At 42.7% G+C, this 261,389-nt stretch overlaps 4 protein-coding genes across 8 annotated transcripts; 3 read left to right on the top strand and 1 right to left on the bottom strand.

The window, feature by feature from the left end:
* The first annotated feature begins 106,500 nt into the window (after window positions 1-106,500).
* EFEMP1 (EGF containing fibulin extracellular matrix protein 1) lies at window positions 106,501-156,980 on the top strand. The gene is made up of 11 exons (XM_005144009.3): window positions 106,501-106,637; window positions 106,893-106,981; window positions 109,808-109,856; window positions 110,035-110,295; window positions 143,346-143,468; window positions 147,350-147,469; window positions 149,798-149,917; window positions 151,326-151,445; window positions 152,785-152,908; window positions 153,026-153,221; window positions 155,750-156,980. Exons 2-11 carry the CDS (start codon window positions 106,901-106,903, stop codon window positions 155,906-155,908), a joined length of 1,353 nt encoding a protein of 450 aa, XP_005144066.1. The 5' UTR covers window positions 106,501-106,637; window positions 106,893-106,900; the 3' UTR covers window positions 155,909-156,980.
* A 22,048-nt stretch (window positions 156,981-179,028) lies between these two features.
* Window positions 179,029-198,529, top strand: PNPT1 (polyribonucleotide nucleotidyltransferase 1). Its single transcript, XM_034061178.1, has 29 exons — window positions 179,029-179,135; window positions 180,076-180,136; window positions 180,422-180,496; window positions 181,233-181,338; window positions 182,263-182,312; window positions 182,799-182,862; window positions 182,950-182,997; window positions 183,700-183,813; window positions 184,069-184,255; window positions 184,752-184,803; window positions 185,376-185,433; window positions 185,580-185,676; window positions 185,773-185,875; window positions 186,702-186,772; window positions 188,175-188,211; window positions 188,969-189,035; window positions 189,130-189,219; window positions 190,059-190,112; window positions 190,778-190,884; window positions 191,526-191,597; window positions 191,692-191,755; window positions 193,170-193,253; window positions 193,711-193,794; window positions 194,618-194,724; window positions 194,807-194,862; window positions 195,392-195,470; window positions 195,892-195,939; window positions 196,294-196,452; window positions 197,511-198,529. The coding sequence occupies exons 2-28, from the start codon at window positions 180,080-180,082 to the stop codon at window positions 196,447-196,449; spliced, it is 2,187 nt and encodes a 728-aa protein (XP_033917069.1). The 5' UTR covers window positions 179,029-179,135; window positions 180,076-180,079; the 3' UTR covers window positions 196,450-196,452; window positions 197,511-198,529.
* Window positions 198,530-202,077: 3,548 nt separating this feature from the next.
* Window positions 202,078-227,157, top strand: PPP4R3B (protein phosphatase 4 regulatory subunit 3B). 5 transcript variants are annotated; one of them, XM_034060276.1, is made up of 16 exons: window positions 202,078-202,438; window positions 203,467-203,522; window positions 209,941-210,039; window positions 211,389-212,009; window positions 215,163-215,240; window positions 216,019-216,135; window positions 217,109-217,225; window positions 217,543-217,674; window positions 218,701-218,803; window positions 219,812-219,853; window positions 220,512-220,670; window positions 221,338-221,507; window positions 222,828-222,967; window positions 223,417-223,580; window positions 224,034-224,236; window positions 225,452-227,157. In XM_034060276.1, exons 1-16 carry the CDS (start codon window positions 202,297-202,299, stop codon window positions 225,548-225,550), a joined length of 2,442 nt encoding a protein of 813 aa, XP_033916167.1. In that variant the 5' UTR covers window positions 202,078-202,296; the 3' UTR covers window positions 225,551-227,157. The 5 variants fall into 5 exon arrangements, with proteins under 5 accessions (XP_033916167.1, XP_033916169.1, XP_033916168.1 ...); XM_034060278.1 differs by having other exon boundaries at window positions 223,396-223,580; window positions 224,112-224,236; window positions 225,455-227,157; XM_034060277.1 differs by having other exon boundaries at window positions 223,396-223,580; window positions 224,112-224,236.
* Window positions 227,158-228,077: 920 nt separating this feature from the next.
* On the bottom strand, window positions 228,078-241,865 carry CFAP36 (cilia and flagella associated protein 36). Its single transcript, XM_034060279.1, has 10 exons — window positions 241,676-241,865; window positions 237,337-237,401; window positions 236,812-236,913; window positions 235,842-235,956; window positions 234,806-234,893; window positions 233,885-233,936; window positions 231,681-231,807; window positions 230,670-230,839; window positions 230,101-230,256; window positions 228,078-229,159 (listed from the first exon to the last, which is right to left on the bottom strand). Exons 1-10 carry the CDS (start codon window positions 241,791-241,793, stop codon window positions 229,073-229,075), a joined length of 1,080 nt encoding a protein of 359 aa, XP_033916170.1. The 5' UTR covers window positions 241,794-241,865; the 3' UTR covers window positions 228,078-229,072.
* Between the last annotated feature and the right edge of the window lie 19,524 nt (window positions 241,866-261,389).

The raw sequence follows: 261,389 nt of genomic DNA, 5'->3' as shown, positions 1-261,389 counted from the left end.
GGAGCTGTCATCTTTCATGCCCAAATATATTCCATTTTAATGCAACTCAAAAAGAACAGCTTGGGGGAAAGGCAGCAATAATTCTTACTCTTCTAATTCAGCAGTATATCAGTTGAAAGGTCAGATGATGTTGGAATTTTAAAAGTTAAAATGTACTTCTTTTCATGGAATCAGCTGTTGACCGAAAAATGCCTGATAATTTTTAATCCAAAAGCTTTAGGAAAGAATGTCCCCTTGCTTCAACTCAGTGTTAATGGTGTTTCTCAGGAGTAGCACTCCATGGTTTCTGATCATGGGGTGCCATGGAAAACATGGATTCAAGAAACACAGTTTCAGAAAATACCACGTTCTCCAAAAGTCTGCAATTCCTCCACATTTGTGTCTTCAGGGGCATGGGTTCATTGTATAGACATGAACTTCCAGGACCTAAAGGGGCAACAAGAAACCTGGAGACAAGGGCCTGTAGGGACAGGACAAGGGGAATGGCTTGAACTGCCAGAACAGGGGAGATTGAGCTGAGCTCTGAGGCAGAAGCTGTTCCCTGGGAGGGTGCTGAGGCGCTGGCACAGGGTGCCCAGAGAAGCTGTGGCTGCCCCATCCCTGGCAGTGCTCAAGGCCAGGTTGGACACAGGGGCTTGGAGCAGCTGCTGCAGTGGAAGGGGTCCCTGCCCAAGGCAGGGGTTGGAACTGGATGAGCTTTAAGGTCCCTTGCAACACATACGAGGCTGGGATTCTATGAAACACAAAAGGAGAATTCATAAAGTGTGACCATTAGAAACAGTTAAATAAAGTCAAACTTCCAAAGTTTGGGAGAAATGTAGCTCTAATAATGGAACCAAAACCATAGCAAGCGGAACTAATCTGTAATGCTTCTATAAGGAGAGCATCTAATTTCACACTCACTCACGCTTGTGTAACAAGATCAAACAGAGAGTGGGAAGTGTGATATAATTATTCCATCTTCTGGCAATTTTAAAACTTTACTTTCAGATAGTCCATCTTCTGCTCAATCACTGAGCACTTCAGAGAATCACAGAATCAACCAGGTTGGAAAAGACCTGCAAGATCATCAAGTCCAACCTTTGTCCCAGCACTGCTGAGGCCACCACTAACCCATGGCACTGAGGGCCTCATCCACACCATGCGTGAACACTTGCAGGGATGTGGACTCCAGCACTGCCCTGGGCAGCCTGTTCCAATGCCTGAGCACCCTTTGGGGAAGGAATTGTTCCTCAGCTCCATCTAAACCTGCCCTGGTGAAGTTTGAGGCCATTTGCCAAATGCCAGCAGCAATGTGGGCCCACATCCAGTTAGCTCTCCATCGCTGACCATGGTTTGCCAGCTCCGTAACATGTTCCCTGCAGTGTCCTGCTCACCTCTGGACATGCGGACGGGTGCTAGCAAATTCTTTTGTTCTTCATTGTCCCTTGCACACTGTCTAATGCTTAAAGTCTCTGATCCCTGGGAGAAGTCTCTAATCATTATTATAGCCAGTCATAATTACACAGTGATTTTGAAAACACTTTTGGACATTTCAATGAGGTCCTAAAGCTGCTCAAGAGCTCTCTGCCAAAAATGTGTCATAGCAAATGAATGCCTTCATAGCAGTCATGTTACAAAGATGGCTAAACTGTTTTTGTTCAGACTTTCTAAAAATACTTGTGAGAAGAGTTTAGACTTCAAAAATGTCATTCCCAAATTGGAAGGAAGTGGAAAGAGCTTTACAAATGAAAAGTTCAAGTAATTTTAGTTACTGTTGCTTCTAGATTTCTACCCATCATTCATGTGTCTGTGGCTGACACCCAACACAGCATCACCCACCCTGGCTGGTCTCTCATCCTAGCCCACAAATTCTCCAGTGGCTCATCACCCATCCCTAGGCAGAGCTCCACACCTTCCCACTGGATGACTTCTCTCCTTTCCATCCTGTCCTTCTTAGAGATCATCTATCCATTCGTGTCAGCATCCAGTCACACAAGCTATCTCACCATGCCTCCATGATCCCAATGAGATCATAGCCCTGCAGCTGCACACAGATCTAATTCCTCCTGTCTGTTCCCCATGCCATCTGCATTAGCATACAGGCATTCCAAAGAGGTACCCAGTTGTTCTGATTTCCCAGGAAAGGCAGTAGAGCTTCCCCTGCAGTGCTGTCCTCTCAGCACCTCCTAAGTGCACATGCTTTACGTGGACACCCTTCAGTCCTGTATGTAATTCCTGATATCTCTTCTGTCCACATAACTCTGCATCCCCTGCTTAGCATCCTGGTCTACCATTTACACACTTGTCTGTCACCAGCTTTCTCTTGTCCATCACATCAACAGATATGCCAGAATGTTGGGAAAAATGCTTTTGCCTAATTTGGTCAGGTGGATCCCATCTCTTTCTACTGGTCCTTAACACTAACAGAGGATCCAATGGACATAAAAGCTAAATCCCTGCTTTCACACCACCTGTGCAAGTACTTGTTGACCACAGGATCCATCCACTCCTTCTTCAGCTCTGTCACCACAGGAGTCTTCATTTTCCAACTTGATAAGCTCAGACCCTCATTTATTCAGTACACCAGTATTAATGCATTCACATAAAAACATTTTACAATAGAATATAGAACAACTTTCCCTAATGGAGTCTTCTGCTTATACATATAAAAGTTAATAAACTGACACCAGGCAGTCCCTATAATATTTTCTACTTCATTGCACACCCACTGCCATCACACAGGGGACTATATTATGGATAATGCCATTGAGCTAAAGCTAGCCAGAAACAAAATCCTTCCTTACAGACACCTTCATATCCAAAACATTTACAGATGGAAGCCTTGTCTTTTGCTCCTGACTTCATGATAGGCACAAGTGAACAGCCAGCATCCAGCAAACCCACACTTTCTTATGTCTGCAACCCAACATGAACTATACTCACACCTCTGGCTTAAACCCATTGCTAAGGAAGGGCTTATTTATACTGTTTCCCTTAACATATTTGCAACAGGTAGAGATACACAAACACAGTTCCAGCTTTAAGTGAGATTAAAGACAGTGTGTTATATGAAAGGGTTGGTTTTCCAAAGCTCTTGTACCCACACACCCTGGGCATTTCAGAATGCCTCTCTATGCCATTCTCTACTATAAGAGAGTTTCATTTGTGACCTCTCTCCTAAACAACACTGCAGACAAACACCCAGCACAGCACCACAGCAAAGCTGCTGCACCACTAAGAGCTGCAGGAAGTGAAAAAGGGGAGGAACCAGCAGAAACTACAGACCCCTGGGACAAGGCTAGTGACGTGAGGGCAAACCATGCAATACTTCAACACTCTTCATAAAGTACAGAATAGTCTGTGTCAGAAGGGACCTTAAAGCTCATCCTGTCCCAACCCCCTGCCATGGGCAGGACACCTTCCACTACAGCAGGTTGCTGCAAGCCCCTTCCAACCTTGCCTTGAACACTTCTCTTGCTGTTTCAGCTTTATTGCAACCTAGATGACAAGCAATTCCACAAATATGGATTTCCAGTGCAACTACCAGCATTCTTTCAAATTAGGCAACATGCAGTTTTCTCATCTTAGAAATAATCAAAAGCTCGGCTTGAGTTCACCACTGGGCTTTTTAAAACCTCAGAAACATTAAACTTTAAACCCTTTAATTAATTACCTAAGGTAGTTTCTATCTATTCTGTCAGAAAAATGAAATAAAAGCTTTTTTCCTCTTTAAATTGTTGAAAAGTTTATTTCCTTCTTTCAAAATTAAGAATATCTCACAAAACAAGTTTGCTCTGAACTCTCTCCTACAGCCACCTACATGATCTGGCTACATGCAACCCTGTGGTGAGCTGGATCAGCTTCAGGATTCAATAAAGTCAATCATAACCCACTTAAAATAATGACTGCTTCTGCAGTGGATGATTGTGCTGATCTAGCTCACAGGACCTGTATTAGCTGCAAGGGAGGGAATCCAGGACCCCAGGGATAGAGGTGGAGCAATAGCATCCCTGTTGATGGTACCCTGCATTCAAAACAGATTAAACATGGGGTGACAGTGAGCCTTCACGATGGCCACTGAAGACACCCTAGATGAGAGGAGCAGAGAACAATCAGCACTTCCTGCTGGGGTTCTTGTGGCTCAGCCAGGCTTGCAGATTTGACTTGCAATCTACAACAGAATGAAAAGTCCTGGGAGTTCTTATATGGGCATTATAGGAATTCTGCTCTTTCAGTTGGAAAACTGACTGGAGGCTTTTGGAGCTCTCCTCCAGGACAATCCTGTGGTCCTCGTTACTCCCAGGAGGTGCCAGGAAAAGATACTGCCACTCAAACTGACTTAGAAATTGCCTTTGCAGGCCTGGGCCAATACCCTAAACCTGTGTGGTACTTTCAGTGAGGTACATGGAAATGAATGTTTTACAACTGCTCAAGGTTAAACCCGTGGTTGCTTGACTGATCCTTAGAGACAAAATTAAACACAGAAACAGGCGCCTTTCCAACTCAGCAGAAATCATACCTGAAACAGTAACTTCAAGTCATCCAATGATGTTAGAATGAAATCATTAATTACAACATTTTTATGGGGCTGATTTTATCGAGGAGCTTGGCAACTTGTCTACAGCTAACAGTTTGCTCTGGATGGGATCCAACACAGAGGCATAACCAGAGCATCTGTGGGCTTGTTTTAATTGTACTCCTGTTCATCGTTTCTGTAACACCGGACTTTAGTTTGTGTTCATATTGGATTAGGGAGTTAATGAGAGGCCAGATGCTTCTTTCCACTCTTGCTGATGGAAGCAGATGACTATTTATCTTCTCTATGTGCATGTCCTACAGCGTAATCCTTTGCTTTCCCTGACCCCACAAAAGTGGCATATACTGGTACAGTATCTACAGGGATGAAGATGGAGATTTTTGTCCTCCTTCAAGACACCAGTATTACTGTAGGAAAGTGCACTTTTAAGCATTTACAACATACTTAGTAACCACAAGCTCTGGAATGAGATTAAGGTATGGTAAATCCTTGTTAAAAAATGAGATGTTTTGGAAATTAAGCAATACCATGCAGGAAGAAAGGCACCACTGTCTGGAAGGAGCAACATGGAAAAATGCCCTGTTGGACACCAAATACCTTACAGGAGCTTTTCTTCTCTTTCCCCTCTTCCTTCCTATGTCCTTTTTTCAAGTTTAAGCTCTGGTATCATGAGTGAAAATTGACACAAATTGACTGGAGTAGTGGATTCCTTGACAACTGCACAAAAACAAGTACTCACAGACTCCATGTCCATTCACATAAGCCATCAAATCAAATAAACCCCACTTCCCAACTCCTAAGAAACATGGCATCAAACAGCTACCTAATGAAAAGGAAAGCCTCCAGACTCCATCATCATCTCCCTGAACCTATGAGACAAATGATTGTATTTTTAAGCTAAAAGCTTCTTTTTAATCTGCCTCTTTAGTGGCATTATTGTTATAACTTGTTAATAAACCTTTTTTTATGAAAAAGGGATTATTCATTGCATTTTTATAAAGCTATGTGTGCTTAAATAAAACTAATCAGCAACAAGAGTATATGGGACAGATCTCACTGTAACACTCTATAACAGTGGTCTGTAACACAGTGCTTTTCCTTTAGAACCATCTCCATTTATCCCAAAACATCTAAATCAGTCACCCACCCACCCATTCTGGCTGCCACATGGCCACATGATGGCCTCATACCCACCTCCTCCCTTGGGACAGGGGTAGTTTGTAAATAGACTCTGCGGTTTCCACAAACCTCCCCAAAACTCAGTTGTTGTCTGCAGTAATGTGGGTTTTGGGAAATCACTGGTTATTTGTCCATCACTTACCCCTTTGCCAGAGAGACATCCAGCAGGATTACACCAAAGACAATTTCTCTCCATCTCTTGCTGCTTCACAGTGACAGCTTCCAGAATGGAGCTTGGTAGGAAACAATTCCAGGGTATTCCAGCTTATCTTTCCTTCCCATTCTGAGGTGTCCACGTCTTTACTAGGATGGTCTAGTCACAGAGAAGCAAAACAAGAGTATTTTGAAGATTTCCCTAGATTCACTCTAAATACTAGACTAGCTTAAAACCATTCTCCCTAGCCATGCACTGATTCTTGAGCACAGAACTGGAAACTAAGAAATGAAAGCAAAGCACAAAACCAAGAAATACACACTGAAGACATTTGCACATTGGTCCACATCAGCCTCACATCCTCATTGTAACTCTGAGTTCACCTACAGCACTTCTCAAAGACAGTGACCAGGCCACAGCATCCAGAGTGCCATCCATGCAATAATGCTTTGGAATTCTTTACTGGTTTGGGGCCACTGAAATATGTGTATACATATTAATGTGCAATACCACACTTGGAAGAAAGGGGTACAGTAATGGGAAAGACAGCTCAGGAGGCTATTGAATGAACAGTGATTCCCACAGATCACCTTCCTCTGCAACTTTCATCTCCAGAAGCAGAGTCTTTAGTTATTCTGCTGATTCCTCTCAGCAGGAAGAATCCATTAAATATTTAATTAAGCTGTGTTCAATATATTAGGTAATTGTACTATTCTAGTGCTGGCTTAACATTACATTCTGTATCATAACATTCTGTACAACACACCAATGCTATGATATGTGCTTTACTGGCATTTTTGTTCTATGTGCTTATGAACAGTAAAAGCAAAAAGAAAATGAACAACTAAACCAGGACTTCTAAGTGTACTGCTTTTAGCTATTATTATCAGTGCAAGAAGAGGAGCCCAAACACTGGAAACTGCTGGTGCACTAATAGGTGGGCATTGAAGTGAGGGGTTTCTTTGCCTGGCTGGGTTTTTAAGTGGAGCAGGAATGCACTGGTAGAGAAAATCCCACTGCATGGCATAGCCACAGGCCTGACAGGCCACAGTGGAAGTTTTAAACTGAGTGAAACAGAGAGAGGACAACTTGGTGATTCCAAGAAAGGCCATTTAACCGAAGTACAGCACAAACCATTGCTTCAGAACTCCAGCAAACTTTGCAGACCCCAGCTAATCCCCAGCGATTAGGGATAACACACACTGTAATGTTTGGAATATTCAGGGGGAAGAAAGGAAAGAGCATCAAATTGCTGTGGTTTGCCACAGCTGAGGGATGACAATTGCCAAGGGCAAGTGTTTCTGAAGATAAACTGATAGGCTGCAGTTGAAACAATTGCTTCTGACAAGGAAATATTAAAGACAAACCCCAATCCCAGTCTTCAGGGGATGAGTATTTTCTCTGTAACATTAGACAAACAATGAGCACAAAGCAGGATCACTGCATGGGAAATTCTTGCAACTGCAGCACCACATGAAATGAAAGAGGATCTAATCCAGAAACTTGATTTCTTGGGCTGACACAGTAAACATTCAGCAAAGGTTAAATCAAAGATTTTAACTTCCTAATATCTAAAGAGAGTGGCAATCAGATTCAGTCTCATATGTGAAGATATGCAGATTACGCAGAAGACAGAGCCTTGTAGCAAGCAGCATGGGGAGATTTGCCAGCTGCCCAACTACTGGACTGGAAACAAAGCGGGTTCTGGAACTAGAGCATCTACAACTTTACACAAAGCCACAAAGTCCCTGATCTTGCAGGGGGATGGGAAGAAGCAGTTTGGACCAAATTGAAAGGAAAACTTCCAAAAGGTTTTCTTCCAAGAGGATCAGATTGGATGCTTCCCTCAAAGCAGTTACTTATAAATAAATAAATGAGGCTTAATTGAAACAGTTATTTTCCATACATCCTTCTGAACAACAGACAAGAAAGAAGGACAAGGTCAGCAGGTTTAGTCACTATTACAGAAACAGAACGAAAAACCCTACAACCAGATACTGTTAATGATACTGTTGGTTTAAAGCCAGCTCCTCTTCTTCAAAGGGTGACAGAAACATGCTGGCCCCACAGGGAAACTGAGAATCTTCTCATTGTTGTGCTATAATCCTCTTGTTTCTGGTCTTCCAGGGGCATAAATCATTGCTTAGCACTATGCCACATCCTTCTGTAGAAATACCAGACTGGATGTGGCCTAGCCTAGTCTTAGACAAGGATAATTTTAGGGGAGAGGGAAGCCAGAGGCACGTGTTCATGTAGCACAAACATATTTATGTCTCCATCCACAGAAACAAGGTCTGATTTGTATATGTTGGCACTGCAGCTGCTCACTTCCCCCGCATTCTGAGGATAACGTGTGGTCTGAAATCATACTCTTTAAGTTTACATCTCAATAATCCAATTAAAACGTACAAGAACTAATTAAACCTAATGGATAACGATAGTAACAATAGTACGTAGTAATTTATAGCATTTTCTGTCTTCAATGCACTTTACTAAGGCATTAACTAATTAATGGATAACATGAATTTAAAAATCAATGCCTGAGCAGAGCACATGATTAGAATTAACATCTCAATTACTCTCCTTCTCTGACCACTACGTTTACAAAAGGCTTCTTATTTCTCTACATGTATTTATCATAATTAAAAAGGATTCTCTACAACTTATTAGAAAGTAATTACTGCGTTTCTGAACCATCCTATGCTCTCAATGAGGAATCACATGGAAGTCTTCCGCAAGGAGAAACTGAGGCTTTCAGAAACACAAACCAAAGACCCATTTTGGCAACTCATCTTCCTCTGTTGCCAATTTAAAACTCACAGTTCAAAATTACTTCCTTTCAGCATCTCTTGGGTTTGTGGCTCATGGATTGACCTTTTGGAGAAAGGAAAAAGTTCCTTCTGGGTTTTTTTTGCAGGCCACTGGTCCACAGGGATGTCAGTGCCTGGATAACTCCCAGTTATTAAATATTTGCAATAGCTTTCAAGGGTTTTCACTACTAAAACCAAACCAAAACTCCCCAAAGCCATAAGCACCCACATACACTAGCTGTCAAACACAGCCTATGATGAAAAGGCACCTGCCTCAGCTGCTGGGGTAAATGCATTTGCCTTTTCTCCACAACAACAATTTGCAGCCCGGGGTCTCTGTGCTGATTCCTTCCTACCACTGCCCTCTCCATCTACAGAGTGTTTCACTTCGTCCTCCTGCTGCTGCACATACCTTTTTAATGAAAATTAATTCATAGTGTAGCATTTTCCCTGCTAGATGTGTAGGCTGAGACTCTCTTTGCTCCGCTGTTCTCTCGCTTTCTTTATGGACCAATGCAAATTGCCCAGCTTGAGTTTTCTGTAAGAATCCCTTTTTTCCACACATCCCTGCATAATTGTCAAGCATTAAGTTTGAACTTGTAAGTGTAGAGGGACAAAAGCATTTATCCATCCTGCTACCTCTTTTAAATGGCTTTTCCGCTCCTGTCTTAACTGTTTAGCCAGCTGTAGAAGCCTCTGAGTAGCTGGTACCATTCAAATGTGTCTTCTTTGGTGCTAGTTACATGTTTGTAATCAATAAAATCAATAGCACACTTCTCATGATTTCCCTATTACATCAGTATTGATCTAATGCTTCCAGTGAACAGGCTGAGGTGACAGAGAAAGGGGAGCACAACAGTGAAAGCCAAACAGGAATCACTCAAACCCTGCTGAATACAGTTCCTACTAAAAATTCAATTATCAGGTTCCTTTTTGCACTGAAATTAATAAAATACCCATAAATGTCTAAGAGGAAAGGCCAGCAATGACTCTAATCTTGCTCTTTACATCTTTTGCTTCTGACTAATAGGGCTGCAAATATCCATTCTTGTGTTAATTATTTTTTATAATTATGATTCCTTAAAATGGAATAATTCTTTCATTTAGAGAGAAGCTACCTGCCGAGATCTACCTCCTGATAACTCAAGCTCATTGCATTTACTTTCAGCCATGGAAAAAAATCTGTATGACCATGAAGACAAGGTTTAATCAAAACGCAACTGGCCACTGCAGAAAAGCATCTCTGTACATACTGCACAAGAAAGAACTGTGTTAATGAAGCTTTCTGGAGCCTGGATGGAAATTCTCATTGGTAATTCTCAGTAGAAGGATGGTCCTAAAGCCTTACTAGTATCCCTGAGGAAGGTTTTACAATAGCAATAAGGAAGCATGTGGGTTGATACAGGGAAAAAAAGTCCATGGCCATTACTGCCACACTGAGACATATCTCTGAAGCTGAAACATTTGGTTGCTATAATGCAGGAATTGGACTTAATAACAAGATTTTGTAGGCAAGCAAAAGATGGAATGATTCCTGGTGCTCAGAGATGAAGCCTTGGGTGATATGGTTTAGTGTGAGGTGTCCCTGCCCATGGCAGGGGGGTTAGAACTAGATGATCTTGAGGTCCTTTCCAATCCTAACTATTCTGTGATTCTATGAATCCACCTGAATCCATCCATGTATGCAGCACCCACTGCTCCTACTACAGCTCTCTGACCTATGAAGAAGATAGTGAGGGAAAACCACCCAGAAAACGTTTTTAGAAGAGCAAGAGGGTTTGTTTCACCTCGCTAGGCTTGGGAGAGCTGCTGGAGAATGAATGAGAACTGGAGAGGAGCAATGCTCTGAGCCTAAGAGGTGATTTTTAGACGAGATTCAGGCACTGTCCCAGAGCAAGAGGAAATTTCCATTGCTGTTAGTACTGGATGTCATCAGGATAACAGCTTTCCTCAGCTACCTCCTTCCCACTGCCTTTCACAAGTTCTACACTTACAAAAAGCAGCATAAACCTGAAGGCTGCAGGAAATGCAAAGTACTTTTATAAGAATGTTCTAAGGGAAAGAGGGATCACACAGAGAAATATTGAATCAGAAATACAGCCTCATAACTATCCCATTTTACTTTTCCATTTACCATTTCTACCCACCCGCTCTCCCACCCACACATCCCCCAGCACTATTAATGCTTATGAAAGAGCATCAAGTTTCATAATAAAAAATGGGTTTTGTCCATTATCTAGAGAATAATATACTTCATTCAATATGTTCCCTTCAAGAAAAAGGCATTTGGTCTACTGTAACTCGATGCTCCTGCTCAGGACAATACATTGCACTGAACTACCTGGTTTCCTTTGCGATTTATAAGGGTACAGAACAGCTCTTCCTGGAGACAGTGACTTCCTTGTGGTGATGCTCACCCACAGACAGCTGACGTGCTTTCATTACATATCATCATCCTATACCATGTGTTAGGTGTAGAACAAGGAGATGTATTTTTGATCCTCAAAGCTGATTCTGTTCTTTTTTATCTCATTACTGAAAAGACAGATGTGCTAAAGCTCAGGTTTTTGTCCTCAAAACTTACTTCACAGATATGCTCTGCTGACATTTATTGCATGCTTCTGGAAAGTTCTTTATTAGCCAAAAGTTTGGTCACTAAATCACACGCCTCCAAAACAACCCAAATAACCATTTGCTTATGCTAAGGTCAAAGCCAGACTACAAATTTAGGATTCAGTTGTGGAGCCAGGGATTTCAGATGACAGTGCTTTACCCATAGTGCCTCCAGTGCTTTCCATTCCTATATGCCTAATGTCCAAACTGAATTTATATAATCATAAGGAAATTTATATCTATTTTAAGGAAATAACTAAGGAAATGCAGCTTGAATGTCACAAGGCTGAAAGTGGGTGCCTGATGGATAGGATATGGCACTGTGGCTCCCCAAACCCTGACACCCACTGAGCCAGGAAGACTGCCTAAGGATTTAATGGGAGGCAACAGAGATGTTACTTGTGAGAAGCCTCAGAGAATATCCAGCAAGAAGGGGACAGTCCCTAAATAGCAGCCTCTCAATCGAAATAAACAACTGTATAGCAGCCTCATCCGTCCATGAGAAGTACTGCACGAGAAGCACGGAACTCACCAGTGACTTCAGTCAGCTTAGGGAACGTTGTGGATTTGTTATTTAGTGAACATTTATTAGAAACAAACCAAAAACCCCAAACCCACAGAACCGAGCTACTCATTGACACTTCCAGAAACAACTCCAGTGTGTTAGCACTTGTCTAAACAGTGTGTGAACCCTTGCAGGGCCGGTGCCTGCAGCCCTGCCCTGGGCAGCCTGTTCCAATGCCTGAGCACCCTGTGGGGCAGGAATTGTTCCTCAGCTCCATCTAAACCTGCCCTGGTGCAGCTTGAGGCCGGTTCCTCTTGTCCCATCCCTTGTTCCTTGGGAGCAGAGCCCAGCCCCTCCTGGCTCCATCCTCCTGCAGGCACTTGGAGGGAGCCATCAGGTCCCCCCTGAGCCTTCTCTTCTCCATCTGAACCCCCCAGCTCCCTCAGCCCTTCCCCATCTCTTGTGCTCCAGGCCCTGCTCCAGCTCCATTGCCCTTCTCTGGCCCCACTCCAGCCCCTCAAGGTCTCTCTTGTAGTGAGAGGCCCAGAGCTGAGCACAGGATTCGATGTGAATCATATCACTACGGGCCTCATTTACACCATTTTTGACCACTTGCAGGGACTTTAATAACCCGCAGTTCAAAATACCTTCCTCCTGTGCCAGACAGCGCCCAGGGCTGAGCCCCATTCACGCTTGCTCCTCTCTCAACCCCATCACCTCACGACTCACACCAGTGGATGATGGAGGCCGCCGTTGCCCCGAGCCCCATGAGGGAGCCAAGGGCTGCGCCGCCTGCCCTCGCCATCAAAGGGCCCGGGGCTGGGGAAGCCGGGCACTGCCTCTCGCCTCACCCCGAACCGGAGCCGGGGCCGGACACCGAACACCGGGAGCCTAAAACCGGTGGGGAAGAGGCGGCGGCGGTGGCTCCGGCCCGCGGGAGCGCGGCCGGCAGATGGCGCCCGCACACAGCCGGTACACCACCGCCCAACGGCCGCTCCGCCAGCCTATGGGGCGTGTATACACGTATATATACACGCCTATATACACATATACACACATATATACACCTATACACACTTATATATACCTATATACACACATATACACTTATACACACATATATACACCTGTATACACATATATACCCGTATACACATATATACACCTATATACACATATATACACCTATACACACATATATATACACCTATACACACATATATACACCTATATACACATATCTACACCTATACACACATATATCTACACCTATACACACATATATCTACACCTATACACACATATATACACCTATACACACATATATACACCTATATACATATATATACACCTATATACACACATATACACCTATACACACATATATACACCTATACACACATATCAGGAGCCTCCCCAGCCGCCTGACTCCTTCCTCCTCCTCAGTCTCCACAACACAAAGGGGCTTTACCTCAGACCCGGCTTCTGGGGACCTTGCGGAGGGCACATGGCGGGCGCCATGAGGTGGCGGTGTGCAGTGCGGCAGCAGTGGCACTGCTCCATGGGGAGTCAGCCCTACCAGTGCCCATGGCCACGGGCACCTTGTACCCTGAAGCTCCGGAGAGCGGCCTGTGCCTCAGGTGAATGCGGTGGCATGGCTGACATGGCACTTTGTTGTTGATAGACACTTCCATCAGTAGTGGGCAGGCTCGCCAAGAATATGCTGTCATTTTACAGCAGGGTCTGCTTCACTCTGGATGCAGGTATTGATAACAGTGTTCTATACATCTGACAAGTGTAAGGATCTCTTAATGTACAAATCACAGCTTCCAAAGTCCTTTGATGGAAGAAGGAACCTCAGGCATCACTTAGAGAGCTGAGGCACGTGTGAATGCGGACAGAGCAGGCCCCTGCTCTGACACAGCCCCTCACACCTCAGTGTTACCAGACACAAACCCCTGTGAACTCGGCCTTGGGAGAGATGAGTCAACTGCCCCATGGCGGAGGCAGGGGGAAGACAGAGCACCCAACACCTGACTGCTGCTCTAGCTGCCAGAGCCATGGCTGCAAACCCTCCCACCAGCCTTCCTCTCTGGCACACCGCTCGGCAAAGCCGGTTCAAATACAGTCACACTGGAATGAAACACACAATAAACCTGTGCAGTTTGCTTTTACTGCCCAGTGAAGTGCCCTGTGAACGTTACAGGGCAGTAACTCGTGCTTACTGCTCTCAATCCGTGCCGCAGTAAAACCCACGGTGTGCTGCGGCCATCTCAGCCTCTCCAGAAGCATCTGTGCCTAGAATGCATTTGGGAAACAACCTTCTCCCCCCATGCATTGCCTTCCTTACAGGAAGAAAATACACCCCTGAAGTACTGAGTTTTATCGAGTACAGGAGCTGTTTCCTGCAGAATTGGACAATTCCCTCCATTGAATGATGCTGCTTCGTGCTCTCCACACAGGGAGCTCTGCCAACGACCGCTGGCAAAGGTACCTGACAGGCTTGTTCCTGCTTGTGGGGCTGAATAAGTTCATTAGGCTTACAAGGAAGAACAAGCTCCAATAAAGCTGCACACATCAATGTGCCCTGCCTTAATTAAAACGTACGATCACCAAACAGCTGACACCCAAAGCACGCCCGACACAAAGGAAGCACACATGGCCCTCAGCTAACACTGCTTTATCTCTGCCAACACTATTCAGGCAGGGGTTTTGGGGGGGTTTCTTTTGGGGGGGGCAGTCTCTATTAATCGGGCATAAGAAGTTGCACCATGTGGAACCAGGACTCATAGTCGAGGTTGTCGAGGTAAGAACTGGGAAATAGCACATGTATCTTTTAGTGATTTGGTGGTATTTTTGTGATGGAGATTTTGTGAAATACTGGACAAGTATTGACCATCTTTTCCTCTCTTTCCCATTTGTGTAGCCGATTGCTACACACATACAAAAGTAAAAGATCTTCTGGAGTTTGAGGAAGAATAGAACATGCCAGATGGTGCCACCAGAGTTTTCCACTTGGATTTTCCCTCGCCTATAGAATCTCTCCATCTTCTTCAGGATACAAAAGGGACAACCATTCCCATCGTAGAGAACCCAGCAGGTTAAGATTTTCCTCGGCATCACAGGTACCAGCAGTTGTATCACCAACATTGACAGTCATCTCCCCTTAACCTCCTCCTCCAGCCTACCTGGAGACACAGGGGACTTCGAATGGTGATCATGAAGCCAAGGGGGTGTTGGTATATGGTTGAGAGAGGATATATGTATTACACGTATATATCTGAAGGTGATCAACATAGAAGAGCAAAGGCAGAACATATGAGAACCACCCAGCAAGAGCTCAGCCACCAGCTCTTCTGTCCTCCATGTGTGCTCTGAGAGGTGTCTGCTCCCCACACTCAGTTCAGGATGGATCCTGTGGAGTGGCCTCCAAGGGAGGAAGCATGGAAATACAGAGCATGGAAATACAGAGCATGGACGGCTGCAAGATGAGCCCTGTGGGCCAAGCATTCTGTGTTTGGGGTCAGACACACCTGAGGCACTGAGAACACTTGAGGGAATAGAAACTGCACAACCAGCCCAATGTTTGCTGTGCTGAGAATTACAGGACCCAGTTGAAACAGAAATGCTACATTTACACTTCAGAATAAAATAATTATATAGGTTTCACACCAAAAAAAGGGGAGAAAAAGTCAGTCTTGAGCTGCACCTTTAATATTGCCAGACCTCAAGTAATGAGTGCTTGTTTCAACACTGCTCTGTCCACTAAGTGTTGTGAACATACGACGTGCACATTTTTCTGACAGCTAACTAATGGATTCTCAGAGAGAATCAGCTTTCCAAAGGTGACCAAAAGTGATTTATTTATGCAAAGCAGCATTTTTATCACAGCAAGGACAGCTTTCAAGGAAATAAACATTTTACTTGGAATATGACAGAGAAAGCATTTCCACAAGTGGAATCGTGTTGGCTCGTGCTGCTTCTGAGAACAGAAATAGATCTGTGCTTTTTGCCTTTGTTCTATTACTTCTGAGATAAGAGTGTTTAGATTGAAGGTTCTTTTTTCTATGCCCATTTTGATCAACATGATACCTTTCCAATGATACATAACGTTAGGCCATTTGCAACCCATTACAGCATGTTGTTCCAGTGATTTGCAATAGAGTGCAATATAAAGCTGTTTATAAGGCAGTTACTTGTGTGTATAGTTCAGCCTAAGTCAAAGATATTGAAAAGAAAGGCTCCCAGAGCCATCATTTTTTATTTGCTCGTAAAACTATTTTGGAACTTCAAGATTCAAGTGTAAATTTAAGCCAAATTAAAGTGCTGAAATGTTTACTGAGAGTCATATTTTAGGAACAAGTAACTTCAAAAGTATTAAGAAAACAAAAAATAGGATCTGAAGGCATTCCTCTGCACAGAACAGCAAAATTCAAACAGTATGGTTTAGCTAGAAAACACTGCGTCCAGTGAAAACCAGAAGGCAATGAATAACCCTCTTATAAAGGTGCTTCTTATTGACAAATCCCACCAAACACAAGAGGCCGAGAGACATGTTCAAGTCCCTTTGAACATCAGGTGACAAATCTAAATCCAATGTACATAGACCCTTCCTTAACAGAGGCAGGTCTCTGGTAGGTAAAAATAGTTGAACTCTGCTAATTCGGGGCCTTGAAAGAGTTTTGCAGACCATCTGGACTCAGCAATGCTCCTGGGAAACAAGGGTGTTATTGTGCCCAGTTTATAGAGAACGTGCATTAAGCAGATTTTTGCTATCATATTTTAAACCATCAGCCATGAGGTAGAAACAAGTTTGAAGCACAGCTGTCCTTAATGGGCTTCCAGGTCGGCTCCGCTGACCGCTGCTGCTGGAATGCTGAACTCTTAGTGCCATTCAGTACAATAACTTCTGTGTTCCCAAAACTGAGGCGAGAGAGGCTACAGGCCATCACGAAGAGTATAAAGGCTGTATATACAATTCTATATTACACTGTGGGTAAACCCTGCCTGCTTACTAATAACCCTGATCCAAAGGGAAGATCATCTTGCTATGGACACATGTATGAGCAAACCAGGAGCAGACATGGAGTACAGAGCACAGAGTGGCAGCACATGGTCCTAAAGCTATCCCAGGCAGTGTCAGAAGGACATGCACCATTGCCAGCGCAGCCCTTTGTGGCACTGTCAGAGAATGAATGTCCTGGGAAGGGACAGTGATTCCCTTCAAGGTGCTCTGTGGTGTTTGTTGCTTTCCACATCTATTGCATCACTGAATAAAGGCAGCATAAAGTGGAAAACTCTCATGTCTTGAGAGCAGTGAGGCCGTTTCTGACAGTTCATAGTGTGCCATGCAAGATGGCCCAACTGAGTTTCTTTCCCAAAGTAAAAAGGTTCCCTTGAGCAAGCCTGAATTCACAGTTCCAAACCGATTGGCAACCAGGAGTAGATGAGCGCTCCAGATCACGCTCCATCACAATACAGTTACAACTACTTAAAATCCAATTAATTCTCTTTCTAACTTTCCCATCAAGCTGTAAAGTTCCAGTTGGCAAAGCTTTTCCCTTTGATTTTGAATTCCTGCTTGGAAGATTAACTGAAAATGGCTTTGGCTTGAACAGCTGCACCGAACAGATTTTGTTCTATTTTGTTGCCATCTCAAATAACAATACTTAGCACTCCTCATCTTCAAAGCATTACACAAACACTGAGTCACATCCCCTCACAACAATCTCGTGACATCACCTCCTGTGAATAAACTCATTCTCATCGCAAAGAGGTGGAGAATGAGCAACAGTGCCACAATTTGTGCAGGGTCACAGGAAGAGCCCTTGGCAGAGGCGATGGAGAAGCCATGGGCTCCTGGGCCCCTTCTGGTCCTCACTTCTGCAGACACATGGGGGTTGATTTGGGGTGGAGTTTGCTTCCCTTTAATTTTGTCTCTGTTAATGCTAAGGTAACATCTATGGTAGGTAGAACACGCAGGTATTAGCTTGCAGGCTTGTTATGTGCCCTGCCACCTCCAGTCAGGCATGCACAGCTGGTCCATGGCAGGAAGTTCCCTTTTCCCTCAGTGACTACAAGGTATTTCGGGCATTGATGTGTGCAAATGTATTTGGCTTCAATCAGCCAGGGAACATCCCAGAATCATGGAATCAATGAGGTTGGAAAAGCCCCTTAAGCTCACCCAGTCCAACCATTCCCAGCCCTGCCAAGGCCACCCCTAACCCATGGCACTGAGGCCTCGTCTCCACGGGCTGTGAACCCTTGCAGGGCCGGTGCCTGCAGCCCTGCCCTGGGCAGCCTGTTCCAATGCCTGAGCACCCTGTGGGGCAGGAATTGTTCCTCAGCTCCATCTAAACCTGCCCTGGTGCAGCTTGAGGCCGGTTCCTCTTGTCCCATCCCTTGTTCCTTGGGAGCAGAGCCCGGCCCCTCCTGGCTCTATCCTCCTGTCAGGCACTTGTAGAGAGAAAAGCAGTAGAATTCCTTGTCTCCACACACACTCAATGCTGACAAAGCAGAGATCTCCTGAGGAGTTCACTGCCTGTGCGGAGAACACAGAGCCAAGGCCAACATCCAAGTATTGCTTACACAGGGTGTTAATACACTGGGCAAATGACTTGTGCCTAAATTAGGAGCCTCAGGTCACTGTGAACTTGGTGGAGAAAGCAGCCTCCTTTCAGGGGTAATTCAGACTTTAATTTAGGCTCCACTGACTACAGAGAGTGCCTGTGCTCCCAAATTAGACGCCTAAATCAGTAGCCTGTGTGAGGCAGAAGTTGTGTGAATGCATCCTATAAATATATACTCTCTGCAGCCCTAATTCCCATAAAATGAACTAACGTCAAACGTGTAGAGCACACAGTTGTCAGGGCTTCTTTCCCTGCAGTAAACTGACAATGAAAATATGATCTGTGTTCCTTTGCACATCTTGTTTTGTTCCCCTCCTTATCTGGCTTCTTCCTCACCATCTTAAGAGACTAAAGGAAGTGGATTATTCTTTATAAAACTATAACATCACCTAGAGAGCCCCTTCCCGAGGCATTCTGAGGCACAAGTGAGGGGACTGCTTCTCCTAAGGCCTAACAGTATAAGGCAACAAATACAGAGGGTTATGCTGAATCTATGCCTCTTTATGCAGTCTAGTACCCTCGTTTCTAGAGTGGAAGGCACTGGGAAGAAATGGCATCACCATGAGGCTGAATCATTCAGCACTTAAGACACTGTCCTAAGGTGATTCCCAGGCCCATTACTCTGTGGCACAGCTTTAGACTCATTTCACCTCTATTACCACTATGAGGTAGCCTTGATCTCAGGAGGTATCATCAGCTGCTTCCTATATTAGGTCCTAGTGCCAGTTTTTGAGTTCAGGTGGGAATTGTCCACAGAATTCCCAACAGCAGTTCCCACATGGTGAAGAGGAGGTGTGCCAGTGAGGCAGTGTGAGTGGGCTTCTTCTGTAAGAGAATCATAGAGTCCCAGCCTGGTTTGGGACCTTAAAGCTCCTCCAGCTCCAACCCCTGCCATGGGCAGGGACCCCTTCCACTGGAGCAGCTGCTCCAAGCCCCTGTGTCCAACCTGGCCTTGAGCACTGCCAGGGATGGGGCAGCCACAGCTTCTCTGGGCACCCTGTGCCAGCGCCTCAGCACCCTCCCAGGGAACAGCTTCTGCCTAAGAGCTCAGCTCAGTCTCCCCTCTTTCAGTTCAAAACCTCTTTCAGTTCAAAACCTCTTTCAGTCCAAGTCTTACACAAGTTTCTGGCCCAGTTCAAAGCTCTGCAACAGTTGTAAAAACTCTAGATGATATAAAAGGGTTGGGGGGCATTAAATGAAAGAAAACCCAATAAACACAAACCAATATGGCCACTTCTGTTCTGGTTCTGCAACCAACAACGCAGCTTTTAAAGTAGCAAGTCCAGCTCCCAAAGGCTATCCCTGCCTGCAACACAGACCCGGCCCATGCCTGCAGCAGCACCTCCTGGCACTTTAAGTCTCCCACAAAGAGCCATTTATGGCCTTTCTATCACTGGGGGAGAGTAGGAACACACAAAGACACCAAGAGCATATAAACCCCCATAAGAATAGGAAGAGGATGTAGCTGAAAGAATTTTAGAGAACCACTTTCAGGATCAACTCCCATTTTGCATTTGCTTTGTTCTGGATCACCTTCATTCCTTCTGAGACTCTGCTATCAAGTTCATACTTTAGGACTGAAATGAACCCTAGTGTGTAAAATAATTCATATTTCCACATTTATCACCCATCTCCACACATCCTAGTTGCAGAATGGTAAAATACTGCATGATAATGGGTGTGATGGAAGAAGCAGGAACAAAATCTACCATTCCTTTTGACCACACTTCCATGCAGTGAGTTAAGAGGTGCAGGAAGATGAGTTTGAAACTGATATATCTCATTGTGCAATAATGCTACTAAAGCTAACTGACCCTGAAAGCTGATTCAGATTCCCCCTGACATTCCATTGTACATCGTTTTAGATCTTCCATTAACCACTACTGAAGTTTCATCAGGTACTATTTCATACCAGAGCAGTGTTTTATAACCTTCACTTCACAGAAGCATCACTGGTTCTCAGGTATAATGAAGTGATGAGCTCTGGAATAAAAGGAAGAAAATGGTCCAGGTAATTAGATACCAAAAGACTCTATGTATTTATTGCTTCAAAGTGAAAATCCAGTGCAGACTTTAAAGGGAAAAGGTTCAGTAAAAGCAGTTTCAGCAGAGGAATCTCAAATTATTCACATATTCCTTGGAAAGGATCCACAGCACTTTCATCTGGTAAGAGTAGTACTGGGGTAGGAAACAGCACTTAGACATTCTGGATTAAACAGCTATCTTGTAAAAGTCAGGTGGAGGCTGTTAGTCCTACTCATCTGGAATTAGACCTAAGCCCCTGCAGTGATGTGCAGCAAAGGGCACATGTTAGAGGAGTAAAAGGTATTACTGCTGCAAAGCAGAAATGTGGCTGGAATCATTTGTCTTCTGTAAGGGTGAGCTTGAACTGGGTGATGGCAACACTTGGAGTCACACGAAACAGCTTCATCCCACCAACTGCTTCGTACACAGCGTGGGTTTACAGACAACACCTGGTACTGCTGAATGTCAGAAGTGGAAGGGTCATTTCTTAGATCCGCTTAACAGTCTCCCTGTTCTCCTTCCCACATCTACAGAATCTCCCCAAGCTGTGTTGGGCTAATCATGAATTTGCACATGGAGATGCTGTCGAAGAGCAACCAGAGCAGAGCAAACACACCCCAACCAGGCCAGATTGAGATGAGGTTTGTAACAGCACAGATCCCCCCTCAGTAACAGCTGTGCCCCTGAAAAGCACTTGCCTGAAAATTCCATTGCTAAAAAAATAAACAAGCAAGTAAAATATTCCCCAGAAACATACAAATAAAGAGTAAAAATACCCCCGTGCAGCTAACAGAGATCTAAATATAGAGGCAGAGATTGAAAAGCTCTCAGTTCAATCTGGGAGCCACACAACGAATATCTGGTGTTGTTGCCAATGCTGGAGCCAGAAAAAGCCCAGTGGTTGTGGCCATCTCGGGTTTACAGGAGGTCTCTGTAAACAGCAAGAGGCAAACCCTCAGAAGTCACTAAAGCACATTTAATTAGACAGGCATCTTAATTAATTTGTTCAAATTGCTTCCCCCTATGCATGGGTGTAAATGCAGGTTGGAAGGCAGGCAGCTGGGGGAGATGGGAATGAAGCTCATTAGGAAGCAATACAGAGGGAAGAGATGCTGGAAAATGAATGCTGGCTCATTGGGAGAATTTTAAACCCCACCATTTATCTTCATGACACAGAGGGAGATGAGCCCAGGAGCCCATGCATATGGTTAGTTTGTGGGGACCTTTGACTGCAGCTGGCCTCTGACCTCAGTGCTTCAATCAAGCCATGCACAGTGCCACCTTCCAGTATCTAGCAATTGTAGTTCTTCCAGAGTACAAACCAAACCCAGAGTAAAACCACACACCTAATACAGGATTTGTGGATCAGCAATCTGAGCATCCGAGATGCTGAGAACCCCAGGCTCCTACACATCACTTGGTACCATCTGGTCCCCTGTGATCCAGGAGCACAGTGTGTCTCTGCTCACTACACATTTCCATTCTAAGAGGTGCAAACTGACTCATGCTGGTGGTAGTCCCTTTTCTGTAGACCATGGCTGAAGGTGACACTACTGTACAGCCAGCCTGGTGGTTGGTAAGGATTTGCCTAGCACATTAAAGAAAGTCCTCAATCACTGCTCCTTTTGCCATCTTTCAAATCAGTACTGGCCAGAAATGGGTGCTATGCCCTTGGGTAAGGAAAAGAACTCAAATGCAGGAGCAAAACCCTAATACCAGGCAGCTTCAGCACTCCCACAGTGACCAGAAGGTTTGGTCCTTCCTTCTCAGCATCATTTAAGCACTTACAAACAGTGAGAACCTCACCCACCCAACAGCAAAGCTCTGCTCTCTTTCCAGCCCAACAGCAGCTGAATCCCCTGGAGCAAGGGAATACTGTGGCTGCTGAATGAAGCTGACTGTGCACACAGATCCTGGACTGGCTGACAGGGGAGCACAGTACATCAGACCTCTTTCACACCCAGCCTCTGCAGGCAAAGCCTAGTTCAGGACACCCAGGAGCCATGCTGGCTGCTGACATCCTCTTCTACAACCCCTACACTTAAACATAACTGCACATACCAAATGATGCAAACATTCACTGCTTTCCTACATGGATTCTCACTGTTCCTCCTTGACTGCTCACACTTCCTGGTGGTGGTTACTCTTTCAGGCTCTTTGAGAAGAGCACCTATGGTCAGTTCTTAGCAGGAGCAGACAGTTGTGCACTTAACCTGGGCAGGGACTGCTGACAGCCGTCAGTCACCTCTTCTTCCTCACCCTGGGCATGGAGCCAGCACTCTCCTCCAGGAATCTCTATGAGCCGAGACAGCCGCATCCCGTAAATAAGTCAGGCTCAATTATTTTATATCAAAACAATATCTTAGCTTTTAATGAGTGCAACTGCCAATACAGAGAGCCCTGCATTATGAATCACTGTTTTCTCCTTCCTAGCACTTTCTAATTTCCTGCTAAGGAGTCAAACTGAATGGGGTCATTAATCTGAATTAGAAATCCCATGACCTGCTCTGCACTTTATCTGCTAACATCTTCTGGTGCAGCGACCGAGGATGGGATTTTGTATTTCAGACATCAGTAGGATGTGGGAAATGTAGCTCCTTGTTTTAAATAAGCTCATGAGGAAGTGGATTTTTACCAGCAAACTCTTAAGTTTAACAGCAGCATTTAAATCCCTCAAAGCATCTCAGAAAATACGTTGACCAGAGAGTAGATACCATGCTCTTAAACCCATTAGCTTGGAGAATGCTCTCCTTTAATTTCCAATTAAATACAGGAATTACTTGGAAAATACACAGCTGAATGAGATCACAAACCAGCTATAAATAGAACTATAAAGTATTAAAATCTAAAGAGTATAAATAACAGCAATGCTCAGAAAATGAATGAAAACCACTGTACCTAATTGTATTTTCCATTTACGAAGCAACTTTCCTCACGTGGGAGTCCAAAGGCCCTGACAGAAGCTGCTTGTGCTGGGTCTATGCTATTCCAGCAGCACTGCACTCTGATCTCTGCAGAGAGCTGTTCAAAGACACAAACATGATATAGCCCAGGGGGTGCAATATCTGAGCACAGTTCTGCACTCGAGCATCGCTTTCCTTTTGGATTATTACTTTTTATTAGACTAAAATGGGAAGTGCAAGCTCAAGTCGGGAGCACATTCCCATTGTACGAGCACAGGGCAAACTCAGACCAACAGAAATACAGAGCTGAGACCTCAGTGGTGCCCAGATCTGTCGCCAGGCATTTGACAAAGGAATGTACCTCCCTCAAAATGACTTTCCACAAATGGATAATCCCTGCAAAATCAGTGGGAGTTTTCCACAGGATTTAAGCTGTTCATGGATTTTCCAGCATCCAGCCCAAGGCCCCAGCAGATCATAGGTGAGGTTGTCTGAGTTTCTCTTATAGAATCATAGAATAGTTAGGGTTGGAGAGGACCTTAAGATCATCCAGTTTCAAACCCTCCTCTAGCAGGACTGGGCCTATCCTGGGGAAGAGCACTTACAAACAGCAGTGCCTGGAAGGCTGAAGAGCAGCCACGTGGGACCCAGCATCCTGAGCAGCAGCAGCACACGGGAAGGCTTGGCTGAAGATAGGGAAGTAAATGCTGCACATAGATCTAACATGACAGCATGCAGCCAATTCCCACTGCAATTTATTCAGTAATTATTCTCTATTCCCTACATATATCTGAGAAGCCAAGAAGATTAAAAGCCAGTAGGAAAACTTTTTCCACCCTTATTTCTTTGGTAAAATCCTAATTTTCTCCTGTTTATGGCAGCTTTACTAAGCTAAAACCCCTTCAGAGTTTAGTTCTCCTTAGAAGTAAGTAATCTTCCCTCTGATCCAGATCTCCTCCTCCCAGGCTGTTGAGTTTATTATCAGGTTTTGATATCTTGGGAGTTATGTTTCATAGCACAAACGGTTTTCAGCTCTGAAAAGCTTGTTGCTAAACATGCATTAAGGCAGACTACAAATTAGAATCATAGAATCCCAGTCTGGTTTGGGTTGGAAAGGACCACAAAATCATTCAGTTCCAAGTCGGAACAAGCAGGGACCCCTTCCACTGGAGCAGCTGCTCCAAGCCCCTGTGTCCAACCTGGCCTTCAGCACTGCCAGGGATGGGGCAGCCACAGCTTCTCTGGGCACCCTGTGCCAGTGCCTCAGCACCCTCACAGGGAACAGCTTCTTCCTTATACCTAACCTGATCTTCCCCCATTTCAGTTAGAGCCAAGTAAATTAATAAGGGAAAAAGACAGAGTTTTTCAGGGATTCAGATTTGTGTTTAGTACAGGTTGGCTGTGCCTCTGTTCTTATCAAGAAGGTGACAGCTCACATTTCAGCACCTCAGTCTGCTGACATGACAGAGGAGAGGGAGAAGCACTGATGCTGTGATCCTGATGGTTATAGATGTCAAGAAATTGATGTTAAATTTCAGGCTAAGATCCCTCCAACTTGTGTGCAACATTCTCCAACAAAGGAGCAAGTGCTGTGGTGTCCTCCCCCCTCATCCTTGCATACCACATGGGAAGAGAACATGAAATGAGATGTTGGCTCTTGAAACCAGATGAGCTTTGACAGGTGAGTGGGTTTTTCTCTTATTTGACATTAAAAAGTTCTACATGAAGAATGGAGTTTTCTCTTCAATGCAGACAGACTATAAATAATGCAATGACCAGGCTACAGAGCCAGTGGGTTTGCCCTACCTCTATTAACGTGTGACACTCACAACAGGCAGGATGGAGCTGAAGGAAAAATCCCTATGCAGCTTGCCACCATTCACTTTCTTCCTAAGTCTGGATGCCAGAGAGGGCCTCTTCATCAGGGACTGTAGGGACAGGACAAGGGGTGATGGGTTCAAACTGAAACAGGGGAAGGTCAGGTTAGATATAAGGGAAAAGTTCTTCCCTGTGAGGGTGCTGAGGCGCTGGCACAGGGTGCCCAGAGAAGCTGTGGCTGCCCCATCCCTGGCAGTGCTCAAGGCCAGGTTGGACACAGGGGCTTGGAGCAGCTGCTCCAGTGGAAGGGGTCCCTGCCCGTGGCAGGGGCTGGAGCTGGAGGAGCTTTAAGGTTCTTTCCAACACAAATCATCCTATGACTCTAAGTTTGCCCTCCCCACATCTCCCTGTCTTGTTACCAGGACATAGAAATTCCCATCTGTGACATAACTGCTTCCTCTGACTCAAAAAGACATTTTTGTGCTGAAAAAAGACTGAAGAGGGTAAAGGAATGGAAGCTGCTGTCTTGATGGGAGGGAACTGTTGGTCTGGGGTTTTAATATACATATACACAAAGCTAAAAGAGCAAGGTAGGCTTTAAGAGCCTGCATGTACTGAGAAGTCACCTTCTGTTGGTCAATCAGTCCTGACTTCCTTTTGTTCAGGAGCAAGAACTGCAAACTGCAGTGCTGGGGACCTGTGGCTGCCAGCTGGTTCAGGATCAGGAAATGAGCTGCTCCACACTGGCCAGCACTGTTTTGTTTTATTTCTTCCTATTTTCAGCCTTTGACTGTAAAAAAAAGTGACATTTTGGCAAGCATGAAGAGCACAGGAATTGCTGGTCAGCAGTCTCCCTATTCCAGCATCCTGGCTCTGCCAGCAGCTCTCAGGAAAGCCATCCTTCCTTTGGTCAAGCTTTACAGGTTCCTGTTGTCACCAGGGCCCATACAAACATTCCCTCATGGCTATGCCCCTTGGCTAAGCACATCAAATAGCCTTTCCTCAGCTTTGAAGGTGATCCAAACAGTCATCTCATCAGCCTTCTTCCCTGCACACTCCTAACCTTTGAGGAATGTCACTGTTCCTCAAGGAAAACCTCACGATTTTCCACGGACACGTTTCCACCTCTGAGCAGTACTTCTGTCCTCACGCTGGGTCACAACACATGAAGAATAATAAGGTCTATCCCCAAACGAATTCCTCACCCAGTTTGAGCTGTGACACCTATAGGCACATCCTAAACTCTGTTTCCAAATCCCAGTCAAGCTGTAACACATTCTAACACTTCTTTTTTCCTTCCCTCTCCTTACGCTGCCATCCAGCCTTTCCAAAGGAAACACAGCAGTTCTTTTCATGAGCTTTTGAGGATTTCAGAGGCTGACACTCAGCCATGCAGTAATTCCTAGAAAAAGGAAAGCAGAACAACTGAACATTTGAACTCCCACAAATAACCTCCACAATGATTTTCCACATGACCCAGAAGAAGTATTTTTAGACCCAGCAAAGTAGCTTGATTCTCCATTTCCCCTCAGTGCTGGTGATGTTGGAAAGGACATGCAGTAAGGATGAGTATTATTCTTTCTCTGTGATGTGTATTCGCTTGGAAAAAGCTCTAATTCCTAGAAGTACCAGCCATGAGGAATACATGCTGTTCTAAGCACTGTGTAACTTATGGTAAGAGACAGCTCCTGCCTCCTGAGAGTTTACAATCAAAACAGATGGAAAGGAGAAAACAAGAGGATAAGGAGTGTGGTCTTCAGGCAGGGGATCTTCCCCAGTTTCCAGTTTAGCCACTAAACTGGTGTGTCCTACCCTTGTGTGAGACAGGACAAGTCATTGGTCCTCCTAGACTGAACCTTTACTGCCTACTCAACCACAGGTATCTTCTGCCTTGACTATTTCCCTATGAACAGAGAGGTTTTGACAGGAGCACTCAACTGCAGCCCTTCTGTGGGGCACCCAAGATCCAACAGGGAACTCCCCTCCACCCCTGATTCTTGTTTCCAGCCTCTGGCAGAGTGTGAGGTGCCACTGGGTACTCACAGAAGAGGCTCAGTGGTGCCCATCAGCCCATTGCATTTCCAGCTTTGACTCCAGAGCTCACCAAAGTTCATGCTATTTCCATCACATCCCTGTTCTATCCACTTCTCAGCCAATAGATGCTGCTCAAAACCTCGGCAAACAAAGAACACTTCTAACCAGCTCACAGGACCCACCAGTTCCTGAATCCTATCAAACCTTCAGTGCAAGGGGAGATACCCAGTGTGCTATCTTGCACCATAGAGCAATGCTTCCTACACAGATTTAGTTATTTGCTAAGCTCTTACTTCATTTCTACAGCCTGAGGCCAATGAAAGTTCAGTGCCAAATGCTGTGCAAGCAGCTTTCTCAGCATGAAACTGCACACCAGTTTCATTTGCATGCTGCAGTAAATGAAGCCACACATTCTATTTACTCATTATATTACAGACCAGCACAAGCTCTGGTGCATGGAAGTGAAATGTGCTGCAGCAAACGGCTGTGGAGGAGCTATGGAAGTGTGTGATACATGAAGTCCTAAGAAAATGCTGCTGCTGTCCACAGAGGGGTGATTTTCTTACCCATTATATTCTTCCAGTGAGACAGAACAGGATCTGTGCATTGACAACTTCTGAGATCAAACAGGAAAATAGAAGTGCAATTCTGAGATCAAATATAAAAGCTCCTGCAACTACTTCAGCAACTGTTTGAATCCCTATTTAGCAGCTAATAGCAAATGTAATCCAAACTTGGTTTTAAACCACCCATTTATTTCTCAAAAACCTTCTAGAATTGGTACAAGAACACTCATTTACCCCCATTGAACCAATTTCTGCTTTTAAACAGATCCCATTTTTACTGCTTTTTCCTGAAGGCTTTGCTTTTCCACATGACACTCCCATGGGATCTATGAGCTCCATTTCAAGGCCCTGAAAATCAAGGGGATGCACCAAAGTGGTTAAAACAGGTTTGGGATTTGTGTCTAGGATCCCAGTACAGGTGAACCAGGACCTGGTTCATCTCTGGGCTCTTCCTTAATAGTAAAAGCCCATCAAAACCTCCCATAGCACTTAAATTCCTATTTCTTAGAATAAACTCCTCCACACAGACCTTTTGGTGCTGTGACACAGCTGCAGATGTTCTTGGCTCAGCAAAGGGCTCTCTTCAAAGCCTTCACTTCTGCCGTTCCTCCCCTGTGATACCCAGCAGACCCATCAATAGCAAAGCTGATACAGGTTCAATATCTATATTTAATACACATTTGTTTCATCTTAGATTTATTGCAGATCTGTAGAAGCCAAGAACAAAAGAGTTTACAGTGGATCAGAAGGAAAAATTCCAACTACGGAATTTTTAACTTGGGAATTTTGTACAGTGGATTTTGAGGTCTCATCCAAGTTAGCACAGAAACACTTCAGAAACTCATGAAATTCCAGAAGTCATCTGTCTGTTCCATGTAGATACATCACACACCATGATACTTGTTTTAAGCAGTTTGCCAGGCTGAGAGAGCTGGGCTGGGTCAGTCTGCAGAAGGCTCCTGAAGGGGAGAGCTGAGAGCAGCTCCAGTGCCTAAAGGGGCTGCAGGAAAGCTGGAGAGGGGCTTGGGACAAGGGATGTAGGGACAGGCCAAGGGGAATGGCTTGAACCTGCCAGAACAGGGGAGACTGAGCTGAGCTCTGAGGCAGAAGCTGTTCCCTGGGAGGGTGCTGAGGCGCTGGCACAGGGTGCCCAGAGAAGCTGTGGCTGCCCCATCCCTGGCAGTGCTCAAGGCCAGGTTGGACACAGGGGCTTGGAGCAGCTGCTCCAGTGGAAGGGGTCCCTGCCTGTGGCAGGGGTTGGAGCTGGAGGAGCTTTAAGGTCCCTTCCAACCCAAACCATTCCACGATCCTATAATTCTATGTACTAATTTGAACTTTATAAAAGGTTATCTTGTTTTTATCTTCATTTTATGGGTAGAAACAGTCACTGACAGACTGTAGACATGTCACAGGAGCGATCTGTGCCTCCCTCCCCAGTGTGCAGGGCACAGCTCAAGGTTTGGACCTACACAGAAATCCACTTATTGTGAAAACGCACACAGGAATATTCCCAGGAAGCCTGTGACAGACGAGATCAAACCACCTCATCGGCCCTTCCTCATTTACCCCCATCCACGAGCCCTTCTCTGCCCTGTTCTGGAGAAAATGAGATTAATTTTAATACAATGTGCTGTGACATTACTGTTGTGTTATCCCAGCAGGGAGCAGGCTGCTGGGAGAGCCGCTCTCTGCAGGGACCGAGGGCATGATCCCACCAGGTGCTGCACTGCTCTCAGAGGGAAAACTCACTGCTCGCGGTTAGAAAGACCTTGGAGAGAAGTTAAAGAGTCCAAGAGGAGTGGGGAGGTGAAATACATTCTGTGGCTGGGCTCCAGCACCTGGTATGTATGCTGGGGAGGGACTATTCATTAGGGACTGTAGTGACAGGACGAGGGGTAACGGGTTGAAACTTAAACAGCAGAGGTTTAGACTGGATACAAGGAAGAAATTCTTTACTGTTAGGGTGGTGAGGCACTGGAATGGGTTGCCCAGGGAGGTTGTGAATGCTCCATCCCCGGCAGTGTTCAAGGCCAGGTTGGATGAAGCCTTGGGTGACATGGTTTAGTGTGAGGTGTCCGTGCCCATGGCAGGGGGTTGGAACTGGATGATCTTGGTCCTTTCCAATCCTAACTATTCTATGATTCTATGTAGCACATCAAAGAGGCTGAGGGTGTTTCTCCATGGCAGGAGCATGATGCACCCACAGCACAGGGCTCATGGTACCCTGGGAGAGCAGCAGCAAAGAGCCAGATGTCAGTGCCGGTACCTCCTACTGCAGTGCTCACAAGGTCTGTCCCGATTGAATCCACAATGATTAGAGCCCTGCACAGGGAGAACCTGGCACTAGGCAGAACATCTTTATTCTCTTTGGGAGCAGTCTATGAACCAGTGAGAACCCACAATGGGATGAATTTGCATGTAGCTGCTCTTTCAGCTTGTGAATCAAACACAGCAGTTCAACCTGCAAAAATCAGCAGCAGCAGGACAGAATTTAGGGAGGCTCTGGGGATTTTTTAGAAGGTTTTTTAGTTGGTTTTCCTTTTAATACCTCAGTGAACAAAAACTCTTGATTCTGGAGAGCCCAAGAGAAAGAATTCAAGCAATCATATCCACATCTCCGTGAGTGTGCAGGGTGAACACGCCAGATTCTGTTTGCTTAGGTGGCTCTCATCATTATCTGATTCCTCTCTCTCCCCCCATGGTTAATGGCTGTACCAAGCAGCATGTTCCATTTATACAAATAGCATTTATTTCTTTAATTAAATCACAGCATCATCAGAAACAATTGAAGAGGCATCACCGAGCCACAAGACAGAACAGCTTGTAACACACAAGCCATGGTATTAAGGCTGTAGATGATTTTCATTTGTTTCCTTATTAAGGACCATAAATGAAGCCTTATATTATTTGAAGATGCTTAGAGAACATAGGTATGAGCACTTGGTGGTTAATCACTTCCAGACAGGAGACTAGTGGTAATTTCTTTAATTACAGTACAACTAATCAAACACAGAGAACTCCAAGGAATCGGCCGGTTCCTATGGATTAGACTGCAGGGGTCCCATCTAATTTCAGCGACTTAACCTATGATTTCAACTCGTGTAGTTCAAGTCTCTCTCCAGAACAAAACCCGAAGCTGTACAGCAGATGGTGAGGTTACCAGACCATTTTCAGGGGGTTTATTTAGTACAGCTACAGATGAGCTTTGGTGGGAAATGGCTGTTAACAACAAAGTGAAGTTATCGAATGAAGCCTCTTTCCATGGAGTTCCTATAATCGCTTTGAACCTGCTGCAAAACCAGCAGCTCCCAAAGTCTTAAAAGTCACCTTGTTTCAGCCTTTGTTCAAAGAGCAAATATGATCATCCAAGCAAATGCAATTGTGCAAACTGCTGCTTTTGTCTGTTTTGAGGTACCAGTGTTTAAGACTGGAATTTCTTTTCTTTATATCACTATTTAATTACATCTATTTAGGTTTTTTAATGTATAAACTAAATATTCAGCTGTCATTAGCTCAATGTTTTCCTGCATTTTAACCTAGTTAATTTTCTAATGATTTTTAACATGTATTTTCATAGCTTTAAAGGTCTGTTCTAAAGTTAAGATGTTGATAGTTGGCTAATGCTGACATAAAAAGAAACCAGTGAATCAGGAATCAGAGAAGACCCAAAGAATCTTAAATGTACTCACAGTGACACATGGAATAATAATTACTTCTACATGGTGCTATAACAGAGGATATTACAGTGCATGAAAATAATACCCTGCCTTTAATCCAACATATGGTTTTCATGAAAGATGAACTGAAATTACAGAGCAACCAGGGGAAAAAAGAAAGGGAAGGCAAGCGAGTGAACACAGGGACAGAGAATTTACTACCTTAATATTAATGCAGAAGGAAAAATACCTTTCTGGCAAAGCCTATTCATACAAAGATGAAAAGTTAAGTTTCAGGGAAATTCCCTTCATCAAATACAGGAGTTGGAAAGAATGTAAGCAGGATCCTTTGCTCCCCCATCCTAAAGCAGAAAGGAATTGCCCAAAGGCTTTCAGATACCTCTAGAGTTTCCCAGTGAGTTTGTAGCATGTATTTCTGCATCTTGATCCTCCAGAGAACTTGATACCTTCCTGCTAAATCTCATTTATAGTCCAGCCCATTCTCACCTTGAATTTTCTAGGAGGCTTCTGACCTCAGGTGCACACAGTTCATTCTTCATAGTCATTTATCTTCTCCCTCTTTCCAGCTAATTCAATTACTTCTTAATTAATGACACAAGACAAAGAAGAAAACAAACCTAGTGTATCATTAATGGGCAGAGTCAGGAAATTCACCTGAGAGGGCTCTCCAGTGGACCCCAGTGACATGAGGGATGAATGGGGCATCTCAGTGCCATCCTCCACAGTGGCCCTGATGCAGTAGGACTGGTTATATGCCACCAATGTTTACTTGAGCTGCTCTTATTAAGCTTATAGGCAGTGGGATGGGATTCACTCATCCTCCAACACCTCTGCAGTAGGACACCCTGCACAGACAAGTGTACATCTGCTGCCTCTGCTGCTGGGGGCAGCCCCTGGAGTATGACTCCCATCAGTGCCTCACCTCAGCACGCTCACTGCCATGTAATACAAGGGGTTTACCTCTCCAGCCATCAGTTCTCTGCCCTTTTTCTGGTCTCTGGTGCCACCACAGAGCTTCCTCTGCTACAGGTTTTGCTATGGGGTAATGCCAACACCCTGATACCCACCAAATCAAGCTTGCCTACAGACAACACTGCCTTGCGAGTCTGCTGATAACCTTTCACCACTCCATATCCATTAAATATGGATTAGAGAAGCAGTCAGAGCATTGAAGAAGTAATTACTGTGTACTGGTTTCTGCAAAGGCAGGAGACAAATTAGTTATGAGGTAATTATGGGGAGAGATCTTTTCAGGACTTCTGTAGAAGGAACAGCAACAACTGTAAGGATTGATTTTAAACACGAGTTTCCAGCCCACCCTTTTACTTTATCTGATTCTCAGGCTAAAATGCTCAAATACCAAGTTAGAATAACATAGCTCAGCCTCCTGTAAGCACAAGAAAGTCTGTTTCATAGAATCATAGAATCAAGCAAGTTGGAAAAGGCCTTTAAGATCATCAAGTCCAACCATTCTATTTCCTCTTATAGAAAGAGTTTTATAGACTCCAAACAGTTTGGGTTAGAAGGGACCTTTACAGGCCATTTAGTCCAATCCCCCTGCAATAAGCAGGGCCATCTTCAACTACATCAGGTTGCCCAGCCCCACATCCAGCTTTATTCTTTTACATATTTAGTTATTAGCAGAGAACAGAAATAGAATCATAGAACCACACAATGGTTTGGGTTGGAAAGGACCTTAAGACCATCCAGTTCCAACCCCCCTGCCATGGGCAGGGACACCTCACACTAAACCATATCACCCAAGGCTTCATCCAACCTGGCCTTGAACACTGCCAGGGATGGAGCATTCACAACCTCCCTGGACAACCCATTCCAGTGCCTCAGCACCCTCACAGTAAAGAATTTCTTCCTTATATCCAGTCTAAACCTCCCCTGTTTAAGTTTGAACCCATTACCCCTTGTCCTGTCACTGCAGTCCCTAATGAAGAGTCCCTCCCCAGCATCCCTATAGCCCTATAGCATGCTTCTGTACTGAAGAAGTTTCATTTCCACATCCCTTCTACATCCCTCATCCCTTCCTGAGGAAAGCCAACAAAAGCACTTGTTTTGCAAGGACACTGAGCACATGTGAGAGCAATGGGCTATCAAACTGAAGACAAACGTGTTATAATACCAATGGTGATGTGCATACGCAGCAGAGCTACAGAACTGAATCCACTGCTACAAAACATCAGACAGGAGGATCTGAACAGTGTAAGCAAAGAGAATCACTACAGAAACTACAACTGATCAGGAAAAGTTCCATTCCCAGGTTATCACCAGCAACTGGGGCTTCAAAAGGCTACCAGAAAGCTGTGACAGGCTCTTTAAGATATGAAAGGACATCTCCTCCTCAGCCTCTTGGGGACAGCAATACAACCCAAAGCATACAAAGGATTCAATACCTGGCCTGTCAGAACCCTGCTTTTCTGGGTTACTCAGAACTGCAGCACAGTGGCAATGTTCAGGGTCAACTAGACTTAAATGTCCTTGGAGCAAATGAAATGAGGAAGACAACTGATGTGTGACTGAAGAGATGGACTAGGAACCAACCACCTCTTCCTCCTGGGACAGCTGGGCAATTTCCCCGCATCCCAATTCCCCAGTTAAATATAGAAGAATGACACTTTGTTATCTCATACAGATGGTATAAAAACACAGACAGCAGCAGCTCAGCATAGGCTGGGAACTGATCACTGAAGACAGAACTGAGAATTAACTCCAAATCTGCTTATTCCAGAAACGTGGATGTCAGTTGTCCAAGGGAAGATGCAGCACTGCACAGGAGTGCAGTGAATCACACTGTTGTCCAAGGCTGTGCAGCCCAGAAGTAAGGAATGATTTGCTGCACATTCACTCATGAGGAGCTTTGCTGACTCCTGAAAGGTTTCATCAAATATGTGGAGGGTTCCCAAAATGCTTAAGCAGATATAGGACAGAACATTCCTTCCACTATCTGCACACTTCACAGCTTATGCTCCCTGTACTCTTCAAACAGCCCACTCTGCTTTAGCTCCAGCCAAAGAGGATATGAGAGGGAAGGGGAAGGCAAATTCCACTGGTCCCAGAGCTCCAGGGAGTCCTCCTGCTTGGTTTGATTGCTCCAGTAATAGACCTGCTCTCCTGCAACTTCAGAGCTGCTCAGCAACTATGCACTACATGAAAATAGGCTTTTCCTAGATTATATTTCCTGTAATAAAACATATGTGATCATAAATAGAATATTATTATCTCCAGTGCAACTGAATGATGGTAGAAAAGGTGATTTCAGATAAAAGGTAGTAGAGAAAGTGCATGAGCCCTACAGAAACGAACCTTCTGTAAGGAGGAAGATGTTGCTGCTATCACAGATTGATTTCAGTGAAAACCACTCTCAGCCAGAGCACTGCATAATCCAAGTGATTTTACAGAGGTTGCCATAAAGTGCCACTGCTGTCAATACACCAGCAATCACCTGGTGTCATGCACAGACTCATGGAAGAACCCTTGTGGTTGTTAGCTCATGAACCAAGTCAGTGTCAGACTGGGAAGAGCTGAGCTCCACAGCAAGTTTCAAATGGAGCAGTTTACACCCTGCCTCAAGACCCCGTATATTTCCCAAGCAACAATTCAAGATACCCCAAGTTCTGCAGTACCATCATAGCTCCACTCTCTTTATATTCTCTGGTGCTACCATATGCTTGGCTTAAAAACAGGGACAACTTCAATCAAAGCTTATTTGGCCACTGTACTATTGGAATAAGGAGATAACCAAAGGACCCAGTTTAGCATAACGACAGTGAATAGGAACCATTTTGGCATAACAGGGAAACATCAATTCTGACTAATGAGGATACATCCACCCTTTGCCAGCTGGTTAAGTGGTGCTTGCCCAGATGTTTAATACATGCAAACTACTCAAATCCCATCTTTTAATTAAAAAACAACATAAAAATGGGGGTGCTCAGCTAAAGATATCTGCTTCATCTGCTTGTTCAGCCTGCAGAAGAGGAAGCTCAGGGGAGAACTTAAAAACAGTCTTCCAGTGCCTAAAGGGACTGCAGGAAACCTGGAGAGGGGCTTGGGACAAGGGATGTAGGGACAGGCCAAGGGGAATGGCTTGAACCTGCCAGAACAGGGGAGACTGAGCTGAGCTCTGAGGCAGAAGCTGTTCCCTGGGAGGGTGCTGAGGCGCTGGCACAGGGTGCCCAGAGAAGCTGTGGCTGCCCCATCCCTGGCAGTGCTCAAGGCCAGGTTGGACACAGGGGCTTGGAGCAGCTGCTCCAGTGGAAGGGGTCCCTGCCTGTGGCAGGGGTTGGAGCTGGAGGAGCTTTAAGGTCCCTTCCAACCCAAACAACTCTGGGATTCTGATTCACCCAGTGTCACAGACATTTTATTATTTCATGTATGTCTTTGAAGCATCATTTTGAGCAGTGCCTTCTCTGGCCACTGCATTAAAGGGGATCTCATTGTATTCATACAGTGTCACATACTGGGTATCGGATGAAGCACACCAGCCTGGTCAGTGTTGAGCTGTCATTGCCACGTCTTGGTTATGTGCAGCAGTAGAGTACTTCCTGCTGCTAGAGGCGAAACCACAACCAAAGGAACTGCTCCATGGAAAGCAAGGAAAAATGATTTGTTTTCCCTTCATCCACAAGAACAGGAAACCTTTCCAGGAAGGAATAAGCCCACAACCAGCAACAGACTATTCCCTCCCTGTACCTGCTCACTGCTGGCCAGTGCTGTGGGTCAGAAAGGAAACGGAGCACGGGCCTTCTGGCAATGAGATGGATTTGAGACAGCTCTGATGTCCATGCCTCCTCCCGCACTGTACCTGCTGGGCAAGTGTCTCTCACCAAAGATAAGCCATGTCCTGTTCATGCAGCTATTTTGGATGCTCTGCACTCATTCTGTATGTGGATGTGTATATCCTGTAGGAATCAGCTCAGTGACCACTGTCAGGAAATTTGTTGAAGGAGCAGCATTTCCTAGCAAACTCACATTCATAACTCTCCCCCGAAACAAGGCTTCCAGTATAACTGTGGTCAGAATCTGGTCCAAAGGAAGCTATGCTTATTTATATTCTGGAGACAGATTTGAGCCCTTAGTATCTTGTTTTCCATATTAACTCGAACAAAGCACGCCTTTTCCAAGGCTTGCTAATGAGCCTAGCATACTTAGGGAAAAAATGTAAAATATACAAACAAACTCACTGTCAGATGGGTTTTTCCAAGGCCTGGCCTGAAACACAGAGAAATAAGAAATAAATGTTGTGTCCCTCCAAATATCTTACAAACTCTGACGAAGAAAAAACCCCAACCTTGATTTCCTGGCCAAATCTCCCAGCTGCTTTTGCAATTCATAATGGGCCTGGCTGAGAAGCTGCTTCATTTTTATAAACCCAGTTCCTTTTCACAGGAATGTTACTTTAATAACATCCAAATCCTGATTAGGTTGTGCTTAAAAAGCAAGCGCTGTGAAGACGGTGCCTTTTCCTGCAACCCACTTTGAGCCAGCATCCATGAAAACACCTGTGGGGTTCTTATGGACATAGTGTGTCCCTTCCAGCACCAACTGTGTTACTCAGAGACTGGGGTGAGTGCATTTGAGAAGATAAATAACAGATCAAGATGGAAAGCATCTAAAATGTTGGTGATCAGTAAAGCTGTCAGAACATGCAGGGCACTAAACCTTCACAAACCACATAGGTTCAGAATTCGATATACTGATGAAAAATCGATACCAGTTCCAAACTGACAATATCACTCCAAAAGCCAGGATACACAAATGTCAGGTTTCGATGGGGAGATTTCATTGTATCTCCCATATTTCATCAGTGATGCTCAGTGTTGCATCCTCAATATTCTCCTACCTTCTTGCAGGTGTAGCATTTCCAAAGATCCACTTGCTAATGGACATAAACTCATCAGTAGCAGGTATTTTGTACCCAAAGTATTGTAAGCAGAAATCAGACAACATTTTTACTATACATGCACAGTTATTCAAGCTTCTGTGTGCAAATGCACACGTTGCAAATACACGTGCATGTTGTAATCCCACTCACCTGAGCACATTCTCCTCAACATTAGGTTCTTCCTGTCAAACTACACAAGAATAACCATATAGGGACCAAATGTGTTTCTCAGAAATGCATCTCCTAGCCTTGCCACACAGCCTTTTTCCACTTCCAAGCTCCATTCCTCAAAACAGCTCTGAAGTGGTTCCAAAAGGCTGGCAGGACACAAAGCAGCTTTCACATGCAACTTGCAGCCACTTGGTTCTCACCTACCAAGTGATAGTGAAGGCGTATGGAGAAGTCTTGACCACATTAAACCTTTCCTCCACCATATGCACCACAAGTCTGTGTGTAGCTACTTCTCATCATGTGCTTTTCTTCAGCACAGACACCACACTCAGTGAATACTGTAAATTCTGATGTCTTACAAACATTTTCTGAAGGACAACACAACAGATCTCAGCCAGAGTACCTCCAATGTCTTTGCATACATGAAACAGCCACCTTCAGCCCTCAAACATACAATCCACAGAAGTTTGCTTGATGAAAATTTAGGAAACAAGTTAAAATACATCACATTCAATCACACCTGCATTTGCAGATTGTCCTTCAAAGAAGCTGCCTACCAAGGTCAAAACCAGTCACCTAAAATGGGATTTAGGTGGAGATTTAGCTTCCCTGGATTAAGTTCTCCAGTCATTCTTTGCTGGGAGGAGCACTTCTTGCCACACTTGTGAGCACATCCTTACTCTCTGCTGTAGAGCACAAGCCACAACCACCTTCCTGTTCACTCATCATTGGACAAGAGGCCAGCTCAGTAAACCAGCTCCTCACAAACTAAAGGGAGAACAAAGGCAGGGCAGACTCTGGCATATAGCAAACCTCTTCAAGTCTCCCATGGTATGATTTGAACTGAGTGCCATCAAGCCCTCAAAGGCACCCATCACCAAAACACTGAGACAGCAGCAGCCTGGAGCTCAGAAGCTCCTATCTCCTCCCAAGTGAGCCCTGTGGTACTTCAGGGAGCACCAGCAGATCTATGGGATGAGGAGCACTTTGAGGATTCCAGCATTTGCTGCTGCAAAAATACCCTGTTTGACCAAGCTGCTGTCAGAGCCCATTCCTACTAAAACAAACATTTAACATGTGCAAATACTAAAAGATGAATTTCCTGTTTGAACAGTCAGCACAACAGAATAGTGCCAAAAGAATCATTGCAACATCTGTCAACGTAACCAACCAGCTACCAGCCAGAGCACAGGACAACCGTGATCTGCCATCAAGAGACAGACAGAATGTCCCAGCAAAGCCTTCCTATAGCAAATTCCACCTTGGAGATGAATGACTAGCAGGAAAAGGGGCAAGCAGGACAGTTGCTGTGATCTCCTACCCTTCCCTTCAGTTTAGGAGTGAAAGCACCTTTGGTACTTGGCTCTACAAATACATAAGAGCAGGAAAGGAACCACCCTCTGGGCAGTGACAAGTTTGGGACTTGTCACTGGGTTGCTTGTGACCACGATGCCACTTTCCTCAGACATCACAGAATGGATTGGGTTGGAAAGGACCTTAAGATCATCCAGTTCCAACCCCTGCCATGGTAACATCACGGTAACATCGGTTACCAGAGCTTACAAGCCTGGCCAAATGCCCACAGCAGATATGTGCAGACGTTGCCATGATGGCAATAACAAGTCATTAACACAAGACTGTGCTTCGATTTTTGTTATTTAAATAAATATTTTCAAGGTCTTTGCTCAGATTCTAAGCATTCACACATTTACCATCACTCTCTTTGAACCAAGTGATAATAAAAGGGTTTAAGTTCGGAGGGAAAAGGTGTTAACTGTTGACAGCTCATTGCATGCTTCTGCTCAATAGAAGTACTGTGTGCTGGTACCTGCAGCCGGGTCAGCGTCCTCACCATTGCCTTCCTGCAGGACAGCATGGGCTCACTCCCAAAAACAGTCTGTACGTGCAGTGGGATACATTTACGCCAGGAGAGATGTCACTTCATCAGTAGAAATGATGCTGATGAAGCTGTGGGGGTTTTTAACCTATTTCAGGAACCAAAAATCCCTCTACATCCCATGTGCCTGAGTAGTTAGTACAGTCAAGTACAGTGAAAGGGTAAATGTTATCAATCTGGCTTTACAAATGATGTAAAAACCCAGAGGAAGCCAAATAAAAGCTTCTCTAATTTAATAGTTAAGGAATCCTCCAGTGCCAAGGAGGAGGATTCTAGCCACATAAGGCCAGGGGAATATTTCCTTTGTGAACTTGCTGCCAGTGGAAAGCTGGTGAAGGATTTTCTGAGCCAGTTCTTACTATTGTAGCGTGTGGAACATGCTGGGGGGGTTGGAAAGAAAGAAGAAAGAAGGAAAAGAAAGGGAAAAAGAAGTGTGGCAGAGCAGTTTGTAATACCTCAACTAGGATACGCTGTAAGTAATATGTATGCTCACAGTAGTAAGACACAGCTGATTCCCAAACACTCTCCCTTTGGATACCTGCAGAGAGAACCCAAGCTCACTGCCATTCCAGCCCCAGCTTGCATACTTGGGATTTGTAAATACAAACGGAGCCCTTAACTTCCCAAAAGCTTTTTCCTGTTTCTATTTTAAACTAAAAGGAGCCACTCAGAACTCACCATCAATCTCTGCAGGCTCAGGGCACCTGAAGCACCAGCATAAAATGTTGTGTTTGTGATTTGCTGCAAGTTTGCTGCCTGCATCTGTAATGTGAGAAAACCATAGGAAGTAAAAAGAAGCAATTGCCATTGCTCAGGACTGACCCTGCATTAGTATAGGTGACATTTCCAATGCTTTACGCTGTTCCCAGCTTGCTTCCACACACTGCCAGTGGGAATATCCCTTGCTTCCTTTGAGAAACCACCCCCAGCCATAATCCACCTGATTATAAAGAAGCTCCTCTCAGTATCCAAGCTCAGTTGTATTTTTTTCCTTGATTTTACCTTACCAGCCTTCATTATGCTGCTTTCCTGATTCTAAATTACTCCTTTATTAGTTTGATACTTAATGCTCTCCCTCTCACTGATCACAGAATCCCAGCCTGGTTTGGGCTGGAAGGGACCTTAAAGCTCATGCAGCTCCAACCCCTGCCACGGGCAGGGACACCTTCCATTAGAGCAGCTTGCTGAAACCAAAAGAAAATGCAAGAGGCCCTGATCCTCAATGAAGTTACATTCAGAAAACCCCAAAATGAACAAAATCGATGAATGAGGAAATTCTGTACATCACCAGCTGGATAAAGAACCTCCCTGCTTGATAATTACCCCCTTACCCTTCCTGCCCAGCAGCAAAACCTATCTTGACTCTATGATCTTGATAGTTTGGATGCAGTGATTTGACAAGAAGTTTGGAGGCTGGAGACCCAAATGCATCTTTAAAGCCAGAGCGGCTGCAGAGCGGGTTCTCGAAGGCAGGCCACGCAGTGTGAAGCAGCTCAATCCAGCTGGCTGAGTGATCCATACAGCTGTGGCTTCCCTCAGCTCTTCAATAAAATATTAGGGTGTGTTTCCATTGTTTGCTGGCTGTCATCAGCCCATCCTTCAGCTGACGGAGGTTAAAGGCTATGGAGATTCCTGGGACAGCTGTTTGGTAATTGTCACAGCCAGTTCCTTGGTAACCCACAATCTCAGGAGGTAGATTCTTGGTTGCTAAGCGATAAATTCAGGTAAAAGAACCTTTTCCTGGGTTATATTACAACAACAGGCTCCAAATGTAGAGTCTGGAGCTGTTTCCTTTTCTTTTCCCTTCTAATTCCCAGGGATGGGATTTAAAATTATTGAATAACTTCCCTGGGCTCTGAGGCAGCGTTCAGCATGGATTAAATGAAGTGGCACTATATTCTGCTCCTATTTAACTGGATAAACCCACAACAGACATCCTGCAGTGTGTTGCAGCACGTGTAGTTAATTTGCTGGGTGTAAGAGAGTCATTCCCACAAGAACAGGCTGAGTTAAACAGGCCCTCCTGCAGAAAGGACTCTGTGTTCCTCTTTCCTTCCCTTTTCCAGTTTGGGATCTCATTCCCAGTTTTAGGAGAGTGCAGCATACAGGTTTGAGCTGAGCCAGATGCTCTTGTGACTAACACTTGCTAAGCAAAGCAAAGACCTCGCTGCCCTTGGCAGCATTAGAGGGGTCAAACCTCCACATGTTCCTTAGCAATTTTTCCCACGTGTGTCACAAGCAGGAGCTCTCAAACCTCCTCCCAGCTTCAGTGCCAGCTCTCGGTGTTCCTTAATGTCCCCACCTATGAAACAGAGCTACTGGCAAGTCCTTTTAACATCACAACCTTATTTATGATGGCTTTTGAGGATGAAAACCTGCTCTTACCCAATTTGCTGATGTTTCATTAGCAGAGCTACAGTTGTGCTCAGTGGGGATGGCAAGTGGTGGGTGAGAGTGAGATGGGGTTAACTTGTCCCTGCTGTCAGCAGCTCATTCTCATGGTCCATGTGTGACCCCAGCATGGGCTGGCTCCCAGGGCAGGCTGAGGGCTCTCTGTCATGGGGAAAAGGGCAGCTGCTCTGCCCTCGCTGCTCAGGGGATGGTTAATGTCCCTGCCTGCCTCAGCTCTATCTTACACAAACAGGCTTTGCTGCTCTGTCTGTTCTTCTAATGTGTGTTTGCCACAAGGATATTATTATTGGTTGCTACAGGAAAAAGCCCTTCTACCTCTTGTCTTTGATATTTATTAATTCCCATGTCCATCTTCAAGGGAATTAATAAAGCAACACTTGCCTTCCTCCAAAAGAGATATGCAGACAGAAGTTCACTGTATCAACTACACTAACCTCACCTTGCTAATACAAAGCAGGTCAGAAAAGGGTTGTGATTAGGGTTTGGCTGCTGGGTGCACAACAATGGTGCAGCACGGGCTTTAGGAGCATGGTGCAGACATGTACAAGATTTGTGCAGTCACTTACATGTGTCTATCAGCAAGCAGCAGCTTCCACCAAAGGCAGCAGTGACAGCCCAGGGAGCAGCTGACTTCCCTTTCTGGGGCTGTACAACCAGTGGGAAGAAACATAGAACCACAGAATGGTTGAGGTTGGAAGGGACCTTAAAGCTCATCCAGCTCCAACCCCTGCCACAGGCAGGGACCCCTTCCACTGGAGCAGCAGCTCCAAGCCCCCGTGTCCAACCTGGCCTTGAGCACTGCCAGGGATGGGGCAGCCACAGCTTCTCTGGGCACCCTGTGCCAGCGCCTCAGCACCCTCCCAGGGAACAGCTTCTGCCTCAGAGCTCAGCTCAGTCTCCCCTGTTCTGGCAGGTTCAAGCCATTCCCCTTGGCCTGTCCCTACACCCCTTGTCCCAAGCCCCTCTCCAGCTTTCCTGCAGCCCCTTTAGGCACTGGAGCTGCTCTAAGGTCTCCCCTTCAGGAGCCTTCTCTTCTGCAGGCTGAACCAGCCCAGCTTTCTCAGCCTGGCTCCGTAAAATCCAATCACACTTTTTGTAACTGCCCATCTCCCTGCAGAGCAGTGGGAATGGCCTCTGTTCTAGTGTCTGAAGGAGGATGATGTGTTGGTCCATGCTGTTGATATTCCACTTCCTTTCTGGAAAACCTTGGCAACACTGAGATGGTTTCCCAGACACCAGAAGGACCACTGTGGGACTCTCGAGTGACTCATGCTCCTTTCTACAGCTAAGGTGTTCCCTTGTTCTGACCCTCACACAATAACCTCTGATATGGGAACAATTAAGCTTTCAAGAGTTAGCACTCTGACATCAGGGACTTTCAGGCAGGATTTCTGCAGCCAGTTGTGCTATAAATCCCCAGTGAATGAGACCAACTCTTGCCTTGCTGTCAGACTGGCCTATTCCCTTGACAAGTGAACTCCTCAAGCCATACTAAAAAGCTACTTCAGCCAGTACCTGAGTCAGTACCGTGGGGACTGGTGAGTGTGATGCACGTGTGCTGGCTACACTGAGCGCAGCATCCATCCTTGCACACAAAAGACTGACAGCAAACACAATGCAGCACCTCAAAGGAAAGGAAAACCACATAGTGGTGATGGTGAGGAGCAGATAACGTGTTTCTGTGTTGTATGTGTGCAGTGTCTGCCAGGCTTCCAACCAAAACACCCCAAGCTGTGATGCAAATACACCTTGCTTCAGGAGGAGCACAGACTACAGCAGAACTGCTTTAACCTAGGTAGGCCAACTGCCTTGTGAAAGCCCAGACCTCAGCCTGGGTGGCTGCAGTAGAACATGTACAAGGAACCATGCCTCTATAGAAGATGAGTCCTAAAAACTTGGGAAAAGCATGGGACAAATTCTGAAAGCATTTTGTGTCCTGACACTCTGTAAGAAACCAATGAAAGACACTTGGTAATATTAAAATTTAGACTAGCATTTCTTTAGTATTTCTTCTTTGTGTTATAACCACTGAACTGCTGGTGCTCGGCTGATAAAGGATACCTCACTTAGCCAAATAACCCTCCCTTTTTACTACTAGAGGGTAAAGGAGTGAACTTAGATCAGAACATTGGTTTGAATGAGTAATACAGAGACATGTAATAAACCCTTCTATACACAGTCACTATCACACAGATTACAGAAGAAGAGTTCTCATTCCAATCACTACCAAAATTACCATCAAATAGAATGAAGATCTGGCCTGTGTGTATACAAAACCAGTAGGAAAGTTATGCTTTACAGTGAGACAAAAGGCCCAGTTTTCAGTGATACATTTCTGGGGAAGCCAGAAGCTCATTTGCTGATGGCATAACAAAAAGGATATAAATGATTTTGAATCCAAAATTCATGTTTCCACTGCTCTTGATTTCTTTATTTTTCAGTTACATATTCCAATCAGTTTATTGCTGTACTGTTAATGAATATCATTTGGAGGAAGAAAGCGCCTTACAAATTATCCTTACTGATAATTTTAGCTTTGTGCTCAATTTGTACAGCCCCAGGAACATGACAGCTCTAAAGCTGTATTTCTCATTAAGGTATTTGATTTGCATGCACACAGCAGATAGAAAATGTCACCTGCTTTGGATGTGCAATTGGCAGAAGTCAGGCACAATGACTTCAATGGAGTGCCCACAGCACCTGATGGCAGACTGGAGCCTAAAGATAGTGGAGGTAAAAAGAAGAGTGGGCAGTGGCTTTCAAATGCAGTAAACCAGCACAGAAGCAAAACACAGTGATTAGGAATGGCACAGGGTGGGCATGGATCACATTTTGCATTACAGGCATTAATGAAAATACACACACATCTCAATACATCTCATTTAACAGTGTTAACAGATCTGATTATAGTCATATTCTACAGCTACCTATAAACCACCATCCTGAGCCATTCCACCTCCTCTGCGAAATGGGGGAAAGTAACAGTATTGACACATTGACATATTGATTCCATGATCCAAAAAAAAAGGGAATTACTGGCTTCTGTGTAACCTGAAGCTGATCCAGCACCTACAGAGTCAATGAAAACATTCCTGTTGACTCCAGTGTGGTTTGGATCAGGCTTTTAGTAAGAGAGAGTCTTATACCAGGGAATTCTCTATTACTGAAGGGGAACAGCTCAAACCCTGCCTCACAACCTCATCTTCCTATTCCTTAGAAACACTTTTTTGGAGAAACAAGGTGCCATCTTTTGTGAGACATTCCCAGGCAGCTTTGAATGCCGAGGAAAATCACCTGGATGCAGCAATCACACTGCTGAAGGGATAGTAAACATGTCTCACAATGCCACGAAGACCTATCTCAAGAATCAAGCATGATATTCCAGCTCTGTGTTATGCAGGAGGGAAACAAATGTCCATTTTTCCTCAGCATATCACCCTCCTGTGCTTCGGATTCATTCCTTCCCTTGAAATGACATTATTTTCACATCTTTCTTTGGCTTTTTGTTCCGGTTTCAAACACAATTAAACTTTGAATAATTAAGCAATGTCTCCCTCTGAACAGCCAGGCCCTGCTTCTGTTTGCTTATTCTCCTGCTGCTTAGCCCATAAGCCTACCTAAAGCAGTAGTGATTTAAGAAGCCCCGACTTTTGGGGACACAGTAGAGTGGAACAGAGAAGGGGAAGATTTTTCAGGCTCACAACAGCAGCACCCTCCTTCCTTGTCATTTCTGTGCCTTGACAAGATCTCCAGCAAGAAAAATTTTGCATTTTCAGTCTCACAAAAACCATGGGTTCTCCAGCAATGAGGCAACGGAAAAAATCAATACTTGCCATGTACCATGTAACCAATAGAATAAGGGCAATGATTTATGTATGGATGGATGCAGACTGAATCAGCTGGGGCCTCAAACAGAGGGAGAGAGAGAGAAGGAGAGAGAAAGAGGTGTGGGGGTGAGCTGGACTGCAGTGATTATTCCTACACTATGGTCAGATATTCTTTTTCTTCTGCAGCAATAATCCCCTTCTCTAGCACTGCAGGACATAGAGGAAGGACTTGCAATGTGTGGAATTATCTGATGGACCAGCTTTTCTCTTTTTGCCTCAGAATAATGATGCTATGTTGAATAGTAAGGTACAGTAAAAATAAAGAAGAATGTGGTCTGCAGTCCTTCAGGCTTCCAGCTACCTCCACCCTAATAAAGACCAAGCCAGTGGGTCAACAAGAACTAGTTTAAAGAGAGTCAAATTATCAACAGGATAAAATTGTACCATCACTGCCTCCTGACAAGAAAAAGCAGGAAGGGCTTACTGAAGAGAACTACTGTGTACCCCAGGAGTTTCTGCTGAGGATATAGTTGTGTAAATTGGATTACCAGGGATACAGCACTATAAGGTATTTAATGACTGTGGTAACTTTTAGGATATCTAATGCTGCTGTTGATTTAAAATCAAAACCTTCAAGCTAAAAGATTTACTTATGTGTCTGTGTGATGTAGCTACCAATAAACACTTATCCAAACTATTTTCGATGCTTTATTGCTGTACTGTTAATGAATATCTAGTAAGATGACTTTGAAGTGACAGTAATGTGCTACAGGAATGGCAGATGATTGTATTAAAAACACCTCCTGTGTAGTTTGTGCACATTGCTAAAATAACCCGTACACATTTTGCGAGGCTTTGGCTGTTCTGACTGTATTTACATTTGTGAGAATCAGACGTTCATTCAGTACTTTCGATATTGTACTTTGCTGAAGTAATCTTGTTATAATTAATATTTCTGCTGCAATTACCACCGATGACCGAATCGATTCTCTTTTCTTTCTATAACATTTAGACAACATTTAACCCGTGGGATTGTCAGTTTTCCTCTTGGAAGGCACAATATTTTTAGATAATGCTATAGAACAATAGGAGGCCACTAGTTAAATACATTAGTTATGCAACGTGAGATCAATTAAAGCTTTAAGACTGTGCTATGTTTAAAAGCTCCGTGGTTTATAGATGTCTGTGAATGTATGAAGTCAGAATAACACAGAAATCATTCCATGTCTGACTTCCCCCAGTGTATGTCTGATAATGTGCTGGCGAGATTAATCAGCAGCTACCAAATTGCATGTGGATGCTTTATGGTGAAAATAACAACAAACATACAAAACCAATATTTAACTGGAGTATATATAAATAGGGGTTTGCTTTCTAAAGAATGTGACTGTATGTCACCAGACTTTGCACCTGAATTTACATTTCTGACTATTCTGCTTTGATATTCCCTCCCTAGTTCTTTGACATAAGTTATACTGTGCTTAGCAGAACATACACTTGTATGGACATATCAAAATAACAGTAATGCAGTAAAATAATACACTAGAAATAGAGTTTTTATTTCATTTCCCATTCACTTGGCAATGGCAGACAATGTATTTCAGAGAATGAAAGTGTGGAACCCGTTATAAAGCAGAATAAGTACATACAGCTCGCTCCGAATTCAGTCAGAAAATTCTTCTTGTGGCAAACCTGAACAACAGGAACAACCAAAGGGTCCTACACCCCTCAGTCCTTTATCTTTATTAATCCCACAAATGAAAATCTCAATAAATTAAAATACTTAAGGCCTTAGAATTATGTTAAGCTAAAAGGGAAAGAGTTGCAGCCCATGTACCAACTAAAGCACGACAGAACACAATCCACAAGTGAAGATGCCTTAACAACTTCTAATGTAGAAATAATATGATGTGCATAATTTAAGGGGGCTTCTCAAACTCCTCCAAGCACTGAGGACAGAGCAGGTTATCAATAGGCTTACCTCTGAGCAACAATTGTAATTCTTCTCCTCCTGCTTTCTCTCTCTATTCATTCAACAGAGCAACAGAAACTCCATGGATGATGATGACTTTCTTGACTTTTGTTGTGAGTTTCTGCCAGAATCCATGGACCTACAGCATTTGGAAATGGAGAGGGAATACCATGAAAACCTTGGCAACAGCAGAAGGGAAAAAGTGGGAAGATCAACAGCACAGGTAACAGCTCTCCATAGCACCACGACCAGGTGAGTTACACCAGCAAACAATGCTTCAGAGACGGGGACATATAAATCATTGCTGAAAATGAATGAAAGCACATTGCTTTCATGCTGGACCTATACTGTTTTGGTAACTTGACATACAAGCTCATGTAGCTAAAGAAATCTGCCCAAGGCTTTGATCAGTTACAATTCACAGTTTGAAATGTGTATAGAGCAGACAGTTCATTTTAAAGCGACAGACAAGTTTCTGGTTTATAAACCAAGGGCAGGGTGCACTGTCACTAGTGTAATTCTGCGCCCAGACACAGTGCACTCTGTGCTCAAAATGTCAAGTGGCAAAGGAATTTTAAAACTGGAATAATGTTGTTACAATTAGGAAATATTAAGAAAATGACCATGTTTGCAATACAGAAAATGATTTAATGTCCAGGTCCTTCTGATGTACAAATCAGTGTTTGTTTCTACCACCTTACTATGCTCTCTTCTCAAATTACCATTTGAAACTGAAGTTGATGAGTCCTCTCAGGGTGAAAATCCAGAGCTGCATTAATAAAAGCTGACAATAAAAATATTGGAGAGGAAAAAAAATCTCATTTATCATTGTAAAAGAAGGAGATTTTAATACCATGTTTACTGCAACTCATTTCCTTCGCACTCTTTCAGCTTTGATTAGAAGAAACGCACAGTCAGGGCACAGGCTTGCTCCCATTTACACCAACAGTGAGATTAGCAGTAACATTAATCAAAGGATATCAGTTGATACCTTCTTAGTATTTTGAGTACCTGTGCTTTGGGAGCAAGACCAGAAAAAGGAGGCTGGTGTTGTAGCAAACATGTTATTTTGAATTCATTTTCAATGCCAGAATATAGGTGCATACGACTGTCTATTAGCATAGAACCATAGAATGATCTCTTAAAACGAACGTGTTAAAATTGCTCCTTTCTCTTAAAATCAATGTGATGATTTAAAATTGTTTAGAAGCCCACATTTAAAACTTCTTCCTGCATCAGTGACACCACTGTAATTTGTCACATGAATGAGGAAATGTCACAGAGTTTACCCGACTGAAATGCTTTGTCGTGCCTTAGAAACTGCGATACTGTCCATCAGCAACACGCATGGGTTTGATGTCTTCCCAGTTTTTGGCTTTGTGTGGTCAAAGAACCAGGTATATTTGTTAGGATCTGCTAAACTGCTTGTGAAAATGTACAGCACTGTCAGCCCCAGCTGAAACTGCCACTGACTGGGGTAATGAACAGCACTAGCCCCAGCCTAACGCAGAGCAAGGAGAGCAGTGGATTTAACAGAATGCGGTGTGTATTGCGAGGTGTCAGATGTAATAAACAGCAAAAGAGGGGGAAAAATCAAACCAAAAGCACGGTAGAACCTGATGTGCAAAATGCCAGCTACACAAAAGCCGCCCACACTCTGCAGATAACCTGGTGATCTCCAGGCAAGGCCTTAGTGCTGTGAAAAGAAATGTGACAAGAAAAATGAGCCTTGTTATTTGCTACAGAACGAACCCAAAGTGTTTGTGATCAACACACTTGCTGACCAGTTGGAGAGCTGGTGGTTATCATCTGCAATTACTGGCATTGCATTTCTTCCTTGCTCTCATTTCCCATACTTACAGTGTGCAATGTCTAACTGCTTCTTTTATCTCATGGAAACCATCCCAGCTCTGTCAACAGCTCTTGAATTTTTAACGCCGGACCCTCTCCCTCCCTCGCGCTTTTATTCCTCCTGAAATTTCCTGACCCCAGATCTTAAGATAGAGCAACTTCCATGGATTAAACAGTTCTATAGGAGTCACCTAATAAAATGCTATTAATTGTAATAGATTTTTGTTTCTTCTTCCAATGATATTTCCATGGCAACATTTTCCCGTTCTATTGTGGAGGGTGTTCTTCATTCCCAGAGCAGGTTAACCACAGGGCAGGAAGGGCAGGCTCTTGGTCAGCCTTTATTTTCTCTGGTCCTTCAACAAAGGTTAGTTGAGGTCATCAGAAGCCAAAGGGTAATTACTTTTCCTCAACAGGGTTAAAGTCACACAGATTGCTATTGAGACAACTGTATGGACGACCTTCAGGTTTTTATGTTCAATCTGCTTTGCTTTTAGCACAGCGAATGTTCGTAAGGATAGCAGAGAGGGGGAAAGCCCAAAGAGCTCCACACTGTGTGCATCTCCCCACTTTTCAGCTGTGCTGCTGAATATTAGTGCAATTTTGAATGAGAATGCAATTAGGTGAGCCCAAACCACAAAAGGGCGAATAGTGACTAAACATGAAAGCTATCAATTGCCAGAAAGGACCTGTTCTGTGATTTCTCTATTCAAGGAATTATAATAATATTCCAACTCAAATTTTTAGGAGAGCAAACACCCTCATATTCTGTGTTTCACTATCTTCAAATTCATCACTCATGTCACCTGCTGCACTCAAGAGAATGAATTGGGATTGCAGGATTTAACTGGGGAAGACTTTAGTGCTCAGGGCACATGGCCTGTCTCCTTCTTTAAGCTTCCTATGTAACAGTGTCAGCTTAGGAGTGTGGTGGAGATGGGGGGAGAAAGCCAGACCTGAACTGCAAAGAAAGCCAGGGAGATGATTCAGGTAAATAAGGATTTTACATGATTTAAAGGAATAAAGCAGGCTGGTAGCATACCACTGTCTCCAGCACAATGTGCTTAGCTCTCACCCTACATAAAGAGTGGAAATGCACTCAAATTGTAAACCAGCTTACAACAGATAAAATATCCCAATGTCCAAGAGCAAGAACAACCTCAGCCAGTGGATCTGCACCACTGGTTTGAATCACCAGACATCAGGCTGGGTCCTGGGGTGTTTGCTTGGTCTCTGGGTACATGGGCCACCCAGACCACTGGAAGCTGGTGTGCCCTGGTCCACAGCCCCTGCACCAGCACTGATGGCCAGGCAGAGCTCTCTGCTCCTTCCACTGTAACCTGGACATCCCCTGTGGCTCCCTGGGCACCACTGATCTCATTACTAAAATTAACAGCATTGGGTTTACTTTTTGTGGTGCACTTTTAAGTAAATATTACAATAATAAAAGTCAATGCAAAGCAAGGGGGATGAAATGTGGGGGGGGTGAGGGGTGTCATCTTTCTCAGCCTTAGCTTTAGCCTCCTGTGTTCTGGCTGCTCTTCCCAAGCTCAATATTGACCAAAATAAATAAATAAATACTAAAAGGATCAGGTACTGATCATTAAGATGTCCATTATAAATCAGGGAAGTGCAACTCAGCTGCTTGATTGATGGGTTACTTTGTAAACTCAGCAAAAGGTATAAATAATCGCAATGCTGATAAATGACAAAGGGAAGATTTGGTAATCAATCAATTCAGATGGGGCTAAATGGAAGAATAATGCATCATTTATATTTGGCCATATTCTACAGTATGTAAATTATTGAATACTTGCTATACCACTACCACATCAAAGAGGTGGTAGACAAATAGATGATCATAAAACACAGCTCTCAGACTCTACACTGTTTAACCATCTGCACTACAGTGTGCTGGGGCAAGCCAAAGGACCTCAGAAACTTTCTTCTCTCCAGTTCTCCACAAGGGCAGATCATTCTTTGTTCAGAAGCTAGACTTTGCCAGATACAGCTACTGCTGTAATACCCATGTAGAAATCACATTAAAGAGCATTACAAATAATATCATTAAATTAAGGATAAATGTGTCCATAAGGACTGTCCACCAAGAAAGAGCTTAAAATACAGGAATCTCAGAGCTAGAGGCCAATATAGGTATAACATGTATGTATAAGAGAACCAAACATATTATGTTATGAAAAGCTGTTTTTAAAAGGCACTATTGATATTCATTCCACTATGAAATGACTCTATGTGGCAACCAGATAGTTACAATGTGTTCTTAGCTCTGTAATCTTGCACTTCATTAAATGAATTAAGAAGCTGAATTAGTTGGAAAGGGAATTTCCATTTGCCCTTTTCTGATTGTGACACTGGGAATAGTGTCACTCCAGACAGAAAAAGGCACAGGTTTCACTAGCATCAGATTTCTAACATGGAAATGCTTCCCCTTTCTATGTCACTCCTATTCCCATCAGTTACCAGCCTCCCTGCAGCCTGGGAAGCAGCAGTGGGTGTTTTTCCTGTGAGGAAATGAGGGATTTTCAACTATTTATGATCCACACATTCTGAATTGCTCAGATTCTCACTCTCACTCCAGTTATAAGTGTTCAGGACGCCTTTCCCTTCAAGCCAGTTTATAGGAGCTGATACAGAGCAGGACAGGCATAGAAGTCGTAAGCATCCTTCTGTCTTTCTGTCCCATCCATTTGAAGAATGTGGGCTTTTAGGATAACATGTAACCATCCAGGGACGGACAGAAAAATCCAGGGAAGTCCTGGATCCCACTGCCCTGGATTAATCTGCTTCCTCATGACTCCTAAGCAATGACAAGGACCACAAAGTGCTGACAAGGGCAGGCCAGAGAGCCAGGGAACATCTATTCACTTTTTCATCATTAATTTAGAATATATCCTATCCAATATCATTCAGATAGCATCCTTATAGCCAAATACAGGCTTTCTGAGTTGGTACTGAGTCACTAAAACCCACAGTGATGCAATGTACCTACAAGCACGTTTATAGATTTAAAAGAAATGGTAAAAAACACTACAAAAATAGGAATTTCAGCTGTTTTTTCCATGAGTAGATAGTAGGGAACCACAGTCACTAGTGATTTGTGAGTGGATACACTTTGCATCTACAATGACTGAAAATGGCACAGCCTTGGAGAAGACAGACTGCACAGGCATTTGTTTGCTTTGAAATCATCCCCTTGGGTTTCTGTTGTTGTTTTATAATGAGCAGAGACTGCAAAACAGCATCTCTGAAAACCATCTGCTCTTCAGAAATGTGGACTCCTCTCCAAAGAACAGCCTGTATTTGTCGCTCTGTATCTGTGCCCATGTAGCTCTAAAATCATACAGTGTTTAGGTGAAAAGAACAATTGGAAACCCCCAAATATTGAAGCTGTTTCCTGATGCATTCTCCATTTCCCCTGCTTCTCCTATCACACCTGCTCATAACCCCAGGGTGCAAGTATTTCCCAGGTGGGACACCTGAAGTGTAAAGCTCTTCATGTCTTGAGGCAGCAGAGACCTCGATGCTCAGAAGGCTTTGCACAGGTGTGAAAGCATTATCCACAACACTGATGCAAAGGAAATTATTCTTTCTATAACACAAAAGGAAAGAAGAAATCCTGCTGGGACAGTGTGTGTGTGTCACGTGCTTTCCTGGTCTCTGCCTTATTCATGGATACTGGAGAGGGACTCTCCATCAGGGATTATAGCGATAGGACAAGGGGTGATGGGTTCAAACTGAAACAGGGGAAGTTCAGGTTAGATCTGAGGCAGAAGCTGTTCCCTGTGAGGGTGCTGAGGTGCTGGCACAGGGTGCCCAGATAAGCTGTGGCTGCCCCATCCCTGGCAGTGCTCAAGGCCAGGTTGGACACAGGGGCTTGGAGCAGCTGCTCCAGTGGAAGGGGTCCCTGCCTGTGGCAGGGGGGTGAAACTGGGTGATCTTAAGGTCCTTTCCAACCCAAACCATTCTATGGTTATATGACAACTCTTAAACTCTCTCTTTTCCATTAGTTATCTTGGGTGTGTTGACTTCCTTGTCACTAATTCTATAACCAACTGATGTTATTAGGAATGATGCCCTATTTTGAATAGAATAGCATAGAACAGGCCTTTCAAAAACTAAAAAGCAAAGCTTTAAACTGCTTCTCCAAACTTGGGCTCCAAATGGCAGCTGGCCATGTAGAGGTAGAAGCCTGAAGTGAACCACTATACTCAGAATCAGAGGATCACCTTCCATACCATGCACCCAACAGCAATACACTTCTCTAAAGAGTATGAATATATTTTAGATAAAAACTACTATTGTATGAGTCATACAAAGAGAAGTAGATTCCAACTGAAGTGCTGCTGCTTTTAACCTGGGCTTTCAAAAACCACATTTATGGTGCTCTCAAAGCAAAAGACATGTTTTGTATCTCGCAGCTCTTAATCAGCAATGCACGGCTCCATCTGCATACACCAGTGCAGGTGATTGCTGCTAGCACAGTGGAAAAAACCAGCTAGGAAACCTGGCTTGGAGCTGATGGAGAACCTGTGGCACCCAAAGTATCATAAAGGAAAGGTAAATAGGTTTTCCAGATGGTAAGAGTGGAAAACGTGCAAATAAAACAAGCTGACAAATTCACACTATCTCAGAAATAACCAACCTTCCCATTTAATAGTAAGACTTGTAAATATCCATAACCTGCCTTGGGATTGACTACTGCAGTCTCTGTCTGTCACAGGCTTGTGCCTAATGGAAAGGATGCTTGCTCCTGAACTTTCTCAGGGCTGCTTTTCCCTTTTCCTGGCCTTTATCCAAGCAGTATAGATCAGAGAGGCCCAGGATTCCCACATGACACACAGGGAGCCACAGGATATACTGCTCCTCCTTCATTCCCACTTCATCCCTTCAAGGTCTATCCTATAACCAACAGAGCTGTAGTGTCAGAGGCTGGATAACTCCCTCTCACAACAGGTAAAGAAAAGATCACTCTTAGCCTCATAAGCTATCTTCTTATCTTGAAACCTCGTGCCACAAAGGCAAGTAGACAGGGAGCGGACTGTGGGATCTGTGACCATCACCTGAAAAACCACATGCAGGAAAGCCCCATACCCTAGAACAGCAGTTATCTGTTCACCCATGACAGATACCTTCTTTCAGCTGTGACCCTCAGCATCTTGATTTTCTGTCAGCTTTAAATCCCAGCTCATTAGAAGAGCCACTACTCCTTGGGATTCTTGACTTTCACAGTGTCTAATTAGCCTTCATAGCTGTCTATTACCCAAATGAATTGTGATATTTCACTTGGTATGTTACATGAAAACAACCAATATTCCCATTTCTCCTTAGCATCATTTACCTCACAGTAATGTTGTCCTGAGGGTAGCACATTTAAACTGCGCAGTTTACTCATTCAAATGAAGAAGGTGAAAGGAAACAAAGCCAGGTTGAATATTAACTCCAACTTTCCAAAGTTATTCCTCCGATTAGGAGTCTTAATTGGGAAGATCTGTTCCCAAAGTTGTACTTCCTGAAGGTCTGTACATGAGATAGGCCCATGGGAACTGCCTGCAGGGCTTGGCACAGCCCTCACTCACGTAGCAGTGGTGACAAGAACAGTTCTCCAGTCCACACTGCACATCTCTGTTCTCTATTCTGACTGCAGCAGCTGTGGAGTCCTTCAAGCAGAACACACCAAGAGGTAAGAGATGCACGAAGATGATCCCTAAGTTTAGGAGAAGTTACTTCCAGAGGGAAACTAAACTATGAAGTGTAGGATGATGAGGGTTGGCTTTCATTGCAGGAGATGAGTGAATGGGTTATTTCTTCCAACTAATGTAGGTTTCTGAATGTCAGGGACCCCCCAGGTCCACATCTGTTCAGTAGCACAGTAGTTCACTAAAAACTCCAATATCTAACAGGTCATCTGGGGAACTGCTCCGTTATCAATGCTGGAAAACTGAGAGCAGCCTTGGGTGTTACCTGGTTTGGAACAAAAGTCACTTTTGTCTCTTTTTGTGAGCTCAGCTTGAAGACACAAGATCAGCACACCACTGATCTTCCTGGAAAGAGAGCACCAACAGCTTGTAGAGGGTGGTTACCTTTAGCAACCATAATCTGAGCAACAAATCATAACTATTGTTTCATCCACCTTCATCCAGTGCAGCAGAAACAGTGTTCTTAATTTTAGATTCACAATTTTAAGATCAACAAGCAAAATTTTAATCTCTTTGTTCATTTTACTGCATTATAACAACTCATTCAAGTTGCACCACTGATGCAACCAAGGTACATTACAATTACTATCAGTAGTAGTTACTAGACTGTGCAGTCTTATAGCCCCTGCACCTAATTTCAACATCAGGAAGCCATTACTGGCCACTACCTGTAGCCTCTCCTAGGGACTGCAGCAGATGCCAGTGGGAAAGGATAATGATCATAGAATCATGGAATGGTTTGTGTTGGAAGGGACCTTAAAGCTCCTCCAGCTCCACCCCCTGCCACGGGCAGGGACCCCTTCCACTGGAGCAGCTGCTCCAAGCCCCTGTGTCCAACCTGGCCTTGAACACTGCCAGGGATGGGGCAGCCACAGCTTCTCTGGGCACCCTGTGCCAGTGTCTCATGATGTGGCAAAGACATTGTGCAGCCTCCCGCAGTCTGTGGTTCTGGCAGTGTTCTGTTCAGTCACTACTGTATCCACCAACTCCCTCTTTCCCCAGGTCTTTGTCTCTGTGCTCACTATGCCTTGCAGTGCTTTTTAAAGGTTTATTTTTCTTGTCTTCTTACTCTAATCACCTTTCATGAAGTGCCCTCTCTGTCTCCCCTTCTACAACCAGCTCATTACTACTTCCTGCCCATCTCTTGTCTGCCACACCTCTCATTACCACACTGAGCCAGGTCAATAACACATCTGCTCTAATAACACATCTGAGTGGAAAATATGTCTTTGAAATATAAAATCCTCTGTACAACCAGAGTCACTGGTCCATACTGATGGTCCAAAAGGCACTAAAATACATACTGTATTAGATTTTCTTCTTGCTGCTTTTATCATTAGAATATTCACTATACTAAGATTCACAGGACTAAATCAATCTCATCCCTCTGTGCAGTGTTTCATGCATGTATTTCTGCATACAAGAGGCATTTCTGCCTGCAAAACAAGGTTATCTGAACAGTTCAGCATCATGTGCCCATCCAAAATGTCCTTTCAGGTGCAATAAAACACTCAAAAGCTTGCTTAAACAGCACCAAATGTTAACAGTCTTTTGTGAAATTCTATGGTAATGTATATTTCCAATGGGGCAGGTTTCTTCTCATACCCACCACCAATCATCTGTCAAATAACTGTTTTAGGAAAGCAAACTAGCAGGATGTAAACGCATTACTGTTTAACAATCTGAATTAATTTCAGATAGGGATAAAAAGACTTCAAACTGTGACTTTTATACATTATTAACTGTGCATGACTTTCCTATGGCTGCTGTCCTTGCCTGCAGAAATAGAGGATTCAGAAAATCAGTTATGTCTTCATCCTGTAGATCCCAGAGAGTTCTTATATAGTTCTTACAGATCCCAAAGAGTTCTTCTATAGTTCTGAAATCAAACTCACCCATTTTAGTGCCCACCAGGCTTCTATCAGCACCCAGCATTGTACAGGAAAGATTCTCAAAGCAATATTTCTCTAATTTCAGGACTAAAATATCTAGATTTAGATTAGATTCTGTGGCACGGTTAATAACTGCCTTAACAAAAGCTTCCCCTGGTCCATTAGGCTTGTTGTCAGCTACTCCTCCGGCAGCAGACAAAGAGTTAATGTCAAAATGCATCTCCTGATACCCCGATTGCCTTTCCTCATCCATTGTTTCCAAACTTCTTTTGAATGGCCAGAGATTTTCTGCCTGAATAAACTCCCAACAGAAAACTGGAGCAAACAGAAGAACGAGGCACAGAAAAACTGTGTTGGCAGCATAGAAAGGAGACCTGGTTCTAAAATCACAGAGTTCCAGCGCAGCATTTATTGTGCAAGTAATGTCATTACAAAAGGCAAATTTCACCCTCTTGAAGCAACATTAGTTAAAGATAGCAACATTCTGTGCAATAACCTGAATCTGGCAAGTTCAGGGTATTTGGATGCCTTAATACTCAGAACGGAAAAGAAATGAGCCCAACTCTTTGGAAAGCTGTTACAAAAAGGCTTTTAAAAACAACAAACCCCTCTTTTCATAGCACTTCATGTCTCAGCTTTCCCTTACACTGAAATCTGATGCTGGAAGTAGTATTTGTCACTAATACATAAGAGCTTCTCATTTCAACCTTCCCTTTTGATGACTGGTAGCATCCTCATATTACTATTGGTAGTAAAAATATATTCTTATACAAACCAAGAGCAGTGCATTTCAGTTATGCTTATCTATCGATTCAGTTACACTTGAATTGATCTCAAATTGTTTCAAGCAACTGTTCTGCACCCAAAACACCACATGAACCACAGAAACCAGATCAATAGATTTCAAGTGAAATAATTGTTTTCCTTTGTAAGACCCCATTACTTCTTGAATGCAGAAGTGTTTGATTGACCTCCAGGAAAGCAGCAGATGTGAATAAGCCAAGCACCTCAGGCCTTATCATTTAAAGTCAGGCCTTGAAAATTACAGGGAAGTACACTGAACGTGCTTGGGTTGCTGTGGGAAAAGCACAGCTGGAGAAGCTGCAAACCTGCATTTTGCTCTGATAACATGAGAATATATACATGGTAAACCCAGACTTTTAGAGTTAGTCACTCCTGAACACACATAAAGATATTTTATTAGCTAAGAAATGAATTCAAGGATTCGTGACTGACTGGTTTTATTTTCCCAGCATTAGTGTTAGTGAGCTGTTTGTCTTGTTCTGTGAGATTTCACACAGCTGTGCCACTCAACTCCCTTTTCACAGTGTCTTACTACATAATGTTGAGGCTTTGTGAGTGCAGTCACTTCCAGATTGCCATATTCAGACCCACAAGGAAAGAGGCATAAACTAGCAGAGCAGCTGAGGAAATTAGGGTGACCCCATTAATTTTACTGTGCAGATTTATTCCAGATAAGCAATTTACTGGGGTGCCAAAAGTGAGATCTTAAGTGGTGCTGCTAAACAGAGGGAGATGGGCTCTTCTAGGGTCTCAGGATAGGTTTAGACAGGGTGCTTACCTCTGTGCAATACAGGCAGGCCTAGGAGATGAAATGATAATGGTATCCCCAGGCTGCCAAATCTGTGTGGTCAGTGCTGCTCCCTTTACCTTCCTTTCCTACCCTTCTCTGCCCTTCCTACCTGGAGCACGCCCTTTTGCACAAAGAAAGTGTCCAGGGACCATCATCTTTGTCTGCAGCCATGGGCAGGAACGAAGTGCCTGCAGAAAACTGAGGGAGAGTGTGACTGGAATGTGTTGGAGTGAGTGTAACTGTGGATGTGGGTTGCTGGTACAGGACTGAGCAGCTGGACAGAGGGTTAGGACATCCTGTGATGGTGATTACGGGAAGGCCTTGCTAGAAGTCATAAACTTGATGGGCTTCACCTGTCAATCTCAGCCCAATATATGCACACTCCATTAGATAGACCTAAACAGCACACAGCAAGAGCAAAGTTACTGCTTAGGTAATGCAAACATGGGTGTTCCCCCAGTAGGCATCAACAGCAAACAACAAAAACCATATATGAGCCTACTTACTAATTGTAGTTTTAATACCCAGTTCTATTTGTAGGTAATTTCTACCCTCAGCTGATGTTTCCCCCCACAGAAGAAGTAGGAACTGGGAGTACAGTGGTGTGGTTGTGGTCTTGGGACGAGCTGCTGTCCCTAGCACCAGTCCTGCTGGAATGGGAAATTGTTATTGCTTTTTATTCTACTGTAAATAAACTAAATAGATTCTAGCTTAGGATATTTTTGTAAGGGAGCCTTGGTTAGCTCCTTGCACATATTAGACCTGATCTGAGCTTTACTCTTTTATGAGCGCCATAAACTGCAAACACCTTGTCATAAACATTTGCAAAGGTCAAAGCAATCGCAACAATTTTGCTAAAGAGATAAATGGTCAAATAAAACATTGAATTGTTAATTCCCAGGTGACAAAAAGCTGCAGGAGTCAGATCAATAAGAAGACACACAGAGCGGATTCTGGGATAAAGGGCGGGTCAACCTTGAAGTGTTAATAACTTGCTCCTATTATTTTGCTCTGGCACATCATGTGTTCTAGCAGGTAACATTGCTGTTAATAGCAAATTAATGTCCACAGATACACAGAAGTAAAAATGGGAGTCGGAGACTGCTGAGACAAAAAGTTTGGAAAGGATTTAGTTCTATTAACACAAGGAAAACCAGTGACAGGAGATAAAAAAGGGGAAAGTGCAGTTTTACTGTTATTTCTAATCTAATGTGTTAGTCAATTCTCTTTCTCTCTGCAAATATTCTCTTTCTAGCCTTGTTCTTAATGCCTGGGCTTTATTAAACAGTCACTGTCAAAACCATGTAGCCTTATGTGAGTTAAGAGAATTGTAAGTATATTAGATGACAGCTGAGCATGTTGAAGCAGATGCTCAGCTGGTTTGTACTGCCAGAGCTGTTGGTATGGAACTGGGATGATTTGTATTGGCCTAAAGTCTGCCCCCCGGAATACATTAGTGTTTGTGGAAGGACAGTATGGAAATTAGCATCCTTGGCAGATATGTTTGTCTAAGAGAAGAGAAAACCTTTCTTAAGTACATAAAAGGGTGACCATAACGTTCAGCATTTCTCTCTGCTGAAAACACAGCTACTTCAGCAATAACTCCTCCTTTTATTGAGGAATTCATGCCTTTCTGACCATACTGACCATTCAACTCAATAAAACGCAGGTTTGGAATTGAAAACACAGAATTGATGCTCAAGATTGACTACATTTGCATAAAAGGTCTCTCAGGTCAAAACAGGGGATATGGAAAAGGGACTTAGAGAATCATTACAAGGCGCTGTCTATTCTCTCTAGTCCACCCCATTCAATATGGTTTTATCGAATACCTTATCTTTTATTGTAGCCCAACTATCGAGTTAGTTGGGCTACAATAAAAGTCAGATAAAACACACTTTGTTATGAAAACTACACTCACCCAACTTCATGACTATCTTTAGATGAGATGACTAATAGTTCTCTCAAATTGTTAACATTTCCTTTCCAGCTTATTCACAGAATTCCAACAGGGAGCATGGAAGCATCAAGTATGTTGCTTGAAACTGTGCACTGAGTGACTGCCATCTAGAAACTGGCTCTTAGTTACCAGTGCAGTGTCCCTGCTTTAGTGTGAGGTGTCCCTGCCCATGGCGGGGGGGTTGGAACTGGATGAGCTTAAGGTCCTTTCCAACTTGAACTATTCTATGATTCTATAATGGGCTCCTATTTTAAGTTTATTTTGAGAAAAATACGAAGGGGAATTTCAGGCTGTTGAAAGGAAACCAGCTGAAGAAGCCACTTCTCAAAACTATTGCATGTTTAGACCCTTCCAGAGAAGATGACAGGTTTAAAAGTTATATACAAAGGAAAATACCTCACTGTTATTTAATTAAAGATGGTTTTGAGTAAAAGAGACTTTTCTAAAGAGGACTGTAGTGATGGGGCAAAGGGAAAATGGTTTAAAATGAAACAGGGGAAGTTCAGGTTGGAGATAAGGCAGAAGCTGTTCCCTGTGAGGGTGCTGAGGCGCTGGCACAGGGTGCCCAGAGAAGCTGTGGCTGCCCCATCCCTGGCAGTGCTCAAGGCCAGGTTGGACACAGGGGCTTGGAGCAGCTGCTCCAGTGGAAGGGGTCCCTGCCTGTGGCAGGGGGTTGAAACTAGATAAGCTTTAAGGTCCCTTCCAACACAAACCAATCTGGGATCCTATGATTCTATGAGTAAGCAATTCATGGAAGACAAAGCAGGAAAAAAGTCAAAATCTATCAGAAGTCAGTAACCACTGATATGCAGTGAAAAATATCTACCAGTATCCATGGGAAGGAACTGAGATACTCCAACTACCCCAAAGCATTTTGCAGTGGTATAAAATACAGACAGCAATGGCTGCATCGATCCCACTGGACACATGAAGGCAAATGAACATTTGAAAGGTCAGTAATTTTACTTCTGCCAAATTGGATGCCAGTAATTTGCATAAGTCTGAAAGCCAAATATCAGGGTAAATTCCCACAGTCATATGTAAATGTAATCACCTCTAACAGCAATCTCAGGGCATCTGGCATGAGAAATGCAGAGTGCCTAATCCCCTAAAGCACAACAGACTAAGGGATACACAGAAGATGCTACACAACAAACACCTATTTAATGTGCTATAAATGCCATGAAAATACACTTTGAGAGGAGATTTTAAGGTTCTGTTAACTAGTAATGAAATTAAGATAAAACTCTCCTTTTCTAGTGCACTTCAGAAATACCTGTTAGATTGCATAAATCCCATTTTAATGGTTAAACAAAAATTGACTCAGTTTCCAAGTCAACTTTAAGGTGTGATTTTTAGCCTTAAAACCAGAAAGATGCATTAGAGAAGATATTTTCACTCTCTGCCTTCTAAAACCATCACTTGATATATATACAGCACGAGGCCTCCTGGCTCACTCTATTAATGGCAGTTATGCCACTAAAATTAATGGCTAAAGGATCAGGACATGGTTAGGTTTTCCTAGAGTATTTAAAATTTAAAGAGACTTCCACAATTCTAATCTAATAGTAATAAATAATAACCACTAAGTGGGTCTGTCCAATATGGGAAAGGAGATCTGGCAACAGGAATGTAATTGAAGCTAATGCTAACAGTATTTCTTGTGTAATCAACTGACATCTTCTGAAGACACATGAAGAGCACAAAGGGACATGAAGTGACATCCTGCCCTGCAGCAGCTCCTCAGGGGTTATAAGCATTTCAGCAGAAATCCCACTGCTTTCCAGCCCTATTCTTCTGCAACTCAGGCACCAAGAAGCTGCCCTGATCCATAATTTTTCCAATGCCATCATTTCTTTCATCATCCTTTCTTATGAAGGTGGGAAAAAAGACTGAAGGGAAATGATACACTAGAGTCTGTGGTACAAAGCCCACTGTCCTCCAAGGAAACACCACACATGCAGTGACTACTGTGAGGACCTTCCTCTGTCCACAACCATTAGGAAATGAGAAGACTCAACACTGACAGGCTCAGGGGTAGCAGGATGTGAGACCTGCCCAGTAGCACTCCCGTCCACTGCAGTATCACAGACACAGAGGAGAGAATGTAAAGTTCAAAACTACCTTTGCTTTTGTGTTGTTGTTACTGTAAAGACACCCATGTCATGGTCCTGGATTTCAGGCTGATGCGAAGATCATGTGCTGTCAGGCCTACAAAGAGAGAAAGAAGGGTTTCTTTAGGTTGCTTTAACTGAAAAGGTGATTTAAGAACAGTCCACTGTTGAAAGAATCTATTAGGGTGAGAGTCTGTAGGTTTCACTATAGTTTCACCCCCCTAGTTACAAGACAGATCTCTATAGCTGTTATTAAAGGGTTCTGTTTCATGTCTCCCTTCTAATTTTGATTATTTGATTACATTTTATGACACTGAAAACACACAAATAGGGTGCTCCTACCCCACATCCACCCTAGCATCTCTACACAGTACTACCATTTTGATGCAGTTTGCTTTGTTTTCCTTTGAATTTCAAGGTTCTGGACTTTCATTAGAAATTATGTGCTTTAAGGTTGTATTTGTAGGCTGACTCAGCCTCTACCAAACCAAACCTGACTGTGTCAAACCAGTCATTGAGCCACTAAGTTTGTAAGATGTTATGGAGCCATGGCAGTATAGAAAGTTTTCTCTAGTAACAGGAGAGAATAAGCTGGTTTTCCACTCACATCTATTTACTAACTTCAAGTTAGTTCAGATATAACACTAGTAGCAGCAGTATTTGTATCACCTGTGATACACATGGAATACAGATGTTCAGTGTTTTGCCTGTCACCCTTTTCACCCACACAAGCCACCAGTTTAAATACCTATTTTCAATCAAAGTCTCTTTGCCCTGCCAAGAGAGGCACATGAAGAGCACTTCACACACATCATCTAGTAATCCTGATGGAATACAAATGTTAGCTTATTAAAGTAAATGCCACTTCCTAAATAACCACTAAATACAACATACCCCTGGGTGATTGCTGCACTAGTTTAAATGCTCCAAAATGCTAATACCAGTTTTTAGGAATGGAATAATATGCTCACAGAGTGTAGTAGCTTACCCAGAAGAGCTCCCCTCTCTCACAATGGAGCCTGGCATGCTGAAGTGTAACTAATTCTCATCCAGTTCTATTAATTACATCAAAAGAACGTGATTTAACCTCATAACTGTGGCCTTTTGAAGAAGAGAGAGGCAACTGCTGTGAAAGTGCACATCTTGTGCTCTCCCAGCTTTTCCTGTGCCATTAAAAAGCCCCTGGATCTCCCCTGAGACACAGCACAAAACAGCAGGAGTAGGCAAAGACCAGGTGCTGCAGCTTATTGCAGCTGCAGTGCATGTGGAGGGGGGAAAGCTATTGCTGGTGCTCACCATCCCTGAAAGAGCCACTACCTGGAGATGTTCCATTTCCCCCCTCCATTCCATTTCACCCCTCCAAAGCAGAGCTGGTCAGATCTTACTAGTAAGGCTCTTTCTGGAGAGATGTGGCCTGAAGCCCATTTGTGCTTAGACAGAATCCAGCCCATAGTAACACAGCAACAGTGTTCAGGGCAAAAACAAATACATGAATGTAAATGTTGCTCAGCCACTGACTGCAGAGAGCAAGAAGCCAGAGCATCACACTCAGTGATAGTACCTCAGCTACAACACGATGGAAAAACACACACTTCATGCTGCACCACTTGTGAACAGTACAGGTGAATGGAGAGATAACAACCACAAGTATAATTAAACCCACCAGCTTTGACTGGACAATGTTGGGAACATATTGTTCACTGCCCGTATCATGTTCTCTCTTCCTCTCACTTTCCTTTTCCTTTCTTTTGCCCTTTCTCCTTTCCTTTCTTTTGTGTCCTTCCTGCTTATGCTGAAGCCCCTCAGGAAAGGGGGTTTCTCAGTACCAGGGATAAAGGGATTCAGCTCTGGTTTGTCCTTGTGCAATACCACAGCAAACATATGCAAGGTGGATGACAATAGTTGCTGTAAGGAATCTGTAAAAATATGTACTTAACATACAACCATAACAGCTCCCTGATGTTAGACAAGTCATGAGATCAGCACATGCTTTTGTTCAAATCGTATGCAACAGATGCATAGAATCCCAGCCTGGTTTGGGTTGGAAGGGACCTTAAAGCTTCTCCAGCTCCAACCCCTGCCACGGGCAGGGACAACTTCCACTGGAGCAGCTGCTCCAAGCCCCTGTGTCCAACCTGGCCTTGAGCACTGCCAGGGATGGAGCAGCCACAGCTTCTCTGGGCACCCTGTGCCAGCGCCTCAGCACCCTCCCAGGGAACAGCTTCTGCCTCAGAGCTCAGCTCAGTCTCCCCTCTTCTGGCAGGTTCAAGCCATTCCCCTTGGCCTGTCCCTACATCCCTTGTCCCAAGCCCCTCTCCAGCTTTCCTGCAACCCCTTTAGGCACTGGAGCTGCTCTCAGCTCTCCCCTTCAGGAGCCTTCTCTTGTCCAGGCTGCCCCAGCCCAGCTCTCTCAGCCTGGCTCCAGAGCAGAGCTGCTCCAGCCCTCGCAGCAGCTCCATGGCCTCCTCTGGCCTCACTCCAACAGCTTCATGTCCCTCTTGTGCTGCTGTCCCAGAGCTGGACCAGGACTGCAGGGGAGGTTTCACCAGAGCACAGTAGAGGGGGAGAATCTGCTGACCATGCTATATAACAGTTGGCATCCAAAGACAACCGTACCTACAGGTACAACTACCCACATCAGCCATTAGAGTCACTACTTGATCTGCCACAACAGTCCTTTGTAGACCACCTGCTTGTGCTAAAAGGTACCTTTTAATAACCCTTATCAGAAAAAAAAGACAAAGTGAACATCCGAGTTCTGAATCACCTCCCTGCCTGTGCCACCAGCCCAAGAGCTTCCTGGTGTATTAAGCAAATTGCATGAGTATAAAAGTGCAATGAGACCAGAATTAAGAGCTCATTAAAACTGAACTGCTGACCTTTTAAAATGGCAATATAGAATTGCTGCGCCTACAGAAAATGTAAGGGGGCAATAAAATTGCATTAGAACATTTTCAATCTATGCTCACAGTTAACCACGGATGTCTTCTGCTAAATAAAAGCAAATTGAAATAATGGGATGCCAGTCAATAGAGGCAGAAAAACGTAATATAGTTAAAGGAGACTTAGGCACATTAAGATATGTAAGGGTTTCTGCTTTCAGACACTGAACAAAACTTCATGCACAATTATACAGCCTCTTTCTATGTTTGGCTACAATCGTGTGATGTGAAAACCAAGCACTCCTGACACAAATGTCCAGCTGGAGTCACAAAGACAGCTTCTTGGAGGCAAAACACCTCCAAGAGTTTATAAAGTAGTGGGAGAAAAGACAAGAAGGCCACTAAACATCCTCATTAGGAACTCTGTGACATGCTGGGCTGTTATTGGTATGGAGCTAATAGAGCTGACACTGCAGTGTCTAGAACAAGGTGATCTAGGGGAGATTAAGATGAGCTCTGAGGCAGAAGCTGTTCCCTGTGAGGGTGCTGAGGCGCTGGCACAGGGTGCCCAGAGAAGCTGTGGCTGCCCCATCCCTGGCAGTGCTCAAGGCCAGGTTGGACACAGGGGCTTGGAGCAGCTGCTCCAGTGGAAGGGGTCCCTGCCCATGGCAGGGGTTGGAGCTGGAGGAGCTTGAAGGTCCCTTCCAACCCAAACCATTCCATGATTCTGATATATCAGTTCCATGGTTACCCTAAAAGGCACAGATTGGTGGACAACCAGCTCAAAAATCAACAACATGAACCTGTTTTCCACTCCTTTCTCCTAAGTAGTAGCAACCTCAGTGGTTCTTAAGAGTCTGACTGTAAAGCAGCAGTTTGGGCAGGCAGGAGGTGTGGGTACCTGTGGGTACCTGGCTGCATCAGACATGCCAGCCACACTTGCAGAGCCACACAGGTAACTGCAGATGCATCTCATACGGCCCTCTGCACTGGAAGTCCAGGACAGGAGTGTTATATTCTTATTTCCATGTGTGCCCATATGTCTGCAATAACCACTCTGCTTTGATGAATTATCAGTAACACTTTAAAGAGAAACACTCACTCGTGTCTTATGTTCCAGCAAACTTCGCCCAGGTGCCAGTTTAGGGTTGAATATAAACTAATGAGACATAAAAATGCCCCCTTGGCAATTCTTTTATACTGCAGCAGGGGGGGCATTTCTTCTCTGCCAGCTCCTCTTATTAAATGTCCATCAATGGGAAATCTGGAATATCCTTTAAGTGTGTTTCTTTGGGGAAGCAGCTGAAACCTCTGAACCGTGCCTCACATCGACCCCCTTTGCTAATACCACTGTTCATGTAACTTAGTTTCTCCAATTCATCTTTTCAGTTTGGGGTGTCAGCTGTTTTCCCCTACTTCCTGAGGCAAGTTATATACTTGCTGTTAAAATCTTTAGGAACACAGAATAATTTGCTCTCTGCCCAGTGCCCACCGAGTTTTTTGCAAACAGCAGGATTTCTTTAATGCTTCTTATTGAATTTCCCTACTTTCTCATTTAAGTGTAGAAAAACAACTCCTATTCCGCACCCCTCTTAGCAGATTGTAGTAAAAGAGGAGAGAGGGGAAGAAAAAAAACCCCTCACTAAAGCTCTGACAGATGGTACCCAGCGTTTGACTCATGCTGGGCTCAGCAGGACCTATAGTTTAGAAGGTTAGAACTGTCAAAAAGACTCTGCTTATCAAGTGAATAACAAAGTGGGGACTGCCAGGCTGTTTCCTATAGAAAACTTGTGTTTTCCTTGTAATTCCCAGCTATCTTCCTGGTGCTTCCGAAACTTCTGAGGAGCAGATGCATGCTTTTCTATTTAAGAAACAACTTGGAAGCTGACATCCCGGGAGCAGCCGGCGGCACAGTAGGCCTGACTTTAAGAAGTTGTGCCCCCGTGCTAAGTGTCAGCGCTGCCGTTTGGGGACCTCAGAGGGGATTTGAGAGCAAGGAGAGAACTCTTCCTTTCCATTCACCTTCTTTTGCAGGCAGGGAACAATTACTCTTTAATTCTTCTCTTAGATTACTGCCCCAGCCTGAGGCTGGCTTTAGCCAAGTGTAAACTGTGAGCAAAGGCAGAAAGGTCTGAGCTTCAAGCAGGCTTTCCTTTTGAAGTCGTTTCCATCAGTCAGCGTCTATCCCAGTACAGAAGTACCTAAAGTGACCGCAGATGTTAGCGAGCAGACTGAAAGCACTGCTGAAGTCTGGAGCAATGCAAATAAACAGTTAACAGCTTGTGCCCATGGTATCTGGTAAGTATGGACTTCTCAATTCGGGGGTGGGGGGAGCTTGCTGGTAGCTGTAGTGTTGCTGCGGATATGTGACAGGCACTGTTATGAATCACTGCTCTAGCACTGTAAATATGCTTACTGCTTTCCGAAAGTAACATCAATTCAGTTGCTAAACAAGGACATTGTGTTAATCATCAACTGGTACCAAGTTAGCAGCTGCTCTTCAACAGTTAGAATTAATGAGATAGTAATTATACAGCAAAACGCAACCAGCACTCAAGGCTCTGTCATTGCCTTGTTTGCTTTTTATTCTCAGCTATGAAAAATGAAGCAACTGAGCTGAGATTTGAACTTTACAGAACATAATTAATTCAATGTGGATTCACTGCTGGGCCTGGAATCAAAGCTGGTTTAGAAAAGGCTTGAAACTAGTTTGGGACTGAACAGGGAAGGGGTTGAAATCAGTCCTGGGTTACAGTGAAATGGAGTCACAGGCATGCAGAATGGTGTAGGCTACACACAGGGTATTGGCTTAGGTTACTCTGCTGCCAAATAACCTGCAGCAGAACAAATGCATGGTCAAAGATTCTCTCATATTTACTTATTAACTGCTATCACATTGAACTTAAGGTAAAGCCATAACCAATGTGATGCTCAGAGCCTTTTGTATGTGGCAGTCTGTGTTTCAGAATGTTTCTGCCTAGTTTGTGTATTAAAAACTTGCTTTGAGTAAGGGAACGAACAATCAGGTTAATTCTTTCAATCATCACTGTAAAGAAAAACTTCTGGCCTGAAATGTGTCTAATTTATTTAAGTGCTTATTTATTTAAGGCTCCCCCCCCAAAAAAAAGAGGGAGGGGGGAACAGAGTGAGCCTTTCTCTTTTCTTTCTTTTTCTGTTGCTTTTCTCCCTACCTTACCTTGCCTCAGATCAGTCCCCATTCCCCAATTCAAATGTCTGCTAATGTATCGTGCAGAGATCATGACAGGAAACATACCTGTCCAAAAATGCTTCATTAAGATTTTATGCAGGTCAGTCACAAGCTCAAGTGAAGGAATATTAAGCAATTTATTTGTGAAACATATGTAAAAAATGAGCAAAGTGCTCATCCATCACTCCAGGGCATATATGATGTTCCCTTGCAGAAGCTGCAATTCCCATCCCCTTATTCAGCACAAACCCAATGACCTACACAGACATCTCAGGGAACAAGGAATTGTCCTTCTGTCTCCCAGGCTCCATGCAGCCAGGTAGTGAGATTCCCACAGCTCCCTACAATGTCTCCTCCAGGAGCTGACTGAAAAGCCCCTGGGCTGCATCAAACTGCTTTGTGCTCTGCACAAGGAGGCCCAGTGCAGGAGCTGCTTTTCTGCCCTTTCCCCTCCCTAAGGCAGGTGCCAGAAAGGGACATTGCCAGTGAGTTAGCACTTACAGAAGGGACACTTTGTCCACATCTGTGGTTAATTCCTGGACTGACCTTTGAAGCAGCCCTGCTTTGGAGCCAGCCTGAGAGAGCTGGGCTGGGGCAGCCTGGACAAGAGAAGGCTCCTGAAGGGGAGACCTGAGAGCAGCTCCAGTGCCTAAAGGGGCTGCAGGAAAGCTGGAGAGGGGCTTGGGACAAGGGATGTAGGGACAGGCCAAGGGGAATGGCTTGAACCTGCCAGAACAGGGGAGACTGAGCTGAGCTCTTAGGCAGAAGCTGTTCCCTGGGAGGGTGCTGAGGCGCTGGCACAGGGTGCCCAGAGAAGCTGTGGCTGCCCCATCCCTGGCAGTGCTCAAGGCCAGGTTGGACACAGGGGCTTGGAGCAGCTGCTCCAGTGGAAGGGGTCCCTGCCCGTGGCAGGGGTTGGAGCTGAATGATCTTAAGATCCTTTCCAACCCAAACCAGGCTGGGGTTCTGTGACATTTCCTGCATTGGTGATGAGTGATTGCTGCTGTCATGAGATGTCCATCACAAAGACTGAGCAAGCTATATAAAGACTAGTACCTGTAGCAAAAATGTGATGTGCAACAGAGAGAAGACAAGCAAAAACACTTTCATGGACAGATACAGGAGTGAAACCCTGTTAAGTCTACAAATAAAACAACAGCTAGTAACCAAGTCACACTGGCTACTTTACACAGGAATGCCCAAATTCCTCTGGAAAATAGCCATTCCAAACTGAAAAATCAGTGTTTTAATAAAGAGCCACAAACACCATAAGCCTTAGAAAATACATAGTCTTACTCACACTTGTATTTCAGTAAATGATGTCCTGGTTTCAGCTAAATTACTTATTTGCTTTCTCCTGATGAAATGATTCAGACACCAGCAGCCTCACTGCTCCATATCTGTTGTAAATCTTTGGGCACAGCTCAGCTGTGAGCAGCAGGAACTTTATCCTCACTCTCTCCACATCTGCCTGGGACACAGCTAAAGCCCAGGGGTATCCAAGCTGCAAGTGAGGTATGTGCTTTGGAACAAAGGGAACAGATGGGCTGGCCTAGGAACACCTACCACTGCTGCACCTTTGAGGAAACTGTATCTGTGAAATGGGACATTAAATACATTCCATGAAGGCCCTCAATTCTTTCATTGTTCTCCAGATCCCCAAAAGTAAACCCCAGAGTTAATCATTAACCACAATCCTGAGGGCTTGAACCTGCCCAAGGCTTGAGAGTTAATGTCATTTGAATCAGGATAGTTCCTTGTACAAGCTTGGGATGCTTTGTTTTGTGCCTAGTTTTGATCATACTGCTCAAAACAGCAGCACCTTTGTTATAGCAATTTCCCATTGGCAATGCAACAAAAGTGTTTCAGAATGTCTCAAAAAGAGGATAGAGGCATATTTAACACTCCTTCCAAGAGAGGAATATGAGCCTCTTATTACAAGCTTCCCAGCAAGTCATTTAAACATTATTTACATATATCCCTTACCCCCAGTAAACATGTAAATAGCTCCTATAAATGTTATCAAGCAGACAGGAGAGGGAGCTCTCTCTTCATCCCACCAGAGCACGAATGGATTTTGCTGAAGTGATTAAAATCCATCCACATTTTTATCCTATGTCACATGTTACTTGTCACTCCTGTCCTGGAACTTTCTCCTCTTAACAAACAACTCTGTAACACAAAACATTCCTGTGTCCCACAGGCCAGGGCTTGGGATGGATGCAGGAAGTACATTTTTAAGGCACTTTTAATTTTGGTATAGGAAAGAATGAGGATGTAATTGTTATTTACAACATTCTGCTTCCCTACATATGGATACAAACGCATACTCTGCATGTATGTGTGCGTTGTAAGTATACTACTTATATATGCTTATACTAGAAGTATACTACTACACTTTCCAACTTAAAATACTAAGTTATTTTTCCTTATCACCATCCTTTACATGTTCACAGCTAATTTTGTATTTATCCTGAAAGCCATCAGACCAACATAAGAAATCTGATGGATCCAAGTGTATTTTTAAGATAAATCAATCTTAATCAGTCTGAATCAATCTGAAATATCAAACTCAAAAGAAATAGATAGAGAGAAACAAACCCCAGCTAAAACAAAGACAAAAGAAAGTCACAGTAACCTTAATATCTGCCTATTCTCATTGTGCTTATTGGAAATCTTTTTACATGGTCTTAATTCACACCCTGGCAACAAAACTTTGTCAGCAGAAATGCTTGTATCAGCATCTGGATATAATGCTAAAAATCAAACCGTGGGTTACATCTGCCTCGCAAAGGCTTCCTAATGAGATTTACTTAATCCATTTGAAAGAAAAAAACCCTGGTTTTGTCCCCCAATTTGTTGCAACATCTGAAAGTTCACGAGGTTACGACCCCTCTTTAAGACAGCATCTTCCACCACCTGCAAAGAGCCCAGGAAAGCAGTCTGAAACAATAAAACACGTGCTAGTTAAGCGTTGCCAGGGAAACAGTTCTGCTTCAGCACGGGGAGGGGTCAGCCCCACGGTGGCTTTGTCTACAGAAGACATGGCCCAGCTGTTACTAAAGGACCATTGTTGTAGATCATCGGGAAATAACAGTCCAGGCACCAGCTCTGCCCTATGGAAGCTTCTGTTTTCCTCACTGCCAGAGGTACAGCTCCGTAAAAGGACGGAGGAAGAGGCATTTAACAACCTAAACTGAAATGTAGTAATAGTAAAGATACTACAAACAACCCATCAATGCATACAAATCCATTCTTTCCCACTTTCAAGGTGATGATTTTACTAATGCATCACTCTCAAGTCACTAGATGGCAAACACTAACTATCCCATCAGAAAGCTTCAGAGCCTGAAGATTAAGTTATTCTTTGTGCTTACAAATGAATTAGCCTACAAAGCCAGTTCTGGCTTCCTTATATCAAAGGGTAGGAAGGGATGCAGCATCAGATTGGTCTCCCAGTTCATTCTGGTTTCTTTCAGGGATGAACAATACTTGATTTCATTGTCTCAAAACACAGCATCACCATCTTCAGTCCAAAGTCTCATCTCCCTTTAAAGTGGAATTTGGCTGACTATACTTATTAGTTTTTAGAATAGACTCAATACAGGGGTGTTTGCAGGTTCTGTCAGTTGGGTTTTATATTCCATAACCTCAATTTCTTTCTACACAAGCTCATTTCTCTGATACTGAAGAGGTGGTGAGGGGGAAATGTGTCTCTCTGTGTTCACTTGCACTTCCCCAGTGCTTCACTGGCATCATCAAAAATGACAAGAATTACTTGTTCTCTAGAAAGAACCTTTTCAACCTCTCCTGATAATCTGCTTAGCAAGGCCACAAGCTGGTTTGCCTTTGTACTGTAAAAGCAGTCGCTGTGAGTCACCTCTTACAGAGGCTTTTTTTGCATGGATTTTTCAAGGATAGGGTACAAAACAGCCTTTCACTTCCAAAACACAAAGGAGAAATAAATAGTGCTCTTTAGGCTCCTCCTAAAGCACACTGAAGATTTGCCATAGCAAAGATCTGTTCCTCGTCCTTTAAATTCTTTGGATCGCTTCGCATTGGCAAAACCACATCTCTTAAAATGAAAGCTCCACAGCAGAACTAAGTAAATTCATCTGAGGTTTTTACAGCTGCTCACAAAAGGAGTATTAAAGTAGGTTAAAGAAGGGCTTTGTGTCTTCTTTATTCCTTGTACTTACTGTCTGGAATTAGCATAAGTGTTAGTGTACAGTATAGGATTAATCTCCTCTCATTTGTTTGTGTTCTTTTCATTTTCTTAACCACCCGCTCAGTACAAGTCTATTCATAATCTGTGCCTCAAAGAATGCCCGATTTACATGGAAAAATGCACAACAAGACATAACAAGTGAGAGAGTCAGAAATGAGGCGAGAATTACATCGGCTGAAGGGGAGAGGTTTGCACCAAAGAACCTGCACAGGGCTGCAGCAATCAAAGGGGTGGTGGTGACTGGAGGAGACTAAAACTCGTCTCTTTCTTGCCCAACACCAACGACTACACAAAAGAAGGACAGAGAGAAGTGTTCACAGAAGAGAAATTGCTGCCATTTGATCACCAACAGATTGAATGTTGAGAAGGAAAGGGGGAAATTACAGTTGCTGTAATAGAAACCAAGAAGTCATAGAGGCAGAGGCAAGAAGTTCACAGAAAGTTAAAGGAAAGGTGGTGTTCTCTGGTTCAGCCAGAGCAAGACCCAGGTGATTGTGAGGCATCCAAAAACAAACCTTTGGAAGACAGGGATCCACACAGACTGGGAATGTAGTGTCAGGACCAAACCATGTTTCAACTAGTATTAATAGAGTCATCTAGTCTTGAAAACTAAGGAGTTCCATATGGTCTTTGCACAACAGAACCTCCTTCAACACCTTACTGGAAATCCAGTGTAAAACATTCCATGGACTAGTAGAAAGACAAGATTTCTCTCTCTTCTTCAACCTGGATAAAAGTCACAGACTGGGAAATCTCTGCAGGCAAATGTGATGTCTTTATAGCAATCTCACAATTACCTGTAGAGATTCTACAATCTGGCATCTTCGTGCACAGTAATTATAAAGTTTGCACTTTATGTTCTGCACCTCTGCTGAGTTGAGCTGATTTCAGTCCAAATTGCCTGAATGGCATAGAGCTGACTGCATGCTATTTTCTTAATACTATTAAGCTATTTTCTTAATACTTTTCATGAGCCAAAAGTTGAAACCAAAATCATAAAAGACACTGGACTCTGGAAAACTACTGCTAACATCTGTCTACTAAAGGACAAAGTTGTTATAGATTCTATTTCAACTATATGGGGTTAATATTCCAGTAGTAGGCTACACCTACTGTTAACTGAACCTGAATCACAACTGGGTTTTCCTGGATTAGCTTATGCACTGCTGGATGGGTTCAGCTTCTTAAAAATGATGATGCTTTGAAGAGCTGTTGGGTTAATGAATGTTCTGAAATCCAGCTTTGGACATAGCAACAGCAAGGAGAAGTCACCTTGAAAGAAACAGCTCTGTTTCAGATAAGGGAATACCAGTGCAGGCCTTCATGAATGGAAAAAGGTTTTTTTCCTCATTTAAAATGTTCCTAGAACTATCTCATATTTGGGCAGTTTTAGCTCATCTTACTTGAATGACATTCAACAGATTCATAGTTGGACAAGTATTTATGATGGCTCAGGAAAGCAACAACTCTTGAATGTTCTTGAATCATCCTGCTCAGAAATGCATTCCTAAAAGCTTATGTGTACACAGAAATATTCCTATGCCATACATACACATGGCTTTACTGTCATCACTGCTCTCAGAAAGGCGATGACACCATGAGCTACACAGTGGAGCTGCAGGAAGGTTGTGCCGTTTTAGGAGGACAATACAGATGATGCAAATAAAGCTCACAGAAAGCTGACTGCACACACATGTCCTGTTGGTGCTCCAGAGTTAATATAACACTGAACTCAATGGGCTCAGCTCACCTCCCAGTGACTGTACCAGCATTTGTGTCAACTTACTCTAGAAGACAGACCTCTGGAAAGTTCACTCCACCTAAACAAAGCATATAAAAGCTGGACAGGAGGACAACTTGGCCTGAAAGGACATCAGTGGTGATGCTGAGCTGTTCATGCAAGAAGAAAAGAGGATTGCAGCCTTTATCTGGGTTGCAAGTTAAATGAAGACTTTGACCTTCTTGGTTGCTGCTATGCTAGAGGACTTCTAGACAAGGCTTATGACTTTGAAGACCCATCATATCCACTTACAATCCTGCTGAGAAGTCAAATGCCTACCTGGGGTATAGGGATGTCACTTAGGTTTAAGTTCAGCTACTATAGACTTAGGGAAAGCCAAAGTGCCTCTTCCTCTGATCTTGCTGCTTTGCTACTACTATCTCCAGTGGAAAGGAGAAGCAGAGAGGATGCTGGTGTTCAGTGCAGGGCACTATTCCAGCAGGAGGGCACATAAAGCAAATACTACTTAGGTAGAAGAACAGTCAAGAACAAGACATGGAGGCAGGGAAAGGTTGGAGCTCTCATTGGAAATGTGTGATTCTCACACATTTTATTACTTCCCCGTTGTACATCTCCTCTGTTCTCCCTATTTACAAGAGCTACATACATAGTCTGCACAACAGCCTGGCTATGTGACTCTCCAGTTCTCAGCACTTCCCAACAAACCACTATTCTTCCAGGAGAGTCACCACCTTTAGTCCAGATTGGAATGTACATAAAGACTGAAATCAAGGTATGAGTCTAATCTATTCTTCTCAAGCAAGTGTTAACTGACAAATGATGAGGGCAAGCATGTGCAGCTACCATGATTACAGCTGATAACTGTGCGTGCAGCTACAATTGGCATGTCAGCATCTGCAAATTAAACCTGTGCTGTTATCCCAGAACAACTCCAAACAATGGCAAAGCCCTATTCCTTTCAATATCATGATTGTTTCAACACAAGCCTTAAATGTCAGTTCTGGGACTGGAGGCAGAATTGCAATTGGAACTGACGCATTTTCCCCACTCAGACCCTTATAAATTACCCTTACTTTTATTATGTTGTCTGCTGTGTCTTCACAGACTCTTTTAATAAGCCATAAAATGTGTTGGGCAATAAAAACATCAGTTACCTTGTATGATTCTTTAAAAAATTATCTGACTATCCCACACTAGCATTTTAAATCCATCTTCAATTATTCAGTCAGCCCAAGCCCTGCAGAGATATCAATACAGTGCAATGTATATCCAAAAATGCTGTTGATGAATAACATGCAGCCTCCCCATCCATTCAGATTCAGAAAGAAATGCATCAAAGAGGAGCTACACTGACAAATCCAGCCCTGAGAAAGAAATCAAAGCTTGATTCCAAGAACTGACTCAAATGGATGCTACCATCACTTTGGGCTAGTCTAAAGTTTTAATCCCTTGATTTTCCCCATACCGTTTGTTTTGTTACTGTTCTGATTAAGAGGCTTTTGGGGTTCATCTGGTATTTTTAAGTTGCTGACATCATCCTAAATACTTCTCATCTTGCTGTGCTGCCAGCAGTACCTATGCTTTCACACCTCTAGCCTCAGAACACTGCCATTGTAGCAACTGAAATATGACATGAGAAAGAGAAAAGCGAGTTTTTCTGCAGGTTTTCAGATCTTATCATAAAACTGGAGTAATAATGCCAATAATGTACATTTATTGTTTTCTGGATAAAATCTGGGTGAAACCAAACCAGGCTTTCACACTAGATTCTTTTGCTCTGGATTCCTCCCAAGCCTTTCACTCTCACTCGAATGACCTCTTTCCATCTACCTGTTTATTAGCTAATATTTTTAAGCAAGATCTAAAGATTTGTCAGCCAGTCCTACAGCTATGGAGCTGTTTTGAGCCCATCATGATGAAAGAGTGGGAAATGAAATGGGACATATTAAAAATTCCCTTTTCACAAAAAAAAGGAAAGAAAATTCTGAAAGACTTGCCACCAGTAAGGGTAATGGATGAACTGGTAACACAGCTCTTCTGAAGCTGCACCCAGTCAACATCGTGATGACCACCACCAAGTACCAGGGATCTCTTTTCCTGTAGAGTGCCCACATTTCAATACTGACTATCTATTATTTATTGTTTTACTATTAGCACCACACAGAACTGGATCTCCACTTCCTACTTATCAAACTCCAAATGTAAGCAAAACCTTCCTTGTATCTGGACTTCTCATTAGACATTTATCACTGCAAGCCGCAACACAAAAAATATTGAAGCCTGGTCATTCAATCCTTGAGTTGCAAGTTCTAAACTCTTTTAGACACTCTTACACTCATTTCACAACCTTTTTACATCCACGTATAAAGAGAAGAAAAAGCTATGTCAAAAGATCATCAAGGTTGAAGAATCAGGCAGTTAAAGATTAGGAAGTGCCAGAGTAAAGGTTGCGTGTGTGAGATAACTCTGTCCCCCCTGTGCCTTTGCAGTGTGATATAGATTTTAAATGACAGGATTACATGTGTTAGAGCAAGATAAATGTTATTCGACCATAAGGTTTTCGTGCACCATAGAAAAGTGAGAGGATTCCAGTCTTTCAGGAACTTGGAAGACTTTCTCCCTCATAGAGAAGCTAGGAGGCAGAAAATGGATGTTTAACCTTGGAAAGACATCTAACCTCTGCAGGTACCTTCTGTATGTAACATTAATCTATATTTACACCATGTTGTAGTAACGCTTGCCTAAATTCCTACCTAGAAGTGGTCTCCTCCTGTTCCTTTGGAGCTTTTCCTTACATGAAAGTTCTACAAATGTACATGTGAAAGCCTAAATGGTTCACACTGAATCATGATCTAACAGCCACCCTCCATCCACTGTTACTTGACCATGATTTCAGTGCCATGTCAAAATTGTCTCTGCATGATAGTGAGCACTGCACACAGGGATGCAAGAAGAGGAGCTACAAGAATTTACCCACATGGTGTTAACTCTTTTGTCATCAATGGAAAACAGTTTAACTACTACAGGAGAAACATAAAGAAATCAGAATTCTCAGTAGCATTGCATTTAGTCACCTGCTATACAAGAAACAACAGCCGAGATATGCCTTCTGGCTCTTGTGCTTCTCCTTTAGCCACAAGTTTTCCTCCACTTCCACAACTCTACCACGGATGAGGAAGTTTGCTCAGGCCTGTATTCTTCTGGAACTTTGGGACTTTCTGTATCACCTGATGCCTTCTTTTGTCCAGCAAATACTGCTGAACTGGCTAGGCAAACATAATCATACCTCCTGCTAAGCCTGCCCCGGGTTTGTTCCAGTGAAGCTGCTTTCTCTGAGGATTTCTGCATTGCTCCCCTGCCAGCATGCTCTGAGCCTGCACAATGCACAGAGAAAAGGCAAGACAGCTTTACCCCACTGATGGTACAGGCCGTATGCTGTGGGCCTCAAGGTAAGGAAAGCAGCTCAAGCTTGCAAAAGCATCTGATCCAATTACATACCCTGTTGCTTGCCAGAGGGCTTGTGCAGGGGAAAGATGCCTTCAGGGCTTGCTTGTGGCTACGGAGTCTGCCCTCCATCAGCCAGAGGATGCTATCACCACAGAGGAGCAACCCCATGGAGCAGATGTGGTGTGGACATGGTGTCTGCACAGCTGCTTCACCTGCTCTGAAGCCCTCCTCGGTGTACTGCAGCCCCAGGGATGGGTTGGGGTAGGGTGATCCTCACTGTCTTTATGATACCATGAGCAGAATATTGCCCATGGAGCCTGCAGGGAGAAAAGCAGTTCATTCTCCTTGTTATCATGTTCTGCTGGTGAAAGCAAACCATGATGAACTATGAAGTGAATGATCTTGTTTATCATGTTCTGCAGGTAATCAGTTCTAGGAGACAAGCTTATATGTGACTTCATCCTTCAGAAAACTTTCTTACAGCTATTTGCTGAACACTCTCTCAATATCTACTTCTAATTTCATCAAATGTCTCCAGTACATCTAACGTCTTTGACTCTTGCCTGTTCTCCTGCACAGTTCTGGCATTTTATTCCTAAACATAGGAGATTTACTGACAGAGCTCCGTAAGGAACAAACACACGACCAGGGTTTGGTCATAGTTCTCTGCTCAAATGGGCTCCCCTGGTTTGAAGGCACTGATGAGCAGAGTTACAGGAGCATGGAATGAGGTAAGTGCAAGGAGCTGAAGAAACATGCTCAGCATTTTTCCGTGCTTTACATAAATGCTTTTTGCTCACAAGTTAGAATTCCCTTGAATTTCTATTTTATTATATACCCCATTATATACAAGAGAAACCAAATAAGCAGAGGCTGAACCAGAAGGAACAAGCCTGCTTTATCAGTTTACATGCAGATTGGGGCATGCCAAAGATCACCAAATAAACTGGTTCTCAGTTCAACAAATGGAGTTGCTTAATAATACTTCTTTCAGAGAAGACACACGGAGACCCTAAATGTTTTAATGACAGATCTTCACAGTTCCAGGCGTTGTCTGTGGAATTATGCCATTTTTTCCTGTGTAGGACATTCAGGGAAGCAGCTTAGCTGACATGAATCCACTTGCAGGCCTAACTTGGATGGCTGTGAATTGGCTTAATCTCAGCTGGCAACTGTGAGCAGTTCGTAACTCTCTCACAGTTGTACCTGGGATTATGCTAAACACAGCAATTTCTTTGCTCTAATGGATTAGCAGACTTGTGTGGCACCTAAATCACACAACCAAGAGATACTGTTGCAGTACACAAAATCCAAACACACCATGCACACAAGATGAACCTCATGGTTTATTCAAACCATGAAGTACACTGAGATCCAGACCTTGCTTGGGTAACTCCTACTCTCCCCACGTCACCACTGCCACACAGTATCTGGGTTAGCTGGGTTAACAAATTTTGCTGGCATCACATCTCATTTCAACCCCAGTGAACATGTTACTGGTAAAAATACCTTCTGAAAACACTGCTCTAGCACCAACCTGTGGGGCAGGCGATGGCTCCTCAGTGTTTAAACCTTCACATCTTTTTCAGATGAAGTTCTGTGCCCAGACTTTGCACCTCATCCCTGTCTTGTCACAGGTTCAAAGACCCATGTCCTACCATAACCATCATCTACGCTGAATGTTCCATTACCCAAAACAACTGCAATCAGCTTTTCCCACATTTAGGATCTGGGTAATGTCCCAGCTCAAATCAGTTAGGATCCTTGTGACCTTTTAAAGCTGAAGTTCACATGCTGGAGAGGAACAGATGATTACCTCTCATCTCAAGAAACACTGCTATCATATCTATGTCTGTATTTATGGTACCAAGCATTAGCATGACGTGTGGACACTGAGATGTACAACTTCCTTTATGTAGTTCTCATTTCATTCTTGCTTGCCTTTAAAATGTAATTAGAGATGCCATTATAAATAAGGAATTAAAGAAGTATCTTGTGTCTCTAAATCCACCCCATGAATATAAGAAATCATCACAGTTAAACTATAAAGTCACCATTGACTCTGGCTGGGTATCAAAGATGATTTAAGTTTGCAAGCTACCGAGTAATCAAACACAAATCCTGTTATGCTGAACCTCAGATTCAGTATTGTGTTAAGCAGAGACACTCCAAATGCCATTCGCGTATTTTCCTATGTTGTTAAGCTCCTTAGCCACAATATTATCATTCATATTTACAGTGCTTGCAACTTAAAGCCCAGCCTAAAGATACAAAAATCAGTGCAAGGTTCCCATTAACATTAGATGCCTTTAGTCAGCCTATGGATACCCAGCAGAAAGGAGTATTATATACATGCACATGATCATATTCATTTCAGCACAGTTTTATGGCTGAAAGCTCCAGATGGCCAATCCTTAGGGACGTCTCCCTCAGTTCTATTTCTGTGTGAGGTTTCAGAAAGGATTTATGTCCCGCTAAGGATGAAAGGCACCTGACAAAAGATGGCTCACTGATGTGCAGAAGTTGGTGCTCAGGAAAACATGGGTATGACACAAGTTCCTTTTAGTCCTCAAAAATTAAAGAATACAATCATTCTGAGATGAAAGTGCCCTATCTGGAAGAGCCCTGGTGGAGTGATGCTATTTTACCTCATAACTGCTAACAGAAGTACCTCTGATGTAAAAGTGTTCCTGATGTTCCTGATGGACTCAGTTATCACTCTTATTAGTCACCAGATGTCACCAGATATAGTTTGTTTTCCCCTACAAAACGTTCTTTACATTCCACCATTCACTGTAAGCATCTTCCTTCCACACCCGAAGGTCAAGTTAATGGAAGTACCTAGATCACTGTGGGACACAGAGGGCAGCATATTTTAAGATAGACTTAGCAGACTGCATGGCATTTGTGCCATGGAAGCAGGAACAAAATGAGTTACAAGGTTTTATATATATGCTCCTGGATCTATGGGCAGACACTCTTAACAGCTGACAAGAACAGACCACAACCTGAAGATGCATTTCAGGTTCATTTTGCTGATTCTTACAAATAGATTTGGAGGTATTAGAGAAAAAATAACAAAGCATTTGGTGGCTAAACATGGCTTTTGGTCAAATGTTTGAGTACTGTTCAATCAGGCCTCATTTTTAGCCTTGAAACTCAGGAGACACTGAGTTTTAACTAAAAAAGGATTAACTACATCTTAGAACTGATCTATGGTGTGACAAAGCACAAAACCCACTCTGAAGGGGGCAGAGTGGGAAGAGTTGGCAGATTAGAGGCACAGGGACAATGCTGATGTGTCAGCCTCTGTTGTGGCATATTACAAGGAGCTCTAACCTGACTGATCCTCCCTATCAATGCAACAGAAATACAAACCCAACTATCTCCAAAATCACTGACTTCATTCTTACCAACAGAAGTGGGTGAAAGCAGAAATCTTGGTGCCTGAGAGCTGTAATGACCTCCTAAAACACTCCTTATATTGTGTGTGTTTCTCAGTACAGTAACATCTACAACAAACGGGCAGACATACATGGCACACACTCGTCCAGAGGAAATATTCCTTATCAAGACTCAGGTCTGAAACATGATTATCCCTTTCAAATGTAGTGTTTTTTCTAGATCCAGAAAATGGGTGAAAAGTAGGACAGTAACATTATGTCTGTAGTTACCAGTGCCAAAATGCTGCACACAAAAAGCCCATACACTCTGGCATAAGGTTATAGTCTCTCATGAATTTCACAACTCAAACACTTGGGGAATGTGCAGGCTCACCCTGCTGCAAGCCCACATCCTTTCCTGCAGTTTGAGAAGCAGAACACACTTGCTGACTAACTTGTATTAAATTATTCAACCAACCAACCACAGTTTTTAATGAAGTAAAACTTGTGTAGGATGCACAATGCTCTCGAGAGTGCTACATGATTCTTGGTAATACTTTATTCTTGGATGAGAGACATAAGTTACCTACAATCCTGAGTGATGCAACTGAGCGGTTTTCTTCCTCATACACTTGTAAAGCTTCAGCATCTGAAGTTTAAGATTTAAAGAAAAGACATTAAATGGGAACATCGCAAGGCTAAATATTAGGATGCAACTAAAACCACTGCAGAGTTTTTGATGTCGCAGATACTGCATCAGGAACTGATTGGATAATAATCAGTCACCATCAGTTCCTAATGCATTGCCTTCAGCATCTAAACAAGCATCTTGGAGGTTCCAACATGAATAGCTGCAATATTGCAATGAGATATGTACTGAATGTCCACCTACCAACAACTTGGCAGCTCTCTCACAACCAGTATTAACTTCAGAGGGAAATCTAAAGGTACTAGTGCTGTTCAGTGAGACACCTCACTCCCTCCCACATAAGGGTGGTGCAATTAGAATCAGGTTGGAAGCATAAGGAAGAGACTGTTCTTGCTTGAGGTGGCTACCTCAACAGTGTATTTCTCTTCATATTTATAAGCCATACCCAAAATATAAAGTTAGGGACAACGATAGTCACTTATAATATACCTTATTTAAAAGTGCTGTGAAATTATTGACAACCTGTTTTGAATTATTATTATATCTGCACAAAATATGCATACTGATGTATGAGACCAAATGAAAAAGTAGAGAGAGGAATCTTTTCTTCACTGATGAAACAAAAGCCGTGCTGAACTGGAACACAGCAAACACAATTCCCTCAGGAACTGAATGAACTATATCCAATCTTAATAGCATGTGACATCTGGGTAAGTAATAGGCCACTTATTAAATATTGAGTTGTCAGATCTTAGCAGCTCTGTGGGTTCTTGCATCCTCAAAAGTAATGTGAGCCTTGACTTGGACCTCACCTGAAGAACACAGCCCTCACAACACAATTTCTGTTAACACCATAACTTGTCAGCTGAGCATTGGCTCAGAGCAAAGTATCCAGACCCTCCAGTATATCCATGGATATGTTGGAGATCTCGTATCTCTATTTTGAGTGTATCTCATCCCACATGAAATTGTGATCACCAACCTACAGCAGGAATGTGGATAAAGTGAAGCAGGAAGATGTACAGCAGGATATCAAAACTGTCAGTGAACTTACATGTATTAACTGCTCACAGAGGTCATCTGGCAAACCTCACCTGCACTCTGACAGGAAGAACTTCACCTCCACAGTTCTCTGCAGCGAAAGTGGATGCCTAAGAACTTAATTATGATACAACAGTCAACTGACATTGCTTATTCATTATTCTTATTCAGACCTGAAGCTCAAAGACTTCAAATACAACTTCCTGGCTCTCTCCTCATGAGTTTTATCCATTTTTTCTACAAGAGATTAGCTTGGCCACAAACTTTGAATAAGAACAGGATCTGGAGCTCAGCTCAGTCCCTACAAATGGTAGGTGTTTTATCACCTGAAGGTGTGTTTCATTATGTTACATTGGTGGGAAGCAAAATCTATATTCAAATCCTCAATAAAGAATCCATGTATTCAGAGATGAGACGTGCTGGCACAGGTCCACAAGTTAAATCCTCAGAGTGAACCATTCCACAGAGAGAGAAATTTGCATAGCACAGCAGCAGTCTAAGGGCATCATTGTGCATGCAGAGACACGGAGCACCTTCGGAAAGGCAGGAAACATGGCTTGTGGCAAGAGTAATTTTAGGAGTAAGACAAGAAGCCTGAGTAAGCAGATGTTGTCTGCAAGGTCAGAAAGGTAAGTGCCAGTTTCGCAACGCTGCAGTTTATGCAGTGACACAGAACTTATTCCAGCCCCTAAGGGGAACCAACACCACCTGTGTTGGTTTGTAGCTGGGATCAGATTCAACTGTGGCCTACAGTCTCCTCCCTTCATGCAGATCCCAGGTTCCTGCACATGGCACTCAGGTTCTGGGGGAACAGGATGAAAGAAGCCAAAGTAGTTCCTTAGCCTGTTTTTTAACCCCCTTCTTGGGGAAATATTTAAAGTCCACCAAGACTTAAACCCACTGTCCGTTCATGTATATTCTCCCTATTGGCTATCTTTGTTTTAAAACACTTGTGTTCAAGGGCAAATAAACCAAACATTTTCATTTGTTACTTTATTTTGACCTTTTCTAGCATCAAAAATGTGTACAAGCACATCATGTGTGAGTGAGTGGCATAGTTCCACAGGCCAAGCATACACAAAATGTGAGGAATAAATGCTGCAGAAAAGAGCTAGCAATTAAAGGATGAAATAATTAATAGTCATAATTAACAGTTATATATGCATTAAGTATTCTATCTGGAAAGGGGAGAAATGGGTCCCTTTTATTATGCTTATTGATTCACAAGCTATTTCTGCAGGAGATCACTAACCTGGGCAGCTGGCAATGGGCAGACACGGGAGCAGAAGTGATCCATCACCACACACACGTGCAGAATTACATGACAGACACTGGAGTAGGTGTTGTGGCCATTTCAGCAGCTTCCCCCATGACCATATATCAAAGAGCACAGGTATATTTGAGACATTAGAAAGAACTGAGCTGTCTGTAATCAGCAATGTCTGGTGCCACTCACGCTCAAGCTCATGGCACACAGTTACAGACCTCTCTTGTCAAAAACTGTCATTTAGACAGAGGCTGTGCCAACCCTAACCAGTAAAGAGTCCATCCTGCTCAGAAATGTTACAGCCACAAAGCACACAGCTGGTTTTCCTACTTCTATAAAGCCACTTTTCCTTTTCTTTGGTCAGTCTTTAACAAAACTTGTATTTTAAACAAGCCATAAACTTCAGTTTTGCCAAATATGAATGCACTCTGTGAACTTTGTGGCCATATTGCCACAAAGAAGGGAAAAGCAGGGGAAAGAGAGAAAGGGAGAGCTCTTACAACAAAGCTGAAAAAGCTATTAGTCCTTTTAGGTTTTATCTTCATTTACTAGACTTCAAGGTGACTGTATCCCTTGACAGCAGATCTGAAGTGCTCTGAAACCTAGTGATATGGGGCTGTTGTCATCAAGTGATCTGTGCGGCACAATGTGCAGTTCCTATACTCTAGACTTCCCAGTATTGGGGAGCAGGACTGGCAGATCCTTTCCTTTGGTCCCAAATATCCACCAAGGAATCAGCCTGGTATTATAGGTACCTTCAGATCCTGGTCAGCCTAAAGAGAAATTCCGTGAGAGAGCAAATGGGTGGGAAGACTGAAGGGAGCTGATGTCATTGAGCTCATACTGTAATCTAATTCTAGATTGTTTAGGCCTCCCATCTCTCATCCTCTTCTTCTCTTCCTGTTTCTAGGAAAGAAAATAGCCTCCACCCTGCTAATGATCCCTCAGGGGAGGCAGCATCAAGAGGCAACACTTGCTGCAGCAGAGAAAAGCCACGGCTGCTGCTGTACACAGCATCAGGCTGAGAGCATCCACAGCCTGCAGAGAGCAACTGATCTAAGTGGGTGAGGAAGGAAGCCTCCCCCCATGGGAACTCAGCTGATTCAGGGAGGGAGGGGAACAGCCTTACAGTGAAAACAAACCACAGAGCTTCTCAGAACCCCAATAATATCTATGCATCCCCTAGAGAGGATTTGCAGAAAGACAGAACAAACATACTTAACAGAAAGATGCATGGTTGGAAACATCATTTAAGCATGACGTTTCACAGTGTAAACACAGGGCAGAGGGCTTGAGAAGGTCTCACTCTGCATCCTCACCAGCAGCCAGCGATGGACTCCTCTCACTTTGCCTTTTCAGCACTTCTTTTCCTCCCTCCTCCCTGCTGAATGCTTAGGGCCAGCTCCTGAGCTCCCTCACTGAAGCTCCTGGAAACATAGGGCAGCAAAAAGGGACCATCTTCTTCCATTACTCCTTTTCCTCCCCTTTCTCACTTCAATCCCAGTTCAGCTACCGTCCCATCAGTCTGCAGTGATAGCCACCAAAAAAAGGCATTAACTGTATTTCTCCTTGCTTATATTTAATCTCACTGCCAAGAGAGTATCCAGTACTTCTTGCCCTAGGAACCCTTCTTCTCAGAGGGAAAGAGAGCCTTTCCATTACTTGCTCCCACTCCCTGGGTCAGCCTTTGCCAGAGGGCAGCAAGCAAATGTGATGCTCCACCAGGTTTGTTAATCACAGGGCACCGCATTCATTTGTGACAGGTATGACCTGGGAGCAAAATGAAAAGGGAAGGAGGAGGAAGTATTTGATAAGTCAGTAATTACATACTAACGTGTTGAATCTCCCACTCTGTTCCCACTGGTTTTGGAGGCAATAAAATCCAGGCTGGAATTTCCTAGGAATCTATACAAACATAAAATGAGGCACTTATTGTAGGCATGTGTTCCCGACAATAAAAATTACAGGAATGGTGTCAGAGCAAAGATCCAGCTAATTCACCTGCCACTAACTAAAACAAGGTGCAGGAACAAGATAAATACAGTGGTACTTTCCCAGTGTTCTTCCAGGCTCCAAGAATTTGTGTCTGGTGAACTCCTCAAGACATACATTCCCATTCAGCATCCCTAACAAGCCTGTTTTTCATGAACTATCTTGTATGTTTTTTAAACCCATGTAAGCTGCAGCATTCACAACATCAAGTCAAGGAATTTCACAATTTAACTAGACATAGTAATGAAGAATCACTTCATTTTGTACCTCTGGTCGGTAGTTTCTGTCAAGCATATATATCAAAACCAGTGCTTGTTCCTAAAAATCTGTGCAGATTTTACCACACTATTCCACAATTCCCACTGGAAACAGGAGAGAGAACAAAGAAACAAAAAAGCATAGGGATGAGAAGAAGCCCAGGCAATGAGCAAAGAAAAGGTGACTGCTGAAACAGGTCACTGCATCACAAAAGAGAATCTGTAATTCCTACTTTAGGGACACAGAGAAGCCTTCCAGAGAAGTTTACACATCTCTTGAATTTCTGCCCAAGTATCTCAGCAAGTAGAAAGATGTTTTAAATGACAGGCCCCTCTCTCTCCTGACCATATACTTGGAGATGTTTAGATGCCATATTTATTCCATCAGGCTCATGACATAAGTTACACCCAAGAATTGTGCCCATTTCACAGCAGGGTATGAGTAACTAGCATGGAGGTCCTCAGCCTCCCTAGGTTTGATCAATCCACCTCCCACTTGGACCATTCCTCAGCAGAGGCAGGGAAGGAGCACAAAGCTGTCCACCCTTTTGGATGACTCTTCAGTCCTGATGGAGCAACAGCTTGGGGCACAGGCTGCTGCAAGCCACCCACACACATAGGTTAATGCACTTTTTGATGATTCATAAACCCAAATCTAACAGCAGAATCAGGCCTTTTGCTCATTATCCTGGAATGAAACATCAGCTCACATTTTTTACAGATGACTGTCAAGGCAAAACCCTGGACTGAAAAGTCCTGCTTATCTAAAATGATTTTCAGCTACACCCTTCAAGGCAAAGCCATGGCTATTAAAAGAAAGAGAGAAAATCCCAGAATCATAATCCTGGAACATTCAGCTGTGCACTGTCCTCTGTGCAGTCCATTATGTCTAGATTTTGCAGGGATCCTCTGTACAGCAAATGCTATCACTGTGCTACATAATCCCTGCTCACTGTGGACTAGTTAAGGATGGATTTGTATAGTCTTTACTGCAAATTCTTCTGCTTTTGGGTGTTCTTGCTGAGTGTGTACTAACATAGCTTTGAAGTTTAATTACTCCCAACAGTTGCAATCATTATAGTTGAGATATATATATACTTGTATATATACAATAAGCTTGTAAAGTTGGACTTAACTTCAATCACAAAGGGAAAACATGAGACAAGTTTTATTCATTGAAAGCTTTGACTAAATCAACTTTAGTGACATGCACATCAAGTCCAATGCTCAAATCACTGGAGAGCTGCCTTCCTGCTCCTGAAAGGAGCAAATTCTATTCACTCACTAACTATGAAGGAGAGGAAGAGTTGCCAGTCAAGAGAGGGGGATGCTGAAGATTCACAGCTGCTGGTTCATTTACTACTAATATAATGGGAAAAAGATGTGCAGAGCAGCCACCCAGGAGATGAGGTGACTGCACACAATGTTTGGAAGAAGGAGTTACATCAGAAGACAGCCACAGAAGGTTACAGTGGCACACAGCTCAATTAATCCAATGCACAGAGCCACAAGGAGGGAGCCTGTGGACACAGAAAAACTGCTCTGCCATAAAGATATATTGCCACATTCCCTGTTTAAGAGGAAGGGGAGAGATTAACAACCTGTGTGTCAGCTAACAGAGGACAGCTCTTTATGAGGGAAGCATTTCCTGGAGATTTTATATGATCAATCATTTTCTTTACTCTCCCTACAATCCTGTGATACCCTTGGAGCTGCACTGCTCTTACCAGCAAGAGCACAAAGGCAGACCCTGGAAATGCAGATCCAACCAGCAGTCTCCTTTCTGATCTTTACTGTTGTTTGCCTGATGACATAAGCACAGTTTTAGGTAATGATGTACATAGAAAAATGTGTGTATGTGGCAGTGTGTAACTCCAACAGTCTCTTTGGCCATGTGCAGTGTAACCACATCGTGGCACACACACACTTCATGGAGCCAACAGCAAACACAAAACTAGACACTTCCCAGTTCTGCAACTGTGTTTGCTCAGGCACCCACCTGTACTCTGAAAGCATCATTTGCTCAGTGAGCACACACCAGCAAACAGGACCACAGGATTTATTTTAGCTGTAATATTTAGTAAGATAAAGGAAATCATTTTTTATAACACAGGACACAAATCTTTCTCAGGCACTGCAGGTGCTGACAGATGCAGAGACACATCCCAGCACTTCTTTAAGTACTGGGCTCAGGAATGCTATTCCATGTCACAGAAGGCTCTAAATCCTTAGTCTGCAGGAATAGTTTTCCAGATATAAATAGCATCCTGTTTTGATCATTTTTTCTTACTCTGTCTATAAGTTTCTTATTTTCTCCTATCATTTTCCAATCTATCCTGGCAGCCATATTATTTCTATATATGTAACAAGCTCTACTGTTTCACATCAATTTATACTGTATATGAACACTTACATACATAACCACACACACAAAAAATGGTGTTAAATGTTAAAGTTCCAAGTACAGGCTCTAAATTTCATGAAAGAACAAGATGCAACTTACAGTTTTACACACTTAAATAAACAGTTGTTTCTACCTCCTGATGGTGTCTACAGAATAGGAAGGGAAAAGGCATCATTATGTAGGATCCTTAGATCCAAGCTGTTGCTGCAATACAGTGCATGATGTCCATAAGAAAAGTTCAGCATCTTTCTATTTCTTTTGCTAGAGATTCTTCAAATGTCAGCTCTAATGAGGAAACTGGAGTGTTACTTCTTCCTAAAAGCAGTACTACAGTTAATAAGTAACTTCTGAATTCTGTGAGACAAAACATCAGGGTAGCACATGTTTTGACCCAATATACCCTAACCTTATAAAGCTGAAAATCCCCCGCCTCTTTGCCATCTAAATACAGCACATCTGGTCTCACCAGAGGAAAACCTTCTGACAAAAGCTACAAACTTCTGTCATCTACACCCTTCTGTAGAAATCTCACAGAATTTATATCCTCATTCACAGAAAACGACTTTTATATTTCCATTCTGCCACTTCAAGACATCACTGAGAGGTTTCAAAACTTGCCAGTTGAGAGGCAGAATTTATTGTCTCCATGAATCACAGTTTCAGGCTCCAATAAAAGCAAAGGTCATTTAATGATGTGATAGATTATACCCCATCCCCGAAGCCCGAGGATCACAAGAGCAGCATCTCCTCTGCTAAATCAACAGGAGGGGCAGTTTCAAAACTGTTCTGTCCAGAGACCACCAGGTTTACAAGCTCTGCTGAGAAACCGTCAGCACTGCAAATTCCCCAAGTGCTGCTTATTGCACTGTGCTGGCTGAGCCTGTAACCACCAACAACTCCAGCTGTTTGTGCCAAAGTCCTTTACGCAGATGCACAATTGGAACTTGTAAATTACATGGAGAAACAGCTAAAGCTTAGGAAACTCCAAAACATTTCTCGTTTGACCAGTGTGGCCAGCAGGGTTGTAATTTCTGTGAATCCAGTATGTGGGGTTCTTGGAACTTACCAGCTCTGCTGGCAAAGCAGTCACAGCTTGTAACATCCATGGGGGCAGGAATGAGGTTCAAGGAACTTACAAGCTCCCCAGGGCAGCTGGAGGAACTTGCAAATTCAGTTAGACAGATACCTGGTGTTTGTGGAGACCTGCCAAGCCTATGCAGAAAACAAATCACAGCCCATGACGCTGACAGTTCTTTCCCTGCTGGAACCCACAGCAAGGTCCACTGCAGAGGTGATACCCCCCACTGAATGCCTGAATGAGACTGTGCCTTCCCTTGGAATCTAAGTAATATTCTTGGCTGTGTATCTACAGGGGAATATGAGCTTCCCTGGAGATCCTGCATCTTCTACCATATGCCTGAAGGATACCTCTAAGTGTTGTTCTCATGCAAATGAACCTCCACAGGTAGTCTGGTGAAGATACAATCTGCATCAAGTATCTCACACAAAGCAAAACAGGCATCAGAGGAGCCAGCAATTGCTTCATGTTCCAGCCTCAGAGCAGTTCTGGAAGGCTTGATGAAAGGTGAAGATGTTCCTAGCACAAAACAGTTGTTTGCTCCTCTATTGACTGTTTTCTTTTGTTTCAGATAGCTAAACTACTTTCTTAACTCTCATCAATGAGAAGCACAGTAACAGAGGGGCAACACTGAACACCAGGGTGGCAAGTAGCTATGCATGGGTCATGGCCACAGATGTGAAAAGCAAGGAAAGCAACACCTGCTCCTGGATATGTTACATTGTGAGATGGGAAACAAAATATCCCATGTGAAGGGACAGAGGTAATACAATATTATCGAACTACTATTTCATTATTGCCCTAAAGCATGTGCACCAGCTTCAACTGCCATGTGCTTGAGCCTAACCTAAGCACAGAGACTGGTAAGTTTTAAAGACTCAGGCTGTTAATAGAAGAAAATGACATGTGCATCACTATAGTGCACATGAATTAACAGATACTCTACTCTCTGATCATTACCACAGAGTCTAACTGAACTTAGTTATCCCTGGAAGTGTCCACCCCATGTCTGCCTCTAAGTGTCTGGGAAATCACTAAGTAGCTTCTGTGTAGCATCTGCATCTCCCCGCATCAAAAATCAGTGTTAGATACTACTATTATCCTCTTCAGTCACATTCAGGACAGGCCAAAGAACATTCTGACCAACAGGACTGAGCCAAAATGTCCCTTCTTACCCTAAAAGCAAGAGAGTTGCACTTGGAGGGGACAGCCACAGACATTAGTCAACATCAGCCCACTGAAGAAGAGATTTTGCCTCATTTGCAGTGATTTAGAGGTCAGGACTTTCCAGAGGGTTCTTTGGCTGTGGCCTCCAGCACCACACTGACTTCCAGTTACACAGCTCAATTAGATGCACATTACAAGGGATCCTTTTAGCTCCTAATCCCAGAGATAACCTGGAGCAACACCATCCTTAGTAATTATGGTTCACAACATGGGGGAAGGAGTAGCCCCATTGAGCTACCTAATCCTTCAGCTTTCTCCAAATCTGCTTTGTGTAGGTTAGCACAGAGAAGCCTCTACAGAACCCATGGAGGCAAAGAGAGCAGAAGCCCTTACACAGCTGCATGTATTCTTTCTGTGTGTAGGCATGTATGCATGTGTTTTTCACAATGTGTACATGTATGTTCACAGGTCTGTCCATATCTTCAGGACTTCTGAACCCAGAAAACTGATTTTTGCCTTCTAAGCATTGCATTCATTAAGAGGAAAACAAAAGAGGCTGTAGGAAACATGAATAAGAGGGAGATGTACCCAATAAGTGTGGATAAAGGAAAACCTGATTTATCAACGCTCCTTAGACTCTGCTTATCACACTGACTTGCCTTCCCTCTCATTTTGATCTTTTAAAGGCTCTGCACAGAGAGTAACCATTGGCTAAAACAGTTTGTAATCAATATTATCTTTACTTCTACTTTTACACACACCGATATTAATACACACAAAGAAACTTCCCAACAAGAGCTTTCCATACCCTTCTCTGTGTCTCACTCTTCTCTTGCACATATATCCATTGTCATCTCAAAAAACACACTGGACTAACGCACCTACTCCCAAATCCCCTTGTGGCATGCTCTTTGTGAGTTTGAAACACTGTTATTCCCAGAATCTGAACCTTAAGACAAAGCATTGCATTTAGAACTCCTGATCTGGACAGGTTGCCCAATTGAAAAATAACCCATTTTGCACAGAAATGAAGATACAACAGCAGCTTCAGAAAATACTGTACCAGGACAGAAAGGTTTAACCCCCACTAATCAGTCAGATGGAAAGACACCCCTGAAACCACTACAGAAACTCACAGGCTTTTCCAAGTAACTGTATCATAGAGGGTTAGTTAATTGCTCTGACAAGGCAACAAATGAAGCTTCCCAAAGGACACAATGTTTGTATGTAAGAGCTTGCTACATCACTTATGTAACCTTGATTCTTTTTCATGCAATTTTAAAGAAGTAATTGACCTAAGGGGGTGGAGTAGTTATAACCACAGTTTAAACAAGAGGAAAATTAGTTTAATTGCATATACTAGGTTAGAATATGCTGGCACTCTCCATAAAGACATTATCTGCCTTTTTAAGGTGAGTCTGTTCAGAGGCTCATTTCATGCATGAAGGTTCCTTTCTTCATGAACCAGAGCAGAAGGCTATGCAAACTAGAAGTGAAGGAGATTAATGTAGCATGCAGGGAAGAGCTGTTTCATCTAGAAAAGAATAACCTTGGACAAAGCCATTGATTCCAACAGTCCCAGATTAGGGCAAGTTCAGCTGTGAAGCTCCATCCTAGTTCCACAGGTGATCTCTCTGCCCAAAAAGAGCTGAAGCAAATGTCTAAATTCAAACTTCTTTAATACATGGAGGATTTTTGGAACAGGCCCTGGATATAAAGCTTATGGAACTCTTCTGTACCTCATATAGTATGAGACTTGTGAAAGACCTCCCCAGAAGGCACCATGCCTGTGCTCTATGTCTAATATTGCACCTTTTCCACTGCTGGTCTGACATTTGAACTGCAGCTATAGAATCCCTCCGAAGATATTTGCACGTTTTCCTTTGCCTTCCAGTACACATTCTGCTTCCCGACCAGTTGAGCACACCTTATACCGCCATGGTGACACTAGAGGGCAGCTCTACATTTCCAGATCTTCATTATCTCAACGAGGAATTAATTGCGTTGCATTCCTACATTAGGGATCCACAATCTATAACTTCGGCTCAAGAATCTTATCAAAGCCGCCTTTGTTTTAAAGCAAAGCACAATGGTTACCATCTAATTCACCAGTTTATCATGCATTTCACTTTGAGAGGCATGTGGATTTCAGAAGGAACTATGCCGCGTTGACTTTTTAATGGAGAGCACCATGGAGGAAACAGCTCTTTATTTTGCCAGGGTGCTGTTTGTTTCCATGGTGCATTCCCAATCCCATAGGCTTACGGTATTTCTGCTGCTTATAAGTCCATATGCGTTGAACAGCAACAATAGCAATTTATAGGAAACCATGGTTTTAAAGGTCAGCATTCTTTTAATGTGCACATATACTTAAAACCACAAATCTATGTTAAGCAATTTGCATCAGAACAGAACTGCCTGGTTCAAATTTCCTCTGGCTTTTTCGTCTTATTTTTTTCCCTGCTATCAACTGGATAAAGCTCCACCAGTGTCAGAGCATGCCCTCAAATCAACATCTGCATTTAGATTTGCTTGCTTGTATGTTCTCCCCTTTAAGGCTCAGCCATCAGCCAACAAATGATTGCTGTCAATCAGCTCACAGGAGCTCTGCCACATGGGGAGAGAGCAGTCCCACTTACCTCATACTCAGCTGCATTCCTTCTATGAGCTTTGGGAAAGGGCTGGCTCTGCAGGAACTTCACATATAGCTTGAAACAAAGTCTGATTTCCACAGGGCTCTACCCACAGATCTGCAAGGACATAAACCAAAAGCATCCTTCAAATAAGCCCCACAGATGTTTTGCCATCCCACCCTTTTCTTTTTAAATGATTGAAATGCATCTTTCTTTCCCTTTAACTGAGAAGTTCATCTCATTTTGGTCCCTTTCTTCTCAGAAAAACCAGTCAGGAGCTGCAAGGATTACTGGCAGGATAATGCCACCACAATCATGGGAAGCATGAATTGAATTTCCAGCCTCATCCAGGGACCTAGTCCCTCTCCTAACCCCATTGACAACTCACCTCAACCACACCACACTTAGTGCAATGGAAAAGGGAATGTTTTCTGGGACTACCATATGAAATGACTATGAGAACACCCCACTAATAACAATAATATGTTGTACAAGTTCCTTTTCCTAATAGAAGGCCTAACAGTCAAGCCCCACAACTGAATCCTTGTACTGGCTATCTTCCAACTATGAATGGAAAAACACACTGACACAAAAGTTGAGTTAAAAGACACCAGAGGGGTCACTTCCACATTAGGCCAGATTGAATTTTCCTCAGATTTTGTGGAACTCTTCAGGAGATTTGTTATGGCATTCCATAGGCAAAAAAGCAGCAAAACATACTGTATAGAGCCTGCAGATGCAAGAGCTGAACACATCTTTTCACAACAGACCAACCTACAATAACAAATCCTTTTGCTATTCACAAGAGAATCATTGAGTATTGCAAAACTTGATCATTACTGATTCATGACAGCTTGAGGAAAAACATCAGCTTAAGTAATCAGGTCAGGGCACTGCTGGTGACCACAGTGTTGGCAAAAGAAACCATTTCTGTCTTCCTATCTTTCATCAAACATTTTACAGTATTTAGCTTTTAGCACTTCATTGCTGCAGATCAGTAAACAACTAATAGCTTGAGAATGAGATGTTAAATTGTGAGCAAACATCTCTATTATCTCCTAATTCACTTACACTGTTCACATGCTTTACATTCAAATTAGTAAAATTACTGTTAGGATCCCTAACAGCTGTAAAATCATCTACTACTGCTGTTAAGAGCTTCACAAGGTGATTAATGCCTTACACAGCCTGACAATCAAGGGATGCTGTGTCACATATTGCAAACTGGGAGTAAAGATCTTGTTCAGATCTTAAGGTGGACAAAACCCCTACATTTTTTGAGTAGGAAATCGATGTGATCCCAGAAAATGAAGGAGGAAGTCAAAGCTTTTCTCTACCAAAGCTGACTGCAAACAAATCCATTCCACTTTCTCCCATGCCTTCATGATATTCTTTCTCTAATCATTCTGAATAGGTAGTAGTGTGGTGAAAGACCTTCTGACTCCAAATGAAGTATTGCAATAGCTCGTATTCACCTTCCCAAGGTGCACACTTAAAATAACCTAAAACCTAAAGCTGACAAACTGTTAATCCACCCCAAGTAAAGATCTATTCTGCTGCAGAGAAGATGCTCTCCTTACCCTGCACCTACCTATGCTAAATGGGACTCACACAACAGACTGTGTTCTGGCAATTCAAACCCAGCCCATAGGGGCCAAATTTCAGTCATCACAACTTGGTATACCTCAGGCCTACATCACAGATACACTTCCTGCATCACAGGAGGCTTTCACTAAATAACAACAGCCATGTTGGAGATGGAAACAGAAGTTAACTGGACAAAGTGTGTCAAGAACTCATTCCATCCAAATTAATGCCCTGTGTAAAGGCATTAGCTGTGAGTTTCTACACAGAATTGTTATGCAGGTTTGTTCTAAAATAAATGTTATGTGACTGTTAGCTTTGAACCATTATTAGCTCTAAAGGCACGCTGTAAAACCACACAACTCCACCTTCAGAGAGCAAAATTACACATCTCTTACAGTTGTCTGCTAACTGTGGAAGGAAGACCTTTGATGGAAGGCAGGAAGCTGGGGGAAGAAGAGCTGGTAAGACTGGTTTACACTCTTCTTACAGCTGTCACTAGAAAGTTTTCACCCATTCACAGGATTATTTCATAGTTTCAAGAAAACTCATTTTCCTCTAGTGCTACTTTTAAGACTTAGCTGCTGCCCTCACAAAAACAACATTAAACAAGACAGAATTAAATGTTATATTTGCAGACTTTCTAAGTGACCTCATAGCAGCTTTCCAGTATCTGAAGGGGGCCTACAGGGATGCTGGTGAGGAACTATTCATTAGGGACTGTAGTGATAGGACAAGGGGTAACAGGTTCAAACTTAAACAGCAGAGGTTTAGATTGGATATAAGGAAGAAATTCTTTACTGTGAGGGTGCTGAGGCACTGGAATGGGTTGCCCAGGGAGGTTGTGAATGCTCCATCCCTGGCAGTGTTCAAGACCAGGTTGGATGAAGCCTTGGGTGCCATGGTTTAGTGTGAGGTGTCCCTGACCATGGCAGGGGGTTGGAACTGGATGATCTCAAGGTCCTTTCCAACCCTAACTATTCTATGATTCTATGAATAGACTGTATTAAACACAAGGAACTCCCTTCTAAGACATGTCCCTGTAGATGAGGTAAGGACTTAGTGGCAGAGCATTCTCAAGTGCTTGGACAGTGACTGTCAGAGTTCAGAGAACATTGCCTGTACCTTGAAGCCCCCCTGCCCTGAGTTTTCACTGACCTTGTGATATACATGCAGGATAATCCACACACACTCACAGACACACCAGTTACATTCTACTTCTGCACAGGGTGAGTGCCAATTCTGAACAGATGCTTCTTTTTAATCAGCATAACAAAGGGGACTGAATAAAAGCATGGAGAAAATAAGGAAAGGTCCTTTTTAATGGTTGAAGTGCCACTGTCTTAAAGCTAATGTCACCTCCATTGGTTTTGCACTCTCCCCTTTAAGGCAGCAAGGTATTTACCAGCTAACAGCAACTACAAATGTCTCCAAAAGCTATTTTGCACAGTTACAAAAATAGAACAGGCTCTTAACCCACCGCAATCAGACCACACAAGGTTCAACACATCTCCAGTGCAAGGCAGAGACAGGATCTGACCCCTGTCCTAAAGTAGTAAGTGCCAAAAAAACAGTTTTACAGCAATCAATCAGACAATCTACATCAACAGGCTTAATTCATACATAGAATCACAGAATGGTTTGGGTTGGAAAGGACCTTAAGCTCCTCCAGCTCCAACCCCTGCCACGGGCAGGGACAACTTCCACTGGAGCAGCTGCTCCAAGCCCCTGTGTCCAACCTGGCCTTGAGCACTGCCAGGGATGGGGCAGCCACAGCTTCTCTGGGCACCCTGTGCCACCGCCTCAGCACCCTCACAGGGAAGAACTTCTTCCTTACACCTAACCTAAACTTCCCCTGTTTAAATTTGAACCCATCACCCCTTGTCCTATTACTACATCTCCAAGATGATACAATCCTTAGTGTCCACAGCTTGCTGAGAGATAGCAGTCAGGAGCTCCACTAACATCCAGAGACTTGTATATTAAATGCCTCCCTGAAAGACTTATAAATTCCAGGTACTTAATAACTGAAAAGCATTATTAATAACTCAGCCACAATACACTGACAAGATGCTGAACTAAGAGTTCTCCTTTGATTTGAGGAAAGCACAGGCAAGCTCAATCAATTTTGCTTTTCCTGCTCAAGTGGTTTCTTGCAGAAGCTGAATTTATATGGAAAAAGTCTGTTCCCTCTTAGAGATACACATTTGAGAAATGAATGATGAATATGAGCATAAATAACCAAGGCCTAAAATTCTGACAGACTCTAATTGTTGCTTCTAGAAGTGAACATTTCTGCAGGCATAATTCACTGTTTAAAGTGCTGTCAAACATTGCATTTTTCAAGAGTAAGGGAGCTGGAAAGCAAAAACCTTTTGACATAAAATGGGATAAAAGAATCTGGAAGTAAGTATGAGTAAGACAGTGAGTAGGATCCAGGTAAACACATTCTCCTCTTTTGCACTGGTGCAAGTGATTTTTTCCACCTGCCCCCTTCTCTTTTTGTTACTGTTTTATGAATGTGTGGAAAGACACAAGGACAGGCTGGTGCTCCAGCTGTGACTTGGTCTGCACACAGTCCTTTTCTTGAAGCATGTACCCATCCTTTACCTTCTGTACACTGAATCCATGTTCAGCAAACCACTTCAACCAAAGTCCAAGAGCCTTCTGCAGGCAATCATAGAATTATAGAATGGTTTGGGTTGGAAAGGACCTTAAGATCATCCAGTTCCAACCTCCTGCCATGGGCAGGGACACCTCACGCTAGACCATGTTGCCCAAACCTCTGTCCAAACTGGCCTTGAATACTGCTAGGGATGGAGGATTTACCACTTCTTTGAGCAACCTGTTCCAGCACCTCACCACCCTCACAGTAAAGAAATTCTTCTTTGTACCTAACCTGAACTTCCCTGAACTTTCAGGACTACAGTCCCTGATGAAGAGTCCCTCTCCAGCATCCTTATAGGCCCCCTTCAGATACTGGAAGGCTGTTACACTCCCTGGCTAACACAGGAAAGGGCAGAAATATCATGTTTGTGAAGAAGTAATCCCCATGTGGAACCTCTCTAAGTGTGCTCCATACTGTCACCTGACAGCCCTGGGAGCAACCAGGCTCCTTGGAGGCAGGAGGCAATACCTCAGGCATTGCTCTGCAGCCTCCAAAAGGGACACTTTAATATCATAATCTCCAGAACTGTATTTACGACCTGCAGCTGTGGTGCCAAAGAGGCCCCCGGCCCCTTACACACTGAGACTATTGTTGGCAAAACAGAGCTCTGAGGTTTCTCGAGTGACATAAGCAAGTTAACTGAACTACACTGGGCTGCTCTGGATGGGGGTGGAGAGGGGTATTTGGTCTTCTTTGTGTAGATCAGATTATTTGGGGCTTTTATCACTTGTGGTGTTAGCAGTCCTCTAACTTTTAATAGCCCTTAAAGCACAGTAAGGTGTGAATGAGCAGGAATACATTTGTCAGGGCTTTGGGCTTCCACGGAATGAGAACTTGAACTGATTAATAAAAAAAGAATCCCCATGTTGCACATAACGTAAAATAAGTATATATTGTAAGTTATGTGTGAGCTTATTACGCAGATGAAATGTTTGGCATTGCTCTGCAGCCACTTAAAAGGGATACCTCAATGACTTAGAGCAGTGGTGTTCCCTCTGTCTCACTCCCAGAACAAAGCTTTTCCCTGATGTGGTTAAACTCCTACAGAGCACATTTTGGGAGCATACAGGGATATGGACTTCTCATTGCCAGCTTTCAGCTGTATCATCTTCCAGTCTTTTTGCTTTTTCCAGAATTCTGATGCCTTTCTACAGCATGTATCTGCAAAGAGGGGTGAGAAGATATTGCCTCTAATCTCATCTAATGGAACAACCCCACTATTATTTTTCTTCTGTTTTCTGTATGGCAGCATGCAGACCAGCACTCAGTTTAATATTCTAGGGAATTAAAGTGCTCTGACATATATATCCTTTGGTATTAACATGCAGATATTCATCAGAAGCGTTGTGTCTCTGGACAGTAATGAACAGGTTAACTGAGCAGGTTGTTTGCCAAGTTCACCCCCACACAACATGAATAAGAAATGTTGCTGCTTTTCTGGTATTAATAACTTCTTCTCAAAGGGAAAGAAAAGCAAATGCAGGGAGTTCAGAAGATGCTTATGAGACCAAAATACAGTTTAACCTATGTACTCATCCTGATGTAGCAACTCTGCCCTACAAATCTGTTCTTCTAAGGTCTTCTTCCACAGCAGCCTTTCTGAGATGGCTCATTTTCGTTGTGCTGAAAGATCACCACACTTCCACACTCCATTCTAGGTCCCCAAGGGTCTGCAGAAAGCATTAGGTTCAGTTTTTGAAATACAGATGTCTGCTTTGAAGGTGTTCAGCACTTTCTGAAACTCAGGAGTGTTCTATGGCCTATTCCAATCAGCTCATGTTTACCTTTCTCAGAAACAAAAAGATGATAGGACATGTAGAGGAAAGACTACATGACAAGAAGAGACACTTCCTACTCAGAGGAAGGGGAAACATATTTCCTGTGTGGAGGGAAGATAAAGACACAGTTTTTGCTTATCCACACTCATTTTCCTCTCTGAAACATGAATGCTGCAGTAGATGAAGTTCTGCCTGATTCTACTTTCAGCTGAGTCAATGACAAGGTCCCTAAGACAGGCCCCATCACTGTGGCCTGAAGTCAACCTCACAGAGAAGCATCCAAATGGCACTGACTTTGAAAGGGATCTGGGTATCTAAGACAATGAACAGCCTGGAAATCCTGGATATGTAAAGTAAATGCATTCACCTCACTTCCCTGTGAGATTTTCTTCATTTCACAGAGAGTGTACCAAGAAATAGAATCATAGAATCACTGAGGTTGGACAAGACCTTTAAGATCATCAAGTCCAACCACTACCCCAAGATTGCCAAGACCATCACTAAAGCACATCACTGAGGGCCTCGCCTACACGGTGTGAACACTTAAATAGATTAAATAGTTTGCACAAAGCTTGACGACAAGCCAAAATGAGATGAAGATGGTCTCTAGCATATTCTGGGTAACACTGGATCTGAATTCTGGCGTTCCTATTTTGCGTCTTAGCCAGAGCAAGGAACTGCACTGACACAGCTGAACCAGAAGAAAGCTCTATGTTCCAGGTACTGTTTTGAATATCAGGACGATTTTCTGTTCCTTGGATGGGTTGTAGTCCTGTGAATAGGTTCTAGACAATTCTCATTTTAACCAAATGTGTTGAATCCCAGTTAGAGCAACAGAATTAAACCCCTATATGCAGCAATGCTGGTCTTCCAGAAGAAAAGGAAAGAAGGAACAATGACTCTGGTGTTATAAAAGCCACATATCTCTAATGATGCACATTTCCAGTCTGCTGTTTCTCTTTTCTGACATGAGAAAAAGGAAAATCACTGGTAGAGAGGGCAATGGAATAGAGCTGCTACACAGAGTAAAACAACTGAACGAGTTAGTAACACCCATACAAGCAAGAGATCATAGAATCACAGAATCCCAGCCTGATTTGGGTTGGAAGGGACCTTAAAGCTCCTCCAGCTCCAACCCCTGCCACGGGCAGGGACCCCTTCCACTGGAGCAGCTGCTCCAAGCCCCTGTGTCCAACCTGGCCTTGAGCACTGCCAGGGATGGGGCAGCCACAGCTTCTCTGGGCACCCTGTGCCAGCGCCTCAGCACCCTCCCAGGGAACAGCTTCTGCCTAAGAGCTCAGCTCAGTCTCCCCTGTTCTGGCAGGTTCAAGCCATCCCCCTTGGCCTGTCCCTACAGGCCCTTGTCCAAAGCCCCTCTCCAGGCTTTTTGTAGATAGGAAGACTGCTAAAATTCCAAGTACAATTGCTTTACAAAGTAAAACCTTCACAGCAATAGTGCTGCAATTTAAGTTAAGGCCCAAATTTGTCATACCTGAAACTCTTACCACATTTAAACATCTTGACCTGTATGGTTAATCCATGAAAAGAGACATTCTGAGTTTGTGAGCAAACTTTTGTTAAGTTGGACGTCAAAGTTTTGCCCTTGCAAACACTGAGAAAACCCCTGTAAAACACGTTCTTTCATTTTTCAATGGGAAGCCTGAAGTGAACACCACACAAGTACAAACAGGAGTGGTTTACAGTCAGGAAAAAGAAGAACTACCTAAGACACAAGAGGTCATGAGCCACACATCCAAAGTAAAATGGACCCATACTTCCCCATACTATTACATCCTCCCTTCTTGGGTTGTTTTCTGATAAAACTCACACTTCTGAAGCCCTCTGATTTACTGATTTATTATAGCTGCACAACAGAGGAAGATGGACAGACTCTGGGGAGATGCCTTCCTCATTCACTCGCTCTCACTTGCATTTGTTTCCACTGTCGAAGGACTCTGGTACAAACACAATCACCCCATTCTCTGGGCATTCCAATATCTGCTGGAGTTTACAGACGTATACAGAATGTAAGATCACATCCCTATAAATTGCAGCAGCAAAGCAAACTGCATGCTTGAGAAATTGCACACAAACCACATGCTGCTTCTTTAGGAAAAGTTCAAATTAAAAATGGCAGCAACATTGGACTTGAATATCCTCAGAGCATTGTTCAGCACTTGGAAATGAAATCACAGGTTAGCCTAAGTTAGCCAAAGGCCTCAGCACAAGAGAACTCATGCAAGAGCTTGTGTACAGGAGATAACCTGAGTGAAATAAAGGTGGAAATTTCAGACTACTAAATTTCCTAATCCAACCTTTGTGTATTTTTTCCTTACCAAACTGCAAGAATTATGGGGCAGGAGTTTTCTTTGATGATGTGTTTGTATCACCCATGTATCACACTACGGTAATACAAGGCAGCAAACAAATAATAACAACAAACATATATTTCATTTTAATGAGAGGCTTAAGAAGGAGGGATTATGTTCTATCTCCTTTGCTTCTGACATTTTGGTCCTTTTTAACTTCTTGTCATTTCAATGTCTATGATCAGAAACTGATTTGACACATTTTTACCTCTCACTGTTAGCTTTCTGTGAAAGGTGAGAGGAATCTGCTGAACACAGTTCTTTCAAACGAAGTCTGCAGTATAGTAACACCTCACACCACATGCAATACGCTGGAAGTACCTCCCTTGAAGGTAAATAAACTCGCAAAATCTTAACCTCAAATAAAAGTTCCAACATTTGTCATATTTAATCAGCAATAAAGTCAGGTACATAATCTTCACAATTTATCCTTCACCAACACTATGTCATTTCCAAGTTGAAATGTGGAAAACATTTTGACATTTGCAGGCAGTGTGGCAGAGAGGCAGCCTGTCATGTTATCAAAATAATTTATGTTCGAGAATTCCTGTGAGTCCAACAGGAAAATAACATCTCCACCATTCCAGCTCTTAGTTTAGACAACTCCAGCGTTACTCGATATGACATGCTCGGGAAAAGAAATCATTTTAAATTGACAATGATAGTCCCCTGAGCTGACAAATACAAGTTGCTTAAATTCTCTGTGTGCTTCATTTTGTGTTCTTGCAAGCTCTGTTTGAAACAGGAAAAGGGGGTCAGATCTGGGAGTAGAAGAGATTAAACTGCAATTTTGTTTTCCTCATTTTCGGGCTTGCCTCTAGTATCAATCTCAGCCTGCTCTAAATTATGTCCAGCTGTCTATGGGCCCCAGGGACAATTCTAGCAGCCAGAATTAGTTGGAGTGCAGTGACATTTTAACCACACACAGTCTTCCTCCAGCCTACCTATCCTTGGGTTTTTGAGGACAATGGGGGGTGGCAACAAGCCCTGCCAGGAAGAAAAAATGTGAACATTTAAGTCATAAACACATTGGAGTTAAAGAATGTATGAAAACTGTGGGGTTTAAGGAAAGCAAAAACTGAGATGTGACAGAGAGTTCACTAAAGCAGCAGGGAATAGAGTGCACCATTTGCGGAAGGAGCCAAAAGCAAGTAATCAGGGGCCAGCCTTGAAGGACTGCCTCAACAGACAGCACTGTCAGTGACTGCTGCAAAGGGTTGGCCTCAGCAACACCATGTTGTATGTTCAGCAAGAAAGGATGGATGGTTTGACTGCTTCTTACATGACATCTTCAGACATCTCAGGTATGTAAATAAGTTGTTCTGCTGCTGAGCAGCTCATTCACATACCTCACACCCTTCTCAGTGTTTCCAAGGGTCTAAATCCTGCTATCTTACATCAGTAAAATTTCCAGTGGCCTCAGTAGGAAATATCTGAGCTACAACATCATGAACTGAGTCCACTACCTCCATTTAAAGGATTGAGAACTATCCCTGGCAGAATATGGTACTTCAGCAAATGTACAAATGTCTGAAGCCAAGTACAGGATCCATGCTCACTGGCTTTCATACACCCTCCAAAATGATGTTTCTGCTCTTCTCTGCTTTTCCTTTTCTAGAGTGAGACCAACCCACTGCAGTTGTGTGGCACAGACAGTGTTTCCCTAGGTGGTAAATTAAGACAAATTTTGATTTAATCCATGATCCAACAAGTTAAATTCAGTCCTCTTTGCATGGCAGATATGGCAATGCATTCAACACTCACCGAGTGCTGTTGTCAGTAGATGTAAGTAATGGATGTTACTATTTGAATTAGATTATTAGAAATGTCTGTGCTGCTTCCTGTAAGCATCAAACAGTCAAATTTCAAAATACATTAGGGGGCACAAATGAAGATTTACACTAATAGAAGTCAATAACTTAGAGACAATCTAACTCTTCAAAGTTGTATCTGAAAAAAATGACATACAGGCTTTAAAGGAACCTCTTTTGGAGCAGAAGAGTAGGTATCAAAAGGTAACTTGTTACATAGGCCAGCATGAAAAATGTCCTAAAAACTTAGCCAACCTAAATTTTCTCTATCATACCATCTTGTTGCTTCTGTACTTCATAGAATCACAGAATGGTTTGGGTTGGAAAGGACCTTAAGATCATCCAGTTCCAACCCCCCTGCCATGGGCAGGGACACCTCAAACTAAACCATGGCACCCAAGGCTCCGTACAACCTGGCCTTGAACACTGCCAGGGATGGAGCATTCACAACCTCCCTGGGCAACCCATTCCAGTGCCTCAGCACCCTCACAGGAAAGAATTTCTTCCTTAAATCCAATCTAAACTTCCTCTGTTTAAGTTTGAACCCATCACCCCTTGTCCTATCATTACAAACCCTAATGAATTGTCCCTCCCCAGCATCCCTGTAGCCCCCTTCAGACACTGGAAGCTGCTCTGAGGTCTCCATGCAGCTTCTCTTCTCCAGGCTGAACAGCCCCAACTTTCTCAGCCTGGCTCCATACAGGAGGTGCTCCAGCCCCTGAGCATCCTCGTGGCCTCCTCTGGACTTGTTCCAACAGTTCAGTCACCAGTGAGGTGTGTGGACTGTAAGTCCTACATTTTAGAGTCCCACTTACCTGTATGCACAGAAACTGCAGTGGGAGAGGAAAAACGCCATCTTCTCTCGTAACTACCTAAGAAAAAAGACAGGCAGCATACTGTTCAATGTATTCTGAACCTACCAACGTGGCTGTTTCTAAAACAGGTAAGAAAAGAAGCAGTTTGGTTCAGAGACAAAATTAATGTGACCTTCCAAAACAGAACTAATGCTTTACTGATGCAAGATCAAACACAATTTGGTGTTGAGAGTTTCAGGGGTGATACAGGAAAGCCACCCTCTAAGCCAGCAATGCCAGAGGTCTGCAACCTAATATGGCATTTTCTTAGGAGATCTCAGCTTCTCCAGGCTCTTCATGGCCAACATTAGGGCAGTAAAAGGGTTCTTTAAGTAAAGAACTCGTGTTCAGCCATAGGAAGAGAGCTGCACTGCCAGCACAGTGCCCCTAGAAGCAAAACTGAGGTCCTGAATAAAGATCCTGCTTATCCCTCTGTAGAAAGAGCTCCCTGGCACCATGCTGCCTATGAGTGCTTCTACATCTCTGTCATGCCTCTTCATCCTCACTTTCTCACTGGGTAGGGAAATAACAGTGTATTTCACATGCCAAAGTAGCCTTTAAAAGTAATGGCTGCTGAAGCTACATGGTGTCTAACAAAAAAGGCATTCCTGTGAAGGGCTCTGGGGTTTTATTTACCAGATCCAGAATGGGCAGGAAAACACACCAATCCTGCTATTTAATTTCCAATACCTTGCCTAGCTGGATGGACACTCCATACTATTGCTTGCAACGCCACAATTCAGCCTCAATTTAGAAGTATATGTTTATTACACAGGCTTTCAAAACCATGCTCCAAGGAGCAAGCCCAGCTCCCAGCATGAGCCAGTTCAAGAGCTCAGGTAAGGAGATGGTGAAGCTCATTTACACAGACCAAGATGTCCCCTCACCTCAGTGTTCCAGGTATCACAGCCCTGCTTCGGGGCAACCATACCACAAACAGTCAGGTTACCACCGACCTACTGCAATCCATAGCAGGTAAACCACCATCGCCTCACCACTTCCCTCCTTCCCACCTCCGCCTCATGGCTCTCCTCCACAGCCGCCAGCCCTCGACGCCCCACAGCACCCAGAGCGATGGCCGCGCTCCCCTCACGTCCTGCCCGCACCGCGGCTCCGGTGTCCCGGTAACGGCTCCCCTCAGGCCGCCGCCTCACGCACCCAACATGGCGGCGTGCCCCGCACCTGCCCCGCCTCAGGGCTCCCCTACGGGCAGCAGGGCAGGGCCGTGCCGAGCCCGCTCCGCCCCGGCGGAGCGCTGGGGCCGCCGTGGGGCCGGTAGGGGGCGAGCGGAGGCTCCGGTAGCAGCCGGGGCCGGTTCTATTTAGCTGAAGGCCGGGGAGGGGGGGAGAAGAGACGAGACCGAGCGGGCGGGCGGCACCGCAGCGGAGCCAGCGGACGGACGGTACCGCACCGCACCGCCGGGAGCAGCCACCGCCGCCGTCCGCACCGGCCCCGCCGCAGGTAGCACGGGGTGCTCCGGTTCCTGGGGTGGGTTTGTGGGGCAGCGCAGGTGCTCGATGGGGTTCTCGCTCTGTGGGGTTCCCCTCGTCCCCCCTTCGTTGCATGTACACCAGAATGGCTTCGGCACCCGGCACCGCTAAAGCAGCGGAGCGGAGCTGAGCTGAGCCTCACTCAGGTAGGGACCGGGCAGGACCCGGTCCCGTCGGTGGGACCGGTACAGACTCCCCCCGTTCACTCGTCTGCCTTTCTCTGCAGGGTTCACGATGTTGACAGCTATGTTCTTGGCTGCTCTCATTCTTATCACAGTGCATTCGCAGGAGACGGAGGAAACCATAACGTACACGGTAAGGTTGAAGAGAGCTCGAGGTAATCGCTGCTTTGCAGGGATTCTTTGCTAAATGACCCTTAAGCAAAACCAAATTCCTTGCCAATGTATAGCATGCAATATAAAGTTCTTCGGGCTCGGATGTTAACCATAAAATAAGCTGTTCCTGCACCGAAACAGTGTTAAAGCTGAAGTTGACAAGATAGAGCAGAAGTGGCTACAACTGCCTGCTCTGAAAGCCTATCTGTGCACCGAGCCTGATGAACTGAACGTTCTGAGGCTTTAATATTTGTTTAATCCACTTTCCTCAAGACAAGGTCCCTATGGAGCTGAATCTGAAATGGATGGAATTTGACAGATAATCAGGTCAAACATTCTTTGCTGTTTTCTTTCGGGTATTTAAAGCTGCTTTTAACAAAACGCAAGTGCTTCAGAACTCGGTGCTCTCAATGGAGCATCCGAGCCCTGCAGTGACCACGGGACTTCGTTTCTGAGCTGGTTTTGAGCACTGCTTTTGCATGGCTTGATAGATTTGCACCGGGACACTGGAAATAGGTTTTTCTTGCAACCAAGTGATAGAGTAAGAGGTTTAAAGCACTTCTTGTAAAGCTTCTTTTGAACTAATTTGCCTGTGTTCTGCCTTTGGCTTGCATAATGCATGTCGTAGAAGGAGTGGCAATTACATCGGCTTGGGCTGGGGAAAAACCCACACTTTCACATCTGATTTACAGCCGTAATCCCTGCAACTTGCTTCATATGGGTGGACCTCTGAATATGTGTACAGGCATTAGTGCAATGCCACACAAGCAGAAAGTTAGGGAACTGCAGCCAAAGGCTGAGATTGTGTTTTATACAAGTAATCCCACTGAAGTCAGTGGGATGGCTCAAGCAAGTCAATATTGCAGAGTTGGAACTTAGTGTAGAAGATGGGGCTTAAAGAAGCCTCAAGTGAGCATCCAGAAGCCAGTCATAAAACACTTTAACACTGGGCTTTAGAAGCAATAGAGATTTGGGAGTACTTTTATTTAGAAGCTTCTGTGATTATTTTGTAAGTCCATATGTATAAGTGGAAACTGCAGATTTAATTACCTTTTGCAAACCAGCCTAACACAGGGATCCCATCCCCCTGCTTTGGCTCATTTATTACATGGTCTTTTCACAAAACTAAGTAGCATTTTCTGTTAATACCAATGGGAAACATCTGATATGGGTTCCTCTACTCCATTTTCAAAGAGGTCTTAGCATTTAGGTGCTTCAATGATCATCAGACTCCAACTATATAATACTACTTAAAAAAACCTTAGCCTTTGGGCATTTTACTCTTAGGATGCTACTGTTTCTCACATGTGCATTGTATTCATTTAGAGCCAAATCCTTTTTTATCCCTTTCTATCCCTTCAGCTGCAATAATAGATGGATTTGGCTCCTTGCAGTTAAATAGACAGTACTTCTGTTGTGCATTAGCAGGAATTGGGCAATTCAGTAAGTGCATGAATTAGCTGTTTTCCTTTGGGCTTCCATTCTCATAGCTACAGTAACTTTAGTGTTGTCAACTCGGCATGCAGTCAGCCCATCAGAGATGGACAACTGTGATATAATTTGCTGTGCACTTACCCCTTTGGAAGTAAAAGCCTCCAAAGCTGCAGATCACTGGTGTCACCTGCAAAAGAAGAACATATTTTCAACCCTATTGCTGAGTCAGTAACAAGTTCCTCAAAATAACTTGAGGATAGTGCATGGAACAAGTGGATCTTGGCATTGGAAGAGCAAATTTGTCCCTTGTATAGTTCCTCTGCACCAAGATTTAGCTCACTTGACTGTGACTAATTACATTAGCTGACCACATTCTTTTTTCTATAGGACCATTAAAGCAATATCCTGAGCAGCACAAGATGAGTATGAACCCACATAGTTGATTCATTGATACTTCAAATGTGTCTGCTGTAGTTGGGATCATTTTGATACTTAGCTAATCAGTTTCTAAATGTCACTTGTGATTAAAATTAGCTAGAAAAGGTAATGGTTTGGGGCAGAGGGATAATGAAGATGCCCACCCAACTGCAGGGCAGAATAGTTAAGATTCTTCCTCAGTGTACTAGTCTGCATTCATATGAACAGTTACTGAGTATAGTCTTGTTTGAATTTTGCAAAGTCTTATTTATACAAGTAGTCCTGTTATAAACTAACCGTTTATTGTATGTCTCCCAATATAAATTGTTCTTCCTCGACTGCAGCTCCCGGAGTCATGTGATTGCAAAGCATGTGAATGAATTTCCAGCTGCCATGGGATCTTTTCCCATTGCTGGAGTGCTAATGGGAGAGGATGGAGCACAGGGGTCTGGTAGTCCCTCTGGTGAACTGGGAATTAAAGCTGTTCACCCATTGGAAGGCAGGGAGGGTTGGAAGTAGATGATCTTAAGGTCTTTCCCAACCCTATTCTAAGACTCAAATTCAGACAAACTTGCTTTTTTTGGATAAGGTTTCCATACTGGTCAGCTGGATCCAAAGGTTCATCTATTCCAGGATTCAGCCAACTATGCTTTAAAGCAGTGTATAGAAACTAGGCAAGGGGGCAGTGATGCTTTCCCACTTTGTTCCCAGCCCCAATAAAACCTACCTACTCACCACAAATGATATCTCAGGAACTTCCCAGAATAGAAGCTCTCTCTGTATATATTTGTTGTTCCTGCCCAGCAGTGCTGTACCAATAGCTGTTTTTCTAGCTTACCAAGGTATGCAAACACTGCATTTCCCTTATGGTCCAACTTGGAGTTTATTGAAGCTTGATTATTTTTCCAAAATAAGGAATCCCAAGTAGCCTAATATTTATTTTTTCTCTCTCTAGCAATGCACAGATGGCTATGAATGGGATCCTGTTAGGCAACGGTGCAAAGGTACAGTAAATGATACTTAAAGAATACCAATGGCAAGTCTGTCTTTGCAAATTATCATTGCACCCCCCTATTTCAGACAAGGAGGTGTGCTTGCATGTCTCATTGTGTTCTTTGTGTTAATGGCTCTTGCAGAAGGTTCGCCTGTTAAAAGCATGACTTGTGTTGTTGCTAACCACAGATATTGATGAATGTGAAATAGTCCCAGATGCATGTAAAGGTGGGATGAAATGTGTTAACCACTATGGAGGATACCTCTGTCTACCCAGAACAGCGCAAATTATTGTAAATGAGAGAGAAGAAGCAGCAGCAGAATCCACTAGTGGTCGAAACAACGTCATTCGACGGACCCCAGCCGACCCTCATCGTGCCCCTCCAAACCCAACTCATCAAATCCAGTGTGCAGCTGGGTATGAGCAAAGTGATCACAACGTGTGCCAAGGTAAGCAAGCTGCCCCGTGTTTTCCTTTCAGGATGACCAAAGTGTATGTAACAGCAAATGGAATACCTGGAAAGTGATAGCCTAGAACTCTTGTATTTACTAGAATGTATTGTGGCACCATCAAACTGGATGTGTAGATGTTTAAGATGCATAAATAAAATACATGCATGTTGTTATATTTCAAGGTACTAGAACTTGCAGTTTATCTATTTCATGGTATTGAGTAGAATTAGTTCTGTTCTCTGTAGAGCCTCAAAAGAAAAACCCCTTAATGCAAGTAAGCAACTGCAGTCAAACACTTTGGGTTGAATTAAGTATGTCCAGGAGAGGCAGTGTGTTTGGCTAAAGTAGGCAGCACAGCAAGTCATGTTCTAGACAATTTGTAAGGACTTGCCAAACTATGTATTTTCAGTAAATGAATGCTGAATGGAACAAAAAATGACCACTATGTGAGCATTTGCATAGAGCAGACTGTAATGCAGAAGAACAGAGTGTTTTTACTATGTATGAGGAATATTGCTCAAGTAGTAGGAACCACACATCTGAACAGCTTGTGCTCTTCTGATCTCTATAGAAGTAGCTCTGTGCAGACCCTGCCAGCTTCCTTCCAGTCATAATCGAGCCAGCCTTTGAAACTATGGCAATGAAGAGCTTTCATCTGCGTGTACATACACCACACACGGTGCCAAAATGCTCAGGGTATTAGCAATGTTAATTGTATGCATTCAGGATCCAGCCTCACAAGCACTACTGTAAACTAAGACTGTTTCATTTATTATTTTATATAAATAGTTTACTCTTCTACTTGCTGAAGTAACAAATGCTTCGTCCGCTGTTTTGTTTCCTTTCACAAAAGATAGATTCTACCCCTTGCTCACAAGCTGGGGTTTCAAGCACGTTAGTGGGATACCCGTGCAAACAGAGGGCAAAACGTGACCCCATGGTTCATCTTTTCCACTTTGTGGCCTGTAGCAGTATAATCATATAAAATAGTACTTGAGTGACTATAATCAGGGTAAGCTATAATATACAGTGGTAGCTCCTTTCTCCCTGGTATCCGTGTATACAGAACGTTATTTATCACTAGTAAGTAAATTCCCTGTCATTCTGAAGCACAGTAATCATCATGGAGGCTGGCTAAGTTATTTTTGTAGGCAAAGCCTCAGAGTTGCATTTCTGGCTTATCTGCTAATGTTCAACATTTCCGTCACTCCAATTCAAGAATGTCAAGCCAAGAACCTACCACAGGAGGTCAATGCCATGATCCCCTTAACCCTGAGCATTCACTTTGGGTTATCAAGGGAAAAATCAATGCCAAGGATGGCAAATAGGTTTTATTTCCTTACTTTAACATAGTGAAGTAGCAGCAGAACCAGGAAGCTGTGTTTAACCTGAAACCTGGGTTTGATCTGGCAATCCCTCCTTCAGGTGATGCTGTGTTATGGTGGCTGGCACTCATCTTCACTGGTGAATGATTCAACTTTAGCATGTAACAACAGCTTTGACTAAAAAATGCCAGTAATGCTAGCAAACATGAACATCACTTTTGCTTCAGTGGCTTTAGGTATATAAATTGGGGATAGCATAAGAAAGGTTAACAACATGTAGTACCAATACCTTACATTCCAAATAAAGGTTAAGAGTTAGGGTTAACTTGGATACCAACTGGTTGAGGTTTCTGTTTTGTTGGGAAGATTGGTGGTGATACATTACTATTCCTCTACTCTATGCTCTGGCTTCCTGAACTTGCAGCTAAATATTTATATCGAATTCACAAATCTTTGGTTAATTCATAACAACAACTCACTGTTGTTATAGTACCAGAACTTTTAAACCCTCAGACACACAAACTATGGTGAAATCTTGGGCTTGACTGAATCAGAGTTTTGCTACTAATTTCCTCATGCCAAAATTTCAATCTAAATGCAGAAAGCCTGGGAATATTAGTGTTTAAAAGCTGAAATGCATTGTACTGAATGAATTCCAGCTGGAAAAAGGGTAGTGGACAGTGTGCTTGAAAGGAAGGATAAAAGACTTTTGGAGCACTTAAAGCATGCGTTCAATTTCATGATCTTCATGCTTTGCACTGCTGAAAATATCTTATAAAAGATAATCTTGATCAGCAATGGTCCCACTGTGGATTTATTTAATTATGGTTAAAAGACTGCGCTATGATAACTGCTTGAGGCTCCTAGGGAGTGTAACTTACACATATAGTCACACTTAAGCTTGTTTTATTGTTTAGTAAATCAAATATGAAGTCCAGCTCCTTCTAATTGTTTGCAGATGTATGACATTTTCCTTCCAGTCCAGCAGCACTAAGTATTTTATAACCAATGTGAAAGTGTGGAGACCTCTGGTTAAAACAATAACATGCTCTGAGGAGCTGTATTACTGACATCATAGGAGAGCATGAGGGGCCTTCTGTTTAATACAGATGTCCACTCCCTTTTTAAGCATTGGATAGGGAGGGTATGGTAGGCCAAACACATACATGTTGGTTTGGAATAAACATGCTTAAATGACACTACTCCTGTTGGGCTTTAGGAGGGTTCAGTGATGCGCTGAGCTCCACTGTTGGAAAAGCATGGTGCAGTGTGGCCGGATCCTATTTCTATTGACAGGAATGAGAAACATTCAGCGAGGCACATGATTCTCTGCACTTCTTAATCTACCAAAACATGGCCATATGCCGGAGTTACAAAAGATACTTAATACCTTCTTAACTTCTGACCTGAAGAAAACAAGTGACAACTCTGATACTTATCACTGTTGAGAGCTTTCTGTCTGCAGTACATGCTGTTATTTATTGGAGACCACACAGCACGTGAAAGCCCCATTCAGGTTGGATAGGGCTTGGCACAAGCTGCTCTAGTGGAAGGTGTCCCTGCCCCTGGCAAGGGGTTGGAACTGGATGAGCTTTAAGGTCCCTTCCAACCTAAACCATTCTGTGACTCTATGAATAGCACAGATGCAGACTGATCACAAAGCACAGTGCCTTGCATAAGACAATTGCACAGAAATTACTTCAGCTTCCTACGATATAAATCAGTTTTACAACTACCAGTGATCAGAAACACATTCTTGTGTAACTGTGTTGATGTCAGAAGTGTGGGTAGCCAAAATTTCCTGGGAAATTCTTAGGAATATTGTATGTGAGCAGTAAATGCCAGGAAACCCCCAGGCTGATGAAAAGATGAGAGGTGATTCTGGAGTAAGATCTCTTATATAGAAAATGTACAGAGCCCTGAGTTTGAAAACACAGCATCAAGTTAAAACACTTTAACTGTATCTTAAAGTCCAAGTTTATGACTTTAACTAATCCTCTCTCTCCCCATGGTCAGTTCCCACTTCACTGTTACTTCTCAATTTGCCTTTACCTCTAAAGGGCTGCTAAATTGGGCCCTAAGTTAGACTCCCAAGTATGGCAACTGCCACCACTCTAGGAAAGCAACTTAAATGGTCTGACCTGTCATTGTGGGAGCAACATTCCCACTGGGAAGAGCAAAAAAACAGACTAAGAAGTGGTTTTAAGCAAATTACTGAGTTAGCTAATATTTGCAGCCACTTTTTGCCTAATAAAGACCCCAATAGCTGCACTTTGTTGGCTGCATACAAGGTTGAACTGGAGTTCTAGTGTGTTGTTAGGCTCTCTCTGATTGGAGTCTGCTCCTATTGAAGTTAAATGAAAATCACCCAATTAATTCAATTTTGTCAAATCCAGTCTGCAGGAAACCATTCCTAGAATGTTAATGACACTTGAATGAAAACAAGACCAAGCCAAGGTACCAAATAACCTGTAAACTTGAGGAAGGAAAAGAACTTTCTTTTCTTGCCTTCCTATCACATTGGCAATACAAGCAAAGCAGCAAGCAAACATCCTTGCTCCTCAGCTGGATCAGCTACCTGCATTTCTCTGGTCTCTTTATAACCCCTTTGTGCTACTGTGACTGTAAAATACAGGGGGGAGACAGCTTATCTCTTCTTAGAGACATGCTTTTCTCCTGATAGTTCTGCCTAGACTTGGTGGATGTTGGCTGCTTTTTTCCTTCTCTGTTGGGAGAGGAAAGGAATTAACTTGGTTTCTATGCTATGGTTATTTGTCCCCTCAAAATCATTTTAGGGGTCTCTTCATTGATATGGTCTTTTTTTAGCTTTCCAGTGCTTTCCAAGCAACTTATCTAGCTTTTACCTTAAGAAGTTAACTTACTTACACTAAGTTGACTTATTTACAGTAAGTCAACACAGTTAGTGATATAAGTTGAATAAGCCTAAAATCTGCATCTCTAGATTCCTCCTTTTTTAAGGAGGGAGGGGCAAAGGTGAGCAATACATGTTTTGCTTTCCATACAGAAAACCCTTTCTATTATATATATGTATATATGTTAGGGATGTGCAGCTAGCACATAAAGGACATGAAAGCTGAGTAAGTGCAGGTGCATTCAGTCTGGCCCTCTGCAGAACTGCCTCAGGTTCAGGTTGGAGAACCCGGTATGCCTGAAGCAGGGTGCTCACCACTGATGTCTTGGCTGGGTGCAGACTGCTTCTGAAGTGCATGGTGTAAAGAGCTCCACTCGATGTGCTTTGATGTGCCTCACTGAGAGGTCTTGGCACATGCAAACCAGATCCCCTCCAGAGGAAACTAAACCTGAACTGCACTGCAGGAGGGATGCTAATACACACAAGCACTAACAAGCCTTCAGGCTCCGGGACCAGACTAGAGAGACTCTCAGAAATGTAGGTGCTGGGACAGTGGAGCCTCTGCACCAGCTTCTGTTGTACTCTTATAAACCCACACTGTTTGCTAATGTAGAGAGAACCTAAAATCATGGAATGGTTAGCACTGGAAATGGTTAACATTGGAAAACATGGAATGGTTAACATTGGAAAGGACCCTAAGGTCATCCAACTCCAATTGCCTTCCCATGGGCATCTCCCACTAAACCATGTCACACGAGGCTCTGTCCAACTTGGCCTTGAACACTGCCAGGGATGGAGCATTTACCACTTCTTTGGGCAACCCATTCCAGTGCCTCACCATCCTTACAGTAAAGAACTACTTTATATCTAACCTGAACTTCCCCTGTTTCAGTTTGAACCCATCATCCCTTGTCCTATCACTATGGTCCCTGATGAAGAGTCCCTTTCCGGTATCCAACATACACCTATTTCTTAGGCTGGCCCCAGAAACATTTTGGAGAGTCTTTCATGAAATATTGCACCAAGTTTTCCCCCTTCTTGTATTTAAGGAGTACTTTTAGAAGAGCCTGAGTTGTGACAAGTTTAGTTCCAGAGGTGTTACTCTCAACAACACGAGACCTGCTGAGTTTGAGGATAGGGTGGGGAGAGAGGCTTTGGTAGGAAAAATAAGCTCTAGTTATCTGTTTTAGGATTCCGTTAATTCAGCAAAGTGCTTACTTGGGCACAGTTATGTATGTTTGCTGCAGTACTTCAAGTGAAGAATACTTGTGGCCAGCAGTAGCCACCTTCAGAGACTGACCATGCCCTTTGAATAGTAATTACTGGGAAAAGCCATAGGAATTTTGCAGGTCTAAGAGAATCCACCACAAACCAACAATTCACAGCTCTTGGTACTGAGTGTTCATAGATGCCAATTAATTCCTCATACATTTGGGTGCATCCTGCAGAGATCATCATTCATCAGCCCATCCTGAACCAATTGTTCAAGCTGTTAATGTGTGAAACTGCTGCCTTTTGCTGCAAAGAGCCCTTTCTGGAGCATCTCTTTAATAGTCTTGAGGGACCTGAAGGGAGGTCACAAAACCTCATCTTGTTTTGAGGGCCTTAGGGCCTGTTTTGGGGCATTTTAAAAACTTTGGCCACTCTGAATCATCTCCCCATCTGTGCTATTTGCACAGCTGTGAGTGTCATGTCAAGACCTTGGATAGATCTTCTCTGTTCTGTCTGACCATTTTACGGTGAACATCCATCACAAGCATAAATACTAGCAGCTGCTTTACTTCCCTGAGTTCCTTACTGCTTTTCCATTCTCCTGACCCCTGCAGGAATATGCTCAGGACGTTGCAGCTCAAGATTCATACCATATGCTAACCACACTGAGATCGAGGCAAGCTTCTGAAAGTTGTATTTACCTCAGCTTCCTGAACTGTGATTATCCAGGCAAGCCTAATCTAGACTTGAAGTTTAAGTAAACTCATTAGCAGTTCTCATGGCTTCTTCCTCAAGACAAATGGGATTGTGCAGTAGTCCCATTGACTGTCACGCTTTGGGGGTTGATTTGTTGATTGTGGAAAGCCTGTTTGCTTAGTAGCTCTAATGAGGCTAATGTTTTGACAGGCTGAACATAGTAAATGCATTCAGTAGGCCTGAAGAAAGTCCAAACCTTCAGCCATCTGTCCTCCTTCAGAATCTCACTCCCTAAGCTGGAGGTCTTTTTCATGATGTAGTCAGGAATAACACCAGATAGCAAAGGAGAAGAATGTGCTTATGTCTTGATCCTGACTGGGCATCCCAGTATACTTGGCACCTCATTAAAAGGCACAGAGTATTTATATCTCTCTTCATGGAATTCCCTGTCTCTGTTGCAAACACTGACACAAGCATCCTAGAAGTCAGCAAACCCTACAAGGAGCTATAGCTGTCATCTGTTGCATTCGATATCATCAAAGAGCTTAAAACTTGACTTGTGGGAGCACGAGCTGGCTTCAGTTCCCTGTTTCAATACCTGCTGTCAATGAATTGTGGTTAACAGCATTGCACTGATACCAAGCTTTCCCTAGCAATAACAGCAGAGTGAGAGCACCCTGGCAGTCTCTTTTACCACCTTCCTTGGATAATTTTATAGTGATACAATTGCCATTTTGTGGATAGACTCCTTCTCCTACACTTCCATGAAAGAATTACAGCAATGTTCTCAATGTGTTTGTTGTGAGCTGGTCTGCAGTTAGTTCATCATGGGCTACTACTGCATTACAGCTCTTGAGCCTGCTGAGGAAGGTTGGGTGTTCCTCTTTTCTCCTATTGTTTGCTCAAGGTAATTTCCTCTCATCCAACACTTCTTGCTCTGTTTTCAAACCTGATTCAGATTATTTAATACAAAACGAACAAGCTCTTAACTGTGTTTTACTTTCATTTTTGAAGTTTGTGTTACCAAGGCATCTTTTCTAATCCTAGAACGTTTCTGAAGGATCTCAGCATTACAGACATACAGTTCCTAAATATCCAAGACATTTCTTAAGCATCTCCACTGGTCATGCACTAATTTAGCAAACTAGAAAACTAGTTCAAGAGCTGAAGTTCAAAACTGTTATTTTCCTCATTTTATTCTCTTTCCAAGTGATTTGCTTCATTTCTTTCTCATGCTAGCAAAGGAAGATGATAGCTACTGTTTCTTTTTGCCTTTCTGTCTGTGCCAAATAGTCCTACAGGCAGAACAAAGCTTCCCACAAATACAGAAGTGGTCTGTTTGATTCTGCACTGTAGCACACAGTACTTAGTGATGTTTATGTTCTTTTGCATATCTTTAAGGAAGAGTATCTCCTGCACTATAGCCAAGTGAACCAGTGTCCACCATTACCTGTGTTTAAGCTTGGTTTCATACAAGTTGATCTTGGCTGTCTCCTTTCATTATACTTACAGAAAACTTAACTCTCATCTTCCTTCTGTGGTTCTTTTTAAGCTATTTCTTTTCTGGACTATCACCATTTATGCATGTTTTGTAATAATTCAGACAAGATTTAAGCATCCTTTCAGCTGAAGGGTTCTTATCAAAGAGAAGTTCACCACATACCTGCCAAAATTGCTTCTGTCCACCTGCTTGAAGGATCTGAACTTGGCTGTTAAGACCTCTTCTCTCTGCATGTGACAAGAATATATTGAAAGGTAATCAGCCATATATAGGTCATGGATAAAAACCATGAAATTCCACAGAGATTCTATCTGGTTTCATCTTTAAAGTGTTACATTTGGGGTTTTGTAGCAACCAGGTAGCATTAGTTTTGGAGAGAAAGCTCTCTGCCATAATTCAATATACAGCAAAACTTAACTTGAAAGAACATATTAAATGCAGAAGAATCCTGCTTGTACCTTCTTTCATTGACATTTTAACTTTACTAAGAATGCAAGAGAGTTTGGCAATTACATGTAGCTCAGCATACATGTAGTTACTATAAATACCTTCTATGCTCATTCACACTTGTGTTTTATTTGTTGACCTGAAATCATGTTAAAAGTTGGTTCTGTTGTAAGTATAGAGAAATCTCATCTTTGTTATGTGTAATTATATGGTAAAGCCTGTTGCTTTGAAGCTGAAAAAGTTACTAAGCAAACAACATGTGTGACACGCACCTTTAGAAGCTACAGTGCTAAGAAAAGGTTTTTCACACCCACAAAGGAATTAGACATTTTCTGGCATAATGTGTCCCAATAGTATAATCCAACATTTTTAGAACTAGAGATGCACTAGGCACTTATCTGATGCTGTTATCAAATACCTTAAATAAGTAACTTCTGCCTGAAAAATGCCCCAGAACTATGCTGCAGTTAGGTGGTGGGGTTTTGTTTCTTTGGGCTTGGGGGAGGAGTTGGTTGGGATTTTGGGATCTTTGGGGTTCTTATTACTCAGCTTTCTTGTTTTCGTTTCTTAATGTCAGAACACAAGTTTTCAGAGAGTGGGCAAAATAGTACTTGCTTGGTCAAGGATAATGGTGATGACTGAATGTCTAGCCACAAGTAAAATACAGAAATGGGATGATAAAGGATTCAGTGTATGAAGGTGTATCTATCTCCTAGGTAGAGACATTTCTTTGGGAAGCTTTGAATCTGTCTTTACTAACTCCAGATTAAAGAATCACACCTCTGAGTAGCCATATCTCAGTATCTTTTAAGCCTGTTTAAATCCGTTCTGAAAGGGAAAAGACACAGCTGAGCTTTCCTTTACAAGCTGAATTTAATCTGAAGGAAACTTTAGTCTAGTCATGACCCAGGATGACATGATGAAGCAAATCTGATGTTGCACTTGAGCGTGTTTGGTCCACGCCTGAGTGGATGTTCTGTGTGGTTTCCTGAGTACAAACAGAACTTGTTCAAGGATATATATACCCATATGCCTGCATGGGTGGGATTTCTGTTAACAGGTAACTGGTCATAATGTGTGCAGTCAGCCCTCAATGGGTAGTGAAAACAACATCCAGTACAGTGATTTGAAAGGTTCCAGCCTGAATGGCTTCGGGAATGGGTTTTGTCCATCAACACCAGGAAAATCTTCAGCCTGAGTTTTCAAAGTAATCTATCACTGTCTACCCATGAATTTTTACTGCCAAAAAGATGGTGTTTATAAAGGAGAACTGGCCTTCTGCTGGCCTCTGAGTAAATAACCTCATCTACTTAGAGACTACTGACACCTAAATTCCACTCTCAGCTGTAACTTGCACCAAAAGAACTTCGAGTCAGATTGCTGTGTAAAAGTGGCATTTGTACAAAGACTGAAGGTTGGGTTTCAATACTTAAAATTCACCAGAGTTAAAGAAATCCAGTGTGGGGGAAATAAGACAAATTATGACATGAAAATATACCATAATGCCAGAGAAACAGTAATATCAATTATGGCATATCTCTTAGCATCATCATCACTACTGTAACAGCTGCCTGTTCTAGCAGAAGTAGTTAGGATTGGAAAATGCAAGGATTTTTGAGGTGTAACAGTTTTCTGTATGGTTTAAAAGAGGTGCAAATAAGCGAACATTTAATAAGGGACTGGCACAGAGGAAAGGAAGAAAACATGGCAAAGTGAGCAGAGATTTAGCTGTGATTTTAGCTGCCTTTTGACCTATCTTGATCAGAAAGATGGAAAAAGCAATCTCTTTCTTGTCCTGACTTACTCCATGGAGATTTTGGGGTACCTGGGCTGCACTAGAAAAGAGATGGAATCAAATACACATTTAGAAGCAGCAAATACAGTTCAGGATTGGGAGCAGGTTCACCTAAGTTGATAAAGACAGCATCATTTCAAGAAATAGATATTATGGAGTGTCTTAAAAATACTGAATTCTACATCAAATTTGAAACAGTTTTGCTCTGCACCTGCATCAAAACATCTTACTTGTACTTTTATATCTTGTATTTAAAGCACTTTGTCAGTGGATTACTTTGTTCTCAAGAGACTTTCTTATCAGGAACAAGTTCTCTACATAACTTTTAGATGATAAAGGTGAACCAGAAACACAATGTACTGCCTGTCATGCTTAGGGCTAGTTAAAAGCAGCAATATTTCAATGGGCAGTGTTGCGGTTAGTGCACGGTCACATCAGAAAGAAGCAATGTTGTGGAACCCCCACATATCTGCCCTTGTAGGCTGTGAAGATACCTTCCTTACTTCATATCTCCCAAAAGTTGTTGGAGATGGATCAGAAAAGAGTGCAGAATCCAAATGTCATTTCCAGGGGTAATATAAAAGCTCATTCTTATCTGAAGTCATCCTGCTTGTATTTACTCTGCCATCTAGATCTTCTTCAATCTTATCTGGCTTAACATAAAGGATCAAGACAGATCCTTCTTCCAGCTGGGTCCATTTTCCAGCTTGCTCCTTGAGTAGAAAAGAAGTTCAAAGTGGTTCCAAAGACCCTGAGATATTGCCAGTGTTTTAGGCTCAGTACTTTTTACCTAGTGCAGAAGGTACTATATAGGCAGATAAAAATCATAGAATCATAGAATGGTTTGGGTTGGAAGGGACCTCCAAACCTCATCTAGTCCAACCTCCCTGCAATAAGCAGGGACATCTTCAACTAGATCAGATTGCCCAGAACCACATCCAGCCTTGAATGTCTCCTGCGGAAGTCAAGTCAACACCATTGCACTGGTTGAGCACCTCTTGGGCTGCTGGTGTTAGATGTGTGCATTACTCAAATGAGCCTGATCTTGGGAGAATTATAACCATCCTTATGTGGTTTGTGCACTTCAGAAAGTGGGTGCAGGAGAAAACCACCCATTTTCCCCATCAAAAACACTGTTTGACCATTATTTAAACAAATTTAAACAATCCAGAAAATATATTCATGAGTTTCAATCTCTTATTAGGCATGTGGAAAATGATGGTTTTGAGGATGGAGCTGCTTTTGCTATTGTGTGTGTTCCAAGTATTCCTCTACTAGAAACTGTGGTTCTGTGTGCCTAAAAAAGGGACAAATCCCCATTTCTACAAGATATTTTTATGCAAAGGCTGCCTCATTATGTATTTAAATCAAAACCTTCTCTCCATCATGATTACACTCAGATTTCAGTATTCACCACGAAGAGAATCTCTGCCTTACTATGTATGCAGATTTATAAGGCTCCAGGCACCTTTGAAATAAATTGAAAGCACAGCCATGTAATAAAGCCAAACCCAGCCACGAGCCAAGGAGATCCACCCAGCAACACCCTCGAACACCCTCAGCCTCTTCCCCTAAGCACAGCTTCAGAGCTCCAGTCTTGATCTTGTCTCCGCTTTCTCCACCCTCCACAAGCTTCCTGGGGGATTCCCCAGCAAGCGGAGCAGCCGGAGCTCTTCCTCATGCACAAACACTTCACTTGCTGGGCTTTCTTACCTATGAAACAGCTCAGAGTGGGGCTGTTTGTGTCTCCTCAGCCTGGTTCAAGGGGGATATTGTAAAAGAGGAGCAGCTCACAGCAGGAGGAAGCAGCAGTTGGGGGGTGAGGAGAGATTTAACAACTGAGGGGAAAGATGTGTGGCAAAACCACACTGACATAATGGAAGGGTTGGAGAAAGCAGGTTTGCAGCTGCTGTTTCCCACTTTGAAACACAATTCAAAGCTTCATTTATGATGCTGAAAGGTGCAGAGAACCCCAGGAAAGGGAGTGCTTCCTGAACTCACTGCTAGATGGTATCAGCAAAGCCAACAAGTGAAGAACCTTGTTAAACAGAAGTCTAGACATTCTATACAGTGAGACCAGAAGTTAAAGAGTAGCAAACCTGATTGATATGTTTAGGGCAGTCTGTAATTATTAATGAATGTCAGGATGTTGGAGAGCGGCCCTTCATCAGGGACTGTAGTGATAGGACAAGGGGTGATGGGTTCAAACTGAAACAGAGGAAGTTCAGGTTAGATATAAGGAAGAAGTTCTTTACTGTGAGGGTGCTGAGTCGCTGGCACAGGGTGCCCATAGAAGCATTGAATGCGCCATCCCTGGCAGTGTTTAAAGCCAAGCTGGACAGAGCCTTGGGTGACACAGTCTAGTGGAAGATGTCCTTGCCCATTGCAAGGAGTTGGAACTGGATGATCTTAAGGTCCTTTCCAACCCAAACCATTCTATGATTCCATGATGAGGGTAATTGTAAGAAAGTGGACTGGCAATATCTGTCCCCTTCTGAGGTATCACATACTGCCTGATTTGACAAAGCATACTGAGTTCAATTTTCCATCTTTCTGCACTTGTTGACTGCTACAACCTGTGATTGAGCATGAATTCCCCAAAGCTTTCATTAATCCATCTGGTGGACATCAGATGTTCAGTGCTGCAGTGGAACCATTCCCCACTCTGCATGCTACAGAAGGTTGATGCTGGTTTTAGAGAGCACAAACCAGTAAAGTTTCATTGAAAGTTTAAACCATTGGGAAATTTCAGGCAGAAGTTTCAGTAACTCTGGCAAAGTGATGTACGAACAATCTGATCTGATTGTCAGCTCTCAACTGCCTTTAAAACACTGCTATGTGGAAAAGAAACCAGGACTTAATGTCAGAACATTTTCATCATGGGAATCACAGTTTGTTATTGTAGGTGTTCAAGGCCAGGTTGGACAGAGCCTTGGGTGCCCTGGTTTAGTGTGAGGTGTCCCTGCCCATGGTGGGGGTGCTGGAACTGGATGATCTTAAGGTCCTTTCCAACCCAAACCATTCTATGATAGTATGAAGAGCATGCAATACCGCAATTCACTGCCATCCTTTTGTGCTACCACAGCTTTCAGGGTCCTGACTTAGGCTCCATCCTGGAAAACATGTGCCTGGAGAAGGAAATCTGGGTTTCCATACTTTAACAAGTACACGCTTTCCACAACACTATTGCTGTGTTTTGTGCTGTATTTGGGACTAAAGCAGCAGCAGCAGCAGCTTATAGCATTCTTTGCATTTGATTCTTTGTTTTAGTATCTGTCATGTCCAAGCTCGCCAAAAACTGGCCTCAGCAAATTCTGGCTCGTGGATGCTGTGGGAGCCCCGGGGGCTCCATACACATGCCTCATCTGTGACCAAACAGGGGCTAAGGAGCCATTTCACAGCGCCTTGTCCTCAGGGTGGAGTCACACTCCTCCAACAGCTATGATCAGTAGGCTGAAAGCAAAGTATTAAAGAGACCAAAGGGACCAATTGGGATTTGCACTGACTGAATGGCCGTTTGGGGGGTTCAGCCAGAAAGAATGATTCTGAGTGTCTAAAAATATGAAACCCAGCAAAAAAGGCGACACAAAAACATTGTTTTAATTTGGCTGTAACATTCCAAGCGGGACAGCCGTGGGATCTGCCTGGATCAACTGGAGGCCATCACTGCAGAACACCGCAGAAGCTCACGCAATGCCCCAGCTCTCACGCACTCCAGCTTTATGGCATGAAGTTCCAGCACTGTCTCTGTCACACAAGTTCAGATTCAAGACAGCATTACTGTTCCGCTGGGAAGTGATTGGGATGGGCTGGGTAGACAACAGCCCTTAAAAACTGGGATGATAATACGCAGGTTTTTCCATTCCTATCATTTGTCCTTAATTTGAGAAATTAAATGCTTATGTGCCATTGTTAACTATTCTTAGCACTAATTTCACAACTTAGCCCAGGGATGACCAAATGGCTTCTTTACAGGGTTTTTTTTTCCCCTCTCAGTTCACATCTGTCCTGCATTTATTTACTTTGGTGCTTAGGTTGCATAAAAATAAGTGTTGTGACTCAGCCTCCATAAATGTTCCAATCAGAAACCTCACTTGACTCAACTACTGCCTGAAGAACACTATCTAAAAAGCCAGAGGGTAGAAAGGTAGTTCCCCTCCTGGTTAATAGCTTAGAGTGTATTTACAACATCATAGAACGATGCAGGTGAGAAGGCAGCTCAGGAGGTCTCTAGTCCAATGCTCTGCTCAAAGCAGGGTCAGCTCTGAGATTAGAGGTCATCAGACCTTTGGACCAGGAGGTTTATGAAGTCAGGGCTTGAAAACCACTGTGGATGGAGAGGGCACAACCTTTCTGGGCAGCCTGTTCCACTTCTTGGCTGCATTAATGGTGAAAGAGGTTTTTCCATGTATCCAGTCAGAATATTTCCTCTCAGTTCACCCTGGATTGATAAAGTCAAACAAGAGAGATGTGTTAAAGATACAGATTGTTTTTCCCCCTTTGTTTTTCATTATACTTGTAGCTGGTTTGCATCAATCCCTCAATTCTACCTGTCAAACTATTTAGACTTACTTATTCTTTCGTTTGGCTGCAGCACAGAGAGGCTGTCAGTCACTGGGGAAAGCTTCCTTCTGCAAGGCTCTGTATGCACAGATGCAGTGAAAAAGCTCACCTGAGAAAACCTCCCAGGCTTGTACTTCCAAATATTTGGCTTGCACTCCTTGATTTTCTTCAACAAGATTATATTGATATTATATTAAATTTATATTAATATTATAAATACCCATTTGGGGTTTTTACCTCCTGCCAAGACTATTTCTTACTGTACTTTTCAGAACAGAAAATTGTACAAAACTACTGCATTTGTGGGAAAAATGGGTATGTTTTCTTACTAAAGATGAAGGTGAGGAAGTGCTTTCCATAAGTGAAAGGAACACAATCCTGGGGCAGCTCTAGTTTTGAATGCAAACACGTTCAGGGTGTGCAAACTAGGGAGAAGCTGATTGTCATTCCCAGCTTCCCATGATCCAACTCTTGCTACAAGAGAATCTCAGTTTCAGTTTGGAAAAAACAAACAGGAATATCAATGTGTATCCACAAGCTAGGAAAAAAACAGGAGAACATAAAGTTTCACTGGCTGGTGTCTTTGCTATGTAACATACAAAGCTCTGAATAAATGCAAGGATTTATTCATACCTAATGCCCACCAAACTTCTTAAAGTACTGAAAGTATATCAAGACTGATTTTAATAAGCAAACCCACTGTTTATACTTTGAGGTATCATATTAAGACACAGTTGTGTTCCAGCATTTAGAGCACATTTGGGTCCCAGCAATTCCACTGACACCTTTGCATGCACCTAAATTTACACAATTCCCAAATGCTATCCTGAATAGGAATGAATTAATCCTTCACCTTGTTGCTAGGAATTTTAAAGAGCCTCACTAAAATACTTGCCAGAGCAAGCCTGTAATACCAAGCACAGACTAATCCTACTCACGGGTGGGTAGGAAATGCTTGGAAGGATAGGAGGGAGTAGCCTTGATCTGAAGGAATGGTGCTGTTTACTCAGCTTGCAGTTGCATTGCTGGGAGAGTTTGCAGCTGATTGTGCTGAGTATCCATCTGGTCCCACATCTAATAGCACTGTCCCTTTTAGATACTCTTCACGTCATTTCTGTATCTGCTTCATTCTTTATTCTCTCCTCCTCTTTACTTCAACTGGCAGCAAGTGCCAAAAAGTGACTGAAGACAGCAATTCACACTGTGCTCCTGGAGAAATTACTATACAATTAGCAGCATTGCAACGTGAGTTTCAAAATGTTAATGAAATAAAGCTGCTCCTTTAGGAAATGAGATACTTTCTGATTTATGGTGACTCTGAAGCAGGATTGTGAGCAGTGCACAGTGCCAGATGGAAAAATACTGTTGTTTTTATGAACCAGATACCTCATGCCACTTCTGTGGGAAGTGATGCCTGGCTTGACTGAAATAATCATCTCCTCTGCATCCCCTCTGTAAAAGCTTATCCCTCCTAGAAAGTGAATTGTTACCATCTGCAAATCAGGTATATTGTCTCCATCCTGAGGAGCAGAACGATGGAGTGGACATGAGTGCTTTGGGACAGCAGGACACGTAGCTGTGTGTTCACACAGTTCTTTCCATGAACTTCTCAGACTCATTTTCTGGCTCGAGAGGCTTTGCTCTCTACTACTGGACATTTGGGCGAGCACATGTACATGTAATGAGTATGAAGCCTTGTGGGACAAATAAAAATTACTGCACAAATAAGAGTCCTAATAAATCAAGCCCAAGAGTTTGAGGTCAATATGCAGAATTAACCCATTTACTGAACGTTCTGGAGATAAGAGATCATTGTTCTTTGCTTTGAAAAGATTTCTGGGTTTAATATGTACTCAGCCCTTACTTATCTGTTATGCTTTGCTTCCTTTTTATTTTCCTTTCATTGAAAATGAGACCTAACTCCTTAAAAATCATTTGGACTTGATCCTAAAACACATTGAACACTTCCCAGTCCTTTGGAAAATAACAGAATACAAGAACTTTCATGACTTAGTTTTAATTTCTTGAAACCTTTCTTTGAAACCTTGAAATCAGTTCAGAAGATCCTATCTTGCTATTCCTTTCCTTCCATAGTGATCTTTTTGCCAGTCCATGAACTCTCCAAAGCATACTTAGAGTCTCTTAGATCCTAAATAAGTTTAGATGCAGATCCAGCTACAGAGGATGTTCAGCTAACTGCTGGAAACCAATCTTGTCACTGGTCTTCCACCAGTTTTTTGCATATCAATTGGTAGCATCTGATGAATTAAAACCAGCCTCTATGTCGATGGAGTTGGTTAGGTGCTATATATGAAAGTTTTCAAGCTACTAAATCCTTCACATTTAGAGTCTGTTAAAAACCTTGCCCTCCTCTTCAGTAGTCCCTGTGTGGAAATCTTCTATTTTGCTTATAAAGATCTTTACAGGCCACAAACATCATCACCTGCCAGACTGGTTCTTGCTCTCCTTTGAAATCCTCTGTTCTGACACTGTGGTTGCTTGCAAGTGGCCTGTATTTGAGTTCAGAGTTTGCCTATCAGCAGAACAGTGGAGTCCTTATCCATGACCTTCTGTAAACCAATGGCACAGAGGAATACAATTACTATGTTAGATGTCTGAAGCTTACACAATAAATGTGAAGTTGATTAGCCTGGGAGAAGTTTTAATGTTGCAATAGTTTGGGTTATTCGAGGTAAGACAAACTATAGTAGCATAAATAATAACAGGAGTGGTAAAATTACCAAAACACCTTACTTTAAAACACTTTAGCCTCAGAGTTTTGAGCAATTCTTCCCCTAATCCTATTGGTAACATGCTTGTAGATGTTTACTTTTCCTCCACTATAAATAGAGCATCTTCTTAATACTTGGGTACTTATCTCCTTGCTTTTCCTTTTAATTCTACTCTTTGCTCTTGGCATTAATTACTTTCAGACAATTAGTCTCCCCTGGAGTCATCCTCTGTCAGTTCATCTCTTGCCTCAGCAGTTATTAGAAGATAGCACTTCCACAAGGAAAATTCATGTATTTTGCCACCCAGCAGATGCATGGGCATGGCATGGACTTTTCCCTTGTACTGCACAGCTGCAAAGCCAAGTGGACGATCAGACATACTGGAATTAAACCCATCTGGAAGGCATTTGAGGCTACAAGACATCTATGAAAACCTTGAGTGTGATTGACAGCATTTTCCAATAGCTTTGATGGAAGTTCTAAATTGAGAAATCTCTTCTCCCATCCTGCAAGAATTTATGAGCAAACTTTATTCTGACCAACCAATATTGGCTTGTATTCAGCAGCACATGAGGCCCTCGTGTTCCCCTGTGGCTCGTGCTCATCAGTTAACCTCTGCAGTGGTCATGGAAAGGCTAAAGTAGATTTTAATCACACATTTACGACTGTCTACTTAGAGCTAGAGAGTTGTGCTGAGCAATGTGCTGATAATGTTCTGGGCATCCCTCAGGAATGCCAGGATCACACAGGCTACAAATCCTTGGCAATTAGCTCATACACTCCATTTGCAAGAAGATCAAAATCTGGGACCTTGGGCCTTTTAAAGAGGGAATGGAACAGACTGAAAACCAAGCAAAACACCTTGTGAAGAAAAGATGAAGAGAAGGAAGTGCCTCAGTGCTGCCTTTCCAGGAAGGATGGCTAACACTTCCCACTTTTCTTTCTTCCTGGATCCAGGAGTAAGAGAAACATCTCAAACTAGTGTTAAACAACTTGTCCAGTGAATCCATTAGGGACTGTTCCTTTCCTTCCCCATATTAGCTACAAAGCTAATTCCTATTTATTCCTGTAGATCTCTGGAGGCACGAAGCCTGGTTTGTATGGGCATCTGTACCAACAGCTGTCCTGCGGCAGATCTCCTACCTGCACAATAGGCTCCATGCTGCTGGTGCTTTTCAGTGCCTGCCAGTGACCTAGAGCCAAAAGACTCAGAATCATAGAATAGTTTGGGTTGGAAGGGACCTTCAAAGCTCATGTGCTCCAACCCCCCTGCAATGAGCAGGAACACCTTCAACTAGATCAGGTTGCCCAGAACCACATCCAGCCTAACCTGGGACCTCCACCACCTCTCTGGGCAACCTGTGCCAGCGTTTCACCACCCTCATTGTACCAAGTTTCTTCCTCACATCCAGCCTGCCAGACATCAAGCAATGGCTAATAGCAGTGCACCCCTCTGAGGGCTGAAATGGTTAATGCCTTCCATGTCCTTGGCTCCGCTGCCTACGTACCATCCTCGTGCTCTGCAGAGCGCCCACACTTTGTCACAACCACAAACAGTTTCAAAAACAACAATTTTCTTTACTTAGGTTGTAAAGTGCTCTTTCAGGCATTTCAGGAGTAGAAGGCATTGCCAGAGGAGCCTCTTCTCCTTCCATGATCACCTTGCAGAGCTGATTTTCTCACCAGAGTGTTTTGCCAAAGTATGTTTCTCTCCCAGCACTCCCTTACCTGTGTTCTGTACATTTGAAGATCGTCTCGAGACTTGCACAGGGCTGTATCTATTTTAGCTATGTTTTTATTGGCAGCTCATGTATACTACCATGCACCCACGTGAACGAAATTACAGAGCCCGGACAACTTTTGTACAGAGTTCCTCTGGCCACAGCTTCTCTGTGGGTTTCGTTTGGCAGAAGTGATATCAAGCAGAAGTCTTTTCCCTCAGCTCCTGATGTAAACTAAAATACACCTTATAAATAGAAAATACAGGCACTGAGAGCATTGCCTTTGGGCAAACAGCCACCTTTGGGCTATGGGAAAAATCCAGTTAGATATGATTCATAAATATAATGAATAGGGTGCCATAAACTCGCTTTGCTCTTCACAAACAAAGGCACATTCTCCACCTTGAAAACTTAGAAGGGCAGAATGCAGAGGAATAGGGAAAGAAAAACAGGAGGAAAGTCAAAGTTGGGGATTTAAGGGAAGAAAGAAAAATGGGGGCTTGAATCAGAGTGAAAGTGTAACTCTGAAGAGCATCAGACAATGTGTGGAGTAAACCAAGGGGCTCTGTTGGGCCCGGGATCCCTCTGTGCCTCACTTGTGATGAGCTCCAGCTTTCATTTAGCAAAATGCAAAGTGTAATACATTTCAAGAAGTTAGTTTGCTCTTTTAAGCTCCAGTTGACTTGAAGGCTCCTATTGATTACAGCTGGAGCTGGATCAAGCCTGAGCTGACTGTGTTCTCCTGGCAGACTCTCACTTGTAAATACCTTTCATCTCATCCAGCAGTGATAATGATGTGCTTAGATGATGTGGCAGCAATTATTTATCTGCTATGTTAGGTTTTCTCCTTGATGCTGGCCAAGTACCCTAAAGTCAGACCATAGAAAGGGATGCTTCCATTTTCATCAAATCTCATGATTTCTTCTGAAGAAATGCTAACAGCTCTGGTGTAGTTTAAGTAGTCATTTGTTTCCTCGCTCTCACTAATAAATTTAGGAGCAAAGAGCCCTATTCCACTATATTTAACAAGTTGAAACACGTTACAAGTAACCTTGTTATCTGATAGCACACCCCAAAGGAAAACCCCTCAAACCTTCTGCTTTCCCAGGTTTCTGAGCATCCTCCCTCCTAACCAAAGAGGAAGCCGAAAACAGGGAGCGGTGTCGACCTTGGTTGCTCTCTGACTGGATTTACACACTTGCTTAATACTGTGTAAATACTGGAAAATAAAGCATGGATCTTGTCAAACTTAAGAACTTTGCAAATAAGGAGCATTAGAAACAGCACTAACAGCAAATAGAGCTGAAGTATCTACTGCCAAGTCAGTGAGAGATCCCACGTCCTGCCTGGCAATCAGTCTAAATACATCCTTTCTCCCACTTCAAGTGACCTTTTCAGGTCAGCAATGTTGTGTGTTAGCTGAATATCTTAAAACTGGAACTTTACTGGTATTTGGCCTACTTTTTCCTATTTATTTTCTAAACAAATGCTGGCCACTCCCTGCTCTCGGTAACCTTTTAAGCTTCGCCAGAAGTCTGTGAAGATCACAAGGTAGAAAAGGAAAGCAGAGGAATAAAATCACATGCTCAGGCAAACAAAAGCAGGTTGCTGCATTCCACCATCCCCACAGCCCTGCGAGCAGGCTTCAGGAGGACTCGCCTTCCTCTAGGAAACACTGCTGAAACCTCAGTTTCAGTGAAAAGTGCCAGGATTATGGTAGCACAGCATCTATTCTGAGGCAAACCCATGCAACTTCCCAGCCAAAAGGAAAGAAGAGAAGAGCTGTCCCAGTTGCTACTTCTACTTGATTGCTTAAGGGCAGCTGGGAAGTGAGATCCCAAGCCTGAGAGCAGAGCCCATCACGGTTTTAAGGCAGAGTAATTTTGGATGAAGAAATAGCTCTCTCTTCCCAAGGAAACTTCTGGGTTTAAAATGTTCAGTTTTATTTATTACAGGCGCATTGAAAGAACAAAGTCATTTTTTGGTGTCTTTTTTGTTCCTGAACACAGAAAAAAAGTGGCAAAACCCCAGAAAAATCTTAGTTTGGGGCCAGAAAAAATAACAATTTTCAGTTTTAAGTTTGTTTTTTTTTTGTCAGGTTTTTGAAGGAACAACTGTTTCCCAAGCACCAACTTACAATCTTCAACAGACTGTACACCCTCAACTTACTTCAGTTACCCTCCTTGGCCACCCCACATTGCCACAGCCCATCATAACATCCCTTGGGCTCCTGTGTTGCTATTGTTATGTCCCATATAGCTGCAACCACAACAGGACATGTTCTCCAGTGCTACTCAGGGTGCACGGTACCACCTCAGCACTTGCTCTTTAAGCCTTCTTCTAACAGCAATGATTTTTGGACAGAGCCATGGGTGACATGGTCCAGTTTGAGGTGCACCTGCCCATGGTAGGGTGTTGGAACTGGATGTTCTTAAGGTCCTTTCCAACCCAAACCATTCTATGATTCTATGATTATACTTTGAATCAGAAACAACAGCAGCAAGAGGCAGAGGTTGGCAGGTACATAGGAGCTCTGTGGTCAAGAAGTGAGCATCAGATCCACCATGGTGATTTAACCAGATCACACTACTCATCTGTGGATAACAAACCCTATCTCTGCAAGTGAAAAGCAGCTATGTTTGTAGGGCTCTTATGTATGTGCCTTGCTTTTCCCTTTCAAACAAAGAATGTATTAAAACTTCATTTTAAGCCCTCTTCATGTTAAGAATTACATGGAAAATTGGATTTTCCACTTCTATTCAAATGGAGAGCTATCTAATGGGACTTGTTAAGGCCAGGCAGAACTTTACAAGACACTGTTCCTGATGGTTTTGTTAGGTCAGGACCGTACAGCACAGCTTGTTTGTGGCATACTCCAACTGATATTGCCACAGAGATCTTAACGTTTGCACATCCACTTCACTTCACTTGAACAACCTGAACATTGTGTTTTTCTATCCTGGCTCTTCCAATCCCCTCCCATCCCTAGAGTCTATTTTGGACCAAACCAACTGATGTGTCCTTTTTTAAGTACTATTTCCATGCTTTGCTTCTTTTGTTCTCTCATTCAAAAGCTGTAGAAAGCATGAACATGAATTTCTCTAAACCATTTAACTTCATATTTCACAAGATGATAAGAGACCAGTGGTGCCAACTGTACTTTGAAAGTAAATAGGTTTTGAACACACTTCTTCAGAACAAGGCATCTGTGGGTACATAGAGCAACATGCTAAAAGGATCACATAACCATGCAGGAAAAATTCATAACTAAATAATGCCTTCAAAGGCATTTCTGGAGTTGGAACAGCCTCAGGAATCTGCTTATTTACGTAGGGAACTGTGGAGATTGCAGCATGTTGGTACTGCCAACAGATAGGATGATTAGTGCTAAAAACAATATCATCATTTAGATAAGCCTTCTCCTTCTGATAGTTGCTATTGAACTCAACTTGAACTTAAATGTCCTCAGCTTGGGAACTACAGTTATAATTCCTAAACCAGCTCATTCAGCCTGCAAAAGCTGAAGGAGATTTTATTGATAAAATTGGTCCCTTATATTAAGCATTTTAACCCTCTTGTCTTGTATCTTAGGTCCCTTATACCTTAAAGTCCCCTGTTTAAGTTAGCACTGTATGCAGAAATTCAGTACCCAAAACCATCAAGCTATTGTACTTCAGGCACGGGTTGGATATCACCCAGTGCATTGGTTTGCTTGCTGTGTTAGTTAGGTTTTGTTCAGTTGATAACTAGCTGCCCTTACTGTCAGCAGAACATGCAGACTACAGCAGTGCCAGACAGACCAACCAGGTTTTCACCTGCCTACATCCCCCATTGCAGGACCTTTGCCAGCAGCTCCCACACGGAGATACCTCCCTCACCATCAGGAGACTAGTGCTTCCTCACAAGAGGAATGCTCTGATTAGGACTAAACCACTTGAAGCCATGCCAATGTACCAGAAAAGCAAGGTTTTCTGCAGGATCAAAGTTGGGTTTAAAGCAAACTCTGCAGCACACAGTTTGGGTCGAAGTTGGTGTTTTCCTTTGCAGGGACCCAGCAGCTGCCAGTGCAAGTGCTGGGAAAAGGCTTGCAAAGATTTAATGAGCGATTCTTCAACTTCCTAATTAAATAACCACAAGGAGCTTTCAGGCCTTTATTTCCCTAATATTACAGGTTGTAGCAGTAATATTTTGTTCAGTCAAGCCTAGCGAAAGGAAAATGCTTATGAGGGTTTCCAAGGAGAGAAATAAACAGAATGGGAATGAATAGAGAACTTTGAACTTTTAAGTGTATGTAATTAAGAAGGAAAAAAAAAAGACATCCTTCAGATAATTCTGGAAACTATTAGGAGATATTCATAATTCATAACCAGTTGTTTGGTTTGCTTTCAAGCAAGGGGGCAGCTTTACATCAAACACTGACTAGCTTTTCCATTAACTTAAATAAACAAACCAGTATGCTTCAAGTTAAGTGAACATCTTTCTCTCTTCTTCCTCCCCCCCTTCTTTCTTTTTAATAACTGGGTGAATTAGAAATAAGAACAAGACATTTACTTTCAAATAGGAAATTAGTTTGCATGCTATTTCTTCATGTTAAAAATACTTTGGAACACTCACAAAAACAATGTTAAGCTGAATTTATGGAAGTGTTCCATATCAGTTTTGAAGATGCTATGCCAGATGTCGGGGCGAACTCTTTCATCTGCAATAATGGAATAGTTTAATCCACCCTTGTTGTTTTTGAGTATAGTCCAAGTGTATTGGTCATCATGGGTGGGTGATCCTCACTTAGGCAGGCATGAACCAAAAAGCACAAGTTGTTAGACCTCTAGCATCAAGCCTCAAGAAAGCAACAGCAGGAAATACTCTACTGAAAGTAAAAATAAGCCATTGCAATGTAAATCAAAAAGCTGACCATTGTGACAACTCGCATTCTGAAGCACTCTGAGACTTGAATACATTGCACTGAATTATCTGGTTGTAACTCAAAAGCAAGTATGGCTCCATTTATGGTCTCAGCACAAATAAAGCAAAAAATACATATTTTAAATTAATATAGATCAAACCCATGGAATATTTTTCTTTTTGATGAACAGGAAGACCTATAGTTAACATTGTGGTCTTCCATTGGGAGAAAAGTATCCTTCCCTTTGAGCAACTCTAAACACAGACATATACATTAATGTCTGTTCTTGTTTTAAGCATACATGTTGAAGTAACATTGGATAGAAAATGCTATTGCTAAATGTCTTTGAGGAATAATGTTCATGGCCTTGTATCCTACTAACACTGTTGTTATAGGAACCATACAACTTCCATTTGGAATAATCACTTTAATTACTGTATTGCTTGAATGGTGTTTTATGTGTCACATTCATTTGAGCTGCTATGGTTGTGATTCTATAATGAAGAATATCTTTCTATCAGACACATTCCTACAAGCTGTGTTTAACCATGGCTGTACTGGTGGGGCCTGGAAAAGAGCACAGCATGAAGTTGGAATACAGCATTAGTCTTTCTCAATTGCCATACACACCATTTCCAGCATGGACAGCTACTGTGCATGAAGCAGGGAAGCAGTATATGTGTCAGATACTGATTCAGGTTAAGCACCTCAACTGGTCACCACTGAAATACTACGCTGAATGTAATGGTTCTAAATACAGTTTTGTGTTAAGATACAGGACAGAAAAAGCATCTTATGCCATTTCTGCCTTCAAAGTCAAAACTCCCTCATAATTAAAAGCCATTTTCCTTTTGCAGTGTGATTTACAGCTTGTGGGGCATGCACTAGAGAAGGCAGGTAGCATCACAGACGGAGAGGAAAGGAAGTCATGCATCAGTTCAAACCTTCATTCATTTTCGCCCCCCTTTTCAGCTGCCTGACACTCCCAAACATGTGGGAGATGTTCTAGTGCTGAAAGCTATGGCTCACTCCTCCATTTAGCTATTTTCTATGCGATAAGTCAATTCAGTTTGGACATACCAAAGACAATACATAATGGTGACAAAAGTACTGCAGTCCAGACTTGACTATTACAGCTTCATCCCTTGTTAACTCTGTTGAGTGACTAGAAGGATGCTTTTCTTGTACTTCCATATTCATGAAGTCACTGTGGTTGGGTAACTTGCCTCATGGCAGTTGCTAACACATCTCCAAATGCAGAAATCATGCATCAAGGAACTCTAGAGTTGCACTTCATTTGATCTTCTTTGTACATTTTCTACATTAATGCTTTGCATGACTTCTATTTTGTTGTGCCATGATATCCAGGAATACTAAAAGACAAATCCACAAGGAGCTTGCTTTGCTGTACTCTCACACTGCAGAGGGGAAGTGTTCCAGCACGCCAAAAGCAGTCGTGCTGTTCTTCATGAAAATCTCATTCATTTCAACCTTCTACCTCACATATTTGCTTAAAATGTAGGTCTTGGCTCTCCCCATCTATTTTTCCTGTGCAAACAAGTATTTGTGCAGGTTACCTTCGCTCAACTGTGACAACTTGTTACCAGGGCAATCGGTCCAATAGACTTCACATCAAAGAGCCAAAGGAAAATTCAAAGGGGAAAGAGAAACAGAGGTAATAAAGAGGGAGCTTATGGGCTGCCACGGAGTTATATAGGACTAGAGACACTACCTCATGACACTACAGGGCAGTGACTCCATTTAGAGCTCAGGTCTTGCTGTTAGGAGGTTTTGCCACTCCAGAAGGGAGAGATTTCCCTAAATACTGAGTCTTTTGGTACCTGCTGACCTGGAGCTCTGTAACAGATTCTGTGCTGGTATTTCCCACCCCAAAGCGCAGCCTCCCAACACCAATGAGTTAAAAGTTGTCTGGGCATCCAGCCCAGATGAATAACATCCCAAATGTTGAAGGAAGTAGCAAGGGAAATAGAAAAGCCTTTGACAGAAATTGTTGATAGCTTGCTAAGGCTGGGGAGGGAACCAGGGAATTTGGAGGTTGCTAATGTTGTTCCTATGTGTAAGAAAGGATCAGGGAGGATCCAGGAAACGACATAGCAGTGAGTTTGGCTTCAGTTGCAAGAACAATGTAAGAAACATGAATAAGGGACAGAATACTTGATTTGGTAAAATAAAGTGAGCCCATACTCATAGAAGAACCAGAAGGGTCTGATTTCTTCAAGTAATTTACCTTCAGCAGGTTAGTTCTGAAAAACACTGATACAAAATGCCTTACAGACAGAGGGGAAGCTACTGAGGTGGGAAAAGTGGAAGGTTGTGTAGAATCCTGAGGTGAATTGCACAGGGTACCTGCAGTCCTGTGCAGATCACTGTATGTCTGGTATCAGACTTGCTGGTGCCATCTCTTATGTGGGAAGTGGTGTTTTGAGGTCAGATGAATCTAGTAGAAAAATAGACCAAGTCATTTTCTGGTCTCTCTCACACTGAGAACTCAAAAAATTTAAACTGATTAACTAAAATATTTATTGTTTCCATTCAAAACAAATGGAGAACAGCTTGGCTGGAGCCAGGGACAAGTGCAAGACGGGCATTGGTGGGCTCATTCTGGGAATAGACTTGCATAAAGCATTCAGAAGCTGGTCCATCAGTGCTGCAGTAGGGGCAGAAACAAGAACTCGAATACCATAAGTTTATTTTAAGAGTTCTCTTTTTGATCTGGTGGAATATTCTGCTTACAAGATTGCTACAGACCAGAGTAAAGCAACCTACAAACTGTGACTTGTTTGAACAGATAAAAATCTATACAGACAGGGAGAGCATAAAGATGCTATAGGAAACTACTGTATGTTGAGAGCAGTGAGCAGCAAGAAGCTGAGCACACTTCACACACAGGAGTGAGATAAACAAGGTGTTAACCTACTTAGCTAACAAGTTGCTAACCAACAGCAGTAAGATGAAGATACTGTTATCCTTAACTAACAAGTTGTTAACTAACAGGAGTAAGATAAAGATACATTTATCCTTAACTAACCAGTTGTTAACCAACAGGAGTAAGATAAAGATACACTTATCCTTAACTAACTCCTGTGAGTTAAAGGATACAGTTCTCCAGCTCCAAGCAGGACATACAGGTATGCACTAGAGGAGAAAAGCCCTAAGTGGCTAAAATAAGATGAAGGATAGATGGGGATTGCATTTTCTTTCCCCTACAAAAGCTTGCAGCAGTGGGGAAATGCATCTCCTGAATTTATGTCCTTCTCATAATGATACGAAGCAAATTACAGAGATTAAACTGTTGCATAAGTGAGCAAGCAGCATGAGTCAGGGGGTTTGGGAAAAATGAGTCACAGCGGGAAGGGAACGGAGCCAGGTTTGGAGCTCCAAGAGAGAGACTGGGAAAGAATTTTATGGATGTAGATAAGAGCCTGACAGAATGGATTGCAGTGGAGAAGGACAAAAACTAACTAGGTCTAAGCAGGGAACCATACACTAGATGTAGAGAAAGCTATAGCTAAAAAGCAGGTCAGGAGAAACGTCTGTACACGAGTGGTGGTTGGAGTGGAGAGGAGGCTGCCAAAGTCAGCAGTGGAAGGACATAATTGTGTAAATCACTTCAAGAGGGAGCGCGGGTACATTTTTGGAAAATGAGGGAATCTCTGGGTATAGCTATTAGTGAGGCTTGTGGAATTAAAACTATGAAATGCAAGTTGATTTATATTGTGAAGGAATACAGGAGCAAGCTCTGCTGCCCTTCAGGGTGCTCACATTATTGCTGTAGCACCCTGTAAACTTCAAACAGTGAGTGATGCACATCAGAGCATTACCTTCACCTGCAAACAGTTGCCAGCATCACTGAATCCCAGCCTGGTTTGGGTTGGAAAGCTCCTCCAGCTCCAACCCCTGCCACAGGCAGGGACCCCTTCCACTGGAGCAGCTGCTCCAAGCCCCTGTGTCCAACCTGGCCTTGAGCACTGCCAGGGATGGGGCAGACACAGCTTCTCTGGGCACCCTGTGCCAGCGCCTCAGCACCCTCCCAGGGAACAGCTTCTGCCTCAGAGCTCAGCTCAGTCTCCCCTGTTCTGGCAGGTTCAAGCCATTCCCCTTGGCCTGTCCCTACATCCCTTGTCCCAAGCCCCTCTCCAGGTTCCTGCAGCCCCTTTAGGCACTGGAGCTAAAGGTCTTCCCTTTAGGAGCCTTCTCTAGACTGAACAAGCCCAGCTGTCTTCCAAAATGAACTTCTAGAATAACCCTGCAGAGTGCTGGTTATTTACAGTGGTATTTATGTTAGGATGAGTCACTGGGGTCTGATGGCCATATGTACCATGGTACAGTTGAGGACTTCCATAAACAGTTCTGAAAAAGAAGCGTGGCTTCCATGTAATTCCATTGAGAAACCAATGTCCTCAATTGCAATGTTCCTCCCCCCACTGCTCTATTGCCTCTGACTTTACATCAATTTAAGGGTTTTAGATAGCAGTAATCATTACAACTTGATAGAGGCCCACACCACCTCATCCATTTGGGGAATGGTTATGGTTTGACCAAGCACAAGCCTGAGGGAGAAGCAGAGTATGAGATCCATATAATTAAAGACTGTGTCATGATGCTTCATGGATCTGAATGCAAACTGGTCAGAGAACCTGAATGCTGTGGTTTGCAGTCCCCAGAGTACTTGACTTTGAAAGTGTCATGTTCTTACAGTGTAGTATTCTGGATGTAACACCTATAAACAACATATGGGGATTAAAGTATTCAATCCAAACTCATTTTGCAAATTCTGTTAATATTTCATAACTAAAGTACAAATAAATCCCATAAGAAGCTTTTTTAAGTGGCCTGTTGAAAGGCTGAATCATTATTGGAGTTCAATTATTACAATGATCAAAACACAGAAGGTAGCCCAGCTCCATTTCCAAGTCAAATGAATCTGCAGCAGGACTGTTAGAGATGCTCAGGCTATTTCAAAGGAAATTTTCCAATTACACAGGTTATAACTGTCCAGATAATAACTGGGAATAAAAATCTCAGCAACTTCTTAGATCAGACCCAGAGCTACAGTGAATGTAAGGATTGATCTGTATTTCACAGGTTGCAGGAATCAATAACCAAATACCATTCAGGTTGTTTAACGATGTAATACAAACTTACAGCTCTTGTTGTGCTGCTCCCTACAGATAAACCTTTTAAATATTAGCTGAGATTCAAAAACAGAAAGGAAAAAGGGTAAGGCTAAAAGAGAAGTTCACTTGCATCATTGGTTACCAGGGTGATTTTACCTGGGTGAATATAGGCATGTGTAACATCTACAAGTGAAATTTAAGGCATGAGAAAGGATGAGGAATGAGTTGAGGATGTTTTCAGGCATCACTTACAAACTACTTGCTTAAGGTAGAAGCCTCAGCTATGGCATCAGCTGCTGAAACACTCATGGGAACAAACTTTATCATGATGACACTAAATCTGGATAAGAGGATGCAGAGGAAAGATGCTCAAGAATGAGCTTGTAAAAGCCCATTATTTTCTTTCTAGATCTGTTTCTTATACTGCACTCATCACTGTGGTATCTTGAGTGCTTTCCAGTAGTGCATTAAGCAACATGACAAACATCTGTCACATGTTTGTTCTCTCACCCTCTCCCCAGAGACACAAGTGTGTGCAGTGCAGGGTCTTGTTTTAATTTTTTTAATTATTATAAATACACATGCACGTAACACACATGATTAAATGTTCATGCTGGGGAGGAAAGGGCAGACAAATTTATCTTGCTCTTAGGATTAAAGCTGGTGACCTCTGTGATCTTCCTGTGGGAGTTTCTATCACACCCAGATCCTTCTGTCTTCAGAGATACCAAATCAGGCTGCCCATGGGTGTCTGCAGCAGGCAGAAAACAAATATATGGATTCTCAATACCCTCATTTACTGTTCACGCTGAAGTGCAGGGATTTTGTCAAGAAAGATCAAATGGAATGAGATGGTAGAATTTAAGGGAAAACATGTTCTTTGTATATCCATCATTTCATCCCTGCATTTGATGCAGGCTAAAAGCAAGAATTGATGCAGCTTCCAAACCACTGTCACAGAATCAGAGGGCACACTGACGGATTGGAAAAGTCTAATTTAAACTGGGAAAATAATCCTTAGAGTAACAGAATGAAGACATGGGAGTCATGGATTTCCACACAGAGGGGTCATAACTGGGAAAACAATCTGAAAGCTTGATACCAGAGTGCAGTGAGACCTTGACAGATAGACAGCCTACCCATTCAAGAGCCATAGACATGTAAGTGAGAATCCCAGATCAATACTGGCACCACCAGTGTAAGGTTATGCTATTTCATATGGGTAGAGAAGTGTGTGTGTGTGTGTGTATTGGTAGATAACTCTGCCTTGGCCACCTCAGAGAAAACTGGAGCTGATCTGCTTCATCCCAAGACCTCCAACATCGAAGCTGCTTCCTTCCTATGACTTCCACTCCTCTATTGCTCCAGTAACTCTCAGGACAGTTAGAAAAAAGACTGTTTCTCTAATGGAGGATGATTCAGGTCACATCGAGTGCCAAGAAGCTGAAGACTTCTCTCTGGGCCTCACTCAAAGGCATAGATGCAGAGATCTGTGCAGCAACATCACATTGCAAAATCCACCAGTGCTGCTTGCCATACTCCACAAGGGCTGGGCTGCTTCTGGTATCCCACCAATACAATTCACATTTGGCACTGTTTTCAGTGCTGAAAACTTCCACTTGCTTCCTCACCCTTGTATCACTCACAACAGTAGACATATCTGTAATTATTGCAATACTGGCGATGTCAGAACTCAATGTTCCAGCACTGAAACCTTTCTCGCTGCCTGTAGTTCTCCTCCCACTATATTTTACTTGAAGCACTTTAAGAGGATCTTTAGGCCATCAGGTTTCCTCTAACATCATTGTTTTCCTTGCACAGATGTGAGCAGAACTCCTCCGAGTGTGGCAACCTACTGCCCTTCCCCATGCAGGCTAGAGGCTGCTCTCCTGTCCACCTTTACTTCCCACCTTGAGTAAAGTCCACAAACAAACCAGTTTGGAGTTTTCAAAGAACTCCCATCAATTCCATGTATCCATTTCCCCATCCTGCCTAGGGATTTGTGTCTCAATAAATGCCACCCAAAGACAGAGCAGCAAAAAGCACCAGGACTGTGCAGAGTGACACCACTGACAAAGCTCTTCTGAAGCCCACCAAGAACACACCACATACTACTCTGCTTTTCTGTAACAGACAGGACAAGCACAGCTAATACACAACCCAGCTCAGGATCCTGTCTTGAGTAATAAGATTAGGAGAGCTCTAAAGGATTCCTTGAAGTCAGTCTCAAAAGGTTGCTCTAAACAGAGGTCTCTGGGGCCATAGCATCAAATTCTGCAAGAGTTCCCAGATCAGGACACAGCCAGCAGCCAAATCTGCTTTTGAATAATGGGTTTTCTTTCAAACTGAACTTACCATTGGGACAAATCAAAGCCCCTCAGTGCATAAGTCAATCTAGTTTGCTTTCTTTTAGCTGGAGTAGCTTATTACTCCATAGAAGTTAAATTAAATGGAAATCATGCCATGGATACAAATGGCAACATAAGGACTTAGTGCATTTTAACTGATCCATCTTAAAAGACAACTCATGTTAAGTTTACTCATATATGAAGTTCTTAAGGATCAAATAAACTGTCTTTGTTCCAGCACACTCTGCACAAGAAGGATTTGAACTCTATGACTATCATAGCCATCTTTCAGCTTTTGTAGAAACCAGGAGTATATGCAAAGCCCAGTGAAGTCATTGCAAAGACTTGCATGGAACGCCACCGTGCTTTGGCTTGAGTGTTTAATGATGTGCCAGGTTGGTATGAGGCAGCAGCTCTAGTCCCTGAAAGCTGTTACACCTGAGAATATGCGTTTCAGCTGTCAGGACAAAAAACCACAGTCCTGCATCAACACAGCAGGTTCAGGTATTATGCAGAAACGCAAAGAGGGGGCTAACAGAAAAGGGCTTTATTTTCCCTGTCAGATAAAGAGAAGATAGCTGTAAAATATTTGGACATTTGGGGAAAGGGCAAACATTGAGAATTAATTCAAACTGTTGATGGTTTATTTTTTATTGAATCTTGTGGTCAAAACTGTTTTCCTTTGCTATGAGAAAGAATCCATCATTTTTTCCAAAGCACCACCCAGAATCTGCCACTGGTGATGTTCTAACATCCCCAGTGCCTATACAAATAGAGAGGTCAGCTGAGATTTGTAAACTGGAGATCATAAGTTTGAAGGAATTTGTTTATTCAGCCTAGAGTCTCCAAATTGTGTCCAATGCCAAAACTAAAAAGTCCTCTCACTGTACTGTGTCAGGTTACACTAAAAAGCTCTCCAACATTTGGGATGTTCAGATGAGAAAGCAAATTGCAATGCCATTTTCAGCAACCTATTTGTCAGCACATGCAGTTTAATTCTAATTAAGTACCTCCAGCAGTTGTAATGAATAGGCAAAATCAGAATGGTGGGGTTCTACTTGTAGAAACCTGCATTTAGTGTGAATTACCCTGAAAAGTATCAGTCTAGTATTTGTATTTTTAGCTGTGCTGTTCAAATGCAAACATACCTGAACTCTTTCCAAAGGCTTTAGCAGATTGAATTAGGGGAGTTTTCATGGGAATGACAAGAGGCAGATCTCTTCCTGAGGAGAAGGCCACCACATACCAAGTTCCAAGTCCCTGTCCAAAGTATGGAGCATGGGAGCCATGCAGAAGAGATCACCAGAGTCTCTTTAGTATCAGCAAAACAACATTTCTAACTCATCTCATCCTTGAGAAAGAGCTGAACTATGTTTGCTGAAGTTTTCTGCAGTGATTCAGCATTCAACAACCAACCAGCATGGGAAACAAAACACAAGGCAAAAAAGTCAAATGATTAAATTATGATAAAGTTGCAAGAAATTTACAGAATGTTTTATAGTGCTAAGTACAAAATATTAATGGTATTTGACAAATAAAAGTATCTAAATGTTTAAAATAACCATAGCTGAAAATAGTTACAAATGCAGTATATCAGAATTAAGAGTTATTAGAAATCTGATAAGATTTTACATCCTGCAAGTGGAATAAGCCCTGAAATTAGATCTTTGGATATATTTGAGCTTTGCTGCCTTCACTTAGAGGAAACTAGAAGATACACAAAACATTTCAATAGGTTAAAATCTGTTTTAAGTAAACTTTATGACTAATATTGCATTTGTTTTTCCTATAAAGATATAGATGAATGTGCAACTGGAACCCACAATTGTAGAGCTGACCAAGTATGTGTCAATTTAAGAGGCTCCTTCAGCTGCCAGTGTCCTCCAGGCTATCAGAAACGAGGGGACCAGTGTGTTGGTAAGTATTGCTCTGGACTAAATGGTTTTCTGTCATTATCTACAGTTGCAAACTTTATATTGATTATAAAGTATATGGGTAAAATAGCTATGTAACTGTGAAATGCAATGGAATAGTCACTTTATCACAAGGATTAATCACTAAACCATGAAACTAGAAACTATTTTAAGTACAATCAACACTTGGAGTTGATATTCACAAGATTAATTTTGCTAACAGTTACCATTGTGTTTATTGTTTGTATTGGGGTATTGCCTAATGGCCCGGATACAGTCATAAGTCTACTGTAGCAGCAAAGCAGAGCATGTCTTTCCACTGACCTCAGGGAGACTTGAGTCCAGGTCTGCAGAATAAAGCTCTACCTTCGCACAGCCCTAATCCCAGCTCTGCAAAGCCCCTTTACACAGTATGGTTCAGTGCTCAGCTTTATGAGTATACATGAAAGAGATGGAAACTCTGAATGCAGGTATATGATATTTGCAACTTATAAACTGCTGCACTTTATTCTTTGTGCCAAAATAAACTATTAGCACCCTTGGGAGCTATACAAGTATAGCATGAAATTAAATCCAAGTGCAGTACAAACACTGCATCTTTCCTATTCCATCCTCATTTGAGGACATTATGCAAAAGTGCCATTACCCTGTTCCTGCAGTCCTCCTTCAGCCTTTATTTAACACCTCCTTCATCATGATTTTGATGGATGAATTGCTTTTATAGGCACTGCAGCCTTAACGCTTAGGTTTGTCAGAGATAATAAAAACACCTATGAAATAAGAGAAGCAAATACATACATCATGAGGTGATAGTCAAGACTGCCTCTTAGAAGACACAAGGCTGCTTTTATGCAGCCTAGGAGAAAAGCATTTGGGTTTCTTTGTCTTGAGCAGAACAGGAACAACAGAACTTCAGGTTTTCCTCTTTGTGTTCAGGATCTTGCACTTGAAAGTGTTGAAGAATTCTTTGATTTTTATTTATATTCCCTTCCAAAAAGCCTTGCTAAGGCTGTAGGTAGTCACTGCAGGAAGGAAGCAGGGGAAGCTTCAGTCCACACCTAGACTAACTTCAGTTTCTGGGCATGGCTCTTTCTGCAGGGTTCTGAGCCAAGGGCTGTCAAAATCAACCCAAAACTTCTTATCTCTTTCCCAAGAGACATGGATCAGGCCCTGAACTGTCAAACTGCTGTAAACACAGATGTGTCTAAGTTCTCTGTGCAGGAGTCAGATGGGCAGCTTGAAATCTAGGTAGAGTTTTGATAGGGATTTTTAATATCTGGGGTTTATCTCATTATGTTTAGAGCAGGTAAAGCATATCACTGCTGTGTAACAGCACTTCGAGTGGCAAGACCCATGGTACTAACTGAAAGTCTCACAGGACATGTTATAGCAGATGTTACAGATGAGATGCAGCACAACAGCACACCCAACATCTCCATGTGAATACATTTATGCCCCAAAATCTATATATGAAGATGTCTGGAAAGTGAAAATTCCCTTCTCCTATTTAGGTCAAAACCAAGAGCAACACCTGTGTTACATATTACACACTGACCTAAATTCTAAGTCCATCCATACTCTTTGGGCTGTCAGTGTTTCAGGATAAAGCCTGTCTTTGGGGATTTTATAACCACTTTGCCAGAAGATGTTCTTGGGGCCAGATCTTGATAGAGGTTCTCCATATGGGAGGAAATGTTCCTTAAATTTGAAAGAAATTTTTCCAGACTATTTTGGCTTCAAGGTAGAAGGGGGAAAAAAAAGTTTATTTCTTGACAATTGATTGATTTTAGTCTAAATTCACTATTTTTTATTCTTTTTTTTGCTTGTTCACATGTTGCAAAATTAGTCCTTTCTAAAACACAAGGCTGCAGATAGAAGGAACTTTTCCAACATTACTTCAAAGTGAAGATTTGGCTGAATTGATTTGATAATGCTTAGTATGGATGTGCCTAATCCCGCCAGGAAAACTCCCACTGAGTTACTGTCAGATCCTGGAAGCATTTCTGTGCAGAAGAGCAGTGCCTGAGCAGCAAAGTATTGCTCATGTCTGTGCTGTATAATCAGGTCTTTAAACAGCACTTTGTAGAGCTTAGTCCTGTAAAAGTCAAGGATGGATGAGACCCACTGAGCCTCCTGATTTATTCCTTTTCTACTTCCAAATATCTCTCTGCAATAAGAGTTACAGAGACAGTCGCTACTGTACGGAGAGGCAAGCATTTTCCAGCATGAGCCTTTTCATTCAGCACCATCCAAAAGCCTCCTGTGCTAAGTTCAGCCCTGAAGAGTGACTTGAGATCTGACACAGAAAGGGTTAACTTCTAAAGATTATTTTTTCACTTGATATTAAAACAAACACTTTCCTCATTATATAAAAAAAAGCCTTGGCCTCTTTTTAAACACATCTATGGTGGAAACAGCTGGAGGTAGGAAACTCAAGATCTGGCATGGATATGGGAAGTGCCTGCCTTTGTTCCAGTGCAAACTGGTCTTATTTGTCTGAGGGTTGAGCCTTTGAAATCTCCCATTGTGTACATGTACAGAACACTGCCTGGATTTCTTCACCAAGCTCAAGCAGGCCACAACTAAAGAAGGCTGCTGCACATACATGAACCATCAGTGCCCTAAGAAATAAGATGCTTTCCAGGCAAAACCAAAGGCAGCAGCTCCTCCAGAGCACAAGGAAACCTTGTAGAATGGAGAGAGGTAAAAGAATGGGCTGCTGCACATTTTGTATGGTTCACAGGTGAAAACCCTGCTCCAGTGCACATTAGGAATGCGGACACTTGGAAAGGCAGCATGCTCCACCTCAACTCCAGGCTAAGCTGCAAGGAGAGGCTGGGAAAGTTCATACAGCCTCAGATAGCACCAACTTTAACCTGACCACCTTCCCCTGCACCAGGGAGCACAGGCAGGAGGTGTGGCTGCTGCACGGAAGGTGGGCAGGAAAGGCAGGGAGGGGAATGGGAGCAGAGGCAGCCTCTTGGGGAGCAAACCGGTTTCTGTGGAAGCACAAAACCCTGTTTCCTTTTCAGGCCCATTAATCTTCTGTCCTCACCATTCCCCTGTTCTTGTACAGAAAACTTGGATTCTTCTTAATGGAGCTGAAAAGATTTAGTACATGTTAAGAATACTGTAGGGGAATTCTTAGGAAAAACAAGAGCTGCAAGCCACACTCACTGTGTTGGTTGGTATTATATCGGATCAGGAAAAATCCTGCGTGAAAAGCAGAACATTGTGGGTTTACCTATGCAAAATAAACCAGACTAAGCAGTACTGTGGAACTGAATAGAAAATGAAGTTGGAATGTGGATTGATCTCAGTGGAAGACAATCTTCATAACACAGGTTTTATAAAAGAGAAATTAAAGTTATCATAGACTGGTTTGGGCTGGAAAGGACCTTAGGATCATCCAGTTCCAACCCCCTGCCATGGGCAAGAACATCTCACACTAGACCATGTTGCCCAAGGCTCTGTCCAGCCTGGCCTTGAACACTGCCAGGGATGGAGCATTTACCACTCCTTTGGGCACCCTGTGCCAGTGCCTCAGCACCCTCACAGTAAAGAACTTCTTCCTTATATCTAACCTGAACTTCCCCTGTTTCAGTTTGAACTCATCACCCCTTGTCCTACCACTACAATCCCTGATGAAGAGTCCCTCCCCAGCATCCTTAACCCCCCCTTCAGATATTGGAAGGCTGCTCTGAGGTCTCCACACAGCCTTATATTCCTGTTAATACCCATAGCAGCAGTACCTCACTCACATAAGCTCCCCCTGCCCCACTTTTAATCAAGTACCATTAACTTTCCAGTTTCTTTGGACACCAGACAGCAGCAGTGAACTGCCATGATTCCATCTGAACTAATGTCTCTCCTTTGGTAACTCAGACATTGACGAGTGCACCCTTCCTCCGTACTGCCATCATCGATGTGTGAACACCCCGGGTTCCTATTATTGTCAGTGCAATGCTGGGTTCCAGTTAGCATCCAACAACCACACCTGTGTAGGTAAGAACTCCTCTGTGTATACTTACAGTCAGTGTAGAGACAAATACTGACACATGCCTTGCCACAGTTGAAATTTGAGTATCTTCATCCCAACTTAAAGGAAATACCTATCAACAGTAAGACTTACCAGTTGCTGTATTGAGAGGTGATCCAAGAAGTACAGGAGGGTTAGAGAGTAAACTGGAACCTTATTGAAAAGCTGTTATTTTGTTGGTGTAACAGTTTTCCAAAGAGCATGTAGTTTGGCAACCAGAACCCTAGAGGTTTATATTCATTATCTAATCTTAGATTTATTCATTCTTTCAGTTATGGTGGATTGCTTTGCATTGTCATTGGCTTTCATGATATTATTCCCAGTTCATGCAACAAAGGCTGGAAATGGAAACGAGGGGAAGCAGTGCTATACCTCTGCATTAGTGTAATTATCCTCAGCACATGATAAGCATTAGTGATGAAAGAAAACATCTGAGTCACTTTAGAATATCTATAAAGTAATATTAAAAATGAAAACCAGGGTCACTTTTAGTGACCCTTTAAAAGTGATCCTCCCTTTAGTAGTAAAACACTAAGGGAAACCTTGCAGTAAAACTTTAAGACTGCTGTTAAGTTTTAAATCGTAAGTTTTGTTCTAGAAGAATTAGAGTAATAATAAAAAGGTAACTACTAAAGTGCAGAGAGAATGGCCATAAAACACAAAGAGATTGGTGATGGAGATAGTTCTGTATGGCTATATCTAAAAAAAACCCCTATATTATATATGTATTTTTATATAGATAGAAAAATTGATCTGGGTTTTCCAGCTTCTACCATTACTTCCAAGTGTTGCCACATCTTATCAAGATCCTTGGCACACAGGATGGGACTAAGAGAGGAATTACTGGTTTTCAGCAAATGATAGGATACAAAATTGACCATGGACACTACATAGCCATGTGGCCTGTTGTTACTTATCCGACCCTTTCCATAGCTCAAATGCAAGGTGTATTATTGCAGCTACACTCACAAATCCATGACAGCTCCAAGTTCACCAAATGCCTCACCAAAACACCTCTTCTGTGATTTGCCGGCCTCACAGCCTGATGAGGCATACTCCTAGTAGGAAAGGTGAAGTAGATCTTAAGAAGAAAATTTGTAAATGAATGGCTATTACATCAGGACAGACTGACATCTCAACAGTCACCTGGCAGAAGTGGTACTTGATACTGTACCAATTGCACTGGTGTTAAAACCTTAGCATACATTGAAAGCAGGTCTATATTTCATGGATGGAAAACAGAGCTGTGGCTTTGGCTAGCTTATTTAATTCTTGGCCAGCTTCTTTATACCTTCTGGTAGCATTACCATGATGAATATTCTTTGCACTGTTGCCAGAAATTAACTAAAAAGAGGAAGAAAAAAACCCTTTGTAATCAGTTTTGCCCTACTGCCATTCATTTTCAAGACTAGGAGGTTCATCATATAGAAAATTAACAAACTCCTTATTGTTTTAGTGCCTGATCTCAGTCATCTTTGTCAGTCTTTAGCTGTATCTGTAAATGACTGAGGGATGCTGACATCAGTAAGCATTCACGAAACCCATGAGCTCAAGATCTTTTCAAATGCATCTCTCCTCCACTGGTTATATCTGATAAACACAAATATGAATGGAAAATGGGAGGAATACAAAGGAAAACACAGAATAAATAACAGAGGAGCAGCAGTTAGTCAACAGCCTATGAAAACAAGTGTTATAGATTCCAGAGCTGATTTCAGTTATATAAACTTCCCAATAAAAATTGCTTCTCATACCAGTGTTCTCACATATGTTCATAGGATGGGCACATCATGGAAAAAACCCAGCACAAAAACATACCTTCCCCCAATATGGTCTAGGTCTTTGAGCATTGCAAAACTCCACTGGCCTCAAAGGCTCATGTTATAATTGTAATGGAATTTAAAAGAACAAATTTTAAGAGTAATAAATAGCTCCAATAAATCTTAACCACTGCATGCTGAGAGCTCTTATCAGTATGTGTTCCTTATATCAATTATTTATAGAGACTTGGCATTTCATACCTGAAAAAAAGAGCCTGGAATGTGGAGTTTAATAACCACACTGAACATTTTTGGAAGAATCCATCACACATTAGAATAACTCTCATTCCTGGAAAAACACACTTTTTGTTACACAGAATGTAAAGCATAGATCTGACATTCCAGTGATGCAGAATCTATAGCGATACAGTCAACTGAGCTCCTGCTAAGCACTAGACCCAGACTAAGGACTAACCCATTTAATCAGCCTTATACCAGCTACACAGGATCAAGATCTGTAACTTCTCCTTTCAGACATCAACGAATGTGATGCCAATAACCCATGTGCACAACAGTGTTACAATATACTGGGTTCTTTCATCTGTCAGTGTAATCCAGGGTTTGAGTTGAGCAGTGACAGAATCAACTGTGAAGGTAAGCGATTTGTGTATCTTGGAAGAGGGATTTCTTGGTTTAAGTCATTTTCCCAAAAGCCTTTTTGTGAACTAAGGGATAATTCAAGTGGAGCCACCCTGTGGGTGCAGTTTACAGCCGAAACCCTTAAGACATTTAGCTTTTCTGTTGTAAATGTGGTTGTTAATGCACATCTTAGTAGCTGCACTCAGGTATACATAGGTCCAGGTATCTCTCTTTAATAGTAAGTGCAAAGCAGGACAGACATTACTACGTTTCAGACCACAGCTGGGAAGAATAAGGCTTCTGAATGCTTATTTCACAAACTCATTGGACTTGTGTGTGGTCTAATGCTGATGACCATGAAATGAATCGGAAAGGAATGCAAACCAAAAACAAGTGCAAGTTTGTGTGTTGTTGAGCTCCTCTGAAAATAAAACCTCCCATTTCTGATTTTAAGGAAGCGACAATTGTGCTTTTGAGGGGCTTTCAAGCCTGTGTATCCAAACAGCACGTCTCATGATTATACAATCAACACTTTATTTCCTCTGCCAGAGTCTCTGCAGGGGTTCTCTAATCTCCTTTTGGACACATGATGATCTCACCCGTAAAGCCAATATCCTTTCTACCAGTCTTTGAGCCAAAGAGGGCTTTTTGGTTTACCACTGCCCTGCTAAACAAGCTAGCAGAGCTATTACAGATGCTCCCACTCCAAGCTTCTTAAGCTAATCCTATTTGCAAGTGAACAGAACAGGGAGCAGCAAGTATGCAGCCTCCAAGGACAGCCTTGACATGGAATCAAGAACTGGGCTCAAACCTCAGAGGCAGTAGGAGGGAGTTGGGTTGTTTTCCAAGCCATTCCCTAGTTTTGATAGGTTTAATTTCATTTCCAGTTAATGGCATATACTGTTCAATTCTGTTTCACATTACACTTTCTAGCAAGGGACTGATGGTTACACAAGGATTTAAAAAAGCAAAAGAGAATGGTACGCACTGATTGTAATTTGAAGACAAAAAGAGGCCTTCCCCTCTTCCCCAAAGAGCTACTCCATTAGTGTAGGGCACGAGTACAAAGGCAATATTTTTGCCTTACTAACTAATCTCCCATCTGTGGGGGTTTGTGAAAGTAACCACATTTTGGAATACTAAAAGAATAAATTCTTTCAAGAGTTATTTTCCCAAATCTGTTCTGAAGTCTAAACTTAGCATCTGCCTCCTCAAATCCAGAGTTCTCAATGTTGTTGATAAAACACCAGCAGAACTTGCCCTGCTTCAAGGTGTTAAGCAGTACATTTCAGCACTTTGCTAACTTCTTTTTAGACAGAACTCTTTTCTTTCCCTGTTAGAACCAGAATTTGGCCATTATATTTAGTTCTGTAACAAGATAAGAGTTAGACAACGATAACTTTAAGCTCTTCTGTCTCTGCAGACACTGATGAATGTAGAACTTCAAGCTATATATGTCAGTACCAGTGTGTCAATGAACCAGGAAAATTCTCCTGTGTCTGCCCTGAAGGATACCAGGTAGTAGGAAGCAGAACCTGTCAAGGTGAGTGCCCTCAGCTTAGCAGCCTCAATACTGCATTAGTGACACCACCATTTCAGGCAAGGCTAAGAATGCTTGCTATCTAAATATTTATATCCCAAGACATTATGTTAGCAAAAGATATGTTGATAAAGCATCTGATGATTAATTGCATCTCTTGTATTAATTCCTACTTGAATCCTGCAGCTCAAACTCTAAAGTCCTTCAGATTCCTAGGACAAAGTGTCAGGTTTTGCAACCCTTGGGTAAAACTGGCCTTGGATGTCCAGGTAGGAGTCTAAGTTTCAGAGATAGAGATAAATGTCTCTGGAAAAGGAAATTAGAACATTTTTTACAGACATTAAACCTGCCTTTATATCATGTTTCATTTTATAGAGATTCCTAACTCCAGCCACAGCAGAAATGAAAGATGTTTCTTCTGATAACAGGAGGGAAAATAATAGGCAAGACTTGAGCAGCTTTGATAATCTGTGCTTAGAAAATGAATGTTCTGGTGCCACCAAATGCCAGAATTTTGAAGTCTGGGTTTCCTTCACTGGTGCTAAATGTCTCTGTATCCTATTAGAGAATATTGCAGAACAGCATACTAAGTGCAAGAGCTTCTGTCATCCAGAAGCCAATTTAATAGTCATTATCTATAGAAAGAAATAGGTGCTAATTATTGGCAGAAGGGATGAGAAAATAAATCAGGGTTTATTCATATTTGTTATAAAATCCAGATTAAATTGCTGATACTGATTGTCATGGGGTAGTTTGACCATGTAAATCTGTTTGTGCCTTCCATAACTAAACCCTTTCTGTGACTGTTCGTTTCAGGACACCATGCAGGTAGACACTAGTGGGGTTCTGGCACTGGCTGGATAATAGAGCATTAATACAGTGTGAGTCTGACAGTCCCGACCTCCATTCAGGGTTATTTTCCCAGGCACAAAGGAAGCTCTGCTTGGCACAATAGACAAGTTCTCCTTATTCCTTTCAAAGCTATTTTAGTTGAACTGTAGCCATTAACTAAGCATTTATTCCATCAAACTCAGGCAATTAAAAATGAGAAAAAGTAGAAAATCACAATTTTTCCCCAAAACTTTTTCCTCTGTCTTCAAGGTATCTTCTGCTATAAAATCATACTTTGCTACTTAAAAGCTTGACAGTATTCCCACAGTTGTATTATGACTAAGGCATAGGGAAAGCCTTTCAAGCCAGGCCTCAGAAGAGCAGGTAAAGAACACAGGAACCTGTTGGGTTTCAACAGACAAGCAGGTGGTTGTTGTGAAGACATTGTGTTTGGTTTTGCAGCACACTCATTTCCATCTGCTTTGATATGGTCCCTTTTCCTTCCTCCTAGATATAAATGAGTGTGAGACCACTAATGAATGCAGAGAGGATGAGATTTGCTGGAATTACCATGGAGGATTTCGTTGCTACCCAAGAAATCCTTGTCAAGAGCCCTATGTCCTCACATCTGAGAAGTAAGAGGAAACATTAGTGTTTGTAGAATGATCCTCATCAGGCAACATGAGGAGACACATTAGAAAGCAAATACCAAATGTTTGCAGCTATCAGTTTCATCCTTTTCTGTCTTGCAGCCGCTGTGTCTGCCCTGTATCAAACACCATTTGCCGGGAGCTGCCCTACTCTGTGGTGTACAAATACATGAGCATCCGCTCCGACCGAACAGTGCCTTCCGACATCTTTCAGATCCAGGCAACCACCATCTACCCTAATACCATTAACACATTCCGGATCAAGTCTGGGAATGAAAATGGAGAGTTCTACCTGAGAGTGAGTATTGGTGGGAGGGGATAAAAACCACTGTGTTATAACACCAAAAGTTGTGGCAAAGCCATCAAACAGCCCTAAAAGACTATCATTGCATCCCAAAGTTGATCAGATTTTGGGTCTTCCTTTTCAAATCTGCTTGGTTTCCAAATTTTAAAAAGCCTTTTACCTTTCTACTTAAAACCTCTAAATTGAGAATCAGTCTGCTTCTTTCAAATGAACACAACACTAGTAATGATCACGAATATTTACCAATTGTGAGACACCCATGTCAAATTCAAATGAGGTACCTCCATGCTTTTCACTCTGAATCAACAGCCACGTGTATGTATTTAACATAGGATTATAGAAATATCCTGTGCACAATAATCATAGAACCCCAAACTGGTTTGTGTTGGAAGGGACTTTAAAGCTCCTCCAGCTCCAACCCCTGCCACGGGCAGGGACCCCTTCCACTGGAGCAGCTGCTCCAAGCCCCTGTGTCCAACCTGGCCTTGAGCACTGCCAGGGATGGGGCAGCCACAGCTTCTCTGGGCACCCTGTGCCAGTGCCTCAGCACCCTCCCAGGGAACAGCTTCTGCCTCAGAGCTCAGCTCAGTCTCCCCTGTTCTGGCAGGTTCAAGCCATTCCCCTTGGCCTGTCCCTACATCCCTTGTCCCAAGCCCCTCTCCAGCTTTCCTGCAGCCCCTTTAGGCACTGGAGCTGCTCTCAGCTCTCCCCTTCAGGAGCCTTCTCTTGTCCAGGCTGCCCCAGCCCAGCTCTCTCAGCTTGGCTCCAACCCTCAAGGCATCTCCATGGCCTCCTCTGGCCTCACTCTAACAGCTCCATGTTCCTCTTGTGTTGCACCAGATCTGGACCAGAACTGCAGAGGAGCCCTCCCCAGAGAGGAGAATCCCTTCCCTTGACCTGCTGCTCATGCTCTGGGGGTGCAGCTCAGCACATGGGGGTGGTTCTGGGCTGCAAGAGTATTAACAATATAAAACATGCAATTGAAATTTCTCATTCCTCAAAAAAAAAGGAAGGAAATCAACAGCAGCTTGGGATGAGCACTGATTTGTGGAGTGCTATGTTCAGAGTAGCTTACACAGGGTTTGTGTCCTGGTTTACCCCAACCTTCATTTTCCCATAATGCTGCAACTATTTCAGAAAACCACAAAAGTCCAAGTGACTGACGACAGCAGCATTTCCTGTTGGTGTCATGCACTCAAGCAGATCCACATGAATGAAAGTGTCCCTAACATCTGCTCTTTAAGCTTTCTGGGGGGAAGAAATCTGATTTTCTTGAACACTTGTAATATTTGCAAATCCCTGGGAAATCCTTTTTGCTTCATATATGGGCTTTACACACAGTAGAAGAGAAGCAGCATGAAAAGTTTCAACCAGAAATACATCATTGGAAGGTTTTCCTATTTTTCCTCAGATCTGAAGATGAGGGGTGATAGTATATCCCAAAAGTATACCAAGAGATGGCGTTGCCTATTTATACCATGTTTCCCCAAGATAAGGTACAGAATTACCCACTGGTATCTCACTTGTGGTATAACCTATAACCCAGTGCTTTTCCATGGATTTACTACACATCAAGCCCACATACCCACCCCCTTCCCCCCTAAAAAAAGAACAAGGTAACTCCAGCTCTAGTTTTGGGTTAGATCTCAATGGAGCCTTTAAGCTGACTTTCAGACTAACAATTCCAATCTTCTGTTGCCACCCAACAAGAAGTCACAGGCCTTAAATAAGGAAGCGTGTGTTTATTCCTGGCAAGGGACTGTGGTAAACAAAGGCTTACTTGGAAGTTATTCCTATTGTTGTACTAAAACTTGGAGCTGGGTCTGGGATACAGCAGATGGACTGGATTCAGTTTGAGATGTAGTAAGTGAAGGGAGAGATGGAGTTTACCCTTTTACTATCACCTGTAAATGATGAAGCTGTTTAACAGACAGGCAGCATGCCACAGACAAGGCCTGTCAGTGTTCCCCTGCAGCACCATCCCAGGCTGGGAAAAGAGCTTTGGAGCAGTACAAGATGGGGATGGCAACAGGCACACTGGTTGCAAGAATTCCCAGTGTTTACAAGAGGAGCATGACTTCTGCAGCATGAGCATTGAGACAGACTTAGTTTCTCTCCACTGAACAAGCTACATCCCTGTTAAAGACATTAGGTCTCTCTTGTTTTACTTATTCTCTCTCTGTTTTAAAAGCTGATAGATGGGGCTAAGAAATAAAGACCATCCTGGGATAGATTACCAATTCCCATGTCCTTGAGGAGAGTCAGCATAACCAGGAACAGATTTTGCAGTGCAGTTTATTCCTCTGAGCCCTGGTCAGGTAAAGCTTTCCCTGCAGCAAAGCCAGGTGTGAGATTAGTCATGGCCATTTCAAAACGTTAAAAGAATACTTGCATTGTGTATCTCTGTGCTGAGACAGAGCGTTTTTACAGTGTAGTAACACCCCAGCCCTCTCCTGATGCAACTGGGGACTCGTTTTAGGTTGGACTGAATTAAACTGAGTGGTTTTTTGTTGTTCTTTCAGCAAACAAGCGCTGTGAGTGCAATGCTTGTACTGGTGAAATCACTCTCAGGACCAAGAGAACACATTGTGGACCTGGAGATGTTAACAGTCAACAGCTTGAATTATCGTACCAGCTCGGTGTTAAGATTAACAATAATAGTGGGACCTTATGCATTTTAGTGGTTTTCAATAACCCTTCACTGGCACTTAAAGCAGCCAAAGAATATTCTCTTAAAGAAAGCACTTACTATTTTATTTATAGAGTTTGCTCTCTTGGTTGTATTTTCAAGATTTGTTTAGTAAGTTGATACCTGTAATCCACACATTACACCTGTAATTCAAAATTAGTAGATGTGTTCCATAGTATAACATGGGCATTGTCACTTTCTGTATAAAGATTTAAACCTTTTTTATTACCTTTCTTGGACTAGATACATACTCTGCTTTTGTATGAGACCTGTATGTTCATACTCTCCTGTAAAGCTTCACACCCCCTCCCTAGCCAAATAGGTCATGCAGTTAAAAGGTGATCTTCTGTGTTGTTCTGATTTTAAATCCTAATGCAGCTACACTGACAATCTCAACAAGAATAAATGATATAGTATGAATGATACACAAAGAATGGTTATCTGATAAGCTAAAATGTATTTCTTCTTTTTAACTACTTTGTAACAAAAGCTAACAGTCAATAAAAACCTCTTTCTGTAGACATTTATGTGCTATCACAGTTGGTTTTTCTAATCTGGTTTGGAGGTGACATGGTGAGAAATGTTTGGCCTTGGGTTTTTCTATGCAGATCGTGCTAACCATACCATGGAATAACATTCTGCTCCCTCCAAGATAAATAGACCACAGGAAGAAAACTCCAACAAGGAAAGAAACTCCAAATGGAAAAATCACCGCACAAGGCACGTGTGTCTGTACTTTCTCCTGAGAACACTGTTGGTAGTTACTGGTTAGAGGGACGCAGCATTTGCAGACAGGAGTTAACATGCTACTTTCTCCAGAAATACTATGTTTTATACTAAGAATTGAGTGCATTTGCTTAGTAAGTTATATCACTGTCAGGCACTCGGTCCAATCCTGCTCTTACAACTCAGATGTATCATGTACAGTGTTCATAAAGTTTATGTCTCATTCAAGAACTAATAACACCTTTTGTAATATGTCAAATCTTACTTCTTGTTTAAAAATGTACTAGTTATTCCTTTGATGTACAAAATTTTTAATAAAGATCTCTTACCATATTGAATTCAGTCTTTTTTCATGGTCGTTTATAAGTACATTAGAGGGGTGAATTGGCAGCTACTGGGGAAGTCAGCAAAGACGCACTGAGTTCTGCAGAGTCAGCAGGACTCAGATGTTGGTCCACACAGTGTTAGTTCATGGGAGACTAAGAACACAATTCTGTTGTAGAAGGACAAAGGCATTTCCTACTGAGTTTTAGTTTTACTGACATTAAAAGAGGATAAACACACAACATTCACACATTGCTACTCAGATGCTGATTTACAGGAAGAAGCCTCTTTTCTATTTAAAATTCATTTTCTATAAAATCTATTTGTGAATAGCATATGCATTAACACAAAAACATGCATTATACACAAAACATCTGTGGGTGCAGACCCACAGATTCATACTGAGTATGTCAAACACCCTCCGTGATTGCTTTCAAGGGATGTGCCCAAAGCAAAAAGCTTGGCTGGAGGACTTGGCACCCAGAGGTCCTACAAGACAGCCAAGATTTGCTCCAGTGTATAACTTAGAACAGGCCACAAAGGCTCTGGTTTAGGGTGACACATCCCCCATGCTCAGACAAATTGCAGAGCAGGACCCCATTATCCAATGATCATTCCTTCAGGCACTCATTTGTGGCTTTAAACAAATACTTCTTCTGCCAGAAAGGACAGAGCACATGGTTGTAACATAGGCCAAAAAACAGTGCTGGCTCTGGGTCACATTTGCTTTGCCTGGGGCCCCGGAGCTGTGGGGTGAGACCCCAGGTAGACTTCACCCCCTTGGCAGAGAGGAGCTCAGCAATGCAAACCCAGTTGCTTTGTAGAGGGATTTAACTGGTGTTTTCCATGGTGAAAATTCTGTGATACAGAGAATTTGGCTTGTAGGAAGCTCCTTCCTCTCCCCAGAGGGATTCCTCCCCATTTATCATCATTACAAATCTGCTCAGTTTGAAAGGCAACTCCTCACCCCGCACATGTACTAAGCAAAATCCCTTCAACCTCCTCCTCCCTGCCGCTCTTGTGGCAAGCAGGGAGGCTGTCAACTAACATTTTCTCCCCATGTAATCTGTCCTCACAGAGGAGCAGTGCCTCAAGCATCCCCTTCGCTCCCCAGCATCAGCGCTCTTCTTTTACGCCGACTTTCAATTCCCCAAACTGTGTCATTCAGCTTTTCCCATTCCAAGAAACCATCAATTTTGTTGCTTTGAGGTTTAAAATGGGCAATTTTCTCTTGATAGGCACCTGGTGGCTTTGCCTCCTTCAGTCCTGGGACCTGCAGAGCATCAGGCTTGTCCCTGTAGTGCACTAAGCAGCCACAAATCATCCCCACGCTGCCAGACTCTGCCTTAAGGAGTTACTCTACATTCATGCTTTGCCAGTATTTATACCAGTTACATCACCAGCACTTCTAAATCTATGCTTAAGTGACAATCACCCAAAATTGATCATTCTATACATATAAAAATAACATTTATATACTTATCAAACAGCATGAACAGCAGAAGTATTGTAGCTTGTACATGTCCCCAAGCCATATTCCACTCACTCATTCCTCTACATCTCATCATGCTCATAGACTTGGCTTAACTCATTCTGCTTTCACACACTGTCCTGTCAATCACCCTTCTCACTATCTGTTTGCAATATTCATGTCTATATAAGACCACTTACAGCCCAAACCAGCCAAATCAAAGCTTATCACACAGCTCAGAAGCACAGATCCAGCCACTTGCCACTATGGCGCAAGGGGTTAGTAGAGACCTCAAGGCAGTTGCTGGGTGTGGGCACCACTCTCTGCAAATACCTTTAAATCATGGTGCTTTTATGGAAGCGGGGAGCTGAAATAACAGCAGCCCCTCCAAAGCAAAACACAAGCAGGCAAGCAGAGCAAGCCAGGCACTGCAGCACAAGTTGGAAGGGGGTGGCTGGTATTGTTTTGGATAGGGGTGCGGTACGTGATCCAGTAAGAGTGTCCAAGAGAATCCCATCATCACAATGGGAAGATGGTTCAGAGCCTGAACAAGGAGCCTTTGTACATCACACCATGCCAGAAAACCTGCACGCTGTTAAAAGGAAACCCCACAGGTTCATCCCATTCTCCAGGAAAGCAGGACTTGGTGTTCCTTGAAAAGGATATGGAGCTGCAGCAAACATGCAACAAGAGTTTGAATAGCTCCTTGGGTTAAAAGGGACACTGAAACCCCAAGAAACCATATGAGAGCAAAGTGTTTCACTGTATCCTACTGGCATGCCCATCATTGATAACACGCTCCAGGAAAGATTCCCATATAAATCTCTGTCCTGTTGGAGCAGAATCTAAACTAGGCTCCCATGCAAAGTTTAGTATCTTCTGAGAAATAAAAAACGGGGAGAGAAAAAATAAAACAACAAAAAAAAAGAAGTGAAAATAAAAATAGGACTTTGAGTAAACAGAACTTAAGGAAATAGAAATGCACTTCCCCGAGACCACCTGAACAGAGAGCAGTGGGATTATTTTGTTTGGAAGGCTCACAAATGCAAGTTTATTGTTGAATCCCGTTTCCATGGCTGCAAAGAGTTGCTTGTGTTTTGAATGATCACCCGTGTTTCTAACTTTATAACTCTCCTATTAAAATATAGAACAGCTGCTGCCCCACTCAGCTGTTCGGCACATGGAGCCCACCAGGGACAAAGCCCACTGTTAACAGGGAGAATGATTCTTAACGCCCTCACATTTCTAAACCTCACCATCATCCCAGAGAAATGGCACATTTCCACACTTCCCAGCTGGGGGAACACCTGCATAATGCACAACTGAGCTGTGCTGCATCTGGTACCAAACCCAGTTTGATTTCATCTGGCCAGCAGAAAAAGTTATCAGCCCCAGCAAGCAGAAACAGGGCAGAGGGAGCTGTGTTTCATATCTGGGGAAAAGCAGATGTGTAGTTAAGATGTTTATACTGCAAACATTTCTGTATATATTAGGAGGAAAGAGAGCTGTTTAATAAAACAGAGTTGGTTTACAGTTGCCAAAGCAAATTTGAATGACAGTACAACAGCTTTTGTCATTTCTGCATGGGAAAAAATACAGCCTGACTTTACACTGACATAGAGCATGTACATTGGACAAGTAATTCTATTTTTTCTTCAGTGAAAGGGTTTTTTTTAACTCTTTTTAAAACCTCCAATTTACTGTGTGTACTTGCTCAGCAGAATATGCTGCAAACATTGTGTCACAACAACATGACAAAGTATTATTAAAGGCTTCCCCCCATTTATTGTCTGGTATCTCAGCAAACACCTTGCTACTGAATGAAGGGCTGTGTGGCCAAGGCACAGCAACACTTCCTGGAGATCAAAATACTGGACTTAGGTGAGCTCCAGGTTTCTAAGAATCATGGAATGGTTTAGATTGGAAGGGACCTTAAAGCTCCTCCAGCTCCAACCCCTGCCACGGGCAGGGACCCCTTCCACTGGAGCAGCTGCTCCAAGCCCCTGTGTCCAACCTGGCCTTGAGCACTGCCAGGGATGGGGCAGCCACAGCTTCTCTGGGCACCCTGTGCCAGCGCCTCAGCACCCTCCCAGGGAACAGCTTCTGCCTCAGAGCTCAGCTCAGGCTCCCCTCTTCTGGCAGGTTCAAGCCATTCCCCTTGGCCTGTCCCTACAGGCCCTTGTCCCAAGCCCCTCTCCAGCTTCCCTGCAGCCCCTTTAGGCACTGGAGCTGCTCTCAGCTCTCCCCTTCAGGAGCCTTCTCTTGTCCAGGCTGCCCCAGCCCAGCTCTCTCAGCCTGGCTCCAGAGCAGAGCTGCTCCAGCCCTCGCAGCAGCTCCATGGCCTCCTCTACACTCACTCAAGCAGGTCCAGGTTTGGTTTGTAACCAGTCACACAGTCCCAGTGTGTGCTGTTTCAGGATTCTGGGATTCTGTGATTCTGCTCTTGCTTGAGAGAGACTATTTCACTTCTGGCCCAGAATTCCAGCATCCCCAGAAGCCACCTCTGTGCTCTGCATCTCTGCTTCCTCCTAGAAATACATCTGGATAATTAATATTTTTAATTTCCATATTTCTGACATTTCTATGTAACCTTATGTATATATCCAAACAGGGGAAACATTCCTCCTAACACGCTTCAGATCAGATCTTTGACAGTGAAAGGTGCAGCTCTCAAAGACTTCAGCAGCTCCTGCCCTGCAAACACACACTCGGGCACACTCATTGCACAGCTTTAATGAATCCCTATTTGTTTTCTCCCATCTCACCCCAAAAGATACCCCCTAAAGCCTCTGCAGTTCTGGTCTATAAGCTCACTATGCAAAGGCATGTTCCATTCCCATACACTCACACAAGCATACAGAGAGGCTCTCACATTAAGCAGCCTGCCAGCTGGGGTGACAAAAGTAACATATTTATACAGTTCAACTCTGAAAGCACAACTATGAACAGCCAAAGAGGCACCTCAAGGTCTAAACCCTGCCGATGCCACCGCAGAGACATCTGAACCTGCGACTGCCTCCTCTTGAGGGTCACATTTTCTTCTTGCACTTGGAATGTTTCTGGAGTATCTATGTGCAATATATAGGAATGTTTCCTATACAGAATATATACAACAAACACCCAAGTGGGAAGTCAAAAGAGTGGAATTCTTTCAGGCGGCATGGAAACTAGGAAAACAAACAGATTTTGGAAGCTTGGAGTACGGGCTGCAGAGGGGGAAGCCAACATACCAAAACAGCAGGGTAAAAGGCATTATTAAAATCAATAAGTCATCCTCGGAGAAGCTGAGGTTGTATATGAACGAGGAAAATAGAAATGTTCCTGGGATCTGGAAGGTCACACGTAAAAGCAAACAAGGGAGGCCAAAGGAGAGACTTGCAAATGCCTGGACCAGCAAATCGAACCTCCTCCAATCACAGCAGAAGCAACCTCCAAGGAGGTTGGTGAGGCCAAGGAGTGACCCACACATCAGGGGAACAGGCAAAAAGGTTAATGCCAAGGCAGGGAAATGAAATGAAGCTTTCTATCATGTTCCTGCAGGAGGAATTTGGCAGTACCACTGTGCCAGAGCTGTTCTTACAGGCAACGTATCAAAGGACCTGCCTCCAAGTGAATAGAAGAGGGGGAGCAGCAGATTTGCTAATGATATCCAGTTGTTCAGGTAAAGATGAGCATCCTCTGCCTTTATATACTCTGAATATTGAGCAAAAAGTGCCAAATAAAACCAGAGTGGATAAATGCAAAGTAATGAACATAGTGGGGGGAGTTACCCCAGCTTTATTTGAACAGCAAAAGCCTCTGGATTGACTACCACCTCTCAGAATAGTATCAAAGTCATGACAGACCATCCAAAGGAAACCACAGCTCCAGAAAGCTGCTCCAGCATCAGGAATAACTGGGATGTAACAGGGAATGAAGCTGAACATTTACACAGTCATACAAATCCACTACATCTTAAGCACAGCATGCCATTTGGGTCCCATTTCCTCAACCCCTTCTTAGGGCAGGATGTTGGGGATGACAAAGCTCAGATCAGCCTGAAAAAGAACTGCATGAATTCAGATCCATTAAATGTGTGGCTGTCCTGAGCAGCAGCTCTTCCTCTGACACCTGCAGGCACAGGGGAAGCATTTTGATGCTACATCCATCATTTGCATTAGTAATGTTCTTTTGTGGGTGGTGTATTCAGCCCATGGTGACCAACAATCACACCTAGCTCAGAGGTGGCCATAAAGCCATTAAAGCAAACTGAGCAGCAAATGCTCACAACAGAAACCAACTTCAAGGGAAGAAAACTTAATTTCTGCCCAGTTTAATGGCACTGCCTGGGGGAAGGAACCAGATCATTGCTAATAGTGGTGCTTCTAGGAAAGCTATTTCTGGACACACCTATTTGACATCAATTGACCCTTGAAGTGATTTGAAGTCTGAGGCTGAAGTTGGTGTTTGCTGCTTTCTCTTCCCCAGTGAACCAGGTTCCAGTCAATTCTGCAGTGCAGGGACAGCCTAAAGACTACCCCCATACTGAGGAGAGCTGTTTTGCTTCACAAGAGCTTTGAACACAGGCAGAGGTGGGAAGGCAGTGGAAAACATGAAGCAACATGCTGCAAGACCAGTGATTTTGTACTAAAAAACAAATCACAAGGATCAAAACAGTAACATGAAACTTCAACGGGGTCAGAAGATTTCTGCCTTTGCTGAAGAGGGAAGACACAAATTATACAGTGAATATCTCCAATGAAGTGCTAAAATTTCATGGACAATCAAGCAGTAATTTCTTCTAATGTATCACAAAAGGCCACAAATTCTTCTGTTCTCTGCAAACACAGAGCAGATCAAGCTGACATGCTCATGTCCTACTGTAAGCCAGGCCTGTGCATCTCTATCCTCACTAGTGCTGGGAAACAGACTGAAAGCACAGTGAAACCCTTGCAAAAGCATCCCATTTTGTGAACCCGCTCTGTCTCTAGGCAAACTGGCTCTGGTTCAGCTTCTCACTTCCATCTGGAAGCTCCCCCCTCTCCAACAACCCTTTTTTTCCCTTTGATATACATCAGAGGCATCACTGGTGTTAAAATTCCCACCATACAGGTAGAAAGCTGCTCAGTTCCATCACAAGCAGATGTTTTGCAGGAATACATGTCCTTGCTCAGTTTAAGAATCTCTTTCCCTCCCCCCCATTTGTGGAATGGGCAGAAATTGAGAGACCACAGTGACACTTGTGAAGCTTTGATACATGCTTTGCATAAAGGTTGCTTGCATACAAGTGTAAAGAAAAGCTTCATTCACATCATGGCCATTAAGGTTGAAATTAAAGCTCACCTAAAAGATCACACACACATACACATTACAGATGTGAGATATATACACGCAGTGCTGATGTGTAAAGAAACAAGGATCCAGCCAGTACCAACATCCTGCTTAAATCCACCTGCCTGCGAGGTACCAACACAACCACAACATGTCTCTAAGCTGCAGCTTGTTGGCACAACCTTCTCCTATCCAATTCAGCAGCTAAGTCGCTATTCACCTTGACACCATTCGATGCTTGTACCTAGGCCAAAATCCCTAAACCAGGTTATAGTCAATGTTAAGTCCAGTAGCTTGGTGTGTCTCTCTCTTCCCCTGCTGTGGGAGATGGCATCAGCATTAATCAGCTTAAGGAAAATACACCATATACATGTATCATTTCTAGATTCTGGTTTTAAGCTCTATTTAACTCTATTATTGAGTTCCCAAGATATTCAGTCTGAGCACTGAGTGCTTGAGGCACATTTTGGAGGGGGCTGGAACACCCTGGGCCCACTCTTACCCATCTTTAATTTGCCTCTTCAATTGGCTTTGAGCAGCATCCCAACACATTTGCCTGTAGCCTTTTCTATCTGAATCCAACCCTTTTGCTGCTGTGACAGTGCTGCAGGGATAGTTTCCTTCTCTGGATGGTCACATATTTCTCCACCTTTGGGCCTACCCAAATTTGCACACACTCAGGTACTTGGGGTTTTTGCTCGGACTGCTCTTGACCACCATCACCCAAGCTGGGTGGAAATACTATCTAGATGTTTAGAAGGATCAGCCTGACTCTGAAAATGAGACGGCGCTTTCAAGCAGTGTAGGATATGTGGTGACGGGGGGTGCTTTCTCACACCACAGGCCCCCAGATCCCCTTGCTCAGCTATGCAACCTGGGCTATTTCAACAGCTGTCCTCAGCAGATGCTTCCTGAGGTTGCCTGGAGTCTCAAAAAGGATGTAAAATATTTGTAGTAATTCCCTGAACAAACCCAAGAGGCTTCCTCGAAGCAGAGTCCTCAGCTCTGTTGACTTGTGTTTTTAAAAGGTAATATAAATTCCACTTACGCTGGTTTGTTTTGATGTTGAAAATTGGTCTCCATAGACATGGTTGAAATCATGCCCTGAAGCGCTGAGGCTGGAGCCAACAACCACACAGCCCTTCGCCAGGACAGAGCTGAGGAGGTTTTAAAGGTGTAAATGCCATCCTTGCCTGTCACAGTGGGACTGGGAGGGTGCAAGGGAGACCAGGCAGGGACAGAGTGCCCCACCATAGGGGGAAAAGCTACAGCGGTGGCCACCCAAACACTGGGAGAAGCTTACAGAGATCCCCTCTATGTTATACCCCAACCCAAAGCCTCATCTCATTGCTCACATATTTCCTTCACAAGGGGGCAAAAAGCCCTAGAGAGCCCATAGGAAGCCTAAAAACTATATTTGCATATATGTCACAAATACATGTATATATGTGCCATATCCCTGCAGAAGCTCCCTCTTCTAGGGACCATGATGGTGTTTGCCAAGCAGGAACAGCAATAAAAATAAATAAGGGTGAGACAAGCAGGGGGAATATATGGAGAAAGGACAAGTCAAGGGTTTTATATGGAAATTTATATCGAGGGTAACATTCCTGTCTAACACAAGCATTTTAATACTTCCGGATGCAAGCCTCAAGCCAAAATCCAGTGAGGTCTGATGTTACGATAGCGTTTAAGTTCAGGGATGCTGAACGTTTTGCAAGAGCTACAGGTTTTCTCAGTGCCAAAACCCATCCAGAAGAACAACAAAAAAGCTTTTAATTCTGCCCCAAATAACCCCACTGCAACATCCCAGCATGAAGCAATCACAAAGCAGAAATGAGTCCTGAGGCACCGAACCGCCCAAGTTGATGTGAATATTGGGATGCGCAGACCACTGTGAAACCTGCCTGCCCCATTCTGATCCCAGGGGAGTGAAAATAGAGACAAAAAGCAAGAATAACCTGTATTTAAGAAAAACTATTACTTTCATTATACTCTTTTCTTCCCTCTTCCAGCTCTAAGGCTGCTGCTGCCTGCTTCCACCACCCCAGGGGCACTGCTACAGCCTCCCTGGCACCCCAAAGACCAGGCAGGAAGCAGCTATCGAGGATTTTCCCTGAAAGCCCAGTTCAGTGTTTAACAAAGCTCAGGATTACCCTGCTGAGGGTAGTATCAGGCTGAGCTCAAACCAGGAGCCACATTCCCCAGGTCAGCAACGCAGGGAGCGTGAGCTCACATGAGCGATAAACTGTTGGGAACAGCTTGTCCCGGAGACGCTGCTGCTCCTCACTGCTGCCAAGGCCCATTTCTGCTTGGTTTATGTACCATGCCAATTCCTCCCAAATAAGATTAAGCTGCCTTGAGGCAATTTCAACTTACACAGCTGATATTTGGAGCATTTTCTCTGCTCTGCAGCTTTGCCGGCACAGTCCGTGCGCTGCCACTTCCCCTCTTCACCTCGTGTCACCCTTGCAAAGGTATTAGGTCCCATTTAAGCACTCACACACCTTTTGATTAGTCCCTTTTGGGATCTTGAAACATCAAAAGGAATTCAAGGGATTCAAGAAAATAATATTTCACTGAAGAGCAGAACTGAGCCATCAGTACCACACAACTTGACTGTGCAGGGTCGTCAATGGGATAGCAAAGTAGAGGTCCTGTTTGCTTAGATATGGCCAAACTAACGAACAGTTCCCCTTTCTGAGACTGTTCTGGGTTCATTAAATCCCGTTAGGTTATTACAAGATTATAATATATCTTAGAAACAAATAAATGAGATTTTAAGCCTAAAAAGCTTCATTTCAAGACCATCCTGGGCGGCTTCAAGTTAAAAAGGCAGATACCAAATGAAAAGAAAAACTCAATAATCCATAAAGTCTCCAGATTCCTTATTTGTTTACTTATGTGACTGCACATGAATAATTCCAGTCTAGCACAGGCCTGTTTGGGTGCCAGATCTTGTTTGTAAGTCTGTTCAGTGAAAGGCAAAAGTACAGTTGAACTTGGACTCTATGCAAGTACCATCCAGCCATTCGCTTCCACTGCTAACCAATTCTTCTGAAATTGGATTAGATGTAAAGCTTGATTGGTGCAGTTGTTGCTGGTTACTGCTGTGAGGAAGAGAGTTAATAATACACAACTGCTTGGGCTCAAATCAGAAATACAACTGCATTTTCTGGCCAGAATAGTAACTCTATTTGATGGATGTGTTTTTCTGCATTAAATCCAAGTTCTGCACTCACCAAAAAGATGGAAGATATAAAGGGACATTTGTCTGAACAGTGACCACGAGCATCATGATTCAACTCAACAAAACACCAAGGAACTGGGCAGGTGCATCTCCAAAGCCAATGGTTAAACCATTCAGATGAAGCATAGCTGTGTAACAAAGTAAGTTATAAACAAGACTATGGAAAAAACTGAGGAAAGAAACTTCCAAAGGATTTGGCATCATTATTCTTAATATTCTTAGCTGAATGCATTTTGCTTCAGTTCCAGTGTAGTCAGATATTCAAATACAACTTGAACACCATCTGTTTGCCATGATCCAGAGACAACAAAGATTGGAGAGTACAAATCATGAAGATGGCAACAGCTACACACAGTTTTTGGCTATACAATCAGGTTGTACCAGAGCAGGTCTGTGATCCACAAGAAAGGCTGTTGTCTACCTGTAACACTGAAAAGGTTTTCTCTAAAAGCAAACACATTTATAACAGAATCAGCACTAGATTGGTGCAAAGAATAGATTCACAGAGAAAAACATTTACAAGAAAATCAATGTAATCAATTCCTCCATGTGAAGAGCCCATGCTCAGGTCTCTGGATCAGCACAGCAGAAAGCACTGGATTTACAGCAACTGGTGAGAAATAGCTTGCAAGACATCTGCATGTGAACCTGTGCTATAGAGATCATTAGTTTACTCAGTAACATCTCCAGTGTCTTCACCACGAAATAATGTTTCCTGCATTTGTGAAGCTCTCAGGCATCAAGATACCCGCTGAAGTATTTTTGCAAGGTTGGCAAATCAGGAACATTAAAACTCTATATTCAGGAGCTCCATTTCAGTAAATCAAGTGAACACAACAGCCAATAAAAGCAAGAAAATCTAAAGCAAAGTCAATTGCAATAACCAATTTTGATGTTGTTAATATGGCAAAGCTCATCACAACAAATCACAACTGAAACTTTCCTCCACAGTATTATTTAGGGCAGGTTTCACTCCACCTACCTCAGACAATAGGAACAAGGTGCATGTTTTCATGGAGTATAGGAAAATCTGCAAGGAACAGGAGGCTGAGGCAGTGTATCCATAAATCAGCTCAACCTGGAGGCACAGTTGTGGTGCAACGGTGTGCACTAACACTTCATTTTCCCTCTCACAAGCATTTGTGCTCCTAATTTTGTAGCCAAGACTTGCACATTTCCCTGAAGGAGAATAATTCTACACAAGGCTTTGCCCAGCATTGAGACCAAAGCCTACCCAAGCCCAAACCAGCACAACCAGGCACATAGAGTGCCCCATTCCATCCTTCTGCCATCAGCAACGTAGTCAGGGGACACAGAGATGGACACCCAACAGCCCCCTCAGGCATTTTGGGATTGAAGTATGTGTCTGCTGACCTACAAGGGTCAGGCTAGGAGGTGCTATCACCAGCTGCCTGGTCACAGAAGATAAATCCTCTCCAGGAAGCATTAACTAACACCCAAGAAGAAGCAGGTAAAGAACAGAGACCCTAAGTTATCACAAATATACCTTTAGCAGTATTATACTGCAGTCCTCAAAAGCATATGCATGCAAGCAAGGCACAGGAGCCACTGGTGATCAGGGCCAGCCCTGGCCAGGGATCCCATCGCAGAGGCCAACAATCCCCAAACCTTGCAGACTCAGCCAAGAAATTCAGTTTTGTTCCAGCTCAGCCACTTAGGGCGAGATGCTCACAGCCTCATGGAGGCTTTAAACCCTTCCCCAGGGGCAAAAACTCAGCCCTAGCCTCAAAACTGTGTGGATTGGCAAGTCAAACTCCTTCTCAGAGCACAAAGCAAGAGAGGATTCTTTTCACCCTCAGGGGCTGCAAGTTCACTGGTGCCCATCAGCATCTTACACTGTTACATGTAGAAACTGCTGTGCAAGTACAACTGGCCACATGCTACTGCCAGGCAGGCATCAGCCTCAGTGTGGTATGCAGAAAGTGAAATAGCTCCAAAGAAAGGATTAAACTCAAGAAACTAAAATGCCGATTCTAGTGCATTTGAGAAACATTTTGCAGCCGTGCAATTAAAGCCTCTAACACAGCACACACCCACAAAGGCAACATCAGAGGTATCCTGGTGGGGTTTTTAACATCTCCTTTTGCACACTTGGCCACAAAACCCAAAGCTTCAGTGTCACTGCCACAGGGAAGCTAATGTGCATGAGTGATGGGAGTGGGTTACAGCAACAGCCAGGAGACAGGCCTACATGGCATGAGCTTTTGATATAGCAGAATAAAGGTTTTGTCAACAGACTTTTAGAGATACTCCTCTAAAAAACACAAGTATCAGCCCAAAGCAGGTTCAGGAAGAAAATACAAGAGATTTCCAGATGACAGCTTGTTTGTCGATCATGGCAGGGGCAGAATTACATCTCTGTGAGGATTTGGCAAGTAGAAACTACCCAACAACTGCTTGGAATTGGAAAAAATATGTATCATTGAGAAGATTAAGTAAACAAGAGTACATAGCTAACATGATACACCAGGCATTGCTGCCCTGAGCTTGTGTGTTTATACTTGCCTGGACGCCCACAATCACTTTAGTATCTTGAAAACAGCAGTAACAATTAAAAAGCATTTAATAATAGGTGTGGTTTTCAGGAGTGGGGTGTAATCTCTCAGGCCAAAGACAGAGTGATATAGGACACCTGCCTTGGGAATAATATGTTGTTAATAAAGATCAGTCCAGTGACACAGAGTTAAAAAGCAGAGCATAGCACTGAGAAGCTCCTGGCTTTCCTTTACATGCTCTTTACACTCACTACACAAAGACTTACAAACAACCTACAAAGGTTAAATTGGGTGTTTAGGATGCTTTTAGGACAAGGCAACACCCGAAATAAAGCTCACAGACAAACACACAATATGAAGTTAAAGGAGATAACACTTCAATGATTCCATTTCAGCCTTTGGTTTATCAGCTGTGGAGCAGAAGCCACCACAAGCTGAAGTATTCCCTCTGCCTCTACTGCTTTGACTTCTACAGCTGCTGCTACCCTATCAAAATGTTATATGTTGCTCTACACATTTCAGGACCCAACTTAACTATACTTAGTTTTAAATGGCAGATATCCTTATAACTATTAACATCATCACTATTCTTTTACTACTTCTACTAACAACACTGGTATTTTTCAAGCTAGTTGCAACTTGTGTAAGCAACCATATTAATTCCTTTACCAACCTTGCTTTCAACAGCACAGCAATGTGCAAGTATAACTACAGTAAGTGTTGATGGGATTTATAACTAGGTCCAGACTATAAATCATATTTTTATCAGCTTTAGAAACTTTTCCTTACTTTTTTCATCCTTCATTTTAAAGCAGGACCTATACCAAGGTGTAGCTCTTACTATATGCCCCAAACAAGAAAAGATGTTATGTCTCCTAAGCAAAAGTAAAAATGAAAGTAAACATTTAGGGATTCCAAGGAGTCATTTCAAAAAAACAAGTGTATTTTGAGGCTATATTTGTGTTCATGGTAGAATTTGAAAGCTCAGTACAAAAGGCTTGACCAGCCCCACTGAAGTCAATGACATTTGTCAAAGCAGAGGATGGAGCCAATGCACTGGAAACAGATCAAGGGCATGGCACAGGCTGACAAAGTGCTCCATCATTAGCTCTTAATTTAAGCTTAGACCTCCTTTATAAGGCGAGTGGGTGAGAACAGCAAACAAACCCCATATCAATCACTACATCCCCACAGTTCTCAACTCCTATTTATAGCTTGACTTTGAAATTATAGGGGAAAAATGCAAACCAGCATGCCAACAGGGAGCAAGAGGGAACAGATACAGCACATAGGACTCCAAGCTGTAAGGCTGCTGCTTTATCTCAAGTGTGCTGTCCACCACACGCAGCACTGCTGCAAGTTGAGACTCTATCAATGTCCAGCTCTTGAAGAAGCTGCAAAGACTCTTTCCTTGAGTTCCACAGAAAGCAAAAATAAAAAGGATTCAAAGGATTTCATGTCTATTTTAATCATTGACAAGCTGTAGGCAAGCCATCATTTCCTGCCTTCTTTCTGATTTTCACATTACAACCTCCTTCTCTGACACTACCAAGGCCTTTCTGCATGGCACCACCAGCACCATTGAGACTCCCAGAGCTTTGCTGTTAGAGATGCCCTATTAATCACTGTCTTTTTTTATTCTCTTATTTGAAACTGCTTTTTAAAGTTAAATCACTAAGCTAAAAGAAAGCATGTCTAACAGGAAAGTCTAAACAATCATTAAATAGCTAATTCATATGTCACATCCACAGCTAAATCATCACAACCAGCTTTTCAACAAAGGATTCTAAGAGTTCCAAATGTACCTTTTTGATTGGCTTTGTGCCATCACCTGATACAACACACATCAATCACTTTGCCTTTCAATCACTCAGCTTCACTCCATGCTCCGTTGCCAACTTGAGCCATGTCATCAATCCTCATTGATGCCTTCCTCCATCCCATCATCTTCCTTACCTTTTACTCATCCATTTGGTTCACTAACCCTCAGCCTTTCCACATTGTCTTGCCCCAGAACAGGCAACATCCCTACAAGGTGCTGCAGGACAGGGGCAGACACCAAATTCACACCCACACTCCCAAGTGAGCATTGTCCATAGGGATTTCAATCAGGCAAACACCTCCTCACATGACAGCAAGAGACAGCTCATGTTTCTCCCTAACAGAAAGAGTAAGCAGTAAGGGAAAGACATCAGGCCTTAAAATTGTAATTCTTTTAAATTTTGTGAAGGATTTAAGGCAATAGTGAGTGCAGCCCCACTGGTTTGTGGGTTACCACCCAGGAAAATCCCAGCCTATATCAGGTTTTCAATATTTAAATGCATAAAATACATATATATCTTATTTTTCATGCATTTTCTTTGCACTGCATGCCAGACCAGACAGCTACTTGCCCATCAAACAAAGACCTCTGCTTCAGAAAACACCTTCCCCAAAGGATGCCTACCCTCAGTCTGTCACTGCCATTTGCTCAGTTTTCAGCCCTAAGCAAATAATTCAGGGCCTCAGGTTGTTTCAGAGCTATTTGTATCCTTGATATTTATCATCATTCCTATCATAATCAGTTAAAATTAGACCTTTGGCTCTTCACAGCCAACAAAGGTCTGCATGGCTTCATAGGTTTGTAGACAGAGGAGCCCTGAGCCACGCTCAGCCCTCGGATGGAACTTTGGGGGAGAAGTTGCCAGAGTTCAAATCACTTTAGCTTGGGCACACAGGACCTGATCAACAGCAAACCAGCACACACATCTGGAAGCTCTGTGCATTGCACATGCCATTCACTTGCATTTCTTTCTAAATCAACTGAAGATACAGCTCACAAAAGTCATTTGTCATGTTAGAAGTGGTGTTAATTCAGTTTTGAGAACAGGTATCTAAAAATCATCGCTATCAGGCAAATTGCTTTTGCATTTATGTTAAACTCGGGCTGTTTTGTTAAGAATACAGCACTGAATGCTCAGAAGTCATGTAAATGCTTGAAAAAAGCTTAAAATCACACCTCTAGGTCCTCCTTTTTAAACCAGTGGTTCTTCATCCACTCTTTGCTCTGACTGCCCAAAGGAGACAGCACTGTCCCTTGTAAACGTTGTCGAATTCACCATTTGTGCAGATTTTCCCCTTCATTTCAAATAAAATAATTGGGTTTTGTGCCACTCATTCATCCCTGCAAGTGAAAAATTACCCGTGTTTCATTTGATTTCACTGAAGAGCCAAACTGGGTGCTTGTGTGAAGGATTAGAGAGCTGTGTGATAATATGTAATGAAAAAAACAAACTTATTTTCTATGGTTCCACAAATATTCAGTCTATTTTCTGATGTTTCCAAGCAAGCTGTGGAGGGGTTGTATGGGCAGAAGCTGCACTCTGCAGGCATCACCACAAAACAGCCCTAGCACCGCTTGGACTGCACCAGGGGAAGCGAATCCCTTGGTCAGCTCACCAGTGCCACCCTATGGCAAGAGATTAACTAGAGAAAGATGCACGAAATAACTCATTTCAGGGTCTTGCTCTGTGCAGGGAGCTCGCTGCAGATGTGGGCAGGGTTATCTCAATTTCTTCACTATGGGAAGGATGCCATGAGACCCCTTCCAAGGGTCTGCCAAACAGACTCCAGCAGAAACACGTAGCACAAGGGACAATCTCTGGGGTGAAAATGGGATGTTTCACAGGCTCTGGAAGAAACATATTGTAACCCATAGAACTGTTTAAAAATAGTAACTCCCACTGGAGATGCTCATCCCTCTGATTTTCTCTCAAAGCCAAAGACCAGCAAGTCACACATCTAAAGATAAGAGAAACTTTGTTGTCAGATGAGGTAACTTCTAAAGCCTTTTACTGAGCTCTGCAGGGCATTTTCTCAGCCAGGAGTTGGGAAAACAAGAGAAAGGGACTTCTAAACGGGAACAATAGCACTGCCTGAGACCTCCAGAGCCATCACTGCACTGCTCTGGGAGATGCTCTTCCTGCTTGTAGGCTTCTCTTTATTAAAAGACTCCTTCTCTCTATATTGTTTCTCCCACCTCAGCAGCTGCTGCATCAGCTAAAGGAAACCACTCTCCCACACTCATTTACACCTGGTAGTATTCACACAGCTTTCAAAAGTTACTCCAGTTACAAATCTTCCCCCACTTTATGACATTCCTCCTATTTCCAACACAAATGCCCTCATTTATGACAACACATCAAACAAAAAGTGTTTCAGGTCCCTCTGCTCATGCCTTTCCTCTGTCCATGAGCATCTCTCAGCACAAGCCTTAGCCCCAGCTCAATACCTACCACCAAGGCATATTTACCACTTGAAAAGAGGTATTTACTTCAAAGATACTATACAAATACTTAAAAGAAATATTAGCAGATTATCAAACACTACACTGAACAGGCCTACCCATTTAGTAAGTGAACACACATGTATACAAATACACAAGCAGTAAGTAAATACACACATACTTACAAACAGGACACCCATATGGTACCACTGCCTGTCCCAAACACTGACCTCAAATATTCCTCTTCCCAGGGAGGTGGGCAAAGAGAAAGCAGTTCAATAAAAAGTAGCATGAAATACGAAGGTAACTCCTTGGAGAGACTTTGTTACAGAGAACAGTTTTTCTTTAAGCAGGGGATAGAAATACTCATTAATACAACCTCACAGCATGTGTGTATAATGATTTCAGAGGAACATGGACTTAAGGCATCAGATTAATAAACTGGGGTTTACCAAACCAAACCAAAAAAAGACCCAAATCCACTGCTTCCAGAAGCTGCTACAGCTCTAACTTCAATACCTGGCCAAGGACATTAAAGTTCCTGGAAAGAACTACAAACCACATCTTTGCTTTCAAGTACTATAGAGAGGCTTCTATTAAGCATGTATAACAACTGCTATTAGCAACAAACAGGTGCCCCCCATTATCCCACAGAACTGCTCCTGGCAGCTCACATTAACACATTTTAGTCAAAGCCTGTGCACAGCAAAGCCCCTGCATCTGCATTTACAGGCTTTCACTACAGACCCTCAGTTTTAAGACTGTTCCTACTCAATGCATCTGCTGAGGCTGTTTCTAACCTGCCAGGAGGCTGCAAAAGACCCAACTTCCCTGTTGTTGTTTTCTCCTCACAGAAAGCATATCTTAAAGTTGACTTGCTGGAGACACATTACATCCATACACCAGCAGGACACCTTGGTTGAAAACAGTTTGCTAAACATGAAAACAGTTGATTCTCAACTTAATACAAAAGATAAGACAAAGGTAGCCCAGAGGAACATTAAGAAGTCTGTCTTGTCTTTGTTGTTTTGCCTGTGTTGCTCTCTACCACAACTAGGGGGGAAGTAACTGCTTTCCTCAACTCTTCCACTAGTTTCAGACTCCTAAGCCATAACAGTCATGACTTAAATGCCTTGAAAGCTTCTTACTCAACAGAAACATAGACCATAGGTGTCTATTGCACAGTGGGTATAGTAGACAGGTTGTAAACACAAAAGCTGTATATACACACTTCTAACTACCTTTCTAAAGAAAAAAAGAAAGAATTTCCTCTGATAATTGTTCAATCCTCAAGCTTAGCTGTGCTTTATACAGTGCAAAAAATATAACTTTAGGAATCACAGCACTGGTCTAAGAAAAGGGGATTTTCATCTGTAACTGGTTTTCATGGATTCAAGCACCCACTTTAGAAAATCCTTGGTTGTAGACATCTACAGCTTAGTCAGAAGACCAGCAATGCTTAGGATGATTACAGGCTCAAATTTACCTACATCCTCTACTTGAATTGAGCCTCCCTTCCCATAAATAAGGAAGGCACTGCACTGGTACATCATACTTCCTTCCTGCTCAGGAACAGAGCAGTGTGTAGCACACAAGTACCCAAAAGATGAAAGCCTGGTTGATGCTGTCCTAAAATAAAAGGAGACACAAGTACCCCATGAGGACAATACAAACCAAAACTCAGGTGACTGTGGCTGACTGGTTTGCTTGATGCAATCAACCTACCCTCTTAATTTTATTCTGAAACCCTTCATTTAAATCAAAGATTTCACCTGCACAGAAGCTTTGATTACTCCTCAAATTAGTTTTCTGAAGAAAACAGTAAGATTTAATCAAATAATCACTGCAGCTAATGCAAGTTTAATGAAATCTAGCAGCATCTGAAAGTTACCACAAGAGATACAGCAGCGAATTCAGGTAGAGCTAAACATGACAAGAATAGGGGGAGAAGAACAATTGAAAGAGAAAAGAAGTTACTTTAAAATCATGCTATTTCAATGTATGATCTTAAGGCTTCTCTAGAAAGTTAAAATGAGAAATATATAGCCTACTAAAACAAGTTTACTAGTTCAAAACATTAGTGGCTCAGGCATTGCATGTGAACAGGCACCTGGGCTATTTAATGCCAGTCTTTGTCACATCCCTAATTATTCTTCAGAGCTTGTAATGAAACCAGCAGCTTGATATGTCCTACCTGGGTGTGGTGCTATGGCTGCAGCACTACTGGAAGCTTTGTTGGAGCAACAACAGGCATCATTTCTTTCCAGCATTGTCCTTATCTGCAATAATGGCAAAAAAGAGGAAAAACAAATTATTATTGAGAAGGTTTATTTTATTTTAAGGTAAGTGCTATCTTTATCATTCCCTATGAGCTGCTTTCATAGAGCCAGGTTTGTATAATGGGTTTCACCTAAGCATTAAGTACACAAAATAAAATAGTCAGTGTATGTAATTTCCCATCAAAACCATCTAAGGAGCTCAATTTAATCTTATAGTATAAAATAGAACATAAAGTTTAGCCCAGGAAAAATTAGAGCCATGAGAAGCCAGTGGAAGAGTGTCTACCAAATGGTAATTGCTTCTTGCCACACAAGTTGACTAAATGGATCATAACTAACCTCCACACAACTCGGGAAAGCTTAATAGAAACAAGTTTGCTACTACTATCATGTAAGTTGCACCAGCATGCTTGGTGAGCTGGAGAGGATGGGGCACAGACGTACAGGCTAAAAGTGAGATGCTTAAGCCCATGATGGTTACAAAATACATACACTCCAGGCTTCTCATTTTGGTGAGTGTGGAAAAAGCTATCTAATAATTCTGGCTTAAGTCAAGAGCTCCATTTTCAATGCTCATGGCTGTTTGTGAACTGTTTAACTCTTCTCACGCATGTTTGAATGGAAAAAATAACAAGGTTGATCATAATTTTTAAAAATATCATCTGAAAAACATTTTGTTATGTTTATTCTGGACTTTTTTACAGCCATACATAATGTCAGCTATAGAATCCAGTCTTTGGTACAAGTCATGTGGATGAATGGCTTTTTTTAAAGCTGAAACATGTATTTTGCATGGCTGCTTCTCAAGAGTTTAAAAGTTATGGCATTTCTCTAAGATCTCAGAACAACATCAGAATAGTTATGACTGTGTAGTATCACTGGTGACAGAGTCAGGAGGGCAAAATGCCTCAGTTTCTTTTACCTAGACCAAGTGTCACATATTTAGAGCTAATGCAGAAGTGTTGTGTGTTGGTTCTTGTTGACAGCAAAAGTGTTCAAGAAAACCACTTTTGACACTAATTCTGTGTTGTTTTGTCTTTTGTGGTGAATGGACAATGCCTGTTAGAAAGATCTTTACTTATAGATTACTTTTAAGTCATCCCTACATATTTCTCTACACCCTTGTTTTGATGCATTCTAACTTCTGCAACATCAGTCAACCTCAACATATATATATAGCTTTGCATTCATTCTCCATGAATTGCTGCCCTGCTGTCTCTTCTTTCCTTGTCACTTGTATCACGCAATTCTCTGCTCTAAGTATATTGGCTTCCCCAGTTGAATTCAGGCTTCAAAAGCTCCAATTAACCACCTCTGTGCTTAACAAAAGACACCACTTGTGTTGCTCATGTCTCTTGTATTATATGAATGCTTCCAATCACTCCTTTATCACTTTTAGAAAATCAAATACATTTTAATGTATTTGAACAGTATAGAGCTTTGAGAAGCTATTTGCCATGAGCTAGAGAGCAGCAATTTTAATAAGTAATAATGACAAAAACCTTTCCAAGCAATCCTCTGTCAGCAGCAAAGCAAATGTGAATTCAAACACAGTGAACATGCTTGCTCTGCCAGCTAATATATTTTTGTCCCAAACAAAACTGCACCAATGAATTCTGAATCTGGATAAAGTTAACAGCCCTTTGACCAGGCCAAATCCTAAGGTTCTGGATCACTCATTTCTCTCTTCTGTGTGTTGCCAAAAAATAAGAACCACATTGGCACAGAAATAAAATGGTTGCTTGGACAGTTCTCCCAGATAATGACTGTTTTCTATACATGCAACTTTAATAGAAAAATACAGTTAACAGATTACAAGTAATATAAAAATAGCATTAGAAACAAACTAGTAATAAATGGCATCAATGCTTATATTAAATATCCCCCAAATTTAAACTGTTAACTCCAGATGACAGATGGGTTCAAGAAGTGTGAGAGTTTGTATTCATTTAATCCTACACGGATCTCACTGTTGGAGTGCTCAAGTCTCCACTACCATGTAACTGTTCAGTTATGCTCACAGACATAAATAATAATTACTGACCTTTTTTGTATTGTGCAACTAAGGAATAACACCTGAGAAACAGTTACTGTAAGAAAAAAGCACTCTCCTGTAAATGTAACCTTTGGATAAACTGTATGTAACAGGGAAACAACTACTTTAACTGGCAATTCTTTGTGATAGCGCTAACAAGGGCTGTAACCTTCCTCTTGCACTTTGAGAAATAAGGCAGAAGCTGTTCCCTGTGAGGGTGCTGAGGCGCTGGCACAGGGTGCCCAGAGAAGCTGTGGCTGCCCCATCCCTGGCAGTGCTCAAGGCCAGGTTGGACACAGGGGCTTGGAGCAGCTGCTCCAGTGGAAGGGGTCCCTGCCTGTGGCAGGGGTTGGAGCTGGATGGGCTTTAACACAACCCAGGCTGGGATTTCTGACCTGTAACATGGAACAGCTTCCCCACGCCAGGCCCTGTGGCTGCTGTCACTCAGCAGCAATCCTGAGGTGCTGGCAGCCGGATGAGACCTCTCGGGTGTGAAGGTGCCACAAGGTCTCCTGAGGCAACAGTGGTGGGAAGGAGTCTGCAGCCATGACACAAGTGTCCCCCCACCTCAGCCTGACCCCCATTTCTGTTCGTTTCCACTCACATTTTAATCTAGTTTTAGCGCTAAACTGTCTCTTTAGACACAAGGGCCGCCATGGGGCTTTTTGCGTCACTTTTTACCTCAGACTTGCCAGGACGGCTTCAAACAGGGGCCATGCGCCCTGCGCGGCCTGACCCTCCTCAGCCGCCGTTGCCGGCAGGGCTCCGCGCTGCGGACTCGAACCTCCACCACCGGCACCGAAGCCAATCCGCTTCCACCTTACTGCGCGGAACCCACCGCCCGCCGCTTCCCAGAGCCAATCAGATGGCGGCTACTACCGGCGCTCGTCTCGCCATGGCCGCCGCCAGCGTGAGCTGCCGCCGGGCCGCCCTCCGCGGTTGGGCCGTCGGCGGTGGGGCCGCGGTGCGATGGCGGCCGGAGGGGTGCGGGCTGCGGGCGGCGGCCGGAGCCTGCCGCAGGCTCACGGTGGAGGTGGGCGGCAGGTGAGGGGCATGAGGGGACCGGTAGCAGTGAGGGGAAGGTGCTGCTGGTGGTGCTGGCTGCGGCCCTGCTGCGCTGTGGGAGCGGGGCGGGGGTGGTTCTGCGTGGAGGAGAGGGGGTTATGTAGCTGAGGTGAGGAAAGGGCTCTGAGGGTGCGTGGAGAGATGGCCCTGACTTGTGCGTTACAGCGGGTGCGTACCGTTGTTTGTAGTGGTAACACAGCTGAGAGAACTGGGCTGGGGCAGCCTGGGCAAGAGAAGGCTCCTGAAGGGGAGAGCTGAGAGCAGCTCCAGTGCCTAAAGGGGCTGCAGGAAAGCTGGAGAGGGGCTTGGGACAAGGGATGTAGGGACAGGCCAAGGGGAATGGCTTGAACCTGCCAGAACAGGGGAGCCTGAGCTGAGCTCTGAGGCAGAAGCTGTTCCCTGTGAGGGTGCTGAGGCGCTGGCACAGGGTGCCCAGAGAAGCTGTGGCTGCCCCATCCCTGGCAGTGCTCAAGGCCAGGTTGGACACAGGGGCTTGGAGCAGCTGCTCCAGTGGAAGGGGTCCCTGCCTGTGGCAGGGGTTGGAGCTGGAGGAGCTTTAAGGTCCCTTCCGACACAAACCAGTCTGGGATTCTATGAGGACCAAACTCCACCTAGAACAGGTGGATGATCCACCTTTGGTATGAGCAAAACATCTTGGCTGTAAGCCATATGTGTGAGTTCAGGTGAGATCCAGTGTAGCTGCAGGTCTTTGCTGCAAGGTGACGAAGTAGGACAAGGTAAAGGCACTTTAATGGGACTTCTGGACAAAGAGTTCCAATTTCTGTATCTAATGGGGGTTTTTGTGTCCAGTATGAAGTGTAGCCTGTATTCTATACAGCCAATGCTGTAGATGAACACAGAACTTACTGGAAAATATATTTGGATTCACCATGAGTAACAGACCATTTCTTTCCCACAGAAAGATGGAATTGTCTTCTGGAAAACTGGCAAGGTTTGCTGATGGATCTGCTGTTGTTCAGGTAAAAAAAAGTCGAAATTTGGGCAACTTCATAATGTTTGCATCTGAACAATCATTGTTAGGACATCAGAACCCGTTAAAAGTAAAGAGAGCTTCAAGTGGCAGTTTAATCTCTAATTATCCCATAGCTGTGTTTTGTTTGGAAAGCAAACATAATGGTATGAAGCATGGATTTGTGTGGTTGTTTTCTGCAAAGAATATTCTGGAGTTTTAGTGTGAATAAGTTTGGGATTCAGACATTATTTTGTTTGTGAGTCATTTCATTTTATTTCTTTTCTCACTCCAGCTAGGTGACACAGCAGTAATGGTCACAGCAGTCAGTAAAACCAAGCCTTCTGCATCTCAGTTTATGCCGTTAGTGGTAAGTACTAATGACAAAAGTGAGTTTTGTGATCATCAGTGGTAATCATTGAATAGTGGAGTTCAAGATGCTGGGGGAATGGGGAATGCAAATAGCAGACTACAGACTCTGGACCTCAGAGTAAGTCTGATAAAGCATCTATGTCTGTGGATGCGGGATGAGGGTGGATGTTGTCTGTGTTGACTTCAGCAAGGCTTTTCACAAAAACCTTGTGAACTACATAGAATCATAGAATAGTTATGGTTGGAAGGGACCTTAAGATCATCCAGTTCCATGGGCAGGAACACCTCCCACTAAACCATGTCACCCAACATCGAAGTTCAGCTCTTATATTTCAGATGTGTGGAAAACTGGATTGTGAGGCTCAGGGGGCTGTGATTATTAAGGGTTAATGACTTATGCTCAGGCTGAATAAGAGTTCCTCAGGGATCTGTCCTGGAACACGGCCTGTTTCATACTTACAGCAGTGCTCTGGAATCCCTCTGAACTTGGGGTGCAGTAGTGCTCTGCCCAGCTCAGACTGGGAAATGACTGGCTGAGCAGTCTATACACAGTGTAGAATGGGAGGGTCCATTTGGGCATCAAGATAGAGCTTGAATTATGTCATCTGAATTCAGAGTTGACCCTGTTCTGAGCATTACAATCCTTTGGAAGTGTCCCTTCTAAACTGAATGAATCTGTGGCTCTGAAATAAGTGATCTGTTGCCTTTAGGAATCCCTGTTTTGTTTTTAAAAGGTTGACTACCGCCAGAAAGCTGCTGCAGCAGGGAGAATTCCTACAAACTACCTAAGGAGAGAGCTTGGTTCTACTGATAAAGAAATTCTTACAAGCAGAGTAATAGGTAGGCTGCAACATCTTATTTACAGTTTATTTTAACTATTTTGGAGTATTTAAGTAATATGAATGTTTGAAAAGATGGTGATTTCCAACTGCTGTTTGCAGAGTTGATTTGCAGCAATGTCAGAGGGAAACAAACTTGTGGTTTCTTGTTTATCAGTACTGATTTTCAAAGCAATACATCACATGTGCTATGTGCATATGCCTTTATATAAGTGTCTGGATCTTGAGAAATCTTGTTGTTACCTTTGTGGATATTAAGATCTCATCCTAACTGTAGAGATGTTACCTCTGCCATTGCCCATCTCTGGCTGGGTGGAAGAGGTAACCAAGCTAAACTCTGAAATACAGAGGCAGACTTACTGATTGGTATGCACTCATTCTCTTCCTCATAATGCTGCTTGAAAAGTTATTTTCATCATGGTTATTTCCATTTATGAATAAGAGAATGCTTTGGAATTCAACATTTACATATATACATCAGCATCTTAAGGCAGCAATGAAAATACTTAGGGGAGGGAACAGCCTATAAGGCCCAGGCTGTTACACAGAGTCCTATACACTTCAGACTGAAATAAGATTAATGGGAAATTGTGGAAACATACCTTTGCTGCTTTTCTTGGAGGACTGTGTCCCTTCATTGAGGATACTTCTGATGAAATACTGATAGATTGTTTGTATCCTAAAGCATAGACTTTTCCAGTGGTTCATTTTGCTCAACCAAATACCTCTTATTTCAGTAGCATTCTAAGTAAAATATTACACTTTATTATATATCATGCTACATTTCCTTCCAAGTTCTCTGCCTTTTCTTTTTTTGCTGGTTTGGGTCTCATTTAAACCATTTGTCAGCTTCTGATGAGGTTATTACAATACAAACTGAATACCAACTACTGAAACCCAAATGCATTGACTGTTTCTTTTGCAGATCGGTCAATCAGACCACTCTTTCCAGCAGGCTACTTTTATGATACACAGGTAGGTCGTGCTCATTGTTGTTAACTTCAGTTACCTTCAGAATGGAAATCTTGGGTACATCCAGTGAAAATTTCACATGATCTAGGCAGTGCTTTAAGTAAAGCAGTTTTCGTGAGCATCAAGGAAGGGTTTATGCTTTGAAAAAGTCTAATAGAGAAATGCTGCTTTTTAGTTTATTTCCTTGTCTCAAATTATTTTATTATATAGTAGTTGCCAAATTTTGTTATAGAGGAACAGCATTCAAATATCCTCTGTGCAACAGAGGAAAGAAAAGCTAATGCTGTATGTTGTATGACATGATATTATACATTTACATTAGTGAGTTTTCTGTGAGCTTTCCAATTTAAATACCTGATCAGATTTTCACTTGCAATAGAGATTTGTATAAATCTGTGGCAAGTTTTGCTTTATTGTCCTTAGCTTTGTATTGACAGCTAATAAAAATGTGTAGGTCAAAATTATTCATTGTCTTTTATCTTATGCCAGATCCTTTGTAATCTTTTAGCAGTAGATGGTGTAAATGACCCTGATGTTCTGGCAATTAATGGAGGTAAGAGGACTGTTAAAAATTGCCTGCTTGTGTGTGATTTAATGTGATCCATTAGTTCTAATACAGATTTTTATCTCTTCATTCCAGCTTCTGCAGCACTTGCATTATCTGATATCCCATGGAATGGTCCTATTGGTAAGCAAATGTTTTGAAATGATGGATGATTTGAACATAATGGAAGGCTTAGACCACAGTTCATGCTTTCTTTTTTAATAAGACTCTGAATCTGAAGTCCACTGTCTTTTGTTTCAAGTACTGAAAATAATTTTGCAACGGGTATGGTTATTGCAATTCAGAGCATTATTTTTCCTGGGCTAAATGTATTTCTGGATGGATTTATAGTCCAGGAATAGTATCGTATAGAGACCATTCAGTTTATTTTTTCTTTAGAGAAACTTAGTCTTGAAAAACACTGTTTAGAAAACAGCTGGATAGGAATATAGCTTTTTTTTTCCCAGAAACTCAAGCTTAAGAAGAGCTTTATTGCATTGTGAATATTTTGGGGGAAGAGAAATGATCTAGCCAAGAACAAATGTTTAGCTGTGTTTTCCTTTCACCTTCCTGTATTCTAGAAGATGTGTCTGAATGACTTAACCCTCAACAGACTTACAGCCTTGTGCATAGTGTTACTCAGCATTATATGCCTTACCCAGAAGAAATTCAAGAATAGATAACTCTGCCTTACCCACTTGTTCTTGGTATATATCTAACATGCTACTATTTAACAATGAATTCTGAGCTTTGAAACTTACACATCTAAAACCAAAAATTACTGTAAAAACTATGTCTTAAAGAACTTCCTTATTATAACAATAATAATCTGGAGTTTCTTTGTAGGTGCAGTAAGAGTAGGACTGATTGATGGAGAAACTGTTATCAATCCAACTCGAAAACAGTTGTCTTCTAGTACTTTAAATTTAATTGTTGCTGGAGCTCCACAAAATCAAGTTGGTAAGTAAGTTACTGATTAATAGCTGTGGAGGGTTTGAAAATCAAGTTAGTGTCTCTTTGATGCTCTCCTCATCTTTGAAACCTGTGTTTTTACACAATATTAGGAGTAAGTAACAATGGTAGGTTTAACTTTTGGTTAGATAAAGTAAATTCCATTGTATCAATCCAGTTTAATGTTAATCTGTATTTCTCCAATTCGGTTAGATTGCTTTTGAACAATAAAATAATACTTAATTTGTAACTTTCCATTCACAGTTATGTTGGAAGCAACTGCTGAGAATATATTGCAACAAGACTTCTGTCACGCCATCAAAGTAGGGGTGAAGCAAACCCAGCATATAATCCAGGGAATTCAGCAGCTAGTGAAAGAACGGGGTGTTGTCAAGAGAACTGTTCAGAAGTTGTATGTTGCTCCTGAAGAGATTGTGGAATTTGCAGAGAAGTAAGTCCAGGCCAAATAATTTGGTCTAAATTCTGTGAAGTGACTCAAAGTGGTTATTTAACCAGAATTTAATATGCTGAGCTCTGATCAGATAGTTTGGGGGGGTGGTTGTTTAATGAAATAGCATGTTTTGAACCTTCAGTACTTGTTGTTTTCCATAGAATCTTAGGAACACAGCCTTCAGCTCTCTTTTATACTTGGTGAAAAGAGCAGGGTAAAACAAGCAGCCTGAAAACCCAGTGGAAGTAGTGTAAGTTATTATGCCTTTCTTGTGGAAGGGTAACAAGAGAAGTTGGGATGTTAGCTGGTGGAAGTGATAACTAATTGCAGAGAGGTGGCAGGAGAGCAGGCAGGAAGAGCAGCTGGAGCTAGTCATGTTTATAAATGTCAGTCTGGGGCTTTCCTACTGCTAACAAAGACAAACGTTTAGTCCTCAAAACCTTATTATGTGTTTTATAAGCTGTGTTTTCAAAAGTTGTTTCTTTTCTTCCCAAAGACTTGCTTCCAACAAGATCTACGCAGTGTTCACAGATACAGGCCATGATAAAGTAAGTGATCGATTCAAACATGATACAGTTATTAATGTCATAACGAAACTGTAGTAAGATTTAGTTCTTTACACTAATGATAACAAAAACTGTTCTCTGCATATATTTGCAGTAGTAATAACAAATTGTTCTGTAAATTCTTATATACCAGAATATAAGAATATAAGTTTGCTGTACATGGAGATGAGACTCCCTATTTACAAGGAGTCACATAGAAAAGATTAGAGGTGCAAGTTACTCCTGGGGGGATTCTGGTTGGAGATAAGAGGAAAATCTTTCACAATAAGAGCATCAGCCATTGGAATAATCTCCCCAGAGAGGTCTTGGGTACCCCAGCACTGGATACTCTTTAAGACTGGGCTGGACAGGGTGCTGGGACATCTTGTCTAGACCATGCTTTTGTCAAGAAAGGTTGGACCAGATGCTCCCTGACGTCCCTTCCAACCTGGTATTTGTGTGACAATCCTGGCCTTTATTCCCTGAGTTTTACAGAATTCCAAACCCAACAAAACCCCAACAACTTGCATTCTCCTGCTCTGTAGAGTTAACTGGTTGCAAATGCTGTGTTCTAGGTTTCTAGAGATGAAGCAATTAACAAAATAAGGCTTGAAACAGAAGAACAGCTAAAAGGTATGATTTTCTGCTTTCTTAATAGAGAATGCTTACCTGGAGCGGATGGTACCTAGAGCTACACTGGGCTCTGTTAGCACAGCTGTAGTAAAAGACACATAAAATTCATTTTCCAACTTGAGATCCAATTTCTTTTCTATACCCAGAAAAATTTCCAGAGGCTGAGCCTTATGAAATCATAGAATCCTTCAATGTGGTTTCAAAGGATATTTTCCGAAACCTTGTTCTGAATGAATACAGAAGGTAAGGAGATCAAACCGCTACTGAATAACGTTTCTGTTGACTTGCTGTTCAAGACTATAGTTCCATTGATCTCATCATTTCTGCTTGTTGCTTTAGGTGTGACGGGAGGGATTTGACTTCCCTCAGAGATATTAACTGTGAAGTGGACATGTTCAAAATGCTTCATGGATCGGCCTTATTTCAGAGAGGCCAAACACAGGTAATATCTTGAAACATCAGAAACTAAATCAAAAGCTGGAAGATTTGTGTCTTTCATTGCTTTGGGGGGAGGTGGTTTGAGAAGAGAGCAAGCCCAAAGCTGTATCTTTTCACCCCTCTGTGTAGATTTCTATGTTAAAGATATTTGTTGAAACAAAAGCTTTTAATGTAAAACATAATGCTGTTTGGTTTTACAAAAATGGGTGACTCAGTGAATGGGCCATTGCTGTGCAGAGCAGTGCTGAATCTTTTAAAAGGACCTCCATATGTAACCTGGACTGAATAGGGAGACTGTACCCCCAAAAATCATTAATGAGACTTTCTGTCTCTTCTTTGCTTAAAGTGTCAGATGTTGTTGGAGGGATTAAGGAAAATAGTACATGAGATCAGTTCTGCTATATTTTTATAGCTCATTTTCCTAGAAGACTGTCAGCCATTGATCTGATTTACTACAGGGAACATGGGCAGTTGCAAACAGTGATTTACTCCTCAGTGCTGTCCCCACTAAAAATAACACATGCTGCCAGTCCAGCAGATAAACAGGTTTGCTCTTTTGCATGACATCTGGCCCAGGCTCTTAAATAAAGTAGTTTGTTTTTTCGGGAGCAAACTGTTCCAGGTTTAAGAAGCATTAAATTATTCATTTTTAAATGTGATCATATAATCTTTGCAGATACTAATAAATGTGTGCAATGAAGGAAAAGGGTTGCAGATGACAGCGTGTTTGTTGCTGAAAACATTCTTTTTGATTCTTCATATACAGTAAATGTTGGCAGTGATGCAAGTGTGTATGAGCAGTTTATTTATCCTCCGTCCTTTTATTTTAGGTCCTCTGTACAGTTACATTTGACTCTATAGAATCAAGTGTAAAATCGGACGTTATCTCAACAGCAGTGAGGTATGCTTCTGTTTTGTCAGTGGTAATAAGAGGGTGAGCATTTAAGTACAGTTGATAAGTTCCTTGATCTTTGCTATCCATATCCATTAGGACTGAAAATGTGTAAAACTAGACTTTGAAGTGATCTTGGCTGTTGCTTTTTAAGGTGATATTAATTCCATAGATGCACATTTGAAACTGGGAAGTATGAAAAGTAACATCATCCAGTCCAGCTGAGAAGGAAGGGAAATAGTGAATTACTCTAGAATCTGCAAAACTGTGTCCATACGTCAAGCCTCTTTAAATAAAACAGTTGATGAAGTTCATTCTCTCTTCGTTCCAAGTATTTATCATCACACTTGGAACTTGATATGAGTTTCCTCAATCTATTTCTCCCAAGTCTGGCAGTTTTGCTCGATAGGTTGGTTGCATGTAGCCCATGAAGTGCTGTTTCAAGTTTGGTTCGAGTGGAAAGCAAGTTAAAACACAGATAACTGGGTGATGAGCTTTTTGTCCCCCAGCTGTATCAGTCTGTCTAAACATTCTCCTTTTGTCTCAAAGTTCAGAGGGTGAAATGTGTGTGTTCTTTGTTAATGGAGTGAGGAAAATCTAACTTACCATGTAGTAAGTCCTTGTGCCATTAACACTTTATTGCTGAGGGCTACCCTGTTGAGAGGGGAAACTTTCCCTTTAAAGCTGCAGTTCAGTGATCTTCAGTGTGGGAGGTTTACATCTTAACTGAAGCAAAGCTGACACTCTTTTGGCCTGGAGCTGTTTGTCCATATTCTGTAACTTTGGTATTCTTGGAAATCAGTTCCTGTCTTTAAATAATGGAGCTGAATTAGCAGTCAGTGGGTTGCTTCATCAATGCCTCTGTATGAAACTGTGTGCAAGTCTTGACTTGATGCAACTTTCTTCATAGATGAGCTTTTTGTCCTTATTGCTGAGTCAGACTTTATGATACTTCAGTAACTCTTCTGAGCACACTTTTTGATTGAATCAAAAGCTGTTTTGTGGTTACAGAGATTCCCAGGTCTCCTTCTGAGTGCTGAAGCTTCTGAGTCCGTACTGCATTGTGTGCAGTAAGATGCTGATGTTATGAGAGTTTGATTTCTGTTTTTCTTCCTTCAGACACACCAAAAGCAGCATGAAGCACTGACAGGGCCTATTCTGTTCAGAACAGCCAGGAACACTGTTTTAATGATGATGATGATTAACATATGGGGGTTTTCTTTGCAGACTGTGCTTTTGAGTTTGCTTTCTACATAGAAAAACTTAGGAAAAATGTGGGTGATCAGCACATCTATTGATTCATGGTTCTGGCTGGGTTTATTTGTAAGCATAACTGAATATAATCTTGCAAGTTGCTTATTGTATTGTGTGTTTGGCTCTTTTTTGACATGCTCTTGTTTTTAATCCATAGTGGGATAAAAGATAAAAACTTCATGCTGCATTATGAGGTAAGAGCTTTACTGTGTCCCAGCTTTCAGCATGATTCACAAAAAGGCTTTTAAAGGAGATATTGATCATTTCCAAGGGCACAGATTATCCCTAGATTTGCTAAAACTTATGAATTAAAGTTCTTATGTGAATTTATATTGCACTTTTTGAACAAAACTGTTGGTTTCCTAAAAAGCACTGGATAATATGTAAATTGCCATCTGATAGTCTTTTTAATACATCTTACCATTAGGTGAGCTCCCTAAGAATGGGTTATTGCTGAAAGCAGGATTAATTGGCTCTGTTCTTTTTAGTCCACTCTATTAATACGTTCAGCTGACATACTACACCAACAGTCAATAAATCCTTTTACATCTTTGATCTCTCTCAGCCTTTGGAACTTGCCCAGAGTATTTCATACGGGCAACAGGCACATCTTGTCCTGTTCTCTCTATGACAGAAACAAGCTTTCTGATACGTTGTTTGGCAAGCTTGATTGGAGTAAACTTGTTGTGCTGTTTCTCAACTACCTTGCAACTGCTTTATTCTCTGGAAACAAAACATTCACTTATCACTACCTAAAGTGCTCCTGGTTTCAGACTGACTAATAGGAGTCAGTCTACAGTGCTGAAAAAGAAGTGTGCTGGTTTGATTGTTCTTATGTGTTTTTACCTTAAGATGCACCAGAGCTTCAAAGGATCTTTGCTAAGTGTATGTTTTAAAATAATAATTAAAAAAAATAGCTAATTTTCTGTATACACATTTTTTACTCCATAGTTTCCACCTTATGCAACTAACGAGATTGGCAAAGTGAGTGGTATGAACAGAAGAGAGCTTGGACATGGTAAGTTCAGACTAGAGCAGTCCCATGCTCCTAAATTGTAATGTTTTATCTGATCAGTTTTATTTATGGGTGACTTGGTGTTTTTTATAACCAGGTGCACTGGCAGAAAGAGCTTTGAAACCAGTTATCCCCCAGGATTTCCCATTCACAATACGAGTTACTTCTGAAGTCTTGGAGTCAAATGGTATTGTGGTTTTCTGACTTTTAACCTAGTGCCAGAGACTAAATCTGGTTCTTCAAAAGGCTCAAGTTTGATAAGCTTGACTTGTAGGCATTATAGTTAATAAATTCATTTTTAACATTCTTAGTCTTGGTAGCTGGTACCTGAAGTACTTAAAAAGGATGTATATGGTCATGAGCAATGGACCTTTCACTTTGTGTAGCAGCACAGTACCAGTATGAAATGTAAATAGGAAATCTGAGTTTAATAGTATTTGGGGACATTTTTATACTATAGAGTGAGGAAAATAAGTCAGCATATACTGAGCCCCATTCTTCAGTGTTTAATCACAGCTCATACCCTCACTTGCTGAGAGGTAACTTCTCCTGGCTGTCTGTATTTGTTCTTTCCCATCTCCAGTGTGGGAGAGAGCTCTCTCCATGGCACTTCCCTGCAGATTCCCCTCTGTGTGTGGCAAGAAGTTCTCTGAGGAACTTCTCCCTAGCACTGCAGTGAGATGAGGAGGTTGGGAGAAGGGGTCAGTGGAGAGAGGGGGGTCCATTTGCAGCTTGCAAACCCACAGATTCTTTACCTAGAATATTTATTAGTGATGCTTATTGAGCTTTTTTGGTACTGGTATCATGAAATGGGTAATACAGTTTGAGTCTTTCTTGTTAAAATACTTCTCACACAGCAAACTTCTAATTGCAATTATTTATGGTAGTATGTGTGCTGCTGCACAGGATTTTCTGGAACAGTTTAAGTTTCAAGCTGTCATTGGAGGATAACACTGACAAGTTTTGTTTCAGATACTTCTGACCAGTGTTTAATACTTTCTTTTTCTCTGTATTCTAACTCCTTAGGGTCCTCTTCAATGGCTTCTGCTTGTGGTGGAAGTTTGGCACTAATGGATGCAGGTACAAAATACAGCACTTAATAGGATAAGCTACATATGATAGAATCATAGAACAGTTTGGGTTGGAAAGGACCTTAATATCATCCAGTTCCAACCCCCCTGCCATGGGCAGGGACACCTCACACTAAACCATGGCACCCAAGGCTCTGTCCAAACTGGCCTTGAACACTGCCAGGGATGGAGCATTCACAACCTCCCTGGGCAACCCATTCCAGTGCCTCAGCACCCTCACAGGAAAGAATTTCTTCCTTATATCCAATCTAAACTTCCCCTGTTTCAGTTTTAACCCTTTACTCCTTGTCCTGTCACTACAGTCCCTAATGAAGAGTCCCTCTCCAACATCCCTGTATCCCCCTTCAGACACTGGAAGCTGCTCTGAGGTCTCCATGCAGCTTCTCCTCTCCAGGCTGAACAGCCCCAGTGTTCTCAGCCTGTCTCCATACAGGAGGTGCTCCAGTCCCTGATCATCCTCGTGGCCTCCTCTGGACTTGTTCCAACAGTTCCATGTCCTTTTTATGTTGAGGACACCAGAACTGCACACAGTGCTCCAAGTGAGGTCTCACAAGGGCAGGATCACCTCCTTTGACCTGCTGGTCATGATAATGTGTTACAGGATTTGGAAATGACCAAAGGTTATAAAAGTGTGTTTTTATTTACCACTATTAGGAGTTCCAGTATCAAGTGCAGTTGCAGGTGTAGCCATAGGACTCATTACCAAATGCAGTCCGGAAAATGGAGATATTGAGGACTATCGGTTGTTGACAGACATCCTGGTGAGCATCCTAGCACTGTGGTGGTTATTGCTCCTTAATTCTCTAAATACTCTCTATGGCCTTTTGTGTAGTGTTTTACCCAGTCAGAGCTGGAACCTGCACTACTGGAAATACCAAATAGTTTCATCTTCTCTGTTTTGTCTCCCAAATTCCTTCCCTATTTCACAAAATCTCAATGAAATGTCCACTCATGTGTCTCAGTTTTCTGTAATGACTCAGTTACTTCTAAGCTCTCACAAGCTCTCTTTCCAATGAATTTTGTCTTTTCTCTGGATTAATAATACTTGAATAATTTACTGAAAGCCACAGTATATTGAATGGTCATAGTGAAAATTACTGAAGGGGGAAGCATGAACATTATCACACTGCTGCTGCTGCACACTAGCATCCTCTGAGAGTGCAAAATCAGCTGTGGAGTGGTTATTCAGAGCTAGTCCACAAAGCTCTTAATTTATGATGAGAGAAAGGAGCAGTGTTAATCCTGGACAGCAAACTAAGGCTGAAGAAATCCATGCAAGTCTTGGAAACAGTTCCAAGTCTGCAGAACCATTTGGTGGCTTATTGAAACACAGGATGTGCTTTTAGTATAATGAGACTTGACACTGGGATAAAGTTTGTTTTCTTTCTGTCTGTGCTGGTAGGGAATTGAAGATTACTATGGCGATATGGATTTCAAGATGGCAGGTACTAATAAAGGAATAACTGCCTTACAGGTATTGTAACATTAAATCTTCCCCTAATGAGACTGTGCCAAAGTATCTAAACCTTATCTTGCATATTGATGTCACTTAACCCTTTTCCTATTAGGTTGATCTAAAACTGCCAGGAATACCAATAAAAATTGTGATGGAAGCTATTCAGCAAGCTACAGGTAGGTCCGTATTTGTATTTGCACCCCTTTTATGATATAATATGATAAATTAGATTAAATTCTAAGTTTTATGAAGCTACTATTTTTATTTTGCTGTTCTCATTGTGGAAAAGCTTCTGTCTTCAGAAAGAACTGGTCTGGTTTGGGTGTTGCCTGTTATACTTCAATTATAGGCACTTCCTACCAAATAAAGAGCATTTTGTGTCACAGGAGATTGTTCAGTCTCCAAAACTCCAGGCCCTTTCCACCCCTGTTAAGTTCCATGTTATTGTACACAGTCCCAGTGACATCGTCTGCTGCTCTTGGAGTTTCCTGTTACTAAAACAGACAAACTGGTGCGGTTCTAATGGTCACCAGTTGGGTACAACAAGTACTTTGTTTAGAGAAATAGCAATAAAATTAGTGGCATAGCAAACTAATGTGCAAAAGAGCAGTATTGGGGTAATACATTGTGAAATACTTGCATGCAGTAGTTTGTGTGTGACTGATACAGCATTACTGAGCCACCTCAGTTTATAACATATTTGTCATACAGTATTGAAACAAATGTGGTAAGTTGGGGGGAAAAAGGCTTACTCTTTGCTGTGCAATACATCAGTAGAAAGGGCTGATAAAAATAAACTCCAGACTAACTTTAAAGTAACTTTACACCAATTTTTAGATGTCTTTTGAGCAGTGGGTTCTTAGACCCAAAGTAAAACCTTGTGTCATCTCAGGGAGTTCAGGGTTAAGATCTAGCAGCTCCATTCCTTATGAGTAACACAGACAGTGAAGGCTGAGGTGCAGGTTTGTGCACTGAAACTCTGGATTGCTTTTGGTTGGTGAAAGTTGGGAAGGGAAGGAAGCATCTGAAATGGATTTGGACTGACACACAAGCACCTTATTACATGACTTCTAAATCCAGCAGAGTACTGGTACAAAAAGACAGGAAACTCTTTCTCATTTACCATAAATTCAGCTGTATTTACTATTGAAATTTACTGCTGTCTGTATTCTGACCCTTATTAAAATGTAAGAACTCCTAATTCCTATTCAGTGCTGGTTTACTTAAAGCAGCTCAGCTAAAGTTCCAGGCCAGTGTATCATATCTGATCAAAGTACAGCTTATCAGCCCTCTGCTTCATCTGAATAATACCCTGAAACAGAACTGTATATATGTTTTAGGCTGCATAAAATCATTGGGTGTGCTCAAGGGATGGAGTTTATATGCACAGAGCAGAAGGTTGTACTGCAGTGAACATGCACTGCCTGAAATGTGTTAGGTAACCATGCTACATGCTCAAGTTAGGCAGGAGGCAGGTGTCTATGAATGGATGTTTGTCTACTTTATAACAAAAATTGCATACATTTATTTCCATCTTACACAAAACTCTTTACTTTGTCCTTCCTCCTCCTTTCTCCCCCAACCCCACAGCTGCAAAGAGGGAGATCTTGCAAATTATGAACCAAACACTAGCAAAACCCAGACCTAATAGGAAAGAAAGCGGACCCGTTGTAGGTAATGCTCATTGTATGTTGATGTGAACTCATCTATTTTATAATTACCTTTTAGTAATAATCTGCTTAAACCAGTTGGTTTTTAATGAATGTCTGTTACGTGTTTCTGCCCCTTGGGGTTATTTTCTCTTTGAGTTTTGAGGTGAATTTTGGGGGGGTTTCTGCCATGTGGGACAGCAGCAGTAAACTGCTGTATACCAGAAAACAATTAAACTGAAGTTACATGGAACTCTCAGTGGGTAAAGGTATCCATATTGGCCCAGTTTAAGGTAATTTACACTCAAAGTGTTTGCGTTCCATGTTTTCACCTACTTCAGTTCTACGATGTAATTACATCAATGTTCAGCCAGTACAGCAGCTCTAGAAGATTAAAACCTAAATGAACATGACATAGTTTGTGATAGCTTACAACATTATTATATTAAGCATTTCAAGAGTACTTTTACATTTTCTTTCAGAAACTATCCATGTTCCACTATCAAAAAGATTAAGATTTGTTGGTCCTGGGGCCTATAATCTGAAAAAGCTTCAAGCACAGACTGGTAAGACATTCTTGCTTCCTCTGATATTATCCTAATGGGCTATTAGCTTCTCTATATGCATATTGCTAGTGTGCAGTTTTTGGTTAGTGGATCTTAGTAGCACAGGTATTATTAGCACAGCTATTACTGTATTTTAATGCTATCTATATGCCCTTTCAGAAACTATAAGTAGCTAAACTTAAACTTCCCAGATCTTTCTGTAGACCATCTCCATGAAACAGGCATTTGTGCTTCAGCAATGACCTAGTAAGCAGATAGGAGAAAGAGAAAAGGGCAGTTTTAATTTGTGCTTTATGCTGCAGGCTGCAAAACACTGTTTTTTCAGACTTGTATGGTTAGGTGTTCCAATGCTTGGTACAAAGTGAGCCTGTGCTGTATCTTGTGTGTGTTTTGAAGTGCTGATGTAGCTGAGGTGAGCTTCACCTTACTTAGTTGTGTAGATTCTCTGTGTAAAAGTGCTTGCAGTTTGTCTCACAGCAGGAATTCCCAGTGTGGTGCACATGTGATGGTGCTTTCCAGGGCTTAGGGAAGATGTGGTGCCATTTCCAGGTGCTTAGGGAAGATGCAGTTGAAGGGTCACACAGGGGCAGTTTTGCAGATAGTGTTGAATGCAAGATATGAAGCTAAGCAAGTGTGATCATGAGTATGTTAAGTATAGGTCAAATCTGTGCAGCTTCTCTGCCTATGAACTGAAGCCTTTTTGCTCTTGAGATGTTAATGGGTCTGTGCAAAATGATTTTGCTCTATTCTTTACTGAATATAACTGCTTGCTAAAGCAGTAGCACTGTTCACCTAAAACCTCTCATTCAATCCTCTTCCGAAGGTGTAACTGTAAGTCAGCTGGATGAAGAGACATACTCTGTGTTTGCCCCCACCCCTATTGCCATGCACGAAGCAAGAGAATTTATCCGTGACATCTGCAAAGATGATGTAAGGGAGAATTCTGTTGTTGGCTCTTTCAGTTTGCACTTGGTGAACGTGTGTCTTACTGGTTTCTCTTTTCCCCTTACAGCAAGAAGTGAATTTGGAATTTGGTGCAGTTTATACAGCCACGATAACTGAAATAAGGTATTAAAGCCTTCTCTGGAGTTAAAGTAGAATTAGTTTATATGTCTGTCTTCCTAGTACCTAAATAAGATGTAAAATGTTTGTCAAACATATATCAGTGACACCTGCATCATTCCTGGTATTTTCTTAGCTGAAAATACTCTGTTTCTTAGTATGTCTATTTATTTTTGCTGCTTTTTTAGTTATTGGGGTGTTTGTATAATAAAACCTAAAGCTTTTTTTGTCTTTGTATCTGATCTGGTAGGAATTTGCTTTTTACTTCTCAATCCAATAGGGCTTGCAAAAATTGCATGTACTTTTGGGTGGTAATTACTGAAATACACTGTCCTGAAATAACTCATTTCCATGTACTTCCAACTGAGGAAAAACCAGAGGACATGTTATGGTTGAGATAAGATGTTTAAAAGGGATGAATAAAATCTTGTTTGTGACAAGTTTTCTAATGCTTGCCTTGGGGTCAATATGCAGAGTAAAATACATAGACCTGTATCAATGCATTCTGAGGTAACCCTGCTGTTTTCTGTTGCAGAGACTCTGGAGTGATGGTAAAACTGTACCCAAACATGACACCAGTGTTACTGCATAACTCACAACTCGATCAGAGAAAGGTAATACCTGCTTAAACAAGGACAAAGTGGACACTTAGATTTGGTTTTCATCCGTTCCCACTAAACAGAGTCTGCTTCAGCTGTAACACATCTGCTATTGCAGAGACTGTTTTCATGTTAAAAGCTGTGTTAGATGAACAGCACCTTTTTGGTTAACCTCTGCTGTACTTAGAACTGCAAACAGTCTTAACTATATGTCTACTATGGTTTTATTCTTTGTGCTTTTATGCACATCACCAAGTTCTTTAGATCTGCAATCCCTTTACTATATAACACTTAGAAACCTGCTGTTCATAAGGTAGCGTTGAGCTGCTGTGATTGCCTGAAGTGTAGCATGAGGAGTCCCTGAAAGAAGGAACTTTTACAGCTAACAAAATCAGTCACACTGAAATAAACTCTTCCCAAACTCACTGTGTTCCAGATTAAACATCCAAGTGCCCTGGGATTAGAAGTTGGACAAGAAATTCAGGTAAGTATTTCTCTGACTTTAAAATGCAACAAAACTGTTGTTCCTAGTGTAGAATTTGAGTGAATTATTTGGTGTTTTGGTTCTGGTGTGTATAAAGAAAGTATTTTCCCTGTTACATTCCCTTTCTCTCTTGGTTAAAGGTCTGATCATTTCAAGTTAGATTTATTGAATGTCAGACTCTTAATATCAGGGTATCACATGAATTCGACAGCCATATAGGCTAAACGGTGCCTGTTATTTATGGCTTTTCTAGCATCACATTGGAAAACCCGACCAGAACACCACCTTTCAAGGAATAGTCTATCTCCAGCTCTCTATGTTGATCAGTCTGAAAGTGTTTCATTTTCCTCACAGGTTAAATACTTTGGCCGTGACCCAACTGATGGCAGAATGAGGCTCTCACGTAAGATTCTGCAGGCACCAGCCACAACTGTGCTTAAAACCCTGACTGACAAGAACAGCATTGTCCTGGGAGGTACCGTTCCACAGTCATCGACTTCATCCCAGTGACAGGTAAGGCCACAGGAACAGCTTCAGCTGACTCAGTACAGAGCTTTCTTTACAATTGTTGTGAAGAATTGTATCTTGTTTTTCTACAGTACAGTTCCCCTTCAGTGGTGAGCAAATACTGCTTGCCACTTATGGTGCAGTATGTTGTAAGTTATCTGTGGCTTTATCACACTCCTTAGTGTGCTGCTGGTGTACAGAGCTTGATATTTAAAACTGGTTCAAGTGCCCGGACAGTTTAAGGCATTCTACACAGTCTGCTTTCTCCAATACAAACTCATTTGTTCATGTACAACATCCATGGGAGCATTCCCTCTTCTCTTCCTTGCCATCCTTTTTTTTAAAGGGGGTGGGGGGAAAGAAGGGAGGGAAAGAGAAGGAAAAAGAAGACACTCGTTTTGAAAGTTTTGAGTCACTTAGTAGAGACTTTCTTAGTCAGTCTCAGTTAATGGAATGCCCAAGGCTCTTCCACAGAACTAGTTTTCCAGCATGTATTTGACTGTTAATAGAGTTATCATAGAATCCCAGACTGGTTTGGGCTGGAAGGGACCTCAAAGCTCCTCCAGCTCCAGCCCCTGCCATGGGCAGGGACCCCTTCCACTGGAGCAGCTGCTCCAAGCCCCTGTGTCCAACCTGGCCTTGAACACTGCCAGGGATGGGGCAGCCACAGCTTCTCTGGGCACCCTGTGCCAGCGCCTCAGCACCCTCGCAGGGAACAGCTTTTGCCTTATCTCCAAACTGAACTTCCTCATGTTTAGTTTAAGCCCATAAAAAGAGTTATGCCTATACCTTTCCCCATGCTGTTGTCTACATTGGTTTTCATTGGGAATCCACTAGAACATGAAGGTGTCTGATCTTAAAACCAAGACTGGTTACACAATGAGATTGGCACACAGGAGTGCAATGCACCAGTGGTAACTTGAGGCCGTCTGTGGCGATCTTTAGGAATGATTCACAGCCCTGGAAGAAAGTAAAATGAATTAATGGATTATTTGAAGGAATGTCTGTGAATGCTGTGCCCTGATCTGAGCAGTTGGTTACTGGGGATTTTCTGTCTCTTTCAGGAAGCAAGCTGGGATAGGTGATGGAAACCCAAGCGACCTTTGCTAGAATCTGTAGCTGTCTGCGCAGGAATCTGCAGGTGGATGGTAGTGAATCATACCTTAAAATAGACACTATTTATGCTTCAAGGTGATGTGGAACCTCAGAGTCTTCAAATTGATTAAAAACCCTTTTAAAATAAAACCAGAACTAAGCGATGCTTTGCTCACATGTGACAAGGGTGAGGCGAGGATCTTAAGAGCGTGGAATTGTGTAGGCTGGAGAGCAGATTATATTGCAGTGCTTAAGGTTGTTCTCACTATCCTCTCAAAACTGTACATATGAGAAGACAGTATCCCTGGGAAAAGGAATTATCCTGATACTTGGTTGAGACACGTGCTTGATTCGAGTTTTACTGGCTTCTGAGGGTGCAAGACTGAAGCGTGGAGCAGAGCATAGAGACTTGAAGTAATGCCTTTAACATGATCAACACTGTTTCACGTGAATACATCAATAACTGTGATAGGGTTCAGATTGCTAAAGTATCTGAGCAGGAGGGGCACAAAACAAAGGATCTGGCTGAAACATCATTGTTATCTGGGTTCATTCACAATTCATTGGAAAATACATCATTAAAACATTAAAAATGATTGGTTTGGAATAAGCAAGTGATGGAATAAATCTTCCCCCTAAAACACCCTCACTAAGGGTGTCAGAATTCCTTTACTGATTATATTCCATCAGTGGAATATGGCCTCTGGAATCTGGCCTCTTGTAGCCTTCAGACCGTTCACTGGTGCTCACAGAACCACTTGGTTTTCTCCTGTGAGGTACAGGTTTGCAAATGAAAGAGGTGAGACCCTTCTGCTGTTCACCAGTTTGTACTTGAGCTAGTATCAACTTCCCACCTGATGCCAAGGGGGCTCTGAGCCTCCTGAAAGGAAAAGCAAAGCCCTGGAGGGAGGAGAAATGTGAATGTACAGTAACAATTGCTCATTCTTTTCCTTTTTTTATTCTAAGTTACAATATTAAAGAAGAAAGAACCGACTGTGCCACTCCTCTGTACTTGTGTCTTTCATCATATGAGATTGGAAAGGTTTTCCTTAGCCATCTTTTCCTCTTTGAGGACTGTTCTCAAGGAAGCTGTGGCTGCCCCATCCCTGGCAGTGCTCAAGGCCAGGTTGGACACAGGGGCTTGGAGCAGCTGCTCCAGTGGAAGGTGTCCCTGCCCGTGGCAGGGGTTGGAGCTGGAGGAGCTTTAAGGTCCTTTCCAACACAAACCAGGCTGGGGTCCTGTTTCTTAGTAAGAATTCCAGTGTCCTTGCTTTACTATGACTTGGGTGGTTGAGACCATGTTCATTACTTATCCTGGACTGTGTTAATGATGTTATGTAGGCAAATGCTGAAGTCCCTGAACAGAAGCTAAGATGTTTCCATTTCTCATAACTGTTCTCAGAAGCTGACCTCCCCAGTCTAAGTGGTTTTCCAAGGTTTGGTTGCTTTTATTGTAGAATCATTTCTGTGGGGCTACATTTGTAGAACAGATGGATGCTCCAGTTCCTAAATATTACATAAAATACTAACTTTGGAAGCTGTTTTTTTAGCTAGCACATTCCCAGTAGGATGCTTGCATATGAATTCATGAAAATCAATGATTTAGGAGCCAAAAGAATCCCATTCTTTCCTCGAAAGGCATTTCCTTTGTTTCATAGCTGATAAAGTAGGAGAAAGACTCTTGTGTTCCTGTGGCAGGAGCTGTGCAGTCAGCCTGGCTTGGGAGCTGTTTGGGAGGAGCACACCCAGCTTACCCTCACCTGAGCACCTCACATGGAGCCAAGGATGATGAGTGAGAGTGTGCTGGTGGGAACCCTCCAGCAGTAGCAGCAGGTTGGGCTGTGGCAGGGGGTACCTGGCTCTCTGGTGCATGTACTTTGATAGTGCTTGGAAGCAAGCTCAGCCCCACTGCAGTCATTGTGTTTTCATGTTGAAATGTTCATTTTTGTCTTTACTGGCCTAAGTGGCTTCTGTAATGACCCATCTTAAACGGAGCCATTGAAAGGAATTGCTTTGGAAAGTGAAGCTGGGCAGCTGCAGCATTCCACCAGGTCAGGAATGCCTTTATGTGACAAAGCTGAAGTACTCACACAGGCACAGAGCATCAGGAGCTGGGGTGTCTTTAAACACCAGCAATAAATATCATGAGCACTGTAATAAAAGCATTAAGAGCTGGCCTAATTGTACTTCTGGGATTACGTGCCAGAGGGAGTGACACACTCTCTTCATTTCACCCCAAGAAATTGGACGTGGTTTAGGAATGAGTTGTCTGTCTTCCTTCTGAAAACAACAGAAGTCAGAGCTCCCTGCTGCTCTGTGTTGTGACAATGAGGATTTCCTCATTGTCTGCAGCCGCTCCTACCAAAATCCACTGTTTTGCTGAAGCCCCCCAGATGTGACTTGCTTTTTATTAGCAGAGATCATGCTGCAGTTTCTAACGCACCAGGCTGCAGAGGCCTGGATGCAGTTCAGTGCAAAAAGGAGCCCTATATCCAGGAGAATGCAGTCTGGGTGTGTTCTGGGATGGTGGTTTTCCACAGGAGTCATTGATTTCATGCCTGGAGAGAGCATGGATTTACTTCAAAGCAGAAGGAATAGTTTTCATGCCAGTTCCTGGCGTGTGTATCTCCTGTTCACCATGATAGGTAAGAATTTGCTCCAGAAGATGCTGCTGTGGTTTCCTGCTGTTCTGTGTCCCTGGAGTACTGCATCTCATCTGGGGTAGGAGAGGTCACACTTAGCTTTACACACTTGCTTTGAAGAGCTAAAGAGCACTTGTAGAAGCCTTGCAGAGTGGGAAGAGCGTCTGCAGCAGCAGACACCCTGAAGCAGCAAGGTGCTGTGGCCACTGGGTTCTGTCTTTTGTCTTGTGGATTTCGTGTTGCTTTCACTGAGGTGCAGTGTGTAAAACCTTGAGATCAGGCCGGGTAAACCTGGAGGAGATGAGGCCTGACACATAGCAGGGAAGGTTTGTGTGGAGCCCAACTGTGACCTGCTTAATGTGACTCCCCAGCCATCGGGGGTGAAACCATCAATGTAACATGGCCTTTTTGCCTTACCCTAAAGTCTATTTCTACACCGTTTCTCTACAGCTAAAGAGATATGTATGTGATGGGCCCTGGAGGTGCACTCCAGTTGCCATCTGCAAGGAAAGCCATGAGTGGCTGTCACACTCAGTGTGCTCAATGGCAGTAAGCCTTGAGAGGCCTGTTACAATGGATGCCAGAGCAAAAGCTGTCAGTAACAGATGGAACTTCCCAAGCCTGCCCACAGAGTGTGTGTTTAACATAGGGAAAGGTGCCTGTAGTTACTGTGGGTGTATTCCATAGTGAACCTTTCCCTTCCTCCGGAACAAGACTGAACCTACACCGGGGCAGCACCAGGTCTGTAAGTGAGAGCTGTACCGGTGGAACTGCTTTCACCATTAGGCAATGCTGGAAAAGCCTTGCTTTGTCTGGGAACAGGACCCGCCCTGGCCTGGGGAGCACTTGTCCTCCCACCTCCCTTCCCAGCCTGAGATGATGGTGTGAGGCACTTTGAAGCCTCCCCTGTCCCCAGTGCTCCACACAGCTTGACTCCTTCCATGCTTTTGTGTCCTTTTCCCTCATTCCCATGTAATGATTTGTTATTCTTGGTACAGAGGAAATGGTTGGCTGGTTTTTGCATGGAAAACTGAAGATTTACAGACCGCACAATGCCCAATACATGTCTTACATTGCACAGGGTCTGTAAGGATGCACTAAGCACATTTCTCACATTGGGAAGCATCATAGAACAGCTTCCCCTTCCCTTTAGCAGCTGAGCCCCCTGTATGGCTGTGCACTGAGCACCACGGTGCAGATGTTGCTGGTGGGGTTGGAATGGCTGCAGGAGGTGCTGCAGAGCAGCCTCATGGTGCAGGACATCCCCGCTGGGCTGGGACCTCCCTCTGGGTGTTGCCCATTGGTTTGTGCCGTGGTGGTGGCGTTTTCCCCACCTGCAGGGGGGATGCTTTAGGGAATGCCCAGTGCTCAGGGGGTGTGTATGTGTATATAGTTTATAGATATAATATGTAATATTAAATATATAATAATATATAATGCAATAACATATATAATAGTAAATTTAAGGGCGTTTTGTAGAGGGTGAAACTGTTCTCATGGAGACCGCAAACACACGGGCCTGAACCACAGAATCAATGAGGCTGGAAAATCCCTTCAAGCTCCCCCAGTCCAACCATTCCCAGCCCTGCCAAGGCCACCCCTAACCCATGGCACTGAGGCCTCGTCTCCACGGGCTGTGAACCCTTGCAGGGCCGGTGCCTGCAGCCCTGCCCTGGGCAGCCTGTTCCAATGCCTGAGCACCCTGTGGGGCAGGAATTGTTCCTCAGCTCCATCTAAACCTGCCCTGGTGCAGCTTGAGGCCGGTTCCTCTTGTCCCATCCCTTGTTCCTTGGTTGCAGCCTCCTTCCCCCCGCCCCGCCGCAGTTTGTGGCCGCTCTCAGCCGCCGTAGCCCCTGCGAGGGGAGCCCGTGGCCGGGCGGGGAGGAAGAGAAAGGCGGCGAGAGTCGGGTTTCAAGATGGCGGCGGCGCCGCGGTAGCTGCTGAGGCGGCGGCAGCGAGGGCCGGGGCGCTGTGCGGGCAGCCATGGGGAGCAGCGCGGTGGAGGCCCCGCGGTGCCCCTGAGCCCCCCGGCGGCCCCGCTTCCCCCTCGCTCCATCGCCCTCCCGCAGGCGGAGCGGGCCCCGGCGCCGAGGCCCGAGGCCGGGGCTGCACCATGTCGGACACCCGGCGGCGGGTGAAGGTGTACACCCTCAACGAGGATCGGCAATGGGACGACAGGGGCACCGGACACGTCTCCTCCACATACGTGGAGCGCCTCAAGGGGATGTCGCTGCTGGTGCGCGCCGAGTCGGACGGTGAGAGCGTGGCCGGGGCTGAGCGCAGGCCTAGGCCGCCCGGGCCTCCTGCTTCGCTCCCCGGGGCCCCGGCCCTGGCCTGTGGGGCTGCGGCGCTGTGGGCTCGGCCGCTGCTGGCCCCCCCTGCCCGCGTCCGTCGGGGAGACCCCGAGCTCTTTGTTGTTGTCGTTGTTGTTGTTATCCCCTTTATTCCCTTGCGCTCTTGGCTCCGTTCAGTTTCCTTCCTCCCCCTATGAGCCGCAGCCTTAGCTCCTTCCCTTACCCTAACCAGCAGCATCAGTCTGGGCTGAATGAAGTCGTTACATGTCGCGACATTTTGTTCTCTTTCGGGGTGATTTTGTCTGCTTTTAAAGTGTTCTTTCCCCCCTCTTTTTCTTCCCATAAAAAGTTGCTTATTTGTGGGGTTTTTTTTTACCCAGAAATGTCATTTTTATCCGAGTTATGGGGCATCCCTCATGTTCTGTTGCACTTTAAAGTCACCTTAAGGTTCTCTTTTGATGGTGGGGGGGGTACAAGCTTGCTGCTTTGTCAGCTAACAGGTGCTAATGTGATAAATAAACCACCTAAGCCTGGTGTAACTCACTGCCGAGCTGTTGCCGGGATACAAACACTACTTGCATACACAAGATAAAGTCCCCGGGTGCAGTGTCCGGATGATTCACTTCTGAAGGGCAGTTGAAGGAAATAAAAGCAAATGGCCCACGTGGCTGCTGTGGGGAGAAGCATTCCTGAGCTGGGCAGTATGGGACCTGGTGTTGGCTGATTTGGGTTTGCTGAAAGGCCTGTGGACAAGGTGGTTGTCACCCCAAAAACACCGCCCGGACAATTCTGCTCTAGATTAGAAGGGAAAAGTACATCTTAATGTGTGTCTTTCTGTTGAATTTTGTCTTTCCTGGCTTATTGTAAGGAATTGTGTTTGGAGAAGATGGTTCTGGATTAAGCTGAGCTTGTGGCACATGGGAGGTGGTTGTAAGATGTGTGCAGATGTTTCTTTTGTTAAACTCAATGTCTCTTCCTACCTTTTGCAGGTTCACTACTGTTAGAATCGAAGATAAATCCCAATACTGCATATCAGAAACAGCAGGCAAGTATTACTGCTGGGCTTTAACCTTTATGGTTGCTGATGCTGAGGGATTGGTTTATGCTCAAGTTCCCTTTTCCAGGGAAAAAGGGAATGACACAATGTGGAATTGCCAGTGGTGTTTTCCATATAGGTGAACAGCTTGCTTGGAAGCCTGGATGTGCTGTGATACTTTGCATTCTAGAGATGAAAATGTGGGTCTCCTAAAAACCCTTTTGGACTTCAGGCTCTGAAGAGACTATGTGTGATCCAGATAAATACTGACCTTCATATGGGAGAAACAGAAACACAAATGCATAACTTCTCTCTCCCATCCCACGGCACATGAAATAGTTGTTGAATGAGGAAGGTAGAACTTAGCCAGTTCTGTTACAACATATTTACTTCTGCAGTTCTTCCTCTGGAGATAATCATTGTGGGACTTCTTTCATTGTTGCTCTTATGGGTTTTGTTTGAAGCCTGGAAAACGGCTGCTCTCCTGAGCAGTGAGTGGCCATTGTGAGGTTTCCCCTCCTGGTTGCCTTTCCTAGGGGTTAAGGCTTGTGCAAAGCAAAGGAGTAGAGCAGTTGGGAGTCGTTGTTTCATCCACTGAACATATCAGCTTGCTAAATCTCTTTTGCTTCTGTCACTTGTAATGTCTTTTTCCTCTTTGTGCATGAATTTTTGGTGTCTCTGCCTGCATTGTTCTCGTGATTGTTACTGGGGTTCTTCCTGTCTCTTCCTTTGTTCTGCAGCAGATTCTGATCCTTTTGTTCAGTGTTTCACACTGTTCTCCATCATTAGGGTATCCAGAAGTGTTTCAGCACTAGAAAACAGGAATTTTGTTCTTTCTAAATCATAGAGACAAATCTTGACGGATTTTGTTTGTTTTGGTGACAAGGCATGTTATGAGAGCTTGAGGAAAGAGCCTGTGTCAGCTCTTGAGCACTTTAGGTTAGGAGCAGGTTGGAGACTTGGGCCTGGCTTTTCAGAAAGCTGCTTACTGTGGTTTCCACCTATCACTGTGGTTTTAGTTGGGGTGACAGCCGTGAGCTTTCATCAGAGGATGGTCTTTATGGAGCACTGCAGCGTTCTGAAAGTCAAGAGCCTTGAGCTGCTTCCTGTTCAGCGGAGGAAACTGATACGTAATGAAATACGAGTGCACATTATGTTGCTCTGCAAGCTTAAAGCACCTCCTTTTGCAGCCTGGTTTTGTAACTCCATACAACTGATTATTTGAAAACCTTTACTTAATGGGTAGCAAAGTTTCAAGTGACTTAAGTAGTTTTCTGATGTCTTTTTTCGTGGGGAAGCCTTTGTGGGTTGTAGTTTTAGGCTGAGGCTTCCTTTGGTTGGCTTTTATTCCTGATTCTAATGCTTTTGTGACTGAAAGTGCTTGCACTCTCTTGAAGTTTGGGTTAGGGTGGGTGTTCTGAAGAGGAATAATGATTGGTGATTTCCAGAGACAACTTCTAGGTTTATCTGACCTCTGAGATCGTACAGCTTTCAGTTGACAGAGCTCTGCCTCCTGAGTAGCAAAAGCAGACCTTAATGTAGCATTCCTGTCTCATTGCTAAAAGGTAGTTGTATTCAAACCTGGGCATCTTAGGAACAGATTCCTTTTAAACCAGTGGAAAGATTTAGGCAAAAATGCTGTGGATAACCAGAGATGAAGAGGGATGGACTTTCTTCAGCATCCCAATGTGCATGTTTGATGTCTGTTCCATAGGTAGCCTGAGGATCTGGAGGCTGTACTTATGTGCCCAGGGCAGGTACTTGCAGGTGAATGGCAGCGTGGAGGAAGCTTTCCCTTCACTTACAGAGTTTAGTCTCAGGTTGTCATTAAGGTGCTGATCATTTTGGGTTTGGAGAAAGCCACAAGATGATGCAGCTTGATGGAGAGGAAGTGTCCCCTCCCCATACATCTGTTTTCATATGAATCACTTGAATAGACTTACAGTGTGGTTATCACATTGTGATTTGCATAGCAACACTCTGAACAAAGAGAACCAACTGATTTCTAGTTGCTGGGTGTCATTGTGTGATTCCCAGGATTGCGCTATTCATGCTCAGCAATGCTGTAACTATTGGCTAACTGAACAGGGCAGGCCTGTGTCTGCCATCTCACATTGGGTTTGTGGTCACCAGCTTCTGTGCAGAATCCAGTTCTGCTGGGTGCTGGGCAGACTGTCATTGTGGCCTCATTCTCAAGAGAAATGGGACTTGGATTAGACACAGCACACAACATAAAAGAATCTCTCTCTAATGGGATGTGTGCAGAGAACCCTAGAGCCTGAAGAGCTTTTGATCCGCTGGATTTTGGGGTGTAGGCTTTGAGAGTTCCATACCCCCACCAGACACCCTGTGTTGGCCAAGGAGCAGGTCAGCTGCTTCTGGAGGCTCCAGCAGGAGCAGTTGAAGTTGTTACCACACCCAGTGTTGTTCCACCCTGTGCTGGAGGTTACTGTTCCCTGGCACAGTTGGCAGCAGAGCCTGTCCCCTGCTGCAGTCAGATGGATGCGTTCCTCTGCTTTGTTCCTCCAGCTCAGCTCCGAGGGTGGCAGTTCTCAGCTGCGTTGGCTGCACGGCTCCAAACTGCTGCAGAGATCCTGGCTGTGAGCTCTGCCTTCTGCTGCTGACTCCTTAAGGTGTGCCCTCTTTCCAGAGCTGAGATGAACAGTGTGTGCAAATACTGCCTCTTGCAGAGCTGCCATCGCTCATGTAGCAACAGAGCAGTTTGCCCCAGGCAAAATCAGAGTTCCTTGAGGCTGGGATATAACACAGTTGCAGGGGTGTTATTAACAAGCAGCCTGAGTGTTGCCAGGGGGCTGCTTCTCTCCTTTTTCATGCCAGTGTGTGAGTGTTGGTGTTACTGTGTGACAGGTTCCATGTAGGAACTGATTCCATTGAAACAACTCTTTTTGGCAGAGAGGTGTGGAATGGCAGATGTTGTGCAAACCAGGACCAACACCAAAAGGGTTGAACACCACTCTTAAATTGTTCTTAATTCACCTCTTTGGTTTTCTGTTATGTTTGATGGAATTAAGGAGCACTGATTGTCAGTGGGGCACATCGTGGGTGCTGATCTAAGCAGCTGGAGTGGCAGCCTCTTGCAGCGGCTAGGCCCAGAGGATGTCTGTCTGTAGGCTTTGTGGGTTGTCTTAGGTCATGAAGGAAGTATGTGCCAGATGGGCAGATTTTATATTGATATTAGACAATTATTTTCTGATTAAACCATCTTTCAGTCTTTCAGAAGTGTTTTTGGAGAAATGTGGCTTCCGCTTTGTGGGGGCACCATTGTAACAAACACTGCTCAGTAACAAAAGAGCTCCCACCAGAGTTCAGGTGCAGCCCTGATGGATGCTTGCAGTCATTTGAAGTTATGGCACTGTATCTCTTACCTGAGGCACTCTGGGTTGTGAGTAGAACTTCTTGTGTGTGTCCTTCTTTGTTCATGGAGGCACATTACCTGGAAGTGGGTTGATTTGGAGTGTCAGGGCACTGGTCATTTCACAGAAGGTTTCAAGGTAAACATTTCAGGTTTTGGGTTTAGAACAGCCATAAAACTGTACCTACAAATATTCATATGCTGATTATCCTCTGAAAGAGAGCCTGACCATGGAGCTGATCAGACTTCAGTGCTGCAGCTGACAGTTACTGTTTTTCCATGAATCCCAGTTCAACTGCTTGCTCTAAAAGGGTACATGGAGATTAAGCTGTTGATGAGGAGGAGATGAGGGTGGACAGCTGTAGGCACAAGCCATGGCAGCTATATGAAGCTGTACCATTTGCTCATGTGAATCACAGCTCAAAAGCAGAGGTACTATTTCTTAATATTTGTGATTGTAGGATAGAAGTGTAAGTGTAATGTAGGACACTGCAGTATAAATGAACGCTCATAAATAGCATTAAAACACTAGTGCAGTGAGCTCAGTTCTTTCCAGAACAGGGAAGGAATATATAAAAATGAGAAAGGGGAAAAATTGAACTTGTGCAAATGGTGCTGGTTTTCATGTGACCTATGATTATGTTTTGAGAGAAGGAAGCTGATCCATTGACCTATTGGTAGACACTTTCAACAACGTTGCTTTAAGAAGGTGTTATGCTAAGCTATTCTAAGGAAAAAAAGGAAAAGGCAAAGACATCCCCCTCCAAAACACACAACTACAGATGGATATTGAGAGAGACTGTAGAAATGAAGAATTAATGCCATGTCAGCAATGCTGAGTTTCATGCCTGTTCCACAGTGATAACTATACCTGCAAAGTGATGCTAGTGGAGGCAGAGGTGTGTGTTTCAGATGGTTGTGCTGGTGGAGGAGTTTGTCTGCTGTCCATGCTGTCAGCAGTCCTGTCCCATACGCTAGTCCTCTCATCTGCTAGTGGAAATACTGGCTCCTTGTGTATACAGAGTGCTCCCTGACCTGTGTAAGCACAGAAGTGCATTAATAAAGATCTGCTTAAGCATCTAACCTGATTTTCATCAAAAACAATTAAGGAATGCTGGCTGACAGGTTCAAGAGTAGCAACAGTCACTTGGTAGGAATTGGTTTTGTCCCTGTCTTTGGTGGATACATGAAGGATGGTGACAGTATAGTTGTATGATACCATGTCATAGGTTGGCATTTTAGCCTACTGAATACCTTACAGATAGCAGTCAATCAGCTTCATCATCATCATCACCACACAGACAGTAACCAGTCAGATTCATCTTCATCACCTACATTGCACATAACAATCAGCTTCATGGTTTCCTGTCACTTGGTGCACAGAGGGAACCAAGAAGTTCTTTTGGGGTGAAGATGTGAGGGGTCAGTGCAGGGTCTGTTTCGTGTTGCCCCTGCAGCTTCCTAAGGTGTATGAGGTATCTGTAAACCAGTAAACCATTGTTTGCTTCTGGTTGCTTAGCTTAAAGATACCACTTTGAATATTTAATTTACAAAGAAAGTCATGCAGAAAATCAAGACTTTGAAGCCTTTCTAAGTTGCATGGTGAACATTGACCTTTGTGAATGAGGGGAGTAAATTACTTTGTTGACCAGTCAGCAGGGGCTTGCTCATGGTTTTGTTTGGGGTTTTTCTTAGTCAAGAAACTCATTGGAATGTGGATCTGTTTTGCTGGAGCTCATCAAATGTACTGCAGCATTAGCCGAGAGATGTTCTGTTTGCACAGCTTGGCATGAAGATGAGTTTACTGTAGGATGCTGAACTATTGTGTGCTGGGTTTGGCTGGGATAGAGGAATTTTCCTCCTCGTAGCTGGCTCAGTGCTGTGTTTTGGATTTAGGATGAGAATAATGCTGATAACACAGGGATGTTTTAGTTATTGCTTACCCCTGAGTCAAGGACTTCCCATGCTCTGCTAGCAGAGAGAGAGAGACAGAAGAAGCTGGAAGGCAGCAGAACCAGAACACCTGACCTGGACTGGCCAAAGGGATATTCCAGACCATGGAACCTCAAGCTCAGTATAGAAACTGGGGGGGAGTTGCATGGGAGCTTTGCTTGGGTCAGGCTGGGCATCCATCAGTGAGTGGTGAGCAACTGTGTCGAGCATCACTTGTCTTGAGGTTTAGTCCTCTGGTTTTGTTACCTCCCTTTTCTTCATTATTATGAATATTATCTTTTATTTCCATTATTAAACTGTTCATATCTCAGCCCGTGGGTTGTACCTTTTCCCAGCTCTCTGAGTGAGCTGCTGCATGGTGCTTCATTGCCAGCTGAGGTTAAACCAGGACACTCACATATCTGAATGTGGAAGCACAGGCTCACAGTCCTCACACTGCAGCAAGTGTCCTAATACACCCTCATAAAGAAACACTGCTAGTTTATTCATAAATTCCAGCAAATTTTCCAGACATAGTGTGCAAATGGTCAGGTTGGATTGATGGAGCCAGTGGTAACAGAGGAAAAACCCTTGCTCACATGAAAATACCTGTTGGCCACTGTTTGTAACTTACTAAGAACTTGTGTCTCACTGTATGTCGTTTAACTCAGAAAAGAATGGTTTAGCATTAGTTTGGCATTATTTCTCACATTGCCAAGGCTCTGTTAAACTCTTTTGAGGAGGAAGCACTTGTCATCTTGGGCTTTGGTTTCTCCTGTATTAAATATGAAAAGGCTTAAGTTGTTGTATTGCAGGTTTTCCTCATCTCCTACATTCCCTTTCCAAGACTGTTGGCACACAATTACGTTGTGGAAAAATGTCATAAGTGTTTTGGCTAGAAAAGAAGTGTATTTAAATAGTAAGGTAGTGGTCATAAAACAGTAAAAAAGGAAGGTGATGTCCCTAATGGAAGAAAAGGTGATTTAATGTTCTAGTGTCTTATGTTCTGTTTGGACAAGTGTAACCTTATTTCTTCTTCAGGCCTATGACTTAAGATAATATAGGTTGATAAGTGTGGACCTGCTTCAGCATCACTTATTTTTCTGCTTTTCTCTTACCCAGGACACCCTGATTGTTTGGTCAGAAGCAGAGAACTATGATTTAGCACTGAGTTTTCAAGAAAAAGCTGGCTGTGATGAAATCTGGGAGAAGATCTGCCAGGTACAGCTCACTTTCTGTGTTCTGTTTCTTCCAGATGTTGTAGTGACTTCATGTATTTGTGCTGTGATTTTTCAACCTACTTGTAAAATAAGCACTTATTCTGTTACTTTCTGTGGCTTTTCTGTGTCAGGTCATAGGTTGCCAGTATTGACACAAGTTCATTTCATAATTGGATTTCATGCTTCTGAAAATCAATGTAATGATGAAACTCAGGTCTTGGGCATTTTAGAGGGGTTGGCTTGTTGTCTCCATTAAAAGGGCGAATGCTAAAGTACCACATTTTAATTGTCCTTCTCCCAGGTGACCTGTTGAAGTGTGGTGGGTCTGAAAATGGGTTGTAATGAGTAAAGATGTAGATGTTTCACTGAGAGACAGGTGCTGTAGGAGCTCAGAATTGTCAGTGACATTTACTTCATTAAGATTTGAGTCTTGCTGACTATCTGTGTCTTATGGATGTTTCAATCTTTGTTGTTTCATTACAAAACAGTTTAGATCTGCTTTCTGGAAGTAACAAGGGAATCACACCTGAATGTACTTAAAAGAGGAAACCTGGGCTTTGGTGTTGGAATTTGATTTACTCTCAGGTTTTGAAATGGTGCAATGTGAACTCTTATCTAAAGGAACACAACTCAGATTTCCTACCAGTTTCCAAACTAGGCAGTTTAGATGCAGTTTAATCTTGGTGTGCTTTGGGATACAGTGTTTTCTCAGCCCGTTCTGAAGTGCTGTTGTTGAAAGGAATTGGTGCTAGTAATGACAAGTAGATGTGTCTAATACATAGCCCAGGTTTTAAACTGGTTTTAAATTGGGACTACGGCAGTGACCAGTCTGAGAGGAAGGTCTTTGTGTGATCAGACCATGTCAACCATTAGACTTACACTCTTTCATCAGGTTCCAGACCCCTCCTAGATAACATGTTCTTTGTGGCAGATGTAGCAACAGGATTGTTGTGAATTCTCTTACTATGAGTTTATCTCTTCACAGCCTTCTGATTGAGAAAACAAAAGGTTTTCTGATGCCCTTTATATATTCTGTGCTTGTCTGAAGGTTCTTCAGCCTTTGTGACTGCAGGGATGCTGTTAGGGTTTGGTTTTATTTGGTTTTGGATACTGTTGAGGATAATCATAGAATGGTTTGGGTTAGGAAGGAACTTAAGATCATCCAGTTCCAACCCCCAAATAATAGTAATGGAGAACTTAGAGGAAATAAACTTACTCCTCTGCATGGCCAGGTGTTTTCCATGCAACTGAAGGTATGGAAGTGCTTCTACACATACTATTTCATTTAATAACTTGATGATTTTTATCTGTTTTGGGATGAGTTGCTAATTGTGCACACTCTCTCCTTAGGTCCAAGGTAAGGATCCTTCAGTGGAAGTCACGCAGGATCTCATTGAGTCAGAAGAGGAGCACATAGAAGAAATGCCTGAAACTAGTCCTTTGATCGACCTTCCTACTTGTGAACTCAACAAACTTGAAGAGATTGCTGACCTAGTTACCTCTGTCCTCTCCTCGCCCATCCGTAGGGAAAAGCTGGCACTGGCCTTGGAGAATGAAGGCTACATTAAAAAACTACTACAGCTTTTCCAAGTGTGTGAGAATCTGGAGAACACCGAAGGCTTACATCATTTGTATGAAATTATTAGAGGAATTTTGTTCCTCAACAAAGCAACTCTATTTGAGGTGATGTTTTCGGATGAGTGTATTATGGATGTTGTTGGATGCCTGGAGTACGATCCTTCTTTGGCTCAGCCAAAACGGCACAGGGAGTTCTTGACCAAAACAGCAAAATTTAAGGAGGTTATTCCTATAACAGACTCTGAACTCAGGCAAAAAATCCACCAGACTTACAGGGTACAGTACATTCAGGACATCATCTTGCCCACACCGTCTGTTTTTGAAGAGAATTTTCTCTCTACCCTCACTTCCTTTATTTTCTTCAACAAAGTTGAGATAGTCAGTATGTTGCAGGTAAGTGGGTTTCAGTATGCTATAAATGGATCATCTATAGATACCTCTAGCTGCAGTTTCACAATCGGTTACTGCTCTTTAACACTGGAAGTTAATCATTGATGCTTTCATTTGTGTAATGGTTTCAGTGCTTCTTATTGTATTTTAGAAATGGTAGATTTCAAGTAGCAGATTTTCAGGAAACAGTAAAAGATTCTTGATTCACAGGCACCATATTGAGCATTTTGAGCTGGTTTTATGTAGGTTTTTAGGGAACAAGCAACTTTTTAACACATAACACATTCTGAATCTGATTCAGAAGAACGTGTTTGGAACCATTCCTGCTGTACTACTATTTATGGTAATTTCAAACGTTCATGTAATATATATATATATAAAGTAAATTGTTGGGGTTTTTTCCTTCATATTGCTATCTAAAAGTAGTAATTAATTAATAACCAGCACATTATTACATTGAAAAACTTACTGCACACTTTGTGGTCAGAAGTAGGCTTAAGCATAGTTAGGTGTGGCAACCAGGAGGGCCTGTGGAAGGAGCCTTGGTAAAGAGCTGAGTGTGAACATGACATTCAGGGTATTTTCACATCCCATTTTGTTCTGCAAACTGATGGATACCAAAGTGGATTTATTCTGTTTCTGTCTGTGTCCTTAGAAGAGAATATGACAAACCTGTGGGGCTTGAGCGTGGATAGTCTGTAAAATATAAGATGTATGAGAGGAGAGTAGTTAAAATTGTGGAAGGAGAGAGGCACTGGAGCAGTGACATTACTATCAGGAATATTGCTAAGGAATGCCATAGAGCACTGGGGGAAAAAAAACCCCAAAACTGGAGAACTGCAGAGAATTGCCTGAATAAGCTTTGGGCTTCTTTCCAGTTTCTTTCTGCTGTTCAGCCAGAAAGTAGAAAGTGAATCCCACGTGCAGAATTACTGATTCTGTGGTAAATAAAGATTTCCCTTTTGCATGTATTACTGTTACTCTCCTGAGGCCACAGTCCTGTTTCCAGTTAGAGATCTTTAACTCCGTGAAGTTTGTTATTTTTCATCTAGGCCTTACTCTACTGGGTATTTAATTGTGCCTTAACAGAGCACTATGGTTCCATGTTACCTGCAGTACTCTCTGGAGAAGGTTCTGAAATCCTTTGTCAGTTCTTTGCTGCTCCGTTGCTGCTGTCCTTGCCACAGTGGAGAAAGGATGTGGCATGTAGGGCTGCTTGTCTGTTTTGAAGACTTGTGTGATGGGTTACAAATAATGTTGATATTCACATCTTTTGAGCTGCCTTGAGTGTTGTAAGCTAATTAAAAAGCACTTGGGAGAGATAGCATGGAAGAGGAGGAGGGTTATGGTAATGTGGACCTCAGGTTTAAGACTGTTTTCACAGTCCCCTGGAATAAATCACCTTTTTAGTGTGGCACAAGGATTCTAAAGGTCCTTTGGGTTTAGTGAACATGTTGAAAGTTGTCTCACCCTGCATACACCAGCAAAGCTTCCTGTGAGAGTAGGGTTTATAGGAGTAACAGGTTGTGTTTGCGACGGTAGTAAAGCTCCTTCATGTGTGCTGTGAAGCAGTAGATCCTGGTGCTGCTGTGGATGAAGGGCATGGACTGAGCATGGAAAACAATCCTAGATCTATCCTGTGCTTAGGTTATCAGGACTACACTGTGCAGCAGCCTTAGACAAGCAAGGGATGTTTCCATTGCCAGCTGTTCTGCAGTAGGGAGTCTCTAGCCTGTCTGAGGTGGGTTGTGGTAGGGTTATTTTTTGGTAACAGGCTTAACTGAGCTGTTAAAGGCAGCAGAGCTCAGAGTGAACTACTCAGTGTGTGTATGTTGTGCTCTCTCTGAAGCTGATTCCAGGTATCATTTGGCTGTAAAGCACTTCTTTCCCCACCTTTACAGTTCTCAGGAATTCAATGGTGAGCCTTTGGCTGGCATTCCTGTAACTGGAAAGAATTCTGTCTTCTGTCACAGCCTAAAAAGCAACCAGGTTATAACAGCAGCACACAGGAAAACAGAGAATAATCCCCCTCTGCATTATGCAATGTAAAGTTTCTGTATATATTTATTGGCATGCTGCTGTTCCATTTGTGTTTGTTCAGTGCATAAGTAGAGGTGAATCAGCAGTGATGCATCATTTTATAATGCTGTAGCGTAATGTTACTATTTGCTTTAGGATTTGTATTGTGTTTAATGGGTAATAGAGGCAGTTGATTTGAGAGAATGCCAACACTGTTTCCATGGAGAGAAACTGATACACAGAGCAGCCAGAAAGTGCCCAAAGAGCTGAGAGATGTTGTTCACCCTCTTTTATTAGTACCACTTGATACTGAGCAGTGGTGTGACTGAAATGCTTAACAAGAAATGAAACGTTGTCTTGTATATACTTTAAAATAAGTATCTCTTGGTAGTAGAGGATCTGAACATGAAAAGCAAGAGATACTCAGGTTTCCCTGATTGGAAAAGCTGAACTACAAGTGGGGAAGCTTTTGCATTAAACTCATCATGTGTTCATCTAGACACACACACACATAGGTGGCTGGACAAAAGGCTTGTGATTCTGCAGACCCAGGATAGGGTAACTGTTACACAGGAGCCTGGGGCAAAACTGAGACTCTGGCACAGGGTGCCCAGAGAAGCTGTGGCTGCCCCATCCCTGGCAGTATTCAAGGCCAGGTTGGACACAGGGGCTTGGAGCAGCTGCTCCAGTGGAAGGTGACCCTGCCTGTGGCAGGGATTTAGAAGTGGATGAGCTTTAAGGTCCCTTCCAGCACAGACCAGTCAGGGATTGTGTGAAAGACTGACATTATCTGTAGTCTGGGACAAATCACAGTGTATGGGTCATTCAGAGAGCAGTTTCAGTAGTTATCACCTATTCTCTGCCTCCAGCACAGAATGAATCCTGAAATAATACACTGGAAAGGATCCCCCTGGGTGTGTGCTCCTGTATTTCCCTTTTTGTGAGAAAGTCATGGAGGTGTGGAGAGAAAAAGAAGAAAAACTCCTTATCTACCAAATCTACTAGTGCATGGGGGTTTTGTTTGTCGTTAAGCATCCTAGTTAAGCTTAAGTTTGACTTCCTGCAGTGTGGGAGCCAGTAGAGATGGCTGGTTTAACTCTCATTGTGTAAGTCCTGTTCCTCTTATGTGTCACGCAGGAAGACGAGAAATTTCTGTCTGAAGTTTTTGCACAGTTAACAGATGAAGCTACAGACGATGACAAACGGTGTGAACTGGTAAGTCAGAGGTTGGGGTGGTTCTTTGAATGCTTGGAACTACAGAGATTATGTACAAATAGTGACAGAAACTGTTCCACTTTGGTTCTGCAGTCACTGAGGTGTTCCTGTAACCCCATTTCTGGTGTAGCTCAGTCTTCCTTTATGTACTCACTAGGCAAATAGTTCTCACCCTGATTTGTTTGTTCTAAATGATTAATTTATCATTGAGAAAGTACTAGCACTGAGCTGACATCCTAGACCAGAGGGTGTAGTTTCTTCCAAGTACTCATCAGTGTACCACATCACTTCTGTTTGTCATCACTGCTTTTGCCCCTGTACTTTATGCATTCAAGAAAGATCTTTTAAGTCCTATGACTGAAGATTACCATTAGTCCCTGAATAGATATATTACAAACATGATTTCTCTTTCAATGTGTGTTTATTAGCTTAAATAGCCTTGTTGAAATCTTGCTCTTGGCAAGGGAAGCATCTTTGGTCTCAACAAAAGGCACACCAGACAGGATAAACCCTTCAAGTGCCAGCTGTGACCAAGTAGTCACTACAAGGTCCTTGTGTTTCTTTCTGAAGTCAGTTTCAACCTCTTAAACTTCTGTTAGTTCATTTTTACTGTCTTTACTGATGTTGTTGAAGGTTGGAGGAGAGAACTAGAATAAACCATTTTCTAGGAAGGACCATGCCAGCCAGTGCACAAACCTGATACACATGGTAGTAGTTCCTTACTTCCAGAGAGTTTTCTGAATCAAATACACCTTAAATGACTTTTTCCCTGTTACAGGTTAACTTTTTCAAGGAATTCTGTGCGTTTTCCCAGACATTACAACCTCAGAACAGAGATGCATTTTTCAAAACTTTGGCAAAGTTGGGAATTCTTCCAGCCCTTGAAATTGTAATGGTGAGTTGAGAACTTAGAGCTGATGTTAACAACAGTAAAACCCCCTACAGCCATTGAACCATGTTTTCAGTACTGCTGAGCCCATGTGTGTAAGTTTGCACAGCTTCACTCTGCCGAAAGCTGAAGTCTATTCAGCTTCCAATTCAGAAGCCAGAAGATGTTTATTCCTAATGCTGTTTTACTTTGCACATTGGAGAAGTCTGTAGTAAACTCAGTGTGACAGCTGAAGGCTGCTCTTTCTCATGTGGCAGCTTGATGGGTGTCTTTTCTGTTGTTGTTATTGGGATGATGCCAAAGAAGTATTTTTAGCTGATCTTGACCTGTTAGCTTGTTTCTATCTGAAGATCACCTAATCCTGTCTTTGCAGAGGTCTAGAGCAGATTAATCCATCTTAATCAGCAATGTGAGAACATGGGGTTTTTCACTCCTTTGGCTGGAACAGCTCTTGCTGCCTGACTCTTGTTGTTCATGTGCCAGTGCTGCTGTGACTCAGGAACTGTAAATTCAAGGAGGTTTATATTGTAGAGTAACAACCTGTGAATTCCCTGAAGGACACGGGCTGTTAAGATGTTCAGTGATTAGATGAACCCTAATCTTATTATTCTTTTCCAGGCCTGGACCAGTCCAAATGTTTCCTGTTACGTCAGTATTTTAGGCTTAGAAATTGTTCAGTTATCAGAGAAAATGTCATACTTTAGGGGAAATTATTAATTCTTGTCTATAAATGAGTACAGGAACTTCTGTATGAATTGATTTGTGCAGTTGGGCCTTTTGTATGAAATCAATAAACTGTGGATAACAGGTACAGAATATTAGTGTCTTATGTATTCCAGCAAGTAGGATAGAAATGGTTCCTTCCAAATTAGGGCTGTTGGATTCACAGGAAGCCTTGCACTTTTTCTCAAGTGGGAAAACAGATAATAAATCCCAAACTTGATTTACTCTGATAAATCTTCTCTTTTTTTTCTGTTAGGGAATGGATGATCTGCAAGTTAGATCTGCTGCTACAGATATATTTTCTTATCTAGTAGAATTTAGTCCATCCATGGTCCGAGAATTTGTAATGCAAGAGGCTCAGCAGAGTGATGATGTAAGTAAACGTGTTTTGGAGTTTGAATATACTAGTTTTAGAGCAAATAGGGGAAAACAAACACAGCAAAACTAACTTCTGCACAATTCCGGGATACAGTTAGCCCTAGAATATAGGTACTAGGAACATGAGAAAATGTAGATTTAAGGTACAAAGATTTCTGAGCATGTTGGTGTTTCCAGTAATAAGACTGTATTTGAGCCAGATGATGATTTTAGGTGAGAAGGGTTGTGCAAAAAAGAAACCTAGTACAGAAACTCATTCTTCCACTGAAACTGTGCCTGATTCCCCTGTGGTTTGTTTGGGCTCTGTTGCAGGATATCCTCCTCATCAACGTGGTCATTGAGCAGATGATCTGCGACACCGATCCCGAGCTCGGGGGCGCTGTGCAGCTGATGGGGCTTTTGCGGACTCTGATAGACCCAGAGAATATGTTGGCCACAGCTAATGTAAGAAAATTCAAAGCACTTTAATGTCTAAGCAAAGTGGTCTGATACTGAATTAAGCTAAAAAGTAAGGTAAAAGTTCCATCAGCTTTTGATAATCAAAAGTATGTGGCATTGTACAAGAATTTATGCAACCAGGCAGTCCTGTGCTTCAGTGAAACAGCACCAGTCTGGTCATAGCTCCTCTTAGCTGATGCATAGTGAAAGAAGAGAATCTGGTAGAGTTTGCTTGCAACCAAATCAGTGTTTAAAATACCAGTGGCACAATTAAGATGCAACTTGATCCAAGTAGTGCCATACCAAAGGATTTATTTGTATTGTTGGAGTCCAGATTGCACACATGTGTTCTGATGTCAAAGTATGCAACAGGCAGTGTATGGAAATTTGCTTTAAAACTTGGATCACTTCCTTGATTCAGCTGCTGACATTCTGAATCCAAACCAAAGTACAATGTATTTGTAATGAAATGCATACTCCATGCAAGAAAACAGATTATAATCTTAGTCACATATTGATACACACATATTTTGTAAAGAATGCACCAGATGATACTTGTTCAGTGTAAAAAGGTTTTTCAGGTTGTTGTGGATAACATTACTGCATTTAAGAACAGTGTAAGCAAATTCTGCCAAGCACCTTGAGTCACTGATATATTGTTCAAGACCAGGTTGGATGAAGCCTTGGGTGCCATGGTTTAGTGTGAGGTGTCCCTGCCCATGGCAGGGGGGTTGGAACTGGATGATCTCAAGGTCCTTTCCAACCCTAACTATTCTATGATTGTAAGTGTATATTTGCATCTGTGGTGGGGATTGTTTTGGTGATAGCTGGGTTGGTTTGATGTCTCACAGATCTCCCCAAATAAAGAAACAGATCTTTCTTTAGTGACAGTGTTGCAGGTCCAACCAAATAGATACAGGCAGAGCTGAAGGAGTCCATAGAATTCTTTGTTGGCTGTTTCTTAGGTTACTGTTTCTTATTTAAGGGGTTATGTGCAAATGCCAGGGTCTGATAAAGTTATGTTTGTTTCAGAAAACAGAAAAAAGTGAATTTCTCAATTTCTTCTACAACCATTGTATGCACGTTCTCACTGCACCACTTCTGGCCAATACAGCAGAAGATAAATGTGAAAAAGGTAATGTTCGTTTTTCCCTTCAAGCCCTGTGGTGTTTCCAAGTGCTTTGCAGTCCTGGTAGCAGGGATGAGCCCATGGTGTGAGCTGGGAATACACTTGCAGTGATGGGGTTCTGTGGGCAGAGTTTGAGTAGCTCTTCCTTGCAGCTTTGAGCATTAATGTGTATTTACACTGTGCTTTGTGAAAGATGTATCTCCTGGATGAGCTTTGTTGCTTGTGTCTTTATTTTACTAGTATAATTTAAAAGGGTATTTGCTGTAAAGCAGAGAGTGTGTTTAGTTTCATCTGAAAGCTTACAAAACCCTGTGACATAAGTGGTTACGTGATTCCAGGTGCTGGGTGCTCAGGTGATGAACTGCTAAGACTGGTTTTCCCTTGGCTGTATATAGAAATGCTAAAAGAAATCTCTTCAAAGCAATACAAGTGGAACTCCTTTCTCTTGTTTCCTTTCTAACTTTCCCTGGGCACAGTAGCAGAACTGGAATCTCTTTTGGCACAGCAGATAACAAACACTCACCAGTTTGTCTCTGATGCTTTTCACACTGAAATGTAACATCATTACAGCCTCTCCAGTCAGCTTGTTCCCAGCGTGCTTTCAAGAGATTAAATCAAAGCAATATGTAGTTGGCAAAAACATTATTTCATCTCACCCATCTTGCATTAAGTCAAAAAGAAATGTTTTATGGGGTTTATACAGAAACAGAACTTGCAGAGTGTCTGTAGAACTCAATCTTACTTGAAAAATTGAGACCAGGCACTTTCTTTCAGCCTAGGTAGGAATAATGTTCCCAAGTATTAGATTATGTGTTTTCACCTAACTGAATCTGAAGCTTTGCAATGTAAATTGAATATAGAGAGTGCATTTTTGCTGCATCTTTATTTCCCTGCAGCTAACAGAAACCTGGGATTAGATTAAAAGTTTGAACTGATAATTTATCCCCTTCTGTTAAGTATTTACAGGGTTTGAAAAGCTTTTCCTGATTTTTGGCTTTCTTTTCTCTTTGTCAGATGCAGTAGTTGGGTCCACAAAGAGTAATACAGTTTGTCCTGGTAAGTTTTGACTCAGTTTCTAAACTTGTTTTGTTTGCTCTGTGTGGTGGTTTTATTTAAAACCACCCCCAAAAAGGTAGGTATGTCCATACTTTATCTTTTTAAATAGTCTTTTTCGAAGTAGTGCAGGTGCTTTGCTTCACCTGAGATGATGGGAAGCTGAAGGAAGGATCTTTCATGGCATTTCCAGCCCAAATCATTCTATGATTATACGATTTTGAACATTTTACCTACTTTTGAGCTACTGGATTTGCGGTTTTTTAGCAAAACATGTACTAAGGAGCATGCTGAGCTTTTACAGGCTGAATTTTTATCTGTGCAGTCTTTTTGAGCTTATGAAAAGCCATTGCTAACTAGGGTCACAGGACTATGGGTCTGACTGGCTCTATTCAGTTAACTGCATACAGTCAGTCTGGATTGCTGTAATCAGTGACTCACTGGTCCTGGACATGCCCTGCTGCCAGTTCAGGGTGATTCTTGTGACTGAGGGGGGAAATAAAGCCAAATTCATGGTGGTTGTTTTGTTCTGTCCTAATGTCCTATTTCCTAAAGCAATCCAGTGCAAAGAGCTGGAAGAGCAGCTGAGCTTGGTGATGATTTGGTACATGACAGTCCTTTGGTTTCTTTATATAACCTAAGGCATTACCTTTTCCTGCAGATAATTACCAAACGGCACAACTACTTGCCTTAATTCTGGAGCTGCTGACTTTTTGTGTGGAGCACCACACGTATCACATCAAGAACTACATTATGAACAAAGATTTGCTAAGGAGAGTACTGGTCTTGATGAATTCAAAACACACCTTTCTGGCCTTGTGTGAGTATGGAGCTGTTGTGATTTCCTTCTTTGAGCCATTTTATGTGCTGTTTGGAATGTGTAGGAGTAAAAGTTTATACTTCAGTTCCAAATTCATGTTAATTTGGTGTTTATATCTGATTAGCTGTTAAGTAATGTTGAATACAAGGTAGCAGATGCCTCTTGATGTATGTAGACCAGTGCCATTGTGGTGGGAGGAGGTGTATCTTCTGAAGTCCACATTGATCCTCAAGTCTTGATGACTTAAGGGTCATCTGTGATCAGTTATTTATTTAAATGGAAATACTGTAATTACTTAATGTCAGGAATGTAGAGCTCCTTGTGGAGAGCAAAGGAAATGTTCTGAATTTAAAGATTAGGGACTGGTTCCAGGAGGGAAACACAGAAAAGCACAGGAATGACCTAAGAATTTAACTCTGCTTGTGCTGAAGTTTATTGCTGCTGTATATCAAACAGAAATTAATGGACCCTGATGCCCAGGGAAGTCAGAGAAAGAAATAAAGGTTACCTGTCAGCAGATGCCTCTTCTGACTCTCAGACAGTGATTTTTAATGCTCTTGCTTTGGGGCACATCATCTTCTCAATGACCATAGGTTTCTTTCCAAGAGGAGCAGATTGGAGTCCTGGCATGTGGTTATTAAAGCCTTGAATTTCTTTCTTCATACAGGTGCTCTTCGCTTTATGAGGAGGATAATTGGCCTAAAAGATGAATTTTATAACCGTTACATCATCAAGGGAAACCTGTTTGAACCAGTTATAAATGCTCTGTTGGATAATGGAACTAGGTACAACCTGCTCAACTCTGCTGTGATTGAGCTGTTTGAATTCATCAGAGTGGTAAGTTGAGCAGCTCTTACATGTATGTGATGCCTCAGGTAGAAATACAACCTGCAGATCTTTGCCTGAAACAGTGCATCACTACTTAAAACCACAACCTAAAAATCCCATAGATGAATATCCAAACAGAGAGGAGCCAGTGAGCTGCTTCGTGCTTGTTTTGCTGCATTGTCCTGTCACAGACTTGTTTCTGGACGAGACTTTGAGGAATTCAGTGAAGTATTTTATATGTGAGTAAACCTTGAGAGGGGCTTTGGACAAGGGTCTGTAGGGACAGGCCAAGGGGAATGGCTTGAACCTGCCAGAACAGGGGAGACTGAGCTGAGCTCTTGGGCAGAAGCTCTTCAGAGAAGCTGTGGCTGCCCCATCCCTGGCAGTGCTCAAGGCCAGGTTGGACACAGGGGCTTGGAGCAGCTGCTCCAGTGGAAGGTGTCCCTGGACACCTGGAGCTGGATGAGCTTTGAGCTCCCTTCCAACACAAACCAGGCTGGATTCTATGATTGTTGGCTCTAAATCAGGTCAGTTTGAGTGTAAATGTGAATGATCATTGTCCTTTAAAATCTGACACATTTGGCCAGTGTCAGCTTTGAATCAGTAGCTCTTCCACTGGCAGTGTTTGTGGGAACCCTATAGATGTGGACAGGACAGACAGGATGAGCAGGAGCACCCAGTTGGTTGTATTGTTGGGGTGCAAAACAAGGACTTGCAACAGCTCCTGAGCCACTCAGTGCAAATGTTTTGATGTGTGGGAGCTTTCTCAGGGAGTCTTTGTGGTCTGTGAAAATGAAGGGTGGATTTTAGTCTTAGGGTATCCTGGCTGCTATCTTCCAGCAAGAAGGAAATGTGTTGGGTCTCTGGGTGACTTTTCCAGTGTGGTAGAACATTAGATTGCCTGATTTGGTGAGGCCTGTTAGAGGGTGAGTGACCAAAAGGTGCTTCATCCCATGGTGCTGTTTTAGTTACTGAGGACTGGAAAGAGCTGTTTTGAACCTCTGTGGAGGGCAGGGCACAGCTAAACTCCTGCTTCTCTCAAGGTTAATTCTAGATAGCAAGCATCATGGTTTAATCAAACTATCATAGCTAGAATTGAGACAGTACCAAGTGTATTGTCTGTGTATAGGGGGAATTGTTACTTCTCAATCTCAGCTTTTTTATTATTAATTCATAATTTATTAACTAACGTTGTTACTTCGCATTTCTTCTTTACAATCATGACCTGAGTCTGGACAATGAACCCATTACTTCTAAAACTAAACTAAAGCTTTCCCAACTTCTGCATGTTAATATTTGACACTGAAACCCTTTTCTGTTCCTCTGCAGGAAGATATTAAGTCTCTTATTGCACATATAGTTGAAAACTTTTATAATGCACTTGAATCTATTGAGTATGTTCAGACGTTCAAGGGACTGAAGACAAAATATGAGCAAGAGAAAGACCGACAAAACCAGAAGCTGAACAGGTACGACCCAGATTAGGTAGTCTGAGACTTTCCTTCTTCCCTAAACAGCAAGTGAAGGCAGAAGGATGGGATTGGGTTGGTTCTTGATTGCTGATGAAAGCTTCTCCAGTCAGAGTAAACCCCAGCTGACTTGCTGTGTGGCCCTCCTGAGGTACAGATCCTACTTGTCAGTATATTAAATGTTATATTCAGAGAACTCTTGAGTTTACAAAGAGCAGGATCTTCTGTCACTCTGAGTTAGGATCCAGTCTGCCTTCCTGCCAGCTGGGGTTTGGTGATGCTTATGGTGATGCTAGGCCCACGGATGGAGCTGGACTGCTTTGTCAGGTGCACTGAATGCACTCTCAAGTGTGAGAAGCCACTTGTGATCCCAGCTGAGTGTGAACCAGCAAGCGAAACTGGAATCACTTGTCCTGTGTCTCTTACAGTGTTCCATCTATATTGCGTAGCAATAGATTTCGCAGAGATGCAAGAGCCTTAGAGGAGGATGAAGAGATGTGGTTCAATGAAGACGAAGAGGAAGAAGGTGAAGCTGTTGTGCCTCCAGTTGAGAAGTCCAAACAGGAGGATGATTTTCCAGATAGCTATGAAAAATTTATGGAAACTAAAAAAGGTATTGGCTTGATTTCAGCTTTCCAGCACTGGAATTCTCTGTGGCAGATGCATGGGGTGTCTTGTAAACAAACCAGTTGCACATGCTCTGTATCATAGGCAGGAGTAAGGCTGTTCATTGTAATAATGAATATTATTAGGTAATGAGTTCCTAACATGTCTTTGCAAGCTAGTTTAGGATTAAAGGAATGACTTCAGTTGCTCCAAGCATGCATCTAATTTCAATGACATTCAGAAGCAGAACTTTATATGTACTGTGTGTGCTGAGTGAGCAGTGTCCCCGTCTCTGCAGCATCTGTGCCATTCACAGTCTGAATGCTGGTGTGCTCTCCATGAGGTTAGTGGGCAGCTGTTGATATAACCCGAATTAAATAAGATGGGGTTTGTGCTGTGATGTGGATTGTAGTCCATAGTGTACAGTGGATACTTCAGTGTGACACTATTTGTCCTTCAGCTAAGGAGAGTGAAGACAAAGAGAATCTTCCAAAAAGGACTTCAGCTGGGGGATTCAAATTCACTTTTTCCCACTCAGCCAGCACAGCCAATGGTGCAAATGGTGCAAACAGCAAATCTGTGGCAGCTCAGACGTCACCAGCAAGTTCCAACGGCTCCTCATCAAAGAACACAACGCTGAGCACAGCGGTGACAGCCACCAAGGTGGGAGAATTTGGACGAAAGCTGCTGTCCTCGTGTAGGGCACAGAGCAGCATCGTGAGGCTTTACCTATGGGGTGTGGTGTGGTAAGGGTAGAGTTAGGATGTGCTTGAGCCAGTTCAGAGGAGACCACAGAGCTGCTGCTAGGGCTGGAGCAGCTCTGCTCTGGAGCCAGGCTGAGAGAGCTGGGCTGGGCCAGCCTGGACAAGAGAAGGCTCCTGAAGGGGAGACCCCAGAGCAGCTCCAGTGCCTAAAGGGGCTGCAGGAAAGCTGGAGAGGGGCTTGGGACAAGGGCCTGTAGGGACAGGCCAAGGGGAATGGCTTGAACCTGCCCGAGGAGAGACTGAGCTGAGCTCTGAGGCAGAAGCTGTTCCCTGTGAGGGTGCTGAGGCGCTGGCACAGGGTGCCCAGGGAAGCTGTGGCTGCCCCATCCATGGCAGTGCTCAAGGCCAGGTTGGACACAGGGGCTTGGAGCAGCTGCTCCAGTGGAAGGGGTCCCTGCCCATGGCAGGGGTTGGAGCTGGAGGAGCTTTAAGGTCCCTTCCAACACAAACCAGTCTGGGATTGTGGGATTCCTTTTGTGTATGAATTCATCCAAAGTCCTGTCTAGTTAAACCATTGCTAGTCTGGGATAAGGTTTAATTAAGTACTGGGTGGGACTGGAATCTGTTGGTGATCTGGTAGGCACATTTTAATTTCACATCTTCCACATAATGCCCAGTCCTTCACTTTTTTAACTGCCCAGTTAATGCTCTGTGTGTGTGAGATGGGGTTTTTCTGAACTATGTTAGTGCTTCTCCCCATGGGGGATTTATTAAGGGTTTTTAAGCAGATGAAATGCACTAGGTGATCCCTCCATTCCTTCCTCCTCACTCATGTGTTGCTTCAGTCTTTAGCTGTGAGCTCCCAAGAGGCTACAGAACAGCAGTCCCTTAAGACTCAGCAGCAGAAGGGATGTGCTTTGTGCACATGAGATTTGGACTGTTCAGCTGGGAGCTTAAAAAGTGGTTTCTAAATAATCCTGAGGCCAGATCCAGAGGCACAATTCCAGTATGGAATTCCAAATGGGTCTTGGAATGAAAAAGGCATCACCAAGAAACTTTCTGCTGCAGGTGTGGGTGTCCTGGGTAGGTTGGTGGGAGTTAGGAACTAAAACTGAATGTTCCTGGATAGTCTTTTCAATGTGGGGTTTTCTTTTTTCCTCCTTTCTTGAATCAGCAGGGAAGCCTGGTCGGCCTTGTGGATTATCCCGATGACGAAGATGATGATGAAGAGGAGGAGGCATCTCCAAGAAAAAGACCTCGTTTGGGTTCATAAATGAAACCAAAACTTTGGAATAAAAACTTTTTATTATGGGGTTTCAAATGCTGCAACTGTTTTAAGAGCTAAAAAGGAATCTGATTCAGAAAGCTTTCTCCCATGAGTATATAAGATAATACAAGGAGTAGCAAAAGAAACTCGGTGTATCAGCTAGAAAGGGTTAGTTCTGTAAACACAAAGCTTCCAAGGAACTGAATATCTTTCTAGTAAGTCAGGAGTCTGCCATTCAGGCTGTCAGCAAAATGAAATCAAAAGCAGTGGGTTGGTATTCAGAGAACCTGGATGCTGGCTCCTCAGCGAGGAAAGGCTCAGGTGTCGGGAGGGCAGGGAGGGAAGGGGGTGTAAACACTTTTTAAATACTATTGCAGGGTTTCCCCAGTGTTTAACAGAACTAGGAGAGAAAAAATAACAATTCAAGCTTCAATTTCAAACCTGGTAATCTTAATTTTGTAATGGTGCTGTCCGTTGTGTTCTTTTAGCAATGCCTCTTTTAAAACTTAAGGGAAAACTAACTCTGTTTGCAGAACAATCCAGATTTGGGGACCATTTCTTAGCAGTTCAATGACATTTCTTGTGGTTGGTCAGAGGGAGGGACACTGCAGTTCCAGTGCATGTTGAGTTGTTTAAATCAGTTCAAAAGGTTTTAATTTGTGTTTTTCAAGAGGAGCCAATGGAAGCTGGATTCCAAACAGATGGTTTTGCTTGGTTTTCCAATTCGACATCCAGTAATAGCCATGCCAAGGAACAGGCTCTTCCACAGTACCTCCAGGAGCTGCTCGTGTGGCAGTGGTGCACCCAGCCAGCCACCGGCTTCGTGGTGGGAAGGATCCCTATTGGAATTGCTGTCTGGGATGTGAGGTGAGCTGTCTCCATGGAGCAGCGAGGCCTTCATTAGTGAGGTGTAACTGAGGTGGTCATGGGCAGCACTACCGCATTGGTCACCGCGATGAGCTGAGCAGCGTTTTTAACACCAAAGTCACTTTGGACCAAGATGAAATCGTTCCTCACAGAACACCAGGCTCTGAGGCGGGATCCACAAGCAGCACCTGAACCTGGGTGTCACACAAAAGCTGCTTTTTTAACCCATCAAAGCACATTCCACGTAGGTGAGCAAACGGTGACAAACGGAGGTGAGTTGGCAGCGAGTGGATAGAGGCAAACGGTGCAGGTTTTATGGCCAAGAGCAGCGAGTGAACTGTAAATACTTTAATGTTAGTTTGCCCACGTGTGATCTGAGATCATGAGGAAGTGAGAGGAGATTTCCCAATGACAACTGACGTGTCGGAAAGGTTAAAACCAGCTGCAGTCCACCGCATAGATCACTCGTAATACGTGTTATGGGTCCATTTCTCCTGGAATAGTTTAAACTGAAGCAGTTTCTCTGTTTTGGAGATTTTTTTGTAGGTAGTTTTAATTTTAGCTATTGTTTGGAAAAAGATGGGCTGTCTGTGTAGATATGAAGTATAGTTTTTTTCCATAAAACAGAAGTTTATTTTGTATTAAAAATACCACTGTACTTGTTTGACACCATTTGTATACATGTGGTGATATTAATGCTGAACTGTAAAATTCAGGAATTAAAATGTGACCCTGTAATTCCAGAAGTTGCTTTGGTTTGGTTTGTTACACATGGGAAGTTAACTCTGAAGTTTAAATGTGGCCATTTTAGAGGACTTTTAAAGATTAGTTATACATGCAGTTTGGAAAGTAACTCTGTACCACTAGATGAAATCCCAAAGGGAATGTGTGAGCTCCTCCCAGTGCATAAGCTAACCCCAAGCATTGATGGATGAGTGGACCTGGGGACAGTGGTGGTGCCCTTTGTGGCTCCAGGCAACCAGGAATGGGACTCTATATTCTTCACCCATGGAATGAAGTGCTGCTGATGCACAGAATCCAAGGAAGTGTTTGCTGGTAAATGGGAGCTGCAGCATCATCGTGAGTTGGTGATCATCTGCTTTCCTTCCTGAGGAGTCTTCATTGTAAAGATGATTTAATTTCTTCCAGCACCACACGTGCTACTCAAGCAGTGTATGTGCCTTTACTAACCTGAGGCTGAAAAATGTCATCTGGTCTGTGGATCTGAACTGTCCTGATGCTCTTTCACCACTACCCAAACCAAGCTCTCTGAGGGTCTCTGCCTGAACTGTGTTTGTCCTTGCCGTGCTAACCACCACCCCATCTTGTCCCTCAAGTACTGGCAGGAGCTTTAAAACCACACTCAGACCAACATGAGGATTTTTACTGCAAGAATAAGAATGTCATGAGTTTTTATAGTTCCTAGAAGCAGACTGTGTAAAGTGACATTAGATGTCCCATTTAAGGAAAAGCCCTAAAATCCCTGTAGCAGATGGGGTGCAGCAGCACTCTTTTCACCTGGGTCTGTCCCCCCACCCTGTGGATGCTGTTCCCAGCCTCACCTGGTTGGTGCTGCTGGGTTCTGCCTGTGGGCAGCTGTGTTCCCGTGCCTGGGATTCTTCCACTGCTGCTCTTTTGGGGAATGAAGAGAACATCTGCCAACGTGTACCAGTTATAAATGCTATTTTAATAAAAAGTTACATGAAATTTCAAGTGGTTGAGTTTGTTCTTTTAATGCGCGTTAAGTGTTGCAGCCAACTATGCAATGATGTGGCTGGACATGGCCTTGAGCAGCTTGGTCTAGTGGGGGGTGTCCCTGCCCGTGACAGAGGGTTGGAACTGGATGGTCTTAAGGTCCTTTCCAACCCAAACCAGTCTGTGATTCTGTGACACTGTGCAAAGGATATTGTCCCAAATCTATCGAAGCCAAACCAGTAAAGATTTCCCACTTTGAAACCTTCCTGAGCTGTGCAACTAAAGCAGTTAGTTGCATTTATAGCAAAATTAGAACTAAGGACTGGTAAACTGCCCCAAAAATACATAAGCCAATATAATCCTGAGTTAATATGTAAATGCATGGACTCCAAGTGTTATCTTCGTTAGAAATAAGATGGTTGTAGTTGCACTTCCTGTTAAATGGGACTATTACATCGTGCAGATGAAAAACAGTAGTTGGATGGAGCCTTGGGGGATATGATCTAGTGTGAGGCATTCCTGCCCATGGCAGAGGAAGAACTGGATGATCTTTGAGGTGCTTTCCAGCCCAAACCATTCTATGATTCTATATGCAAATAAAAGGAACAAAGTTCTATCATTTTAGAAATGAAATGTTCCTGACTCAGAGCTGTTCCTGTAGGAATTGCTTTAACAGATCTCAGGATCCACTTTTGCTCTATGTAATACCAACGTCTGAGGCCAGTAATTTAGAAACTGATCTGTGTGTTGCAGTGATATTAAATGATTGAATGTATTCCAGTGAAGTGAGTTTCCAGCATTCTGGAAAATAGGTGTATTTCAGTGTGATTGTATGTAAGTACTGAGTTGCTTGTCTGCAAGTTCTAGAAAACTAAGTGTAATATTGAAAAGCAACTCCATTCAGTTGCTGGTTCTGTAACTTACTCTAAAAACATGTTCTTGGGGTCTGCCACGAGCTGCTTAAAGTTACCGTTTATTGATAACTTCTTCTTTTAGCTTTTCTGCCAGCATCTTCCTCTTCTGGAGCAACTTCTGTTTCTCTTCTGACATCTCCTAAAAAGCAAAGGGAACAAACGCTGCAGTGAACCACAGGGCAAGTGCTGTTGGTGGCAAACCTGGATACTATCCCATGTTTTGTGAAGTGGATCCCAGGATGTGGGTAACTGGCTCTGTACATCCCTCTGCCTCTTTTCCACTGCACTGTACCAATCTTCTTGAGAGGAGTAACCTCAGCTTGAGCTGGTGCTGCTCAGTTGTGAGGGAAATTCCCCATCAACAGTATTTTGGCATGTTCTGAGCATGGTAAAATGCTCAGCAACTCTGAGAAACACCTGAGGCAACAGAAGGTTTTAAGTACATGCTCTGCAGAGAGGAGTAATGACACAACAGTTATCACATTGATTTGTGTAAGGTTTAAGGTCTCCTACTAGTTTCCACATTTGTGTGGAGAGTTTTCAAGCATTTCTTTTCATACAGATGTATATGAGGCTTAATGTGGTAAATGCATCAAGTCGTATTGACCACAACATTGATGAACAAAAACCAGTTTTGTTGTTTTTTCTCTTAAGATGATCTCTGTACTGGTGGGGGTTTATCCTGTCATAGGATAAATAGGATTCTGTTTTCACCCTGTCCTATGCCTCCAACTCTCACACAGACTTGCGTTTATTTCTATTGGAGGCAACTGGGTAGGTGATAGCAGTATCCACCCTTCAGAGTGCTTTGTCTTTCTAAATGGTTTGTGGCTTCTATTGCAGTGGTTGATGGAGAGAAAACACGGATTTCTTCATTTGAAACTGGCACAAAACTCAAATGAGCAGACAAGGAGAAAACCAGCATTTGAGCTGTTTGTAAGTATAATTACCCCCAAGGATTTGATGATATTGAAGCAGGGTAATGCTCATTTAACCATTGAAACTTCTAGCCTGTAAGCTGCTGCAAAGGTAGTAACTTGGAAGTACTGCCAGATACAATACAAATGTTTGAATGTTCACCTCTTTAGGAGGCAGTTCCTCTTCTTTCTGTGCAGTGTCGGTTGGTAACAGGACATTATTTCTTGATTCTTTCTTTGTAGCCATCAGCATGTCTCGTTTTTTCTTCAGGTAGTCCTCGCGTTGCTTCAACTCCTGCTTTTCAACCTCTGAAGAACTCTGGAATTGGTTTTTAAATACAGTTCAAAATCAGTTTTTGGAGTGCATGTTCTGTCAGATAAAAGCATTTACATCCTATTTGCCTCCAAAAACACTAGGTGAAAATACAAAATCCAAGTTGAGGTTTCAAGGCAGAGCTGTCTACTAAGGAATGATCACAGCACAAATGCTGAGTACTGGGTTCTATTCTAAAACTAGAATGATGATCTGAACTTCATGCAAATGAAACCAGAAAATAGTGTTTGCACACTGGGTTAAAACCAAACAAACCCAAACCAAAACCTCCTGATTAAAAGAACAGAAAATATATATTTAAATGTAATACTGTCATAAATTTATATGCAAAATGTAATCCTGTCCTTTTGTGTTCTAGTTCTGTGTTTGGGGTTTTTCCTTGTTTGTTTTGAACTTACAGGTCCTTTCATCCCAGCTTTTTGTGCTGCATTTTCAGGACACTTTCCAGCTGACCTTTTCTTACTGTCGCCTTTCCCTTTGGTGCCACACGGCTGAGGTGAGCTTTCTGCTCCTTTGGGTAAGGGGCGGACGGGTTTTAAGTCTTCCCTCACAGGTTTCTGAGACTGCTCTAAGTAGCAATGAGAAAGAATAGAAATAAATAAATAAATCTGTGTTTCTTCCAAGAGGCAGATGCCTCTTCAAAACCAGGTAACTTCAAAAGATGAAAATCACATTTATAGAATCCCAGCCTGGTTTGTGTTGGAAGGGACCTTAAGACTCCTCCAGCTCCAACCCCTGCCACGGGTAGGGACCCCTTCCACTGGAGCAGCTGCTCCAAGCCCCTGTGTCCAACCTGGCCTTGAGCACTGCCAGGGATGGGGCAGCCACAGCTTCTCTGGGCACCCTGTGCCAGCGCCTGTTGGAACACTGAATCTGAAATTATGTTCCGGGCATTTGACAATTTATAATTCATTGCAGTAGAGGTACTTATGGTGTAAAGCATTATTTAATCTTTCTCAGAGTGCAAATACTGTATCTGGTTTTTGAAAGCTGGTAATAAAAAGGGGAGAAATTGTAGGCCCCTAAAAAGAGAGACTTTTGACAAGTGTCTGTAGGGCCAGGCCAAGGGGAATGGCTTTATCCTGCCAGAGGGGAGATTGAGATGAGCTCTTAAGCAAAAGCTCTTTGTGAGGGTGCTGAGGGGCTGGCACAGGGTGTCCAGAGAAGCTTCCTCCAGTTGGAGATCACTTAGAACATCACTGAGTAACAAAACAACTCTGGTTGGAGGCATTTCTGCAGGTCGCCCACTGCAAGTATCCTGCTCAAAGCAGGGTGGACTTCAAAGCTAGGATGCTTTCCTCACAGCCTATCCAGCCAGGTTCTTCAAACCTTTATACCCATGGAGTCTTCCACAACTCAAAACCAGTATCATATAGCACATTCAGCATTGCACTTTGCCATAAGATTACCTAATCGAGGTTTTGGAGTTTCTTCAGAATTGTGAGCTCCTTCACTGGGTTCTTTAGCATTAACAGCTTCTCTCGAATCTCCTGGAACACTGCAGGTAACAGCTGGTGACTTAGATTTATCACGTGCCTTAAAGAAGAAACAGACAAAACCAAGCATTCCAATTCCTGGCACTACAGTCCCACTGTCAAAGCAAAGAAAGCTCCCAAGAGAACTGTGAGTTAAAACAGTGTTGTTTACATGCTGCATTGTCAAAGTGAACAAAAGCAAACTACCTATTTTGGTTGACTAACTGGAAGGTTCTTACTGGCTTACAGTCATAAGTCAGTATTTTCTGGTTTAGTTCAAAACCTGTTCCCTAAATAGCAATGAGAGTTTGGGATATTGGGTAAGTTGCTTTTTGTTTCCCAAAGAGATAATTTGGAGTTAGGGTGTTTTTTGCCAACTTTGCCTGTGTCTTTCAAGCAGACCTCTGTCGTCCACCAGAAAAATACAGTGCGATAGGAAAAGTAGGACCATATATTGAGGTTTCCACAGAAACAGAGAAATCATCAGCTGAATGGAAACAACAGGTCTGGGTAATCTCTGACACCATTGATTGATATCTGGACAACACAACCCATGTCTCAAAATAGTAAAGACAACTGGGATTTGCCCAGGAAATGTCTACACTATCCCTCAACCATCTAATTCATGTCAAAACCCTCCAGCATCCATCCAAACATTGAATTATGTTGTATTCAAACATTCTCTAACAAAACCATATTATTGAACAGTAACTATCAAGGTAAACTTGACTGGGCCTTCTGTAATCTGTTTTATTTATCAAGAACACTGATATTCTTGGCTGGTCTATATAGATTTGGCTAAGCCTGCATTTTAATACAACTTCAGTTCCTAAAATGAGCCAAAGTTTGACTTTCCCAGTAGTTCTGTAAGGAATCCAGTAGAAGAGGTGACTTATTTTCTGGAATGTCATTCTAATATGGAAAGGAAGAGTTTTTTCACCACTCTTCTACAGTGTCACACCTGGGGCAGGGATTTAATTTGGTAGTATATTGCAAGTGTTCAGGACTTGCATTCAATAGCATTGCTACCACGGGTTTGAACAGGGGAGTAGGTTTGGAAACACAATGTCAACAACAAAGTAGCTACATTTGGTCTGCAAGTAGTTTCCTTTGTCAGTTTGGGTTTAAGAAACAGTGTTTTCTTTTTCAAATTTATTATGCTCAATTTCATAATGGCAGAAAAGTCTGGCAGAGTGACTCTGCTCTCTTCTGAAACAGCCTACAATTCCACCTATGTGTGTACATCCACCCAGGGAAGGGGAGGTTTATTGCCATGATTCCACTGCAATTAATTTCACATAATCCCAGCCTGGTTTGTGTTGGAAGGGACCTTAAAGCTCATCCAGTTCCAACCCCTGCCACGGGCAGGGACCCCTTCCACTGGAGCAGCTGCTCCAAGCCCCTGTGTCCAACCTGGCCTTGAGCACTGCCAGGGATGGGGCATCCACAGCTTCTGTGAAGAGCTTCTGCCTCAATCTCCCCTGTTCTAGCAGGTTCAAGCCATTCCCCTTGGCCTGTCCCTACAGGCCCTTGTAAAAACCAATTTCAGTTTCAGTTTGTTGCTGAGCAATTGGCTATTTAGCCCATCCCTGTTTACATTCAGTTTTCTGAATTCACCTTTCTATACAGTTTATTGTAATTGAGATCAACTAATGGTCTCATCTGGAGAGGATTTCTGGCTCCTGGTGATTAGGTTCTGGCAGTGTTGTGCAGACCTAATGAATAACTACACTGCCTATGAAGCGATTCTTAAAATTCCTGAAGGATTATGAATGCTGTAGTCTCTAAGAAGCTTATACTTTGAAGTCTCTTTGATCTTGACAATATTAGTAATTCAGATGTTCTCTGGATCTGAAAGGTTGACATCCGTTAGCAGGATTTTGGAATTGAGATACTGGAGTGGGAGTATGCTTTCATATGAACTCCACCAAATGGCTGATGGTGTCAATGCTACCATCAAGAAAAACATATATAACAGACCTTTCAAAGAGCAGTATCAGGCAGACCTTCCTGACAGCCCTTTTGTTTGCTTAGGATGGTACACACTGCCTTAAAGTGACACAGCTGACACCCAAGACAGAAGATCAGAGTATTCCTTAATCATCGATGTAACTCATCTGGAAAGGTAAGATACTCACTTCTTCAGTCCTCTTTCTTTCTTGCTCTATTTCATATTCTTCCTTAGATTTTCTGTAGCACAAGATACAAGTAAATGCTCAAAACTTCTTTAGTATTAGTGACTTTTAGGTAAATTTAGCACTGCTTAAATACTTGAGGACTATCAAAATAATTACAGAATAATTGTTAGTATACAAAATACTTCCATGACTTAAACTCAAATGCACTCTTAATAGAGATTATTATGATAAACACGCAGAACCCACCATCCTCAATTTGTCATTCCCTGTGCAAAAACAATTGTGTAAGAATTTCCAGGGCTTGTTTCATTTGCTCCTTTAAAGTCAAGAAGGGAAGTATTTTCTGAATACAGAGGGAAAATAGCATGATTTAATATGTGAATGCATTAATCTGCTATTATTTGTCTATGTTTATATATATGTGAACTGGGAGTGGAGGAGAATCTGTAGAAGTATCAGTCCTCACACATCTTCTTGGATCACAGCAACAGTCATTGAACACAGCTAAGTAGGAAGCTGGGGAAAGGAAAAGAGCACATTTTGTCTTTCCAAGGCTTTGATGTTTAGTGTGTTCCCTGAATGGGTTACAGCCAGTGTGCTCCTCTTGTCCAGAGACATCTAACCCAGGTCTAAACCTACGTGTAGATTCAGAGAGGATGGAAATGATGGGGCTCTTCAAGCTGCACATCATTCAATGCATCCACCATCATGGTGGAGCAGTTATCTCAGTCTTTAAATACTCCTGATCACACCCACAGTCTAGCACCTTTCATGTTCTCTTAGGTAGGACTTTGCCAAGGACATTCATGTCATCTATAAGATGAAGGCAGTTTCCTGGGAGAGGCTGGAGCACTTAGGTCCTACAGACCTTTATTTTTTATTGTAAAACAATGTACAAAGTAGGACTGATTAATTTTTTACCTTAGAACCTCCCTCAGTATTTTCATTTCTTCTTGTTCGATTTCACTGAATACATCAGAGCCCTCTGTCAAGCAGTCAGGCAAGACACCTACAAAAATCATGGCAAGATTTCTGCATTTCTCCAAAGAAAATTATTCTATAGTCCATTTGGCATCATCTTCAGGTAGTGAAGAGAAAGAAAACAAACTCAAACCCATCTAATTCTTCCTCTATGGACCTGCTTCCAAAACGATTCTATATCCTGGGCATCACTGCTAGCAGCAAAACGGCAAAGGTTTCTGACCCATAAAGTTCAGACATGTAAGGGTAAAGCATAAGCCATACTCTGCATTGATCATTACATGGCATTTCCCACAGACTCAATTTGGCTGTGGCCAACTGAACCATTTTCACATCTAGCTGTTAATGAAAGTTGACATTTAGAAATGATTCTCAAAAATCATCATGCAGGAAGGAGATAAAATGGTAAAACTAAAGACATGAAGTAAAGGAGCAGGTAGATGAAAATCCTTTCAGAAACATCAGCAGAGCAGCAAAGCTCTGTGTAAATTCCTCTTCTTTGGAAGCATGTATTAGCATGCTGAAGCCATAACTTCTGCTTCTGGGTTATGCATATGCAACTGTACAGCCTGAATTGCAAAGTAGGCACAGCAGATAATACAACATCATTGCCATGCAAGTAGCACAATTCAAACTATCAATATTGTCACTGTTGATGAACTGATGTAATTGCTTTAACACCCAAAATTATCACCAAAATTATTTAACAAAAAACTAAGTCAAGCTTCACAGAAAGATTTAGACAAATAGAGCTTAAAAATCTGTTAATTTAAAAAGGACTATAGTCAGCTCTCACTGAGAATACAGGAAAGGGACTGAGTATTGAAATCCCAGTCCCAGTACCATCAGCTGCATGTTTTCCATTAACTTGAACTGGAACTGAACCAGTATTCCATACTTGGTTACAAAAGGATTACAGAGTCATCAACAGAACACTAAAAAGATGAAGTGAAACCCCACGCTCACCCCTTCTTACCATTTCTTTCTTTAATGATACTAAGAGCTTGCAATTGCATTTCAATGTTTTTCTGTACCATCATTTTTTTAAACAGTCTAAAATCTTCTGCTGCCAACACTGTTTGCAAAATGGCCTGTGGGGAGAAAACATGCCCAGGGTTAAAAATCATAGAGAAATCAAAACCAACTCAGGCTGCTTGGAATTACATGAAGGTTTAGAGCATGTTTTTAATAATTAGATTTAATTCTCCTATCTATTTTCCAGCCATACAGGTTGAGCTGACAGTCAAGAAAATAATTTGATGGCTTATGTCTTGAGATCAATATGTCTACAATAACACTAGCACAAAACCTGGAGAGATTCCCAGTGTAAGTTTCCAACTGCAATTCATGTGACTTCCTGCATAAATGCATAAGCTGGAGTGAGGAATGTGTGCTCTGAAGAAGCTGGTTACACATAGAGGAGGAGGTATGTCAACAGAGCCCAGTTTGAACTGGCAGCAGAAACACCCACTGCTCTGCCCCAAATACCTGAGGCAATTCTGAAAGATCTCTTTGAGCAGGGGAAGAGCTGCCCAATCGTGTCTTCTGTTTTCAAGGCTAATGTTTCTCTTACAGATTTTACTGTTTTATTATAAAATCAGAGGAAAACATCTTTTAGTTTATGGAATATGTCTATTTTTTAAGTTTGTTGCTATGAATGACTGAAGACTCACATAAAGCTGACAAATATGCAAACAAACGTGGCAGAAATACCCTAAGCTTGAGAGGCTTGGTTTAGAAAATACAAAAAGCATAGAAGATAATCTCCAAAGGTGTCCGACACGCAAATACCTGTCATTATTTTCAAAGTGCAAATAAAAACATATTATCTTTTATACAATTACACTCTTAAAAAGAAAACTTTGCAGTTTCATCTCCACCCTGCTACATTAGTGAAAATACAAACCTAAAAAGTCAGTCTCTACGTTCCTTAACAAAGGGAATACCTGTGAAGTATGTGTCTTTGCAAGAGGAGATGAAAAAGCTTCTTGAAACTTCTCTTCATTAATTCCAACTTCTTTAAGATAGTCTTCTAATAATTTTTCAACCTGAAAGAAAATACAAGACTTACTGATTAAGTTTTTCTCCCATTATTGCAAGTTAATTCAAAAGATTTATGGGACTTATTAGTGAACACAAGTTATACATGTCACACATTGTGTTGTTGGGCATTCTAACTTGACAGAAAAGATGAACCTTATCAGCCTTTTAGCTAGTGGGTCTGTTAATTTTAATGAAAAATATGTTACACAGCATAACAGATATGACTGTGCACTTGTTTCTTTTCTACTTATCTTGTGTTTAAGCATGACACCTGTGACTCAAAGGATTTCTGAGTAACACCTGTAAGAGGCAACATTAGAAAATCCTAAATGACAAAGATAACCCCATCAGAAGTTCATCTAAATCCTACTTTAACATGTTAAATTAGGTTTCTTAGAAACCTACCCCAAACAGTGAATAACACTCACCAGGGCTTGGTACTCCTGATAGATTTCTGTGTAAGACAATTTGCTTTCTTCTTCATCATCAAAAACTGGGGGGAAAAACACACACATTTTGGAGTTAGTGATGCGCCACTAACTAACTTACACCTTAAAGGATTAACTTTTACAAGGTAATATATTGGATCATATTAAAATACAGGCCATGACTGATAATAATAATAATGTATTTTCCACACATTCAGGTTAAGCATGTACTTCTGGTAATTTAATGTCACTAAATTTCAGCCCAGGAAAACATATCTTCATAGCTGAAGCAGATTTTTAAGCAAGTTGAGGATTCAGCAAATATGGGCACTAAAAAGTGAGGTTTAATATGGTTTTAATACAATATAAGGTTTAATATAACTACCGTATGAACTTGCATAAGGTTCTCTAAGGTGGCAGATGACATACATAAAGCAGGAAATTTCTCCCTCTCTCCAAGTATTTACATGGAGGATGTATTAATGACTTAAATCAAATTTCTTTCAAATGCTATTCATTTAGGAAGAGCCAAAGTGATGCAGGAAATCAGACCCTGTCTGCAGAAGAGCAGATATCCCCAAAGGGAAAATCTGACACAGGTAGGTTATTTTCTAATGATATCTATCCTGATTCAGACAAAATGGCCATCTGTATAGTATAGCCCATATTAATATATTAATCATATTCATATAAGTTCGTATTAAGAACTCTTGACTGGAAGTATCAAGCTAATGGTCTCTATACTGCAGAAGAGATGGAAGAAGCAGAAAATAAGGGAAACTGAACACTAGGGTTTGGGAGGTTTTAATTCATGGGGTTTTCATGTCAACAGGAACAGAGGTAATGTCAAACCCAGCAATTAAAGCAGAGGCTTAGAAATAAGACTTCCTCAATCCCCTTCAAGATTAGCCACTATACATTGGACAAGTCACTTCCCATGTCCTGCCTTTGAAGTCATTTTAAGGATGGGAATTCTGCTTAAATCCATGAATGAGTGTGATTTATTCTTCATCTCAGACATCTGTGATGGAAGATGGTGCTGATGCACAGAGGATTAGTCTAACTTTCACACCCATTTAGAGGGACTTTTTAAATGACATAATCTGGAAAAGCAACATTTGCTTTTGTTTCAGTTTTGCCCAAGGGATTTTTTATTTAGAACAGGATTAAAACAAAAGCTTTAAAAATATCTAGGAATAGATTCAAATGGTAGAAAAGCACTATAAATCTTATTGTATGACCAAACACAAGAGGGTGAAGACACTTAACTGCCTCTATTGTCTTCTGCATCTCCTCCTCCCCTCTGGGGGATCTCACTGTGTCACTCTTTTAGTCCCCAACCTTTGTCTTAGCTTCTCTGTTCCCTTTTACCTCCTGTTCCTCCCTACCCTGGGCACCTAAAGGGGTGACACAGGGATGTTACTCCACAGCCAGTGTCCACATCAACAGCTAACCTCACACTGCCAAAGGGATGCTTCCAAGTCCTCCTACTCCTTCCACAGCTACAGGACAACCTGGAAAGCAGCCTGGAAAGCCTGCATGAACTGCTCTCTGTTCTCAAGCTCTGAACTAAAAGGGGATGAAGTTAAGTTCCAAGTACAGCAAGCTGCAGTCAGCATCTCCTCTGAGTTAAGTGGCATTAAGGAGTACTTTGAATGGAGACCTTGGATTGTCTTGAGCCATAGCTCCTAAACCAAGTAATCATCATTTCCTTTAAGGTTCTGGAACAGTCTTTGATCACCTGATAGGAACAAATGCCTGAAGCAGCACTGGATCGAAGTAAACCAGGGGATCTGGATATCCTGGGAGACAAGCTCCTCATTTTCTTGCTAAAGGTGAAAATCTTTGCTAGGACTCCTCAAACAGGATGAGTGTTAAGTCTGATTTCTCCTTGTTGCAGACAAGAGCTGGTAAGCAAACCTGAGGGAACTCTCATCTTTCTCCTGCAGTCCCCAGCAATATCTGTTTATTCCTTTATCTTCTGGTGCTCAGAGCTATTATCAAGTTCACCTATGTCCAAATGATGTTTCAGTTAACACCTTGGCACATGTGAATAAAACTGAAAAGCCCTCTTGCCTTAAGTACATTACCCACGGATTTCATTTCAATTTTAGACCCATAAAAAGAGATTAATCAAGCCCTGAGAAATGAATCAAGCCCCCAGAAAGAGGGAGTGAGAAAAAGCAACCTGTCAGCAGATAGAAATCCATTACGCTCATTTACAAGTCACAGCAAGGCCTTGGTCTAAGTAACTGTAGTGCCAAGGTAAATGCCTTACACACCAATTGCCAACACTCAAATGGTATTTTGAGGAATCACAAATTACTGCCAGCTTATAAAATGTTGCTGATTTGCTTGTTCAGCCCAAAGACTAATGCTTTGAGAATGAAAGGAACTCTTTCCTGACAAAATACAGCAATGGAATCAGCACAGTACATTTAGAGAAAGGAAAAGCAAATAGCACAGGTATCTGCAACTGAAATTTCAGATGTCTTTACCTGTGCTTCTTATCAACAGTAGCATTGTAGTTAACACTTCTTTAGCCTTTTTGCTAGAGAAGTTGCCCAATGCCAATCTGTAGCACAAGGGATACCTTGGAAGATCATTTATTCAAGTGGTTTCTCTCTGTTCCTCCAGGTAGAATGCAACAAGGAGCATTGGCCATTGTACAAGCCTGACTCACACTAAGTGGAAATTTACAGAGGTTCCCTAAATCTTCTTACTGCCAGTAAATGCCCCTCAACCTTCTAAAGAGAGATCATTGCTCCAGAGAGGGATAATCGATTCTTTCCATCCCTAAACCTAGAACTTCTGATAACCAAATGATGATAACCCAAGTGTGTCACTGTGCTCAAGATTAAGCACTTTCTAAGAGAAACTTTTAGTCTAGATTTCACTCTCTCTTCCTCACTGTAAAGAGTCCAGCAGCTTCACCCTTCTCTTTTCCCAGTATACAAGGGAAAGGTATACACTCATGAGGCCCTTGGTGACATGGTTTAGTGGTGGTCTTGGCAGTCCTCAGGTAACGGCTGGGCTTGATGATATGAAGGGGTCTTTTCCACCCTGGTTGATTCTATGATTTGATGATGATCTTGCTTGGAAAGGGTAGAACTGATTCAGGATAACTGAGAAGCAACTTGTTTAGAAGCTGATCTGAATCAGAGGTGTGTCTGTCCCACTGAATATGAAATAAAACCTCTTAATGGACCTTAACAAGAAAACCTACAACAGAAGACAGCGGCCCCCCTGACCAACCATTACAGAAGCTGTTCTGGAGCCTACAGCAGGACAGAGGGGAGGAAGGGGTATATGTCCAAGCAGGTACAATATGTTAATAGTAACAACTATTCCGTGTTGAGCTTGATGTTGGTAAGTCCCTAGAAATAATGAAATTAAATAAATGAAAGCCTTTAAAATTGCTAGGAGTCCTCCATCCTGTCAGGTGATACTGAAGGGACAGATTTACTCATAGTAACCATAGAATAGAAAGTGATCCTAAATTAGTCTATGGCAACATGCTTTAATACTTCCTACCGTGTTCTCAAACATGTTTTTTATTCCAATGATCACAAAAGGAGACCTATACACATATCCTCAGGAACCTTTTCATGGAGCTGCAGGTTTATTCCAGTCCCCTTGTCGCTGCCTGTACTTCCCAGGCTGTTCCCCAGATTATCCCATGATTCTGAGGTCCTTCTTGAGGAAGAAAAGGAAGTTCAACTGGAGTTGCTACTGAGCTAAACTCATGCACAGGAAGACCTACGAAATATAACTACTAACCATTTGCTTTTCACTGCTGACATCATTTTTTGAGATGTATTAACTTACGGTTTCTCATCTCTTAACTGCCAACTGCAGGAATTTTGGGCCTCCTAGCTTCTGTCCCACTGACCAGACAGTGATTGTAATTGTGCTGTCCAGCTTCCTAAGCAAAGCATTTAGCTATGGGAAAGTATTAAAGGCCTCTACCCCCTTTCTAGCACATCAGGGTATTACGTGCAGCAGAGCGAAGGACCCGCTCGGGTGCCGCGCTATAAGCTCATGCCATAATCCCCTGTACGAGCTAACGAACGCAAATTGCCGCAGCCTCCCTAACGGCTTGCTGGGGGACACCGACCTTCCTGGACCCCCCAAAACCGGTCCCAAAGCGCAGGCTATAGCTATGCAAACCCCAACGAGCCTTCAAGGGGGATCGCTCCCGAGGGCCGCCACGGACACTGATCGGAGGTGCCAACCGCCCGGTGCCCGCACAAACCCGAGGGGGCCGGTCCCACTGCCGCACAGGGAGCATCACGTCCCCCTGCATGTGCCCACTCCGAGGCCGCTCCCCGCTGCTCACCGTCACACTTCTGCTCCATGAACTCCAGGATGGGGATGGACCAGGCGGGCCCCCGCAGGAACCCGGCGATGGTGTCCACCACCCACTCCACGTCGCCCTCCTCCTCTTCCGCCGCCATAGCCGGGCCGGGCAGGGTCTGCAGCGGGAGGAGGGCCGCGGTTGGAGCGCCCGCCCGGCTCTATAGCAACCGGCGTCACAGGGCGGAGCGGAGCGGGGATGGCGGCCGAGGGAGCGTAACGGGGAGGCGGGGTAGAGATGTCCGGTGAGACCGGGTCGGGATGCTTCCCATGCCTGCCGTGGAGGTTCGGGTACCGGGAGTTAGAGCGGACCTACGGCCGGGGCCAACCGCTTCAGTGCTCCGCGAGGATGTGGAGGGTGATCCCGGGACCGAGAATTCCCGTTCATCCGCTGTTTGTCCTGCATGGAGTGTGCGACCGGCAACTCCTCTGTGCGTCCTCAGCTGCTGTACCCGCTGCTCCCATTCCAGACGCCTGGACTGAAAGTGTCATCAGGCCCTCTTGGGGACACGGATACCTCGGCACAACTTGTAACTAACACCCTGAAGTGTAAGGTTTAGCAAATCGTTTACAAAGCAATACGTAAGAACACTGGCATTAAAACTTAATCATTTAGGTGTTCTTTCTTAGGGCTGGTATTTGTGGATACATTCCTTCTCTCCACTAAAATTAATCTCTGTCCTTGTCGCACTGCTGAAAGACTGAAAAGGTTTCCCTAATGTTTGAATGTGTTGTCTTTCTAATGTTTAAATTCATTTCTCTCCTTTTTTGTGTGTGTGTCGATGGTAAATAAAAATAAAACAACACATAACAACCAAAACTCCTTGAAATCTATTCATCCATTTTTAACTCTGCCCTTGTTCGAGGTCTTTTATGCAGGGAAGGAGCCGGTGGTACTGTGGTCACTGCAGTTGGTGACACCAGGCTCCACTCTTGTTCTTGCTCAATAAAACCCCTCATAGTCATTAATGAGATTTCAACCTGCAGAAAGGTCCAGGGCTGGGTGTACACTGATGTACTTTCATCTCAGAGGTTACAACTTTGTGCTGTCCTCACTGCAGAGAAATACTGATCACCGTGCTTGACTTCATCATTTTAGAACGATGCTGCACTGAAAGGTCACTAACTCCATTCACACCACCACTGCTTCCATTTCAACTGCCAGCGTTGTGGTCTGCAACTATTGGTAGCATGAAGGTATTGCTTGGAGAACAGCTACCACAGATTTGATTGTTCACGTAACTTAATCACTAATTCAGGCTTACATGATTGTGAAGTGTGTTCACCTCTTGCATGCACCATCATATGACAAACACCCACCATGAAATGAAACTGGGAAACTTGGAAAGGCACCAGGCAGGGCTCAGACCAGAAAATCCTGGAGTTTTATATGGTTCTTCTTTGAATGAAGTAGGTAAAAGCCCATCACAGACATGCATGCTTGGTAGTCAGAGAGCATCTGACATTAGGATGTGGCTTCTCAAAAAGGCAGTGTGTATTTCCAGACACAGGGTGTTTGTGCCTCATACCACAACTCACAGCATGTACCTCACTGAGCAGAACAAAGCTGAAGGCTCTCCTAATTTCTCTAGTTGCCACTAGATTAATTGCAATAAAGAGGTCGTAATGCCAAAATTAGTTTTGTTCTTTGCATCATACACTTACATATGAGTGCACGCAGCTGTACTGTAGGACATGCCCAAAACCTCTGGCTTCTCTTCTGCTAGCAACATGCTTGTCTCTGCAGAGGTCAGCTGAGATGTCTCAACATGCTGAGAAAAACCTGCTTATTCTTTCTTACTCTTCACTTCTTGTGGCATGAAAATCATTTCATCACAGTTACAAGGAAAATTGCTGGACTAATGAATATGAGGGAATTCCATCCACTTTAATCAAAACATTTTATCACCTTTATGAAACTGCCCAATGTTATTAAGTTTATTCTTAAATGTCAGGGGAACTCCTCAGTCAGTCTTTTAGTTGTAATAGCACAAAAACTAGAGCAGGATATGTTCTCCTGTCTGACTCACACAAGAGCAATTACTGCTCCATCTTCTGTCTCCTCTGGACAAGGAACCGTATCGGACACCTTGACGGACTCTTGGTTCATCGCTAGTCTTTTCAGTGTGGATAATTCTGTTGATGTTTGAGCAATGTTGAGGCTATTGGCAAAGATGCAATATTTAGATTTACAGTCATAGTAAACAGTCTTATTATTAATCTTTTATTTAGGCTTTAATTCTTCCATCCACCCAATTTGTAATATCTAATAAATAGTTTTACAATGGCAACAACTATAGAGATTTTCATCTTAGTGACCCTAATACAGCTTTTCCAATTTGTTTTTATAAATTTTAGTTTGGGAGGGATTTTTTAAGGAATAATCACATCTCCAAAAGGGAATTCCAGTCTCGTTTTACAAATCCGACCTCAAAGAGAACCCTGATCTCAAGCAATTTTATAGCAAACTGTGGTGTAAAGGCCTTTTTGTCCATGGAGACTGTGGGCCTGTGGACCCTGAGAAGCTGTCGTGCATTCCACTCTTCCTGGGTAGCAAAGGTATACTTAGACTGTCCTTGACATATTTTTATCTAACTTTGCCTTCAAAACTTCTAATAAAAGAGATTCTATGACCTTCCCTGTATCCAATTTTTCCTACTAAACCCACAAATACAGAGCTGTTAAATTTAATGGAAAGGCCATGGGAAAACAGTGTAATTGTGTATTGAGCAATATGTGGAAAAAAGGTACATCCTACACTGTATTTAAAATGTACAAAGGGCTGTGATGCTCTCATGTGTTATTTTAGAAGAAATTGAATAGCTTTCAAACTCAAATTATGCCTTTATACTTGTGCAGCTTATACACTTTTAAGCTGTTTTTACTCAAGCAAAACATGAACAGTTCTGCACATTCACAAACCAGGTAGATGAGGCCCTCAGTGACCTCAGTGGCCTTGGCAGTGCTGGGGAATGGTTGGACTTGATCCAGACTTAAGGGTCCTTTCCAATCTGGTTGATTCTATAAACTGCAGGCCAGAATATTTATTCATATGGCTATATTATGGGAAGATGGGCAGAGCTTCTCTTCCCATGTCAGTGGGGAAGCTCTCTTGATTATTAATTTGTGAAGTTAAACCTCAATACTAGAGGTTTGCTCAGACTGATGAGCTCATGTGCATGTACCTTCTCTTCATCTTCTGTCTGATGCCCCAGAGAAAGGCAGCCTGAAGTCAGTAGCCAGACCATTAAGAAGTAGCACATTTCTCTTCTCTGGGAACTCAGTCAGGATTTGTTTCCTGACCCCCCAGCAGCAACGTATTTGCTATGAGGAAAAAGGACCCATGGGACACTGCTTTATGGCAGCAGGAGTGCTCTTCCAAAAGGAACAATATTTAGATAAAGCAGCAGAAAAATGATCTACCAAGTACTATCTGCTCACATGTATTTTGATTCACAGAGCAAACGCTGTCGGAGATAAAGCTCTGTATCCTATTTATCACACAGAGGTCTCACATGAATGTTAACATACATATTCCCATTTGCCCAGAAGCAAAGCCAAGGCATTCCCTTGCATATATTTGTCATTCTCTTTCTTCTTTTTCCCACACAACAGCACATGCAAAAATATACTTAAAATGTAAGTAAGTTCATCATTTTCTTCTCCTTGATTTTTCACCAGGAAGAAACTAATTGTATTCCAGCAAGTGCAAGGGGGTTTCTGTGCACAATTTAACAAGCACTTAGGAAAGTGCTTTGTACTCAGCAGTTCTTACCTAAAATATTTAATTAAGCTGTTTGCCAATTAAGTTTGTACAACGCGGCCTCTGCCACCTCATTGAGCGCATTAACATTCTCATCTTTCCCCCAGTAATATTCTTCAGTCCAACAAGCAGAGTTAAATGTGACTTTAGCATAAAAGGTTAGAAGTTGTAATAATAATCAGGCTGGTTTTAGTTGTAATTACTTATTTATGAGGGTTTTGTTAAACATGATAGACTTCATTTACTTTAGGCAAAGCTAAAATAGAAGTGAAATTGGTTCTAAGGAATGCAAACATATGGAAGAAGTGCTTAAAGTCAAATAGGGAATCATGAGTTATATTAGTTTTCCTCCCCTCAGGGATACTGAACTCCTGCAGGAACTTCTAAAGATCTTCCTATTTAGGTCATTTGTTTTAAAAAGCTTGTCTTTTCTCTTGTGACTCAAATCATAAAATCATAGAAGGGACCTTAAAGCTGTTCCAATCCCCTGCCACGGGCAGGGACCCCTTCCACTGGAGCAGCTGCTCCAAGCCCCTGTGTCCAACCTGGCCTTGAGCACTGCCAGGGATGGGGCAGCCACAGCTTCTCTGGGCACCCTGTGCCAGCGCCTCAGCACCCTCACAGGGAACAGCTTCTGCCTCAGAGCTCAGCTCAGTCTCCCCTGTTCTGGCAGGTTCAAGCCATTCCCCTTGGCCTGTCCCTACATCCCTTGTCCCAAGCCCCTCTCCACCTTTCCTGCAGCCCCTTTAGGCACTGGAGCTGCTCTCAGGTCTCCCCTTCAGGAGCCTTCTCTTGTCCAGGCTGCCCCAGCCCAGCTCTCTCAGCCTGGCTCCAGAGCAGAGCTGCTCCAGCCCTCGCAGCAGCTCCATGGCCTCCTCTGGCCTTGCTCAAGCAGCAACACATCCCTCTTGTGCTGTTTTATACAAGTGTAAGGCTGTTTCAGTAGAATTCATCCTGCACCAGAGGCCATTCCTAGCTCTCCTCTTCCAAAAGCAGGGCATGTACCAAACACATTCAGGAGTTTCACTGTCCAGGAAATGTTCCCTTTTTCACTAGTGCACAGCAAGACAACAGGAGAGCCCTGTTACAGGTACAGTTCTTTGGTCATCCTTATCCACACCTTCCCATTGGTGGGATGCTGAGGAGGGAACCAAATTGTTTTCCTCCTTTAGCATGGGAGCTGGAATAGCAACATGGCTCCTTATTTACTCCCTACTAAATCTGTGCACAAGTCCAAAAGAAGGATGTACTAGAGACACAAAAATACTCTTAATGCAGTGTCTGTTCTCTTTCATCCTGTCATATATTTCAACTGTCTTCTCCAATAAAAGCATCAGAATTGACAATCAAATACTTTTATTTAAAATGACCCTGCTGACCCCAACCTCCCCAATCTCTGATTTCTAAGAGCTGTTATCGTTCATATTTTAAGGTTTTTTGTAATGCTAATAATGATTCTTTGCTGAACTGTCTAATCTTGAAAGCATCTGATGTGTCCAGCATCTAATGAGTTCACCTTCTATGCTGTGGAAATAAGATATACTAAAAAGTACAAGATGAGTTATTTCTTCCCTCTTTAAGGTTTTTTTCATTTACACACTTGCCACAACCTGTAAACTATGCACATTTTAACCAGACACTCATCCAAAAGTCTATCCATACATTTGATTTCATATATTTTCCCAAGGCAAATTTTGTTCTTCATTTATCCAAAATAGGATTTATTCACATATAGACAAGTATATTTTTCATAGGAATTTTCTCCACACATTGACTAAGTATTTTAATCGTATTTTAGTAATTTCTGTAGTGCTTTTACTTTTTTTTCCTGTGGTATCTGCACATCTTGAATTCTAAAAAGCCTTGTAATGCTTTAGTTTTTTCTGTCCAGTTTCGGCTGTTATTGAGGGAAGATGAACAAGGTGAATTCTGTGGTTTGAGTTGGAGACTGGGAGCTCTGTTATTCTGATCTCTTCCGGCACTGAGTTCTGCAGCCAGCACAGTTACACTAAAGACCTGAGATGTGGTTGTTCAAAATCCCTGGAATATATCAGGAAAACCATTTTCCTACAGCTCTGGACTAGGTTTTTACCACTAAAAGAAGATCTCCAATAAGACCTTAAGAACCTGTGTTGTTATTTAACCCGTCCTAACTCCATCCCTAAAGCAGAGAAAACTTTGCTGAAGTTCCATTTAAATTGAAGACACATGTTTGAAACAAATTGGTGTCTTCTAGTTTCAATGGAAAATTCAGACCTGGTTGTCTGAATTGTCAGAGGGCTCTTCTGGCTGATGCTGGCAGCCAGGGGAGTGGTGGGAGAGAGGAGTGGAAGCTGGCCCATGTGAAATGACAGCCAGAGGCAAAGCATGAAACAAGAGAGTAGCTCATCCTGTGATGTGACACTTCACTGTTCTGTAAATCAGGCAACATTTCCAAGGCTTTCACTGCTTTAGGCTCCTGGCATATTCCAGTCTAACATATGTAATCATGGCCAAGTCTAAACCTAAATTCCAGAACCCCATGGAGCTGAGGCTGACTGCTACTGTCTTAGTTCTAAGCATTTCGAAGTGCCTTCTTCTCCTGAGCAGCACCTCTTCCTTGCAAGGGCTACAATTGGTCTTATTGTTCAGCCAGTGACTGATCTCAGGCATTCACAAAACTAAACTGGGAAAATGCTCCCTTGTGACTCTTCATTCTGTGACTAATTAAGACATGGCCCTTCATTAAGCTCCACATGGATGTTTTCCTGCCCTTTTGGAGTTAGAAGTGTCTCCCACTATCCTGCTGTAAGCAGGAAGGCTGTCAGCACATAGCTGCTGACACCACAAAGCGTTGTGGATGTTGCCAATAAAACCAGCCTCATGGCCTGGTCTAATCATTGGTATTACACAAGCAGAAGTATCTTCTGGGTCCACAGCACCACAGTGGGTACAAGTTTGTAGCAGGTATCCAGAGGTCTTAAAGGCATTTCTGACATTTCTTAGGAGTATACCACTCCATGCTTCAGTGTTCAAGGCCAGGCTGGACAGAGCCTTGGGTGACACGGTCTGGTCTTGTGTGAGGTCTCCCTGCCCATGGCAAGGGGGTTGGAACTGCATGATCTTAAGGTCCTTCTCAGCCCAAACCATTCTGTGATTTGTGATTTTGTGCTTACAACTGCTGTAAAACAGGAGTATGAATAGTGTAAAACTTCTCTCCGAGGTAATACTGCATTTCAGTCTCACCAGCATTTTCATGTAATCAGTATAATTAGATTAGGATTGATTATTGTGAAGTAGGTTACAGTGAAGGACTCTGAAGATGGCTCTGAATGCTGCCATTTTCCTTTTGAATTTGAACATAAATCCTGAGCACAAATACACTAACGGTGATATTTTAAACACATGTAAAGATTAAAATAGGATTTTTGTTCCACAAAGTGCTATTTCCTTCAGCAAGAATGTAACTGAGACAAAGAATCTGTTTTTCCCTGCCATAGAAAAAGCTGTCAGAGAGTGTCAGGAGAAAGACAGAAAGAGCTGCTGCCTCTGGGAATTCAGGCCCTGAAAAATCACAGGTCCATCCTGAATCAAGTGGTAACAGGATGATACTGACCCAGGGAATTCAAATGATATAATAATACAGTGCTTGTTTTAATAAAAAATAAGAAACCTCAGTTTGAATAGCAATTATATATTTTCTTGATAAGATTTATTCATAGCACCATTTCTCCACCAGAGCTGGCTGATTCAGTTTGGGGCAGAAATCTTATCTGAAGGTCAGCACACAGATCAAAGGTGTCTCCATGTAGCACAGAGTGATAGTTCAATGTAACTCTGCAATTTACTTTGTCAAATTCTGATTAATTTTGACATTAATGATCATCTAGTTTATATATAGTATATATAGAAGGTATATATATGGTGTATAGAACTCTAACTGAAGTAGCATGAAGATAATATCCTAAAACATACTTTAACATATTTTTCAGTCTAAACTTTTTATTTGAAGTCAGAAACCAGCTTCTTCATTTGAATAATGCAGTGTTAGGTTAACAAGAAGATGCTCCAGATATATTACTTTCTCAGGATGTGTTAATATTTACCCAGCATCATGGAAGCATGTATCAGACATTCAAATTTTGGATTTAGAAGCTATCAAGCAACTTCTTGTTATATTTGTCAGTAGATAAAATTGATTTCAGCTGATTTGTCCCTATTGCCAGGGCCTTGGGTACATGTTAATCACCCTTTCCAGCCTCACCTGGCCCCTGACCCATTCCTCCATCCCTTCAGCCATTGGCCTGGGAGTCCCATCTGAGCTTGCTCAGGACTGGTTCTGCTGAGTTCTACTGGAGGTAGGTTTGTGTTCAATTCAGTCTTTTGCTACTCCTGAGGTTGTTTTTGGTTCTGCTCAATCTCCTCAGTTGTCTGAGGCTTGGTTTTTGGGTGTCAGTATCCTTTACTATAACCAGCTTTGGTCTGCTTGGCTGCTGCAGAACTGTACCCTGGTTGGTGAGGTCTGTGTCCCCTCTTGTATGGTTATGGCCCCTAACTCCTCTGGAGTACTCCTATTTCTGTTGCTGTTTCTTTTATTTTAGATGCATCCACAATCTAAGCAAGTCTACTGCAACCTCTGCTCACTGGCATCGTGAAAGCCTTTCACAAATATGGTATCTCACAAACACACCATTATTCCTTATGGAATGTTCAGACTGGCTTTACACTTACAAGCTAAATATACTCTACAAGGGATTTCAGACTTCAGTGTTGAAAACAGCCGTTGCTCATGCCTTTCATGAAGAGAGCTGTTCATTGCTGCTCTGCAGCTCAAAGCAGATTAGAGCAGGAAGTGAGTATGTCATAGGGGCTCCAGGCTCAGTGACAGACTGCTGGAATTCTTTAGATAGTGCAAATGCTATTTTTTCCTCAGATGGGCAAAATGCACACTTCTGTATAGGTTTATTTGAACGTCAGTTTTGTGTGATGCATATGAAGATGTCTCTTACCCAGTAGTCTAATCTGCCTAAGTATTTAGGCTTGGAGCATGATTGTAGTTTTGAAGTGAATCTCCACTAAGTGCATGTTAATTTGGTTTACCCTGCCAAATACTCATCACTTCCTAAAGAGTTTCAAAACAATGGCTGGTTCTTGGGCCAGCTTTGAACCATGTGTGAGCTGGTTCAAGGGGACCAGCCTAAAATGACCTTTAGCTAAAACTGGAATACATGATATTCTCAGCACTGCCTCCTGATTTTACTTTATCAGACTAAATTAGTAGCTAACACAGTCTTAGCTTTGGTCCTAGTCTGCACTGAACCTTACTGACAGCATAGTAATATTTGAACTCCTTTAAAGTTGACTGAAGCATGAGTCTGGTATTAATTTTTGCCTAACTAGAAAACTTATGCTTCTAATTGCATTAAAAGCAGATAAATTGGTTTAAGTTGAATGAACTTTCACTCTGTCCCATGTTCTAATATAAAAGAACACAGGAATAAATTGCCAGATGCTAGAACACTTATTGAAAGTAAGAGTAGGAAAAGTTCAGGGAATGTGACTGCCACAGGTCCTTGATGATGATAATAATAGTTAATTAAACTGTAGCTTCAGTAGTTGTGTGTGGATTCTGGGGAAAGAACTTGTGTGGTTCTGAGGTTGTCAAACTTTCTATACAAGTCCTCTCTTGACATGTTCAGCCAACTGGCATGCAAGGTAAGCAGAAAGACTTCTATTACATATCAGCTAGTTTCATTTTCTCTTCAGTTGCTAACACTTTAGGAAATATGCAATTTAATTCCTTTTTACAACTTCCCTTAAAAAAAGACTTTAATATTGGGATTACTGAAGCGTAACCTAGGGATATATAGAAAGTGAAACTAGAAGAGATCTGAAGGCTGCCCAGCCTTGGAGTTTCATACTCCACATAGTGCAAGGAAGAGTCTTAGAGGCAACAGTTAGGGATATGAGTTTGGTTTGAGTCAGTCTTACCAGAGGGCTTGGCTTCCAAGGAAGCATTTAGTACTGCACAGACAAAAGTGCTGGTTCCGGGGACTCTTTGGAAGGACCTAAGAGTTTGCATTTCTGATTTTTATTATCCACATGTTTCAGATGCCCCCAAGAACTTTGGCTAATTGCATTGCATTGTTGATTATAAAAGCCAGGAAAAACAAAAAGGACAATGCATCAGAGTGCTTCACAGAAACTGCTTTACACTTCACAAAAATCAATTGGATATACAAGAAAGAAATACTTCAGTGGAGATACAGATGGAATTGTTTTGTATAGAGCATGGTCTGTCCTCTTTCATAGCTTTCAGATGTACAGAACTTGCAGCAAGTCAGATATTGGAGGAATTATGCAGATTAGATTAGCAATGACATATGTGGGGGAGCATAACTTTATCCCATTCACCAGTGTGTCCTATCTGTCTTCCAGGTGTGGAAGAGGTTCCATGCTAATGCTCTGGCTGTGGCTGCTCACTGTTGAGATTAATCCACATGTTCAGGGTGACACAACAGTGTCAGGGTGACTTCTGGAGCTCTAAGCAAAGCTCATAAATGACAAACTCATTGCACCAACACATTGACTCTCATCACTGTTGCAGTCGGCCTCCCAGAATCTTGGAGGTTTCATGGGCACTGGTCAATAAGGTTTTACAGGGCTCTAAGGTGCCGCTTAAAGGGGTTTATAGCAGAGGCCCCATTTGGAGCAGTGAGAGAGAAGAGGCTGTGGTGTTGCAAAGGGCTGGAGCACTACTTCCCTCAATATCTCAGTGAAACTACCATATTAGTACGTGTGACAACAGGAAGGCACAATAAAGCAGGGTTAGGACATGAAGAACGGAGTCTTTCACAACTTTATAACAGACAAACTGATAGTAGCCTAAGCAGGGCTGCTTGTGCTCCTCCTTGGAGGACAGGCTGAGTGTAGAATTCCAGTGTGTGGATGGTTTTCATTAAGCTTTGTGTAACTTTTCATAGTTGATTTTTATGGAAGCACCATGAGTTATTTATTAAGTAGTTTAAATCTGTGGACTGTGCATTCAGGATACAGGATTTTTACTTGTGCTTTAATGGTATGATTTAAAAACAGCATAGTTTCCAACTTTTTCTTTTTTTTAATGGAACATTGATTATCAAGTGATGCTGTAATTTTGTGGCTTATTTTGTGACTATCATGGATTTCCTCACAGTAGAACTCAAAGCTGGGAGCTATGCTGTCATTACCTAGGATTTAACTTTATCCACTGTCTGTTTTACTCATGCTTTTTTAGCTTTATAAAACTTCCTAGATATAGCAAGTGTACAAAACTTCCAAACACTCTTTACAAAGGTGTGCACAAGCAGGTTATTTGGATTTTGTAGGGAAAAAAGACAAGAAATGAACAGAAATGAGTGATTTCAAGTTAGTGCTAACAATGGAAGGTAGGTGGTGTGAAGTTCTTGGTGCTTTTATTGGGGCCTTTCCAGTCCTAGTTCTACCTGGGGGGGGGGGTGTGTGTGTGTGTGTGTGTGTAGAAGACTCAAAGACACCTTGCTTTTCAGGTGAAGGGATCGGAGATCAGCAACTAGCTTTTGTTTTCAATAGCCTGAAGGCAGAATGGCTGATAAGACTTCTCAGATACACTGCTATTCCCAGTATGAAAAGGCTTTGAGGACCTTGTAAACCAGGCTTAGAATTCCTTCCCTCTTTATTACTGGTTTTGGCTGGGGAGGTTTACTGTTTTGGGGTTGAGCTTTTTGTTTTGTTTGGGGCCTGGGGCCACATTTATGATGGTTTTTTTAGTTCCCAGCACTGGGATTCTACCACACCCAAGGTTCCTCAGGGCTCAGTATCAGTTCTTGAGATGTTTGCCAGACTTGGCTGTAGTAGCCAGCTCTCTGCAAGGTTTTCTGCAGTTCTGCTGTTTCACATATTACCACAGTGGGCTGGCAAGCGAGTGGGCTCTGGGGCTCATAGGGTGAAGTTAATCCATGCTTTTGCACTCTTGCAGAAATCCTGGCAGGACTTTAGGCCATGATGAGAGGACATGATGGAGGACAAGGGCTGGGGAGGGAGGCTAGAGATTGCATTTGAGACTGCTGGGAGTTTTAATACTGATAATGTGTTCAGTGTGATAAAGTAGAAAAAGTGCTTGTTTGGGAAAGCTGACAAGAGACCAGCAGAACATGTTTTGGTGCTACAGATCAGAAGACTCCTTCCTGACACTTTACTTGGCTGGATAGGCTTAGCTTACTATTTTAGAGCAAACAACAAAGCAGCTCTGCACTGTGGTGCCAGAGCAGTAATAGAGCACTTCCTGGACTTAAATTCAATTTTACATTCCCTGTAGAAATACACATGGTTTTCAGTGAAATAAATAGAATTTAGTATGTTTGGTATTAATATTATTGGCTCCTTGCTGTTTGTATTCATTTTTGTGCCAGAATGATTTTATATGAGAAAAATATGTCTTGAAAGGTTTGTACAGATGAAACGCAATACTTTTTACTTGGAAAATGCCTCCAAAAGGCCCCATGTGGTGTTCTGTGCTGTACATTGATCTATAATATGATAGACTGACTCAAACTGATCTTCACATAATGTTTAGCCCCTTCTAACGCTTTCTGTGCTAGAGTTTTCATCTGTAAATCCAGGATGCCAGAGGGGGAATGGATGGGAAAGAGAAGTACTTCCAGAATGACAAACTGAAGCTGAAACAGCATGAAAGGATGGGATGGCAGCTGAGTAAGACATTGAACAAAAGGTACTATTTAATCCTGAAGACTGTAGTGATGGCTTTTGTGCCAGGCCCTCAGTGCATTTACCACCAAATACATGAGTGAGTGGGTTTGAGGCTAAGAAGTTGGGAGCTCAAAATAATAAGGTGATGGATAGTTTGTCACAGGCTGAATGATGTTTCGGTTGACTTGATGACTTGAGATACACAGAGCAAGATTCTAAAGAGAATCCTTTGTAGTCACCACTTTTGTGTGCTTGATTAGGGGAGGAAAAACTCACATTTACCCAATATGTTAGTATCTGATATGTCTATGTTTTTTAAGGTCTACTTTGGGTCTGTATCATGAAGTGTAATGCCAATGGCATGAGTCACAAGATAAATGCCAACAACCAACTGCAGCGCTGAACCTTTGGGTGTGCATAAGAACTGATAGCTGGCAGATAACAGGGCTGAGAGATTTGTTATCAGGGTCTACTTCAGCATGTTGCTGCTTCCTCGGGGCTCAGCCCACCTCTTGCAGAAGACTTTAAATCTAATGTGAGTCCTGTAAATACAAGAGACGGTGGAGCTCTAATCATGACACAAGATCATAGAATCAACTAGGCTGGAAAAGACCTTTATGATTATCAAGTCCAACCCTTACCCCAGGACTGTCAAGGCCACCACTAAACCATGTCACATTAAGCAAGCTGCGTGGTTTCCTGAGAAGGCCAGTTGTGTTAAAGCACGTGGATGACCGCAAACTAATGTATAGCTCTGAGGCATTGATATGAATGTTAGCACCAACTTACTACACCATCAAATAACTGCTTTCTAACAGAAGTGCATGTGTAGTATCTTGCCAGTTGCTGCAAACTGAGATTTCCATCTTGTGGATGAAGATCATTTCATTGCTCAGTGCAATTGATTTGTTCCATTCCCCTATGCAGGCACACCCTGTAACAGCAGCAGCTCTTAAGAATTTAACATCAGCAGTATTTTTTTTCTATATATTTCATAGCATGGTAAATGCCTAAAATGTGTGTCTTTGGGAAACCATTGCTCTTGATGATTGTTTCCCTTATTCCTCTAATGGTATCTATACATAATTATTTGGCAATGTGATAAGAGCTTGTGTAGATGTGCTGAGTAATGTTTAAATGAATCTGCTGAGATACTTCTGGATACTAAGCTGTAATAGCAGAGGCTGTGCAAACCTGCTTGGGGCTCCCAGTGAACATGCAGAGGTGAATCCAGAGCTGCTATAGCTATGCTCCTACTATTTGAACTGGTTTATTGGTTTCCAGTTTGGACAGAACTTGGAGCCACAGGCACACCTGAGCTCCGAAGACAGATGTATCCAGAGTCCAGTGAGTGCCTCATCAGTATTAGGAGGGCGAAGGAGAAGGCCTGAGAACTTGTCTCCTTCAGTGGTCCTACAAGTATCATCCTCTATACAAAACTGCAGAATCTGTCCTATATGTAGTTATACATTTCTAGGTAGGGTCAACATTACAGAGAGGTTTGGAAGCAACAAGGCTTGTTTACATCCACAGTAGCCTAATAGAAAATCTGTAGAAATATCTTAAGTGTGTGCAGGTTTCTGGGCCTTATTTGTATATAAGAATACTATGTTTAGTTAACCTTGTATTTGGTCATCCTCTCTCCACCTACTCCTATGCATATCTAAAAAAACTCTCAAGGGGGCACTCTTGGTTTAAGCACAGTATAGAGTAGGTGTAGTTTCATCTTCATTTTCCTTTGTACAGTGGCAAAAAAGCTTAAGGAGCTCCTAGAATGACTTTCAAGTCACAGTTAAAATAAGCTAAGATAAAATAAGAAAATATTAAATAAGTGTTACATAAGGTAAAGGATCTTTGTTCCTATAATTCTGGTATAAATTTAGTTATATAATGTCTACAGCCAGAGTTTTTACTTTCACTTAAAAGAGGATCATACTAGAAATGAAGGCTTATTATTTAGAAATATGATATTTACTTGACTTACCTCTTTCACTCTTTTTATTGCTTCTGTAGCTACAAGTTTTTGGGTGTAAGAACAGGGGGAGAATCAACTGTCACTATATGTGATATTATGGGATTTCCTCCTGCTACAGACTAGGAAACATAGATTGTGCAGACCCATAGTGAAAAATGTAATAATTATAGGAAGAATATATTTAGTAATTTAGAGGAAGCTTCCTACCTGGTGTCTGTTTCCCAAAGCCATGATAATTGAACTGCATTTTATATCTAAATCTGGATGCTATTCAGCTTCTTTTACAACCTCTGGAACAGTTAGACTGCTCTTTGTTGTCTAGCCCTGGGATAATTATCTGCTCTTCAAAGAGCAGACACATAAATATGATGTTATGGTACTACGTATCCTAACAATGCCATCACAAAACAACCCAAGAAAAACTGGCAGTAAGGAAAGAAAATGATATTAAACCCCTGTTTTTACTTGCTTACTGTTAGCTTGCTGCAAGAGCATTTAGTAGGTAAAACTGAACTATGTCTTGGGCCCTTGAGTGAGAAATTCCTTCGAAGAAACAAGCCTTGTATTCTTCACAAGGAGGATTAGCAGTTCCTAAATGCCTGACTAATTTCTTAAACACAGGCCCTGTTGCTAAAGGAAACTACAGTGCTTCTAATACTTCACTGTTACACGCTTCCACTTAACTGCATCAAGACAACACAGAAGCAGTAAAAGAAAGAGCTCGACAGAGCAAAAGAGCTGAGCTCAGAGTGTCACAGTTACAGAGCCAAGTCAATAGGAATTTTGCAAGCGTATCTCTATTCAGTGTAGAAGGATCAGCTCTGAAACATTACAAAACAGACTCACAAGCTGAAGGCATGTCCATCTTCTTTTTAATAGTACCATGGATGAATTGATTGGAGTATCAAGGGTTCATATACTGATCATTCGGGTTGGAGGTTACTTGTAGGCTATTTCCACTATTAGCATCTGTGCCCTCTGCAGCAGCATCTGCTTCTCTGCCAGCTACTATCTGCTCTGCCCTGCTCCACATGCACCGCCCTGGGACGAAAGCTTCAGCTCCAGCAGAGAGCTCATCAGAGCCAGAAGACCTCTTGATATTTCGAGATAATCATTCTTATTAGTGCCAACACCCCTTTTGGGTGACTGTCAGCCTAATCTATAGCACCAAATTGGCTATCCTCATTTGTTAATTAATTTTGTTCATAAAATCCTCCTCTGAGGGTGAGAGAACAAATGTTACCATTAAGGACTTAAATAGGCTTTCAGATGAAATGCAGCAACCAGCTGCAGGTCAGCAACAAACCATTCTTTGTTAAGGTGTTTTCCTTTTACAGACGTACAAACTGAATAATCTCATCTTTTTAAGGTAGACTGTTAAGGTGGACTTCTGTCATCAGACATCCTATATGTCATAGTAGCAGAAAGCAATAATAAGGAATGAATTTTGAACTATTTGTTATTTTGGTATAGCATTTTCTGAAAATCCCTGTGAAAAGAGCTACAGTGTTCTCTTACTTATGGTTAATATTTGCTACAGTTTTTGACCTGTTACTAGTACTTTAAAGTAAAAATCTGAAGCAAAAATAAACTCTTTCTGACCCACACAACAATTATCAAGCTGGAATCAAGACCGATATACACAAAAATTGGAATTGTTATCTTACCCAGGTTATTAAGGTAAATCATTTTAGCTGTCATAGAAAAAGACTTGAATACAAATTTAAAAAATGGGGTAGATTTGAGTAGAAAATGCCATGGTAAAATATCAGAAGACAAGAGAAAGGGAAATAGCCAAGGAGTTCAATTTTAACATGTGATAGTGGTTATTATTTAAACTGCTTCTACTTATTTTTCTACTCAGTATAATGGTAGCTATCACAAAGGGATTGTATGTATAGAAGGAACCTTGGAGTTCATTCTGAAGATGACACCTAGGAGAGTATAGAAAATCTGGGTGTTGTTACCATGCACTATTAGCTCGTTCAGTAGATTCAGTAGAGTGAAGATGATATGAACATCTTCTGGTAATTGTGTGCTACTGAAAACAGCCCTAGTGATCACAAAACCTGCTCTGAATTCTGAGGTGCCTTTATGGAAGTCAGATGAGCCTTTACTCTGTCTGGGAAACTCACCACTGGAAACTTGAAAAACAGCTTTCCTGGAAGTACCCTCTTTTTGATTGCTTTTCCTTGCAACTCATGTACCATGCCTCTGGGGTTGAGATAGACCTTTCCATTCCACTTCCTCATGTTCTCTCAGTGGTCACGCAGGCAAAACATGGGGTGGCCTGTGGTGTGTACTCACTTTATGCTCTCCTGAGCAGAGGGATAGCTATTGGTTGTCAAAGTGGGAATAGCCTCTTGTTAGAACTCCTGGAACATCTCCACACCCAAGACTCAGGCCTGTGGAGAGGAAGAGACTTCTTTCACATTGCCAGAGTTGGCCAGCCAATTCATCCACTGTTCATCCCTCTCCATTTTTCCAGACAATTACTGCCAATGAGTTGGCACACAAAGATACGTTCCACTAAGTCTTCTGCCACATGGGTTGTGTGCACTGGACTTTATCTGGATCTTTGGATAACAGCTCATTGCTAGCTCATTATAAATCACCTCCAGTAGAGCTAACTCCCTCAGGTACTGAATACCTCTCTCCATCGCTGTCCACTTGCCTGGGTGACGTATCACATCTTCCTTGAAGGTATACCTTCGTCTTCAACAACAGTTGCCTCCAGAGGCTGAGGGCTTGGCCCCTTTTCCAGTCACTTTGTCAATGCCCCATCCAAAGGGATTCCAGCTGCCTGGCTTCCCTACTCTCTAATTCCAGGCTACCTGGCCTCATTATCCCAGCACTGGAGCAGCCAGATGACAATGTGCGTGCCTAGACTATAGCTGAAATCTTTTAGCATATCTTGCAGATCTCTCAAGGATAGGGATCAGGTGGTTACCACCTTGTTTGAGCGCTGCCTCTTCTTCCTCCTCTTCTTGTGATGGCTCTGCTTCTGGCATCCTCCCCTGTTCACTTCTTACTTCCCCTTCTTAGTAGGAATTTCCAAGAGATGGTTCCCAAAATACAGAGATGAGGGGAATGCTGAGTACAAATACCAGATTAGCCTCATGACCAATAATTTTATCATACCATAAACCAGTGTTACAAAGGATATAAACATGATAACCTTAATCTAGGCCCAGAGGTGATGAACAGCACAACAAGGAACATATACAGCAAGTAAGGTGATAATAATGCGACTCTGAGAACAAGCACTACTCTGAGAGCACATAAATCAACTACTGAACTTAATGTGGCAATTTAAATTAAACTATTAACAGTGACTATTAAGCTAATACAATGAATGCTTGTAACAAATTTGTTTTAACATGTTCTAGTTGGATCTGTTGTTATCTCAACCCTTTGTGCCCCATGTTGAGTGCCAAAAAGGACTGTTGTGGTTTAACCTGGCAGGCAGCTCAACATCATGCAGCTGCTCGCTCACTTTTCCTTGGTGAGATGAGGAAGAGAACTGGGGCAAAAAAGGTAAAATTTGTGGGTTGATATACAGACTGTTTAATAGGACAGAAAAGGAAGAGAAAATATTAATTATGATAAAAGCATTTGCAAAACAAGGGATGTACAGTGCAGTTGTTCACTACTTGCTGACCAATGCCCAGCCTGTTCCTGAACAGCAGCCTCAGGGCAGCTTTCCCCCAGTTTATGTCCTGAGCATGATACCATATGGTCTGGAATATCCCTTGGGTCAGTTGGGGTCAGCTGTCCTGGCTGTGTCCCCTCTCATGCTCCCCAGCCTCCTCACTGGTGGGCTGGGGTGAGAAGCTGAAAAGTCCTTGACTTAGTGTAAGCACTGCTCAGCAACAGCTAAAACACCGGTGTGTTACCAACATAATTCTCATCCTAAATCCAAACCACAGCCTGTTCCAGCCACTAGGAAGAAAATTAACTTGATCCCAGCCAAAATAAGGACAAAACCTTTCTGGCATATTTTCCAAAGATAAACAGAAATAGGTAAGAATTCCAATTTTATGTTCATCTCCAATTAAATTGAGTTCACAATTAAACTGGTATTACAGTGAATTGAACCATCTGGACATAATGCAAACAAAGGGATCTTAACAGTGGCTTCTGAAAGAGGTGTGAATGAAGAGGCTGTTCCCAGTTGTAGGTAGCTTATGATCCACGATTGCAGGAAGCTTAATCAGGAATGCTGTCTAGTAGGTGTCATTAACATGTTTAATCCATCTTTAGTTATTTTTGTGACCTTTATTTTTTCTATTAATTAGTTCAAATATTTTAATATCAAGTTTCTTAATGTAATGGTGTAGAAGAAGCTTCTACATCATTCTGCATCAATCATCTGTGTTTTCGTGCTGTACAAGCTTGTCAAAGGATTTCCCCAAAGGCAAAACAGGGATAGCTTAAAAGCTTTTAATTGTTTCACTGGTATTTCATAGAGAGAAAAGCTGTTTTCAGACGTAAATAATTTGACAAATAACCAGGGGTAAAATTGGACATTAAAATGAATAGATAATCCTGAGGGAGGGAGCTCGGAAGAAGAGATATGACCAAAATTTATTCTACTACAGTTACATTCTTCGTGCTGTATATTTTTCATTCTTCTTGTGGGCATAACTAGGTCCACGTATACAAACTGAAATCTCAAACACAGAAATGTATTCCATCCAGTTCATTATTTATTGACCCTGGGAAGATCCTAAACACCATCTCCAGCTGGTGAGGAATGCCTCTCTAATGAGACATGTTAACATCAAAGGTGGTGCAGGGCTCTGTGAAATGGAAGCTAATAACCTCTGCTGAGCTGATAAATATGGGTTTCATGCCAGCATTGCCCAAGCTACTGGGGTCAAGTGACATTAAGACTGCAAAAACGTGGATGAAAGTAGGGAGGCACCAGTAAGAGGCTGTGGCAAAGGATAGGGAGGCAATTACCAGTAACGTGGTGCTGCGTGAAGCAAAGCAAGCTGAATGTCATAATAAAATGAAACTGAGGCAACTGGAGCTTGAAGAGGTAAGAAAGTCTTCCACAGGGAATACAAAATCTCTTCTGTTTTGTTCAGCTGAATGGCGAGAGTGCTCTTATACTAAAGGGAAATGCTAGAGAAGAAAATCAGCTCACCCTTTCTGTATGGTAGGGATTCAAGATGGCACAGTGCTGTTGACACAGTTAGAGAGCCTTGCTTTTCTAGCTGCTGATCTGCATATACACAGCTAGCTGTA

Source organism: Melopsittacus undulatus, chromosome 3, assembly GCF_012275295.1.
Source record: "Melopsittacus undulatus isolate bMelUnd1 chromosome 3, bMelUnd1.mat.Z, whole genome shotgun sequence".
Classification (NCBI taxonomy): domain Eukaryota; kingdom Metazoa; phylum Chordata; class Aves; order Psittaciformes; family Psittaculidae; genus Melopsittacus; species Melopsittacus undulatus.
This window is presented reverse-complemented; position numbering and strand designations above follow the sequence as displayed.

Bases quoted from the DNA above. Each gene is read 5' to 3' on its own strand.
- PPP4R3B (XM_034060274.1), top strand. From the start codon at position 202,297: ATGTCGGACACCCGGCGGCGGGTGAAGGTGTACACCCTCAACGAGGAT. The intron at 202,439-203,466 runs GTGAGAGCGTGG...TACCTTTTGCAG, and splicing joins GGTGCGCGCCGAGTCGGACG to GTTCACTACTGTTAGAATCG. The intron at 219,854-220,511 runs GTAAGTTTTGAC...CTTTTCCTGCAG, and splicing joins GAGTAATACAGTTTGTCCTG to ATAATTACCAAACGGCACAA.
- CFAP36 (XM_034060279.1), bottom strand. From the start codon at position 241,793: ATGGCGGCGGAAGAGGAGGAGGGCGACGTGGAGTGGGTGGTGGACACC. The intron at 237,402-241,675 runs GTGAGCAGCGGG...TTTTCCCCCCAG, and splicing joins CATGGAGCAGAAGTGTGACG to TTTTTGATGATGAAGAAGAA. The intron at 233,937-234,805 runs GTAAAAAATTAA...CTTGTGCTACAG, and splicing joins ATACTGAGGGAGGTTCTAAG to AAAATCTAAGGAAGAATATG.
- EFEMP1 (XM_005144009.3), top strand. From the start codon at position 106,901: ATGTTGACAGCTATGTTCTTGGCTGCTCTCATTCTTATCACAGTGCAT. The intron at 106,982-109,807 runs GTAAGGTTGAAG...TTCTCTCTCTAG, and splicing joins AGGAAACCATAACGTACACG to CAATGCACAGATGGCTATGA. The intron at 109,857-110,034 runs GTACAGTAAATG...TGCTAACCACAG, and splicing joins TGTTAGGCAACGGTGCAAAG to ATATTGATGAATGTGAAATA.
- PNPT1 (XM_034061178.1), top strand. From the start codon at position 180,080: ATGGAATTGTCTTCTGGAAAACTGGCAAGGTTTGCTGATGGATCTGCT. The intron at 180,497-181,232 runs GTAAGTACTAAT...TGTTTTTAAAAG, and splicing joins CTCAGTTTATGCCGTTAGTG to GTTGACTACCGCCAGAAAGC. The intron at 195,471-195,891 runs GTAATACCTGCT...ACTGTGTTCCAG, and splicing joins CACAACTCGATCAGAGAAAG to ATTAAACATCCAAGTGCCCT.